This window comes from Prunus avium, chromosome 7 (assembly GCF_965620075.1).
Source record: "Prunus avium chromosome 7, drPruAviu1.hap1.1, whole genome shotgun sequence".
Classification (NCBI taxonomy): domain Eukaryota; kingdom Viridiplantae; phylum Streptophyta; class Magnoliopsida; order Rosales; family Rosaceae; genus Prunus; species Prunus avium.
Genome location: NC_142290.1, coordinates 26,679,760 through 26,941,448, shown reverse-complemented (window position 1 = coordinate 26,941,448; position 261,689 = coordinate 26,679,760). Strand labels below are relative to the sequence as shown.

General features: G+C 37.2%; 13 protein-coding genes, 5 long non-coding RNA genes, 1 other non-coding gene and 8 pseudogenes across 38 annotated transcripts; 17 read left to right on the top strand and 10 right to left on the bottom strand.

Moving 5' to 3' along the window:
- The first annotated feature begins 8,773 nt into the window (after positions 1-8,773).
- LOC110774008 (glucan endo-1,3-beta-glucosidase 3-like) lies at positions 8,774-10,104 on the top strand. Its single transcript, XM_088244635.1, has 7 exons — positions 8,774-8,834; positions 8,999-9,027; positions 9,096-9,330; positions 9,425-9,454; positions 9,548-9,582; positions 9,717-9,962; positions 10,048-10,104. Exons 1-7 carry the CDS (start codon positions 8,774-8,776, stop codon positions 10,102-10,104), a joined length of 693 nt encoding a protein of 230 aa, XP_088100761.1.
- A 3,340-nt stretch (positions 10,105-13,444) lies between these two features.
- On the bottom strand, positions 13,445-17,801 carry LOC110755852 (receptor kinase-like protein Xa21). Of its 7 annotated transcripts, none has more exons than XM_088256103.1 (8): positions 17,573-17,801; positions 17,398-17,466; positions 16,145-16,299; positions 15,666-15,843; positions 15,299-15,383; positions 14,462-15,000; positions 13,966-14,340; positions 13,445-13,806 (listed from the first exon to the last, which is right to left on the bottom strand). In XM_088256103.1, the coding sequence occupies exons 6-7, from the start codon at positions 14,667-14,669 to the stop codon at positions 13,967-13,969; spliced, it is 582 nt and encodes a 193-aa protein (XP_088112229.1). In that variant the 5' UTR covers positions 14,670-15,000; positions 15,299-15,383; positions 15,666-15,843; positions 16,145-16,299; positions 17,398-17,466; positions 17,573-17,801; the 3' UTR covers positions 13,445-13,806; position 13,966. The 7 variants fall into 7 exon arrangements, with proteins under 7 accessions (XP_088112229.1, XP_088112227.1, XP_088112228.1 ...); XM_088256101.1 differs by having other exon boundaries at positions 16,145-16,266; XM_088256102.1 differs by having other exon boundaries at positions 16,155-16,266.
- A 2,941-nt stretch (positions 17,802-20,742) lies between these two features.
- On the top strand, positions 20,743-22,029 carry LOC148293253 (uncharacterized). The gene is made up of 2 exons (XM_088244634.1): positions 20,743-21,217; positions 21,299-22,029. Exons 1-2 carry the CDS (start codon positions 20,743-20,745, stop codon positions 22,027-22,029), a joined length of 1,206 nt encoding a protein of 401 aa, XP_088100760.1.
- A 10,674-nt stretch (positions 22,030-32,703) lies between these two features.
- On the top strand, positions 32,704-35,294 carry LOC110755866 (uncharacterized). The gene is made up of 4 exons (XR_002526570.2): positions 32,704-32,915; positions 33,573-33,745; positions 34,177-34,602; positions 34,960-35,294. It is a non-coding gene; the product is annotated as an uncharacterized LOC110755866 (long non-coding RNA).
- A 24,855-nt stretch (positions 35,295-60,149) lies between these two features.
- On the bottom strand, positions 60,150-61,176 carry LOC110755864 (3'-5' exonuclease-like). The gene has a single exon (XM_021957164.2). It carries the CDS (start codon positions 60,970-60,972, stop codon positions 60,337-60,339), a length of 636 nt encoding a protein of 211 aa, XP_021812856.1. The 5' UTR covers positions 60,973-61,176; the 3' UTR covers positions 60,150-60,336.
- A 27,485-nt stretch (positions 61,177-88,661) lies between these two features.
- Positions 88,662-93,257, top strand: LOC110755856 (serine/arginine-rich splicing factor SC35-like). Of its 10 annotated transcripts, none has more exons than XR_015825680.1 (9): positions 88,662-88,911; positions 88,997-89,075; positions 89,471-89,550; positions 89,691-89,757; positions 90,973-91,044; positions 91,168-91,398; positions 91,499-91,908; positions 92,198-92,406; positions 92,976-93,257. XR_015825680.1 is itself a non-coding variant. In XM_088244219.1 (8 exons), the coding sequence occupies exons 1-8, from the start codon at positions 88,698-88,700 to the stop codon at positions 91,783-91,785; spliced, it is 930 nt and encodes a 309-aa protein (XP_088100345.1). In that variant the 5' UTR covers positions 88,663-88,697; the 3' UTR covers positions 91,786-92,049. The 10 variants fall into 10 exon arrangements, 2 of the variants coding, with proteins under 2 accessions (XP_088100344.1, XP_088100345.1); XR_015825678.1 differs by having other exon boundaries at positions 92,501-93,257; XR_015825677.1 differs by having other exon boundaries at positions 92,481-93,257.
- A 1,994-nt stretch (positions 93,258-95,251) lies between these two features.
- Positions 95,252-96,858, bottom strand: LOC110755858 (large ribosomal subunit protein eL21z/eL21y). Its single transcript, XM_021957153.2, has 2 exons — positions 96,538-96,858; positions 95,252-95,709 (listed from the first exon to the last, which is right to left on the bottom strand). Exons 1-2 carry the CDS (start codon positions 96,772-96,774, stop codon positions 95,452-95,454), a joined length of 495 nt encoding a protein of 164 aa, XP_021812845.1. The 5' UTR covers positions 96,775-96,858; the 3' UTR covers positions 95,252-95,451.
- A 2,911-nt stretch (positions 96,859-99,769) lies between these two features.
- On the top strand, positions 99,770-100,658 carry LOC110755849 (dirigent protein 22 pseudogene; annotated as a pseudogene).
- Positions 100,659-105,406: 4,748 nt separating this feature from the next.
- Positions 105,407-105,727, top strand: LOC110755839 (pterocarpan synthase 1 pseudogene; annotated as a pseudogene).
- Positions 105,728-110,228: 4,501 nt separating this feature from the next.
- Positions 110,229-110,842, top strand: LOC110755838 (dirigent protein 21 pseudogene; annotated as a pseudogene).
- A 230-nt stretch (positions 110,843-111,072) lies between these two features.
- Positions 111,073-112,206, top strand: LOC148293252 (uncharacterized). Its single transcript, XR_015825767.1, has 2 exons — positions 111,073-111,655; positions 112,016-112,206. It is a non-coding gene; the product is annotated as an uncharacterized LOC148293252 (long non-coding RNA).
- Positions 112,207-116,132: 3,926 nt separating this feature from the next.
- LOC110755850 (pterocarpan synthase 1 pseudogene) lies at positions 116,133-117,385 on the top strand (annotated as a pseudogene).
- A 1,332-nt stretch (positions 117,386-118,717) lies between these two features.
- LOC110755844 (uncharacterized) lies at positions 118,718-122,459 on the top strand. Of its 2 annotated transcripts, none has more exons than XM_088255882.1 (7): positions 118,718-118,893; positions 118,991-119,041; positions 119,574-119,625; positions 119,699-119,757; positions 119,896-119,941; positions 121,564-121,716; positions 121,993-122,459. In XM_088255882.1, the coding sequence occupies exons 1-6, from the start codon at positions 118,768-118,770 to the stop codon at positions 121,704-121,706; spliced, it is 477 nt and encodes a 158-aa protein (XP_088112008.1). In that variant the 5' UTR covers positions 118,718-118,767; the 3' UTR covers positions 121,707-121,716; positions 121,993-122,459. The 2 variants fall into 2 exon arrangements, with proteins under 2 accessions (XP_088112008.1, XP_021812823.1); XM_021957131.2 differs by having other exon boundaries at positions 118,719-118,893; positions 122,008-122,459.
- A 4,428-nt stretch (positions 122,460-126,887) lies between these two features.
- On the bottom strand, positions 126,888-128,764 carry LOC110755848 (zinc finger protein 8). Its single transcript, XM_021957134.2, has 2 exons — positions 127,811-128,764; positions 126,888-127,449 (listed from the first exon to the last, which is right to left on the bottom strand). Exons 1-2 carry the CDS (start codon positions 128,606-128,608, stop codon positions 127,426-127,428), a joined length of 822 nt encoding a protein of 273 aa, XP_021812826.1. The 5' UTR covers positions 128,609-128,764; the 3' UTR covers positions 126,888-127,425.
- A 3,306-nt stretch (positions 128,765-132,070) lies between these two features.
- LOC110755837 (secreted RxLR effector protein 161-like) lies at positions 132,071-133,886 on the bottom strand. The gene is made up of 2 exons (XM_021957124.1): positions 133,559-133,886; positions 132,071-132,165 (listed from the first exon to the last, which is right to left on the bottom strand). Exons 1-2 carry the CDS (start codon positions 133,884-133,886, stop codon positions 132,071-132,073), a joined length of 423 nt encoding a protein of 140 aa, XP_021812816.1.
- A 12,006-nt stretch (positions 133,887-145,892) lies between these two features.
- LOC110755854 (C18orf8) lies at positions 145,893-153,934 on the bottom strand. The gene is made up of 12 exons (XM_021957143.2): positions 153,859-153,934; positions 153,486-153,731; positions 153,130-153,389; positions 151,285-151,438; positions 150,569-150,678; positions 150,397-150,484; positions 149,144-149,479; positions 148,952-149,026; positions 148,051-148,664; positions 147,058-147,166; positions 146,777-146,956; positions 145,893-146,285 (listed from the first exon to the last, which is right to left on the bottom strand). Exons 2-12 carry the CDS (start codon positions 153,651-153,653, stop codon positions 146,109-146,111), a joined length of 2,271 nt encoding a protein of 756 aa, XP_021812835.2. The 5' UTR covers positions 153,654-153,731; positions 153,859-153,934; the 3' UTR covers positions 145,893-146,108.
- Positions 153,935-154,857: 923 nt separating this feature from the next.
- LOC148293251 (uncharacterized) lies at positions 154,858-155,842 on the bottom strand. Its single transcript, XR_015825713.1, has 2 exons — positions 155,135-155,842; positions 154,858-154,929 (listed from the first exon to the last, which is right to left on the bottom strand). It is a non-coding gene; the product is annotated as an uncharacterized LOC148293251 (long non-coding RNA).
- A 3,116-nt stretch (positions 155,843-158,958) lies between these two features.
- On the top strand, positions 158,959-169,755 carry LOC110755853 (kinesin-like protein KIN-7K, chloroplastic). Of its 4 annotated transcripts, none has more exons than XM_088244326.1 (24): positions 158,959-159,364; positions 160,138-160,417; positions 160,510-160,607; positions 161,098-161,187; positions 162,534-162,586; positions 162,766-162,831; positions 162,932-162,985; positions 163,171-163,230; positions 163,700-163,778; positions 163,949-164,016; positions 164,196-164,258; positions 164,429-164,533; positions 164,660-164,764; positions 164,910-165,017; positions 165,097-165,243; positions 165,711-165,893; positions 166,048-166,209; positions 166,791-167,021; positions 167,188-167,328; positions 167,417-167,542; positions 167,656-167,706; positions 168,184-168,231; positions 168,332-168,523; positions 168,943-169,755. In XM_088244326.1, exons 2-24 carry the CDS (start codon positions 160,179-160,181, stop codon positions 169,489-169,491), a joined length of 3,018 nt encoding a protein of 1,005 aa, XP_088100452.1. In that variant the 5' UTR covers positions 158,959-159,364; positions 160,138-160,178; the 3' UTR covers positions 169,492-169,755. The 4 variants fall into 4 exon arrangements, with proteins under 4 accessions (XP_088100452.1, XP_021812833.2, XP_088100451.1 ...); XM_021957141.2 differs by having other exon boundaries at positions 160,135-160,417; XM_088244325.1 differs by having other exon boundaries at positions 160,097-160,417.
- A 15,114-nt stretch (positions 169,756-184,869) lies between these two features.
- On the bottom strand, positions 184,870-185,675 carry LOC110755867 (uncharacterized). The gene has a single exon (XM_021957168.2). It carries the CDS (start codon positions 185,597-185,599, stop codon positions 185,024-185,026), a length of 576 nt encoding a protein of 191 aa, XP_021812860.1. The 5' UTR covers positions 185,600-185,675; the 3' UTR covers positions 184,870-185,023.
- Positions 185,676-185,887: 212 nt separating this feature from the next.
- On the top strand, positions 185,888-186,551 carry LOC110755828 (mavicyanin pseudogene; annotated as a pseudogene).
- A 3,410-nt stretch (positions 186,552-189,961) lies between these two features.
- On the top strand, positions 189,962-191,587 carry LOC110755834 (mavicyanin pseudogene; annotated as a pseudogene).
- Positions 191,588-192,490: 903 nt separating this feature from the next.
- LOC148293250 (mavicyanin pseudogene) lies at positions 192,491-193,009 on the top strand (annotated as a pseudogene).
- Positions 193,010-214,007: 20,998 nt separating this feature from the next.
- LOC148293249 (small nucleolar RNA R71) lies at positions 214,008-214,114 on the top strand. The gene has a single exon (XR_015825909.1). It is a non-coding gene; the product is annotated as a small nucleolar RNA R71 (small nucleolar RNA).
- A 15,317-nt stretch (positions 214,115-229,431) lies between these two features.
- LOC110755832 (mavicyanin-like) lies at positions 229,432-229,908 on the top strand. The gene has a single exon (XM_021957120.2). The coding sequence runs from the start codon at positions 229,432-229,434 to the stop codon at positions 229,906-229,908; it is 477 nt and encodes a 158-aa protein (XP_021812812.2).
- Positions 229,909-233,573: 3,665 nt separating this feature from the next.
- LOC148293248 (uncharacterized) lies at positions 233,574-234,305 on the bottom strand. Its single transcript, XR_015837023.1, has 3 exons — positions 234,171-234,305; positions 233,885-233,926; positions 233,574-233,793 (listed from the first exon to the last, which is right to left on the bottom strand). It is a non-coding gene; the product is annotated as an uncharacterized LOC148293248 (long non-coding RNA).
- A 23,214-nt stretch (positions 234,306-257,519) lies between these two features.
- Positions 257,520-258,044, top strand: LOC110755831 (mavicyanin pseudogene; annotated as a pseudogene).
- A 387-nt stretch (positions 258,045-258,431) lies between these two features.
- LOC148293247 (uncharacterized) lies at positions 258,432-260,526 on the bottom strand. The gene is made up of 4 exons (XR_015825814.1): positions 260,245-260,526; positions 259,814-259,899; positions 259,022-259,113; positions 258,432-258,717 (listed from the first exon to the last, which is right to left on the bottom strand). It is a non-coding gene; the product is annotated as an uncharacterized LOC148293247 (long non-coding RNA).
- Between the last annotated feature and the right edge of the window lie 1,163 nt (positions 260,527-261,689).

Genomic DNA, 261,689 nt, shown 5'->3' with positions numbered 1-261,689 from the left:
GTCTGGTGCAGTCATGGCTTCTAAATTCCATGACTAAACCAGTTCGTGCCTTGTTCGAATATGGTGATACTGCTTTTGATATATGGGAGGCTGCTCGGAAGACCTATACTGTGACTCTGAATAGTTCTCGTTTGTTTCAACTCCGACGGCAATCCATACTTATAGGTCAGAATGGTGAATCTGTGAAAGTGTTCTATGAAAAACTTCATGCTATCTGGCAAGAGATTGATTGTCTGCGTCCGCATGAGTTTAATTGTTCTACTGATGAGGCTCGTCGTCTGAAAGAAATTGAAGCCGATCGAGTTTATGATTTTCTTGGTGGGCTAGATCCACCGTATGATGGTGTTCGTAGCCGTATTCTTGCTCTTAGTCCTGTTCCACCCCCTCTCGAAGCCTATGCCATGGTCATGGAGGAAGATACTCGTCAGTCCGCTATGCTTGGAGGAGGATCGCTGGCTCTTAAGGTGGATCCAGCACGTCACCGACCGGTCGCCCCGCAAGTCGCGACCGGTCGCCCGCCGTCAAAAAAGTTTGGATCTTCTGCTGGGTTTCGTCCTTCTGCCTCCACCTCTAGCCCTCTTGAAGGTCCGCCTAAGTGCCGCCATTGTAATGGGGATCATTACTCTTTGAAGTATTTTAAGGAGCATGGTTACCCTGATTGGTTTGCTGACTACAAAGCTCGTATGTTTGGTCCTAAGGCCACTTACACTGTGACTCCTGATGAGGCCTGTCCTCCGACTCCATCTGCAAATCTGTGTGCTTCTGATCCTATGCTAGGTATGGGTTCTACTACTTGGATAATTGACACTGGTGCTTCTGGTCATATGACTTATAATGATAAAATGTTTGATGAGTTGTCGCATAACCCTCGTGACCCATATATTACTACTGCTAATGGTTTACCTTCCCCAGTTACCGGTGAAGGTACCATCCATCTTACTCCTTCTTTACCCCTTTCTCATGCACTCTTGGTTCCCAATATTCATTGCAATTTGTTATCTGTTGGGCATTTACTTGATACACTTAACGCTTCTGCTACCTTCTACTCTACCCATTGTTTTTTCCAGGATCTCAGGACTCACGAGAAGATTGGGCATGGTAAACGGATAGGGGGGTTATATTACTTACAGTTGCCGGCTGCAGCAGTTCGTGATTGTGTCGTTAATAAAGCTCTGAGTGGCAGTGTCAAGGACAAGCATCAACTTTGGTTATGGCATTGTCGCTTAGGACATCCGTCGTTTGGTTATCTTAGACATTTGTTTCCTTCGTTATTTAGTTCATGTGATGAGTCTAGTTTCAAATGTGAGACTTGTGTAATGGTCAAGAGCCACCGTACTGTTTTTCCCTTAAGTAATAATAAAGCTGCTTTGCCTTTTGAGTTAGTACATTCTGATGTCTGGGGTCCTGCTCGTGTGACTTCTCATGGTTTCCGTTGGTTTATGACGTTTATTGATGACTGCACTCGTTTAACATGGGTGTATTTGATGAAGAATAAACATGATGTTGCCTCTATTCTTCCTGACTTTTGTGCCATGGTGTCTACTCAGTTCCATGCTCGTGTTAAAGTATTTCGCACTGATAATGGCGGTGAATATGTGAATCATACCTTGGCCCAATTCTTTCGTGATCAAGGTATCATTCACCAAACTACCACTCCTTTTACACCTCAACAGAATGGTGTGTCTGAAAGGAAGAATCGCCAGTTACTTGAAGTTGCTCTCGCTCTCTGATGTTGGATATGTCTGTTCCCCATCATCTTTGGGGACATGGTGTCTTAGCCGCCGCCTACTTGATTAACCGTACTCCTAGTCGGGTTCTTGATTTCAAGACTCCACTTGATGTGTTATGTGCTCTTACTCCTCCGGTTTCGGTCTCTAAGTTACCTCCGAAGGTGTTTGGGTGTGTTGCGTATGTTCATGTTTACTCTCATCAAAGGAGTAAACTTGATCCTTGTGCTCTCCGCTGTGTCTTCATTGGTTATTCTACGACTCAGAAAGGTTATAATTGTTATCACCCTCCTACTCAGAAGGTACATGTCACTTTGGATGTCACATTTCATGAAGAAGTACCCTATTATGTTTCTTCATCCTCTTCAATTCAGGGGGAGAGGGGGAGTGAATTGAAGAGTTTCAAAGTGAAAAATATGGAATTTTTAGGCGAACAGGATGAAAACGACCTGTCGCTCATAGGACGCGACCGGTCGCTCGCGTCGAGCTGGGACTACAGTACCGATACGAGCGAGGCGACCGGTCGCAGTGAGGAAACGACCGGTCGCGAACAAATCTGTATGGATACGAGCGGTCGTGTAGAAGTGGGCGATCGGTCGCTAATGAACCTGCTTGGAAACGACCGGTCGCACATAGGAAGCGACTGGTCACCCGCATCGACGAGCGATAACAGTACCGATACGAGTGACGCGACCGGTCGCGAGGAAAGCCACGACCGGTCGCCAGACAAAAATGATGGTGTTTTCGAGCCTCTCTCAGAAGGACATAACAGTGATATTGGCGACTCTCGTACAGATGAAATTGATAATATACCCCCCTCTGCCCTGCCATTGCCCCAATCAAGTTGTGATAATGAGGTACTTTCTAGTGATATGCCTACCTATTATTTGCCCCCATGTACTACCCGTGGGAAACCTAAAGTACAATATTCTCCTGATATACATGCCAAGTCTAAATATCCCATTAACCATTATATGTCAACTCATCGTTTATCTAAGTCATATGCATCATATTTGTGTCAATTATCTAGTGTATGTGTGCCAACTAAGTTGCAGGATGCTCTATCTGATCAAAACTGGGTAGATTCAATGCATGTTGAGATGGAAGCCTTGACCAAGAATGCTACTTGGGAGTTAGTTCCTTTACCAAAAGGAAAAAAGGCAGTTGGGTGCAGATGGGTGTTTACTTTGAAGCACAAGGCTGATGGTTCCATTGACCGTTACAAGGCAAGATTGGTAGCAAAATGGTATACTCAGATATATGGAGTGGATTACACAGAGACTTTTGCTCCAGTAGCTAAGCTCAACACTGTACGCGTACTCTTATCGTTAGCTGCTAACCGTGACTGGCCGTTGCTACAATTTGATGTCAAAAATGCATTCCTCCATGGTGATCTCAAGGAAGAAATATATATGGATCCTCCGCCAGGTATCCCTGTGACTTCTAAGGAGGGTGTGGTGTGCAAGCTACGGAAATCCTTGTATGGATTAAAGCAGTCTCCAAGAGCGTGGTTTGGAAGATTTGCTGCATCTATGAAGAAGTTTGGGTATGTGCAAAGTAACTCTGATCATACCTTGTTTCTGAAGCGTCATAAAGGTAAATTGACGGCTTTAATTATTTATGTTGATGATATGATTGTGACTGGAGATGATCATGTAGAGATACAGAGTCTTCAGAAGTATCTGGCTTCTGAGTTCGAGATGAAATCATTGGGTGATTTAAAGTATTTTCTTGGGATTGAAGTTGCCAGATCTAAACACGGTATTTTTCTATCCCAAAGAAAGTATGTTTTGGATTTACTTGCAGAAACTGGAATGTTGGATTGTAAACCGATTGATACCCCTAGTGAGCAGAATCATAAGTTGGGGATATATCCCGATCAAGTTCCAACTGATAAAGAACGTTATCAACGACTTGTGGGGAAGTTGATTTATTTGGCTCATACTCGTCCAGATATTGCGTATGCTGTAAATATAGTGAGTCAGTTTATGCACTCTCCTAGTGTAGATCATATGGGGGCTGTGACTTGTATTTTAAGGTATCTGAAAGTAACTCCTGGCAAGGGGTTAATTTTCTCCAAATATGGCCATACAAATGTAGAAGGGTATACAGATGCTGATTGGGCAGGTTCAGCCACAGATAGGCGTTCGACATCTAGGTATTTTATGTTTGTGGGTGGCAATCTTGTTACGTGGAGGAGCAAGAAACAAAAGGTGGTGTCTAGATCTAGTGCTGAGGCCGAGTATCGAGGAATGGCCCATGGTGTATCTGAGTTACTATGGTTGAGAAGATTGTTGAAAGACCTTGGTTTTGGGCCTAATAAACCCATGGAGTTATATTGTGACAATACGGCTGCGATTGCAATTGCTCATAATCCTGTACAACATGACCGTACAAAGCATGTGGAGGTTGATCGAAATTTCATTAAGGAAAAGTTGGATGCGGAGATTGTGTCCTTCCCCTTCATCCGTTCAGAGTATCAGTTAGCTGATGTTCTTACGAAAGCTGTTTCTACAAGTATCTTTCTCAACTCGCTTGACAAGTTGGGCATGCGTGACGTCTTTGCTCGAACTTGAGGGGGAGTGTTGGCGAGTCCTATTCTATTTGGGTTTTATTTATTTTTCCTTTTGTGTAGATATTATGTAATTAGGATTCCACTTATTTCCTAATTAAACCCTACTAGGGTTTGTAACCTGTATTATAAATACCTCCTTTCGGAGAATGAAATAGATCTGAAAATATTCTACCATATTGTTTGACTGGTTGTCTCTCCATTGGATTGGACTGGATTGCTTTTTGACTGTTGCTGGACAAATTGTGTGCAATCGTAGAATTCTTTGTTAAACTGATTGGCTTAGGAGGGAATTAAGTTCAAAGTTTAAATAGCTTTAAATGATCTGAAAGAAAAAGAATGTCCATTGCCGGGGGTTTCATGTAAGATGTTGGTTTTATTTTTTTAATTTTTTTTCAAGTCACTGTCAAATAATAAACTACTGCTACAGCGGCTTCCATGTTCCATTATAGCCTGTTGGTTTTTGTTATTTCCCTGGTTTGTCCAAGTCAATGTTAGACCTATATTCTCCTAGTATTGAATCCAGTTCACGAAACATATTCCTTAAATATATCTAACATAGTAGATAAAATTCCTACGAATAAGAAAAAAGACACATGTTTTTCTTAATTAAACTATAATTTGTATAATAACGTATAAATTCCGGTGATGCTAAGCTTCATAAACAATTTCGCGTATCTTCTAGAAGCCAGAGAGTCGAACATTAAACAAAGACGCACGATTAGCTCTCCAACTATTAATTTCATGTGGATGAATCACAGTCCTTGTAATTTATAGCTCTCCAACTCCAAGTGGTCTCAGAGAGATTGCCTTCTTCTTTGGTGAAGTGAAGTGAGAGGCAGGGCCGGCCCTGGGGGTAGGCAAGAAGGGCCTTGGCCATGGGCCTCCAATTAAGGGGGCCCCAAATTTTTTTATATTATATATATATATATATATATATTTTATTGTCCAACTAAAAATTAAAAAATTTAAAAAAAAAACAGAAACTCAGCGTTGTAATTGAACGAGGAAGGCTCTTCCTCTTCCCATTCAGAAACTCTTTGTTTCCTACGCCACACAGACAGCCAAGAGCAACAGCCCCTTTCCTAATTATTTCTCCATGGAGCTCTATTTAATCCATCGATCTCTTAATAATCCACCATTATATTTTTCTCTGTTATTCCCATCTCCCTTCAATCCATTATCCATATCCTTTATTTTCAGTTTCTATCATCTTTCTCATATCAGATTCATATTATAACCCTAAGTTTCAATCTCACCCAAAAAGCTCACAAATTGTCTTTGAGATTGATGGTGACCAAGAGGGGAGGAGCATGAGAAACTGAAAAGGTAATCAGATTTATAAATTTTTCTTTATATTTGTTCCTACCCAGCAAACTATTGTTTCAATTCAATTTCCAATAGGAACAAAACACAGAGAGATACAGAGTGGTAATCAGAATCAGATTATTGTTCAGATTTTATTCTTGTCTAACTTGTTTTTTGTCTCTACGAAACTCCGCAAAGGATAATTATAGATTCATACTGGCACTCTAATTTGACTTTTCTAGATATCAAGCCGCTAACTTACAGCATACAGCTAGCTCACTTAATTTGGATTTGTTTCTAAGGCAAAACATCCTCTGCCTGGTGGAGATAATCTCCCAAGTCTCCTTATATAAGTCGCTATAAAACTGCACAATGACATCTACTAAACTTTTCTTAACAAAAGCTTGCATATATCTTATCATTGCAGATGTACATGAATCGGGTGGAGGTACGGAGTGGAGTTTCTCAAAGTGCTAGAAGATCAAGGATTTTTCAGTGTTTGATTGTACTTTTAATGTTACAGTTTTTACTTTTTTGATTGTAAATGGTGCAGAGGAAATCAAGCAGCTATTTGATAAAGGGAAAGCTTCAGATATTTGCACATTGTAATGGGATGGATCTCTTATTGGCTGCCTGTTTGGGAGGAAGAAGGCTACAGGAAGATTTTGTACCCATCCAAATTTGCTGCAACCATTTCATATGTTGTTTTTAAAGCTGATTTTGCTAAACTCATGTGATGAAGCTTGAAGCCAGAAGCTAATCTTAAGGGAAAGGGTTTAGTATTTTGAACAAACACTTAGTTTTAATGTATCTTGACATGTTCCCATTATTAGTTGTTGGAATGTTGGTTTGTAAATTTTTAATTTCCTTCATGATATTAAATACGTAATCAGAATTTTTTTGTTTTATATGGAGATATGGCTACACTCTACATAAAATCATTTTATTTGTTGTTTTTTTTGCAATTTTATATATACTAAGGGAAGGGGCCTCATTTAGTTTATTGCCTAGGGCCACCGAAAAGTCAGGGCCGGCCCTGGTGAGAGGGCACTTGGTGTGCGTGCCTAGGCCAGGAACCCCAGACTCTGTACTGCAGGACTTCTTAACTTCATTTGTAGAATATTAAGATTGCAGTAAGATACAAGAACATGGTTCATGTTACTCTCCAAATAATAAACCATGCCTCATTTGCCATGAATCTTTACTATAAGACCGATGGACACTACAATTGTGACTTCAATGGCATTGGCCTCGTCATTGTGACTAATCCAAGTAAGCCAAATGATACACTCCAAAATGTGTTTGAGTTGTTTGATTTACCTCATTGCCATGATTCTTACAAAATGTGTTCATGATCATGTGTTGCAGGTTTTGGTGATTGCATCTATGCCTGAGTCTGAACAAAAGGAAAATGGTATTTGAATTTACTCATGAATGGGATGGAGTGGAAGAGTTACAAAAACCAACTTGATCGTTCTGTAAGAAAACAAATCTAATTTTAATGCAAGAAACCTCAACTGGTGCAACAGAAACAGGGAAACGTTAGATGTCTTTAAAAAGGAAGAAAAGTTTGGATGTCTTCACATCTCTTTCCACCAAGTCTCCAACTTTTCTCAGAATCCAAGGTTGACAGTTATAACTTTCCAAAAAAATTTAATAGAGAATTCTGACCAAAGAAAGCTCAAGCCCAGACAAAGAAAAAGCGTTACACTCTCTGAAATTTCTGTTTAACTTGAATTTGGAATTATATGACAGGGAAGACTGGAATTAATTGAACCTTCGTTGTAAGTATAACCAACCAAAGAAGCTGAGGATATTCAAACGATAGTTTTGATAATGAGAGCTTAAATTCCGTTCCACAAAAGTAGGATTCAGTTTCCCATCAAATTCAAACTTGCTAAACATGAAGAAGAGACTAAAAGAAAGAGGCTGCAGAAGAAAATGTGCCTGCAATGACACAATATTGCTGGGGTCAAAAGGTGGTGCATCTGATACAGTTCTTGCTCGAAAGCTTCAAAGAAGAATCGCTAGGCAGTAGGCTTAAAGAACAAAAGAACAGAACCAGACCCACCCCGGCACCCAGATCCGCCTAGCGCCGCCTAGACCCGCCTTGACTCGCCTCGCGCCGCCTTGACCAGCCTAGCGCCGCCTAGACCGCCTTGCGCCGCCTAGACCCGCCTAGCTCCGCCTAGACCAGCCTAGCCCTGCCTAGATCCGCCTAGCGCCGCCCAGACACGCCTAGCGCCGCCCAGACCCGCCTACCACCGCCCATACCCTTCTAGCGCCGCCCAGACCCGCCCAGGCCACATAGGCCGATTTTTCGTAATGCAGAGTATGGATTTTTCGTATTCTAGAAGCCTCTGCTTTTCATCTGCTACAAGTACATACACCTACAATGAGAGAGAGAGAGAGAGAGAGAGAGAGAGAGAGAGAGAGAGAGAGAGAGAATTAATATATGTTGACAGATTTTCTTCTCATTTCTTGCCGCCGCTTCTAACAACTTTAAACCCTTACTGCGCAGCAGCCTCCTCCGCCCACCCAAAACCCATCGCATCACCATCCCTCCTCCCCACCCTCTCACGCTTTTTATAAAACTCCTCTCTCTCTCTCGTATGTGCAGCCATGTGTTTCCTACGTGTGTGTGGTGAGGGTGCAATTTTGTGATTTGCCCTATTCCTGGACTCATATGGCCTTTTATAATTTTCAAGGAAGAGTTTGACATTTCTTTAATAGAAAATAGTGTAGCCGCATGGCTATACTATACTTGTTTTTACACGTAGGCGCTCCGGCGCTAGGCGACTCCCTTTTTTAAATTTATAAATGGTATAGCCGTTCGGCTATACGCGGGCATTTTTTTTTTAAAAGTATAGCCGAGCGGCTAGTATAGAATACAAATTTAATTCTAATGCAAGAAATCTCAATTGGTGCAACAGAAAAAGGGAAAAGTTAGATGTCTTTAAAAAGGAAGAAAAGTTTGGATGTCTTCACATCTCTTTTTCCACCAACTCTCCAATCTGACTGTAATGGAGTGTATCAGATTGTTTCTCAGTTGTTCTTGCATGATCATTATGTGTCCTCCTTTGCAGAACTGCTACAAATATCCCATCTTCCTCTACATGAATTAGTCAACCACAGACATTAGACTACTTTGTATAACATAGCAGCAATGGCTAAGCTAGCTCTGCCATGTCCTGTTATTTCTTTCCTGCTTCTGTTCTTCTTCTCGGGTACAGTAGAGATTCATGGACCCTTAAGCTGCAAAGTTGATGTTTTTTTTTTCAACAACTCTATAGAGCATTCCACATTGTCGTAATTTCTTTCCCCCTTTCCTGCTCTCTCTCTACATTTTCACCTATGTTCATCCATGGCTTTTTTTTTTTTTTTTTTGCAGGGGAGATTTCGATGTTGGTGAATGGACAGGTAAGAATTAAAAAGAACAATTCTTAAATGAATTAGCAATTAATTTACATATATACATGGTGTTGTAGAAAGCTTGGTGTGTGGCGAAGCCTGCAGCACCACAACAAGCACTGCAGTCAGCTCTGGACTATGCCTGTAACTATGCAGATTGCAGCCCTACAAAGAAAGGAGGTTCTTGCTATGACCCGGATAGGCCAGCGCACCATGCCTCATTTGCCATGAACGCTTACTACCAGAAGATGGGAAGAAACCAATGGAATTGTCATTTTAACAATACTGGTCTCATTACCTTGGCAGATCCAAGTAGGCCTTCAATTTCATAATAATAATTTGTTTCAAAAGTTCAGACTTTCTTTTCCAGCAAATTAAACATTTTGGTTCTATACCATTTTTGCAGGTTACAATCCCTGCTGCCAATTTGTGAGTGGTATGTGTCTATAACTATAATGAGTTTTGCACATTTTCATATGCAAAAATATTTGTATAATTTTACTTTCACGTTCCCTTTTGAAATTTGTAGGAGGATCAGGACCTCCACAGCCACAGAAAAAGGAGGTAACTCAAATCCAATTTCTCCCTCACAACAGTATAATTTAAACCAAGATTTCAATCATCTTAATTATATTAAAATCATTTCAAATGCTTAATTAAACTTAATTAATTACTATTATGCTGTGTTGGGTTTGCAGGATACTTGGTGTGTGCCTAAGCTAGGAACCTCAGACTCGGCATTACAGAACATCATAAACTTCACTTGTGGAATATTAAAAGAATGCAGTGAAATACAAGAACATGGTTCATGCTACTTTCCAAATACCCTCATAAACCATGCCTCATTTGCCATGAATCTTTACTATAAGACCGATGGACGCTACAATTGTGATTTCAATGGCGTTGGCCTTATTGTTGTCACTAATCCACGTATAAGCCAATTTGTTTGATATAATGCACTGCAAAATCTTATGTTTTCTTAACATGAATTTAGCTAACAAAGTGTGCTTATTCTTGTATATGTTGCAGGTTTTGGTGATTGTATCTATGTCTGAGTCTGCCCAAAAGGAAGATGCATCAGAATAATAAATTTATTGTAATGTAATTTCCATCTGATGGATGATGAAGAAGGTCCATTTCCTTGTGTTATCTAATCTAATAAATTTACCCCATTGAGACTGTGGACTATAGCTTGCCTAGGTCTGATGGGTTTGTGTCGAGTTGGCTTTGTATGAGACAAGCTTATGTAAGATTCGGTTTGACTTGACCTAATAATGAGTATTTAAAAACAAGATATAAATATAAAAACAAAATTTAAAGGTAAACAAGTAACAAAGAATCTAAGTACATAAACAAATGGAAGCATAATAAATATTAATGTTTTGATTGGGATGTTAAAAAGGCTAACAAGTCCAGCTTAGCAAATGAATTGGGTATATATTACTATGATATTTGTGATCACACTTATGACAAGTTTGCCACAATTTTAAGAGAGTTTGACATCGTGGTGCATCTATCAATTCAACATTGGCGGACCTACTGAAGGCCAATTGTGGACATCTGCCCACATCTTATTGAATTTGTTAAGCTTTGGATGCTACATTTATACATCAAACTAGGTTCAGAGTACTACTTATTAACAACTTCAGCCATCACAAAGTTCCACTTAACCCACTAAATAACAATAATTAGTTTATGCAATTAAATTACAACCACACTTCTACTAAACAAAATATTGAGTATGTGACGGTCGACTAACTCGTTTTATGAGATGATTTTTTTTTTATTTTTAAAAGTTTAATATGTTGGTCATTTCTCTTGAGTTGTACCAAGTCCACTTGAATTTATGTTCTGGTAATATACAACTCATCCGACCATTGTTTCTCTGTGGGTAAAGTGTGATACAAAGTATATATTATATATATGCCTAGCAACTTTTGTCAATTCAAGAAAGGAGTGGGTACGTGGTTAGAATTAATATGTTTACAGATTTTCTTCTCATTAGTCATTGACTCATTGCTGAGAGAATTATCTCAGATGAAAATGGAAGTATATTAAGCTCCATTAATTCCATAATTACATAGTCAAGGTTGAAATTAGAGCCCTATGTATGCAAAATATTACACTGGTTCGAGGATTTCCTTTCCTTGTAATTCCATCTTTCAAAGTTTTAAAGTAAACATTGTAGTCCTTCTCCGAGGGTGGATTTTGAGGGTCCACTGTAAATGGCTCACTAAATGGCACAATACTTTTAACCTTCAAATGAGTTTATAAGCATATCAGAATCTGCAAAAGCTTTTAACTTCCAAAAATAGCAAATTACAGCCACAGCACACAGCACACAATTAAGGGACATAAGTCGGGCTGTGACCTCAAATGTCTTGCCAGATGCATAGGGGCTTTCCAACGCAGCAAAACAAATCTGAGCAACCTCTTCTCTTGACACATCTTACCCTGCATATATATAAATACTATAAATCATAACATTAAGATATTATGACTATTATAAGGGAAAGAAAGAGCAATACATGTCATCACATGCTTCAGATTTATTGAAGAAGTTCAAAATTGACCTATGAAAACCCTCTCCTACACCTTTGCTTTCCTCTCAACGGCTCTCTGCCCATGATGGTGATTCTCTTTCAGATCCTGAAATCTATCGTAGCATGGTTGGAGGACTTCAATATCTCACTTTATCTCGCCCAGACAATGCTTATGCCGTCAACCAAGTCTGTCAATACATGCACAATCCCAAGACTACTCATCTACAACCCGTCAAACGCATTTATTGTTACATAAACGGGACTATTGAACATGGTCTTATTTATCGCTCTTCCCCTGATTACACCTTACATGCCTTCTATGATGCAGATTGGGCCGGCTCTCTTGACGATCGTCATTCAACTAGTAGGGCCTGCATCTTTCTTGGTCCCGATATTCTCACTTGGACCGCCAAAAAGCAATCCCCCATCTCTAGGTCCAGCTCAGAAGCTGAGTATAGAGCCGTTGCTACAACAGTTGCTAAACTTCAATGGTTTCGTTATCTTTTCCGTGAACTTGGGGTTCCTCTTCACACTCCACCATGCGTCTTTGTCGACAATATTTCCGCTCTTCACATGGCTGCAAATCCCATCTTCCATGCTCGCACCCTTCATATTGAAATTGATTATCATTTTGTTAGTGAATTACTAGCACATGGAGTTCTTTGCTCACGTTATGTCTCTTCCCAACATCAATTAGCCGATATTTTTACCAAAAGTCTCTCCAGAGAACGGTTCTCCTTTCTTTCTGGCAAGCTCAATCTCCACTTGGTTCTGTTTCACTTGAGCGGGGGTGAAGAGAACGACAATCAAGCTAAGAATCCCACTATCTCAAGTCAACCTCCCATCACAACGTGATTGGTACAATTTATGTATAAATCCTTGTAATCATGTATTTTCCTCTTTTGTTATTGTTGACCACCGCTAGCATCCTGTATATATGGTGTATCTCAACATGATCAAAGTATCGAGTGATTCAACCCAAACTTCTCTCGTCTATTTTTCTACACTCTCTTTATATCTTACCCTGCATATATATAAATACTACAAATCATAACATTCAGATACTATTATATTACTATTATAAGGGAAAGAAAGAGCAATACATGTCATCACAGACATACAACAAAGAGAGAATAGTGATCTTCTACTAGATTATATACCGTTATATTGTCTCCTTGGTCAAAAATGAGATCTGCTCTGGCAAGCACCTCAGTTAATGCACAAGGCCTCACAATTGTATATGGCCTTTTATAATTCTGAAGGAGGAGTTTGACATTTCATTAATAGCAAATAGTATAGCCGATTGGCCATACTATCCTCGTGCATTTTTGAAAATAGTGTAGCCGCGCGGCTATACTGGGTTATTTAAAGAAAACTAGTATAGCCGCGCGGCTGTACTTGTTTTCACAAGTGGGCAAACGCATAGCCAAGCGCTTGATACAAATTTAGATGGCAAAAGGAAAAAAAGGGAAACGGAAAATGGAGCCCTTCTGGATAGAAGGCAATTAAAGCACACCCACCAACACAGTAACTAAAGAAAACGTGGAATAACAGCCGATTCTCACTTCAGTGCCTAAGCTCCCTACCATCAATTTCTCCATTGAAGTGTCCATGATTATGTGTTGCAGGTTTTGGTGATTGCATCTATGCCTAAGTTTGACCAAAAGGAAAATGGTATTTGAATTTACCCATGAATGGGACGGACCCATTGTGGGGATTGTAGTCTAGAATTACTATGATAAAAACCGACTTGATCGTTCTATAAGAATACAAATGTAATTCTAATGCAAGACATCTATGTTCTGTACACGTCTTAAAGACTCGATAAAATTCACGTTTTTAAAAGTAAATGTACAATACTTTCATGTTTAATACACGTATTTTTTTATTTATGAAATTTACATATTGTACACATAATTCTCACACAATATTGAAGAAAAATAATATATATTAAAAAAATATAAATAAATTATATTAAGCTATAACATAGTGGCCAGTTGGTAGTTCCAACGGTCACCTTCTTAGATTCATCAAATATACAGTACCAGAGGACAACGACTCCAAAGTAAGGTTTCCGAGCCACACAGACATGAACTTACCACCATTGTTGTTCAGCATGACGTCGCTGGCTTGGAGGTTAGAACAAAGGAAGGAGATTGGATGAATGTTGAGTGCAAACCCTCACAAGTACAGTTCGTATTGTCCAAGTCATATAATCCATGTCCCAGTCTTGAATCAAAAATTCCTGAGTAAGAAAAACATGTTCTTAAAATTTAATATATTTTGAATGATTAGAGACCAATAATTCTTAATTGAACTAATATGTATAATACAGTATAAATTCTGGTGATGCCAAGGTAAGCTTCATAAACAATTTATGTCTTCTAGCAGCCAGAGAGTTTACTTTATGCAGAATGTTTGCTTGACTTTATGTCCTTCAAAAACTTAATCTTGATTTTATTGAGTGTGACTAGAGCTTCTTGCATGTTAATCCTCTCTTTCAGCAATTCTGCACAACATGCTAGAGCTAATCTCATAATGGATGATAAGCAATCCCTCCTGCTCACAAAATCACCATCTTCCTCTGTTCCAAGTAAATCGGCATCAACAACTTCAACAATTGCAGCATCTGGAAGTAACGAGTTTGCAATCCATTGCTTTAAATTCATCTCCCCAACAAATATTTCATCAGTTGGCTTCCTTGTGAATGTCTCCATTAGTACAATACCGAAACTATACACATCTCCTCTGGTTGAAATGATTCCTTCCATTCCAAACTCTGCAATATTATATATGTGAATTTAGTTATATATGATTAAAAGAAAATCATAAGGTCACCTTGTTCATAATGAAGGACAACATATATAAAATTGAAAAGTAAACTAGTAACAGTACATCACCTGGAGCCATATACCCAATTGTGGCAAGGGTCGTGGTTTGGGTCATAGAATCTCCTTCACCTAAGAGTCTTGCAATGCCAAGATCAGCAACATGTGCAACCATGTCATCATCAAGTAGTATGTTTCCTGGCTTCACATCACAATGGACAACATGATTTGGACGATGACCATGATGAAGGTATTCCAATGCCGATGCAACATCTTTCATTATATTCAACCTTCGTAGGATATTCAAAGGAGAGTTTTGATTTTGAGCGTACAACCACTTCTCCCATTAGGCATGTATTGTAGTACAGGTGTACTCAAGGTGAGCAGCCCTGGAATTCTTGTCCTTGTTGACCATAAGAACACTATCAATCTATTGGTAGTCTTTAAGGAAAATGTCTTGTTCCTGTTAGTTGGAAAGAGTCAATTTCCCCTCTCATTCTCTCTGAGTTTTTAATTTTTTTTGTTTGGCTTGGTTCCTGGCATTACATGGTAGTGTTTAACCCACCAATGAATTCTCCAGGCGTGGCTGCATCAAGGATGAAGCCTCTCCCCTAAAGAAAGAAACATCAATGAAGCTTTTGAGAGCACTTAATTAACTTGATATATGTAAATATGTAAAACAGCAGCCATGACAAAACAGTGCATTCAGAACATCAACATAGGATGCAAAAGCGATCCCACTGGAAGATTTAAGTTGAAAAAAAAAAACCACACATATTCTCAAGCAACATTTTTCTGATCAACTTCTAATACCAAACAATATATTAACTCTAATTCAATCACAACATGAGTTGTTGAAATCATGATAGAATACACATAAGTAACATCTTAAAAGGAGAAGTTACCCACTTCCAAGGAGCATCTCGAGCAGGAAGATTCGAAGGCTTTAGACTGAGACTAGCAAAAATATTCACGAGATCTCTTTCTTCACTATCTGCATGATTATGTTCAACAACGCAAGTGTCATCACATAAAAGAAGGAAGGTAGGTTCAATAAATGACAAGGCAACAAAATTACCAACCACAGTCACAACTGTGCTACAATTTCAATGTTGCAAAGATATATACTCTTAACTTGTTAGGAAAGAATTGGACACCCAAAAATAACACCTAAATATATTACCAATTTTATTAAACTTAAAAGAAGACTTAAAGTATAACCAATTCTGCAGTTCCAAAATAAATAAAATAATAATTTGTAAGTTATATCCCTTGCCTGGACTGGAAATAGGTGATGGGTGCCTCATTGTTGAACTGTGCGTGGCTCCTTAATTTGCTATTTTGGACTCCATCTTCTTATAAGAAGTTTCACCAATTAACTAAGACATCCGTTAATTGCTTCTCCCCAATATGCTCATTTCCAGAAGCTACGGAAGTCTTTGTTTCTCCTATAACTGAGATAAGAAATCATAAGCATTGCACACTTTTAATAACACATTTTTAATAAAATGCTATCTTCACACTTTGAACAACACATCCAAAATATTTTGAACAAAAAAAGCTGAGTAGATACAACAAGTCTGTCTCAACACTTTACTAACCCAATTCTATTGCATGAACTCTACAATAAGAGCAATTTATAATTTTTCTTTATATAAGAAACACAAATTTAAGTTACAAACTTTCATTAAAACAAAGAAAGAGAATTGTGATGCAGAAGACACTGTTGATAATAATAGTGAAGATTATTTGTACCATTCCTTACACTCAGTTCTGATGATTTGACTTCAGTAGCAGGCAAAGTTGCATCTACTAGATGGTCACTGGACTGGAACCATATTCCTTTGAATTCTGCTAACCAAGAGGAGCCTTTGGTTCTGACGAAGACATAAGAGCAACCAATTGCACCACTAAGAGTATATCAAAAAGCAAAAACTTTCACTATCTAGCATGTACTCAATCATCCATATATACAAGGGGAGAATGGAGATGATGTGTGGCTCATAGAATCAAAGCACGATAGGTAAAATGGAGGGTTTTGTTAAGCATATATATAGTGTGATCATCATATTTTGCAGAATTGAAAGCTAAGTTTATAGAACATCTGTTAGACCAGCCATGCTATATGGGACTGAATGCTGGACAGTTAGAAAACAGACATATTCATAGTTCCTGTAGGTACATATTAGCCAAATGTTACAACCAGCACAGTGATATGCACATCTATCTCTGTTTCTCTAACGGCATATGAGCCATTATTAGACACAAATTGTTAAGAGATCAGATTAAAATATTTGTCACCTTTTGAATCCTACAAAATTGGAGATGTTTAATCTTTGCTATCCTTCAAAATTGAAGGGTCATTGCCTCAACCTTAAAAGCCTGGTTTTTATAGTGAAAGGGATGTCAATGAACTCGAGGTCAATCCTTCTTCTAAAGCATTTTCAGCTAATGAAATCACAGTCCTTTTACACTAATGGAGGCTCGATAAATGATATTTCATGTTGGTATGTTAATCTGGTGCTTTTGAAGTCAGTTTGAAAAGTTAAATATAATTAAGAGATTCCCAACCCATGTGTTAGCAAATGCACCCTCTAATTTTTTTTTTATATTTGTTTTCTTTGAAGTTGAGGTGGAGTTCACACAACAGAAACACAGATGCTGATACAAGAACAAATATAAAAGCTTAAATGAATTAGATTTTTCACTTGAGGTGGTGTAATATTTCAATTTTTTTTTTCTGTTCTTTGGTGGGTTGGTTTTGGGTTCCTATGCAACAGGAGGAGGAGACAAATCTTTCTTCTTTTTTCTTTTTCTTTTTCTTTTTTTTTTCCTCTCAGCAAACAAAAGGGCATGATCAAATGTCAAAATCTATAACAGAAATGCAATATCCAAAGAATGAAAAGCGGTCCAACCGAGAAGAAACTAGCAAATATTACTGAATCAGCAAAACTTATGAATTTAGCAAATAAAGAACCTGAAGCCAGTTTCAAGCAGAAAAAACTTACTTGAGTAATATGAAGAGCCTGCTCAAGCCGCTGAATTTGAATCCATTGTTCCGTAGCAATGTCAGCCATCTGAAAAAAAAGAGAAAGAAGCCAAGGGCAAAATGAACACCACACTAACAACATCACACACTCATAGCCATAGACCAAAGATGGATTGAGTACATCAGTGCATGACCTTTTGAGCCTGAGAGGCAACCGTTTCGAGTCTATCCTCGGCATCTTGTGCTTTAGACTCTAAAAAATGGGCCTAGGCGGGCGCTAGGCGGCTAGGCGGGGGCTAGGCGGCTGGGCGGGCCTCCTAGGTGGGTTGGGTCTTTTTTTGGTGCCGAACCCGGAGGACGAAGCAGCCGAAATCGAAGAAAACAAATCGAAGCTTGAGTTGATAGAGAAGCGAAACTTCGACACCTGCGTCCTCTGCGAGTGCAAGCTTCGTGTTGTTTCGAATATATTTAAAGGGTATAGCCGGGCGGCTATACTCTTAAAATATTCGAATGTATTTATATTTCAAGCGTATAGCCGCGCGGCTAGACTTTTAAAATATTCGAATGTATTTAGAAAGTATCGCCGACTTTTAAAATACACGTTTAAAATATTCTAACATATTTGGCGAGTATAGCCGCTAGGCTATACGTTTTAAATATACAATTTTGTCATATCATTTAAGGTTTGGGGCTGAAATACAACTTTAGTCCATTGGGCTAGAGTTATTTCTTCAATTATTTTATTTGTATAAGCGATATTGGGGAATGAGAATTTAAATTCTTTCCAATACCTCCCATTCTAATGATTTCCAGCTATTAGCCCATTGGACAAGAATAAAAAAATGGATTTTATTTATAACAAATAACACGGGTTTAACCCATAAATACAACAACAAAAAATAGTATGTCAATCCTTCTTCTAAAGCATTTTCAACTAATTAAGTCACAGTCCTTTTACACTAAGGGAGGCTCTCGATAAACGATATTTCATGTTGGTGTGTTAATCTGGTGCTTTTGAAGTCAGTTTGAAAAGTTAATGAGTAGTTGTGTTCCATAAAAATAGAATCTTTTATCTGATTTTTCTTTTAATTTTTTTTAATGTGAAAAAGTGTGAATTTACCATATTATCCTCATTTAATTAATAATTTCAATTCTTAATGTTTGCATTAACTAAGGGTATTTTCTAGTATTTTGAATGTTTTTATCATTCTCTGCATTTTGCTTTATATATATATAGATTATGGTACTTTATCATTTATATGTCCTTTTATTTTTGCATTATTTATGTATAAATTTATAATTTATAATACAAAATAATTATAAATAAATAAAACGCCTAGTCGATTACTCCTCTAGGCGCCAGGCCCGTGCCTGCCTCGTAACGATTTTTAGAACATTGGTCAATCGACGCAATCTTCAATTAGTTACAACTTACAACGTCGTCAAGTGTACAGAAACGACATGTCGACGACTTTCATATGGAATCCACTAAAAATGTATTCTAATAATACACACGACAAGTAAATTACTTTAAAATTAGCTCTTTCTCTCCTTTAAGTAATTACCAAACTAAATTGTTTTATTTTATTTTTTTGGTTTGAAATGATGTTTTGAAGGTTAAGCTCAATTCTTTTTCTTTTACTTATATAATATGTTTGATAAGTTAAATTTCTAATAACACTAGTATTCAAACGTAATAAAAATATAAAGTTAATACCTTGGTCATTATTTAGAAAATAAAATTAATAAATACATTGATGTGAGATGATTTGAATTTTATGAAATGTTGCCAATAAGAAAAAAATAAAAATAAAAGAAGAATTTTATTGATTATGAAATCAATAGTCTTTTTTCTCTTGGGTTGAAAGTAAGATCAGTGTTCTTCTAATTGAAGGCATCCCCAAAGCACACTTTACATCCCTTGGGCGTTTATGTAAAACTCAATAAATTGTAAACGTGAAATTTACAGCTTAAAGCCTTTACTTGAGGCGATAGGTATACAGCCTATAGTTAGTACACTTTGAATTGATATAGAACTATATATATATAGGGTGGATCCATGACACTATATTTTTGACACAAGTTCTTAACCATTGGATTAACACATTGTTTACACCCAAAATAAACAGCCAATAAGGGCAAGACACGTGGAGGAAACTGGGCTTGGTCAGAGGCGCCCTCGGCACCCTGCCTATCGATCTCTCCATTAGGGCAACGCCCTCTCCTGGGACACGTGGCGCGCTCCCAAGCGACGCCCACAGTCCCACATCGAAATAATCAACAAAATGCACACCTCCCAAGAGCTATAAAAGGAGGCCAACTATCCCAAAATGGAGGTAATCAGAACTTACGGCACACAAGCCTATTGATCTGCCAGTTGAACTTTCTATTCCCGAACTTACTTAAGCATCGGAGAGCCTTCGGCCGGTACCACACCGGTGCCCTAGGTCTTACCGTGCGCTTGCTTTTATTGCAGATCACACAGTCTACTGAAGCATCAAGTCTACCGAAGACACAAATTTACTAAGTTGACCCTCTAAGTCAAAGAACCACTTTTTGGCGTCAACAGTTTGGCGCCGTCTGTGGGAATTCGATAAAATCGACCCTTTATCCCGAACATATGGGGACCACTGAAAAAACTACGTTCATACCACGAGAGGGGATGCCGTTTGGCATGCCAAGCGGGGTGAGCCCTGCGCCAGCCCCATACACACCGGCAACTAATCCCCCTGTGATCCAATCCGCCGAAAACGCGGAGCTTTTAGCCCAAGTCGTGTCCCTTCGGCAGGACATGGCTAGGATACAAGAACACAATAATCTTTTCTCGACCAGAGTGGAAGAAACGCAACTGCTGTTAAACCAACAGCAAACACAGAACATGCCAACGGACCGATCGTCCGAAAGCCTACAGACTCCTCGTCGGCTGAAGAAGGGCAAGAAGGTGGCAAAGGCAACGCCTGCGCCGTCTAAACAATTGGTGGTCCCGGCACCCAAAAATAAGCCCCATGTACCGAAGAAGGTCTATTCCGATTGCCGACACCGGCTGCTGGAGCGAGAGGTCGAACGGCAGTCCGAACGGCAGCAATCGCCGATCAGGATCAACGCCCGCTTGGACGATCCCCGACTGAAGAACATGGGGAGGAAGTCTTCGATACGGAGGATACCAATCCTAGAATCCACGGTAGAGTCTGACCATGAGTACACTCCTTCCACCAACCGGTCATCTCCCTACCGTTCGGCAACCCCGACGAAGTTCTCGGAGGTTAACCCTACCAGGTCCCAGCCGCGATCGGTGCATCAAACGGCGGAGGAGATACCGGATAGAGACCCAGTCATCCGCCTCCTCCTTCAAAGGGTATAGAAGATGGAGGACGATCGGACTCGTTCACAGGAGCCAGACTGGGGAAGGCTTCGGCCAGGACCCTTCACCGAGCGCATAAGGCACTCACGGCAGGATAGGGATGTGCAGCCCCTCCGCATAACCCCCTACACAGGGGTGGAGGATCCACTGACGCACCTTCATTCTTTTCAATCGGCAGTAGGGTGCCGAGGGCTAAGCGACGAAGGCCTTTGCCTTCTGTTCCCTTCCTCACTCACAGAAGCAGCTCTGAATTGGTTCTACCGTCTGGAACCAGGGACGGTCGACTCCTTCGACGAGTTGAAGCAAATCTTCCTGAACCACTTCATGATTCAGACAGACAGGCTGTACTCTGCCGATGATCTGTATACCATCCGGCAGAGGGATGACGAACCATTGCGCGAGTATGCCGCACGATTCAGCCACGAGTACTCGAGATGTCCGGATACCGATGACAGGGCAGCCTACGGCGCCTTCAAGAGTGGCCTACGGTCCTCACACTTTCGGTATCTGGTACACAGCAGCAATTGGCGTACGTATGATGAACTCATGAAGCAAGCAGCAATCCACGCCAAGGCTGAATACTTCAACTTGAGGGCCGAGCCCACGGCTCGGCAGAGCGAACCAGTACAGCGCCCCTCCACGGCACAGGCATCGCCGTACGCACCACCAACCCAGACTGCGGCGTACTCTGAAAGTCACAAACGCAAAGATGCCGAAAGCTCCCAAAAGGGGCATTCCAAGAAAAACAAAAGCAGGTACGGCAGGGACAACTACCGAGCCCCACTAACGGCACATAACCAAGGAACGGAGGTGTTCACCCTGCTCAACACCTCCTACAAGGCAGTGCTGCTGAACGAAAACGAGATAATCCCGAAGCCATCGTTCAGAAAGCCTAATCGGCAGGACGGCAGGGATACAGGGAAATTCTGCCGATACCATCAGCAGAATAGCCACAACACCGAGGACTGCATAAGCCTGCGAAAAATCGTTGAGCGGTTAATTCGGGAAGGCAAACTGGACCAATACATAGCCAGGCCTCAGCAGGCGCCAGTCCCGAACGCTAATCGGCAGATCAACATGATCAGCACTATCAGCGGAGGCCTAACCCTTGCCGGAGCATCTAACCGTTCGATAAAGCAGTATGTCAGGGCGGCACAATATCCCCAAGTCCTCGACATTGAAAGCAGCCGGCATACAAAGATGCCGAAGGTCGGGTGGGAACCCATCACCTTCTCCGAAGAAGAAGAGGAAGGGATCATCTACCCACACAACGACCCTATGATCATCTGAGCCGACATTGCCGAGTTCGATGTCGGACGAATCCTGATCGACAATGGCAGTTCGGTAAACGTCATCTTCGCCGATGCATTCAAAGAACTCGGAATTGATGACAGCCAAGTCAATCGGCAACTCTCACCTCTCCTTAGCTTTTCAGGAGACCTGGTCCAGCCAATCGGCAGTGTCAGCTTGCCAATCGCCTTCGGCACAGCACCACGAAGGACCATGGTCTACGACCAGTGCCTTGTGGTGGACTGTCCTACGGCGTACAACGTAATTATCGGCCGAACGGCGCTAACAGCAATAAAGGCCCATTTGTCCCCCCACATGCTACTCATGAAGTTCCCAACCTGCTACGGCACGGGGGCAATCAGGGGCGATCAATTGAGTGCTCGGAACTGCTACGCCACAGCGTTGAAATCGGCAGCTCCCCATAAGCAGAAGGAAACCTTCACGGTCGCAGACTTGCCGAACGGCAATGAACCAGTGGACGATCCAAGGGAGGAAACGCCCACCCCAGTGGCACAACCTGCCGAAGATCTCGAAACGGTGGCGCTGGACGAGAATCAACCGGACCGGTGTGTGAGAATCGGTACCATGCTGAACGCCACCCTCCGTGCCGAATTCATCCGGTTCCTTCGGCAGAACTCAGAAGTCTTTGCTTGGTCCTACAACGACATGCCAGGCATATCCCCTGATATCATCAGCCACAAACTGAGCATCTCGCCAGCATTCAAACCTATCAGGCAAAAGCGCCGATCCTATGATACCGAATGGTTAAGGCCATGAAGAACGAAGTGGACAAACTCATGACCATTGGCTTCATACGGGAAGCCATATACCCGGAATGGCTGGCGAACTCAGTCATGGTTCGGAAGGCGAAGGGCGGATGGCGAATGTGCCAGGACTACACCGACCTCAATAAGGCCTGTCCAAAGGATAGCTTCCCGTTGCCACGCATTGATCAGCTGGTTGACGCCACTGCCGGTCATGAACTGCTCAGCTTCATGGACGCATACTCTAGGTACAACCAGATCTTCATGCACCCTGCCGATAGCGAACACACAGCGTTCATAACTGACAAAGGCCTGTATTGCTACAACGTCATGCCGTTCGGCTTGAAGAATGCGGGGGCAACCTATCAGAGACTGGTCAACCGAATCTTCGCTGAGCAGATCGGTAGCACCATAGAGGTCTACGTAGATGACATGCTAGTAAAGAGCCGAACGGCAGGGGAGCATTTAAAAAACCTATCGCTCATGTTCGGCATCTTGAAGGATTACCGAATGAGACTCAACCCGACGAAGTGCGCCTTCGGCGTATCTTCCGGAAGATTCCTCGGTTTCATGATCAGCCAGAGGGGTATTGAGGCAAACCCCGATAAAATCAAAGCCATAATTAACATGGAGGTGCCGAAGACACAAAAGGACATCCAGAGCCTTACCGGACGAATGGCAGCCCTCACTCGCTTCATCTCCAAAGCTACAGACAAATGTGCACCATTCTTCAAAGCCTTGAAAGGGGGCAAACACCATATAGAGGGGACTGCTGAATGCGATAAGGCGTTTCAAGACTTGAAGGACTACATGGGCCGAGCACCGCTACTGTCGAAACCCCTCCCTGGAGAAACGCTCTCTCTATATCTATCGGTATCCAGCACTGCCGTCAGCTCTGTATTAATACGGATCCCAGAGAAGGCAGAGCTGCCGATCTTCTACGTCAGTAAGGCCCTTCAGGGGGCAGAGTCTCGGTACCCCCCACTCGAGCAGCTGGCTTTAGCTCTGGTCGTTTCTGCCCGGCGGTTAAGGCCCTATTTTCAGGCCCACACCATCATCGTTCTGACCAACCAGCCCCTTCGGCAAGTTTTTCAAAAACCAGAAACATCCGGAAGGCTGGTGAAATGGGCGATCAAGCTAGGAGAATTCGACGTGCAGTTCAAACCTAGGCCTGCCGAAAAGGGACAAGCCGTGGCAGACTTCATCGCTGAGCTGACACCTTTGGAGCTTTCAGAAACTGAGAAACCCCCTCCACAGGAAGGCCTACCGAACGGCAGTCGTCTCGACCAGTCAACTCCTTTCTGGATCCTGCATGTTGACGGTTCGGCAAACCAACAAGGATGCGGAGCAGGTCTGGTACTCACCGCTCCCGATGAAGCCAAAATTGAATATGCCATCAGGTTTGGCTTCCGAACATCCAACAACGAAGCCGAATACGAGGCACTTTTGGCTGGCCTACGGCTCGCCAGAAGCATGGGGGCAATACAGATCAGCATCTACAGCGACTCGCAGCTAATAGTGAACCAGGTGACTGCCGATTTCGTAGCGAAGGACGCGTCAATGACGGCTTACCTTACGGCAGCGCACCAGCTGTTAAACAAATTCCAAGCATACGAGATCCGGCAGATACCTAGAAACGAGAACAACCATGCCGACGCCCTCGCTAGACTCGCTTCGGCAATCAACGACAAGGTAGGACGAAGGATCCCCGTCGAGATACTGGCCCTTCCGAGCACCACCGTTGCCGAGATCTGCGCTGTAGAGTACAACGATACATGGATGTCCCCTATTCATGCTTACCTGACGAACGGTACCCTACCTGCAGATAAGGCCAAGGCCAGACAGCTGCGTTACCGATCGACGAGGTACATTGTCATCAACAACATTCTGTACAAACGTGGCTACTCGACCCCCTATATGAAATGTATCACCGAAGGGCAGGGCGAATATGTCCTTCGGGAGGGATACTATTGGCCGTCAATGCATCGGGATGCAATAACAATGGTGAAGAAGTGCGACAAATGCCAGAGATTCGGCAATATCCCGCACCTACCTGCCGAACCCCTCACGCCAATCATAAGCCCTTGGCCGTTTGCCCAACGGGGGCTCGACCTGATCGGACCAATGCCGCAAGGCAAAGGACAGGTCAAATACGCGATCGTTGCCGTGGACTACTTCACGAAATGGGTCGAAGCCGAAGCCTTAGCCACCATAACGGCAGCAAGAGTCGAAGAATTTGTCTGGACCAACATCTGTTGCCGCTTCGGCATACCTTACGCCATCATCACTGATAACGGCAGGCAGTTCGATTCGGAACTCTTCAGACAGTTCTGCACTCGCCTCAAAATTAACCTGTTCTTCGCCTCGCCAGCTCACCCTCAATCGAACGGCCAGGTTGAGGCCGTAAACAAAATCATCAAGAAGCTCTTGAAACGGCAGCTCAACCATGCCAAGGGCGCATGGCCGGAGAAGCTTCCCGAAGCTCTGTGGGCCATACGAACATCCTACCGAACCTCCACGGGAGAAACTCCCTTCAGCCTTGCGTTCGGCTCGGAGGCCGTTGTCCCAGTTGAAATCGGTGAGTCCTCTTACCGAACGGAAGGCTTCGAGCCAAAGGCTAACAAGGCGGCGCTCGCATTAAGCCTGGATTTAATCGAGGAACGCCGAACGGTAGCCAACCTTCGGAACGAGGCTTACAAACAGCGCGTCTCTCGGTACTACGACTCGAGGGTCAAACCGCGCTCCTTCAGAACCGGGGACTGGGTTATGCGCAAGGTCTCGCTTGCAACCAAAAACCCAACGGAAGGAACCCTCGGACCTTCCTGGGAGGGACCCTATGAAATCATCGGCATCCTTCGCTCCGGTACTTACAGGCTCCGAGGCACAGATGGGAAGACCCTCGGTCACCCATGGAATGTGGACCACCTCAAGAGTTATTTTAAATAAAGCCCCCTAGCCAACGGCAGGGAGGAATTTGTATTTTTGCCTACGGCATATATAAATAAAATGAGATTATCCAGTTCCACGAGTTCAGAACGACATATCCTAGCGGTATTCGGTAGGGCTCACCAAAATGAGCCACAGTAACATTGTCTACGGCAATTAAATGCTACACCACTACATGCTTACTGCCGATTCCAACTTAGCTTGTCAATTTTTATTTCAAGTTAATACAGTAGGTACGAACCTACGGCAGTACAATACCTCAGAATTACCTACGGTATTCTCATCGCGTATAAACTACAAAACTATACGGTACCCTAGAATTGCCCACGGCATCTCTATGGACGACAGGCTAACGGGGCCTTGTTCCTAAGTGGCCAACGGCCCAATCGGTAACTATCCTACCCAGTTATTAGCCTACGGCAGTAACAAGTACAGATAGAATTTTCAAAAAAAAAAAAAAAAAAATCAATCAATCAATCAAAGCACAAGTCGAACGAAAAACTTGTTTAAATTAAAACATGCCCTCGGCATCAACTTGTTCGGGAACGCCTGAAACGGCAATCAAAATTACATATTATTATACAAAGATAAAGGGCCCCAAGGCCAGCTTCAAACTGCAGCCTCCCTAACCTCATCCTCAGCAGCGGTAGGGCCCTCGGAAGTCTGGGGAGGAACGGCAGCAAACTGGGAGGAATCGGCAGCAGGAGGGTCCTCCTCCCCCTCATAATCCTCGATCATTTCTTCCGTTATGCCTTCGGGAAGAGGAGGAGGGTCGGCGATGAAGTTGAGATTGAGCTTCCGGCCGGGATTGTACCGCTTGAAACGGTAGATGAGGTCCGCCATTTCCGAACCCACCTCCTTGTCCACAAGTGTGGTGAACTCGGTAGACGACCGGTAGGACCTGACCGCCTCCCGGACGGCAGATTCAACCTCGGCAGCCTTGGCCCGCTCGGACTCCTCCAGCGCCACCTGCACCGCCTCTTTAGCGGCCTCGGCATCCCTTGCCGCCAACTCTGCCGCTCCAAGCGCCGACACCAACTCGGCAATCCTAGACTCCTGGGCCTTGACCTGCCGTTCGGCAGCCTGCATGTCTAGCACCAAGTTGGCATGGTCCTGCAGTGCCTTGTTGGCATCGGCAACTCGGGCTTTGCCGTCCTCATAAAGCTTCCTTGAGCGCTCGGCAGAGTTTAGGGCCCGCTTCATGCAGAGCCACATGTCCATAGACGCCTGTAAAGGGAATTGGTCAGCAACAGAGTAATGCAAGAAACGGAAACCAAAGGACAGTAAGAAGACGGAACTTACAGAAGCCTGGAGACGGAAGGCTCGCCCAGCCTCATCCCGAAGCTGTTTCTTCGGAAGCTCCTCTATCTCAGACAGTTCCATCTGCGAACCCAAGATCATGTGGTTCACAAACTGAACCGTCTTCGACGGACAGGCTATCGTGACAGGTTCGAGAGGGCCGCCTTCATCCTCGGCCAAAAAGGTCGTCCTCGGAAGCTCTGGGTGCCGAGCACGCTTAGGAGTCGTCTCCCCCTCCAAGTCGATTGCAGCCTGCCGTTTCCCGGACGCCTTCGAGGTCGCAGCCTCAGCGCTTTTATCACCTTTGTCCGAGGCTCGGGCCGCAGGCGCACGCCTAGTTGGCGTTTCAGAAACCCTCTCTCTCTGCCGATCGGCAAGGAGCTGGTCGTCCGGATCGGGAGTAGATACCGGGGGCTTCGATAGAATCTCGGGCTGCCGAGCTTTCCTTTTGCTCTGTATCCCCACGGCAAGCCGTCTCTTCGAGGATTCGGTCATTCTCTTGGCCTCAGCTTTCTTCCTCTCCTCGGTCACTACACAAAATAAATCGGTAAGGAAAGGACAAACAGTACTGAGAAAGCAAGAAAAAGCAAGTTCACTCACTTTCGGCAGGATCAACAAGCCGAGCCTTGATTAGGTTCTCGGTAAACAGAAACTGGGGATAAACCCTGGAATCGGCAGGGACTCTCTGCCTCACCTCGTCAATCTGCCGGATCTCAGTCTGAGGAGGGATCGGCTGCTTCAGTCTGCCTGCAGAAGAAAACAAGGTAAAACGGTAAGGACCCAAACGAAAGAAGAATTTGCCTACCGATCGGTCGGGTCAAAACCTACCGGTAATCTGGAAGGTGTTTGGAATGTGAAACCGAACGGGAATTCCCCCGGGAGACTCCCAGTCTCCCGACAGCAGGACCCGCCGATTCCTCCAAGACTTTTGGGAGGTCGGCACGGCGCTCACAAAGTGCCCTCGCTCAGAGGCCCTAAGGCAGTTGGCTTGGACCCAGCCACCACGATCGGCACTCTTGGACTTCGTAACGCTGTAGAGATACGAGAACTGCTCGTACGTGGGCTCCCCTTCTCCAGCCATACCGAAGGCAGTGACTACCCCCATCAAAGCCACCCAGAAGTTGGGGTTGAACTGGCCCGGAGCATACCCGATCTGGGCCAGAATCTTCTGAACGGCAGGCTGCAACGGCAGCCTAACTCCTTGCATAAGGACGTCGGTAAAGAAAGCGACTTCACCGTCCTTCGGGCCACTCAAGGACTCGGTAGGGCCTGGGATCCTCATCCCTACCGAATCAGGAATCCTATACTCCGCCCGGATCCTAGCCAACTCCCGATATGTCATCTTGTTGGGTTCCAGGTAATCCACTGCAAATAGGACTTCCTTCGGTACCCCTATTGGAACCTTGGGGACCCCCCGGTTGACTATGGTGACCTTCGGCATAGAAGAGGTGCCGGCGGTCGTCCGCTCACGGCCAGATGTAGAGGCCTCCGCTCGGTATCCGCCTTGCTGCTCTGGAGTCCGGACGTCCTCTTCCAAGGGCCCGGCATGCTCGCCCAAACAAACCTGCCTACCGTCGCTGTAAACTACCTACAACGGCATCGGTTGACTGGTCATAAGCCCCTTGCCAATCCCATGAAAAAGGCCCTGACCTGACTCTCTCACCAACTACTTCAACGTCGGAGTCACTGTTGCTCTCGGTATCAGGACCCGACTCCTCACTCTCGGTATCCCTTCCTCTGTCTGGGGACTCCCCATCATAGGCGTTGGGCTCGCTCTCGAACCCAAACTCACTATCAGACATCTACAAAAGCAAGGAAAGAAAGCTAAAGGGCTATGCCGAAGCACTATCCTACCGATGCCTACGCCTCTGCCTATGGCAACTAGACTACCGAACCACACCCCACTTACATAAAGTTCTAGTCTAGTTCAAACCAAGGAAGGACGTACGCATGAATAAAGAAAAAGGAAGAAGGAGAGTTGCCGAACGGTACCTTGTATGAGCTGGTTGAGAAGATGTGGAAATCGCCTTGATTACCGATGACCTCGCCGGAAATCGCCTTGGTCACCGATCGTTCACGTCAGAAATCGCCTCGTTTGCCGATAACACTCGCCGGAAATCGCCTGGACAGAGCTTCCGCTTCACTCACAACGCAAAGTGAACAAATGCTTCAGAAATCATTCCTATTTATAGAGCTGGGTTTCCAACGGTACGCCTCGAGAAACCAAACGGCGCATTAATGGCGCCGCTCCGCGTGATAAGACACGCCACGTGTCGAGCGCTGAACGGAATCTCTGACAGCACGCTGGGTGCAGAAGACGAAGCGTCGTTCTGTCCCATCATTACCCCTCACCGTGCGCGGGGTCGCATGAGAAGATATCAAACTCGCACAAGTTAACAGGGATCGGCAAGCATCTCTCAGAACCCTTTAAACATACCAAGACCTGCCGAACGGTAACCCTCGAGGTGGCAACTTTTGAGTTCCCGGGCAAGTCTTTGAAGTCGATCGGCACCAAGACAAGGCCCCAGCGCGCCTCCCTGACAGACTACCGAACGGTAGGCTAACCGAGTAATTACCAAAAGGCATACAAGTCCCCAACCGAGAAATCTCGCTCGAGAACTTGGGGGACTCCTGTTTACACCCAAAATAAACAGCCAATAAGGGCAAGACACGTGGAGGAAACTGGGCTTGGTCAGAGGCGCCCTCGGCACCCTGCCTACCGATCTCTCCATTAGGGCAACGCCCTCTCCTGGGACACGTGGCGCGCTCCCAAGCGACGCCCACAGTCCCACATCGAAATAATCAACAAAATGCACACCTCCCAAGAGCTATAAAAGGAGGCCAACTATCCCAAAATGGAGGTAATCAGAACTTACGGCACACAAGCCTATTGATCTGCCAGTTGAACTTTCTATTCCCGAACTTACTTAAGCATCGGAGAGCCTTCGGCCGGTACCACACCGATGCCCTAGGTCTTACCGTGCACTTGCTTTTATTGCAGATCGCACAGTCTACCGAAGCATCAAGTCTACCGAAGACACAAATTTACTAAGTTGACCCTCTAAGTCAAAGAACCACTTTTTGGCGTCAACACACATTATAAATGGATGAGATTAAATCTCACAACTAATTGATTATTATCATGTTAATAATACTTTTATTGAAAAGTTATTATTATTTTATTAGAATAATTAAGACTGGCACGGGTCCCAAAACTCCCTTTTTTTTCTCCATGTAAATCGCCTCATCTCTCTTCCACCATGCCCACCCTTGGGTATCTATCAAATGTACAACCTAAACTCTCCAGTAGATGCTATGGCATCTTGGGAGAAGAGGATGATGCACGAAGAGGTCTGGGTGGACCGACCCTCATCAGTCCTAACTCATGTGGATGGGCTGCCATGCCCTCTAAGAAACTGAAGATGGAACAAGGGCCATAAGTCATCTGTATTTTTTTTCTCTGCTCTGTTTTGGTTTATGTCTCCTGCTGTTCTGGTTTTGTTTCTTAAAACGAAATAGGTTTGTTAAAAAAAAAAAACTTGAATTAATAATTAAAACTGATAGAAAAATTCCTAATTCTTTAGTTAATTACTTGTCTCATCATTGAGCCTTGGTAAAACTGTATAATGGCTGGTAAGATGTGAGATAATTGCTTGAGAATAGTCTGCAGGGGTTGGTTCAACTAATCCATTGAACATGTTCAAGCTTTCACTTTGAATAATTTGATGAACTTTGAGGCACTAAATATATGATCTTGATAAGCCTTGGAGGAATTGGGTTATGCTTGTTGGCCTGATGAAGGATGGGAAGAGATTTTTTTTAATTAATAGATGGCGGTTGTTGATTGCTGCTGGCATTCTTGATTGATGTAGTCAATGGTGGCCATGGAGGAAGAGGGATAGAAGTAGAGCCAATGGTGGGCACGGAGAAGAGATATAGAGAGAGAATCATGGGAACTATGCAATTCATAATTGGTCTATTAAAATAATAGTAATTTAGGCAAAAAGTATTATTAAAAAGATAGTAATAAATAGTAGTGAGATTTAATCTCAACCATTTATAATGTGTTAATCTAATAGTCAAGAACTTGTGTCAAAACGTATGTCAAAAATATGGTGTCATAGATCCACCCTATATATATATATATATACACACACACACAAGTAGTAGTATCTGTCTCTTTAGTACCCTCTCATTACCACAGGCTCACAGCTGCTTATCTAGAACAAATAAGTTATTGGAAAGCTTATTGACCATTGATTCGATATGTAAACTGTTGCTACTAGTGTGTGGATGAGGGTGACGGTAAGGGTGAGCTAGCCATTAGAAGGGAATATGCATGGTTCAGTTCCCCAAGTCTTCTCATTAAGTTATACAACGCCAAACTCAAACTGCATATATATGGTTTGGGTTGGGACCGCCAAGTAAATAGAAATAATTACCCGAGCCTCTAAATAGCTTTCAAAGAATATAGAAGTCTTTACCACTGTCCACAGTATCACATAGAGATTCAAAATAGTCCTTAAAGTCGAAATAGCCATCTCAGACTACACATAATAAATATCACACAATGGTCAAAAACGACAAAAAACACATATTCTCTAAAGAATTTGAAAATTCTAGACTGGTTTCCCCTATCAGTAACTGGCTAAGTGCATATGATTGAAGTGACTGTAATTGCATACCTTATAACACGTGCACATTGCAGTGGCATTTTTGGAGATCCTTCCTCAAGCAATTTGGAACTTCGTGAATCTTTGCCCAAATTTGAAGCATTTGCGTTCATTTGTTGAGAATGCTTTAAAAGAATGACCGACTTCGAGTTCATTGAGATCCCTTTCACTGTAACTAGCATGCTCGGCCTATCTCCCGGGTTACGCTGCACATATAAAAGACCTACATGCATGAAATAATCTCACAACTTCATGTGGATCACCTGAGTCCCCTATCATGATGTATCAAGCACTTCAATGGACCAGCCTTCTGTGTATAGCATTCATGCCTAAAAGAATTTATCAAAAGTTCAAAATCATTGTGCTTACTTAAAAGAAGAAACAAAAAAAAGCAACAATGAGTAAATCCTATGTTTCTCTTCCCACTGATTATCTCTAGCATCAACCCACCAAAACTGTAGACTCGGATTTTAGCGAGTAGAACCCATCAATTTCATATTTTGAGGACATGTAACCACTATACACTAAGTTCATAAGCAAACCAAGTATACTATATGTATGTATTGGTTCTTTTGTGATATATACTTACTATGTTGCAACCACTTTCTTGGTTTTTAAGAGCACAAAATAATTCATAAAAATTAATTACTATTTGATAAGTAATTTATGAAACAAATAATAACTAAAAGCTAATTAGTAATTATATTAATTAAATAAGACTAAGATATTATTCAATTAAAAATATTAATTAATTAGCTATTCCACAAAAAATTAAAGTCCGAAAAATATTACAACATAATAATTAATATTTATTAAGTAATATAATTTATGAATTTAATTAACATATTTAATACTAATTGTTCACTAAATAAATAATAGTTAAAACGTAATTACTAATAAAAGTAATTAAAATAAAGCAAAGATATTGTTTAATTACAAAAAAGAAAATAAAAAAACCTAAAGAAACTAATTTGATATTGCACACAGCCGCCCAGGCCGCCTAGCCCAATTTGTCGAAATTTTCTTGTGATTCTTTGTGTTATCGGCTTGATCTTTCCTCGTCTGTCGCCTGTGCTAATTCTGGTCAAGCATGCAATTGAAAATTATCGTTGATGTTGTCTGCTAAAGAACAAATAGCATGCGAAGATCACCTGTTAGACCCTTTTGTTGAGAATTTCGTACTGGAAATCAAAGTCCACTTCGGGTAAGTCCTCAAAATCCTCAAAAAAATCTTGTTCTGGTCTATATCTTTGTTGTTTTGACAAGGAAAATTGTATCTTATTCAGAACAGAGAAAGAAAACCTACAAGAAAGATGGGCTAGAAAGAAAACAGAGAAAGGAAAACTATTTCTTTGTTCTTTTCATCTTCAAAGATATTTTGTAGAAAACCATCAAAATCAGACCAACAATCATGAGATGACATATGAAATCAGATTACATTCAGCCCAAAACTCTGTCCAATCAACATGAGTTACACTACAGTAGTCTTTGAAATGCTTTAACAAACACCCCCCAAGAGAAGCTATTATAATATTTCTGTTAGTTTTGATACGTTAATATAATAATAATGTCATATTGTGTTGTAACTCGCAAGTTTGTGGGAGTCTTTTTTGTTGTGTGTGTGTGTGTGCAGGGGGTGGGGAGGTGGAGGGGAATGAAATGGAAGAAGGCCAATGCATTATGCATCCAAGGGAGAATTATGCCCCAATCCCGAAAATGGATTTCTCCAACCCTTAAATTAGATCTGCAAACGAATTTTGCACTCAATGTATTTCATATTTTTGTCATTTTGGGATTTGACATGCTTTTCTTCACATGTTGATGGTTTCGCGTTTCTCTGTTCTATTTTATTATATGGTAGGATGCAGGATATTGAACTTATGCACATGTGGTATGCTCTAGATTTAGCTGTTCTTGCGGTTGGAGTGATGGAAAGGACTATGACTGGTGAAAGAAAGTTTTCATCAAGTTGCATTTGACCATTTGAAAGATCTACAAAACCATTTGGAGGCTGTCAATGACATCCCTCGCAAGGTAGTCTATTCTGAATATGGTTTTCTTTTAGCCTAACATTTTCAATCGTACGTCTTTTTTGTGGTTGTTAAAACTGTTATTTTCTCATGTTTATGCCAGATAAGTTCAACTTGCAATTACATGTCTAACATGTTTCCTCAAGCAAATCTGTTGCCTGTTGTCTTTGAAAGTTGTTTTGTGTAAAATATAGTCACCAAAAAATGCACGCAAAACAAATTATTTATCATTCATGTTCTGATGCTAGAGAAATAGCAACTGCTAAATGGATCACATTTTGGTATTTTGTTCAATTTTACTTTGAAGTTTCATGTTTTCCTTTGAAATCTAAATGCTCTCAATTTGTTTGTGATGTCATCAGTTTTATTAATTTGCTGCATCTTTTTTCCTGTTCTTCATTGTAATTATTTTATAATGCTTCTGTAATGATGCAGATCATGATGGCGAATGTCATAAGTTCGCTTTTACATATGGATGATGTTTCTCTCAATTTGGCTCATTGTGCCTCAACATGGAGCTATTCTGAATCACATTACACATGTATTTCAGAGAAAACTGATCTAACACGTGAAGAGGGAAACAAATTAGTTGTATCTTTCACGAGGAAACTACTAGATATATTACATCACTGTCTTCCTTCAACTATAAGTTTATAACTGAACTAGATCATGCTCTAAGTGATGGCGTAAGTAGGGGTGGAAGACAAGCATTGGAGTGGAGAGCATCAATTGCTAAACATTTAAAGAGTGGGAATGGCAGTTGTCAATTTTGCAGTGTCTTCTTTCGTTATCTGAACGCCAGTGGCAGTGGAAAGAGGCATTAACTGTATTACGTCCCGCACCATCTAAGCTACTTAACCTGTGAGTTACAAGCCTTTTCTTCTTTGGGAATTTATATGATGATCAATTGGTTCTTGTGCATGAATTGCTTTTTGGATATTTGTTATAGATCATTGGTTTGCAAATGGTAGTTTATGACGATTATAAACTATAATGATCATCCAGGCCAAACAAAATATGATGACCTCATTATTCCAAATGATCGAAATAGATGATAGTATATAATCAGTTAATATGAAATTGCTGACATCTTACTTTCTGAAGGTAAATATTGTAGGTGTTCTTATTTATGAGAAATTTCTATGTAGTTTTATGCATAAATTATCTGGTTTTGGAGAGCATGTTTTTCTGGAATTGCCCTTTTTTTTGTTTTTTCAGGGAAGGGAGGGTGTGTTATTGGCTGCAATTCTAGGAACCAAAATATGGTCCCAAACTACAAAATAGTCTGCATCCCCACACATTTTCCCTGGGGACATTAATGTTGTAACCTGCTCCTGATCCTTCTCCAATCATAGTATAGAAACCATCATCAATAGCTGGATAAAAGGCTTCCGAACTCATGCCCGAAAGAAGCACAGCTCCATACGGTCATCATAACTAAGAACTTCAATCTTATGTGAGGCAAGTCAACCAAGAAAGTTACAAGTTATAAAACTTTTGATAGAATGCAAAGACTTAGAAATTGTTTTGTCACAAATTCCTTGAAAGCGTAAAAAGCCTCCTGATAGCAACTTCAAAGTCAAGAAAACAACAAAGGAATGTCATGCAGCACATATTAACAACACTACAGTATAACCTAAACTTTTTGTGTATGTTACACATAAGCTTAAATGATAAAGCGAAAGAAACGAGTATCAGTTCAAAATTATGGCATGCCTACGAAACGAGAATCAGTTCCTATCGGGGCTGGGCGAGTCCTCTTTTTGTAAAAAAATAAATAGTATAGCCGCGGGGCTATACCTTTAAATATATTCTAGCTGGCCGGTTATACTGTGGTCCTTTTTTTTAAATTTTTTTTATAAATAAATAGTATAGCCGATCGGCTACACTCTTTAAATATATATTGGGATCCTCTTTTTTTTATTTATAATTTTTTTCCCCTTATTTTCGTTTATCGATAAGATTAGTTTAGAACATTATCCATTTCTATTAGGCCATTACCCGAGTCTCTATTGTCCCCTTTTCATTTTTTACTTTTCCAGAGTTATTACTCGTATAAAGAATTTAGCATTTTTCCCATTTAATACTCGTATTATACACATATGTACATATTTTTCAATAATACTTCCCTTTTTCGTACACGTCTTAGTGAGAATTCACAGGTTCGTTCACTTACTAGCACTAGTTCGTACCTTATCTTAGAGAGCAAGTACCCGTGACCTCCGCACAGAGTATAACTGTGCTGCGGCTATGGCTGCTAAAAAATAAATTAAAAAAATCAGCCGACTAGGTGCTATTAGTCAGGTCCTTTCTCAACACTAGCTCCCCCAATCTTGAAAGCTTGATCGACTTTGGCTTCACTGTCAGGCGCTAAGTCCATGTAGTAGAGTTCGCCCCTTCTAGTACCACAACCAATCGTCTTACTGCTGAGAAAGTCCTAAAAAAACAATGAGTTGGCCAAAAGGTTACAGTGCAATCCAAAGCCGTAGTAATTCGGGCAGCAGACAATAGATTATGGTGCAAGGATGGAACAATCAACACATAATCCAAATTGAGGGAGTTAGGGAGAGAAAGAGAACCCTCCCCAATCACGAGGGAGGGGGTACCATTAGCATTAGACACCACTGATTGAGGAGATGGTGTATGAGAGGCAATTTGTCCAGGATCAAATGTCATATGGTTAGTTGCTCCTAAGTCAATGATCCATGTGTTTTTCTTGGATGAAGTATTTAAAACATAACCTTTGGTACCTGTTGTGGCTATAGAGGCAGATGCTGGAAGATGTAGCCGAAACCATAGGACTTACAAGATCTGATTCGGAAGATGTGTTGAGTGATTTGCTCCTATTCTTGCTGGGAGCTTTGGAATGGTCCCACCAATCAAGCTACCTAATCAGTTCGTAACAACTAGCACGGGTATGTTTGTCTCCTCAACAATGGGTGCACTTCTTCTCTGGAGAAGAGCCACCGGTAGAATTCTGGGGCCCCCTTTGACGTTGAGTTACCATGACAGAAGCTTCCTGAGCACTAGTCATGGTCATTCTCTATTGAGCTTCGCGACAAACATAGGCAAAGGTTAGATCAAGGTTTAATTTAGGATCTTTGCGTAGGATTTCGACCCGGACTTGATCAAACTCAGGGTCAAGAATGACCAAAAACAGGTGAACACGAAGACGATCGAGTTTTGTCTGACGCTCAGTCACATCGGAGGCGTAGTGCATGTGGATGGGACTCAAATGGTCAATATCTTGAAAGATGCCCTGCAGCTGGCTGTAGTATTTATGAACAGGTGCACCATTCTGTTTAATAGTGAACACCCGTTTGTTGAGATAAAAAAGATATGTTTCATTGCCACCATCATAGTAGGTCTTCTTGACAGTGGCCTAGATTTCTTTGGCGGTACTTAACCGGATGAAAAGACTTATCAAGTTAGGGGACATGGAGTCGATTAACCACCTATTGACCCGAAAGTTCTCGGTACACCATTTGTTGTAGGTGGACGATATCTCAGGAGGCTTTGGAGTGTTAGAAATTAGGTAACCCATTTTTTCGCGAGCAGCAATGCTCATCTCCATGACTTGAGACCATAAGACATAATTGGTCTTAGTCAGGGTGACGCCGGCAGGGAGCGGGGAGTTGTCACTTTGAATAGTAACGATTTGAGGAGTGGAGGTAGAAGATCCTACATTGGGCGGAAGCAAGACATCGCCCATTGCTGCGGAACAATTTGAGGGTAAGATAAAGATATGTGTTGAGGGAGTTTGATAAGAGGATTTGATTTGAGAGTTTAGGATTTGGATTTGAGGAATTTGATTTAGGTTTGTGTTTGAATTTGATGGCATGATTTGAGGGCTTAGAGACAACCTAGGATCGATTGCTCTGATACCATGCTAAAATATGAATATGGTTTGATTACTTTAGGTTAATTGTATTCTTCTCAATAAGAAAGTACATATAGGAGTTTACAAGGGTGCTTTACAAGGGAATAGATACAGTAATTAATTCGGAGAATATCTCCTAATTATACAAGGATGTGTCAACTATATGAAATAAGGAAATAAATCGCCTAATTAACTTAGGAAATAAATCTCCTTAATTTAGTAGGTTCACTCACGTCAACATATGCTACATCACCTATTGTAAGGAAATATTTGAAATAGTATTATATTTGAATTACTCGTTTGGTAAATTTATTTTGTTTTCGATTTGCTCTTTATAAATTGAAGATGGAAAAGAAAATTGAGAACAAGGTAAGATGAATTTGTTTTTCTTAGCAAACATAACGTTAAGGTAAAATGTAATATAACTACTATATAAACATAGCAAATATCTGACTACATTAAAAAAAAAAGGAAAACATGTTTAAAAGCTTTCCTTGTTTTGTTACCCGCTTATCCCCACCCTCCCTATATTTCTTCTCCACGGAGTCTTCTTCCCCAACATTCCACAAAGCAGAAATATACACATTTGTTACACACATAGTTGCTTGAGATGTCTAGGTTTTCTTTCTTCCGTTTCTTCCTTCTAGTTCTTGTTTTCTCAGGTTTGTTGTCTTATCTTTTGTCAGTTTTTTCGGTGCTTTTCATTTGTTTTTTTTTTCTTTTGGGTTATAACATTACTTATTCTTGATTCACAATGCAACACATAAATTTTACCTCTTTGTTTTAAGTGAAACATGTAGCAATTTAATTAAAACTCTAGTGGTACACCACTTATCCTTATTCACATTCATCACAAGATTTCAAGGAACTCTCACTCTTCACCTCTCATCAAGGGGGAGGGGATTTTCTCATACACCTACACACACTGTCAAAGTGCCATGGAGATTCGAATCTAAAACCACACATCTGCAAGTCAATGTTCTTTCTCACTGGACTAGGCCCCATTAACAGCAAGTCCTACTTATCCCAACGAATTTTTGCCGCTTAAGCGTGGCTTGAGTCATAAAAAGCATGCAAGCTATCTTTTAATTGCTTTTGCATAACACTTTATTATATACCACATTGTTCGGCACCCAAGAAGAGGAAGATTGAAAACACACACAAAAAACATAAAATCATTCTATTCTATGATGCCTTGTAAATTGAATAGAATTGCTTTAGATATACTCTGCGGGAAAGAAATTTTTTTTTTTCATTTATATAAATTTGATGATGTTGCAGTTGCCTTGAACAACCAAAACGTGCCTCAAGCTTATGCACAAAAGAGATGTGATGAGCAGCTGTATCCAAGCGGGTGTACTTTATTAGACTGCGGGAAGAAGTGCTGGAACAAACACCAAGATGCTGGACATACATGCATTGCCAATGTTGCTCAAACTGATTATGCTTGTTATTGCATGTTCAATTGTTAGTGATTTGTTCGACGTTTGATCGTTTTCAGGTGAAAAAAGAGCAAATAAATTGCTCGATATTATGCCCGATGGAATCATTTGAATATTATTATCAAATAAAAAGCAATTGGCCAAAATCGATCTTTATATATAGCAATGTTTGGTTTTTAAAGTGAGTCTTTTCTTCTTTTTTATAGAGAGGCTGCTCAACTAAGTACATGCATGCTCTATATGTTATTCTCTAATATCATAGTTAAGTTTTGGTGTTATATGAATGAATGTTTTGGATGAGTTTGCTAGTTTTGGTGTTGAATGAATGAAACCAAACAATTACATACCCCATACAAGAAATTTACAAAAGGTAATTATTTTCAAGTGATTGTGTCTCGCCCAAATTCATGTTCAATACATTGGGATCAAGGAAAAGCCAACCAAAATATGGCTATCACTTTGCATGCCTTGCATGACCAAACCACCATCTCATTTCAAAGTTGTTTGGCAATACCCCCATTTCAAGTCCAAGGGAAAGCCTGCGTAATTCATTCCAAAGAGATAATGACGAGTGCTGAACGATACCCACCTTCAGATCATGAGCCCTTACTGTTCGACACCCTTTGTTGAAGTGAGTCTCCTAATTAATCAAGGAGATTTATTTCCTTGATTAATTAGGGGATTTACTTTCCTATTTTATATAATTGATAAATCTTTGTATAATTAGGAGATACTTTCCTAATTCTTTCCTGTATCTAATTCCTTATATAGCACCCTTGTAAACTCTTTATATATACCTCCTTATGGAGAAGAATAAATTTATCTGAACATATTGAAAACCCGTATTCATATTTTAGCATGGTATCAGAGCAATCGATCATAGGTTGTCTCTAACTCCTCGTATCGAATTTCTCGAAACCCGAATCCCTCGTATCGAATTCCTTGAAACACGAACCCGTATCCTCGTATCCTGAATCCCGAAACCCTGAATCCTGAATCCTAAATCCCGAAACCCTGAATCCTGAAACTCTGAATCCTGAATCCTGAATCCCGAATCCCTAAACACAAACCCGAAACCCTAAATATTTTTCCTCGTATTCTTCAATCATTCCGCTGCAATGGATATCGTCTCTTCCTCCTCAGCAATTGCCACCACTGGTTCCCCAGGTTATGTTTTGCATAGTTCTTCAAAGAAACACACATGGGTCATTGACACCGGAGCCACTGATCACATGACCTTTGATCCCGGACAAATTTACTCTCATACACCGTCTTCTCAATCGGTGGTGTCTAATGCCAATGGTACCCCCTCCCCATTCCTTGGGGAGGGTTCCCTCTCTCTCTCTGACTCCCTCACTTTGGATTCTGTGTTGATTGTTCCATCCTTACATCATAATCTCTTGTCTGTTGCCCAAATTACTACGGCTTTGAATTGTACTGTAACCTTTTGGCCTACTCATTGTGTTTTTCAGGACATTCTCAGCAGCAAGACGATTGGTTGTGGTACTAGGAGGGGCAAACTCTACTATCTGGACTTGGCTTCTGACAGTGAAGCCAGCCTCAGTCAAGCTTACAAAATTGGGGGTGCGAGTGTTGAGAAGCACACTTCCAAAGTATGGTTATGGCATCGCCGTCTTGGACATGCTTCGTTTGGATACTTACAGAAGCTATTTCCTTCCTTATTTTCAAAGTTAGATATTTCCAGTTTTCAGTGTGACATCTGTGAACTGGCCAAGAGCCATCGTGTTCTTTTTCCCTTACGCTCAGCTAAAAGTCTGGTTCCTTTTTCTCTTGTTCATTCTGATGTTTGGTGCCCGGCTAGAATTCCCACTCCAGGGGGCGCTCGATGGTTTGTCACGTTTATCGATGATTGCACACGTATGACCTGGGTTTCCCTTCTCCAAACCAAAGGGGAAGTCAGTTCCAAATTTCAACAGTTTTATCACATGGTAGAGACTCAATTTCATACTCGAATTCAGATTCTTCGTTCCGATAATGGCGGAGAATTTCTCAACCATGATCTGAATCAGTTCTTTCAAGATCATGGCATCATACATCAACGCTCATGTCCTTACACTCCTCAACAGAATGGTGTAGCAGAACGAAAGAATAGACACTTATTGGAACTAATTCGTGCCTCACTCTTTGGTGCAAATATGCCTAGGTCCTTTTGGGGAGAGGCCGTCCTCTCTGCCGCATACCTTATAAATCGGATTCCCTCCAGTATCCTCCAGTTCAAAACCCCCCTTGAAACACTCCACCACCATACCCAAATACCTCCAACCCAAAACCTGGAACCCCGCATTTTTGGTTGTGTGGTGTTTGTCCACTTACATGATCACCAACGCAGCAAATTGGATCCCCGCGCCGACAAGTGTGTTTTCATTGGTTATGCCCCTCATCAGAAAGGTTACCGGTGTTATCATCCTCCTAGTCAGAAGGTTTATACTTCGATGGATGTTGTGTTCCGGGAACACGAGATCTATTTTTCAGATGCACAGGAGGACACTTCTCCAATTTCAGATTTTTTCCCTTCAGCCGGTTTTCCAGATTCGTTCCAGACTCAAAATGACCGGTCACAGACCTCTAGCGACCGGTCGCCCGACGAAAAAGACCGGTCGCCAGATGAAAACGACCAGTCACAAACGACTCTGCCTGAAAGCGACCGGTCGCATGTCCCTACCGACCGGTCGCCACGCACGTCAACGACTCTGCCTGAAAGCGACCGGTCGCATTCCTCTCACGGTCGGTCGCCCCGCACGTCGCAACGCATGTCCACGCCTCTGTCTGAAAGCGACCGGTCGCCTGATCCTAACGACCGGTCGCTCCCCCCAGTTTTTTCTGAAGTTGTTCTGCTTCAGTCCGATCCCAGCCATCACACTCAGGAGGAGAGAATTGAAGAGTTTGTGCCTGCTCCGGAGAATTCTTCAGCTCCAGTACCACACCAATCACCTGCTGAGGACGTCATTCAGGTAACTTCTCTACCTGAAACTGATAACATTAATGAAATAACTGATTGCATTTCAGAAGGCGCAGATCCTACATATCAAATTCCAGAAAGGAAGAATCGTGGTAAACCCCCAGTTCACTACGAAGCAGATCTCAATGCAAAAGGGAAATATCCCATCAACAATTATGTATCCCTCACCAAATTATCTGAGTCACGGGTACACTTTGTGAAGCAGTTAGCCGACATACCTGTTCCCAACAGTGTAACCAAAGCACTAGAAGACCCAAAATGGAAAGAAGCCATGAATGAAGAAATGCGAGCTCTCCAGAAGAATGGCACATGGGAACTCGTGCCATTACCTCATGGAAAGAAGACAGTGGGATGCAGGTGGATCTATACTGTGAAACTCAAGGCAGATGGATCAATTGAAAGATATAAAGCTAGATTGGTGGCAAAGGGATACACACAGAGATATGGGATAGACTACCAAGAAACCTTTGCCCCAGTAGCCAAGATCAAAACTATCAGAGTCCTCTTGTCTCTAGCAGCAAATCTCGAATGGCCATTACATCAGTTTGATGTAAAGAATGCATTCTTACATGGAGACCTGGAAGAAGAAGTATATATGGACTTACCACCAGGATGCAACTTCACTCATGACAAGGAGAATCAAGTTTGCAAACTCAGAAAGTCACTGTATGGGTTGAAGCAATCCCCCAGAGCATGGTTTGGCAGATTCACTAAATCCATGAAGAATTTTGGATATATACAAAGTAATGCAGATCACACCTTATTCTTGAAGCGTGATGGAAGAAATCTTACTGCATTAATTGTGTATGTGGATGATATAGTCGTAACTGGAAACGACACAGAAGAGCAAATAAAACTACAGAAGTATTTGTCTTAGGAATTTGAGATGAAGGATTTAGGTGATCTGAAGTATTTTCTAGGAATTGAAGTAGCCAGATCCACAACTGGTATATGTCTGTCTCAAAGGAAGTATGTATTAGATCTACTCACTGAAACAGGAATGCTTGGATGCAAACCTGCTGATACACCCATCGAGATGAATCACAAGTTATGTGAAGACATGGATCAAGAACCAACCAATAAGGAACAGTACCAACGCCTTGTTGGAAGGTTGATATATTTAGCCCACACAAGACCAGATATTGCATATGCTGTGAGTGTGGTTAGTCAGTTTATGCATTCACCCAATGTGTCACATAGGAATGCAGTTGATCGGATCTTAAGATACTTAAAGTCAGCACCTGGGAAAGGATTAATGTTCTCAAAAAATAGAGATCTCGAAGTTTTGGGATATACAGATGCTGATTGGGCTGGCTCTATTACTGATAGACGTTCTACTTCAGGTTACTTCACGTTTGTGGGAGGTAACCTAGTCACTTGGCGGAGTAAGAAACAAAATGTAGTTTCTCGGTCTAGTGCTGAAGCAGAGTATCGAGGAATGGCTCACGGAGTTTGTGAATTACTATGGATCAGAAGATTGTTGACAGAATTGGGTTTCCAGCCAAAAAAACCAATGGAGTTACATTGTGATAACAAGTCAGCCATCGATATTGCTCATAATCCAGTTCAACATGATCGAACTAAACATGTTGAGGTGGATAGACATTTTATCAAGGGAAAAATTGAGAAGAAGATCATTCGCCTACCATTCGTAAAATCAGAAGATCAATTGGCAGATATCTTAACCAAAGCTGTTTGTGGAAGAGTATTTCATGACTCACTTACCAAGTTGGGCATTGGTGACGTATATGCACCAACTTGAGGAGGAGTGTTGAAGTGAGTCTCCTAATTAATCAAGGAGATTTATTTCCTTGATTAATTAAGGGATTTACTTTCCTATTTTATATAATTGATAAATCTTTGTATAATTATGAGATACTTTCCTAATTCTTTCCTGTATCTAATTCCTTGTATAGCACCCTTGTAAACTCTTTATATATACCTCCTTATGGAGAAGAATAAATTTATCTGAACATATTGAAAACCCGTATTCATATTTTAGCACCCCTTTGAAGAGTAAAAATATGGGGACTTGAGCTTGTTCTACAAGCTTCATCATTCGGCGTGAGCGATGCCTTCGGCACCCTGCCATCATTCGGCTCGTGCGATGCCTTCGGCAGACAAGTACTCCTCCAGTGCTCTCTTCAGTTCAGGAATAGCGGATCCACCTACACAAACAAACAACTCCTGTTTAATCTGGCCGAACTGACTAAACTGGTCATACGTATTGTGAATGGGATGACTCCTTTCACAATCTTTGTCCTTTGTACTCGTTTTTCCCATTGATCTAATAAATTTCTATTGTCTTTTATCAAAAAATCAGATTGTCGTATTTGAATGTCAGCAAAGGCTTTTGTGGCAATCTGTTTATAAAACGTTTAAAACTTCAATTTCAAAAAGTCTAATAACATGTAAAAATTATTTTCAAACTCATATGATATTTAAAGCTATATTAATGTGTGAGATGAAATAAGGTACAGTAAATGATGATAACCGATAAGAAAATGCCAATATATATGTAAAGAGGGCAAATTTAGACCACGTAGAAAGAAAAAAAAATATTTGTTTTACAACATTCCATTTTTATTATTCATTTAATATTTGTGATTACCCACCGTCCCTATATATTCCTTGTCCACAGACTCTCGTGCTAAAGATGGCCAGGTTTTCCAGCTTCCATTTCTTCTATTAATCTGATTAGATTAATTACCCTCCGTTTTGAGAGAGATTAGTTGCCCTCCGTTTGAAATAGTTATAACAAAATGTATTTGTTGAATCTTACAATAAGGTGGGATTAGTTTTTATTAGAAAAACTTAACGTTAGAGAGCAAGGTAAAATTTAATGTAATCTATTTATTAGAAAACACTAGCCTCTCTGTACGTGTTTTCGCGCCTGCAATAGGTTTTTTATTTTTTTTATTTTTATTTTAAATTTATTTTAGAATTAAAAAAGATAATGGATAGTTGTGTTCCATAAAAATAGAATTCATTATTTGATTTTTCTTTTAATTTCAATTTTCTTTAATATGAAAAGTGTGAATTTACCATATTATCCTCATTTAATTAATAATTTCAATTTGTAATGTTTGCATTAACCAAGGGCATTTTATGGTATTTTGAATGTTTTACCATTCTCTATCTTTTGCTCTATATATATAGATGTAAAGGTGAAGCAATAATCCAAGCAATTTGCAAAACCGATATGAGGAGAACAAGTCAAACAATAAAAAAGGAGCCAAATAATGGTCTAGTAAATGTTAAGTCACGAAACTATTAAGGCTTAATATCACGAAACTATTAAGGCTTAATATCACAAAACATCCATAAGGTTTACGAAACTATCATATTGCATCCTTAATGTTTTTTTTTTGTGTCATTCGTGGTCTTCAAGGTTAGTATGTGTGATAACAAATGGTCCATGTCGTTAGGTTCCGTTAAAAACTTCGTTAGTTTGCTGACGTGACATATATATATTACAAAATATCCTTGATCGGTTCATGCACCCATCACAAATGATCCCTGTGAAATTTTTTATTTTTTTTTCATTTAAAATTCATAAAATTTTGGCTTTCTTTTTAAAATTTTATGAATTTTAAATGGTTTTAAAATATATATTGTATTTTAAATACATGTGACACTATATTATTGGATATGTGGGCTTCACATATATGCCACATCACAAACTAACGGAGTTTTTTACGGAACTTAACAACAGGGACCATTTGTTATCACACATACTAACTTTGAAGACCACGAATGACACAAAAGAACATTAAGGATGCAATCTGATAGTTTCGTAAACCTTAGGGATGTTTTGTGGTATTAAGCCTTAATAGTTTCGTGACATAACATATACTAGACCATTATTTGGCTCCTAAATTATTTTTAAGAAACCTCATTAGTTTGTTGATGTGGCATGTATGTGGAGTCCACATCTTTAAAAGTATAGTGTTACATGTATTTAAAATACAATATATATCTTTAAATAATTTTAAAAAGAAAACCAAAGTTTTATGAATTTTAAATGAAAAAAATGTAAAACTTTTGCAGGAACCATTTGTGATTGGTGCGTGAACCACAAGGATGTTTTGTGATATATATATATATATATATATATATATATATATATATATGTGTCACGTCAACAAACTAAAGGATTTTTTACGGAACCTAATGGCAAGGACCATTTGTGATCACACATACTAACTGTTCGGTTCATTTTTACACATGATTTTTCATGTTATTCACCCACTATTTTGAGTTAGTTCTTGACATTTTATAGCTTTTTACTTCTTTTTTGTGTTTTAATAGGTTTTACCTTGGTTTGTATGAAAATGAGCTAAAAGTGCATTATTTGATATAAATTCTGTTTTTGTTCATTTTCGTAGGTCAACTTCGTGGCCTTGGATCAGCATGTTCCGGTCCTTGGATGAGGTGATGATCTTCATAAGACTTGTTCCAATGGATGTTAACTACAACATATCCAAATTTGAGCTCCATTGGGCAAGTGTAGCCTATCCAACTGATCGGACAATTGATGCTGGCTCTGGATGTTTGTTTTGGCCCAGTTTTCACCCCCACTTAATAGCATTTTATTTCTACTTGTTACCACACCTTTTGGTAACAATGGATTGCATTTGAGTGGCATTTCCTGAGTCAATTGGAGCCTTGGATTATACCTTAAAACAAGGCTTCATCATTTTCAAGGGGACAATGGGCAAAAGCTTTAGAGAAAGAATAAGTTTTATATTAAAAGTGAGCTGGAAAGAAGGGGCAGAAGTCAAAAGGGATTGCAATCAGATTTGGGGGAGCTTTGCAACGGGAGAGAGGGACACATCATTCCAGACAACTAGAGAGCAGATTTTGGAGATTTGGAGCTAGGAGAAAGCCAAGGTGCAGCCAAGAAAAGTGGAGAAGAAGACTTCCACCATTGATGATCTTGAAGCTTTCATAATTTTCTGAAAATCTGTAAACTCTTTCTAATTTCATTTTGAGTTTGTATTTGAAATAAGTATGAGCAACTAAATTCCATAGCTAGGGCTTAGGTTGAAGCCCTAAACATGATTACCTTATTGTTTTGATGCTTGAGTGTATGAATTTCTAGATATTGTTGATGAATTCCAATTCACCAAATTAATCTATCCTTGATGTGTGTTTTTCCTTGGTTGGCCATCTTTGAAAGCATGCTTCTTGAGATTGTTGGGATTATGTGTATCTTCATGTTATCCTAAGCAATAAATGGATGAAGTAAGAATCATCCATGTGAATTGGTTTCTTGAATACCTAATGTAAACACCATGCTATCAGGATTCTTGTGATGTTCATATTCTCTTTGAACTTAATGGGTTCTCCTTGTAATTGAATCGAAGTACGAACCATACCTAGGTTCGGTTATGGGGAGGGCACAAGTATTGTAGCACGAACCATGCACTTTACGTATATTAGAGAGAATCAATGCGTCTTGAGCCACGACCCATGGTCTTGATTGCGAACATCTTCATCAATACATTTAGAGTTCATCACTTGAGTATTCATGAACTTGGGTAGAATTGTTTAGGGTGGATTCCGAAACCCTAGTGTTTGTTACTTGGTACTTTCACATTTTGATAATTCATCTCTGCCATTCTCATTTAAATTCAAAGTCCATTTACTTTCATGCAATAGAATTAGGTCACTTGAACCAAACCAAACCCCCCCCCCCCCCCCCCAATGTGTGTGTGAGTTGTGTGTTTGTTACATTGTGTGTCTTGTTTACTGAATTCTGTTTATTTTCGTAACTGTTTTGGACTTTTGGTCCGCGTTGTGTTCTTGCATTTTCTGTGCTGAATCCAACCGTATAAAGAACGTGAATTTTGGACGTACGATTGGAAAGTTATAGGCAAAACACTGGACAGAGGTCGAAACTGAAAAACAGAGAAAACGAATCTGCCCAAAAACGACCGGTCGCTTTTACCTGACGACCGGTCGCTTTTCACGTCAAAATTTGAGTTTCGACTCTGCCCAAAAACGACCGGTCGCTTCTGCCTAACGACCGGTCGCTTTAGCACTGTTCATAGGTGATAAAAGGGTGATAAAAAGTGCTGTTTGTGTTTTTCTTTAGTTTTCTTGTGTTGTTTCATTTCTTTTACATTTCTTTACTCATTTTTAGTTTCCAATTTGCATTTGTGCATTTGTGGTGTGTTAAATTAGTATTCTTTACGTACTCAAATTAGAACTTATAGGAAGCCGACAAGTTCTTCGTGGGATCGACCCCGTACTTACATAATCTATACTTCAATAGATTCGTGCACTTGCGGGTATTTTTAATTGGTTGTTTGCACATTAATTTGTGTCCTCTTAGGAATGCAAAAATTTTTGGCGCCGTTGCCGGGGAACTGGCACGGTTGCTTATATGTTTTGTTTGAGTATGTTTAGGGTACTTAGTTTTATTTTTGTTTATTTATTGTTGTTTCATTTTAACTTGATTTGTTTTTGTTTCTTTTTCTTATAGGAACATCCGACGAGTCACCTCCACCATCACCAATGGCAGCCGCAACTGAAATTGTGGAACTTACTATGCAAGATTACTCCAATAAATTTGTGATGGAGGAAGCAAATGCTTTTGGCTCATTTCAGAATGAGTTGACTATGAATGAATATTTCCAACAAACATACAATCCGGAGTGGAGAAATCATTCAAACTTCTGGTGGACCGACAATCCAAATTTTCAACAAGGGTCATATCAACCATATCAAGGCCAACATAATACTTGTCCACCTTATGGTCAACCCCAATATTATAATCCACCACCACTTAGTCAATCTCACCAACCACCTCAAGGACCAACTTTGGAAGAAATTGTTGCTTCAATGGTTAGAAACACAGATAATTTCATCATGCAGAGGAATGACACCCACATGCAGAGGAATGATACCCACATGCAGAAAATGAATAAGGCCATTGCCAATCTAGAAAATCAAGTGGGGCAAATTGCTATAGCTTTGAGTCAAAGGGAAGTTGGGATGATGCCTAACCAAACAGTGATACCAACCGGGCATGAGCATGTTCAAGCAGTTACCTTGAGAACTGGTAAGGTAATTGGTGAAATTGATGGTTCTAAAAATTTGATTCACAATGTTGATGACATGCAGGTTGAACAAGTGACTGAGCCTAAAGAAAAGGATGAAAGCAACAAAGAGAAAGATAAACAAGCAGCTTCTTCATCCGAATGGATCCCAAAGCATGAACTTGCAAGAAGGGCAAGAAAGGAGAAGGTAAGTCGTGAACCTACTGATGAAGAAATCTTACGTGCTCCTTTTCCTCACAGGCTTATGAGTTCCAAAAAAATTCAACATGCCAAGGACATATTGGAAACTTGTAGGAAGGTGCAAGTCAACATTCCTCTCTTGGAGGATCTTTGTACCAACAAGAGGAACTTCAAAGATGATGAAACAGTTGCACTAACGGAAGAGGTTTCTATTGTTTTGCAAAGGAAGCTTCCTCCCAAGTTGGAAGATCCAGGAAGTTTCACAATTCCATGTGTAATTGGTGATAAATTGTTTGAGAAATCTTTAATTGATTTAGGTGCTTCAATTAATCTAATGCCTTATTCTGTTTTTGAAGTACTAGAGGAAGACAAGCTGAACATCCATGTTCCAAGCACCAATCACATGTTCAATGCCATCATTTCTACTCAAGTGAGAAGGCCACTCAATCCTAAATATGTGCCTCATCCATCTAATCCACATATTGAAGAGCGCTTAAAATTACTTTTGAAATCTACTCACGCGTATAAAAAGAAAAGAATACGAAATGGGTTGATTAGATGGCAAAGAGATTTGAAGAAACTTCATGTTCGGCACAAGGAGGCGATTGAGCCAAAGCCCCCCAAGTGACCATAGTATGTTGGAAGTCCGGCAAAAGACTTTAAACTTAGCGCTTCTTGGGAGGCAACCCAAGGTGAACAGAGAAGTTTGTTGTCGTCCTAATCGCTTCAAAGTGGAGTTTCTCTAGACTCAAATTTTCTTTTTTTTTATTTTTATTTTTATTTTTATTTTTATTTTTTTGAGTTAGGGTTACAATTTTCCAACCAAGGTAATTAGGATTTTCTTGTTGTTTCTCTTTGTTTTTCTTACTTTTGCTTTCCTTTACTTGTTTTTGTTTCTAACTTGTTTTTCTTTGTTTTTCTTCTTTATTGTAGTTTGTGGTTGTTTATTTTCTTTTTGTTCATCCCAATTTTTCTATATGGCATTGTTTAATCTTAAATCTCCATCAGTTATAAACAGTGTTTCATATAAGTTTGGGAAGTGTTTTCAATTCATTAATGCACAATCAGAATTGGGCGTGAATGCTTATTCTATTTCATAACATGTGATTACATACACAAACGTGCAAATGCGTACAAATAATTCCTAATCACATGTTCTTTATTGCATTCTGCGCCACCTGAGGCCTCTGCTAATTGCCTCTGTCTGTTCTTGCTTGTAGAATCTGCAGCAGCTCTACATGATCTTCATTCCTTTTTTGCAGCATCTCTACATGCTGGTTGGCACTGTAGAGCCGCTTCTGCAGGTCCGCCACCAGAGCTTTCAGGGCCGCCACCTCCTCACTCAGTGCCCCGCACTCTCGTGTTCTCGCCAGTAGGCGCATGCCCAAATTTGTGGCCGAGACCGCGTTGAGAACGGTTAGATTGTGGGACTCGTCCACTGCCATCCTGTCAGACCTCTGCGCCACATGCAGATGATCTGCAACTGTAAGTCTGCTGACAGTCATGCCCTCCGGCATTACTGCCCTACGCGGCACCACCTCAGAGAAGTTTGAGGCTGAGCCATGGTGGTATGAGGAGTTTGGGAAGATAGGGTTTGGAGGAGCCCGTGTCTGGGCATTTGGTGGTGCAAGGGACAACTCAAGGTTAAGGTCATCAACAAGCATATCTGGGGATGCCATTGATTTTTCTGTCTGGGCTTTTTGATGGTTTTTCTTGAGTTTGCAGGTGAAATGCAGGATGCTCCTTCTTTCAACCGAGAAGTGGTTTAAATAGCCATATGCTCATAAGGGAGCCGACACCACTTTGCATTTCCTGCGCAATTTGCGGTTGCATCCGGTTAAAAGGGGAAGCATTTCTACTTTCGCTTTGCTTTCTTTTCCTCCCTGTTTTCTGGTGCATTATGTTTTGATTTCTTTTCATTTTGTCGTTTTTGTTTTATTTCAGTTGGGGAAGTGTGATTTGTGTCTTTTTCGTTTGTCGCATTCCTTTTATTCCGGTTTGGGGAAGTGCGTTTTGTTTTTCTTCTTTGTCTTTTGCAACTTTCTTTTCTTTTATTTCCGGAAACGAGAAATTTAAAATTTAAAACAAAAAAAAACAAAAAAACAAATACACGGAAAGGGCAAAGACAACCAGGCACACCACTAATACATTAGAAATTATTCTTTCACAGTGCTCGGTGTCTCGGCCATTGGACCTTTGAGCTTAGCCCTATGGCTATCCTCTTCCGGGGCTTCACGCACAGCCTCTTGGGGCTCATCACTCGAGCTCCCAAAGATCGCACTCTTAGCTTGAGCGTACCTACTTTCGCGATCTGTTTTCTTGCGTTTACCCGGTTGGTCCAGGTCCTCCAGCTGCTTTCTCATGTCATGGGCGTAAACACTTACCATCTTTGAGAGATTTTGGTTCTCTTCCCGCAACGCCTCTAGCTGGTGTCGATTCACCTCCACTATCCTTGCCCTTTCCCTTTTTAAACTTTTAATAATACTCTGGCACTCTTCCACCATACTTCGCTCCGCCGCCAACTGACCTCTTAGCACCTCCACCTCATGGGACTTCGCAAGTAGGCGATGACCCACACTTGCGACTGTTGCGGTGCTTTGCACGCTTAGTGCCAGAGCATCGCTCACGACCCTGTTGTCATCCCTTGCTCCCAGCACCCGTATATCCTTGGGAGTCACTAGATTTCTAGCAACTCCAAGGGCAACATCGTTGTCCAGCAGTATCGAGTCGTTCACTGTCACGTGCCCCCGTGCGGAGGCAAAGTAGGGCATCCACACTGGTGCTACTGCTTGGCCCCGAGTCTGAGTCGGTGGAGCTAGGTTGAGATCCAGCGAGAATGGGTAGGAAGAAGCCATTTGAACTTTCTTTTCTTTTGTTCTTTCTTTTCTCTGTTGTGTGTTTCTGCGTTTGTGTGTTTTTTCCCCAACTCTTTCGCTTCTTCTTTTATAGAGTTAGTTTTTACGTAACCCTAGCCACTGCGCTTCTGCGTTTTGCGCGGCCCTTACGGCCTATCCCCTTAGGTCACCTCACCTGGTCCCCAACCCCTTTAATTACAGTTCCGCCTTTCAGCACTTTTGAGAAACGAAAGTCGTCACACCTTCCTATGAAGCCAATAATTCTGGCTTGGGACCGTGAGAGAGACCTCTGCTTGTCGACACGTCTCTCACTTTGTATCCCGTGACTCACAGGTGCCGAGACTTCAGGGCCCACTTTTTCTATTTTACTGAGTCTTCGCTCTTTGTGCTTCTGACTTGGTTTCTTTGTTTTATTTACTTTCTTCGCTTTTGGGCTTTCGTTTGGGTTGGGCTTTCTTTTGGTTTGTGCGTTTCTTTGGATTGGATTTCTGCGTGCGTAGGACTATTGTTAGGGCTTACTGTTTGGTTTTGTTTGGTTTTGTTTTGTTTTGTTTTGTTTTGTTTTGCAACCGTGTTGTAGTTGTTTTTCTTGTTTGTTCTTGTATTTACTTGCTTTATTCCCTTTATTTCTTGTTATAACGTTGTTGATGCCTGAATTCTTTAACATTGAGGACAATGTTTGTTTCTAAGTTTGGGAAGGGATAGCAAGTCTTTTTCGTTTCACTTAAATTCTTACTTTCTTTTATTTTGTTTTCTTTTCTGTTTTGAGTCTTTTTTTTGTTCTTAAGTCACTTTCCGGACATATATGATGAGATTGTGATGAATGTTTAAATGACTTGATTGAAAATGAATGTTTTAAAAAAAAAAATTGTTATTCACTAAATGGCATCGTTCTAGCATGATATGTTTGAAACCCTCTTCGCACTTGCCATTTGTTTCATAATTCTCTAGTTGAGGGACTTGCATGATCCAAAGAATTGTATCAAGCATGAATTAGACTTGTATAACCATATAATGTGAGCTTTGAGCCTTGTGCTTCAATTCATGAGTGTTATACACATATTCTTATTTTTCTTGTCATCTGAGTTGTTGTTTGATCTCATTATTCATTGATTTGGTTGAGCACTTAAAAGTCACTCATTATTGTGCAATTTGATTACATGACATTTGAGAAATGATATTAAGGCCCTCTTTGGACCGTTTGTGCCTTTCAAGCTAACCCTATGCATGCTTATGCATGATTTTCCATTGTTAACCACCTTGAGCCTATATGTATGCCTTTTCTTTCAAGTAACCAATTATTACTTCTAGCCTTAGCCTGAAAAATAAGAATTTACCTTTCTAAGGAACTCATGAGCTTTAATTTAGATGTGTTTTTCATGCTAAGTTTGGGAAGTTTGTTATTACATTTCGAAAAAAAAAAAAAAAAAAAAAAAAGAAGAGTACCTCACTCAAAGGGTGAAAGAAAAGAGAAAAGTTGTGGTTATGTGGCAATGGTTTCAAATTCAATTCCATGTTTCTTGGTTGTTCGAATGGAAGGAAGGAGTGTGAATCATAATTAGTGGAGGTATAAGGCTTTGTGGTCTAATTGATCACATATATAAAAAAAAAAATAATAAAAAAAAAAAAAAAAATTAGTGAAAATCTCAAGCGTGATGTTTCAAAGTCTTTTAGTCAACGATTATATGCTCTTACATTGTGAGTTCCTTGGACTTTGTTGTATCCATATCCTTCATTTCTTACTCACCTTGCACCCTTAGCCCCATTACAACCTATAATAAAGACCTAAATTGATCCTAAATGTCATGTGGTTGATTTGCACACATTCTTCTTTTAAGTGTTTAGCATCCTTCTTGAGATCATATTCATGCATGTTTTTCATCTTGCTAATTGTGAGTTAAGTCCCGTATGGTTTAACTCTATTCTCATATTTATTATTGAGTGATGCATTGTAACCCTCTTCCGAGTGATTCATTTGTGAGAGGACAACTTTGGTGAGATTTGAAGTTACATTTGTGCTTGGTATGATTTTTGAAGTTGTGTGAAAACTGAAATTGGAGAATGAGTTCCATTTGGCTATCACACTACTACACTTGAGCATGTTGTGTTCTGAACTTTGCTGCCTTGTGAATGATGTCTAAACCGAGTTTTTCTTGTGAAAACTTTTGAGTCAGTTGCATAAGTCACTCTCTCTTTGGAAAGTATTCGGAAAGTTTTGTTTCGAGTCTTGTTTTAGTTTCTGTTTTGCTCGAGGACTAGCAAAAGATAAGTTTGGGAAGTTTGTTCGGTTCATTTTTACACATGATTTTTCATGTTATTCACCCACTATTTTGAGTTAGTTCTTGACATTTTATAGCTTTTTACTTCTTTTTTGTGTTTTAATAGGTTTTACCTTGGTTTGTATGAAAATGAGCTAAAAGTGCATTATTTGATATAAATTCTGTTTTTGTTCATTTTCGTAGGTCAACTTCGTGGCCTTGGATCAGCATGTTCCGGTCCTTGGATGAGGTGATGATCTTCATAAGACTTGTTCCAATGGATGTTAACTACAACATATCCAAATTTGAGCTCCATTGGGCAAGTGTAGCCTATCCAACTGATCGGACAATTGATGCTGGCTCTGGATGTTTGTTTTGGCCCAGTTTTCACCCCCACTTAATAGCATTTTATTTCTACTTGTTACCACACCTTTTGGTAACAATGGATTGCATTTGAGTGGCATTTCCTGAGTCAATTGGAGCCTTGGATTATACCTTAAAACAAGGCTTCATCATTTTCAAGGGGACAATGGGCAAAAGCTTTAGAGAAAGAATAAGTTTTATATTAAAAGTGAGCTGGAAAGAAGGGGCAGAAGTCAAAAGGGATTGCAATCAGATTTGGGGGAGCTTTGCAACGGGAGAGAGGGACACATCATTCCAGACAACTAGAGAGCAGATTTTGGAGATTTGGAGCTAGGAGAAAGCCAAGGTGCAGCCAAGAAAAGTGGAGAAGAAGACTTCCACCATTGATGATCTTGAAGCTTTCATAATTTTCTGAAAATCTGTAAACTCTTTCTAATTTCATTTTGAGTTTGTATTTGAAATAAGTATGAGCAACTAAATTCCATAGCTAGGGCTTAGGTTGAAGCCCTAAACATGATTACCTTATTGTTTTGATGCTTGAGTGTATGAATTTCTAGATATTGTTGATGAATTCCAATTCACCAAATTAATCTATCCTTGATGTGTGTTTTTCCTTGGTTGGCCATCTTTGAAAGCATGCTTCTTGAGATTGTTGGGATTATGTGTATCTTCATGTTATCCTAAGCAATAAATGGATGAAGTAAGAATCATCCATGTGAATTGGTTTCTTGAATACCTAATGTAAACACCATGCTATCAGGATTCTTGTGATGTTCATATTCTCTTTGAACTTAATGGGTTCTCCTTGTAATTGAATCGAAGTACGAACCATACCTAGGTTCGGTTATGGGGAGGGCACAAGTATTGTAGCACGAACCATGCACTTTACGTATATTAGAGAGAATCAATGCGTCTTGAGCCACGACCCATGGTCTTGATTGCGAACATCTTCATCAATACATTTAGAGTTCATCACTTGAGTATTCATGAACTTGGGTAGAATTGTTTAGGGTGGATTCCGAAACCCTAGTGTTTGTTACTTGGTACTTTCACATTTTGATAATTCATCTCTGCCATTCTCATTTAAATTCAAAGTCCATTTACTTTCATGCAATAGAATTAGGTCACTTGAACCAAACCAAACCCCCCCCCCCCCCCAATGTGTGTGTGAGTTGTGTGTTTGTTACATTGTGTGTCTTGTTTACTGAATTCTGTTTATTTTCGTAACTGTTTTGGACTTTTGGTCCGCGTTGTGTTCTTGCATTTTCTGTGCTGAATCCAACCGTATAAAGAACGTGAATTTTGGACGTACGGTTGGAAAGTTATAGGAAAAACACTGGACAGAGGTCGAAACTGAAAAACAGAGAAAACGAATCTGCCCAAAAACGACCGGTCGCTTTTACCTGACGACCGGTCGCTTTTCACGTCAAAATTTGAGTTTCGACTCTGCCCAAAAACGACCGGTCGCTTCTGCCTAACGACCGGTCGCTTTAGCACTGTTCATAGGTGATAAAAGGGTGATAAAAAGTGTTGTTTGTGTTTTTCTTTAGTTTTCTTGTGTTGTTTCATTTCTTTTACATTTCTTTACTCATTTTTAGTTTCCAATTTGCATTTGTGCATTTGTGGTGTGTTAAATTAGTATTCTTTACGTACTCAAATTAGAACTTATAGGAAGCCGACAAGTTCTTCGTGGGATCGACCCCGTACTTACATAATCTATACTTCAATAGATTCGTGCACTTGCGGGTATTTTTAATTGGTTGTTTGCACATTAATTTGTGTCCTCTTAGGAATGCAACACTAACCTTGAGGACCACGGATGACAAAAAAAAAAACATTAAGGATGCATTCTGATAGTTTCGTAAACCTTAAGGATGTTTATATGATATTAAGCCAACTATTAATAATCGAAACCATTTAACCACAATTAAAAACCTTGGTAATATAATTTCAAGGCCTAAGTAAATTGCCCAGGGATGAGGCCCACTATCAAGCATGGGTTGCTCTCAAGATGAAATTCGTTTTTGATTTGTTCTTTTATTGTAATGGTCCAAAGTGACCTGAATCGGATTCTCTTGTTAGTCCGTGACATGTGTTGTACTCTTTACTCCTTTGGGGTTTGTTCCATGAGGTTGTCCTATGAACCTATGAAGGTTTTAACGAAGCCACTATATCATATCGTTCTTTGTACGTCCTTGGTTCTATGAATGAATTCTCTTTCTCAAAAAAAGAACAATAAAACGATATTAAGTCCAACAAAAAATAAAAGAATATAAAGGACCGTTATATAAAAGAAGATTGATGGCAACCAAAATGAATGAAGGCAAATGTACAAAGGCCCAACACAATAAAATCAAATATATACTTGTTCTCATATTCGTCGTACTGCCAATGGTGTGGCTCATCATATAGCGCATTTTGCCTTGCATATCGGGGTTTCTCTGTACTGGTTCGAGGAACCTCCTGATTTTATTGCTAATGTACTATATGAGGATTGTCACTCGTGATCAAGGAATTTCCTTTACCCTTGATACAAGTTTCAGACTTCTTGTATTAGCTTTTTCACATAAATAATATTTTATGGCTTATCATCAAATATATATACTTGTTCTCAAAAAAATATATATATATATATACTTGTTTTGAAATTTCAATTAAAATTTCAGTTTTAAAACACTTCAACAATAGCTCACTTCAATTTTATTTTTATATCAATGGTCATTAATTAGCTTTTAAATACTATTAACATTATTAAGATTCTGAAATTTATTTTAGAAACAATTGTGTTGATCAATTTAAGGATATTGACTTTGGTTTGTGTAGAAAACGGCACACCAAATATCTAGCTTTAAATTAATTTTGTAATTAATTGGCTGGTTGCCTTTGAGCAATTAAAGATTTAAATCTCTTCCAAAACGTGTAGACCAACTTGACAAATAGTTTAATATAGTTTTAACAGTTTTGTTAAGTTGGACTTTAAAGTTTGGATTTTGAAAACGTGTAGTTAAAGTATATTACCAACAACAATACGGTAAGGAAATAATTTATCCTACAAAGACTACTTTAGATTGTCATAAAAATTGTAGTTTTACTCTTTCTTTAAAAACCAAAAGCAAAACACTTTATAATATAAATAATATATCAAATAAATTATAATGTCTTTTAAGGTAAAGTAAAACTAAAGAAACAAATAATAGGTAAATAGAAGTAAAATAAATTAAGATTATGAAAGCAAGTTCGGTATGGTGAAGCACGTCAAAGACCATGACCTAAAGTTTTTGGAGCCTCTCTACATGCAGGTATTGACGGTTTACAAGACTCCAAGATACGACCCCCAATACACAGGCTCAAGGTTCGTTATGAGCACGTTCATAGTCGGATATAGGTTTCCAAGTCACAGAACCGTTGCCCAAAAATAATAATATAAGTAGAGAAAGTATGAAAGGTAGAAGATGAGAGTAGGGACAACTATTAATAGCAAATTTACAACTAAAACTCACCAAAAGACAGTCACATTAAATAAAAATTCTCTGCAAAATAATTAATGAATTTTCTTGGATCAATAACTATACTATCAAAGTTTTACCTCAATTTGATCTTATGAGGACGAACTCATTAATTTGAGAAATTTCTTCAATTATGATTTAGAAAAAAAGGAGTGAAACCTCTAAGAATTTGAGAGAGAGAATTGAGCTTGATTCATGAAACTTTCAAAAGAAGGCTACATGGCTTATGACAGTTGGAGGAAAAGAAAAATAAACTTGAAAGCTATATTAAGGGTTGAACATGTTGGCAAAGAGTAAAGATCTTATGTACCCAATTTGTCTATCTCCTCCTGATACTCTATGTATTTGAGTGACACATGTCCCCATTTATTATTTTAAAAAACCTTATGTTTTAGTTCTCGTTTTTACCCTTGCTTATTTTATTTTATTTTTTAAAAATGACTGGTCCCATCCTCCTCCATCGTCCTCTTCCCCTTTTCCTCCTCCCGCCATCCCCACCCCAATCTTTATAAAATTTTATATAAAACTTCAAATAAAGATGAAAACAAGCACTGAAGTGGTAGAGAGCGAAACTGGGCCATGAGATAGAGCGAGAGAAGTGTGTGTTCTTGTTTATTTTTCTTAAAGGGTTTGCCTTTTGTGTAGATTTAGAAACTGGAACGATGAAAAACATGGGAGCATTGACTGATTTTTGCCATATTTCCATGGTTGAGAGAGCTGGGCTTATTTTTCCCTTTCTTGCTTGTGTTTGAAAAAAAAAATATTTGAAAGGGTGGGCCAGATGGGAGAGGGATAGTTTTGGCAGGTCTTGTAAATTGAATAGAATTGCTTTAGATATACTCTGCAGGAAAGAAAAAAAAATTTGTTGACTTATATAAATTTGATGATTTTGCAGTTGCTTTGAACAACCAAAACGTGCCTCAAGCTTATGCACAAAAGAGATGCATGGAAATACTGTATCCAAGCGGCGGGTGTATTTTATAATGGACAAACACCATGACCAATATAATGGACATTCATGCATTCCTACTGTTCCTCTAACTGATGAAGCTTGTTATTGCACCTTCTTCTGTTAGTGATTTGTTCGACGTTTGATCGTCTTGAGGCGAAAAAAGAGCAAACAAATTGCTCGATATTATGCGCGATGGAATAATTTGAATATTATTGTCAAAATAAAAATCAATTGGCCAAAATCGATCTTTACATGCAAGCTCTATAAGTAAAACGAATTGCCGGAAAACAAGTGAAACAAATCAACACCACCATTAGCAAAAAATAGTAAGCATGGGAAGAACAGCCATTGTTGGCAAAACGGGCCAAATATAATGGTCTAATAATCTGAACCTTTTTAACCTGGATTAAAACCTTACTTTAATTTCCAAAAAATTGAAAGGCTCCCCAAACTATTTGCAAGGGAAAACAAGCCATGGATTGGCAAAACAAGTTAAATCAGGGTGTGCAAATCTTATGTGACAAGATTGTTGATGATAGTGAAATGTGAAACATCTCTCATTGACCTACCCAAATACTTGATTGATCTTACACAGAATGCAGAATGCAGAATGAGTGCTAGCTAGAAGTAAGCAAAATCAGCTTTGAGATCTTCTACTGAATCTGCACTCCTCCATAGAAATAGGTTGCAAGGTTCATTTAGCTACCCGAACACGGGGCTTCAAAGAACAATTCCAACTGGAGAGAAAAGGAAAATTAAAGGACGCAAATCTCCTCCATCAATCCACTAATTAATTTGATCCCGTTCCTAGTTTGCAGTACTTAAAAGTTCCCAAATTTCAGAAACATGAGAGAGGCCTAAGCTTTTCACATAACAATATGTCAAAAGAACACACAATATTTAGACATATTGTAAAAGATATATATGTACCACTCAAAACTCCCAAACTTCGAAACCATATAAGAATAGAGGTCTAAGATTTTGACATAAAGGTAAAAATTCAGACGAACATACAGACTTATAGAGTAACGCATGACACATGCATTAAGCAATTATTTATCAATTGTTCATCCTTACCTAAAAGAAAAGGAAAAGGAAAACAGTGTACTCATTTAATCTGCTGCTCTCAAAACCCTCCCAATTTCGAAAGAAACAAAGGCATCAACACAGGCATACTTGACTTGCGCAAGAGAGAGGCATGGCTTATCCCAGTGACTCGTAGTAATAGTCTTTGGCTTCTGAAACTCCTGGCCTAGAACCTCCTCTGCCATGTCCTTTAGACTCAAGTTCCGGGGCACGCTCCACCCGTACCTCCTCGCCTCCAAAACCCTAAGATCGACAAAATTTGCCACCACAAGCCCATAATCATCCATAAGTTTTCGAACATCTTCCCGAATTCCTACGCCCACAAAGGTAAACCTCGGATTCCCAAGAAAGTCAAACAGACACTTGGGGAGCCGAGGGGCGTAGCGAAGCTGAAATATGAGGCAACTGTGGCCCACACACAACTGTAGGGTTGCAACGGGGTTGATGATACCTTTGGTGAAGGAAGGACGCCACTCTATATCGAGCCCTACAATGAGCTTGTGGAGCCTGTAACTGTGAAGGTATTTTATTGTTTGGATCCAAGACCTGAGCTTGGAGGGGGTGTGTGTGACTAGGGTTTTGATATAGTCGTCGAAGAAATCTACTCTGTAGAGGTCGTGGGTGTTGCAGTCCAATTCGTAGTCTGTGATGGTGATCGACATGGCTAGCTAGGGCTATTATGCTTTGGGGAAGGAGAGTGGAAGAGATTTGACGGTTATTGACTGGAAGTTTGAGGCTTTTGGGGGAAATTTATAGGGTAGGGCTAAGACGGAAAAAAGGTATATAGGGGGATGAAAGAGGAAGGACAGCGGTAAAGGTGGGGCTTTAGGGAGAATTTCCTTGACTTTTTGATTTTCCTAACAGGAGAGGGGAAGGTTTTCTTTTCCCCTTCTATTCTGATTAATGACTTCTCCTCTTTCGAGGACCCAAGAATTAACAGAGTTCTAGAAACTTCAAGCTGCAAGCCCACATCAACCAAGATGGTATGATTCCCGCGGAACTTCCACCCAAGTCTCTTGACCTGCATCACAGGCTTGCTGTCGAATGCATCTTTACTGTTGTTCCTTGTTTTACATGGTATGTATAATTACTCTTAACTGTTAATATATATGTTGATGTGAAATTAAATCTTTAGAACATCTGATATCACAGTAATGTGAGGGTTGTCATTTCTCTTCGATTTTCTCAAAAGCTTTTGTTCTCTCTCTTTTCGGGAAGTGCATGAAAGGAAAAAGAGGGAGTGAACCAACTTTTCCTTTCTACAAGTGGGCGACATACATCAGTAAAAGAGGGACCCTTGTGGCAGGCAGGCAGGCAGGATGGTCCAATTCGTTAATGTATTTTCCAGCTTTACAGAATGAGCCGTTGGCTGCAAGGATTGAGAGGGATTATCTCCAAATCGTCGCAATCCATGGAGAGTCTGCCACGATAAGATCTTTTGTGGGTCCTATTATGGAAGATATCAAAGCGTTGCTGAAGCAGGTCGCTGAGGATGGATGGCTTTACTCATATTCGCCTTGCAAAATGTGCCTTACATTTGGGGTCTATGATTTCTTGGTTTGAAGAGCTACCAGATTGTCTTTCAGATGTTCTCTTTGAGGATTGTAACTTCTCTTTGAGGATTGTAACTTGTTGTTTTTACAGATCGCACATAGAGACTGGGGCGGGGGTGCTCTATCAGAGGCAAGGTTCCTCCTTTCGCTAGCGGTTGAGTAGGTAGGCTACTTAGGTAGTCCAACAACCATACACTCATTTGGTGCAAAGATAATCGCCTAATCCTTAAAGACATAACCATATTTTTGTACTTGTTTTATTCATCCTCATCAATAAATACTATCGCATTTGTGCCCGTGAGCCAGTGAACCAATTATAAATATTGGGGGAGCTTTTTTATAAAAGTCAGTGAGTACTTTACTATTTGAGCCAATATGCAACTGGTTATGCTTGTTATTGCTTCTTCGATTGCAAGTGGTTTGTTTCAGTGTTCATCATGTTTAGGCACAAAAGAGCAAATAAATTTCTCCACTGAATATTTTTGAATATTTTTCTCAAAGAAAAGGAAGTGGCCAAAGTCGATCTTTATATATATGGAGAGGCTCATCAACTCAACTAAGTAGATGTGCATTCTCTATATGTAAGGGGAAGGAAATGTCGCTCTCTGTCTAAAAACCTTCTGCCTTTGCCTTTTCTTTTTATATTGAGTGAAAAGGTGAGAGTTGTTTTCTAATGAATCTGCACTCAAGCAAAATAATGACTTCAAAGAACCCATCATCCACCTGGAGAGAAAAGCAAAAACTAAACATGTAAATCTCTTCCTTCCACCAATGAATTTGATTCCGCTTTTAGTTTGCTCAAAGTTTCCAAATTTCAGAAACAAAAGAGAGGCCTAAGACTTTCAAAGTTTCCAAATTTTCAGCTGTGCAGTTAATCTCACACAAAATGCCGAATGTAGCATGAGTGCAGTTAATCAAATTATGCAAAACCAAACCAGCTTTGCGCTCTTCTAATCCATCCGCACTCGACCCTGTTGTAAATTGGCTCAAATTTTTGATTTGAATTAATTGTGTTTTCTTTGATTTGTGACCCTTGGGATTGTCAAGAGGCACTTAGAGAGTTAAGTGATCAAAGAGACACAAGGCAGGACGTGGGCAAGCTAAAAGGAAGGGAATGTCAGCCTTTGTCAAAAAGTAGGGAACAAAAGACACGTTTCTGCAGCCGTAAAAGAGAATATTATGGGCTGCTGATGATGCATGGCTCTAAGCTTCTTTATGGGCTGTGTGTGCTGTAAGCCACACTAGATGGAGAGAAAAGGTGTGGGCAGCTTGCCTTTGAAACCAATTGGAGGGGTGCGGCAATTGGTGAGAGAGAAGAATTCATATTCTTTCTCCTTTGTGTGAAGACGTGCGCCACTCTAAGAGAGTTTTGGAGTTGCTGCTCCTCTTTGTTGTAGCTGCACATTTGAAGACAGTTTCCCTGTCTGATCAGTGAGAGAAAAATCCATTTCTCTACTGGTCTCTGGGTGTAGTACTATTTGTTCTCTCGGTGTGTGAGTGACTTGGATATATTTGGGATTTGGGTTGTGAGAGTCAGGGCCGGCCCTGGGCCTGGGCGCCGAGGGAGACGGCCATGGGCTTACGAATTAGAAGGGCCTCAAAAATTTTATATATTACCAAGAGCCCAAACTTTAAATAAAAAATAAAAACACCGTTTCTATTTCCAGCCAGAAGAACTCTTCCTCCCATAAAACAATTGCAGGCTTCCTCTTCTTCCAATAAACAAATTGCACGCTTCCTCTCTTCCCATAAAAAAATTTGCACGCTTCCTAAGCCACCTTTCCGCTTTCCACCCTATTCTTTTCACTTTTTTTGTCAGTACCAGACCCTTCTCTCTTTCACTATAAAACCCAACAAAATGCTCTCTTCAATATATTATTTTCAGTTTTTGTCTCATCCCACTTTTATTTTCAGATTTTTTTTCTTCTACATGTTTTCTGCAGAGGAAAACTGTGAAATATTGTATGAAGTTCGTCAATAATAATCCCAGATTTCGAATTTTATTTGCAACTGAGCTAGCCTAATTAAAGAAAGTTCTGCAAGGTAGGTTGAGGCTTTTTTTTTACAAGCATAAAACAGGGCTAGCCGAATTTTATATACTCCTTATTTGTTTTTTAAATTTAATTTTTTATCGGTTACTTTGGTTCATTGGTTGTATTTGTTTCTTTGTTGGTTATGTTTGGTGTGTTTATTTTGTTTATTTGTTGTCTGTTTCACTTTCAAAGAAGCATATACAAGAGACCCACTTCATCTCCCCCTCGTTACCCCAAAACCACATCTCCCTCATCCCCTCCACATATTCACCCCACCATCCCACTTCCTTCTCTTTCCCCGTTGATGAAATTGAACAATTCTTTTTTAATTTCTCAAATCTAAAAAGTGTTCAACCCCATGATTTGGAAACCAAAGGGTCTGTAGAGGTTGTAAGATATAGAGAAGATTAAGTAGAGAAAGTGGAGAATGTATAGAGAATTGGAGCTGCAACATATTTTCAGATTTTAACTTATTTCACTTTGTATTACTTACAACACATTTATAACTACAAGCCAAGAAGTCAAGAAGACAAGAAAACAAAGTTTCCCTAAGACAAGAAAACAAAGTTTCCCTAAGACAAGAAAACAAAGTTTCCCTAAGACAAGAAAACAAAGTTCCCTAAAACAAGGTAACCATAAAATAAGGACTTTGTGTTTCACACACAAGATGACAAGGTAAAAGGCTTCCAACTAACTAATCTATTACAAGCTAACAGAGGTTTTGACCCAAAAAAGAGGTCTATAAAGGTAGCGAAAGACACAAATATGCGACAGACGAGAAAAAAAATTTCTCACCACCCAAATATGCGAGAGATAGAGGTAGAGAGAAAGAGAGAGACAGAGATTTGGTAGCGAGGTGCTGCCACAAGTAGCTGGTGCCAAAATTAAATGAACAAACAAGGGCAGGTGCAATAGCAAGAAAGTGGAAAACTAAGGATTTTCGATTCTTTAGTTTCTACCAAGGGTAAATTTGGAAATACATAATGTTTTTTCATAATTAAAGGTTGTTAGCATTTTCCACGAAATTATTCTATTTAAGCAAAAAAAAAAGGCATGAGCAAAAAAAAAAAATTCTTGTTTACTAAGGGCCTCACCTAATGTTGGCCCTAGGGCCACCAAAATGTCAGGGCTGGCCCTGGTGAGAGTTAAACTCTGTAATTCCTAGGATAGGTGAGAGTGTTTAATCTCCTTTGTTTGTAATCTCCTTTGGGATACTAGTGGAAGTTCTTGCCATCTTCGAACTGGACGTAGGCTGCACACGGGCCGAACCAGTACAAATTCTTGTGTCTCTTGGATTTTGCTATTTTCATATTTATCTTGTTGTTTCAACGGTTCCATATTGTCCACCTAGTGCAATCCGCTTCTGCTGCGCACAACAGACCCTAATTAAAGCAGCAATATTCACTCAACCCTCTTCCCAATTTCGAAAGAAACAAAGGCAACAACACAAGCATTCTTGAAAAAAACGTTCTCGTACAAAACCATCCTTATCAACAAATCTTAAAACAATGGCCATTTGCTCTATGTTAGATGCATCTTTTGCTTCATTAACAAGAATACAATAAGTCGATTCCCCAACTTCCTCACAAATTTTAGTTCTCACTTTGTCAGGGAGAATATGCAACATCTCCTTTTGAATCAATGGTGAGGTATATTTAGCATTTCTCGAGGCATTCTCTAAAACAACTTCAGCACTTTTATCATTCCAAAGTGATGTATATTTTATCAGTTCAATAAAATTTCCTCGATTCATTAAGTCTATGGATTCATCATGACCTCTAAAAGCACATGCTTGAAATGTAAGCCACCGAACACTCTCAATTGTTGCCTTTAACCATAACCGATTCTTCCAAATTTGCTCTTTTCATTGTTTGTGAATAACATTCTCAATATGTTGAGATGATTTCATTAAATCATTAGCATATCTTACACAAGTGTTATTGTAACATCCCGACCCAAAATAAGATTATTCATAAATTAATTTAATTTAATTAAATGTGAAGTTACAATTTTGCTCTCGGGGTAGGGGTAAAATGGTCATTTGTTAATCCGGAAAGATTTTGGGGCATTGAGTAGTATTTTTACATAGGTCGTATTGAGACGAGTTCGTAGACATGCGGTAGGCTTGAATCAGAGTTGTAACGAGAAAGATACGATCTAAAAACTCTTAGTGGCACAATCGTAATATTTTTGAAATTGAATTTTAATAAAAACAGAAAACCCTCCCGTTTCTCTCTCTCTCTCTCTCTCTCTCTCTCTCCCGTGCTACCCCCCTCCCCCTCGGGGTCTGTTACAGCAACGACGATTTCACTGTCGCCACCGCCCACCACTCCGGCCGGAACCAGTTCCATTCGAACCGCCGCTCCACCCCCCCCCCCCCCAACCTATCCCAACCCGTCACTACCTCCGTGACGTAGCCCAGCCGCCGGAATCTGCAGAAATCGCACCCTGAATTGCAGAAAATTTTCAACGCTCGTTTGAGCGTTTCCGGCCATCGTTTTGGTCGAACCAGGTATGGATCTTGAACCTCTCAAGCTGTTTAGGAAATTTCTATGTTTAGCAAATCAAATAAGCGATGGAAGTTTGGCTGATTTTCGACCTCCGATTCAGGCCACTTCCGTCGACTTTTTGGAGTAGGCCCAGGAACAAAAGTTGCTCCACTGCATGTGATTAACCTAACCTAGAAGTCTTGGCCGGCGGTTTGGAGTTTTTCCGGCAGCCGGAAATTTCTTTGGACATCCACACGCTGCCTGTGAGTGGGGTGGCGCGTGGGCCACGTTTGGCCTGTTATTGTGTCCTAAAATGATCCTTGTGTTGTCCCGAGTGTGACGCTATTCTCGGATTTCAATTTGGAAATCGTTTGATAGTCGATCGGATATCGCATATTAGGCGTTATCCAGGTTCGATATGTTCGGGCCGTTGGATCAACTCCAATTTAATATATGTTGATCTAGGAACTTCTAGGATCGTGTAGGATTTCGCGGATCGTGAATCGAAGTCCCGGATGTTCCGATTCAATAACTTAAACTTTGCGTTTTACGATACCCGTCCAATCATGCGATTGCGAGCGATCTGATTGCCCGATTCAGACCAAACTTGAAGAATATGTTTATTAAACCTTGTTGAACCCTTAGAAATTTCCGAATCGAAAATCGGAGGTCGTGGACCCCGTGGGCCCTGTTGACCAAGTTTGGGCAATTTGACCCTCGGTTGACCGTGAGTCTTCCGAGGTAGTTTCACCCTTCATGAAGTACTAGCACGACCGTGTGAACGAGTCTTGACCATTATTTGAGTTATTTTGATTTTATTGGGAGTATGAGCTTGTTTATAATATCTTATGAAATTCTTGGATATTATTTTGATAATTGAAATTATGAAATAGATGAGCATGGGATACTTGATTTTGGTGGGTTTGTGAAAGTGAGCCTTGGGCTCAATTATGAATATTAGGAAGTGAATGGACATTGTTTTCAAAAAAAAAAATGGCATGGTTTTGTGATGGAAATTTTAAGCATTTGAATTTAATGGTTTATTGAAATTCATTTTATATTTAATAGTTGAATTTATTATTTTTGTAAAGTATTTGTGATATATGTGGGTTTTGACATATTCGAGTATCTTGAGTTATATATATATATATATACAATACTTGAGGAAGTGCTATCTTTGTTGATTATGTGTGGGGTACTTGGGATGTTGTTGTGAGATGTGGAAAGATGTGAGATTAGAATGTCAGTTTGAAGTGATATAAGCACTACCCTATGTACTTCCCCGGATACGGATTATATGCTTGAGAGTTTATTGTTTATACTATGAAAAGGTAATTGGAAAAATTGAATTAAGGAACGGAATATTATTTTTATAATATTTATATACGAGTTACGAACTCCACCATCATATGTACCTTCCCTGGTCACTATACCCACACGTGGCATTGGATTTTTCGGTGTGTGGGCTTCCTTGGTTACGGATTCTGGAATTGATTGATACTTGGAAATTGTGGATATGGTTTGGATATGTCAGAACCCAGTGCATCCTTAACGGGGTGTCGCTGTAGACCCTTGATTGGGTAGTCTGCGCGCGTAGAACTGTCGTAGGCGTACGAGTCTTGAGGATTCGATCGTACGTGCTGGCTGAGAGTTAGTCCCGGTTGGACGGCTCGTTCCCTAGCCACATGGTCAATTGAGGATTCTTCCATGTGGTCTAGTTAAACAATCCCCATATTGGATTGTTGTCCCCTGGTACATGATATATATATATATATATATATATATATATATATATATATATATATATTTATAGGCATACATATTACATATATGTATATGTGAATTCATTTCTGGTTTGAGATTCGTGAGATTGTGTTTCGTAAGTACTCTGTATAGGAATGAATGTTTAAGTCCTAGATTAGGAAGTGTTGTTCGGCAACATACGCTTTGGATAAGGTATGGTTGCGAGGAAAGAACTGATAAAGGGAAAGGAACTCATAAAGTGTTCAGGAGTTGCCTTGTCGAATTTGATGTAGCAAAGAAATCTAAATTTATTCTGATAGGACCCGCCCCGAATTCCTCGGAACCCGAGACGAATCCTATGGAAATTCCGACATCATACCGATGCTGGGCCTACTTACTAAAAACCGAGACTTTCTGCTGAAATTTCGACAAAGTTTCCCCTGTAAATTAACTTTTGCCAAATTTTCAACCTGTTAAAAATTCACAGTTTATATCCCAACTGGCAGCATGCACAAGTTATCAACATGCAAATACATAATAGGCCTCCGGCCTTCAAATGGTTCAAAACAAAACCAGCAATGTTCTTAAGTTGGATACTACATAAATAATACAATTAAAGATCTCAAACAACTTTACGAATACTACCGAAATCATCAAACAGGGTTCAAATCCAACAATTACATCAAAGTCCAATCACATACTCAGAAACAAACAAACCTTTTAAACATAGTATATTTCGCAGCTACACCTAGGTGAGACCCCAGGCTACCTACGTACTCTTGTACAAGGGATCAAGCCGCACATTGTTCTTATATCAATGGTCACAACTCTGATTCTGACAAAACAAAATGAACACATTCTCAATCTCTTTCTATATATCAGTTCAACCCCGCAACTATACCATATCCAAGGCGTATGTACATTGAACACATTATCAATTTCTTCCCTTTATATCAGTTCAATCCCGCAACCATACCCTATCCAAGGCGTATGTTGCCGTACAACACTTTCCAAACAAGGGCTTAAACATTCATACAAGTACAGGGTACTTACGAAGCACAATCTCACGAATCTTAAACTAAAAACAAATCCACATATACATATAGGTAATATGTATGCCTATAAATGAAAAAATATATATATATATATAAATATATATAGATCTATGACTGCACCCACCTCTCACTATCATAATATACCAGGGGAAAACAATCCAACCGGGGATTGTTGACTAGCTCACAAGTATCCCTCCTCAAATGACCATGTGGCTAGGGACGAGCCGTCCAACTGGGGGACTGACACTCAGCCAGCACGTACGGACGAAAAATCAAGACCCGTACACCTAAAATAGCCCTACACGCGCAGACTACCCAATTAAGGGTCTACGGCGACACCCCGTTAAGGTATGCCTCGGGTTCCGTCATATCCACGTATCCATATCCACTGTATCCAAGTACCAATATCCAAGAGTAGGTACATGTCATGATGCATATTATGCACTGAGGAAAACAATCCAACCAGGGATTGTTGACTAGCTCACAAGTATCCGTCCTCAAATGACCAAGTGGCTAGGGACGAGCTGTCCAACTGGGGGACTGACACTCAGCCAGCACGTACGGACGAAAAATCAAGACCCGTACGCCTAAAATAGCCCTACGCGCGCAGACTACCCAATTAAGGGTCCACAGCGACACCCCGTTAAGGTATGCCCCGGGTCCCGTCATATCCAAACCATATCCATATATCCATTTCCATGTATCCCAGTGTCCATATCCACTGTTTCCAAGTACTCATTTCCACTATTTCCAAGTATCATCATCCAATGGAAGGTACATATGATGGTGGAGTTCGTAATCCCTTATATAAATATTATAAAAATAATATTCCCTTCCTTAATTCAATTTTCGCACAATACTTATTCATAGTATAGACAATAAACTCTCAAGCATAATCTATATCCAGGGAGGTACCTAAGGTAGTGATAATAGCACTCAAACTGACATTCTAACTTGTGTCTTTCTAGAATCTCACATCAACAACCCAAGTACCCCACACATAATCAACATAGATAGCATTTTCTCAAATATTATATATATGACTCAAGATACTCGAATATGTCAAACCCACATATATCACAAATACTTTACAAAAATAAAGAATTCAACTATTAAATATAAAAAGAATTTAAATAAACCATTAAATCCAAAAGCATAAGATTTCCATCACAAAACCATAAAAAATAATCTCATAGACCCACATAATCAACATAAATCAAATGACGGTCAAGACTCGTCCAAAAGGGTCGTTCTAGTACTCCTCGAAGAGTGAAACTACCTCGGAAGACTCACGGTCAACCGAGGGCCAAACTGCCCAAACTTGGTCAACCGGGCCCACGGGACCCGCTGTCTGCCGCGCAAATCTCACGGCCTGGAGTTCCGGGCCGAGGGGATGTGCGTTAACACGGGGTTTCCTGCTTTTGGGTGCGGTGTGTTTGTGCGCGGGCGTGCCAACCCGGTTTACTGTGCGTTGATGTGCTGATGAGTGTTGGATGGATAAGTGGTGCGCCTGTTTGATCTGTCTTCCTAGTCAAACGATTGTAGCCGAGAGAGGAACTGGTCTCGGCTGTTAGGTTCACGGCCTGAACTACAAGGCCGTTGAGTGATGGTGTTGGTGGTGGGTTTTGGGCGGTGCTCCGGCGCGCTGCTCAGGGAGCGACGGTCGTGTGATATATGGGGTGAGTGAACGAACAACAAGGATGGTGCTCCGGCGCCTTGAAAATCAAGGGTCGTATGATATATTGATGAATGTATTCTGCTTACAATCTAACACTACTCCTAGGAAAGCAAGTAAAGATATTGAAAGTGCATTACAGGAAAAATAAGTTGCTCCGTGGGAGGCTTGTTTTGGTGTTGAACCATTTTGAATGTAGCTCGAGTCTTGTATTTATAAGAAGAGTCCCTGGATGAGTAATCGAGGCTGAATTTACGCATAGTGGAGTCTGATTAGCGCAAGTAGGCAGTCCAATCGACATTTGGGATCGTGAAGTATGGTGGTGAGACTCCAGAAATCCCGGTGAATCTCGGCCGCCGCTCTCGATCGTGGGTTCTGAACCTCTGGCCGTGGAGACGCATTTATGGCCTAGATAGCTGGTGAACCAATATCTCAGGCTGTCAGAATTCTTGTGAGAATGTCCACATCTAATCACTCTGATCTTCATCACCAAATCCTGACTTCAGTCACTTCCCACCTTCCCTCATGCATTAAATGCTACTTTGTGGCCAATGGGTTCGCTGCATTAAAAAGGCACTACTTCATTAAATGAAGCCTGGGACCCTGCTGTCACGTGATGATTTACTTTTAATGTCTTGGCCGCAATTTTGTTCGGCCTCGGCCTCGGTCTACGCTTGAGGCCGAGATGATCATGCCTTAGCATTTCCTTCTTTTATTTTTAGGAAGGCGAAATACCCTGGCGAAACGCTGCGTTTCAACCTCTGCAAACAAGTGCCAGGGCCGAGAGAAAGGGCTCCTTCGGCCAGCTCATGGCCGTGATTTATCAGGCACAAACACCCGCCACCTCCATTTTGCGATCCGAAAGTTCCTATGGGTTCCACAAGGTCTAGGGTACACGTCCTGCAAGTTTGGTCCAGATCGGACGATCAGATCACTCACGATCAGACGGTTAACGTAAAATGCAAACTTTAAGTTATTGAATTGAAACATCCGGGGCTCCGATTCACGATCCGTCGAATCCTACACAATCCTAGGAATACCTAGATCAACATATATTAAATTGGACGCAATCCAACGGTTCTAACATATCGAACTCAGAAATCGCACAATATATAAAATCCGTTCGGGGTTCAAACGTTATCCGAATTGAGATCCGCAAATTCCTACGCACTCGTGACAACTAGTAGATCATTGTAGGACAGAAGATGGCTCTACCACACTGCCCATGCGCCGGCAGCGCATGGGTGTCCAAAGCGATAACAGCTCGCCAGAAAAACTCAAAATCACGGGCCAAGACTCCTACCCTAGGTAATACACCTAATTTGGAGTCACTTTTGTTCTTGAAACTACTCCGAAAAATGGCCGGATCAGAGGCCGAAAACTGGCAGATTTTCAATCGCTTCTTTTAACCAATTAAATGCAAAAATTTCTCAAACCTAACACAACCAGCAGCTAGATCACGTCGAGAGGTTAGCAAAACATACCAAGGTCGTAAGAATTGGTGCCCAAAATCGTTCGAACGAACGATGGAAAAATCTGTCAAAATCCGGCGTCTTTTTCTGCTATTTCCGGTGGCTTCTGGCGATGGTGGCAGCTGGGCTTGGCTGGGATTGGAAAAGGAAGACCAACCGATCATTTTAGGACCAGTCCCAGCTCAGGCGGTGGCCGGACATGGCGGCGACGTGGCTAGTACTGTTCGGGTGAATAGTAACTGGGGAGGGGGATTTTCTGTTTTTTATCAAAATTAAATTTCAAAATAATTATGATTGTGCCACTGAGAGTTTTTAGGTCGTATCTTTTTCGTTACAACTTCGATTCGAGCCTACCACATGTCTACGGACTCGTCTCAGTACAACCTGCATAAAGGTACCAGCCACTGCCCCGAAATCTTTCCGAATTAAAATGACTATTTTGCCCCTACCCTGAGGGCAAAATTGTAAATTCACATTTCTTGAATTTAATTAAATTCACTATTCCTTTTATTTGGGTCAGGGTGTTACATATTCGTTGGTTTTACTTTAAATAATTGTATATTATTAGAATTGTGACTATTGAAAGAAGAACTACGTGTGGCTTGATCCATTGCCCAAGGGTACCTAGGTAGCCTGGAGTGTGAGATTCCACATCGACCAACGGAGAGTGGGTGATGTGCCTTATATGTACACACCCGCATCCATATAGCACGAGGCCTTTTGGGAGCTCACTGGCTTTGGAGTCGTAGGAACTTCGAAGTTAAGCGAGTTGGGGGCCAGAGCAATCCCGGGATGGGTGACCCACTGGGAAGTTGGTAGTGAGCTCCCAGAAACAAAACCGTGAGGGCCAGAGAGGGGGGGCCCAAAGCGGACAATGTCGTGCTACGGCGAAGTCGATCCGGGATGTGACATGGGGTCTCACCTAGGTGCAGCCGTGAAATAAACTATATTTAAAAGGGTTTGATTGATTTTGAGTTTGTGATTGGATTCTGAGGTGGTTATTGGATTTGAATCCTATTTATTTTTATCGTTGGGTTCAGTTTTTGAATATGTTGGTATGCCTGAAGCTTGATTTAAACTTGAACGAAATTAAATGCTTGTTTATTCCTCAGTTATCACTTGAATGAATGTTATTAAATAGTGTATGTGGTTCTGACAGGTCTAAGGGCCTTTTCGAAGTAAACGATTGATTTTAGGTATGGGCCTGAAGCCCTTATAACTTCTAGTGGTGCTGCCTTGATTTATTTGGAGGTTGGAAGCCTTTTCTGTAAATTGTGTGTATTGCATTGTGTTTGCTGCCAGTTGGGATACGAACTGTGATTTTAACAGGTTAAAAATTTGGGAAAAGTCAAATTTACAGGGGAGACTCTGCCGAAATTTCCGCAGAAAGTCTCGGTTCTTAGTAAGTGGGCCTGGCATCGGTGTGATGTCAGAAATTTCCACAGGATTATTCTCGAGTTCCGAGGAATTCGAGGCGGGTCTTGTCAGTTATGTGGTGAAGATGGAGCTCCAACATGTTTCAAAAATGCACATTTCTTTCCACCATTTACTCTTTTCCAGTTATTGAACCCATCAATAATTAGTGAAGACCCATTTGCTGGATTCTTTTCAAACACAAAGCATGGTAAACAATATGTTTTATCTGTTATAGGAGAACATTCTAACCATGAAAATTGTGAGAACCAAGAATATTGAAATCGACGTCTTTGTTGCCCGAACAAAGTCTTTGGATACTTAAAAAGTTTAGGTTGATAAGACCCTAATTTGATATAAGCCTTTCGAATCTCATCACACTAATTAATGGGGTGTTCACAAATTGGAATACATTTCCCTGGATCTCGTTCTAAAGAATGTTCGGTTCATTTTTACACATGACTTTTCATGTTATTCACCCACTATTTTGAGTTAGTTTTTGACATTTTATAGCTTTTTACTTCCTTTTTGTGTTTTCTTAGATTTTACCTTGGTTAGATTGAAAATGAGCTAAAAGTGCACTACTTGTTATAATTTCTGTTTTTGTTCATTTTCGTAGGTCAACTTCTTGGCCTGGGATCAGCATGCTCTGGTACTCGGATGAGGTCATGATCTTCATGAGACTTGTTCCAATGGATGTTAACTACAACATATCCAAATTTGAGCTCCATTGGACAAGTATTGCCTATCCAACCAATCCAGCATGTTACCACAGCTCTGGAAATCCGGAATTGGCCAGCTTTTACCTCCTTTGTGTCATCTTGATTCTTCTTGTTACCATAACTCTTGGTAACAAGAAATTACCTTTGTAAATGAGATATTTTCTGAAGCATTTGGCATCTTTGTGAAGTCAAGACTTCATCATGGCAAAGGGGACAAGGGCAAAGGCTTTAAGGAAAGTATGAGTTTTATATTATATTTGTGAGCTGGAAATTGATGGGCAATGGAAAGTTAATTGCAATCTGAAGTTGGGGAGCCTTTTGAACGTGGGGAAGGAAGTCATTGAGAGATTACACAGAGGAGAGCAGATTTTGGAGAGCTTGGAGCTTGGAGAAGGCCAAGGTGCAGCCAAGCTAAGTGGAGAAGAAGACTTCCACCATTGAAGACTTCAAGCTTTCATCATTTCCAAATCTGTAAACTCTTTCTAGTTATATTTCGAATTTGTGTTTGAAATGATTATGAGGAACTAAACTCCATAGCTAGGGCTTAGGTTGAAGCCCTAAACATGATTACCTTATTGTTTTGATGCTTGAGTGTATGAATTTCTAGATATTGTTGATGAATTCCAATTCACCAAATTAATCTATCCTTGATGTGTGTTTTTCCTTGGTTGGCCATCTTTGAAAGCATGCTTCTTGAGATTGTTGGGATTATGTGTATCTTCATGTTTTCCTAAGCAATAAATGGATGGAGTAAGAACCATCCATGTGAATTGGTTTCTTGAATACCTAATGTAAACACCATGCTATTAGGATTCTTGTGATGTTCATATTCTCTTTGAACTTAATGGGTTCTCCTTGTAATTGAATCGAAGTACGAACCATACCTAGGTTCGGTTATGGGGAGGGCACAAGTATTGTAGCACGAACCATGCACTTTACGTATATTAGAGAGAATCAATGCGTCTTGAGCCACGACCCATGGTCTTGATTGCGAACATTTTCATCAACAAGTTTAGAGTTCATCACTTGAGTATCCATGAACATAGGTAGAATTGTTTAGGGTGGATTCCGAAACCCTAGTGTTTGTTACTTGGTACTTTCACATTTTGATAATTCATCTCTGCCATTCTCATTTAAATTCAAAGTCCATTTACTTTCATGCAATAGAATTAGGTCACTTGAACCAAACCAAAACCCTCCCCCCCCCCCCCCCCAATGTGTGTGTGAGTTGTGTGTTTGTTACATTGTGTGTCTTGTTTACTGAATTCTGTTTATTTTCGTAACTGTTTTGGACTTTTGGTCCGCGTTGTGTTCTTGCATTTTCTGTGCTGAATCCAACCGTATAAAGAACTTGAATTTTGGACGTACGGTTGGAAAGTTATAGGCAAAACACTGGACAGAGGTCGAAACTGAAAAACAGAGAAAACGAATCTGCCCAAAAACGACCGGTCGCTTTTACCTGACGACCGGTCGCATTTCACGTCAAAATTTGAGTTTCGACTCTGCCCAAAAACGACCGGTCGCTTCTGCCTCACGACCGGTCGCTTTAGCACTGTTCATAGGTGATAAAAGGGTGATAAAAAGTGCTGTTTGTGTTTTTCTTTAGTTTTCTTGTGTTGTTTTATTTCTTTTACACTTCTTTACTCATTTCTAGTTTCCCTATTTCATTTGTGCATTTGTGGTGTGTTAATTAAGTGTTCTCTTTGTACTCAAATTAGAACTTATAGGAAGCCGACAAGTTCTTCGTGGGATCGACCCCGTACTTACATAATCTATACTTCATTAGATTCGTGCACTTGCGGGTATTTTTAATTGGTTGTTTGCACATTAATTTGTGTCCTTTTAGGAATGCAACAATTTTTGGCGCCGTTGCCGAGGAACTGGCACGGCTGCTTATCTGTTTTGTTTGAGTATGTTTAGAGTACTTAGTTTTATTTTTGTTTATTGATTGTTGTTTCGTTTTATCTTGATTTGTTTTTGTTTCTTCTTCTTACAGGAACATCCAAGGAGTCACCTCCACCATCACCAGTGGCAGCCGCAACTAAAATTGTGGAACTTACTATGCAAGAATACTCCAATAAATTTGGGATGGAGGAAGCAAATGCTTTTGGCTCATTTCAGAATGAGTTGACTATGAATGAATATTTCCAACAAACATACAATCCGGAGTGGAGAAATCATTCGAACTTCTGGTGGACCGACAATCCAAATTTTCGACAAGGGTCATATCAACCATATCAAGGCCAACATAATACTTGTCCACCTTATGGTCAACCCCAATATTATAATCCACCACCACTTAGTCAATCTCACCAACCACCTCAAGGACCAACTTTGGAAGAAATTGTTGCTTCAATGGTTAGAAACACAGATAATTTCATCATGCAGAGGAATGACACCCACATGCAGAGGAATGATACCCACATGCAAAAAATGAATAAGGCCATTGCCAATCTAGAAAATCAAGTGGGGCAAATTGCTACAGCTTTGAGTCAAAGGGAAGTTGGGATGATGCATAACCAAACAGTGATACCAACCGGGCATGAGCATGTTCAAGCAGTTACCTTGAGAACTGGTAAGGTAAATGGTGAGGTTGATAATTCTGAAAATCTAATTAAAATTGATGATGAGATGCAGGTTGAGCAAGTGACTGAGCCTAAGGAAAAGGATGAAATCAACATGAAGGAAAATAAACAAGCTGCTTCTCCATCCGAATGGATCCCAAAGCATGAACTTGCGAGAAGGGCAAGAAAGGAAAAGGTATGTCGTGAACCTACTGATGAAGATATCTCACGTGCTCCTTTTCCTCACAGGTTGATGGGTTCTAAAAAAATTCAACATGCCAAGGACATATTGGAAACTTGTAGGAAGGTGCAAGTCAACATTCCCCTCTTGGAGGATCTTTGTACCAACAAGAAGAACTTCAAAGATGATGAAACAGTTGCACTAACGGAAGAGGTTTCTGTTGTTTTGCAAAGGAAGCTCCCTCCCAAATTGAAAGATCCAGGAAGTTTTACAATTCCTTGCATTATTGGAGATAAATTGTTTGAAAAAGCTTTACTTGATCTAGGTGCTTCAATTAATCTAATGCCTTATTCTGCTTTTGAAGTACTAGAGGAAGACAAGCTGAACATCCATGTTCCAAGTACCAACCATATGTTCAATGTCATTCCTTCTACTCAAGTGAGAAGGCCACCCGATCCTAAATATGTGCCTCCTCCATCTAATCCACGTATTGAAGAGCGCTTAAAATTGCTTTTGAAATCTGCTCATGCGCATAAAAAGAAAAGAATACAAAATGGGTTGATTAGATGGCAAAGAGATTTGAAGAAACTTCATGTTCGGCACAAAGAGGCGATTGAGCCAAAACCCCCCGAGTGACCATGGTATGTTGGAAGTCCGGCAAAAGACTTTAAACTTAGCGCTTCTTGGGAGGCAACCCAAGGTGAAGAGAAGAAGTTTGTTGTCATCCTAATCGCTTCAAAGTGGAGTGTCTCTTGACTCAAACTTTCTTTTATTTTATTTTATTTTATTTTATTTTTTTTGAGTTAGGGTTACATTTTTCCAACCAAGGTAATTAAGATTTTCTTGTTGTTTCTCTTTGTTTTTCTTACTTTTGCTTTCTTTTACTTGTTTGTGTTTCTAACTTGTTTTTCTTTGTTTTTTTTCTTTATTGTAGTTTGTGGTTGTTTATTTTCTTTTTGTTCATCCCAATCTTTCTATATGGCATTGTTTAATTTTAAATCTCCATCAGTTATAAACAGTGTTTCATATAAGTTTGGGAAGTGTTTTCAATTCATTAATGCACAATCAGAACTTGGGCGTGAATACTTCTTCTTTTCATAACATGTGATTACATAAACACTAGTGAAAATGCGTACATTAAATTCCTAATCACATGTTCTTTGTTGCATTCTGCGCCACCAGAGGCTTCTGCTAATTGCCTCTGTCTGTTCTTGCTTGTAGAATCTGCAGCAGCTCTACATGATCTTCGTTCCTTTTCTGCAGCATCTCTACATGCTGGTTGGCACTGTAGAGCCGCTTCTGCAGGTCTGCCACCAGAGCTTTCAGGGCCGCCACCTCCTCACTCAGTGCCCCGCACTCTCGTGTTCTCGCCAGTAGGCGCATGCCCAAATTTGTGGCCGAGACCGCATTGAGCACGGTTAGATTGTGGGACTCGTCCACTGCCATCTGGTCAGACCTCTGCGCCACATGCAGATGATCTGCAACTGTAAGTCTGCTGACAGTCATGCCCTCCGGCAATACTGCCCTACGCGGCACCACCTCAGAGAAGTTTGAGGCTGAGCCATGGTGGTATGAGGAGTTTGGGAAGATAGGGTTTGGAGGAGCCCGTATCTGGGCATTTGGTGGTGCCAGTGACAACTCAAGGTTAAGGTCATCAACAAGCATATCTGGGGATGCCATTGATTTTTCTGTCTGGGCTTTTTTATGGTTTTTCTTGAGTTTGCAGGTTGAAATCCAGGATGCTCCTTCTTTCAACCGAGAAGTGGTTTAAATAGCCATATGCTCATAAGGGAGCCGACACCACTTTGCATTTCCTGCGCAATTTGCGGTTGCGTCCAGTTAAAAGGGGAAGCATTTCTACTTTCGCTTTGCTTTCTTTTCCTCCCTGTTTTCTGGTGCATTATGTTTTGATTTCTTTTCAGTTTGTCGTTTTTGTTTTATTTCAGTTGGGGAAGTGTGATTTGTGTCTTTTTCGTTTGTCGCATTCCTTTTATTCCGGTTTGGGGAAGTGCGTTTTGTTTTTCTTCTTTGTCTTTTGCAACTTTCTTTTCTTTTTATTTCCGGAAACGAGAAATTTAAAATTTAAAATAAAATAAAATAAAATAAAATACACGGAAAGGGCAAAGACAACTAGGCACACCACTAATACATTAGAAATTATTCTTTCACAGTGCTCGGTGTCTCGGCCATTGGACCTTTGAGCTTAGCCCTATGGCTATCCTCTTCCGGGGCTTCACGCACAGCCTCTTGGGGCTCATCACTCGAGCTCCCAAAGATCGCACTCTTAGCTTGAGCGTACCTACTCTCGCGATCTGTTTTCTTGCGTTTACCCGGTTGGTCCAGGTCCTCCAGCTGCTTTCTCATGTCATGGGCGTAAACACTTACCATCTTTGAGAGATTTTTGTTCTCTTCCCGCAACGCCTCCAGCTGGTGTCGATTCACCTCCACTATCCTTGCCCTTTCCCTTTTTAAGCTTTTAATAATACTCTGGCATTCTTCCACCATACTTCGCTCCGCCGCCAACTGACCTCTCAGCACCTCCACCTTATGGGACTTCGCAAGTAGGCGATGACCCACACTTGCGACTGTTGCGGTGCTTTGCACGCTTAGTGCCAGAGCATCGCTCACGACCCGGTTGTCATCCCTTGATCCCAGCACCCGTATATCCTTGGGAGTTACTAGATTTCTAGCAACTCCAAGGGCAACATCGTTGTCCAGTAGTATCGAGTCGTTCACTGTCACGTGCCCCCGTGCAGAGGCAAAGTAGGGCATCCACACTGGTGCCACTGCTTGGCCCCGAGTCTGAGTCGGTGGAGCTAGGTTGAGATCCAGCGAGAATGGGTAGGAAGAAGCCATTTGAACTTTCTTTTCTTTTGTTCTTTCTTTCCTCTGTTGTGTGTTTCTACGTTTGTGTGTTTTTCCCCAACTCTTTCTCTTCTTCTTTTATAGAGTTAGTTTTTACGTAACCCTAGCCACTGCGCTTCTGCGTTTTGCGCGGCCCTTACGGCCTATCCCCTTAGGTCACCTCACCTGGTCCCCAACCCCTTTAATTACAGTTCCGCCTTTCAGCGTTTTTGAGAAACGAAAGTCATCACGCCTTCCTATGAAGCCAATAATTCTGGCTTGGGACCGTGAGAGAGACCTCTGCTTGTCGACACGTCTCTCACTTTGTTTCCCGTGACTCACAGGTGTCGAGACTTCAGGGCCCACTTTTTCTATTTTACTGAGTCCTCGCTCTTTGTGCTTCTGACTTGGTTTCTTTGTTTTATTTACTTTCTTCGCTTTTGGGCTTTCGTTTGGGTTGGGCTTTCATTTGGTTTATGCGTTTCATTGGGTTGGATTTCTGCATGTGTAAGACTGTTGTTAGGGCTTACTGTTTTATTTGTTTCTGTTTGGTTTCGTTTTTGTTTTTGTTTTTGCAACCGTGTTGTAGTTGTTTTTTCGTGTTTGTTCTTGTATTTAACTGCTTTATTCCCTTTAATTTTTGTTATAACGTTGTTGATGCCTGAATTCTTTAACATTGAGGACAATGTTTATTTCTAAGTTTGGGAAGGGATAGCAAGTCTTTTTCGTTTCGCTTAAATTCTTGCTTTAATTTGTTCTGTTTTCTTTTCAGTTTTGAGTCTTTGTGTTTTCAAGTCACTTTCCGGACATATATGATGAGATTGTGATGAATGTTTAAATGACTTGATTGAAAATGCTCTAAAAAAAAAAAATTAAAAAATTTGTTATTCACTAAATGGCATCGTTCTAGCATGATATGTTTGAAACCCTCTACGCACTTGCCATTTGTTTCATAATTCTCCAGTTGAGGGACTTGCATGATCCAAAGAATTGTATCAAGCATGAATTAGACTTGTATAACCATATAATGTGAGCTTTGAGCCTTGTGCTTCAATTCATGAGTGTTATACACATATTCCACTTTTCTTGTCATCTGAGTTGTTGTTTGATCTCATTATTCATTGATTTGGTTGAGCACTTAAAAGTCACTCATTCTTGTGCAATTTGATTACATGACATTTGAGAAATGATATTAAGGCCCTCTTTGGACCGTTTGTGCCTTTCAAGCTAACCCTATGCATGCTTAAGCATGATTTTTCATTGTTAACCACCTTGAGCCTATATGTATGCCTTTTCTTTCAAGTAACCAGTTATTACTTCTAGCCTTAGCCTGAAAAACAAGAATTTACCTTTCTAAGGAACTCGTGAGCTTTAATTTAGATGTGTTTTTCATGCTAAGTTTGGGAAGGGTTATTACTTTCAAAAAAAAAAAAAAAAAAAAAAAAAAAAGAATACTTCACTAAAAGGGTGAAAGAAAAGAGAAAAGTTGTGGTTAAGTGGCAATGGTCTCAAATTCAATTCCATGTTTCTTGGTTGTTCGAATGGAAGGAAGGAGTGTGAATCATAATTAGTGGAGGTATAAGGCTTTGTGGTCTAATTGATCACATACAAAAAAAATTTGAATGAAAATCTCAAGCGTGATGTTTCAAAGTCTTTTAGTCAACGATTATATGCTCTTACATTGTGAGTTCCTTGGACTTTGTTGTATCCATATCCTTCATTTCTTACTCACCTTACACCCTTAGCCCCATTACAACCTATAATAAAGACCTAAATTGATCCTAAATGTCATGTAGTTGATTTGCACACATTTTTCAGCTTTTAAGTGTTTAGCATCCTTCTTGAGATCATATTCATGCATGTTTTTCATCTTGCTAATTTTGAGTTAAGTCCCTTATGGTTTAACTCTATTCTCATATTTACTATTGAGTGATGCATTGTAACCCTCTTCCGAGTGATTCATTTGTGAGAGGACAACTTTGGTGAGATTTGAAGTTACATTTGTGCTTGGTATGATTTTTGAAGTTGTGTGAAAACTGAAATTGGAGAATGAGTTTCATTTGGCCATCACACTACTACACTTGAGCATGTTGTGTTCTGAACTTTGCCGCCTTGTGACTAATGTCTAAACTGAGTTTTTCTTGTGAAAACTTTTGAGTCGTTTGCATGAGTCGCTCTCTCTTTGGAAAGTGTTCGGAAAGTTTGTTTCGAGTCTTGTTTTAGTTTCTGTTTTGCTCGAGGACTAGCAAAAGATAAGTTTGGGAAGTTTGTTCGGTTCATTTTTACACATGACTTTTCATGTTATTCACCCACTATTTTGAGTTAGTTTTTGACATTTTATAGCTTTTTACTTCCTTTTTGTGTTTTCTTAGATTTTACCTTGGTTAGATTGAAAATGAGCTAAAAGTGCACTACTTGTTATAATTTCTGTTTTTGTTCATTTTCGTAGGTCAACTTCTTGGCCTGGGATCAGCATGCTCTGGTACTCGGATGAGGTCATGATCTTCATAAGACTTGTTCCAATGGATGTTAACTACAACATATCCAAATTTGAGCTCCATTGGACAAGTATTGCCTATCCAACCAATCCAGCATGTTACCACAGCTCTGGAAATCCGGAATTGGCCAGCTTTTACCTCCTTTGTGTCATCTTGATTCTTCTTGTTACCATAACTCTTGGTAACAAGAAATTACCTTTGTAAATGAGATATTTTCTGAAGCATTTGGCATCTTTGTGAAGTCAAGACTTCATCATGGCAAAGGGGACAAGGGCAAAGGCTTTAAGGAAAGTATGAGTTTTATATTATATTTGTGAGCTGGAAATTGATGGGCAATGGAAAGTTAATTGCAATCTGAAGTTGGGGAGCCTTTTGAACGTGGGGAAGGAAGTCATTGAGAGATTACACAGAGGAGAGCAGATTTTGGAGAGCTTGGAGCTTGGAGAAGGCCAAGGTGCAGCCAAGCTAAGTGGAGAAGAAGACTTCCACCATTGAAGACTTCAAGCTTTCATCATTTCCAAATCTGTAAACTCTTTCTAGTTATATTTCGAATTTGTGTTTGAAATGATTATGAGGAACTAAACTCCATAGCTAGGGCTTAGGTTGAAGCCCTAAACATGATTACCTTATTGTTTTGATGCTTGAGTGTATGAATTTCTAGATATTGTTGATGAATTCCAATTCACCAAATTAATCTATCCTTGATGTGTGTTTTTCCTTGGTTGGCCATCTTTGAAAGCATGCTTCTTGAGATTGTTGGGATTATGTGTATCTTCATGTTTTCCTAAGCAATAAATGGATGGAGTAAGAACCATCCATGTGAATTGGTTTCTTGAATACCTAATGTAAACACCATGCTATTAGGATTCTTGTGATGTTCATATTCTCTTTGAACTTAATGGGTTCTCCTTGTAATTGAATCGAAGTACGAACCATACCTAGGTTCGGTTATGGGGAGGGCACAAGTATTGTAGCACGAACCATGCACTTTACGTATATTAGAGAGAATCAATGCGTCTTGAGCCACGACCCATGGTCTTGATTGCGAACATTTTCATCAACAAGTTTAGAGTTCATCACTTGAGTATCCATGAACATAGGTAGAATTGTTTAGGGTGGATTCCGAAACCCTAGTGTTTGTTACTTGGTACTTTCACATTTTGATAATTCATCTCTGCCATTCTCATTTAAATTCAAAGTCCATTTACTTTCATGCAATAGAATTAGGTCACTTGAACCAAACCAAAACCCTCTCCCCCCCCCCCCCCCCCCCCAATGTGTGTGTGAGTTGTGTGTTTGTTACATTGTGTGTCTTGTTTACTGAATTCTGTTTATTTTCGTAACTGTTTTGGACTTTTGGTCCGCGTTGTGTTCTTGCATTTTCTGTGCTGAATCCAACCGTATAAAGAACTTGAATTTTGGACGTACGGTTGGAAAGTTATAGGCAAAACACTGGACAGAGGTCGAAACTGAAAAACAGAGAAAACGAATCTGCCCAAAAACGACCGGTCGCTTTTACCTGACGACCGGTCGCTTTTCACGTCAAAATTTGAGTTTCGACTCTGCCCAAAAGCGACCGGTCGCTTCTGCCTCACGACCGGTCGCTTTAGCACTGTTCATAGGTGATAAAAGGGTGATAAAAAGTGCTGTTTGTGTTTTTCTTTAGTTTTCTTGTGTTGTTTTATTTCTTTTACACTTCTTTACTCATTTCTAGTTTCCCTATTTCATTTGTGCATTTGTGGTGTGTTAATTAAGTGTTCTCTTTGTACTCAAATTAGAACTTATAGGAAGCCGACAAGTTCTTCGTGGGATCGACCCCGTACTTACATAATCTATACTTCATTAGATTCGTGCACTTGCGGGTATTTTTAATTGGTTGTTTGCACATTAATTTGTGTCCTTTTAGGAATGCAACAAAGAACTAGTGTCAAACTGAATTGAAGTATCAACATTAGATGCAGAAGGTGTATTCTCAGTATCAACATTAGATGCAGAAAGTGTATTCTTAGTATCAACATTAGATTCAAAAGGTGTATTCTCATTATCATTACCACTTTTTCTAAAGAATGAATTAATAGTATTTCCTCTCTTCGCCGGTCTATTATCATCATGTAACATTATATCCTAACAAAAAAAATGATACACCAACTTAATGTTGAGAACCAAAAATACATATATAATCAATAAATATAAACAATAACAACTTAATTACTCCGTGAAATAGAACATTTATCAATTGAAATCTTGCATATATAATTATTGTTGTCTCTTTTCTTGTTGCTCTAAGAATCACCAAAATTTAACGCTCAAACCTTAAAAATCTAACAATAATAATTCAAAGGGTTAATCGTTATTAGTCCTTGAACTTAGTCTTGATTTGCATTTGAGTCCCTCAATTTCCAAAATCGTTCCTGTGGTCCTTTAACTTCGTTAGGACAAATGGTCCTACCGTCAATTTTGTTAACTTTTCTGTTAAATGCAAGGGCAAAATGGTATTTTTGTATTAAAGTGATTAAAATATGAATAAAAAATTAAAATTAAACTCTCTCTCTCCCCCCCCCCTCTATCTCGATTTCTACTCCCCCCAAACTTTATTTTTTTTTTTTTTTGGTTTTTTATTTGATTTTCTTTTATTGTTATTTTAAAGATGTGATTTTTTATTCATTTTTTTGTTTTAATATAAAAATATCATTTTGCCCCTGCATTTAACAGAAAAAGTTAACAAAATTGACAGCAGGACCCTTTGTCCTAACGAAAGTGAAGTTAAAGGACCACGGGAATGATTTTGGAAATTGAGGGACTCAAATGCAAATCGGGTCTAAGTTCAAGGACTAGTAAAACAATTAACCATAATTCAAATTTAGAATTAAATAAGAAGGAAGAGATAAACTTATCAATATTGAAGAACCCACTGAATGATTTTGAAAATGAAGATAGCAGATGTTTCAGTGTACTTGTCTCTTTTACTTTGTTTCGAAGCCCTCTTGTTTTTTTGGGGGGTTTAATGATATGCTAATATTTTAATGATTGTTTTGATCAATATAGAGAAACTAATGAAGCAGCATGCAGGAGCTGAGAAAAAAAAATACACGTTTCATATTCCTTTCCTCTTTTTTTTAATCTTGTTGTAAAGGTGCTTTTGTCTGGCCTTAATCCTTTGTGTGGGCTGAGAAAAAAAAAGGTGTTGTGTAGTGCTAGTGGGCTAATATTTAATTATAGTATATTTATTTATAGGGATATTTGTAGAAATGTCACCTGAACTTATACCTTAATTTTAATTTGTCACCTGAAAAAAAAATTCAAGAGAAATGTCACCTTAACTTTTCAAAATCCATGATTTGTCATCTAATTTTAACACCATCCAATTTTCCATCTATTTTCAAGGGTAATTTAGTCTTTTTTTTTCAATGATATTTTAAAAATGAAAAATTTATTATAAAAAAAATTATATATCTTTTAAATAATTAAAAATGAAAAGAAAAATTAGGAAAGAAAACTTCTCTCTTCCTCCTCGTGTGGCTGGGGAGCCCAGGGCACCACCATCCCATTAGTTGCTTTTATTAGCAACTCATTTAGCAAAGGTGTCTTAAAACCGTCCTTGAGAGACCATAAGAAGGGTACCCTGCTGGCTTCCAAAGCTTGAGCCATCGCCATAAGCTCCTTCTCCGGTGGCCTTGCGACCCCAAAACTAACATACTCCACGAAGGATGCAGCCTTTTGTTTGTCAAGCCAGGACAGGCAACCAATAACGCCGTCTACGGCTGTTAGGGCTTCCGGCAATGGAAGGGATGTAGCAGCAGCTAGGTTGAAAGGTCCGACATAAAAAGCTTGTTGGATTTGGAGGAGAGAAGTTTTCTTTTTCCTAATTTCTCTTTTCATTTTTAATTATTTAAAAGATATATAATTTTTTTTAATGAATTTTTCATTTTTAAAATATCATTAAAAATAAAAAGATTAAATTACCCTTGAAAATAGATGGAAAATTGGATGGTGTTAGCATTAGATGACAAATCATGGATTTTGAAAAGTTAAGGTGACATTTCTCTTAAATTTTTTTTAAAGGTGACAAATTGAAATTAAGATATAAGTTCAGGTGACATTTCTACAAATATCCCTTGTTTATACATTGAAGCTTAAATTGGAAACTTTGCACTGGGCTGCAATGCACTAGAGCCCCTTCTTAGTTCCATCTTTGGTAATGTGGCTAAAGATTTGTATAAATTATATAAATATATAATATAATAATAGAAAATATAAAACTTTGTCGGTACAATCACTTTAATACAATCACTTTAATACAATCACTTTATATATATTCTAAACGGGGAGGGTTCGGGTTGGGGATTAAAATACCATCCCCGCCCCTCGCCGAACGTCATACCCAAAAAATTTCTCATACCTGTCTCCATACCCGTTTTTTGTCCTTCATACGCAACTCATTAAGGTCGAATCCCCGTGAAGACTTTTACCCGTGGGGAAAATTGTCATCCCTAGAAAAAATAGATGAGACTCACCCCAACCGAAATGTTAAATCCTACATGGAATAACATTTTTCTCTCTTCCTGTTATTTTTGGTTGTTTGACCTTGTGATGTTATTTTATTATTTTATTATTATTTTTTAATTAATGTGCCTAGATTGTAGTAAACCAATAAACAATATGTAATAAAATAATATTTTAATTTGACATATTGAGTGAAATGTAAAAGTCCATGGCCTTTCTTAGGATTTTCTGAAACAAAAGGCTAAGGCTGCGTTTGGTTCATGAAAAGTGATACTTGGGGATGGGAAATCAATTGATTTCTCATGTTTGGTACATCCATGCATGGGAAATGGTTGCCTGGGAAATCAATTTAGAATTACAATATAGAATTAAATGCATTCTTTTGTTATTTCATTTCATATGGGTATAATTGAAAAATTAAACAAAATTTATTTTACATTCTACACAAACCAAACATGGGAAAGGAAATAAAGTGGTATTTTCTGGTTACTTGCCCAACAACATTACCAAACATAGGAAAAGAATCTTCCATTTCCCATCAAATCCGTTCTGTGAACCAAATGTGGCCTAAAGAAAAAATAACCGTGAAAACTGGAAAAAAAAAAGAAAAGAAAAAAGATAGGCAATTAATAAGAGTGGGTTGTGTGTGGCTCTTTGTTAGCAGGTGGGTTGTGAGATAGGAAAGAGGCTGGGTTGTGGTGAGAAAAATTAAGAAGTCTATAATCAGCGTACTGAAGGAGTAGTGTTTTTGTTTTATTTTTCTAATTTTCTAATAGAAATTAACGGTGCTAGCAACTGTTAAATTAAACGTCATATGTCAAAATAGGCTAAATTGGTGATTTGCCCATGAACTTGTACCTAACTTATTGACCCCCTATCTTTTTTTAATTTAGAAAATTAAGGATATAAACTTTTTTCTTACACCAATTTCCCATATTGTCTAAATCCTCAACATTTCATCAAATTTTCTATTAAATCATTAAAAATAATATTACTTTTTTGGAAAAAAAAAATAGAAGGAAAAGAGAACAACAACAAAAACCCCTATCCCCACCCATTCGCGCCCCCCATCCTCTATATATATTTTTTTTTTCTACCCCTCCTCCTCTCTCTCCATGACACTTCTCCCCAGGCAACCAGCCCCACCCCAACGCACCTTCCCCCGCCTCCCCCCCCCTCTCTCTTGTCACCCCCTTCCCTTAGGATTTGGGGTTTTGATCTTGAGTGATTAAGAGTATTTACGCAAGTTCAAAGGTCCTAAATTCGATTTCCTCATCTTCCAATATTGCTTGTATAAAAAATGAAGTATTCAGTTATGAAAAGAAAAAATGAATATTAAAATACACACAATTTTCAAGCAAGTTTGTACTTGGTTTAAATTAAAAAAATTCGGACATAGAACTATCTCACAATGCACGTAGGTCATGTGTTTTACAATTTATTGCACGAATGATCCTTGTGAAACTGAATGGTTCATATTATTGTGTGATCGAGTCATAGTGTAATTTGGTTTTCTTTTGTACTTTTTTTTTGGGGGTATCAATAGCCCAAAGGTATTTGGGTTTGGGTTGATTTTGAGCCCTAAATCCAAAAATCCAATCACCAAAACCCCCAAAAGGTCCAGACTCCTCTTCATCCCTGGATGTATTTGCAGTCGGGGAACCGCAACGATTCTTCAAGAAAGTTCTATTCTACCCTCCAAATTTACTCGCCACAAATCCAAACCCTAATCCCAATCTCTCTCTCTCTCTCTCTCTCTCTCTCTCACAGAGCAAGAACCATGTCTCACTTTGGTAGGTCCGGCCCTCCTGACATCGCTGACACCTACTCTCTCCTGGTCCTCAACATAACCTTCCGTCAGTCTCTGTCTCTGCTTCTGCCTCTGTTTTTATTTTTTGGGATTTAATGGCGGTAATTTGTTGATTTATTTAATTTAAATAGGTACGAGCGCTGATGATCTGTTTCCGCTTTTCGATAAGTATGGCAAAGTTGTCGACATTTTCATCCCCAGAGACCGAAGGTCGGTTGGGATAAAGCTTTTTGTTTTGTGTGTATTTTTTTTTTCTATAATATGTTTGTTTCCGGAGAAATTGAGTAGCTTTGTTATGTTTGAAAACAATATTCATCAATGAAGAACTGCCAAGATATTGTTCTTGTTTGTAATCCCATTTAATCCTTATTTTTCTTATTCTCACGGATGCTGAGAAGATATGGGAATTCGACGCTTTTGATCATCTGTATATCGTGTTCGGAGGAGCAATTTAGCTTCTCTTAAAGTGGAGGACTAGGAACTTGTAGGAAGTGCAAATTTGAATTATGTCCTTTTCCCCTAAGTTTTTGTTGTATTTGTTTCAGTGAATTGTTTTTCTATTTGAAGACTGGATTTTGGGTATTTATTTTCCTTTTGTGGGTTAGGACTGGCGAGTCTAGGGGTTTTGCTTTTGTGCGATACAAATATGCCGATGAAGCACAGAAAGCAGTTGAAAGGCTCGATGGTATGCACATTTTTATTTTTAGAAGCATTACTATTATTGTTATTCCTATTATTTTAATCTGGGTTTAATTTTCCTTTAAAAAAAAAAAAAAAAATTGTCTCGGCTTCCTAATTGTCTTGAAAATGTTAAATACTTTTCAGGAAAAGTTGTTGATGGTCGAGAGATAACTGTTCAGTTTGCAAAATATGGGCCAAATGCGGAGAGGATGTAAGTTTATCATTTTTGGATGTTTCTTATATATTGGATTCATGATAGCTGAAGCTTATCTTGAGTGCCGTATGTACCTGAACTATGAACTTCTAATAGGGTCTCCATATGCTTTTGCTACTATTTGTTAAAACTTAGTCTATTTACTATTTGTTGCATAGGTTGCAGTTGTTTTCTATGAATCCTATACTCTGTTTTATGTTAGCAATTTTGTATGTATTGTTTGTTCTTTTTTATTTAACTAAACTTAAAAGCCCTCATTTTGTTCCCAAGGGGTTTTGATTGTGGAACCAAAGTTTATTTGTTAGACTAGAAGGGTTTCTGGCATGGAATCATGCAAGGATCCCATATAATCATGGCTTTGGCTTCACACCTGCAATGCCTCCAAGCCAAAACTGAAGGTGTCTGATCTGCAAATTTGTGAAGGAAAACATTTTTCCATTTTTTTTAATGACTGGACCAGAGGAATGGGTTGTGACATCATCCGCCATTTTTCTTCTTCTTGTTCAAAAGTGACCGAAAAATTATGAATAATGGGGCAATCTGTGGTGGCGCGTAGGAGCTCATGGCAGCACCAGAAGGTTGTAGTGAGGTGGGGCCATCAGGATCGGATTAGATCTGGTGGGGTGGCAGTGGTCGTGGTTGTGGTTTAACGGAGGTGGTCTTGGGTTTAATGGTGGTGATTGTAGAGGTGGTGGGGTGGCTGTGGTGGTATGTTTGTTTTTTACCATGATGGTAGGAGATGTGGTGTGTTCACTGGTCATGATTGATGTTGCAGGTAATAAAAATAAAATAAAAAGAATATGGGGTAGAAGTAGATATATAGAGACGAGAGAGAGTTTTTTATTAATTTTTTGCCCACTTGTTTTTAATAAATACATGTGGCTTACATTTGGAGTCAATGTAAGCAGACATATGGGACCACACTGTCCACACACACTTAACAGATTTGTTAATGGAATGGTCCATATGTAAGGTTTATTCGTGTTCGTGTATGAGTTCGTAAACACTAAATAGTTCGGGGTTAACTTGAAAAGGCCCTAAGAGTTTGGGGGGTTTATGTAGTTGACACTTTTGTTTGTATATTTACAGTAAGTTGTACTTGAATTGATGTTATTTGAACTGCATTGATAATGAATTCGAACCTTGAAAAGCTAATTTTGTTTGTTATGTAGCTTCTATTTACCGTTCTTTTCCTGATCTCCCTTGTTTCAGTCAGAAAGGAAGGATTACTGAAGCTCTACCAAAATCAAGGTACAGGTCAAGAAGTCGCAGTCCTCGGAGAAGGTTAGTCTTCCCTTGGTCTTTCTTTGTGATGGATTGTGTTCTGTCATATAATTTGAAGGATCCTGAACTGAACCTTCTATTTTACAAGTGAACGTGTAATACGTACTATTTAAAATCTTCCAGGTACCGAGATGACTACAGAGACCGGGACTACAGGAGGAGAAGTCGCAGCAGGAGTTTGGATAGGTATGACCGTGACAGATACCATGGGAGGGACAGAGACTATCGTCGACGAAGCAGGAGCCGCAGTGCCAGCCCTGATTACTATAGGAGCAGGAGAAGAGGGCGCTATGATGATGAAAGGCGGAGTCGAAGTCGAAGTAGGAGTCCAATTCGAAGTCGTTCCATTGATAGGTTTTAAGCTCTGCTAATCATTATTTAAGTTATGTTCATAATCAAATACTAGCTCTTCCTTTATGATTATTTTTAATTTATATACTAATCTGTATTGTAGTGTCTCTCCTGCTCGGCGTAGCCCTAGTCCTCATAAGAGTCCTTCCCCACTAATCAGGAGCCGCAGTGCCACCCCTGATAGACGTAGTCGCGATGGACATTCCCCTACTTCTCGAAGTGTTTCACCACGCCATCGTCCTGCTGATTCTCATACCCCATCCCCTCGAAATTCAGATGTTGATGTGAGTTGATGTCTACAGTTTTCGTTGCTTCTGGAACGATTACTTTCTCCTGCATGGGTGGAAGAGCATTGAACTGGTAACTCTTGAATCGATTTTGCAGGATTGATGTTTCTGGTTGTATGGAAATGATGGAAGCACCCTGAGTTGTGTACTTCTTGCAGCTCTGCTGATGTCAAGGATCTTTGATCATAATGCGTTGTTTTAGTAGGTGTCATGAGTGCTAGTTTTGGTAGGACTGGTTTCTTTAGTATTTAACTATTTAATGCTGAGCTTTATATATCCTTTATTGATCTGGGATGGACTTTGTAGTTTGTAGATTTGGTATTTCAGCACTTATGAAGGATGTGCTTGTGTGGTTTCTTAGTGTATCTGCCTTTCATCTTTATTTTTGTGTGTAATTTTATTGTTCACTTTTGTTCCTGCCTTACACTGTTACTGATATATGAGTCTATGGTCTCAAGTTGTCTGGTTCAGTTTATAGGACTGATTCATCACGAACTATTTCTTGGGTTTTATAGTTATGTTCGTGAAAAGAGTGATTGAGGCTTGGATAAGAGGATGTTGATTTGTAGCCGTGGGTGCTGTTTCTAATTTGTAGATGGATGGTCGTGATTGTGGTGCTGGTTGCAGCAGTATGCTGGTTTTAGAAGTATGATTGTTTTGGCAGTGAGAGCTGTTTGCAGGGCCAATAACTTAATCTGTTTTTCTCCATACCGAATAAATTTTGGTAAGAAATATGGTTTGGCTCTTTGTATCTGAAAAGTGTTATATACTCTAGGATTTTAATGTTTGACCTGATAGTCCATGAAAGGAGTTTGTAGTTGCTGCGGTGGCTGTAAGTGGGTCTTTACCTGCGTGTAGCTCATGCTGCATATGAGATTGATGTGTAGTTCGTTATGAACCTGAAATGGTTTGTAATTGCTGTGATGGTAGAAGTTGAACTGGTCTTTACCTGTAGCTGATGCTGCACATAAGTGATTCATTAAAACCCGGATGCGGATACCAGGCATGAACTGTGGATACTAACTATGAAACCTTGTATGCTGGGCTCAACTATGCAGCCACAGTAATGAGAAATGGTAACAAAGTTTACAGTTAATTTCTTCAGGGTATTTAAGACTACTATGTTTAGTCCCAACCTGTTTAAAATTGTATTAACCTTTGTGATGAATTTACATAGATCTTGTCTCACACAAGTTCAAGGCTCTAGCTGTGAAATGGCAGCTGATCAGTATTTTGTTGTATCGTAATAATGTTTCTTGGGTGACTGAAGCTCTAGCGAATAACCACCTGCAGCTTGCAGCTTGCTGTCGCTGTTGCTGCTATTTTACGATGGGGTTGGGTAGGCTATTACCAGTTGGGGCCTTGACAATGGCTGATTGGTGTGTGCTGATACCGAAAGATTTGTTTTGTGGTGTATGTTATGCCTATAACATGGATTGACGGTCGCCGGTCCTATGTTTCGAATTAGTCATCCCTCCATTAAAAGTGGCAAAATATGTACATTGACAATGCCTGATCTGACACAAACTATTTTGCTTTTTCTCATATATATAATGATCCTTCATTAATCTTTCATTCCTTTTCTAATTACAAGATCTGTCGCTTATCTTGTGCTGCATATACCCGAAATTGCCATATGATTCTTCCAGTCAGCGCATTATTGATTGTGCATTCAGGCTTGTATTTAAACTGGAGGTTGGATCTTGCATGTTTGCATACACAATCGATCTGCTCTCAGGCAACTCATTGTCATGTAAATTTGCTCCCAATGTTGCTAAAATTAATCAAAGCTGGAGAGGGTAAAGAGGCCAACCCAAGCTCAGCGAATTCGGGTTGAACCCGGGTTATCCAAACTGATCATGTTAGGATCAAAGTTTATGTTATAATTAAGGCTAATGTGATTAGCGAACAACAACATAAACAAGAAGTTGAATGTAAATCTCCCACTATTAACAATGTTATTTGCTTGATATTCCTTCTATAGCCCGTATGTACGTGTCCTCAGGCCCTCATGAAATGATTCATAGTCACTTTGGAGGATCCTTACAATAGTATGTGCAAAAACAGACTCTACTTTTGCACACTCCGACACCAGATGGTTCTTTGGAGCATTCCTTGATGCAATTCTGCAGCTCACATCTGATTGATTGATCAATCAGCTTATGGCACGAGTGCTCCGGGATCCTCACGGCGCGTGCATCGCCACGAACCACCGAGCAAGTGCCAAATTCAACTGCCCAATTAAAAGGGGGAAAAAAAACCAATAGCTGAATTATGCTAGTTATGAGTATAAACCCCGAAATAATGAAGAAGAAGAAAAGAATTGAAAGCAATAGGTTAATGGTGTTAAGAGAGAAGGTACCTGAGACAAGAAGAAATAGCAGGATAGGGTAGAATGTGAAGGATGCCTTCATCTTCGGTACCAAAAAAAAAACTCAAAGCTTCATCATTGTAATTAATTTGTAAGATAAAAGAGTCCTTAAAAAAGGCTGATGTCTTGTTATATACGGTGGCCAAGATTCTTACAGAAAATTCTGAAAAGAAGAGAAAACTGGGCTGTATTATTTATTTATCTCAGAGACAGAGAATCAGTTCTCAGAAAATAATACTTTGGATAATTACAATTCTTTTGGTCAGCAACAAAAGTAAAGGTACCAATTTTCTCTCTTCTTTTTTCTTTTTTTTTTTGTTTTTGGGGTACAAAACCAATTTTCCTTTGGGTAGAGAAAGAAAACAAAATTAACAAGAGTAATTGGAAAGCAAGATTTCTCTGTTTGAAGTTGGAACCCCAGCCCAGCTCACCTTATATTCTTTTCTTGAACCAAAACATGGTAGACTTTAGATTAAATGCTTCTGATTCTATCTTATAGGGAGTTCATCTAGTGTCACATTTAATATGAATTGTCTAGTAGAAAACACCACCTTAAAAAAACAGCTTATATCCTATAACTTTGTTAAACTTTTGGCCAATTCAACAAAAATGTAGACTTAGCCTATAAAAAATGTCGCCACACTACAAGAATGTCTGCAAACCAGACGGACGATTTCTATAAACCAAACATGGTCCTTGGTCATGCGTTCAAATCCCGTAAGACCATAGAGGGTGAAAGATTTGAACCACATGCATCACAAACAATGCCGGTCAAATCCAAAAATTCACATGACCTACACGGAGTAAATAGTTTAAGATTTGCTCATTAATCCAAAAGAACCATTTGAAGCTGAAGTTTCTCGAGTTCATACTTGCATAGAAAGTAAGGAACGTAGGATTTACGAACTTATAAAAAATTCACGAGAGTTTAGACAAACCATGTGTCAGTGCTTAGATTAACAATTAATAGACACAGTAGAGCCCAAAATTTAGTCCAATCTAAAACAAATACAGGTGTAAAAGAGACTAATATAATTAAACTTTGATCATTAGAAAAACCGTGAGGTGCTAATTTTTTAATGCAAGAAAAAGGGGGAAGTTGAACCTGCAAAATAAGCATTTCTAAAAACCAAGCCACAGCTTTACGCCAGTCAAGTGCTGGGAATAATCAGAAACAACTTAAGCACAACACCACAAATAACATAGGTAATTCCAGACGATTTCCACATTCGCACAAAATTGTACTTGAAAATATCATGTATCATAAAACATTAAACTAAGCAATTTCTGCTGCAGCAGATGAAAGTACCTCAAAAATTTTCAAAAAACAAAACTAAAGAAACACTTGAATAAACTAGACCAGTCCTTGGGGATAACCAACACAACTGTAAAATAGATCTAGTATCCTCCTTTAAGATCATTGACCACATCGTAAGGAATGGGAGTAACAGTTTCCATGACTGCACCTTCAACCCTGAAACCTGGCTTGGGTCCCTTTGGCTGCCTCTTGGTGCTAATAACCTCACCCTTTGCCTTGGCCTCAGCCTTCAACTCATCGTTCTTTATCTTCCTCAAACGGAATTCCTCAGTGCACCTTGAAGGCTGCACATGCTCCACACGCACATGGATCCTCTTCCTGATAATCCTGTTGCCAACCTGATATCACGCACAAGCATACAACTTGTAAACCTTCCAATAATCGATTGCAAAATAAAACATACAACAATCATTTAGCATCAGGGCAAAAGCAGGATAGAATTCCTCAAATCATGAGACAAAAGGAAACTAGATTTATCACAATGATCAAAATTACAGTGCTCAAATCAAAGCTCCTGATTGATCCAAGTAAAGGCTTAACCTATATTATCTCCATTGTACAAAAATGGTTCTCCCTAGAATCACTAACCTACATAATCTTTTATTTCCATAAGTGAAAATAAATTAAAAACCTAATTTCCCGATCCATAAAGGAAAAACTGAATCAAACACGTCATAACACATCCAGCAGACATGCATAAACTATATATAATCTGCACATAGCTTCCTATAGCTATTATTTCCCAATAGAAGCTGAACATTATTGATAACTTTTCTCGATCTTAATTGCAGTGAGTTATAAACATCTGACATACAGTAAGCCATTCTCTAACAAGGTGTATTACCCAGCTTCTCATTCAGCATAATCTAGACATCAACAGTACAATTAGCAGCTATAAACTAAAACCATCTGAAACCCACAAACCACATAACCATATACATAAAATCCCCATTTCCCCCTAACAACAACCACAACAATGATAGCTATAATGTACGAAGATGTCACTGAACACTATTAAGTCGAAATCAAACCAAAAGTTCGGAAATTTCAACAAGAACCCACAAATCCAGACAACCATTCCACAGAAGCAAATCATCAAACATCATTCAAACAACAACTCAGAGTCCAAAAATGAAAATACAGAAAAACCAACGAAAATAAATCACCTGCTTGTTGATCTCCACACCGATGGCGCGCTTGGTGACGTTCCAGACGCGACCAGTACGTCCATGGTAGAACTTGTGGGGCATACCCTTGTGCACGGCGCCGTTAACCTTGACGTCGACATAGTCGCCGATCCTGTAGGTCTTCAGATAGGTTGAGAGAGGGATGTAACCCTTCTTCCTGAAGGCCCGCGAGAAGAGATCGCGAGTACGAGACCTGAGACCGTGTCCAGCCGGCATTTTGAGCTGCTTCTCTCTCTCTAAGGTTTGGAGGTTTCTTTCTGAGAGTGGCTGCTAAAGCCCTAGACAATGAGGGTGCGTGTGGATGTGTTATCTTGCTTTTATAGTATGTGCGGTGACTGAGGCGGGTAGGGTTTCGGTGATCCGATTTTGGGATTGAGATATGGGCTGGGCTTGTAGTGTCAACAAGAAGAATTTGTATCATTGGGCTGGCCCAAGAAGAATGGGCCACAAGATTTGCTTGTTCTTATTTTATTGGGCTTGAAATCTGAACCCTGACCCAACATTTACCTAAAGCTAGGTGTTCTTGTGTCTTGGTCTTGCTAGAGAAAGAAAATAAGTTATTATCTAGGCCCAGTTCAATCTCAAAAATTAGCTCCATTCATAGTTTTTTTTTAAGTCGGAAGATTGAGATGAAGATTCTGTTTGGGAATGCTTCTGGAAGAGTCAAAATCACTTTCTTGTGCGTCATAAAAGTGATTTAAGTGATTCTTCAAGAAGCATTTGCAAGTGTTTTTTTTTTTCAGAAAGCACTTAACAAAATTTTCGATGTTCTTCTAATACAGGCACTTTTAACTATGGCAAGAACCAAACTCTTGTCTTGGATATGTGATGATAAGTATTATACCACTAAACTGAAAAAAAAATCTCACAAACCAAAATACTTACCATTCTCTTTTACTACGTGCGATATTGGGTGAGGAATCGAGAACATGATTTCTTTTTATTTTTCGGTTATATAAAATGGTAGTTAGTGGGCTACCACTCCGAGCCGGGTCGCTGTTTACAGAAAGCTTTCCCCAAGAGGTTCTTTACAAGACTCGAACCCTTTGGGTTGAGAACATGACTTAAAGTGCAGGATAAATTGGCATATAGTTAAATTGGGATGAAACCATGGAAACCACCAAGGTCAATCTAATTACCATCCTTTCATACAGGGTAAAAGCTTCTTTTGCAAACCGTGGTAGACACTTTTCCAACTTTTTGGTGAAGACCATGTAGAAGACTTGGAAGGAGGACAACATGGAACCATCAGGCATGGACCATGCTATTCTTTTTTTTTCCCTCACAAAATTGCATTATTCCAAAAGTCTTGGGGCACGTTTCGTCGTCTGTGGTCCATTCTCTTGCCCCTTGTATACACTTTTCTTTTCTAGCATGCAATTGCATATTTCCACAAAAGATTCTCAGTTTTTAGTCGTCTTTAGCTAACACCCGAGTCTTCCCTCTCACTTCGTTCTGCACTTTCTACACGCACCATTTGACCTTTTGATTTTTTGAATTTTTTTTTTTTTTTATAGCAATAGTATAATAAACTCACACACACTATACGGATGTTATGACTCAAACTCAGGACTTTGCCTGCAGAGACAGCCCATAGCGTGCCGTGCCCGTGCTCGTGCCATACTCGGGCCCAAGAACCAACCCATTTAATTTGAATTTTTTTCACTTGATTTTTTTTTCCACTAGATAATTCAAATTATAAACATTAAAAATATAATTAGAGGCAAGAAATTATGAACTATTTGAAAACATTAATTAATCAAACATCCAAACAATATGAAGGGGCGGAGAGCAAAAAGTGTCCAACTCCACAAAGTCCACTTGAACTTTTCATCTTTAAACAACTTATTATTTTATATGTGAAGAAATGTTTTGCTTTGATTATAGGAGAAGCGCATATGTCATATGTATTGATTAGATATCAAGTCCAATGTTGTTGAATTAATTTGTAGTTTATATGTTTAATTAACTAAGGACCCAAGTAATTTCTCTAAAATGAAAGACATCAAATATATGTTTATGATTTTTTTTTTTTTTAACATATAAACAATGACATTAGATGTCAAATTATTGCATTTTGACTTTTTGAGAAGAAAAAAAAATGCTAAATTGGCCGTGCTTGAAGCAGGCTTGGGCCATGGGCCGGCCCGGTCCATTGGACCTATTTCTTGATCTCGGCCCGGCCCAAGTTTTCGTGCCGTGCCAAGCACGGCCCATTAATATTCGTGCTCGTGTCGTGCCATGCCTCATTTAAACGGGCTGGGCTCGTGCTGTGCTGGGCCGGCCCGTCCCTTTTGACACCTCTAGTACAGGGCCTCTAAAATTTAGGGACCTTCAAATGTTTTTAAAAGCCCAACATTATATTATATATTTTTCTGCTACTTTTTGTTCTAAGCAAATTTTTATTCCAAAACATTATTTTTTGTTCCTAACGTGCAGATTTTTGTTCCAAGCATTAACAAATTTTAAAAAACACTCGTGAGTCGTGCGTGCATGCGACGTGCTCTCCTTGCCATTCTCAAATCGCTTTTCTTTCATTTGGCCCCAAATTCACTTCTTACCAACTTCTTCTTGACTCTCCCATCCAAAAAAAAATTATTCTTTACTCTTTGACAAGGCAAAAAGCGTGCTATGCATCTCTGCTCCTCCACCACACCTCTCTGTCTCTCATATTAGAATTTAGAAATTATGTGTTGCATTTGGAATTAGCCATCATATGATTGCAAGAAGAAACCTAAAAAATCAGGTGAATCTCTTTCCCCTAAAGAAAATTTTGAAAATTTGTTATTTTACTTGTACATATAAGGCCTCATCAACCTTCTTCGCATAGGGCCTCCATATTTAATGGACCGGCTCTGCTTGTCTGAGAGAGTAAATATTCTAAACCACTACACTAATGGGTCCTTCGCACCTTTTGATCTTTTAGTATGTTGGTAGTAAACCACAATAATTTTTTTAATCATTTAATTAATGCATTGAAGCCTCCTTTTCCTACCAACCAGACCGTGGAAATTATAAGCAGAAAGAATGGAAAATAATATTCTTGATTGAAGACTTGTGGTTGTTTTCAGCCTAGACTTTTGTCACATCTCTTTCTTTTCCACATTATTGTACCCTTAAGAAAATACATCCCTATATTACATATGCCAATTATTTATTAATTAATTAATCCAATTTTTTTCACTATATATAATCAGAGTTGCCCAAAATGAAACCATTGATCCTTTCCTCTAAAACCCTTTTTGCTTTTTCTCTACAATGGCCAAGACCCTCCAAAACCTCAATTCCATCTACACCATTTGCATAACCATTTTCCTCTTCTTCTTCTTCTTCTTAACCCTTGCCAATGCAGAGGCTCACCGTTTCTCAAAACCCTTATCTCCGTCAAAACATGGTCTAAAGAAGGAGAAACTAAGCCATCTCCACTTCTACTTCCATGACATATTGAGTGGCCGAAACCCTACAGCTGTTAGAGTTGCTGAGGCACCCACAACAAACACTTCCTCGACTGTGTTTGGTGCTGTGGTCGTGATGGACGACCCATTGACTGTTGGGCCTGAACTGGGCTCCAAGCTTGTCGGAAAAGCCCAAGGGATTTATGCTTCAGCTTCACAGAGTGAGTTGGGGCTTTTGATGGCCTTCAACTTTGTTTTTGTGGAAGGGAAGTATAATGGTAGCACCCTGAGTGTGCTGGGGCGCAACTCCGTGTTATCCGAAGTGAGAGAGATGCCGATAGTAGGCGGAAGCGGGCTTTTCCGGTTCGCCCGAGGCTATGCTCATGCTAGCACTCACCAGGTTGACTTCAAAACTGGAGATGCTGTTGTGGAGTATAATGTTTATGTCTTCCATTATTAACTGATGTAACTGCTAGCTTCTTTTTTCTTTTCTGGGTTGTAAATCCACCATTTGTGTTGATTTTCTGTGTGAGGTTAATAAAAGAGAGGTAGAGGATTTGAGAGAAATGATTGAGAATGGGCTTGGATTGGAAGTAGCAATAGAAAGGAAGTCTAGATTGGTTTTCTTGTCGAGGATATCAAACAACTTCTCCTTACTTTTCATGTTAATGGCTTATCTCATGCGTCTCTCCTCACTTTATTCAAGATTTCTTTTATTTTATTTTTTCAATAAAAAAGTGTATATGATTTCTTTTCAATAAAATATCGTTACTTCTTAAAAATAAATTATAATGGGAACTGCAGACCCACACTATGTAAATTCCAATAAGGCTCGCATGGCGTGTAAGAAAATGGACCACCCAAAAATTAATGAGACTCCGTTGAAAAAGTCAATGAAAATGCACTAAATTCTATGATAAAAATCTAACAAACTCCATTAAAATCCATACAGAATTCCGTCTAAGTTTTTGTATGGTCTATAAAATTCATTACAATCTCAATTAAATACCTATAAAATCTTTAAGAATGTTGTATCTGAAAAACGTGTAAATATATTATTTTCAAATGAAAATTTTAGAGGTGTATTCAATTGGGATTTTAAAAGATTATTTTGGAATAAATAAATCTCGTGGTATTTAATTAAGACTTTTAAACTATCTAATCAAGTCTTGTGGTATTCCATTAAGACTATTAGGATTTTTAAAAGAGTGTGTCTAAATGTATTGGTAATCAATCAAGACTTTAAAAAGGTAACCAAAAGTTTTATGGTATTCAAAAACTTACTAATTTTGAAGGATTTTTTAAAATGTGGAATTGTATGGGATTTTTTAGTGGGAGGTATAAATATCAAACCCTATCTCAAACCCCACCCTAACCTATCAGATTTTCCAAGTGGGATTTTTTTCTCTGCTGTAAAGATGAACATACATGCTCATGAAATTTCTCCGAATCTAGATTTACTAGTTTTTCAAATGAAACTATACAAGCAATGCAATCAATCGTTGTCTCTCTCTACAACCATCTAACCACACCTTTTATTGGTTGAACAAAACAAAAACCACACCTTCTATTGGTTCCTCAAAAGCTACAATATTCTTGGGCTTCGGCTAAAATCATGAAATCATGTACCCAGCTAAGGAACCATGAAATCATTCAACACTTCCATGCCCATATCATCAAACATGGATTTGGTAATCATGTATGTGTGGCCATTTCTCTCCTTCAAGCGTACATTGTTGTTTCGTTTGTGGATGCCTGGGAAGAACACTGTCACGTTGAACATGATGATTGCAGGGTATACTTCTCATGGATGAAAGTTTAAAACCTGACCAAGTGACTGCAGGCTCAGTTTTTTGGATTAACTCTCAAAGTTCCCACCCATTTCTTGGATTGGTGTCTTGTGCACATTTTGGGTGGTGGGTTGCGTGAATCTTCATGTTTTAAATTCATGAACTGTGAGTAGTTTCTGAAACAGTTATGGGGTTTCGAGAAAGCCATTTCATTTATAAACTTTGAGGGAGCTAAAAATATATTTCTCATGTTTGGTAGTGCAAAAGTGGCTGGAAATTGTGTTAGTATGAAAATTGTATTGGCATTTCTTAGACTCTAGCATAAGTCGGGAATTAGTGTGTGAATATCTTTTACTAGAAGTTTTGGCGCAACACATTCAATCTCGGATCTTCTAAGTGTGACTTGATCGCTATATGGAAACTGATTTCAAGTAAATCATGACATGATCATGCATTCATATAGGATTCCTAGTTGGAGTTATTTTCACTCAAGTACTTTTATGTTAGTCCTATTTTTAATATGATTAGATTTTATCTCTTGAGATTACTTTCCTAGTTGGATCGTATTTTGATTTAAGTTCAAATATATAATTTTTTTTCCTCTTTGACTTGGAGAGCACTTTTTATTAATACCTAATTGGTTTCTTTGATTAATATTGTTTCCTTCTATAACAATTGATTGGAGTGAAAGTTATCTGTGATAGTGCACAAGCTAACAAAATTAAATAGGATTCTAAGAATCAAATCTCATCAATTGCACGAGATTTCACGTGGCTTGGTGGACTTCTCTTCCGAAAAGGAGAATGTGTTCTGGATAAAAAGAGGCGTGCTTCTAAGAAAGCTATTGTGCATAACTTTAAGATAAGTCATCAAGTGTTCCATGTTTACTTGGTGATTTATCAAATACTTTCATCATTCATATTGCATTCATTTGCATGTTCGGTGACTCATACGGTTGAGAGCATCAAGACCGTTGTGGCAATTTTTCTCCAGTGAGTTTGAATCGATCATGACCAGTATCAGATTCAACATAAAGAGAGTTGGAAGAACTCTGGCAAGTTTGAAGCAATCGTGACTAGTATTGCGTTCAACATGAGGAGTGTCGAAAGATCATCCCGTGACAGAAGTTGAGTTATGAAGAAGTTGGTAAACGTTATCTAGAATGTGTCTAGGATAAGTGTGTGAGTACTTCTTGTAATCATCGTTTTATAGTGGGTTTGTTTTGGACTGAGGAGTCTCGTGGATTTTCCCTAGAGGTGGGGTTTTACCACGTAAAATAATTTTCCGCGTGCCCCTTTATTTTATGCTCAGCACGTTTTAGGATTGATAAGTCATATCAATTATGCTACTGAAGTTTATTTTTATTTATTGATTATAATTTTAAATTGACCTATTCACCCCCCACTAGACATTCTTAGTCATCCTTCAGGTAATTTCAAATTGCTGTATTGAGATTGTATGATTGAGCTTGAAGCATACTTCGGAAATATAGTTTAAGGTTTGGTATAGATGGTTAGGCCATTGGTTTTTGAGATCTTGGAAAAACCAGCCACAAAGGAATATGCAGTGCAATTTGGTTCTACATACAGAAGAAAAACATTGGGTATTAACATGTGGGCTTGAGTTATGAAACTGCCATTGCATGGCACCATTGAAAGATTATAACTTCAGCTTTTTCTAATATAAGCATTCTTCATCTTGTTTGCAATATGAGTGCACTTTGGAGTCTTGGGGTAGTAGAAAAGTTGGGGCCTATAGGTCTTGGGGTGGAATATTATCTGCTGTACACATGTTTTGGTTGTACTATTCGGAATGCTTGTTAAATCCACGTGGCCCTTTCAAATCTTATAAATTATACAATATAAATCTGTAGGGGTCTTTTTCTTCCGGCAGCTACAAATGGGCTGGGCTGCCGTAAGGAGCGAAAATGGGTGAAATTACCCCCTGTGTTTGAGTTCAAAGATCAAGCCCCAAGAATGTTTCGAAAAGACAGTGAAGCCTTAGGAAACACCTTGGTTACCTTCACCAACAAAAATAACAACTTACAGGTAGATTCTTAGCTTGGCATGAGAAGCTTGTGGCATGGGAGCAAAACCATCATGAGTTTAGCATCAATAGAGAGAGGGCTGTGAATTCCTATGAGAAATAGGGGTTCTAAGGAAAGGGGGGAGGTATTTTGGAAGGAGTTGTTGAAGAAAGAGAGAAAAAGGAAGGTGGGTGTGTTGAGCAGTTTCAGGCAGCTCGACGAGAGCTCTGTCAAACTTTGGAACAGTCTAACAGGAGCGAAAATGGGAGGAAATGGAAAAATTGGGCACGAAATTGCTGGGCTTTGGTGAGAGAGGAAGCTTGCCCTCTGGTTGTGGCTGTTTTTTGTTGGGTAGAAGAGGCCCTATTTATAGCCGCTGGAAGCCATCTTTTTCCAAGAAACCCTAATGACTTCCATCCCATTTTGCCAAGTCTTTCCCTTCCTTTCTCCCTTCATCCCTTCAATCATCCTATTTTGGTGAAATCTACTCTGCTCCTTTGCACAAAATCAGGGGTTTTGGGATCTCAAGGTCCTTTTTCCCGCAGCTGTCCCAGTGGGGAATGCCCACTTTCAGCTACCTTTCTTCCTTCTTTTCTCCCTTCTTCTATGGCTAGATCTGAAGGGGAGAAAGAAACGAGCATGCACACTGGTTTGAAAGGTGTTTTGCTCAAGTATCCTTTGGTTTTTTGGATGGCTTGTGTTGGGATTTGTTATTGGCCATGTGTTGGAGGCTCCTAGCAGCTTAGATACATGGATAGCTTTGGTCTTTGTCGTTGTTTTTGTCTCCAGCCATGTACTGGAGGCTTGTAGATATTTTCTTGGTTTGCTTGGGCTTTCTTAAGGTGATAAGTAAGCCTACTAAGGGAATGGGCTAATTTGATAGGCTATTTTATTGAGATGATGAGCTAATTTTTCTCTCATTTATGCTTACCCACATATTTGGGCTCAAGAAATGGGCTTGAGTTTCGGGACTCCCAAGCAGCCCAAAACTTCCATTTCTCGACTCATCAATGGGCCTCATGAAAACTCCTAACCATCCATACCACAACCCACTTAGCAAGCCCCAGGCATTCACATGGCTTGGGCCCACTTAAGCTTGTAGCATGGCGTGTTGCTTATTTGCTTGGCGTGGCACGTGTGCAAGCGTATACAACGAACTCTTGCGCACCCAAGTTGGGTTTCGTCCCAAGTTAGGTGTCGTACTGAGCTAGAAATATATTTGGGCCCAACCTTGGATTTTTTGGGCCTCAACAAAATCTTTTAAAATTCATAGTAAAAAATCTTGATCATAAAAATCCTTTAAATAAAATTCTATGAATCATTACATTCTGCTTAAATCCACTAAATTTTTATTATCCTAAATAGTCTTTTAAAATCCCAATTGAATACAGCTTATCAGCTGTCGAAACCATTATGTCACAATGACAATGCCACTATACTTGCTTTCTCTCACTTTACACATCCTCCTTCAATAATCTATAAATGCCACCCACAACCCCAATATACAAAAAGGTTGTATAAAGCCAGAAGCACAAGAACAAAACTTCAACACAATATTTCCAAATTGCATTTTCCCAACCATGGCCAAGAACTCCAAATCCCTCCTCATTTCCTTAACTATTATCTTCTTCATAACCATGGTCACTTCAAAATCACCAAACTTCTCTCAAAACCCATCTCTACAAGCACTTGGCCTCAACAAGCAAGAGAAGCTAAGCCACCTCCACTTCTACTTCCATGACATTGTCAGCGGTCCAAACCCTATTGCCATTTGGGTTGCCCAAACACCCACATCCAAAAAATCCCCAACCCTATTTGGCTCCATAGCCATGTTTGATGACCCATTAACCATGGGCCCCGAAAAAAGCTCCAAGCTTGTGGGAAGAGCACAAGGGATTTATGGGTCTGCTTCACAAAGTGAGGATGCTTTGTTGATGACCATGAACTTGGCTTCTTAAAAGCCCAGCATTATATTATATTATATATTTTCTGCTACTTTTCATTCTAAGCAATTTTTTATTCCAAAACATTATTTTTTGTTCCTAACGTGCAGATTTTTGTTCCAAGCATTAACAAATTTAAAAAAACACTCGTGAGTCGTGCATGCGTGCGACGTGCTCTCCTTGCCATTCTCAAATCGCTTTTCTTTCATTTGGCCCCAAATTCACTTATTACCAACTTCTTCTTGACTCTCCCATCCAAAAAAAAATTATTCTTTACTCTTTGACAAGGCAAAAAGCGTGCTATGCATCTCTGCTCCTCCACCACACCTCTCTGTAGGCCTCATCATTTGGCCCGCGGGCTCATGGGCTTACGGGGGCCCACCCGGCCCATCGAAAAAAAGCCCGGCCCGGCCCGTTATGGGCTTTGAGAGAGCCCGGCCCGCTTGGGCTTGGGCTGGGCTTGGGCTTGAGTGTTTGAAGCCCAGTCCGGCTCATAGGCCCGGCCCGATGAAGCCCAGCCCGGCCCGCCCATAAAAGCCCGGCCCGTAGGCCCATATATATATAGCCGTTATCTAATAATAATACATAGCCGTTAGGGGCTGGTGCTTGTTTCTGGAAAAAAAAAAAAAAAAAAAAAAAAAGAGAAAGGCCCAATAGCCATTTAGGTCAGACAACCCAATACAATGCCTCTATATAAAAGAGGTATTATCAAATAATTCAGTCTAAACCTAGTGCCGCCCACTTCACTTCACTCTTCCTCTTCGGCTCTGTCTTCCTCTTCATTTCTCTTGTAGATCCAAGTCCAAGAGAAACTAAGATTGCAGATCTAAAACAATGATCCAAGTCCAATAATCCAGGTATCCATCTTGATTTCTTCTATTGGCTAAGATCTCTCTCTTTGATCTTATTTGTGTGCAAGAGGAACTGAGGTTATGAGAAGTTCATATCTATCCTTTTGCTAAAATATGTTTGCTGTATAGAAGTTCATCTCTTCCTTTTGTTATTATTATTTTTATGTTTAGCTCTTTGTTTGTGATGATTTGCTTTGGCTTTATGACTTTTTATGACTTTTTATGCTTTGTTTGTGATGATTTGCTGTTCTTGTGGCTACCCATGTTCTCCCATTTTATTTATTTGTTATCTATTTCTTTCTCTCTTTCATCTTGTATCTCCCGTGCACTTTATCTCTTTGTTTATCTCTTGTGGCTACCCACTTACTAATTTGCATCTTATCACGTTCATCTCTGTTATGTACCAGATTCGTGCACTAGGGAGAAACACTAAAGGGGCAGTCATAGTGGCCTTCTTTCATTTTCTATGGTTGTTGGTGGAAAAAGGTAAGGAATTATCAATTGTTTTAATTTTATAATATATCTTGCTGTATTAGTGTTGAACTTTGATTATTAACGACTTCTTGGTTTATTTTGCAGGTGTTAGTGCTGCAAAACTAAAGCTTGTGCTCTGCTGTTTATCAAGTAACACTTTCCATTTGTCTTTATTTTTCTTAATATCATCAAAATGGATTCTTCTAGTGCATCACCTGCGTCACCTTTGCTTGAAAGTACAAATGATTCAAATACCCCTTCAGAGTCACGTAGTGCACCTAGATTAACAAGTAAAGTTTGGTCTTTTTTTGAAAAGGTTAACAAAATTGAAAGTGGTAAACCATTAATTAAGGCTAAGTGTGTTATTTGTAATACTTTGTTGGTTGGTAATTCTAATTGTGGTACTAGCCATTTATCTCGTCATTTAAAAAAGCATGAAGATGCACAAGCTAGGGCAAGTCCAGGTCAAATGTTATTAAATGCTGATGTTGCTGGAAATTTGACTAATTTTGTTTATGATCATGATGTTGCTCGTAAAGAACTTGTGGATTTTATTATTAGAGCTGAACTGCCATTTACATTTGTTGATAGCCATGATTTTAAAGGTTTGATTCAGCGTGCATTCTGTCCTCAATATAAAGGAATTTCAGCCTCTACATGTAAAAGAGATGTGCTAAAAAAATTTGATATAGAAAGGATTAATTTGCTTGCTGTTTTTGAAAAACTTGATTCAAAAATCTGTTTAACTTCTTATGTTTGGTCATCACGACAGAAAATGGGTTATATGTCACTTACTGCACATTTTATCGATAAAGAGTGGTGTTTGAATAAAATGATAATTTGCTTTAAAATGATTGAGTACCCACACACCGGAGAGTCACTTGCAACTCATATATTTGATGAATTGTTATCTTGGCACATTCACAACAAAATATTTACTTTATCATTAGATAATGCATCAAATAATGATTCAACTGCAAGTATACTTCCATCAACTCTTTTGCTGGATTCTGTGCATGAAAAGTTGTTTCATGTACGATGTTGTTGTCATATATTGAATTTGATTGTGCAAGATGGACTTAAAGTTTTATCTCCGTCTATTGATAAAATTACTGATATTGTTCGTAGCATGAATTCATCTAACAAGAGACATGAAATTTGGGTGAAATGTTGTAGTGATTTCCATATGGGAAAAAAAAATATAGATATTGATGTGCCTCATAGGTGGAATTCAACGTATGAGCTTTTACATGTTGCTCTAAAGTATAAAGCCCCTTTGCATAGGTATGTTCAAAAGGTAAATGAATCACGTTTTTGTAATTTACAAGTACCTAGTGAAGAAGATTGGACAATAGCACAACTTGTTAGTGGGTTTTTACAAATTTTTTATTCATCAACTAAGATATTTTCTGGTGTGTATTATCCTACTTCAAGTCGTGTTATTAATTGTTTAATAGATATTCATGGATCATTTGCTGCATATTCTGAATTTTCTGTTTTTAAGGATGCTTTGACTGAAATGAAAACAAAATTTGATAAATATTGGAAAGAGTTTCCTATGGTTTTTTGCTTTGCTACTATTATGGACCCTAGGTTTAAATTATTTGCAATTGCTGAATGGTTAGACATGATAGGTATTGATCAATTAACCATTGACTCAAAATTTTTAGCTATAAAGACTTTATTATTTCAGTTATTTGATATCTACAAGAAGAATGTAATTCCTAATGTTGTTCAAAATGTGCAAAATGTTGTTGCAACTTCTACTGGCCAAACTCCTAGTTCTATATCTGTCCCTATAATGAGAAATTTCTCAATTGAAGGCTGGAAAAAGAAAAAGCTATCTTCTTCTTCCTCCACCAACACTTCTGAATTACAATTTTATCTTGATTTACCAACCATAGAAGTTGTTGATGATAATCAATTTAGTCTTTTGGGTTGGTGGAAAAACAATCAATCATTATACCCTATTGTTTCCCTTATGGCTCGAGATTTGCTAACTATTCCAGCTTCTACTGTAGCATCAGAATCATGTTTTAGTGCAAGTGGTAGAGTTGTATCGGAGAAAAGGGCTAGTTTGAGTCCGAGTACAATAGAAGCTTTAATTTGCTTGAAAGATTGGGCCTTGGCAAATTCAAGAAAGCAAGATGCATCAGTGGATAAGCAACGAGCTGAAGAATTAATGAACATTAGAGCATCAAGACCAGATTGGATGGTAGACAGTGACGTTGAGATTGTTGGTGAATCTGAAAATGAGACCATTCAAAGTTGAAATGTTATGTAATAGGACTATGTTTAATGAGTTTAGTTGTTTATAACTCTATGATTTTGTGGTTTAGCTAAAGCTTGGGTCACGCTGCATTTAGCCCACTTCAGTCTGCATATACCATCCTTATAAAAAAAAATTATTTTTTAAGCCCATTTCGGCCCGGCCCGTTGGGCTTAGCCCGGCCCGGCCCATTGGGCTTAGCTCGGCCCGGCCCGATGGGCTATTTCAAGCCCGGCTCATGGGCTGGGCTTGGGCTTTGAATTTTCTAAAAAAGCCCAGCCCGGCCCGATATTTTCTCTCTCCTCTTTAAAGCCCGGCCCGGCCCGGCCCATTGACGAGCCCTACCTCTCTGTCTCTCATATTAGAATTTAGAAATTATGTGTTGCATTTGGAATTAGCCATCATATGATTGCAAGAAGAAACCTAAAAAATCAGGTGAATCTCTATCCCTAAAGAAAAATTTGAAAAATTGTTATTTTACTTATACATATAAGGCCTCATCAGCTCTTTTCGCACAGGGCCTCCATATATAATGGACCGGCTTTGCTTGCCTGATAAAGTAAATACTCTAAACCACTAAACTAATGGTCATTCCCACTTTTTGATCTTTTAGTTTGTTGGCTGTAAACCACAAGAATTTTTTTAATCATTTAATTAATGCATTGAAGCCTCCTTTTCCTACCAAATCGTGGAAATCATAAGCAGAAAGAATGGAAAATAAATTTCTTCGTTGAAGACTTGTGGTTGTTTTCAGCCTAGACTTTTGTCACATCTGTTTCTTTTCCACATTATTGTACCTTTAAGAAAATACATATATTATATATGCCAATTATTTATTAATTAATTAATCCAAATTTTTTCACTATATATAATCGGAGTTGCCCAAAATGAATTCATTGAGCCTTTCCTCTAAAACCCTTTTTGCTTTTTCTCTACAATGGCCAAGACCCTCCAAAACCTCAATTCCATCTACACCATTTTCATAACCATTTTCCTCTTCTTCTTCTTCTTCTTCTTCTTCTTAACCCTTGCCAATGCAGAGGCTCACCGTTTCTCAAAACCCTTATCTCCGTCAAAACATGGTCTAAAGAAGGAGAAACTGAGCCATCTCCACTTCTACTTCCATGACATAGTGAGTGGCAGAAACCCTACAGCTGTTAGAGTTGCTGAGGCACCCACAACAAACACTTCCCTGACTGGGTTTGGTGCTGTGGTCATGATGGACGAGCCATTGACTGTTGGGCCTGAACTGGGCTCCAAGCTTGTCGGAAAAGCCCAAGGGATTTATGCTTCAGCTTCACAGAGTGAGGTGGGGTTTTTAATGGCCTTCAACTTTGTTTTTGTGGAAGGGAAGTATAATGGTAGCACCCTGAGTGTGCTGGGGCGCAACTCCGTGTTATCCGAAGTGAGGGAGATGCCGATAGTAGCGGAAGCGGGCTTTTCCGGTTCGCCCGAGGCTATGCTCATGCTAGCACTCACCAGTTTGACTTCAAAACTGGAGATGCTGTTGTGGAGGGGTGGGCATTGGAACCGTAAAACCGCAAAACCGAACCAAACCAATCCGAAAAAAACCGAAAAAAACCGTGTTGACCGGAAAAGTCAAAAACCGAGTCCAATCCAAACCGAACCGGTTCAGACCGGTTCCGGTTCCAGTTTTTCACCCTAATGAACCGGTCCAATCCGAACCGGTCCAATAGAATTAATTTTTATATATTTATATATTATATATATATTTGTGTTTAAAATATCAAACTTTTAGGCCCAAACCCAACTATTTCATTATACCAACAAAAAGCCCAAATTTCCCAAGTCCATTGCCCAAGTCCAACAAGCCATATTTTAATATCCTAATCCTATCAAATCTCACATCACTCTCTTTCTCTCACACCCTCTCTCTCTTTTCTCTCAGATTTCCTCAACTTAACTTTTTCTTTCTTTGTTTTCTCTTCTGCTTCTTTTCCTCTCGGTTCCTCAACTTATCTTTTCTTCTTTCTTTCTTCTCTCTTCTGCTTCTTTTCCTCTCAGTTCTTTTTTCTTCTTTCCCTCTTATTATTTCTTTCTTCTCTCTTATTCTTTCTCCTCTCATTTCGTCTTTATTTTCTTTTTTTCTTCCTCTCTTTCTCTGATTTTCTATTACTCTGATTTTTTTTCTTCTTGGTTTTATGTTTCTCTCTCTCCCTCTATATCTCTTTTCTTTGCAACTCTGTTTTTGTATTTCTCTCTTCTTTTTTTTCTCTTCATTTTTTGTTTCTCTGTACATATATGTGTTCATCTTGTAGATCTGGGTGAAGTTCTTGGAGATCTGGGTTAAGTTCTTGGAGATCTGGGTTAAGTCCCAGTCCAAAGCAGGTCAGCGTCTCTTATCTCTCCAATCCCTTGTGCAGATCTGTATTTTTTTTTGGTCAACTATCCATTTTGGTGCGTTTATTTCACTTTTGGTTTCATTTGTTTCTTCTGATATGGTATTGATATTTTCTATGATTTGGGGCTGATGATGTTACTGAGGTCTGATTCTCTTCTTTTTCTTCTTTCGATTTTTTCCTGTTGTGTTTTGACATACGTGTTCTTTATTCCTGATATCATTCCTCAGTGGCATGCAAATCTTTGAACGTTGTTGTAAACTTTAGACGGGAGAGAAGCTCATTCATTATTTTCCAGAAAAAGAAAATAACATTACAACAATTGACAATTTGTTGCTCTTTGAAACAGGTACTGAAGTAGCATGGATAAAAAGAAAGACTGAAGATGTTGCAGAAAATTGAATGTGTTCTATTTCTGTAATTTGTTTGTAATTAAATTTGCTTTATTTTGTTTTGTTTTTAGGTTTTAAGTTTTATATTAATGCTTGCTATTTGTTGTTTTGTCAAAAAATTGTATTAATGCTTGATGGATTCATTCAATTTGCAGTGTGAATGTGAATTGGGCCAATCGGTAATAATTAGGCCCAAAAGGTTTTAAATATCAATTGGGCTGAAGCTTTAAAAAAATGTAAGAACAAAAAAAAAATCAATTAAGTTGAAGAATCGGCCCAAATCGTAAAAACCGGAACTGAACCGGATCAAAACTGGATCGGGTTGGTCCGGTTTTGTCTGGTATTTTTGTTAAAATCCGAACCGGACCGGACCGGTGAACAGTACCGGTTTCGGTCCCAATTTTGCCTGAGAACCGGTCCAAACCGGACCGTGCCCAGGCCTATGGAGTATAATGTTTATGTCTTCCATTATTAACTGATGTATTTGCTAGCTTCTTTTTTTCTTTTCTAACATCATATGAGATCCACCATTTGTGTTGATTTTCGGTGTGAGGTTAATAAAATAGAGGTAGAGGATTTGAGAGAAATGATTGAGAATGGGCTTGGATTGGAAGTAACAATAGAAACTGCAGACCCACACTATGTAAATTCCAATAAGGCTCACATGGCGTGTAAGAAAATGGACCACCCAAAAATCAATGAGACTCTGTTGAAAAGGTCAATGAAAATGCAATAAATTCTATGATAAAAATCTAACAAACTCCATTAAAATCCGTACAGAATTCCGTTAAAGCTTTTGTATATATAAAATTCGTTACAATCTCAATTAAATACCTATAAAATCTTTAAGAATCTTGTATCTGAAAAACGTGTAAATATATTATTTTCAAATGAAAATTTTAGAGGTATATTTAATTGAGATTTTAAGAGATTATTTTGAGATAAATAAGTCTCGTGGTATTCAATTAAGACTTTTAAATTATATAATCAAGTCTTGTGGTATTCCATTAAGACTATTAGGATTTTTAAAAGAGTGTGTCTAAATCTATTGGTATTCAATCAAGACAAGTAACCAAAAGTCTTATGGTATTCAAAAACTTGCTAATTTTAATGGAATTTTTTAAATGTGGAATTGTGCGGGATTTTTTAGTGAGAGGTATAAATATCAAACCCTATCTCAAATCTCACACTAACCCATCAGATTTTCCAAATGGGATTTTTTTCTCTGCTGTAAAGATGAACATACATGCTCATGAAATGTCTCTGAATCTAGATTTTCCTTGTTGCACATGAAATTCATCGAGCGCGCCAACTACTAGTTTTTCAAATGAAACTATATACAAGCAATGCAATCAATCGTTGTCTCTCTCTACAACCATCTAACCACACCTTTTATTGGTTGAACAAAACAAAAACCACACCTTCTATTGGTTCCTCAAAAGCTACAATATTCTTGGGGCTTCGACTAAAATCATGAAATCATGTACCCAGTTAAGGAACCATGAAATCATTCAACACTTCCATGCCCATATCATCAAACTTGGATTTGGTAATCATTTATATGTGGCCACTTCTCTCCTTCAAGCGTACATTGTTGTTTCGTTTGTGGATGCCTGTGAACTATTCGATGAAATGCCTGGGAAGAACACTGTCACGTTGAACATGATGATTGCAGGGTATACTTCTCATGGATGAAAGTTTAAAACCTGACCAAGTGACTACAGGCTCAATTTTTTGGATTAACTCTCAAAGTTCCCACCCATTTCTTGGATTGGTGTCTTGTGCACATTTTGGGTGGTGGGTTGTGTGAATCATGTTTTAAATTCATGAACTCTGAGTAGTTTCTGAAACAGTTCTGGGGTTTCGAGAAAGCCCTTTCATTTATAAACTTTGAGGGAGCTATATATATTTCTCATGTTTGGTAGTGCAAAAGTGGCTGGAAATTGTGTTAGTATGAAAATTGTATTGGCATTTCCTAGACCCTAGCATAGGTCGGGAATTAGTGTGTGAATATCTTTTATTGAAAGTTTTGGCGCAACACATTCAATCCCGAATTTTCGAAGTGTGACTTGATCGATATGAGGAAACTGATTTCAAGTAAATCATGACATAATCATGCATTCATATAGGATTTCTAGTTGGAGTTATTTTCACTCAAGTACTTTTATGTTAGTCCTATTTTTAATAGAATTAGATTTTATCTCTTGAAATTACTTTCCTAATTCGACCCTATTTTGATTTAAATTCAAAAATATATATTTTTCCTCTTTGACTTGGAGAGCACTTTTTATTAATACCTAATTGATTTCTTTGATTAATATTGTTTCCTTGTATAACAATTGATTGCAGTGAAAGCTATCTGTGATAGTGCATAAGCTAACAAAATTAAATAGGATTCTAAGAATCAAATCTCATTAATTGCAAGAGATTTCATGTGGCTTGGTGGACCTCTTGCAAAAAGGAGAATGTGTTATGTATAAAAAGATGGTGTGCTTCTTTGTTTCAAGACACAGCTTTTGCAACTTCGTTTGAGCATCTAAAATTCTTAAGAAAGTTGTTGTTGATAACTTTAAGATAAGTCATCAAGTATTCCATGTTTACTTGGTGATTTATCAAATACTTTCATCATTCATATTGTATTCATTTGCATGTTCGGTGACTTATACAGTTGAGAGCACCAAGACCGTTGCGGCAGTTTTTCTCCAGTGAGTTTGAATCGATCGTGACCAGTATCGGATTCAACATAAGGAGAGTTTGAAGAACTCCGGCGAGCTTGAAGCAATCGTGACTAGTATTGCGTTCAACATATTGTATGTTCGGTGACTTATCAAATACTTTCATCATTCATATTGTATTCATTTGCATGTTCGGTGACTTATACAGTTGAGAGCACGACGACCGTTGCGGCAGTTTTTCTCCGATGAGTTTGAATCGATCGTGACCAGTATCGAATTCAACATAATAAGAAGAGTTGGAAGAACTTCGGGGAGCTTGAAGTAATCGTGACTAGTATTGCGTTCAACATAAGGAGTGTCGAAAGATCATCTCGTGACAGAAGTTGAGTTTCAAAGAAGTTGGTAAACGTTATCTAGAATGTGTCTAGGGTATGTGTGTGAGTACTTCTTGTAATCATCGTTCTGTAGTGGATTTGTTTTGGACTGAGGAGTCCCGTGAATTTTCCCCAGATGTGGGGATTTACCACGTAAAATAATTTTCTGCGTGTTCCTTTATTTTACGCTCAGCACGTTTCAGGATTGATAAGCCATATCAATCATGCTACTGAAGTTTATTTTTATTTATTGATTACAATTTTAAATTGGCATATTCACCCCTCTCTAGGCATTCTTACTCATCCTTAAGGTAATTTCAAATTGTTGTATTGAGATTGTATGATTGAGCTTGAAGCATCCTTCGGAAATATAGTTTAAGGTTTGGTATAGATGGGTAGGCCATTGGTTTTTGAGCTCTTGGAAAAGCCAGCCACAAGTTGTTTCATAGGAATATGCAGTGCAATTTGGTTCTACATACAGAAGAAAAACATTGGGCATTCACATGTGGGCTTGAGTTATGAAACTGCCATTGCATGGCACCATTGGAAGATTATAACTTCAGTCTTTTCTAATATAAGCATTCTTCATCTTGTTTGCAATATGAGTGCACTTTGGAGTCTTGGGGTAGTAGAAAAGTTGGGGCCTATAGGTCTCGGGGTGGAATATTATCTGCAGTACACATGTTTTGGTTGTACTATTCAGAATGCTTGTTAAATCCACGTGATCCTTTCAAATCTTATACATTATACAATATAAATCTTTTAAAATTCATAGTAAAAATTTTTGATAATAAAAATCCTTTAAATAAAATCCTATAAGTCATTACATTCTACTTAAATTCCCTAAATTTTTATTATCCTAAATAGTCTTTTAAAATCTCAATTGAATACAGCTTATCAGCTATCGAAACCATTATGTCACAATGACAATGCCACTATACTTGCTTTCTCTCACTTTACACGTCCTCCTTCAATAATCTATAAAGTCCACCCACTACCCCAATATACAAAAAGGTTGTATAAAGCCAGAAGCACAAGAACAAAACTTCAACACAATATTTCCAAATTGCATTTTCCCAACCATGGCCGAGAACTCCAAATCCCTCCTCATGTCCTTAACTATTCTCTTCTTCATAACCATGGTCACTTCAAAATCACCAAACTTCTCTCAAAACCCATCTCTACAAGCACTTGGCCTCAACAAGCAAGAGAAGCTAAGCCACCTCCACTTCTACTTCCATGACATTGTCAGCGGTCCAAACCCTACTGCCATTTGGGTTGCCCAAACACCCACATCCAAAAAATCCCCAACCCTATTTGGCTCCATAGCCATGTTTGATGACCCATTAACCGTGGGCCCCGAAAAAAGCTCCAAGCTTGTGGGAAGAGCACAAGGGATTTATGGGTCTGCTTCACAAAGTGAGGATGCTTTGTTGATGACCATGAACTTGGCTTTTGTTGAAGGTAAGTTTAATGGGAGCAGCCTTAGTGTTTTTGGTCGAAACGCGGTGGTTGAAGCTGTGAGAGAGATGTCAATTGTTGGTGGAAGTGGGGTTTTTCGGTTTGCTCGTGGCTATGTTCAGGCAAGGACTCTCAAGTTCAATGCAACAAGTGGAGATGCTCTTGTTGAATATGATGTGTTTGTTTTCCACTATTGACTTTTTGTTTGCTGCTTTGCTTTGTTTTCTCTCTCGACAATGTTCTTCACGGTGTTTTTTGGGTCAAAGTGTGGTTGGTGGAAGTGGTGGGGCTTTGGGTTTTTGGGGGGTTGGTGTAGAAATATGAAAATGGCAATCAATTGTTATAGTAAAGCAACTGCCAATGTGTGTTGATTAGTTTACTGAAAGAATTAAGTTGGTCTTTATAGTATTTGAAGCCCTAGTTAGTAAGTACGACTAATGTACGTATTTTTAAAAACTATTTACGTTTTCTCTATGTCGGTCATTCATTAGGGAGCTTTGGTTTAAAATCAATAGGAAGTTTAATATTGTGATAGATGATAATATAATTTCACATAATCTTAGATAAGGTCAATGACTAAAATATAGTATCCAATTAAAAAACCTTCTAAAAGTTCACACATTGCACCACTCCTATATTTTAACAAATTTATTTAAAGCTAATCACATAACACCACATGTCCGATGAGTCACCTCCGGCCACCGCCCACCATCCACCTATGCTGGCCACTGCTGCGGGCCGACCGCCCACCTTCGTCAGCCACCATGCCTGCCGACCACCTGACACCACCACCTTAGCTACCCTCTTGACCCTCAAAGGATAATCTTCAATTGCAAACCACTACACCAATCTTGTTTTCGTGATATGTGTTAATTTACAAATATTTATATTAACGATCAAAAGTTTATAGAACAAAAATTGCGACACATTGTGTACTTTTATTGTAATCTTATATATTGATATTTTTTTTAGGTTTATAATAAAAACTACAACACATTGTGTATTTTTTTTGTTGCTCTTATATTGGTATTTTTTTATATAGGTTTTATGATAAAAACTTCAACACATTGTGTATTTTTATGTTACTCTTATATTTTAGGTTTATAGAATAGAAACTACAACACAATGTGTACTTTTACATTACTCTTATACTAGTATTTTTAGGTTTATAGAATTTAAATTGCAATATAGTGTGTACTTTTACGTTACTCTTATATTGGTATTTTTTTAGGTTTATAGAATATAAATTACAACACAATGTATATTTTTATGTTACTCTTATATTTGTATTTTTTTAGGTTTATAAAATAGAAACTGCAACACATGGTGTACTTTTATGTTACTCTTACATTGGTATGTTTTTAGGTTTATAGAATAGAAATTGCAGTGTACTTTTACGTTATTCCTATATTAGTATTTGTTAGGTTTGTAAAATATAAACTTCAATGCAATGTGTATTATTATGCTACTATTATATTTGAATTTTTAGGCTTTTAAATAGACTCAGTAAAGCTTAATCCTTGTATGCAGCTGTGATCTCTGATGTAAGAATAGCAAATTTCGGTGGAGGAACCAGAGAACCATCAAAATGACCAAATAATTCGTAACCTTCGAGCACCGATTCAAGCTAAAAGCTCCATTTGAGGAAATTGTCATCATTCAACCGGAAGCATACCAAGCAAATGTGTTTCTGGATTAAGAACATTTTAGTTTGATTTTTCTAAAGTGTTGCCACCTTTTCATTATTGTTATTATTACTCTGAATTTTTTAAGCATGGCTGTCTATGATCACATAATTCCGTAATATGCAATTTTGAAACATACACAAATTTTACTTCAATCATCTGAATTATTTTTGAAGTCTCCACTTAAAGAAGATCTTTGCGAAAAAATAGAGAAATTGAAGATCACCAAGACATCTTTTTGTAACCAACAAAATCGACGATTACGGATGGCATCAAATCAACACCCAATCAGTGGCATTTGGCGAGAGAGCCCATTACTTTATACAGGTTTGAGAAAGTCCAGTTTCATAATTAGAAAGCCCATTACTGTATAAAGCTTTGTGAAACTGTGACCCATATGATATTGGGCCAAGGGGCTTTGTTTTATTTAATGAACAGTGCACTGAACCAGTTTCTTCTTCTTCACCTAGAACTGGTGTGCGAGCGTGGGTTTGGCCGCTTGGAGTTGAAAAATATGGGGACGAGAGAGGTGTACGAACAGAAGCTGAGGAGTGGGAATTTGCACCATGATCCCACCATGAATCCAGGCCTTGGCACCCCTCGCTGCCCTCGCTGTCTCTCCCTCCTGGACCATGATTCGGTACCAACCCATAACGCAGATTACCTGTTTGAGGATTTGATTCTGAGGATTTTACAGTTGGAAGAACTGACTTGGCTCTGTTTTATTTGATATTCAGGACAAGGGTGAATGGACCATCACTTCTGTTCTTCATGACGCCACTGCTGTTGTAAGTCTCTCTCTTTTTCCTCCCCAATTTGTGTGAAGTTGGTTCCCTTGCCAAATTTAGTTTCTTGATGTAGCAGTTTATTTTCGTTGTGAAAATTTTCATGGTTTTGATATGGAAATTTGGAGTAGAACACTTTTTGAATTGGGGTTTTTTTTTGCTGCATTTATTTATGAACTTTAAAGATTTACAACATTTAAATGTGTAACTCTGAGATCTTAACGATGCTCCTTGGCTAGTTTTTATGTGCTTGGTTGGTATTAGCTACGGAACCATCTAATATAATCTGCATCACAATATGTTATTGACATTGGCTTAATTTCCATAATGGGGCATAAACCCATGGTGAACGGTTGATTCATTTGATAGAAGTAGTACCTGAAAGCAGTCGTGATGTTAGGGTCATTGGTCTAGGTGTATATACAAAGATCATGTTTCACTGTATGCTAATTGGACAGTCTACATAAACTTGGTAATATGGATGTGGCTTGTTATGCGAGTGATTAACCTTTTGTGGTATTTTCTGTATGAATAGGCTGGCTCTGGTATTGGTGGAATGCTTAGTGCAATTCATGGGTTCAATACAGGTATTCTTTATTCCCTTTGTCTTGCAGACTATGGGCTTTCATATGCAAATTGCTTAGTGTTACTTGATTGCAGGGATACCGTACCTTCAGAATCGATTGAAGGGCCCAAAGTGGCTTCCTTTCTTAGTTGGGGTAGGTCTCATATCCTTGTTGTTTGTTTTCCCATTCTTTTAACCTGCCATGCACTTCAAGTTATATTGGCATTTATAAAAAAAAGATTCATATTCTTATGTGCATCAAATTAGCTCACTTTTGTTTTTTCAATCACAGCTTCCTCCACTGCTACTGTTTTCGGGTGCCAGTGCTGCATTTGGAGGTAAAATTCCTGCCTTTCTCCATTTGATTAAAAGAAGTCTACATTAGTGTGGGATCGTGATGAATCTTTCTACATTCCTCTTTGTTGTTGCTCTTTTCGTTTTTTGTTTATTAAATGGTTCGCTCATTTAGCAGCCACGGACTGGTTAAGTACTATAAAAGTAGAAGTGCTTGACTTATTTGGTTGTACCTAGTTTAGACTAATCCAAGTTCCTTCTATGCATATAATATATTTCTCCATATCTGAGACCCTGAGTTAAATATCTTTTCCCAATGTTCTTAACTTCAGTCTCATTTGGCATTTTTATGATATTGTGACATCAGTATGTCACTTTTAATATATATATATATATATATATATATAAAAGCCTAGAAGGCTTACACACACACGATGCACATATAATTTGAGGGCAGTAGTTGTAGAAAGCGAAAAAATGAGCATGAGGAGGCATGGTGGGTAGTTAGGGTAATGTATAATGACCACAGTGAATTTAGTTTTTGGATAGGTAAACGTTTAATGTAAGAGGGGTATAGTGGACGTTTCCCCATATACAGCTGACAAAGACTTTATTTTATTTTTAAATTTTTTAAATGTTAGTGTAGATTAGGTCTCTTGAAGAACTTGTATTTCGTAAATGATGACCAAAAGCAATTAAACTTTTTTAAATTTATGAAGTTCAGTAAATCTAAGATGACATTCTAGTTCTTCTGATTCAACTTGCCCACGGGATAGTTACATATGTGGGGTTGTGCCCATGCATGGCTATTGGCCTGGCATCATATGGATGCCTACACTTCTAGCAGTAGTGTATGTCAATGGTCAAAATGACATGATGTCCTTTATATTTTGTAACTATTAGTAGCGTGAACATTAACCTCCACTGTTATGAAGTTTCTACCATATAATACATAAATAAAGACTTGCAATTACAAAGGGCCAGCCCTAGTTACTGAAGCACCTGGATATCATGGATCATATATCTCCATGCCATAATTTCTCATTGATTGGGTTAAACCACTGCAAACAGCCTTCTACCTCAAATTGAAAATTCAATTCTTATTGGTTGAATCCAGTGTCATTGAATCCCATGAGTAGGGGCTTCAGAATAGCTGTCGCCTACAAAAGAGGCAATTACTAATTGTTAATGATATATGGTTCTACATCTTGCACACTTCAGGTGGCATTGCTAGAACCATTGTTGTTGGAGTAATATTATAGGTCATGTTTGCATAGTTTCATGACAGTGAGAGCCAAATGGTTTGAAGTTCATCTTGTATTGGTATGCGAGTCTTCTTCTTTCTATAGTCTTTTGAGATTGGGTACAATACAAGTATAACCTTGTCTGTCAATAAGCTGCCTTCACAATCCAATCTCATAGTGCTCGGTTGTAAGACCTTGAGATATAGAATTCCATGACTAATTTAACTAGCAGTAATTGAATTTGCAATTTTGTATCTGGGTTAGGTTTTGAGTTTATCAGTTGACACGAGATTCAGTATGTGCCACTCCATTTTATAAAGGACTGTATACACATGATTTCTAGGTTTTGTATGCAATGAAGGTTTTCTTTTTAAGTTCTGTATGAAAGTTTTTCAATTCCCTGAAAATGTGGGATTCTGCAGGTTATGCACTTCCAAGGTTTACTCAACTCACTGTGACTTCCTATTATGCCACCTCAAGTGCCTCACACTATGGGATTTCACTTCTCACTCGACATATTGAAGAAGCTCACAGTTCCCGCTCTCAGCAAGAAAGACTCAGATGATTTCTTGCAGGTGCACATACTAAAGATTCTACTACAATTTTTTAATTGATGTTATATACATGTAATTCTAGTTTCTCTATGGTTACAATTGTTCTTTGATTTACTATCCTAGTGAGTAAAAAATACTTTATCCAGATGATTTTACATCATTGACCGCAGTTTGGTTATTTTGTGACTTGTACGAATTAAAGGTAAAAATTGATTGGAAAAATTGTCATCACATCACATAATCTCATCATGAAGGATTGCTAGTATATGCCATACCCATTGATTGTGACAATGACAGCATAATGTGATACAGGAATTCAAGGGGCAAAGTCATAATATATTAGCAAGGACCACAATTGGTGTTTATACTGTGAGGAAAGCAACTGTAAATCTGAGACACAGATCTACCTTTAGCTATTATTATAGCTTGTGATTTTGCTCAAGTGAAATCTGAGGAATTTGTTCAAATCCAGTTGTGCTTGTGGGTGAGGCATTATAGGTTCCTATTTGTAGCAGCAAACATAGGCCCACCTTTGAAGTAGTTGAGGCATCATAAAGTACAGAAGTATGCAAGCCACGAATTGGCATATGTTGTCCTTACAGACAATTTCAGCTTTGAGCAGAAAGCATCATAAACTTAGAGCAGCACAGTTCAAACCTGGAGGTATAGTTACTTCTCCAACCATGGGGACCTCAAAAAGGTGAAGATGAAAAGATTACTTACTGCTGAAGTAAATGTAAAGCAGTTGATTGCTTTTGGTTGGATGTTGGATGAGATATTATTGACTTGCTTGAGCTGCCAGGTGATACTACTGGTTTAGACCAAGAAAAAAATCTGAGCTGCCAGTGTCAATTCTTCGAAGTTTATAGCTTATCTCACTAAAATACCCTTTATTTTAGCAAAACTAATATCAAAAGAATAATATTTTAGAGGTTAAAATAGTAAACTGAAAATCGAAACTATTTACCGTGGAAGTTATCGTAGATGTAGAATAAGTGCACTTACCATTGCAAATATAGTTCCAGGTACTAGAATGCACATGGGCTGTGTCACAGTGAGTTGCCCACCCGCATGTGCGATCTTTAACTGTTGATGCGTGTGAGGCTCGGTGTATCAAGTGCAAGAATTTACATGTAAGGATCCGTCCAAACATGAGCGACTGACCGTAACATCCTTCTTTCGAATGTACATTTTATTGTTTTGAATTGATTTCGTGGGAATGTGTGGAGTTGTGTAACTATTACAGGTAGGGTAAGGTAATATTGCTTAGACAGCAGGGCGCTGAGTTGAGAGAGAGAGAGAGAGAGAGAGTTGACACCTAACAGAACCTACGGACGCGACCACATGCTCAACAAGCCTGTTTGGCATTTAATGCAAATGCTAATCTACCCCTATCACCACCATTCACATGGAACCGTAGACTGTAGAATTCTCCTCTTGGGTTAAATCCAAAAGCAACGTTTGGTGGGTAGAATAGTTATTATGAATGGGATAAAAGTCATTCAATCATAATTCCACTGTGCAATCTAATTCTACCTCTTATGGTGTGTTTATTAATCAGAAATTGGAATTCTCATTAGGATTTTTGCATTTATTTCACATCAATGAATTAAAAAGTAAGTAGGGTTCACACAAAATTAGGAATTGAATTCTTGATTTTGGAGAAATTCAATTCTTGGGTGAGAGGTGGTGTTGTAATTCCCGGAAAACTAATCCATTAGGAATTCATATTTTTTCCCTATTATATCCTCACACAAATTTTAAATTTTTAAATTTACCATATACTTTAACATCAAAGTGATGCATGTAAACGATAATTATATAACTCCTCTCTCATGGATGGTTTAACAAAGTAATGTTGAGTAATGTTCTCTTGTCAAATTTATGTTGGCATATGAAAGTAACGTGAATCCAGACTACACATTCAAGTAAGAATCAAACTCATATTGATGATCCACATTTAAACCTCTTGTGTTGTCAGCGTAGTCTAATCAGAGAACATTTCTCTACGAAAGACACTAAAACGTGGACGTCTGCAAGGTGTCCATCTTGAGTTATGATGAATTTGATTTTATTCAATGAAGACAAGTAGGGTTTTATTTTTATTTATTCAAATGAGGAGAAGGGTACAACAGTGTATAAATTGTCTACCTCGTTTGTAAGCTTTATAGAGCTGTGGGCCGATGTTTCTTAAATTCTACTGCTCACTGGATCACTCTCTCTCTCTCTCTCTCTCTCTCTCTCTCTCTCTCTCATTTTATTTTTCTTATACAAAATACAAATACAAGGAGAGGAGAGAGCGAAGCAGAAGCAGAAGCAGAAGCAGAAGCAGAAGAAGGAAGCAGAAGCGGAAGAAAGAAGAAGTGGTCCTTCTTCCTAATTGCAATGGTTGTTTGTTTGTTTGTACTCTCTTTCAGACTGAAATGTCTTTATTATACCTTTTATCATCTTCTTCTTCCTCCTCATCACATGCCCCCTTAGATTTTGCATTTACTTGTGGACCCCTTTCATAGTTGGACTGACGTTAACTCTGCCACCACTGTTTTTCTTATTTGGGTGCCTTCTTTTTCTTCATGTAAAACGAGGCACCCTTTTGCTATGTTCATATTTGATAGCAACTTGCTTTTTTCATTCTTTTTTCTTTTTTGCAATTCTACAACATTCAACATGGGATAGTCTCAAATTTGCCCTTGTTTCTTTCCTTTTAAAAAATTGTTATTTTGTTTATTTGTTTTTATAGAAAACTTCGACGGTACGAGAGCAATTTTATTGAACATTAAAATAAATATGGGTACATGACCTTTTTTACGAGCATCAAATAAAAAGAGTCCTGAATAATGTCAGGCGACTCCTCAAATCATTAAAACCTTATTTTTAAAAGAAGTAAACACTCAATTCTTTCTGAGAAAAGTATTACATGGATGCTTTTGTAACTACTTCAATTATGTTTCCGTTAGAAATGTTTTGATATATACTCCTACTTTCGATGTTAATGCACAAAATCAACATCTTAACCATTTCTAGTATCCGTAATTTAGATTCCTCCACCTTACATGAGACAGGAATATGCTCAAGGTTATTATAGGAAGAAATAATTTCATTAAACAGTAATTTTAGAGAGAAAAGTTGGGATGTAGTTTTTTTTTTGTTTTATAGAAAAGATGATATTTCATTAGACGCATAAAAAACAATACATGAGAAGAAACTAGTATGATAAAAGGGAGCCTCGTTAAAATCTTTCCGAAGAACAACATATGACTGAAAAACATGGAAGTCACTGATCTAGAAAAACATGTGAAAGTTTTTTTATTATAATTTTTTTTGTGGTAAATGAATATACTAACATTGAACAGTACATGATTGGTTACTGTTTGACGAAAGATATTAATGCTATATGAACAGTACATGCTCTAAGACACATGAAAGGGGTTACTTCATTAATGCTTTATTCTTATTATTTCCCTTTTGATGCTTGCAACCCCACATGATGAACTAAATACCCTCACCAGGTTGCTATTTTCTCTTCTTTACTGGTTTATATTTCCAAGGTTTAAATTTGGACTATACACCAAAATTATTCAAAGCCCTGCTTCAAGGGGCAAAGAGTGTATGTCCCCTAACTCAAAAAAAAAAAAAAAAAAACAGAAGAATATTTTCTTTTGGTATTTCTTTTGGCAGTTTGTACAATGCTTGCCTGAGAGAAAAACCAAGAATGGATGGAATTAGGGGGTATTATTAGATAGGAAGTTATTGAAAGAGTCTCTCAATCTGGGTTTCAAGACAAAATCTCCACCAAACTGACTTGGAATTTGAAATTTGGGAACAGCTCATTTTCCCAATTCCTGGTTGCTGAGGATGACTGGCTTTGGAGCTTTGCAAATCTATATTTAGATCAAATTGCTGCCCAGAAATGGAAAACTTGTTTGAAGTGTAAATTAGTGCAACAAAAGTGGTGTAATGTGATAGTTATGATGTTAACTAACTAATGATTACATTGCAAAAGTAAGTAACTTGGCTTGTTCCACAAGCAAAGCTTTGAGAAAATGAATTAAGAGCCTTAATTACTTGGATTTTGTAAGTTAATTAACAAAAACACACACAAACAAACAAGCAAATAGTGGTATAGGAACAAACAAATAGAGACAGCCGTTGAACAGTACCTTTTTTTCTTTATGGGCAAGAGATTGAGACAAAACACAAATCCCGACATCGAAAGTGAACAATATTTTATAGCATCTGAATGATGATGAGATGAGAGTTGTGCGAGTTGTGTATGAGATTCATTGAGCTAAGTCCATTATCAAGCCAAAGAAAAAATACTCTGACCCATATAGTGTTCCCACACATGCAATGTAATAGATGATTGATTAAACTCCATCAGTCCTAACTGAATTATTGTTGAAAGAGAAAAATGCATGCTCTCCTGTCCTCCTCTTCACTCTCGACATTTCACACCTATATCAGCCAACACCTCAAATTAACCCACCTACCACAACTCTCTCTCTCTCTCTCTCTCTCTCTCTCTCTCTCTCAAAAACATAAAATTAAAGCTAAGGTACAAAAGAGAAGGGGAAATAAAGAAGGGAGCCTAACTACCATCTTGATCATATCTTGCTTCAAGGTCGTTCATAGAGAGCAAAGAGGGCACATGCTTTTGCCAAGGGTTGGCTTTGCCATTTTAAAGCCATGAAAGTTTTGGTACTGCTCCATTTGAATGATGATAAATGTGCTTCTAATAAGGCACATAGAAGTGACTCCATATTGGATCCCTAGTTGTAGACCCTCATAAATTTAACTTGGTATTTCACTAGCCTATCATGCTATTACTTTATTTTTGAATGACCCCCATTCATGATCTCACTCAGTAGTACAACTATATACTATAGTGCCTCTGATTTTTCAGTGCCTTCTGTCTTTCTTTTTATTTTTTCCATCAGAACTATTTGAAATCTGTTTCTTATATTACCAACCAAGTATGATCAAGATCGGGCTTTCACACTCTCGGATTGTTGTTCCACATGTATTTCTTTCGTGTGTGATTTAAGATAATAAGATATCGATCTGGAGCGCGGAATGACAAATCTAGAGTGTAAATATAGTTGCGTAGAAATAAATAAGGTCCAAAAAAGTAAATTTAGTTGCCTTTCTGTCTCCTTAGCCATTGGTGTCACGAATAAGGAGGTTTCTGCCTCAATCATTAAGTAGAAACAAGACATAATTTAAACTTTGATGGGCTCACATCATTCACATAATAGAAACAAGATAAATCTCTCTCTCTCTCTCTCTCTCTCTCTCTCAAATCAATTGCACTGTATAAGCAAAAATACATAAATTAAAATGTAGCAGGAAGCAATGCAACCTGCAAAATTCCATGGATATATCATTTTCTTTCTGCATATTTTGAGGCAGCAGAAAACAGAACACTATCATCAAACCTTATCACCTGATCATCATCTTTCTTCTGTGTGTGTGTGTGCGCAGCAGTGTGATACACTGAATCAAAATCCACCTCTCTCATCACCCCACCTGTCTAGAGAACCAAACAAATACATCGACATAGCCACACGTGTGTATCTACAAAAGTCCATGCACCTCCTAACTGATGCCATATATTCCTCACACGTGTGGACAAAAGTTAAACTATACTCTCTCAAAGAAGAGAGAGACATTGCTGTGAATGAAATGAACCCAACTCTGCTGATGGAACGAAATCTAAACGAAAATTTTGCTTCACAAAAATAGCAATTTCCTTGCCTGTAAACAGTAAGTTTTGCTTTCAGAATCAAGAACAGTACTGCTTCCTGATTATTTTAATTACATTGATGACGATTTCTCCAAACACATGATTTCCTCATTTACATACTGAAACCATACTAAAAATTGTGACTGAAGTTATGAGCAGGAATATTTCCTAAAATTGGCCTCATTTGCATTAATCCCAGGAGATTATATATTTAAAACAATTAATTAATTAATTCCCTTCTCTCTCATCATCATCATCAAATTCTCTCTCTCTTTTTTTCCCTCTAAAGTAGTACTAATTAATTAATTGATTAAAGTAGTTATCCAAATCATAGCAGCATTAATCTTATTACAGATGAAGATCCAAACTCACATGGTCTTGCACACTCGCCATTGACGAATCATACACATACCGCCCTTGACCGCCCGTCCCACCGACCCCTGCCGCCTTCATCTCCTCCCCGCCGGCGAACAAATTCATCGAACGGTCACGATTGAAACTAGGGTTAGTAGTACCCTGAACTGCAGGGATCCGCCACAGGGCCAAAGGGCTCCCATTTATGGGCGCTGATTGCGTGCCGTACGTCCCACCAGAGCTTCCATAAAACCTAGTATGTTGATGAGCACCAGCAATGGAGCTAGAGTGGCTACTATTCCAAGATGGATAAGCAGTATGGTGATGGTGAGGTGAAGCCCCAAGCCTAGAAGTTGTGTAGTTCATTAAGCCGTACACGTGGTGGTGCGCGTCGTGAGATAGGCCGTGGTGGCCGGCATGCACCATGGCCGACTGGAGGTGCTCGCGTTTTGCGTGCTGCCGCTCTCTCTTGTGAGCGTTTTGGTGGCCCCCGAGGGCTTGGGAGGTCGGGAAGTTCCGGCAGCAGTAGTGACATTCGAATCTCCGGCTGCTCTCACCTCCGCTTTCGCTGCTTTTGTTGTTGCTGTTGGTGCCGGTCGTGGTGTTGATGTTGTACTCTTTCGCGGGGGTGTCTTCGCAGGCATTGGTGTAGTCAAGGGATTCGGAGTCTTCCGTGGGGGTGTCCGCGCCGAATTCTATGCCAAAGAGGCGGATGCCCTTTTCTTTGTTGACGGGAGGGGCCGGGCGTATGAAGGGGAGCTGAGAGAATGACTCTACGTTCATGAAGTCTTGAGTCTCCTTCTCAACCTTGTCCATGAAAATTTGGAGAGAGAGAGAGAGAGAGAGAGAGAGAGGTGTAGTTTTGGGTGTGGTGAAAAAAGAGGAGGAAATGGAGAAATTGGGAGAGGAGAAATGAGAGGGAGGAGGGGAGGGGGTGATGTATGTGGGGGTGAGGAGGGATGGTGTGGGGCCTATAAAAGGGGGGGTGAGAGTCTGAATGATGATGGACAATTGGGGCTGACCCATCTGAGAGTGAACCCTGACAAGGCCACAAGTTTGAGAGTGGCTTTGGCTTCTCAAAGTACCATGCACCTTTGCTTCCTTCACTTGTTTTTTGTTTTTTTTTGGGTTTATTTGATTGGGGAACTAAGGGGAAAGTTGTTGTTACATCCCCATACTTTTTCATAATTTCATATCCTACCCTAAATCCTTATGTTATCTAATTTTTTTTAAAAGAAAAATGCCATTTTTCACGATCGATCAATCAATTATGCACATATCCAACTTGTCACTGATTTAGTGGTAGTTGTCTTCACTTCATCATAAGAGGTCATATTCGACAAACATGAATACGAGAACTATCATGGCAAAAAAAAAAAAAAAAAAAACGACAACTATACATATTTGTGATGAATTTTGTGAAAATAACTTTATAAATATCATATCGTTTGTAAAATTAAAATTTAAAAATCAACAAGAATTAAAGACATTTCATTATCTACTTAACATTTAATAAATTAACAATTAATGAATTCTAAAAGGTATAATGATGATGGGGAGATGTTGTAGTACATGATGAATGCATGAATTTAATTAGATACATTAATAATCTCATAAAGAATTCATGAATTTATGAGTTAATTGGTTAATCAAGACATTCAAAGTGACAAGGTACATATACTATGGCAGGGATTAAAAGCTACGATTGATAACTAAGTACTTGCTAATTTACTTTTAAATCCATTACCAACTTTGGGCAGAGATTCAAACTAGGAACTTCTTCTTTAGAGTATATAATTGTGAAACTATAACTATAATCTCTTTCCACACACTTTCTAATCTAACTAATTACGTTCCAAAGCAATGAAAACAATATCTTTAGTTAGAACAAAGCTTAATATGGTATATTCATGTAAGATAGCAGAAGCAATAAAACATGAGCATATTAATAAATGGAAAATAAAATAGGCCTATTTTGTAAATAAATAAATTTAAAAAAAACTATATAAAAAAACTAGGTCCAAATCCAAAGCAGTGAATTATTGAAAATATATCATCAAGCTAATAAATGATGAAAAAAAACAAATAATATAGAGTAGGGCCTATTTGTAGAAAGCCAGGCTAGCTGGAAGGCTAATCGAAGGGCTCTAAATACTGAAAACGTACTAGGGTGTTAGCTAGAGTTAAAGTTTGAGAAGGTACAATATAAATCATCAGCAATTAAACATGTTACTTCATTAACTGGTAGTTATAATAGGATATTAAAACTAAACTGAATCCGATATGCCAAATGTGAGTTCCAAATGTTTTTTGTTCTTATATTCTATAATTGAACTGCTCGAACACCATTTTCAAGTTAATTTTTTTAAATAAAATAAAAGAGCAATAATATTCTATTGATAAGATAAACAAAAACAAGTACAAAGCAACTAAGGTGCCGAATATGTATACAACTTCTCAAGTTACAAAACGCAACAACACGTTGAATTGATCTAGAGAGAATATGCACAACCCAAAAAATGATTAAAATCCCCGAATCAGCAACATCACATGTACTCACACTTGCAATAAAGATTTGACGTGCAACGACAAAAAACTGCAAATTGGTATCGAAAGTCAAAAGCCAAAAGGAAATAAAATATCCTAAACAAAAAACAAACCACATCAAACTCCTAAAGAGTTCATGGGAATTATTAGACAAATAAACAAGAAACAGGACCATGGCTCCACATCCTCTCGAGCAACCTAAAGAGAGCCTCTTATATCAACGAGCCCAATAGGAGTTCACTACATGTCCAAACCATGCACCGATATTGTCCCCACCTTAACCACCTAGGTCCAATACCTTGGGGGGGGGAGTAGGCCCAATGGACATTTAGGTGTAAGGTTTTAACTTAAAAGGTCCCGGTGCAATTAGGAGTGGACCATCTATATTTAAACTGTAACAATCTCCACCTTGGCGAGATCCAAGCCAAGGTAACCCGCCCGTTCACAATACATGCACTTTTCAAGAGTAAGCCCCCACAACTCCACCTCTTATGACAAGGATTTTTCTTGAGTCTCGCTAGGAGCCCTTACTCATCTACACCTAGGATTTTCTTGAGCCTATGCTCCATTAACCCATTCCACCTTTATCGGCCAATCTAGGAATTTGTACCTGATTCTCCTCTTTGAACATGTCAATGGTTTCACATTGAACCAAGTGCGTCTTAGCCGAACCTGGCTCTGAAACCAATTGTTGTATCAACGGGCCCAATAAGAGTTCACTACCTATCTAAACCATGCACCGATATTTTCCCCACCTTAACCACCTAGGTCCAATACCTTGGATGGGAGTAGGCCCAATGGACCTCTAAGTGTGTGGGGTTTTAACTTAAAAGGCCTCGGTGCAATTATGAGTGGACCACCTATATTTAAACTATAGATTATTATTGTATTCTCCCATGTGGGACTTACACATTGAAATTGGTACTTAGGTGGAAGAGGTAAATTTAAACTCTAATCAAGTTACTCAAAAGATCTGACACACAAAGTATTTCTAACAAATGTATAACTAGCCTATAACTAGTCACAGACCTAAGAACACACAACAATCAACACACACAATTACACACAAGTCTCATACCCCTGCAAGCCTAAGCGACAACCTAAGCACTTAAAAGGACCCATCAATCTAGGCATCCCATGTGCTAGCAACAACTAAGGTGCATTGTGTGTGAACATTCATCATCATGTCAGAGATTCACACCAAACATGTTTACCCAGAAACCCACCAATGGGAAAAATTAGGGGTCATCTTTCTGACTAGGCAATCCACTATGTTAACAAGATTCTTACAATAAAGGTATTCACAAACTCAAACAAACTTATGTACATTTAGGACTAGAGCACTACCTCATTATGCAACCTTTTTTCACCAACATAGTTGAGCTAAAAACAATTCTTCATGAAAAATGGCAGCTAGTCCATCAGCTTTTTCACCTCATGGCACCGTATCTCATCTTCGGATCGTAACAATCGATGAACTATATATTCAAACAAAAGTGGTCGATTTCTTCAAGAAACCATCATCTTGAGGAAACCAACAATGAATTTGATCTAGCTAGAATGATATGATGTAGCCTTTATTCTAGATGCAAATTTCAAATGACCAAAGTGGATTTCGAAAAATCTCATTTTGGAAATATGCAGACCTCCATGGCGCACCCTTTACAAAAGTTACTCCCAAGAGTGCATAAACTGCAAAATATAAGATTAAGTCAAGACAATTGCTTAGAACTAAAATTCCATAGAGGCTTTAGATCCATCAAAGTTTGTCTCCGCAAAGTCATCTTCAAAGTCTTCAACAACCAAATCCCCAATGGTGTCCACAGCTGCATCATGTAGATTAGCATGAGTACCAAATGGATAAGATGACGAAGAAGAATGGGCACCAATAACAAAAGGAACCAACTTCCTCAAATAGATAAGCTCATAAGCTTGATCTTGTATTGTCATTTTCACCATAGAAATATGTGAAAAGGAAAAAGTAGAGGCACTCGAAGCTTTGGATAGTTGAGGAGTGGATAGTTTGTCACTTAGAGCAATAGAGGCTAAGTCATAAATAATAGGTGCCTCATGCTAGACATCACTAGGGTTCATTTCAACTCCCTTCAGACAACATAATACATGGAAAGACAAGAGACTCTTTGTGTTTTGTTCCATGACCAGCAGTCTTGGTCTGAAGTGAGTGACATATGATCTCTCCAAAAGGAACAGGGTCTCTATTAAGCATAGCAAGCATCAACTGACATCCACCAAGAGTAAGATTGGAATTATTGGCAGTGGGTAGAAGATTATGACTCACAAAATCTCAAAGGAATTGTAAAAAGGCTTCAAATAAGATTTCCTAGGAAACCCTTTGTTGGTGAGAGGAAGGGAAGGATTTTCATAAGCAAGACTCCGAAACTGCTCAATAGAGTATTGAGAGACAACAGCAAAATAATAATTATAGCTAGTGCGAGGACATGGACTAAATTCTAAAACCTTATGAATCACAACATGAGTAAACATGATGGACACGTCTCTAACAGATATACGAGACTTTGTAAAAGCAATTTGGATAGGAAAATTATGATATAATTCATGAACAATAGATGCATTATACTCACTAGAGAGATAATTGAGATTGCAATTGATAATATTTGATCATTTGATTAACACAGTTCCAATCACAAACGTGGAGAGCCTAAATGTTGTAAATACGCTCAGGAACAAACTTCTTGTTCGACACCACAGAATGAAAGAAATTCATAGCTCTGGGTGATGCAAAATTGGAAACATTTCCAACTGTTATAGACCTCTGAGAATGAGATATGGATGGGCAAGGACTGGTAGGAGGAGAAGAGGTATTAAGACTGGTAGGAGAAAAAATAAAATGCTGAAGTATATAGACAGAGTAGCTAATCATTCAATGGAGCATAAACCAATGGATTTTCAAAGATCAACATGTTTTTGAAAATCCAGAGCTTTAATTAGAATGTCTGCTAGTTGTTTCTAGGAAGGAATAAATTCCAAAGTTAATGTTTTGCTCTCCACAAGATCTCTAATGAAATGGTGCCTAACATCAATGTGTTTTGTTCTTGAGTGTTGCACATGATTCTTTGAAATGTTAATGGCACTCATGTTATCATAATAGATGAGAAAGATGACTGAGAGAGACCATAATTATTTAACATTTGTTTCATCAAAAGGAGCTATGTGCAACAACTTTCAACTGCCACATACTCTGCCTCGCAGTAGACAGAAAGACATAATTTTGTTTCTTGTTATGCCATGCAACAAGGTTGTTGCCAACATAAAAAGCTTCCCTATAAGTGTTTTTTCTATCATCACTACAACCAGCCCAATCTGCATCACTAAAGCCAACTAAGTCAGAATTAGTGTCATAGGTATACCACAAGCCAAAGTTTGTGGTACCACTCACATACTTGATGATCCTCTTGACTGCAAACAAGTGGGACTTCTTGGAATCACTCTGAAATCTAGCACATACACCTACACTAAAGGCTATGTCAAGTCGACTAGCAGTGAGGTAAAGAAGACTTCCTATCATGCTTCTATAAAGTGTCACTTGTCCTACTTGAGCCTCTTTGCACCTTTGCACTTGTGAGACTCCTTAGGATCACTCTACAATCTAGCACATACACCTACACTAAAGGCTATGTCAAGTTAACTAGCAATGCGGTAAAGAAGACTTCCTATCATGCTTCTATAAAGTGTCACTTGTCCCACTTGAGTCTCTTTGCACCTTTGCACTTGTACTCATTAGAGTCCTAGCAACTTTGGCAGATTTCAAACCAAACTTTTTGATCAAGTTTTTGGCATATTTGGATTAAGATAAAATCTCATCTTGACTTTGTTTAATTTGAAGACCTAGAAAGTAGTTAAGCTAACCAACAAGGCTCATTTCAAACTCACTAGTCACGACTTGAATAAATTCTTGTACATGAAACTCTGAGATTGAACCAACCACAATATCATCCACATATATTTGAGCAATCAGAACATCTTTCTTGAACTATTTCACAAACAAGGTTTTGTCAACTGGCCCTCTAACATAGCCATTTCCTAAAAGATGAGAGGATAACCTCTCATATCAAGCTCTAGGGGCTTGTTTCAAACCATAGAGAGCTTTTTTCTATTTAAAAAAATCATTTGGATGATGTGGATCTTCAAAACCTTTTGGTTGCTCAACATATACTTCTTCATTCAAAATTCCATTCAAGAAGACAGTTTTGACATCCATTTGAAAGAGTTTGACCTAAGCAATGGCCAGTAGTAGACTAACTGACTCTAACCTTGCAACTGGGCAAAGCTTTCCTCAAAATCAATTCCCTCCATTTGAGTGTAACCTTGAGCAACCAACTTAGCCTTATTTCTTACAGCATTTCCTTGTTCATCAATTTTATTCTTGAAAATCCACTTGGTCCCTATAACATTATAGTGTGATGGCCTAGGAAAAAGGTACCAAATATCATTCCTAACAAACTGATTTAGCTCATCTTGCATTGCCATAAACCATTCTTGCCCTTGATTTAGAGGACCAATGATAACATTGTCATTTTGATTGGGAAGGCTCTCCTCAACACTATGACTTTCGACTTGGACTGAAGAATCAAATTAGCAAGACATATTTGAACAGGACTAGTCATCATATTTACTCAACCTAACCTAAAATTTGCAATGCATGATTTTACCTTGCCAAGGTTGCAATCAGCCACACTTTGTCTCAGTCACTATCAACTCTTTCAACCTATTCTAACTTAGACTAATTATACTTGAGCTTGGATAAATACAATAGCAAATACACTATTGTCTAAGGAAGCTAAAAATCAAACTTGCTAAAGCTAACTTAACACACATCATGGCTTGTATCGAGCCACTTACACCAATAATCTCCACATTGGCGAGATACAAGCCAAGGTAACTCACCGGTTCACAACACACGCACTTTTTCAAGAGTGAGCCCTTGCAACTCCACCTTTTCCGACATGGATTTTTCTTGAGCCTCGCTAATAGCTCTTGCTCCACCTATGTCTAGTATTTTCTTGAGCCTTGCTAGGAGCCTTTGCTCCACCTGGTTGGATGCCATTAGGATTTCCCTGAGCCTTGCCTTTTGTTCCACTAGCCTTTGCTCTACTAGCTTTCTCCACCTTTCTCCGCTGGTCCAAGAATTTTTACTTGAGTCACCTCCTTGAACATGTAATGGCTCTACCTAGAACCAAGTGCGTCATAGCCAAACCAGGCTATGATACCAATTGTCGTATCAATGAGCCCAATAGGAGTTCACTATCTATCCAAACCATGCACCGATATTATCCCCACCTTAACCAACTAGGTCCAATACCTTGGGTGAGAGTAGACCAAATGGACCTTTAGGTGTGGGGTTTTAACTTAAAAGGCCTCAATGCAATCAGGAGTAGACCACCTATATTTAAATTGTAGATTAATGTTGTATTCTCCGATGTGTGACTTACACATCATGGCTTGTATCAAGCCACCTACACCAACAGAGCTATAGCGCCATACCGGCTAAACTCATAGTGTCGCACTGGCTAAACCCGAACACGACGCAACCTGGCATCATCCCCGTTTCGTAATTTCAAATATATATCAAATACTGAGAACTGGAGCCAAATCCTTCCATGTGTGGGCCAAAGGACGGCAATTATATCATGGCGACGACACTTCTACATCACAAAACAAAATAAAAAAACAAAGACTCCAGAGGGATGAGAGGAGAAGAAAGGGTGGTGGCCGACTCCCAAAGTGGGCAGCAGCTAGGGATTTTTCTTTAGAGTTTTCTCAGAGAGAAGCGATTAAATTTTCTCAAAAAAAACTACATTATCATTTTCAAGTTAATTAGTGCAGCTATTTTCTTCATTTTTTGTCCTGCATAACACATGGCCTTTAGCATTAAGTATGATGTTAATATTACAAGCATACAAGCAATAGTCTAAACTATAATGGGAGGGGAATTTCTCACACACATACACTATCAAGATGTCATGAGATTTCAAACCTGAGACCACTAATCTGTAAGTTAATGTCATTTTCTACCGGGTAAACCCTGTTAGCGTAGGAAGACTAACTTCTAAATCATAGTCTTGTAAGATGATACTGACTGATTGTAATTGACAAGTCATCGCATATATAGGTCTTATTTTCATATTATGGAAACAAATGCAGTTATCTTTTTATAATCGTTATAAGTATAGAGAGTAATTATCAAAATTTCTCTTGAAAGCAAAAATCAGAAAAGTACTTAGTACATATATGTAATACTTGATAATATATGCAAAATAAATGTTATAATAATTGGCTTTACCTGCTCAACATTGCACACCTACCAAATTCTTCAGAACACTTTTTCTCTGCGATCTGCCTCTTCTTCTCACTTGCATGTACGTGTACCCATCAGTCACCATGGCACCTCCTTAGTAAGTTTATTTTGTAAAAAGTTTGGGAGAGAAAGAAATGACCCTACTTTACTGGTCACTCTCTCTCTCTCACTCTCTCTCCAGGACCAGGTACTAGTAGTTGGTGTTGGTTCTTTATAGCTTTGTTGGCTGTTTTATATCTGTTGCAGGGATTCTGTAAAAAGTGGTCCTCACAAAATGTTAAGCAGATATTACACAAATGGAAAGAATTAGTATTCCAGTATAAATTGGTATGTGATATTTAAGATCATGACAGTTATTATTTTTTGGTGTCCACTTCATAATATAGTTTATGTAATTCCAATTATTGTTAATTATTTAGCTTCCACTGCAATTCGATAACTAGTAACCAAAGGCTAGAGTCGAGGTTTTAGGTCTTGGCCTATTCACAAACATACATCCTAGATATGGTGCCTTGAGCGGCTTAGTTTTGGGGTTCGGTGCTCAGGATCTGTGTATAGGTTAAACAAACTCAGGTAAGAGGTTTAGAGGTCAAGGTTGGTGTCTTGGTTCCCAGCATTTGACTTCGAGACTCATTTGTGAGGGTCTCCAAACATGTTTTTTTTCTTCTTCTGGATTTATGGTATCTTTGTTCTTAGAAACAAAATTAAAACTATTTTCTGATATGAAAAGATTTTGGGTCCTTAATTTTAAACTTTGGATCTTAATATGTAAAGCGTATATATGAGCATTTTTTAAGGTGTGATCCAGTAGAAATCCGTGTTTGATGTTTCCACACACTTTTTTCTTTTCTTTTTTTCTTCTTCTCTTGTACGACCTTCTTTTATCCCCCCATTTACCATTCGTTGCTCAAAATTAATGTCCCCCCTTTACAGCAGAAACGTACTTGTTTCTTGCATGTGTATGTGTGTGTGCCTGAGATTCATTCACACACAGAGGCTCAGCTTAAGTCAATGTTGTTGTAGAGGGTTTTAAGGGTTCTGATCAAAGCCTGTGACTCTGGATTTTCATGAGTTTAATCAGATATAGTAATTCAATGATATAATTTTCGCCAGTCTCTCTGGCTTCTCTCTCTGCCAGAAACCCAGTCTCTGCTTCATTCGTGCATGGCAGCATGCTCTTCACTCGCTTTGCAATTATTAATTTCCAGCCCCAACTCAACTGCCTCTGTCTTCTTTCATAATTCTATCTTTCTTTGCCATCCCACAACAAATCACTATCTCCCTATACCCTGCCCCTCTTCTCTCTCTTGGTCACACTCTTTTTCTTTCTGAAAAAATAAAAAGTTTAGAACGAACATCCACGACGAATCTTATAACCATACATGCATATCAAACATAACTTTATGGTAAACAAAAAATAAAAAATTCCCAAACCAAATGCAAATGAGCTAAGCCATCAGCTATCATGTTAACTTCCCAATAAATATGATGGGAAGCTTGAGATGGACACATATATACACAACTTTTTGGGTTTCGATATCTTGTAATTTCAATGGAAGTATCAAGCTCTTTGATTTTTGATGGATATTATTAGCACCAATCTCAAGGTGGACCACCACCAACTCAACGTGCCGTTAGAAACCCACATCTTCCCTAACCCTAATAACAACAATAACAGCAACCCTTCATTGGCATAAGCTTCTTCTTTGCCATTAAAGTCATGGTCATGGAGGACTTTGGGAGGGGGACCATGTGGGTTAAATGCAACTGCACCACTTATATCATGCCCCTTATAAAGTAGATAATTCATATCTGATGCGAACCCAAGCCTATTGCCCTTTTCCTTTGCCTCTTTGATGTGGCAACGTCGCATGCGACGTCTCATAACTCTAAAGGAGACATGTACATCTTTATTTGATATGAATGCATTCGCCGAAACCCTCTACAACCAGCTCTATGATTTTTGACCTGAAATGATGGGCTTATAGTCAATATTCTAAAGTTGGGCGAAATTTGAATGAAAATTATTTACACTTCTAAATCCAAGTAGTACTCTAGTCAATTCATAACTTGAAAGACTCGATCGAAATTCTATGATATAGTCAAGTATATGGTTAATCTTGATTGAATATGTACCACACAATTTCTATTAGAGTTTCTAAAAATATTTTGAATTTGAAAAACTCATCAAATGATCATTTGGTCTAGTCAATGATCATTTGCGCCTCTGTAGGTCCGCCAGTGTCCATCAGTGACTCCTTACATCAATTTTTTTCAACGGCCACTCTTAGAGGCATACAACATGTGACCACGAATGGGTCCAAATCTGATTATTGCCCACCAACAAATGGGTCACCATCCTGAGAAACCCTAATTCTCTTTAAGTAAATAACGCTACTGGCCTCGATTGGCTATAGGCTTGGTGTCTTCATATTATAATTGACATCTCTCTCTCTCTCTCTCTCTCTCTCTCTCTCTCTCTAGCAGCTGCGTTGTTGAATTGTCTGTTGTGGCACAATGAAGGAAAGGAAGCTAGAGAATGGAAGGGTCGCTATCTTGTTGTTCCTTATCTCTCTTTCCCATTAGGTGGCTGGAATGTGACATTGCCTGAGAACTCATATGTCTTGGGCCTCCCAACTTTGCTCTTTCACAATAACACCATCCATCCTTCTGCAACATTTGTGTTGCCATGTATGGACCAAATGGATAGATACTTAAAGCTGGTCATGTGTCCCTTTAACCAAGGCTTTGTTTGGATGCGACATTCGAATACATATTATGTTTATATACTTTTGTCATTATTTGTTGTTGAAATTTGATGCTTCCATTTTACAAAAAAAAATTATTCATTTGTGTGGGTGTTGTTCATTGTTCTATTAGATGTCAATTCAGATTTAAGTATTCAGGTGTCTATATATACATGTTCATGTGTTTCGTATTTCAGAATATGCAGCTTTAGGAATTTTGCCGACAATAAGAAAATTTCAAAAACTAAATAAATAGATAAATAAGATACTGGTTACTGTCTGAAAGCTATATGCATGATGTTTTAATGGCGACTTAAATTGAAAACTAATTAATTTTAGAGTCATATATAATAATGATCGACGAGAAGAATATAAAAAATAAATAGTTTGGATCATAATATTACATTGTAGATAGAATTTCCAGCATTAGCTTATATAGACACACTCAATGACTAAATTGGATAGATTAAAAATACAGAATTAAATCGGCGAATCAAATAAAATACAAGGATATAAAATTAATGATTACATTATTTAACCCTAAGTAATAGAACAGTCCAAGTACACCAAACATGTGTAATGAACAATTTCGACAAAATAATAGTGAAATTCATTTCTGGAGAAGACTTGAGGGTACAAATGTTACCAGGTAAAGTTATGTCTAATAATTTTACTGTACACGTGTACTAGCTAGCTATATAAGATACAGTTGGAGAAAGACAAGCAGACCAAATCAAAACACCGTTTTTTGGTAAAATATTTTAACTTTAACCCCAGTAACAAAGCACAGGTTTGGGTAAATTCGTAAACTTATTGTAGCTGTACGTATTGAATGGTTCTGCTTGTGGGTGTTAGATATGCATGTCCCCCGGGCACGTGTCGCGTGCCTATTAGTTTATAATCCAAAATTCCTGAGGTTGAGTGCAGAGGATTCGAGCTTGGGATGATGATGAAATATATGAAGATAGGAAAAGACCAGCAGACATTCCTATTTGCCCTTGGATCACATGTGACTTCCACATTCTAAGCTACAAAACCAAATTTAATTAATGTTTGGAAAGAGATATTTAATTTGGCTTGCAGAAGCAAACAGAAGGCAGGAATATAATGGCAATGCAAGTTGGGAATGAGAACATGAAAGCAGACGAGCCCCACCATATGCATTTCAATTTCTCTCTTACGGTGGGTTTCTGAAATGGTTAAAAGTGTATTTAACAATAAAAAACTCTTCAAACTGCATTTAGCAGAGAAATTTAAAAGGGCTTATGGGTCTTAATGAAGCACTTCCAAGTATGAAAGCACTTGGATTAATTTTTTTTCGACATTCTTATAAACAGAAGTGCTTCCTATAGAAACAGCCGAAAGTGAAATGCAACAATAATCACAAACAAAAAAAGGCAAGCCAATTGGGGCAGGACCATATATCAAACACATATATATAACATGCATATATGAGACTAAGTCTATGACCATGATGGATGATGGTGGGCTTTATTTTTTTTTATCCACTTGTAAGACCTTAACTGTCATTATAAGGATGGATGTTTGAACTCCTTGAATTAAAAGCTTGATGGGTATGATATCATTGTTGTCTGAGGCTTAGGAGGGGTTTGGACCACAAAAGGGCATCTTTTTCAGATGTTGCATTAACAATGTGGGGGCATCTTTTAATTATGTGATATCCTTGGTCCCTTTCCCTTTTGATTTATAAATTGATATGTCATGTTGTTTTTTGCTATGATTCCATAGGCTCGAGCACAGATATGATTGTGAATTGGAACCCTACATCTGCTCCCTGTCTAATTAATGAGGGTTAAATTGTGTTGTGAAATTTCATGTAAATTGAATTCACATATATATATTTCTCAAAACATGAAAATTTTGTTCGGCGCAGTTGTGGATTAAGTCAATAGGTCAAGACAACATGTTTGTCGCTTTACACCTAGTTTGATCATTCTCCTCATACTTTAGAGTAGTTAGAATTTGTAAAATTTAAAAAAATTAAAATTGCTTATATCTAATAAATTTCCTTATAAATGAATAAATCTGTGCCTATAGGATAGAAGTTGATGTTCCTTGCCATGATTTTGAAAAAATGATTCGAACGTGGGTGATAAGGTCTCAATTCAATTAGGATTGACCATTTTCAAAACAAAATGATATGGAAAAGAACATAAATTTGAATATGAAATTATTAAATTAAAATTGACTATTATTTAAATAGAGACTAATACTTGATTGTTATTTAACAAGATCGCAAAAATAACGCGACTTATTTTTCTAATGCAAATTTCTGATTATGGCATGATAAACATGTTTAACTAATATTGTACGTACACTACTACAAAAAACGAAATAGACGACAGGGATCTACCGTCGTTGTAATGCTTTGAAAAACTACGACGGCTTTTCACCGTCGTTGTTTATCTGTAAAGACGACGGTTTTTAAAGAAAATCATCGTTGTTTAGAGATAAAGATCGTTAATTATAGGAGGAAAGACGACGGTTTTATTAAAAACCGTCGTGGATTGTAGCTTAAGATGACGGTTTTTTATGAAAACCGTCGTGGATTGTAGGTTAAGACGACAATTGTTTTTAAAAACTGTCGTTAATTATCTATAAAGCCAACGGTTGGTTTATAAAAACCGTCATTAATTATCTGTAAAGACCATGATTTATTATGAAAATTGTCGTCTAATAAGTTCCCAAACTGCTACATTTTAGTTCTTTTTGATTTCATATGATGCTATACAACGATTTTAACTAGAAAACCAACCATAATGCTTTATTAATGAATATATACACTCAAACATAGTTTCTTTCATAAAACTTGAAGATTCAATAGTTATTATAGTTAACCAATCTTTATTCTACAACAAACATAACTCCTACCAATTAAATATAAATATTCAATTGATACATATGGTAATTAAGTAGTACAATCTTTTCCTAACAAGACCTACGTACTCCTAATCCAAGCCTTCCTCATCCAAACATACAAATGATGCACAATTGAAGTCTCCTCCATCATTCCTGTAAATAAATCAAAATGACAGAGAGAGAAAAAAAAAAGCTAAGATTATAAACATATAAAATTAGGTGGAAGAGAAATTTTACCATTGGACTATTTCCATAGAAAACTTGTAAAATGAGCATAAAAAAGACCATCAAGAACCTGCAAAAGGAAAAATATATAAATAAAATGAAGGTGAAAAGAGAAGGTAACAAATTTTCAACAACAAAAAAACATACGACTCACATAGAAAACCTGCAAAAGAAAAAGTTATAAATCTGCAAGCTTCCTCCTCATCTCCTGAGAACCAAATCAGAAAATCTAAAAAGAAACCAGAAATAATAAAAAAAAATATGTAAACAAACCAGACAAATCAAGAAAGACATAAAATCTGAAATCAAGGAGACAAAGAACATACTAGAAACACAAAGAGACTAATCCAGAATTCACTAGCAAGATATAGAAGAGTATTGAGAGATTAGGTGACTTTCAAATCAAACCTTTCAACCAGTTTTGATTCTCAAATACAGAATCTCCCTCTCCATCTTATGGATCTGCGAAGATCTCAATCTCTCAACTCCTTCATTGATATCGATTTTTTGATGATTTTGTAAAGAGTTTCATGAAGGTGTTTTAGAGAGCTCAGGAGGGTTTCAAGGAGGGAGAGATAAGGTTTTTAGAGACGGTGGAAAATCTGAAAATTTGTCGAGCGCGAATTCACTTAAGCGGCCTTTTTTTAGCGTGTTTTAAAAGACGACGCTTGTTAATGAGAGATAAGGTTTTCAAAGACGGGGGAAAAATTTGAAAATTTGTTGAGCGCTAATTCACTTAAGCGGCCTTTTTTAGCGTGTTTTAAAAGACGACGCTTTTTTTAAAAAAAGGGTCATCTTTACATATATTAGACGACAATTCTTTCAAAAAAACCGTCGTCTTTACATATAATAGAAGACCCTTTTTTAAAAAAACCGTCGTCTTTACATATAATAGACGACAGTTCTTTCAAAAAACGGTCGTCTTTATAAAAAAAAAGGCCACTTGATTTTCAAAAGACGACGCTTGTCACTAACAAGCGTCGTCTTTTAAAAATCAAGTGACCTTTTTTTTGTTCAGCGTGTTTTAAAAGACGACACTTGTAAGTGACAAGCGTTGTCTTTTAAAAATAATCTAACGCTAGTAGTGTATAAAATGATATATCATGACGGTTTTAAAAACACCGTCATCTTTTAAAACATAACGACGGTTTTAAGATGCATCGTCGTCTACTTTGTGTCGTGGTTGAACTATTTTGTAGTAGTGGTACATAATTTTTTTACTTTTTAATCATATAATTTTTTTCCTTGGTTTAGCGTGTGGATTTTCACTTTAACAAAAGGATTAATTACTCATCCACAACAAAGTCACGCTATTACAAACTCACCACAAATCGGTATCAAACTCTCACCTATATATGTGAGGTGAACCTAATACCTACACGTAACATGTATAATAGCCGGCATGTTGTTTATACGTATCAAGTTAATTAGAGTATATTGACTTGTACTTGGCATGAAACTGAATTTGAATACACATCACATACCCTTAAAAGAATTCGGAGCAATAAGTCCACACCAATTTAGATCTCTTAATTACCTAAGCTGTTAGAGTAAATGAAGTACAAAGTTAAAAAGTTTAGATCTCTTAATTACACGTACAATAATTCATAATTACACATGTTTGGTATGTACGTCTCAATACATTCATAATAAAGGAGAGAGAGAGAGAGAGAGAGAGAGAGAGAGAGAGAGAGAGAGAGGTTATTTATTTTCAAAAATTTCTACCTTGTTTGAGTTTGACATTAATTTGTCACAGCCATGGATGGAATCTGAATTTGGTAGTTGTAAGTTAACGGGGATCACATGATTAATGTTCCCCCTATTTACTTCAATCACCGGAAACTTGGTCCACATCTTTAAATTAAGATGTTGACATGAGAGAACATTTTCAACCATCTTTTCCCATTTATTTTCGTTTTAAATTAAGAAGTTGAAGCAAAAGGAAAAGAAAATGTGTAAGAAAGTGAAGTCAGTAATTAATGAAACTATAGACATCCATTGTAATATAATATATAGTTGGGTAATGCCACATTTTTCATCTCATCAATTTTCTTTTTTCTGAATCTTCCAAATTGTTTGCTGACTAGAATTTCATTTTATTTTTAAAGAAAAATAATAAATTGGATTCATAATTCAGGTATAAAGGTCGTTAACCGCCAGGGCCAATACAAATACAAATAACCGCATAAAACTACTCTTGAAGAAAGTTTTGATTAAAGTCTCTCCTGTTCTTGGAATTTAACATGGCAACTTGGCTTTTCTTTCATGTTTGCAGTTGTTGAATGGTGTACTTGTCTGAGCAACCCCACATGTAGATGAGAGAGAGAGAGAGAGAGATGAGAGAGAAGTTTTAAGTCCTCCATGCATTTAGTAGGCCATAGTACTTGGCTTAATTGATCATAACCAGAGCTAGGTCTCTGGCAATTAGTTCTGAATTCTCAAAGTGGTCCTAAAACATGTACTCTCTAGGTCTTGTGTTTTTACCTTCTTTTGCACCTCTTCCTTCACACATAAACCTGCTTGACTTTTCCTTCCAATGTTAAGTTAAGTTGTGTGGGGCCCTTGATGGCCACTGCCTCATACAAAAGCTGTCTTGCTTTGCTACCCAAATATATAACACACAAAAGTATCAAACATATTGAATCAAATAAAGTACTTGCCTCCTAATTTAGTTACCTATAAATAGCATTTGTGTTTCAGGACTCTTTTTCTTTGTTTCTCCAGAGATTTATTTGTTTACTTGAAAAAGGAAGGAACAATTGTGGCCAATTCAATTCGCACATTTTCATCTGCCACGTCTAATCTAAGACCTAATTCCTAATTCAATTCAATCACACGGGGAAGCTAAGGTCTGGTGGGTTCCTTGTTATTAATGTGTTGGATTGGGCAATTCCATCCATCATTATTAGCATTCTAGGGCATCCTAAGAAATTTGTACGACTAACTCTGTATATTTCCATTACAAATTTTAACTAATACATGAATTATTGGAGAAAACTGATCCTCATGAGAGAGAGAGAGAGAGAGATGGTGCTGGGGTGGTTGCCGGCAGGCGGCGGTGAGAGGCTGGGCCGGGAGGATATAAGGTGGGTGCCGTGTGTGAGTTGTTTTTAAGGGGAAAATTGTCTTTTCACTTTTTATTTGCTGATTGGGCTTAGAATTTTCTTGGGTTTGTTTGAATATAGGCTCTCTTCTCTTACTCATTCTTCATGTAGTGTCACTATATCAAACAATTTGATCAAGCACAAACAAGCTATGTTTGAAAAAATCCACACGCTCAGCTGGATATTATTTCATACCCAGTAAAAAATGAAACTATTCAGTATATTACCAGAAAATGCATCACAGAATAAACAAGGAAAAAGAACACTTAAAACCATGCACATGTTTTTTCTTTTCTGGCATAAAACACAGAAGAAATAAAGTACAAGATATTCATCCTTTATCCCATTTAAGGGTTGTAAATCTCGGATACCTGATATGTGGTACTTGCAAAAAGGAGTTCTGAATACTTATACATCTCTAACGCACTTCGTAATTATGGCATTATTCTGTTGTCCTAGGCATACTATGAGGAAATTCAAGCAGCAATGGATGAGTTTCTCTCGTTGAGAAAGCGGTAGTACTTGTCGTGATCTGATGTGTCTCTGAATCCAGGAATGAAATCTGAAAAGAATCTAAGGACTGCAGCTAAATGTTGCAAGTCATTGGAGGTAAATGCAGACTCGAGAAACAATGAAGGTCGTATGGTACTGACCTGAAATTTTTACAATACAGTGTTAGGCATTCTGAAATAGTGAGAAAATTAATACCTTCTCTTTCAACATAATATCGTCAGGAAAAGAATTTGGCACAGAAAGAATTTGGTCAAAGAATTGCTAAATAGATAAACACATCCTAAAGCAAAATCATTGAAAGATGCAATAAGTGAAAAATAAAAGGAAAAAAGGGTATGGAGTGCGGAAAATGAAGCAGCAATGTCGATAACATCTTCATATATTTTCAAGAAAGCATATCAGCTTTCTACTGGTCCAAATAAGGGAAACTTTGTGGCATCAATCACTAAACACAGCATAATAGGTTTAGAAGTCTCCGCCGCATGAGGCTGAGCTAGGGAGTGGACAGAAAACATAGCAAGAGCCAGCAAAAATAAAGTGAAATGCAAAAACCAACAGAAAATGTACGGCAATTAGAGTGATAATATATACATAAATCCTTTCTTTCCTCGGATTCCAAGGTAGGAATTACCTTGTACTTCCGTGCATAGCGTAATGCTTCAAGGTAATATCCATCTTGCACTAGTAACAGTACATAGTCATGATGTAAAGAAAGCTGCCTCAGCATATCTAAACCCAACTTCCTTGTTAGGGAGTGCTGACGGCCAGACTCTAGGAGTTGCATTGCTACTTCTTTAGAAGGTTCAAGAATCTGTTATGAAACAGTTTTCACCGTGAACATCAGATCAAGCATAAACAGCACACTGTTGCAACTTGCAAGCACACGTTTCTAATAGGCATGTGTTCAGATACCTTGTTTAAGACAAACTGCCCAAGTTCTGCATATCGCTCACTGCGTGACAGTAATTGTATGGTCAGGACATAGAGATTAGGATGGACTTCAACCTTTTCCAAATTAGCGCTGCAAAATAATAACAAATTAATAAAATTAAGAACTATGATCATTCCCTAATTCTTTCAAATATGAAGTACTTAATTTCACACCCATCACAGGAAAACTAATATTTTGGAGACATTTTTAAAGCCGGTTTTGGTCCAGGTAAGCTAGCACATCAGGCTGAACCAAGCCAGCAAATCAGAGCTTGATATCAACCTGGTTCTTAAGGCATTAATGTTTTCTTATCTTTTTTTTCTATAATATTTTGAAGTTATTCCTACACTTTTGTAAATTTATAACCTATGAAGTTGAACAAGTTTTAATTATTAATAGAAGTATCCGGGAAAATACTTGACAAACTGATGTGCGACCACGAGGGAAAAGAGAATAAAGAGAAAGTGAAAAAGAGTTGAAGAAAGTGGACGGAAGAGAAGAGGAGCTAAAAGATGAAGAACAAGAGGGATGAAACTATGGTTTCAATATCCAATAATAAAGTCTGCCAAAAGAGTAGTAATAGTTAAAGAATAAATCCACCTCAAGCCAGGGGGAAAAAAGAAAGAAAGAAATGGTCTTCTTAGGATCTTCATTATCCATTAAAAACTTTTTATACATATTTATATGATGTGTGCCTTTCCAGGCCATTTTACAGTTATACAACATCAACCTGTTTCAGAAACAATCAACCAACTGGTTAAACACCAGGTGGAGTACAATCAAATGCGAGTTACACATATTAACTGATACAATAACCTAGGTTAACATGCTACGTGCTTGCTCAGATACAAGGGCAAGATTGTGCAAATTCATGATTAGCCTTGCTAAAAGTGTATATGACAGAGAATAAATACCCAGCATGACTTTGCATTCAAGGCCCTGATCATTTAAAGGTTCATAAATATACGCCATACCTGCGAAGAAACTCAACAATGATGGCAACCAAGTAAGAAGGTTCTCCAATCATCTCTTCCTCAACAGGAGCAAACACAAAACTGTACATTTCATCAGATGAAATTACTGGAGAGGTAGGTTGGGACTCTTGCTGCTCCAAAACATTAGCATCCAATGGGCTGTTGCCCGATCTGAGAGATGAAGACCGAACTTCACCACCAGAAGTTTCAGCACCCGTTAACTTCCCCCTGGCCAATTTACCATCAAACAATTGAACGTTATTTGAAGTGATCTTTAGGGTTTCAAAGCTTGCATTATCCTCAGAGTCGGAATCTGAAAAGTTTAAAAATCTATTCGGCGATTCACTGTCCACTCCAGCTGCAGATTCATGTTTAATGGATTTTCCAACTGCATCCACTCTACTTGCAGATACATCAGCACTGGACCTAGGGCCACTCATCTGTGGCACAATAGAAGGTGATGTTTTCCCAGACTTCATTCCCTTAATATAGGTCCCTGTCTTAACAGAGTGGGAGTAGGAGGAAACTAAAACATCTATTGCCCGGGAAACCGTAGACACAGGTCTCCGTTCTAGAATAACAGTACGCGCTATTGACAAGCACAATTGTTTAGCCTGAAAAGGAAATGGAATAAAGTTATTGCCAATAGTCATTAAGCAGTTCAGCCTCAAGAAAGGCAATGCAGCACCACAAGAACACGAAACCACTCCACTAGACATTACAGATCATAAAGGTTTAACTGCATCCTAGATAGGAAAATGGTTTTGCAATAATGAGCGACCCAAAAAAGATACTAAAAAAAATCATATAATTGCATGCTTTAAGCAGTTGTCCCTTACAAAAAAAGAAAGAAAAATCAAGTAAATAATGAGCATACCAAGAAACAAATAATAAATTCTACCTTATTGGCTTCCAACTTCCGCCGCTGCAAGAATTCAAGTACTGATGGTACTTCTGAGCTACTGGCAGAAATTGCCTACAGGAAGAGAGAAAGAAGGATTATGCAAGAAAAGATTTACTTTTCTTATTCACAATTAATGCCAGAAGAACAATCATATTAACAAATTACGCAAAAGAAAATGAAATGGCTTGCCTCCAAATCTAAATGAATCTTCCACAAAAGTTGATTAGCAACATCACATATGAGGTCAGGAACAAGAAAACTCCAGTCATCTCCGTAGACGATTGCTTCATGGTCACTCATAACATTAACTTCTGAACTTCCAGTATCTTCCCTATTTGGTCGCAGGGAAGAAGAATTGGACCTGGGGAAACCCCTGAATAGTAGAGGAAGTGGGGCCGATATGGGTGCCCGAGAGTCTGCAAATATATCATAAAGTATAACAACCTTCGCATCCACTTGATGCACAAGCAGTACATTATCAACCACACTCACAGCAACCTTGCTTGAATAAATTGGCAAAGAACCCTGCAAAGTATATACAAACATCATTTGCGTAGAATAAGTATACACCAGAGTAAATGTGAATAGCGCCCGCATGAAGCCCACATAAATGCACTGAAACTGTAGTGATCACATGAAGCCATGATTTACTCATAAAACCACCAAAACTCTCTCTCACAAACATCAATCGCCCCATATTTTACTGGAGTTAACTCCAATAACCCAACAATGAGATCCAAAATTACCAAGAAAAATCTTTTCAAATCCATCAATCCAAGAGCTATAGGCCCCTTTATTTATTTATGCTGATAGTTGAGAAGTGTGAGTAAAAAAATATATATTGACAAGGAGGCCAACCCCAAGTATACAAGAAAAGCCAAAACACAAAGATAACCAATGGGAAATAATATAAAGCAGGATTTTTTAGGATTGACAGTCTACACTCATGTAATTTGTCTCTTCATCATATTAAATTCGTATCCATGCATGTTCCTCAAGTAATTTAGTCATGCAAGCATCCTTAATTTAAATACCAATAAAATAGACACTAAAATACTTATCAAGAAAAAACAAAATGGAAAAGGTCCAAGATATATTGGAGTATCTGAGATGTATCAGTACAATATGAATTAAGACCCTCAGATAACATATCCATGCTACATAGCCTGTGGCCAATTGGTTGACATTTCTGTTAAGATTTCAGGGAAACGGACCAGTGGCCCACTACTACCAACACCAATTTTGTTCCCAACTTAACCACCTGCAAAGCCCAGCAGGTGTGGGTTTTTATCACAAAAGACCTCTGTGTTATTAGTAGTGGAACCACTCACTTAAAAATTGTATTTTATTTTGTCAAGTTTCTAATGTTTTTACATTCTTCAACAATTTCAACTTATGGTGGATCAAAAGATTCTAATAGACAGTTTGATCACAAAATTTACCTGTTGTACAACCACATCACGGTAAAACCTATAAGAATGGAGGAGCATTGCAATCCTATCAACTTGCAGGCAGTATATTCTACCATAGCTGAACAATGAAAGACAATATATAAGCCTTGATTCTGGTTGGCAAATTAAATCTAGCAAAAAGAAAACTACGACAGGAACCTACACAGTGGCTATAAAAACATCTTCAGCAGCAAGGACAGGTTTATTGTTAGCCTCGGATTTAGCCATTGCCATCTCAAACTTTGGCAGACGAATAATCCCTGCAGATGAGAGCTACCCAGACGAAGTAGCAAATCTGTCAAGACTAAAATAATAGAGCGCACTGAATGGCATACAAGCAAATATATCAATAATCATGTTAAGCAAAATAATTATATCATGACTGCAAAATAATTATATCAGAACTACAAGAGAAGCCACACTAGCAGATGTTTCAAGCAGAAAGAATCAAACATTCTGTTCCAGAAACTATGAAATGATATTTAGTTCAACCTATAAAATACTTTTCAGCAATGCAAAGCACAGAGGAAAATATTCATAATGACCATATCAATTGCTTGCACATAATTGTATGAACTACAAGGGCATCAAAAAGATTGTAACAGTCTATAATCACTGCTGTATTTTGCATTAAGAAAGTAAACATTGCAAGTTGATGAGTGATAACTATGAAAAGCAATTCAACTTCCTAAAATCATATAGTCCAAAAAAGAAAACAAAAAAGGAAATTCTTCCACTTTTCTTTAACAACGGAAAAAAATTAATGAGTACTTTCCTGTGTATTACAAGAGCAATAGTTCATAGAAGTAATTTACAGCAAAACAGCAAACTGAAAGGCTTCAAAAAGAAAAACATTAACATAATGAGTGTTACACATACCTGAAAACCATTGAAGATTTTGCACTGCATTCCTGAAGCAAGAAGAACCAAGCGACTTTCATGTGTGTAAACATACCAACTCACATGTAATTTCCTCGTCTCGACTAATTGAAGTGATCTTGACTCAGAATTGTAAGCAAACAAGTCCAGCCCACTGAGATTGAACTCCATTTTAGCAAAATGAAAGAAAGGCAAAACCTTGGCGCAAAAGAATGTGGTTGAAACAAAGAGAAGAGTAACAAAAAATGTTATTGTAAAGATTTTGAAACTTTTCACAAAACATGCTCGGATATCCTATCCCTCTAAACTCAAGCTTTAGTACAACATCAGATCCCACACCCCGCCCTCCGCCTAAAAATCCTTTGCATGGGGCCACAACAAAGACAAAGCTTCCTAACTATGTAACAAAATGGAGCGCATTCTACCCCACAATGAGGGCATGCTTTGAGTTTGAAAAAAGAAATTGTATCCAAATAACCTCTCAATAAAGAGTCATTTAAAAATTAAAAAAACCCCAGAAATGACCCAATTGTAATCTCTTTAAGGCCACTGCCGCTTGGTTAATAATGCTACTTGAAAAGTAACAGTTTAACTTCTCATGAACAGACCTCCTTTATCATGTGACACAAGTGGAGAGAAGACTGGCCATAACAATAACCTGCTCTCTCTGCTTGCATCAAAACAATCCTTCACCTCCAAACTATCAGAGCCCACTTACCCAGTGTTGGTCCTACTTAACACAGGATCCTAGGAGAAGAGGTCCAGATATGATCCTACCCGTCAACCTTTTAGTGGCCCTCAATAATTTGTCAATTTAGAAAGATTAGGGTTGCCTATCATGTATGTATATATATATATATATCATTACTTTCCTCTTTATGCATGAAGCTTCCTAGACTTACTGCAGATATCAGCACCACAAGAGAAGTACATTTTGGTAACAGCACCCAATCTGTTTTAAATGGTTCCTATGTGCTTAACAGAAAGAATTGCATCCCTGGACGTCTATATATAAGTGGTCTTTAACTAGTTTACTTGTCCTCACAACTGGGTAAACTACTAAGGTATGATCGATCTGCACGACATGATCATGACAAAAATTCTTGTGATGGCTGAAGCAGAACCAAAACCATGAATTACCATCCAGTCATCAGGATACTATAATTTTCTCTCAAATAATATATGCCGATTTGATAGATCAATGATCCAAGTTCAAGTGAACAGATGGATAAGACTATGTTGCACATCTATGGATGCAGGGTGCAACCAATACGGTGATACAGGAAATTTACAAAAACTAGGATACATATATGGCAACAATATGCCAATGAAATATCCTATATTATATTTTATATATGTTTTTAAAGAAGATATACGAATCACATAAATTGATTCCTTTTTCATGCATAGCGTTAATGTTTCATCAATTACCAAATACAAAATAAATAAAACAGAAAATCCAGCATTGTAGACAAAAATTGCAAAATAACTCATTCCCGTATCTTGGCTGTATCCTGACCGAATACTATGTATATCGGTTGCCTATCCTTGCCGTATCCATATTTCAAAGCCGCCAATGTTAAGCAATACGCATTTGGAGTATTTGATATGCATGCAGCCGTGCAGGGGTGCATCCATATCTGACAGTCCATATCTAAATTTTTGGGAATATCTGTGGTTCATACAGTATGATGGCAAACTAAGCCCTTTTACATGTTTAATTTTTTTGCTACAAATCCAACTAAAAACTAAATAGATACAGGATATACAAATGAATACACAATTCAAGTAATATAATTCATTCTGTAATATTCATATAAAACATGTGGAAAAACATATCCTTACCTGGTCTTTACAAATACAATATCACACATTGGACAATCTGTCCAAAAAAATCCCAGTATGCTCTCTGACTCTGACCTGCACCTCTGACTAAAAGTTTCCCCACTTCCTCTATCCCAAAACTGTATCTCATGATCAGATCTTTGGACTGCTATAAACTTTGCATCTAACGAATATCGAACGGATAAGATGGGCCCTTCACTAATTGAATCAGAGGTAGGAGTAACCACAGGATCAAAAGGAACAGTTTTCCAACAGAAGACCTATATAAGAACAAAAACGGAAAAAACACCATTCAGATCTAATTGGTATGGAAAACTTAAAGAGTTGGAAACATTCAAGTACAAATATCATATTACCTGATCTGATGTTGGGGAAAGCAGCAGCTTATTGCCATCATCATAAAATAAACCCCTTGATCCAGCTACGCTGCATCTTAGGGGCAGATATGGAATATAAACATGTGAAAGAGCACCAGACCCACTCAAACCAATACTAGACTGTGAACTTGATGCTTTTCCAGACATCTTGATTTTCAGACCTTTGAAGAGTTATTGCAGGGTTTAGCAAGTACCGCTGCTGATAATCCTAAACCAGCCTCAACGCTATAAAACAAAAAAAATAATAAGTATAAATATAGACGAAGAAAGACATGAAGAACAGATACTCTAAAGGATCATATTAGTGGAACAGTAAGAAAGTTAACAAGACTTTTCTAGATAAATGAAGAACCTTTTTTAGAACACTTCCAACTACCGTGTCCAAGCACTGAAGAATCAAGCTTGGCAGTTCAAGCCTTTCCTCGCAGCTATTTAGAAGCAAAAAAGCAGACTCAAAAGCAATTTTCCAAGAACATGACAAATACAAAGCTGCCATACACTGACATATCTGTCATTAATTATGAAATCGTACCACGTTTTGCATGCAACTCTTTAATGCAAGAAATTCTTTCAAGCACATATCACGTTCAACTTGTGGAACCTTTGCTGCAACACAACCCCCATATTCTTTTGCCTACAAGGAAGAGATCAATTTTAAATTATGCACAACGCACCATGCAGATTCCAAGGTTTTGTCTACGGGCAGCTCCTAGAGAATATTGTTTAAACCATCTGCATAAACTTTTTTTTTTCACATATACATATTAACCAACAAAAGAAATAGTGTACTATACACATATTCTGTCTTCTTCTAGATGAACATGATGTCAAAGTTCAGGAACTCGATTTCTACCTTCACCAATATCTCCCCATAGTCCACATGATAAGAATACATCTATGCAACATTAAATTACTTATTCGATTCCACAACATAATCTCTCCAGCCTATAGTCCACTATTTAACAATTCCATTTAATCGAATTAAGTAGAACTCTACATAATGTTAACATTTTAAATTATATATCATACTCTATTCTTTAACAATTTCATTTAACCGGATTACGCAGAAACTTCCCACGCATCAAAAATCTAAGGCCACATCTTCTCGACCCAAATTTAAAACCTTGTTTAAATTCCCAGGAACAAGTCTTTGTACAGCTCCTCCCAATCTCTTACTATCGTAAACTTAAATCAAATATCCCCAATCAACAACTCAACCACAAAACCATCAAAGAACGCGCAAAATACACCTTCTTGGATCAAAATTTATTCTCAGACCACAAAAAGAAGATACATCAAAATTCATTCCCGTATACAATTTAATCAAAATTGACCAAAAGACAGAGACAGAACCTGTGCTGCACAAGTCACTAAAATGCGTTTAAGCGTGGATGTAGAGTTCCTCTCTTTCATATCCACCGTACTGCGAAAAATTAAACACAATTGATAATACGAAAAACTCGAAGCATTGAAAATGCACGAGCTGAGCTAACAATGTACTAAATAACATTAATCAATAATTCGAATCCTCATTTAAACCCTAAATTCACTTCGTTCTAATTGATTTTTCCAATTTACGCAAAATTTCACAAGAAGAAGAAGAAAAAGGAGGAGGCAAAAGAAGTTACCTGGTAAATTGACCATCGGGAGTTTTGGGTGATTGTACGGACGATTAACAGAGAAGGCGAAGATCTCAGAGACTCGGACTGTGACTGTGTTTAGGGACTGGAAGGAAGGTACCGAACAACCTAACAGTCGTGTCAGGCGTCAACGAACTGCGGGTTTGTTGTGCTGATTCACTGGTGGTTCATGGACAGTGCATCACAGGCGGCCCAGTCGACTGCCACGTGGTCGGTGGGCTGTATCGCTATAATCTTTAGCTGGAATTAGGTGGGCCTTTGGTTAGAGCATCGTCAATCGGCCCAGTGCTCCAGCCCACCGCACTTGTACAGTTGCTCAACCCTTCGTGCTCCAGCCCGGATCCGGTATAGCGGACCTCATGAGTCATGCCGATCGATCAGTGACCGATTAACATGACTTATAATTTAGTAACGGATTTTAAATTCAAGTGGTTAAGAGCATTTATCTCTTTACTTTGCACATGTGTCTAATTGGACATCCAATACTCTATCATTCGTGAAAATACTCTTTTTATTTTCTAAATCGGCCACCATGAGGTAGAGGAAGTGGAGCTTTCAACACAGAATAAAAAGACAGCTCTTTCCTAGTAGTAAATTTATGTTGTGGCCCAACACGAAGATGAAGTAGAGCTTCCAACGACAAATTAAATGAAGCTCCTACCTAGAGCTGGAGGAGAAAAACAAAAGTTGGACTGCTTTCCGATTTTGGCTTTTTTTGGGTGCATGGAATGATGGAACATAGTTTAATAAGAATCCTATGATGGGAGAGAGAACAAAATATTAAAACATTTTTATGAATAAAATAAAAAATGTAAAGCATCCCCAGGAAAAAAGAAAAAGAAAAAGAAAAACTTTAGTTTCAATGAGTGGTTGGTTGACACTGGACAGGCTTTTGGGAGTAGATAGAACAATACCAATACAAATCCTCTCATTGAAACCATAAAGAAATCCAATGTGGAAGTCATAAATAACCAACAAACTTTAATTGGATAAGGCTGATGGTGGGTTAAGATCAACTTGGTCTTAATTAATCTAATTTACGATTGGGGATTTCGAACTCAAGTGCGAATGAGTGAACGCACTGCTCTAACTAACTGACATAACCCACACCTGTTAAACTTTAGTGCATTTTGTATTTCGACTACGAAATAATTTTTGAACACACACTCACCCAACATAATTCATAATGGCAGCTAATATATTAAGTTGTCATTATTAATTTAATCTGCAGCCATCATTATTAATTATTCCATCCAACCTTTATTAAAGATTCTTAATCAAACATTGAAGGCGTATGCAATTGGTTACTCAACTACAACAACTTGCTATTAATTATTTTAAAATGAGAATTTATGTAGAAAGGAGAGATGGTTGACATCTCCTTCTCCTCTAACATAATCGAGAAAGATGGTTGGCCTCATGTGTTGACCCCAGATTTTTTTTTTTTTTTTTTCTAGTTTCTTTTTGTATTTAAACTTTTTCGGGGTTGAACACAAAGAAGACACCATTTTTTTTTAATTCCTTGTTCAGACAATCTTTGTGTATTTTAATATTCTACTTTACCTAAACTTTTATTTCCAAATACCAAAAAGCCAGCTCATGAACATCTTGTGTTGGTTATGACCTGAAAAAAAAAAAAAACAGAACATCTTTTGTAGGTTTGCCACACCAGTCTTTCTCAACTGCTCGCGGAAAACATTTTATTAGCCTCTTCTTCTATCCTTTTGGATAATAAGATATTGTCTTCCAATCAATTGATATTTTTCAAGATAAGAGGGATTCGAATTCGTAACAATTTAAATATAGGAGTAAATATTCTTAATCCCTAAAGCTTCTCAAAAATCGAATCAAAACCACCAAAATATAAGTCTTCTTTATGCACGTTTTGTTAATGCAAACGATATTCAAATGCATGAGTAACTAATCTTAATCATTTAAGCTACAAATTTCTTACTTCATTACACGTTTAAATACTCAGAACTAAAACGGGATTGGAATATAAAAAAGTTTGGATTGAGGCATTCATACTAAAATGAATAATGTCTATCTTTTAATGACTCTTTTACGTTTTTTTTTTTTAAATATAAATATATTTTACTTTATTTTTTAGAAGCGTCAGATATTTAAAAAAAAAAAACGTATAGACGTGTGTAATGTCAGCTCGTAATGAGGAAGGCTTGAATAAAGTATAGCTTTTCATGCTATAATGAAACGAATTGCACGGGTTGAAGATTCATAATTACCTTCAACCATCTTCTTCCCTTTGTTTTTACATTTGACAGGTTTTGTTAGCTTCCATATGAATTAGGTACGGAGGAGTAGGACGGAGGCAGCTAAGGCCCAGTGGGGGCAGCTGCTCCCACTCAATAATTGCATTGGGATGTGTCATTTTGTATAGAGAAAGTTGTTATGTGTAAAGAAGGCAAGTACCACATACCATCAAGAACAACAATGGTCTCACTCATTTTTTCCCGAACGTCATCGTGTAGATGCGAAGGCTTTACCGATGCGAATTGGGCTGGTTTCCATTATGGATATGCATTCTGCTTCTAAATACTTTACGTTTTTTTATGTATGATAATCTTATTATTTGAAGAAGCAAAAGACAAAAGGTGGTTGCAAAATCTCGTGTTGAAGCTGAGTATAAAAATATGGCTCATGATGTTTGCGAATCACTTTAGCTCACGAACTTATTGAAAAGACTTGGGATTCAAGTATGGGAAAGCTATAAGACTATGTTGCGATAATAAGATTGCTACTGAGATTGCACACAAACATGTGCAATATGACCACACTAATGCAGGTTGAAATTGATTGAAATTTCATCAAGGAGAAGTTGGAGGTTGAAATAATTAATTTTTCATTTGTGAAGACAGAAAATCATTCAATAAGAATAATTTGTTTACCTAATAATTAGTTAAGAAATTAATTTATGTACAATTAGATTAGCCATACGCTTAGTCATGCCAAATTTCAGTTAGGAGGTTAGTTTGTTACTCAACTTACTTATCTAAGCTTAGCATATATATAAGTACTTACTTAAGCTTTAAGCATTGTAACGAGATACAAATTTTACTCGATCAATATTACACTGATCTTGTTCTTCTCTTCAAAAATTTCTCTCTCTCTCTCTCTCTCTCTCTTTCTTCGATCATCTTCATCTTCATCTGATTTCTTCTATGTTATGTGTAAAAAATAAACACGTAAAGGGGCGTGTGGAGAGTATCCGCATCGAAAGCTTTAGCTTAGTCCGTCTTAGTCTTCAAGTTTTACTATAATGTTACAATCTTTATTCTTGTAAAAAAAAAAAAAAAAAAATGCAAGTACATAATATTAAAAGTTAGTTATTGAGGAAAATTACAAGCCGGTGAAATAAAAAAAAGGTTTAGTTAATCATCATAAAAAATGGTACCTTAAGATCCCGAGGCCTTAAATTATGATGATGACGATGTTGATGATTAGAATTGAAACAAAAAAACAAAACATAATCAAATTATCACCACAAGACATTTTTGTAGCGGGCAGAATTGTCATGTACTACCAATGATAAATACGTGTCAAACAACGGACGAAGGTTCACAGGTCTTGACATCCGACATACGACGTCGTTTTCTCGTCTTCGTCTAATTTTCCCCTTGGGCCCCACCCCCTCATCGCACACAACTCCTGTGATATCTTGACTCCCTGATGAGTCTCTCTCTCTGCCCTCTTAAATAAATAAATAAATAAATAAATAATGAAAAAAAGAAAAAAACATAGCCCCACCACCATTACAGCCAGCCTTTCACTAAGCTACAGCTACTGTACCAAATTCACTCTCTCTCTAACCACTTTCTTTCCTTTTTCTTTTCCTTTCTTCCTTCACTTTCTCTCTCTATAACTATAGGTGGTGTATGTTTATGCCGTTTATGTATGTATGAGTCTCTCTTACTTTCTCTGCAAAAAAGTTGGATTGAGAAATGCTGATTGCCTTTGATCAAAGGCATCGCTTCCAAGGCAAGCAAGAAAGGCTCCATTTTATTTATTACAAAATATAGAAAAAAAATAGCTCAGATATCTCTCTCTCTCTCTCTTGGTCCCTCACTCACTCGCACAGAGCAAGCGTCTCTCAGATCCGTCTCTTTCCGACTTCTGAGAAGATCTCTGTGATATAAAGCTCGCTTTCTCCCCACTTTTCTCCATTTGGTGCATGCAATGCTCCTCTGATTGCGTTTGCAGGTAACGACTCTGCTGCTCTGTTTAGTTTTTCAGTGCTTTGGAATTTGGAAGCTGGAATTTGGGTTAGTTGTATTTGTACTTAATCTCTTTGCTGTTTTCTTAGCAACGTAACAATGGGTTAAGAAGATGTAATTTTCTGCAATTTAATGGGGACTTGTTCTCTTCCTTTACCTAATTTTCTGCATTTCCTCATTGCCTTACTCGTTGTTTGGTTGCTGAGAAAATGAGGAAAGTAGGGTAACATAGAATTTTGATTTTTGACATTTATATTTTTGCTACATTTATATATTAGCAAAAAAAGGGCGAGGTGAGGTAAAGTTAACTAATCCAAGGAGTAGTTGGATATAGTTGGTTTTTTAGTATTCCGTTCTTCGAGGTGAGGTAAACTTAACTAATCCAAGGAGTAGTTGGATATAGTTGGTTTTCTAGTATTCCGTTGTTTTCCTCTCTACAATTCGAACTACTACACCCTTCATGCCACAATCATTTTCCCCACAGTTTTCTTGGCAACCAAAAACAGTGCTAGAGTATGCTTAGTGCTTAGTGGAAGTACTCAAAAATTGAACTTGTTACTTCAATTTGGTTGATTTTGAACTTACTTCTGGTGTCAGAGTTAAAGTATGGCATTAGAACAATATATGTATATATATTTTGGTCCAAAGTTTAGATGGTTATTTCTGCCTGCATTTCTCTTTAACCCACCAAGCCTAAGAAGATGTTAACATATTGAAGAGTTCAGAAGCTGACGTTGTCGCTGATTTATGCTGAAGTAGAATTTGTAGTCGATGTATTGAAGGATTGACTTCGAGCGGTAATGGCATCAAAACATGGACCAAGGTCAAAAAAATTCGGTTCAAGAGCTGCTAATTCTCCTGCATCTTCGACTACATCGTCTTCAAAACAATATTTGGAAACATCTATTGAAGCTCAGAGCTCTCCTGCATCTTCTTCAGCTCGAAGTAAGCCACAGTACTTGTACTCAGAAAGTGTGCCGCAAGATGTGGAAAGATCAAAAGAAAATGTCACAGTGACGGTCCGCTTTCGTCCACTCAGGTTCATTTCACTAGTATGAATTGTATTTCACTTACAAAGTTCCATGAGTACTTAATAAGTCAGCTGTTGGTTCTTGTCTATGTCTGGTGTAGCCCGAGGGAAATTCGCCAAGGAGAAGAAATTGCATGGTATGCAGATGGAGACACTATTGTGCGGAATGAGCATAATCCATCAATAGCTTATGCATACGGTATTTATCTATTTTCCATTAAACAAATAGTCTTGCATTCTCTTTATTTATTGAGCTTGTGTAGAGGAAGAAAATAGTAAATCAAAGCTTAATGAGGTCTAATGAATTTTCCCATAAACTATATTCATCTAGTTAATTTTAATAAGATTGCTAAATAATGACTTGGTTTTTATCCATTACACTAGATATGGATGACTGAGATGAATTGAGATCTTACTCACTTTGCATCTTAGTCATCCATATATAAGAAACAGGTCCTTGCCAGAGAATAACTCTATATGATAAAGGCCATAGCACATCAGAAGTCAATGCAGAATAGTTTTATCCTTAATTTAGTAGAAGTTTATGATTTCCCATAAGAAAAAATGTAATATTTCATATCTTGTTAGGGAAATATTTTATCCAATGCGTTGAACATAAAACTCACAAAAGTTAATTTTTGGTTGAACCTTGTATTTTGTCTCATGGTTTCCTTATTCTATGCTTCTAGATAGGGTGTTTGGCCCTACCACCACAACACGCCATGTCTATGATGTTGCTGCACAGCATGTTATTAGCGGTGCTATGGAAGGTGTCAATGGTAAACAGCTTTGACTTCTTGGTTTGATGAACTTAAATTTCTGCATTGTTTGCAGCTTGATTTCATGTCCTGAAATTTATCTGAAGTGTAGTTTGATCAGCTTTGCTTTTTTCCAGTTATAAAAGATGGCCAATGAACAATTAATTTTCAACGTATTGAAACCAAAAATTGTACCCCAACTATTTGGATTCAGCTTCACGAATTACACTGGAAGTTTGACTTTTCGAGATCTGATATTCTTGTGTGGTCCCTTCACAACCTGATTCATATAGCTCTTGATAGTTATATTTCTAATAATTTTGGGACAAATTGGATAGTAATTGGGTTACTAAAAAAACAGTAAAGCTCTCTTGTATACATTTGTATAGACTATATTTTAAGAGTCGTTCCTTTGTTGCTGGATCAACTGTAGGTTGAACATATTTTCCATTTGCTTTTGTTTCCTTTACATTATCAAATTAATTACAGCACCTACTTTTTAGATATAAGTTTGATGAATTATCTTATAGGAGTGCCAGTTATGAAGTCCATTTGGCCTTTGCGTTTACTTTTTCCCTTTCTATTTTCACCAAGCATGGCTTGATTACATTGCAAGAAGTGATATAAGTATAACCCTTGCATGCATGAAGCCATGAAAAAAGTGTAAATCAATTGGGGCACTTGTTCTCCGTTTCAATTAACGTCATATGATGAATTCTTACCTCAGCCACTCATTTCAATAACATTCCAAGGACTTCGAGCTTCCCTCCTCCTAAATTCTTTTTGACTAGGTTGCTGGACCTTTTTGAACAATGCTATAGGTTGGAGAGTGCATTGTTAATGCTCACTGGCTGAAGTATAGTTGTAAATTGGTGTGTAGTGAATGATGATAATAGAATCTTGGGACCTAATGGTCTGTTGCATAAGGAAAAGCTGGGACCACTAGTTCTGGGTGAACTCTAGGAACCATAAGATGATCAATCCCTTCGCATTCTTGGTCTACACAGTTTTGTTGACCATCTAGAAAACTTTGGGATCTTCTCTTTGTAAAGCTATGCGAATATGACTAGAGAACCTATTTGGCTGAACAAGCCATCCTGGTTCTGCCATCTGTTTTGTTTCCTAGGCACCCAATGCTTTGACTGTCAAGAGTAAGAACCTCTGCCCGCCAAGGGTAACTTGAGCACTGGTAGTTTGAATGGGTTCGGCAACTTGTTGCTCTAGCAATTGAAGTTATTAGCAGTTTGCACTAAAATTTGAGGGAGTTATACTCTTTCTTTGGTATTCACTATTCAGATATATCTAAGTTGTAGATATGACATAGTGTAGTGCTTATATATATGGCTTATGATTTCCTTCCATGCCAGGTACAATTTTTGCATATGGGGTGACCAGCAGCGGGAAGACTCACACTATGCATGTGAGATTCTCATCATATTCTTATATAGAGTATAACTGGTTAATATGCATTCATCAGGCACCTCTATTTCTTCATAGTTTCTCATAGAAGTAACATACATTGTGCTTTGTAGTGAGATTAGGTATTAATGTGCTTGGATCCATTATGATTATCAATATGCTTTCTCCTATGAATTTCAGGGTGATCAGAGGTCGCCTGGAATTATACCACTGGCTGTGAAGGATGCTTTTAGCATCATCCAGGAGGTACTTTATATGCGATACTAACTTCTTAATGTAACATAACATCTGTGGGTTTTTTATTTATTAGAGAAACTACATATTATGATATCTGTCTATTCTCCAGACTCCAAATCGAGAGTTTCTTCTTCGTGTGTCATACTTGGAGATTTATAATGAGGTAAGACTTTTTACACTCCTATTTTCTCTATAGCATACTTATGAATCTCTTATTGGCTGTTGCTATTTGGAGATTGTTCTTGATTTCAAGTTTTCTGGATGCACTGTTTAACTTTATACTAGCTTCAGTGATGCTTGTACCTTTAAATTTACTATATTACCCTTTTAAGGTTTCTTTCATTTCAGGTTGTTAATGACTTGTTGAATCCAGCAGGACAGAATTTACGAATTAGAGAGGATGCTCAGGTGCTTTACTCATTTTGTGATCTTACGATCATCTTCATAAATTACTGTTATGCAAATAACGATGGTTACTGCCATTGTTTCAAATGCTTCAATCACATCATTAATCTCATGATTTTACACTTCATGATGCATTTAATATCCAAGGTAAGATAGAGATGAAATCTCATCCTCTTGAGCTTTAGGCAATGACTTGAAGTGTAGACAATATATGGTGTAGAAATACAATCACTGATTCATGGTCCAAGATACATTCCTATTACCTGCAGTCTAAGGCAGGTACCTGGTTCTTAGAGTTTTTGACAATTCCTGCATGACTGAAGACGCCACACAATATCTTTTTGTTAACTTTTGTATGGAGTCTGTTACAATCAGAATATTTACTTATGATTATGTGGCTAGTTACTTTGTCAAAGCTGGCATTTCCAAACTGTTAAGAATGTCTTGTTAATTGCTTAATTGATGGCTGTAGGGCACCTTTGTTGAAGGAACAAAGGAAGAAGTTGTACTATCCCCAGCTCACGCCCTTTCACTTATAGCAGCTGGAGAAGGTAAAAGAACATTAATGATATTTTGTGATTATGGGAGTTTCTTATTATCCAAAATCTTGTTTATTTGTGTAGTCGACCAGATGCTATTGGTTCTTGTCAATTTTAACTTCTCGTTTTCCTTTCACGAATCTTGTTTCACTTTGTGATGGAATTTTAATTGTTGCCAACAGAGCACAGGCATGTTGGATCGACAAATTTCAATTTACTCAGTAGCCGGAGCCACACAATATTTACACTGGTGTGTTTCCCTTATCTTAATATAGCATATTGTAATCTTGATTGTTTTTTGTAATTCTTTCGCTAATAATTTCAATTTCTTTTTGTGGTATCTTACCTTTAATTTCTCTTCTATTGTTTTCTTGACACGGACAAACCTGCACATGACTTAATATGTTTGTATGACTACTTTGTTAACAGACAATAGAGAGTAGCCCATGTGGGGAAAATAGTGAAGGCGAAGCTGTAAGTCTGTCACAATTGGTAAGTATTCAACACTAAGGACTGACTTCAATTACTTGTTTGTTATCTTTCTTAGTTACAAACGACTGGTTTGCTATATTTCTTGGTTACAATTGTGAACTATTCAGCTTTTTTTTGTTCAATATTTACGATTTTCTCATGGATCTTTCATATCTAACTTGTATGTGCAGAACCTCATCGATCTGGCAGGTTCTGAGAGCTCGAAAGCTGAAACTACTGGTGTCAGGCGAAAAGAAGGATCCTATATAAATAAAAGTCTGCTAACTCTAGGAACTGTGAGGCCTCAAGCGTTGTTTTAAGCCAAGAAGTTTGAAATATCGTATTAGATTGTCCTCTTCCCTGTAATTGTTTATCTTATATGATATACTTATTTCAGAATATTTTAACTTCTGTTGACGCAGGTTATATCAAAGTTGACAGATGCAAGGGCAACTCATATACCATACAGGGATTCTAAATTAACCAGACTTCTTCAATCTTCGCTAAGTGGTCATGGGCGTGTATCTGTAAGGCTTCCCCTGTCTTTATGGTTCCTCCTCTATTCCATTTATCTGCATGAAGGTCATTATTTCAATGCATCTTTGTGGCAGAACCAATATTGATTGCGAAGAAAGTTTTGTAATTGATTATTTATGTTGTCTACTATTACAGCTCATCTGCAATGTTACTCCTTCATCAAGCAGTTCAGAAGAGACACATAATACGTTGAAATTTGCACACCGAGCAAAACACATTGAAATTCAAGCAGCACAAAACAAGGTATGCTTGTTTTATCTCTTTTCTTTAAACTGTTAGTATTTTCATTTGTTTCTCCTCACATAATTTTATGTACCTGCAGATTATTGATGAGAAGTCACTTATTAAGAAATATCAAAATGAGATACGTAGTTTGAAGGAAGAGTTAGACCAGGTGAAGAGGGGTATCGTTACAATTCCTCAACTAAAAGATGCTGGGGAAGATGATATTCTGCTCCTTAAACAAAAGGTGCATTCAAATTCCTCTTCTGGATTGGTCTCAGGGTTATTTCTGGGTCTGCAACTTTTGTGATATTCTGATTCTAAAACTCTCTCGCTTTCATAGAGATCAAACTTGAATGAAATGCTAAAACATGATTAAAATTGGTTTAGACACCTAAAGGAAAAAAGACAATAGCTGTTTTCTCAGTTGGCGCAACCCTATAAATTAAGTGTGAATGTATAACTAGTTTTGAGATTTATTTGTTTATTTATTTTTATATTCTAAAATCCACTTCAATTATTGTTATGGATCAATCGTAAAGCCATCTTGGGCCCCATCCTTGATAAAGATGGGGTTCAGTCCTCTGGTATTACCAACAGACCTTTTGTCATTCAATTAATGAACAGTTCTCAGTATTGATGCATTATATATTTCTGAATAGTCAATGTTGCATGACTTGAACTGCTTCGTTTGCTGTGATGTAATGTGTGAAGTTAGAAGATGGTAAATTCAAACTGCAATCAAGATTGGAACAAGAAGAAGAAGCCAAAGCTGCTTTATTGGGAAGAATCCAAAGGCTGACAAAGTTGATTTTGGTCTCGACAAAAGCAACACAATCATCAAGGTTTCCTCATCGACCTAGTCTTAGAAGAAGACATTCCTTTGGTGAAGAGGAGGTCGGATTGAATTTTCCTAAGATTTCCCTCTGCTAGATGAATAGACTAGTTTTTTTTTTGTTTGCTTATTTAGTTGCTTTTTTTTGTTGACTTTTTTCTTTTCCTATTCCTTATTCTGTTTGATATGTGTGTAACTACTTGTGTAAAATTACAGCTTGCATACCTACCATACAAAAGGCGGGACTTGATTTTAGATGATGAAAGCATTGACTTGTTTGTTCCTCCTCTTGAGGGGAGTACTGAAACTACTGAAGATAGACTGAAGGGGGAGAAGAAGACTCGGAAGCATGGACTATTGAACTGGTTAAAGCTACGGGTATGTGCCATTTGGTTGGTAGAAATATTTCGTCCTTTCTTAAGGTGCCTTGATTATGGTTGGAGTAATGGTCTTATATGAAATATTTTTTGGGGGGTGGTGTCATTAGTATAGATGTTTAAGGTGTTGGTTTCAATGGCTCTCTCTTAAAGCTGAGTTTTATTCTGTTTAGGGTTTGGGGGTTTTTGTTTTTTGTTTTTTTAGGGGGGTGGGGGGGGGGGGGGTGGGGGTGGGGTGTGTGTTGTGTGTCATTAGTATAGATGTTTAAGGTGTTTGTTTCAATGGCTCTCTCTTAAAGGGGGTCTGAGTTTTATTCTGAAATCCCTTTGATTCTTGTAATTTCCAAGTATATATTCCTTCTTTTCTTTTTTTCCTTAAAGCCAGTACCCCATGTTGATCCACTAAAATGGCATGGGATCCTATGAGGAACTTCATAGTATGGTCTGAACCTTCAGCTTTTCTGAAGGAACTGGTTAATCAAACTTGTGCTGCTTGCCTGACAGCCCAATATATTTATCATTGCAAGACCTTTTTGTATTATTTATAGATTTATTTTCCATCTTTTGTCAATTCTTGGTCAGAAACGTGATAGTGGTGCGGGGACCTTGACAAGCACCAGCGATAGATCCAGTGGAATAAAATCTACTAGTACACCGTCAACACCTCAAGCAGAAAGTGGTAATTTTCATGCAGAATCCAGACTTTCACATTCTCTACTGACAGAGAGTTCTCCATCTGCTGATCTTTTGTCCGAGGCTAGAGAGGATAGAGAAGTTGGTCAGGAAAATTTCCTGGGACAAGCAACACCTCTGGTATGTGGATCTTTTGCATAAAGAATGTTACCTTGTGAAATATCAAATCTTGTAAACTTACAGGCTAAGAAATTATGTGAGGGATATTCTAAGTATGGTCCAAATATAATTTATTTCTCAATTTTATGATTCATTCGTTCATTCATTTATTCATTTCTACTGTCAGACTACCACGAAATCAATTGATCAGATTGATCTTTTAAGGGAGCAGCAAAAAATCTTGTCTGGTGAGGTAGCACTCCATTCAAGTGCTCTGAAGCGGTTGTCTGAGGAGGCAGCAAAAAACCCCCACAAGGATGGAATTAATGTAATTCTCTTATTTCCTTACCATCTTTGTCTCCAAATGCTGTTAATATTCCTGGAACCTTCAATTTTATGGTTGTTCTGTAATGAAGATGGAGATGCGAAATTTAAAAGATGAAATCAAGGCGAAGAATGAACAAATAGCTTTGCTGGAAAAGAAAATTGCGGAGTCCTTCATTGTTTCACCCAACAAACTGGATCAACTGGAAATATCCCAAGTAAGTTTGGACTTCCGTACTGTTGGGTCAGCTTGTACCTCTTTTTTTTTTCTTGAAACATAAAAAATCTGTCTTCATGGTCAAACTGATGTTGTTTGTCGTTTATGCTGCAGTCTTTTGCTGAAGTGATGGCACAATTGAATGAGAAGTCCTTCGAACTTGAGGTGATAATAACTTACTACATCTTGATCCAAGAAAATATAGCACAGTAAATAAATAACACTAAAATAAATCATATGGAGCATCAAGTTGACCCCCCCGGCATATAATTGGATTCAGTCCATTACAATCATATCTATACTTTTGTGTTGATTATAGTTGTACATTATTTTTGTTTGATAATTAATGACGCGGGCAAGAGACTTGCATGATCAATTGACACACTATAGAAGCATTTGAGTTCCATGGGATGTCCAAAAAGCCCATCGTAAATATCCACTTGCATGACCCTCTCTGGGTATATCTTTATTAGTGTTACTTCAGTTTCCAGTTTACAAGACTTTGGATATTATACAAATTACAACTACACTATCAAAGATATGGAAAAATGAAAATGAAAATTTCCTAGGGCTCTACTGAGGGTTGTCCTACTATAATCCCAGTCTATTCTGTTGACTGTTTTTTCGTTACTTTCGTGCCAGGTTAAAGTTGCTGATAATCGTATAATCCAAGAGCAGCTGGAACAAAAGGTACAGGAACCAGTTTAATAAAATTTATTTGTTAATTTCATCTTGCAATAAGATTTCAGAGTTCAGAGCCTCACATGACTTCATATTACGTTGTTACCAGGTCTCTGAATGCAAAGGGTTGCAGGAAACAGTTGCCTCATTGAAGCAGCAGCTCTCTGAGGCACTAGAGTCTAGAAATTTGAGCCCAATAGTCAGTTCTCAAACTGATTCAAAATTGCATGAGGGTCTTTGCACAGAGAAAGAACATGCAGTGGTGAATGACACAAATGAAATTTTCCTTCTACAGAAGCAGGTTTTCCTTCCCTTGTGGTCTCTGAGTGTTTGTTTAGTTGGAAAATTTGAGTTTTGTACGGCCCCAAACAAACGGAAGACTTGGGTGCTGCAAAATAGGTTGCAGTTACTAGTCATAGTGTAACTGATTCTGTTGATGCATGCAGAAACTCTCTATGTTTAGAAGAAAAAAATGATTATTTCTGTGGAACTTTCTGTTTTAAGAGTTTATTTGGGAGTGCACTAAATTATGATAAGAAAATTTTCATCGAAAAGATCTGGATTCCCATGGAAAATACCACTGATCAATTTCATGAGCTTGTTATTCTTCCATTTTGTTTCATTTTATTTTTTAATATATCAGTTTCAACACTGTCAAGCTACATCTCTATTAAATTACTCCTTTTTATCTTTTCCTTTTTCTTTTTTACCCTCACTTAGGTGGAAGAACTGCAGCAGAAGGTGGCTGAACTGACCAAGTCAAAAGAACATTTAGAAGTTCGGAACCAGAAACTGGTGGAAGAGAGTTCGTATGCCAAAGGTCTAGCCTCAGCTGCTGCTGTTGAGCTCAAGGCATTATCAGAAGAAGTTGCCAAACTCATGAACCATAACGAGAAACTAACTGCTGAGCTGGCCGCATCTAAGAACTCTCCCACCCAACGTCGAAGTAGTAGCACAGGCCGAAATGGTCGGAGAGAGAGTCACGCCAAACAGGACCAAGGTGCGTTTGTCTCAGAAATGAAGAGAGAACTGGCAGTGAGTAAGGAGAGAGAGCATTCATACGAGGCTGCTCTTATGGAGAAGGATAAAAGAGAGGCTGAGCTTCAAAGAAGGGTTGAGGAATCCAAACAAAGAGAAGCCTACTTAGAAAATGAACTTGCCAACATGTGGGTTCTTGTGGCCAAGTTAAAAAAATCCCAAGGAACCGAAACTGATTCTTCGGAATCAACAAAAGAGACTCGACGATCTGATGGTTTTGGAGGATGGTGAGGGGGATTCAAGATGATCCAACAATAATGAGCTTTCAATAAGATTGGTTTGAGAGAGAGTGAGAGAGGTGTAAAAATGTGTGTTTTGTTTTGTATGGCAAGGGTTTCTTGTTTGTGTATAATACAAAATTAGGGCTTTTTGTTTTCTTTTCCCTTTTTCTTGGCAAGGGTTTACTGTTTGTTTGTAACAAATTAGGGATCTTTTCTTTTTTCGTTTTTCACAGTGCTGATTCAAATGTATTCTACATATACACGATTCGGGTTCTCTATTTTTCCCCAGGTAATATTAGTTTAACATGTGGCCACTAAAAAGAGAAAAGTGCCTTTTTATAATGTTGTCAAGCTTTATTAAAACTAGCCTCTCCGCACGTGTTTCCGCGCCTGCAAGAGGCTTTTTTTAATAAAATTTTTAAATTTATTTTAGAATAAAAAAGATAATGGGTAGTTGTGTTCCATGAAAATAGGATTCATTATTTGATTTTTCTGTTAATTTTAATTTTTTTAAATTAAAAAAGTGTGAATTTATCATATTATCCTCATTTAATTAATAATTTCAATTCTTAATGTTTGTATTAATCAAGGGCATTCACTAGTATTTTGAATGTTTCACCATTCTCTGCCTTTTGCTTTATATATACTAGCCTCTCCGCACGCGTTTCCGCGCCTGCGAGAGGCTTTTTTTTTAAAAAAATTTGGATTTTATTTTAAAATTAAAAAAGATAATGGGCAGTTGTGTTCCATAAAAATAGGATTCATTATCTGATTTTTCTTTTAATTTTAATTTTTTTAAATATAAAAAAGTGTGAATTTACTATATTATCCTCATTTAATTAATAATTTCAATTCTTAATGTTTGAATTAATCTAGTGTATTTTCTGGTATTTTGAATGTTTCACCATTCTCTGTCTTTTGCTTTATATATAGAGATAAATTCTTGTATTGGGTTGTGTTCATCTGGAATTTGTTTTTATTTTATTTTATATTTTCATAGAAGGGAGGACAGTAGATTTCTGCTCATGGGCTACGTTGGACTAGAAAACTGTCCATGAGTGGTCTAGAAAACTGATCCATGACCCGAGAATGGGAATCATGGGTGGTCGGAAGATGGGACTTCAAGCCTAAACACTCACTACTAAATGTCGAGTGCAAAGATAACTACTCGTAATCACTTGAACTATAAGTAAATTACTAATTTGAGCTCTGGAGTGCATTTCTTACAGCAGCTTTTGAAGAGTATGATTCGTGGTTTTCTAGAATTTAAAGAAAAAAAACGTCTGGTCTTAAATTTAGAAGGCATATGCAGAACCATCCCTAAACAAAATGTTATGCCAAGTGGACAACACATATGGCTTTTGAATACATTTGAGAAGAAAAATATTGGCTTTCGAAAACTGTAATATTGAGATTTTATGTATTAAATAGTTTATAAAATTTTAAGTTAGGAAGTAAAAGAAAATCACCCATTATCTATGGTCACTTATAAACAAGAAATTATTTCCAATATCTAGATTGAAAAAGAAAAAAGAAAAAAGAAAATGCAAAAGAAAGAAATTAAATCATATTGAAATTAGTTCACCCAGATTCTTTGGGGCCCACCACCTGCACAGAAAGAAGAGAAAAATTGACACTGTAGACCTAACGAAAGTGACGGAAACAATCTCTCTCTGTCTCTCTCTTCTCAAACAACCAGTGGTTTGCTTGTTGTCATGGGTCTGAAATTAATGGGTGGGAAAAAAAAAGACCTGATTGGGCGTAAATCTGCTTCGATTTCTGCTCCAGATGAGCAGAGTAAACAGAAACTATCAGCAAATGATATATTTGAAAATTTCTTTTTCAAACAACAATTGCAATTCCAAATTTTTATTTATTTATTTTTCCTTTTTTAGGATAAAACTTCTTTAATCAATTTTTTCTGATTCTTCTGGCCAAGTGTAATTGTATTAATCAACAGAATAATTTAGTAAGTAGCTATTTACTTCGATGTAAAATTCTTATTATTATTTTTTGATATATGTGATATTGGAGGAGTGTGGTCCAAATACAGAACCTCAAGTGCAAGGGTAAATTTTCATAACTGCTTGAGCTACAAGTTATTGTCAATGTAAAAAAATATTATATTTTAATAAAGAATCTTGCAACATGAGTAATGATTTTAGAGTACGTTTACATGGGCAACTAATACATACCACGTTAAATGGGTCACTCACTACAAAAAAAAAAAAGTGGCAACAGTCACCATTATTTGGTGACTAATATGGGGGTGACTAAAGGCTTTAGTCACCAAAATTTTTGGTAAAGCTGATAAAAAGGGTTCAATTCCTCTTAATCTCCTGTTTGAAGCTGGAAATCATAAATAGAACTCAATCAATTTTTTCTTGGTTGGCCATTTCTTATTTGTTAATTTGACAATTATATTATAATTAAATGGATATCTCATGTCTGCAAAGAACGCACTAGTGTAGTGGTTTGAATCAATTGCTCATCCAGGCAAGGTCCTGGGTTTGAGTCCTAATATCTGTGTAGTGTATATGAGTTTAGTATATTATTGTCCCTCTCAATAGGAAAGGTCCTACAAAAAATGGATATCTCATCTCTATGAGAAATGTAGCCTGTAGGTATTAGTTACCATTTTCTTGGCTAGTTAAACAACATGAACTCTATATAGAAAGATTTAAACAAAGCTTTTGAATGCTTAGAGCATTGCATAGTCCATAACATTAAACAAATCTAAGCACTTAAACTTATATTAAGACCTTTGTAACATTAATTCATAATTGCATATATAACTCAAACTTAGACCTCTAATATAATTTCCAGACATTTATTAATCCATACCAACAACTCTAAGCACCTTTGTACATAAATGAGATCCCCATAGCAGCTCTTCAGAATCAAAATCCTAGCTTCAGCTCCAAGCTTAACTCTTCTGTCTTCTCCGAAGTCACCTCCTCCTCCTCCTCCTCACCATCATCCCTATCTTCCTCTGGAGCAAACTCTCCATGGCCAACCCTAAAAATTGGGTCAGTCAAAGTCCTCTCAGAAGACCTCTCCGACTCTGCAGCTGCACTATACCCAACACTATTAGTACTGTTATATTTCCATTCCCCTAGAAAATCTCTTGTGACATTAACAATACCTTCTGGGGCCTTGTTGGGCTCATGATCTTCTGCCCTAATCATTCCATTCGGTTGGGCATCAAAATAATCACCACATGCAACTGCCATTATGCCTGCAGTAGGGTACACTATCTGATGATAATAAGCTCCGCCTGCATTCACCTCTGGACGCACCTCACCGGCAACAGCAGCAGCAGCGGCTGACGGGCCAGCTTCAGCAGTGTGCCTGAAGTTGTTGGTATGGGCTTCAATGACATTCCTCACCACACGGTGGGCGTTTTGGAGACCACCCAAGGCCTGAACGGAGGCCAAAGCCTTGTCACAGTGACAGCATTTGAAGAGATCTTTCGGGCCAGAGTTGGCCGTGCTGTCTTCAGAGTCACTGTTTGACATGGTGATTGATTTTGGACGATGAAAACAAGGGAATTTAGACGAGATCGAGAAAGCTACAGAGAGCGAGAGAGAGAGAGTTGGGTTAGAGGAAATGGTGTAATTGAGAGTGGGTTTATAAGGAGTGAGAACGGACTTGAACTTTTAATGCAGTGAGATTCTGGACAGATTTGGTCCTGTGAGAACTTTATGTATGTGCATTTAGGAATTGAGGAACTTCTTGAGCCTGCCTAAGAAAAACTTGCGATAACAAAAAACTGAGCAAACTGGATAATCACATAGTTTTCGTTTTGTGCTTTCATATTAAGACAGCTTTGATTTTTGTTTTTTACTTTCTAAAAGGAATCTGCATATATAATAGCAATTACACAAAGTTTATCACATTGAAAAAAGAGCCTTAATGAATGAGCCTCATATGTGAAACGTATAATAGCTGATTACATACTATATATGAATTTTCGAAAAGGGTGATGATTTTGGAATTACAACGCCTATATTTCTGTACCTTTGGTTTTGGTATGAATGTAAGTTGGTCCAGTTGGGGATGAAAATCTAGAGGGCAGGCTTTATTACCATGGCATTTTAATTAGCTGGTTGTTTCTGGGTTGATATTAGCTGCATTGGATTTTCCTAGTCCAGCTTCGACTCTTTACACTTGCGCCCTTTAATGATATATTTGCCTTTATTATAGGGAGCTGCTTTTCCCACTCCCATTTTGTCCACTTACACTCCATTTGTTAGAAATTGTATGCTCCCACCTCTCTTCTATTCACTTACACTCGCTTTTATGTTATAGTAAAAAGTATTTAAAAAAACAAAAGGGAGTGTAAGCTGAAAAAAGGGGAGTGGGAAAATCATCACCCTTATTATAAATATTGCAAGATAGTTAGTTAAGATTAGCACAAACAATTACAACTATAAATTGATTGCAACATATACTAACCAATTTGGGAGAATTGTATTTAGGGCGGATTTTCTTGTTTTCTTATAGCAAAATTTTTTTAGTAGAGAAATCAATACCATAAAGTCAATCAATCAATAGACAAAGTATATGTGGGTTAGGCCAGTTGACCAAGGTAGTGTGCCTGCCCAGTTGCACCCAAATTCGATCCCCCTCGTACATTAGAGTAGTTTAGAATATTGCATTTGTCAAAAAAAAAAAAAAAAAATGGTAAGCATGAGACCATATCCAAGTATCAGTAAGTTTTTGTCCAATTTCTATAAGAGTATCTGTGTGCAATAGAATTTTCCTCGCGAAAAATATGTAGCAACATGGTGGGATTTAACTTGAGCTAAGAATCCTCGTATGAGTATAAGCACATGTTTTCCTGAGTGAAACATTGTACAAAATAGACTTGTGGCTCAAATTTTTGGAGCATTAATTATTTTGTCAGTTGGCGTATTACGTCTGACACTAATATACTGCATTTGAAATTTCTGGAAAATCAACTATTTTGTCGGGACTTTGTTGCATTGCGTCTGACACTAATATACTGCTTGAAACTTTTGGAGAATTAACTAATTTGTCGGGATGTTGTCGCATTGCTTCTGACAGAAATATACTGAGACTTTTGGAGAATCAACTATTTGTCGGGACATTGTTGCATTGCGTCTGACACTAATATAATGCTTGACAGTTTTGGAGAATTAACTACTTTGTCGAGATGTTGTCACATTGCTTCCGGCATAGATATGCACCAGAAACTTTTGGACAATCAACTGTTTTGTCGAGAGGTTGTCTCATTACCTATGATACTCGATCTGACACTTATCGAGAATCAACTATTTTGTCAGTAGACTTGATATACATGATAAGTATAAAGCGTTGCAAAATTGCATCTAACACAAATATTGTACCGAAAACTTTTGGAGCATTAATTATTTTGTGAGTGCGATGTCGTATAGCTGTTCGACACTAATATATTGTGCATCTAAAACTTTTAAAGCATTCATTATTCTGCCGTTTGTTGCATTGTGTTGGACACTAATATACATCACATGATACCTATCATACACCAAGTGAAATATATCATATAACATAAGATCACATATGACATTTATCACAAACAATATGAAACTATTTTAGGACTACTTGATTCAATCAAGAACCTTATTTAACTATTAGCTGGAATGTCCATTTCGCCGATACGCGGGCCATACCATCGAAGAGTGTCACACAGTTTTTTTTTTCAAATATTTTTTTGGCCATAGTTGAAACTTGAATCATCAAACTTTCAGATGGGATTTCTAGGTTGAACCTAGGAATGATAATAACCATATTTGATGTCAATTTTTTTTGCAAGGAACTTTCCCTTTATTGCAAAAATAGTTATAGTGACGAAAATGATCCGGTATCGTTAAGGTGACGAAGATCGCTATATTAGGCGCCAAATGGTACTGTGATGGCCAAAACCCTATTGTTTCGACCAACAAAGAAAGACTGTCTGTATATTGTTATAAACTATAGAAATATAAATCTTCTACATAAACTTAACACATTTTTTCCAATCAAAGGCTCGAGACGAGACGCAAGTTATTGATAATCATTAAAAAAAAGTGAAAAACGAAAAAAGGAAAGCTTCAGATAAACATCAAGAGCCAGTATTTACCAAAAATGGATGAAATTTCAGGAACCACAGCCAGAGTAGAATCCCAGAAGCGAATTAATCTTGAAATGAAAACCATTTTTCTGAACAAAGAGAGAACATTCCACTTAGATCTAATAGACCAAACGACAAAATTCTGACTTGGCAAAATAATAGACAGCCAGCACAGAAAGGGTTGCCAATGCCATGCATCTCTTTTGCTCGGTTGCTCGGCGGAGTTAACAAAAAGAAAAAGAAAAGTCCAAGACTCTTCTAGCTACCGTTGCTAATTGATTGCCAGTAAGAAGAACTGCATCCAGCTTGCCTATTAATGAACTTACATAAGTAAAGAAAAAGAACCCCCTAACCTCACACGCACATCAATAAGATGAAAACAGCAGTTACAAACAAGAAGGCTAGTTTTAACATATATTCTATGATGTCTTACACAATTACAAATTTGAATTCATTTGAGGAGATCAAATCTCCTAATACATCATCGGTAAGCATCACTGGCGACAACAACAAGAAAAAATAAAGAACAAAGCTAAGCTAAAGCTGCTACTCTTCTCTCTCCCTCACTACCTGCCCTAACATACATTAAAATCTTTTTAGGGAATTATTAGTCGCACCTCAAAAATAACCTCCCTTGCTACACTCTTTAAGCAGAGTGTGTACATAGATCTGAGGTCGAGGAAATCAATTTTGGAGTGCCGATACCAGCTCCCTAACTCTTTTATTTTGAAAAAAAAATTAGATTATCTAGATAAAGCAAAGCATAGATATGGATACATATTGATCATGTGAGGAAAGAGAGAGACAAACACTCTAATATTGACTTATTAGAGTTTGAGACTTAAGTCCAGCTCTTCAGTCTTGGAAGTACTTGCACCACCACCTTGATAAAAGTACATGTACTCCCCATCCTCCCACTCTAAATCAGAATCAGAACCCTCAATCTCATCAATCAGATCATCACAACCACATCTTGTTGCCAAGCTCAGGTTCACACTAGGCATCACTACCTTCAAATCATCATCCTCCTCATAATACTTAGCCTTCTTCTTCTGGACAGCCCCATCACCATCACCTTCAGGAGGCCGCTTGGTTCCAGACCCAGAAACACCACCATGACCGCCACCGGACGACGATCCAAACCTGAACCCAGCCTGTTTTGGATTACAATCCCCTGCCATTCCCATGAAATGGAAGAACTCATATTCACACATCTTGTTGTTGTTGTTGTTGTTGTTGTTGGTGTTGACGTCGGTGGTTGTGGTGGTGGTGATGATTTCAGCATCAAAGTAATAATAACTAGCTGGGTATGCCCATCTTATAGGGTCTGGAGACAAAACGACATCTCTGTCCCTGTCATTTTCTTCGGCAGCGCGCTGTTGCTCGCTAGCAAACAACGCATTCCTCTCCTTGCGGTGAGCGTTCTGGTGGCCTCCGAGGGCCTGAGTGGTGGAGAAGACCTTGTCGCAAGAAGTACATGAGTACTTGCTGGAATCACCAGACTGAATGGTATGGAAGCTGAAGCATGCACCAAGAACTGGTGACATGGGGAACCTAATTGGGATTGGATCCGTTGATGGAGTAATTGGGGTATTTGAGGTGATTGGGAGGTTTGGGGTGGTGCTTGAGCTTTGAGCTGAGGACATGTAAGGGTTAAACATTTTTGTTTTATTGGTTTTTTGTTTTTTGAGATGGGGAAGAAATTAGAAAGGCAAGAAGAAGAAGGAAGGAGAGAGATAATAGAAAGAGGTGAGCTATGGAGCTTGGTTACTAGCTAGCTAGCACTTACTGGAGGAGGAGGAGGATGGTGTATATAAAGGGGAAAGGTATAGGTTAATTAAGGGTTGCATGGGTGGGGCCTACTGGGTTAAAAGTGAGGGGTTTTTTAGTCTTTTGGTATTTGAATTAAGGGAGGGGGTAATGTAAATTGGTAAGGAATCTAATTTGAAGTTGAAGATGAGGTCTGGGTTAGGGTTTGAAGGCAACGTGGGAGGAGAAGTGGAGAGTTGTACAAGCTGCATGCGTTAGGGGTGAGTTGGCGTCATGACACGTGGGCTACATGGCGAAGAGAGATACTAAACTGGGTTCCACCAAGAAAAACAGACTAACATATATAACTTGGGCTTCACTTGCTGGAGACTCAAAACGGCAAAACCAGCTGCTAATTGTACGGTATGGGAATTGTGTGCTATAGCAAGGCTGCTTGTGGATATGTAGATACATTTTAAACTAGTTTCTCAAAAATCATGATTTTATTGGGAGAAATACTTGGGACATCACTACTTATTATATCAAGTTTAAATGATATGTTTACTTTTAGAATGTGATCATCCAATCTAAAACTAATTAGTGACCCAAGATCACTAAACTCTTATGTAAAGATTTACACTCTCAACACATTCCCTCATGCCAAACACGTGGATAATTCATATTCAGTGACATAAGAGCATGTATGGTCGTTAGGCCTAACACGTAGAATGTGAGTAGCCCAACATCAATTGGAAATGGGAAAAAAAAGCTCAATATCATTTAAACTTGTATACTCTCAACATGTACATATATTCTCTTTCTCTAAACTTTTGGAAAACAACAACACTGATTAGATGGTTGGAGAGTTTTTGAAAATTACCATCTTAGAATATTATTCTTCCCAATTTCATCATATACATCTCAAATTGAGAAAGAATCTCAATGCTCTTGCCAATGGTTTACTTCAAAAGGCCTCTCAATGCTCATGTACTTGAATTGTACTAGAAAAAGAGAGCTAGTATTCTTGTCTTAATACACATAAATAAGATTCTAAATTATCACCTCGGGTGAAAGAGCATATAACCAAATTTGTCTCCTTCCTATTTCAGTCAACATATTTCATTAATACAGGCAATATAATGCCTATGTCCTCAACGAACACTTTGGCCAAAGGGTAATTAAGAAGGGGTTAATGTTTTGTACACTGTAATTTTCAGATAATGTGGGGAAGTGCATTTCAAACACTTCCCTTAATTATTATTATTTTGCGTTTGATCAATATATCGAGAATTTATTTATTTTTAGAATAACCTTATTAATTTTTTATTATTTATAAATGAAGTCTAATTTTAAAGTGCAAATAACATCTCCCGTCTCTAGGTTACTCCGTCTAGATTCACACAATAACTTTTCGCATAGCCTTTTCAAGTGTAGGGTTTGTTTAAGGGTTGTTCACGTTTTTCACTCTTAACTAAGGTGTCTGGTTCTCTAATTGAAGTACAAGACTTGCTTCTCCATTGGCCCTGCCCACAGAAAAAGTTAGCTTCAAGCTTAAGCCATACAAATCTGGTTTTGGATTTTTTCTTGGCCAAGTTCTTCGTCATTTCTAATATTACTTGCCTAGAGGATAGACATAAATGCTATCTGATGCACATCCAACGGCCTTCAAATGCTTTTGTCTTTAAGCAACACATTGTGAGAAAGCTTCTCTCTTTAAGCAATTATATTGTGTTACACAAAACTTAGAGTTTCTCTCCATCAACCATATATCGGCCGGGGTTCCTCTGAATAGATCATCTTCTTGTTTTTACCAATTTTTTAAAAGTGATTTCATTAAGAAGTTTAGTCAGACCCTCGGGTGAGTGTGCAGGAGTTAAGTGAATGTAACCAAACAAGTTTGGCTTATTCCTCTTTCATTCAACTGATTTCATTATAATAGACCAACATTTTGAAACAGCCGAGCTAAGACCTCAGGTGCAAGAGTAAATGCTGTTAACCACCGAGCTACAAGCCCCTTGCAGTGTATAATATTCTGAGTGTTTGAATGTGAATCTATTAAAACAGCCGCAAGACTATCTTCACTTGGTTTAACAGATAATATTCTCAACATTAGTTCACTTGTTAAGTAAACCCCCCCCCCCCAATCAAAATATCTGGTTCTAGTTGAACCATAAGATGTGGTTCTCTAACTGAACTACAAGACTTGCCACTGCATTGGCCCAACTCACAGAAAGAGTTAGCTTCAAACTTAAGCTATGCTGAGCTCTGCTGGGAATTTTTTCCTTCACCACGCACGCTCGAATTAATTGCCAATATATATACATTACTCCAAAAGATGCCATAAATGCGACAGAGAACCTTCTAACAATGGCCTTCAAATTCTTGTCTACAAGCTAGTTGTAGAAATGGTTCATATTTTTTTTGACAAGGAAAAAGCAAAAAAATCAGAGGTTTTAACCGAGACGTACGATATGTGAGATGATGTGGAAGACTATCAGTGCCAATTAGTGAAGACTCTTGCCTTAAAAATCCATGTAAGTATAATGGGAAAGATTGGATATGCAGTTAAAAACCAAAAGTACTAAGCTAGCAATTGATCATAAGGATTTGCAGAAATCCTTAGTAGTGTGCCTTCATGTATGGGTCGGGAGAACACTTTTGGTGCCTTTACTTGCAATTCTCTTGAGGCCCACAAATACAAGAAAATAAAATTAAAATTGAGCTATGGCCTGCTTAGACATTTTCGTGATCTTGGGTTTATGATTAATTGAGCTATGGATGATGATATTCGAGAAGTCCATTTCAATTTCTTGGGCTCTTACTTTAAAAGAGAATATTAAAATTATGATCATTTTTTATACAAGCGATATTGAGGCAGGGGAGTTTCTCACACACACTATCAAGGTATCATAGGAGTTCGAATATGAGATCACTTATCTACAAGCCATGATTTTAATTATACTAGACTTTGTTTTCCATCATACCTTTTATATCCTACATCTTGGAAAAATAGTACCTCTTGATGTCATGAAAACTCCTAGATATGTGGGTGTAACTTCTCACTCTACCTCCTCCTACTCCTAATCTTCATTACCTTAATCGTCTCTCCAAATGCATTAGTGCCTTAACCGTGATGCTTGTCTCCACCAAAGCCTGTTTCCAGCCGGCTACTTTTTCCTTCCAGTTGAAAGCTAATTAAATGCTTGAATCGATTGGATGTAGAATTTTTTTTCTTTGTCAAATATATGCAGTGGGTGGGGATATATCAAACTAGTGCCACAATTGGATGGCAAAACTTTCTTTCTTTCTTTCTATTTTTTCCGTCCCTTTAATCGTCTCTCCAAATGCATTAGTGCCTGGGTTCATTAATCCAATTACATGCATTAGAAATGCTGGAATGCATACCATCCAGTCCCTTCCCTATGTATAAAAATTGCAGGATTGACAATTAACCATACAGCAAATAAGATTAACAAGATTTACACTTAGTCCATCGATTTTCATTATACATTTAGGCTCGTTTGTCAAAAGTAGTATTTAAAAATAATAACATGGGTAAGTTAATCCAAAAAAACTGCATAAATTGTTTTTCTAAGTGGGGGAAAAAATTTCCCAAGGTGAGTCCATATCCATGAGTCCATAATTGCATTCCCAAAAGTGCACTCACCAAACATAGGAATGCAATTTGAAATGCATTCCCTAGCTCCTAAATCTTGAAACCCTACCCGACAAACTTTGAGGAGTAAATAAATTATGCATATTTCAAAAGATAACAAGAATGATTCTTAAATGGATGGGTAAAAAGAAATAACACAATTTTTACATAAATAGAATTTGTGGTGGTATGGTATGTTGGGGGTCCTGCTGCGAGGTCAATATATATATATATATTTGAAGAATAAGCAGAATTTCATTAATAAAAGGGTAAATTCAAGAGATGTACAAGAAGAACACACCCTAAATGGAGATTCTGCATACCATAAATTGGGAAAAATAAATCCAACAAGATAGTCAGTAATAAATATTACAAAATCAAACTAAGCTCACTCAGAGAGTTGACAGATAGAGGATCAAGAAGACTCTTTATAGCACCAGTACTACAGAGAGACCATGAGAACAATTGATTCTGCATGAACATGGAACTAGAAGCACCAAAAGTGAAAGGGCCTTACCGCGTAGCATCCATTGGCCAAAGAACACAAGCAAAAAGTCATTTTATAAAGATAGTTTTAATTTTTTGTCTCTAATGAAGAGGTCCCTATAAGCCCTTTTCTAGTAGTCCAAAGTTTCTTTTTATTATTATTATTATTATTATTTTATATAAGCGATATTGGGAGATGGGGTAATTGAACTTAAGACTTATGGTATATAAGTAAATGCTCTTAACCACTTGAGTTAAAAGCCCCTTACAATAGTCGAAAGTTAAATAGGATGTGTGAGTCCTTTTCAATCCAATTACATTAGAGATGCTTAATGTATATTGATTCATTCCCTTTAATATCATGAATATTCTTCGATAATAATTATCGATAATTTTTCTTTATTGATATTCAAGAAAAAAAACATGTAACTTTGTTGAAGTTTCTCTTTGATAAAATAGTATTTATTAGCCTCCTCGTGAGTGTCTTAAAATGATATCAGTCTATATACCAAAATGTACTGACGGATTTATGAGCACTACATGGCATGGAAGATGCAGATGGGAGAGACACTGTGACAAGCAATGCAAGAAAAGGGAAAATGCAGAAGGTGGAGCATGTGAACATGGTAAATGCAAATGCTTCAAGAAAAGTAATAAGTATTAACCTTGGTGGATCTTAGCTAATATATTATGACTCCGAAAATGCGTCATCAGTTTATTCGACAGTCCTTTTTTATTGAGGGATTCCTCAAATATATTTGAGTGATCTTTTGTGTGGTGCATTAGGTATTTTACTTCAATAATCCAAATTATTTATTTTTAAATCTTCATATTTAAAGAATTCCTTAATTGAAGCTCTCTTACTGTCCTAAGATTCGTGTTTGGTCTAGCTGTACATCTCCATATTATACTGAATGCTTGGTGTATCTTTTTATAATTAAGTAATGTGTTTGCTTCTATAATAAAATAATATGAATTTGAGTTTAATGTGGATGATCATGTTTTTTTTTGGATGTTGAATTGGATTTATTCCACGTTTTGCCAAAATTAAATATTAAAAAAAAGAAAAAAAAGAAAAAAAAAGAAGAGGGATGTGAGGTGGCAAGTACCGAGAGAGAGAGAGGGTGAGGGTGAGGGTGAGGTAGAAAGCTATTATTTCATGGTCTTTGTCCTTTACCTGACAAAAAAATAGTTACTACTACTATGCAACTTGAAAGTTATCAAGCACATACCTAAAAAATTGATTAAAATGGAGCTATCATCTCATAGAAACCCATCATGATTAAAATTTAGCTAAAAGTCGGAAATTTAAAAAGAGAAATTGACAATTCCCTTATTTGGTGCACACCAAATGACCACTTGGGGCTTGAAGTGTATGTTGGGCACTCCTACAATAGTGTTTGTGTGCGTATATGAGAAATATTAATAATAATAAAAAAACTAATAATAATAATAATAATATTATTATTATTATTATTATTATTATTTTGCATATCTCAAAAGATAACAAGAATAACTCTTAAATGGATGGGTAAAAAGAAAGAACACAATTTTTACCCCAATAGAATTTGTGGTGTGTATATGTTGGGGGTCCTGCAGAGTCATTTTATAAAGACAGTTTTAATGAAGAGGTGCCCATAAGCCCTTTTCTAATAGTCGAAAGTTATTGTACAAAGAATTGAAGTAGGATGTGTGAGCCCTTTTCAATCCAATTACATTAGAGATGCTTAAATGCATATTAACCCTTCCTTACCTTTAACTTCATGAATATTTTCCGACAGTTATTATTGGTATTTATACTCAAGAAAAGCCATGTACAATTTATATATATAAGTGTAACTTCAAAGTATGTCCACCTTCTAATCTTCATTACCTTCGCCGTCTTTGCAAATGCAAAATTATTACCATATGGTGTAAAACTAATTTATGATTAAACTTTTGTTAATTACGTTCTTCTCTTTCTAATGACAATGATATCAGGTTTTACACAAATATCTGCCAAATTTATCCCATGAAATGGGAATAGCACTATTTTGTTATCTCCAATACTTTCACGTGGCATAGCATTATTTGCCAGGATCGTTGCAACCAAATTTTTCTCCATGGAAGATGCAGGTGGGATATACACTATAACGAGCAATGCAAGAGAAGGGAAAACGCAACACGTGGTGGAGCTTGTATGCATGGTAGATGCAAGGAGCTAACTAGAGAGACAATTAAGACTCCAAACCAAACCTTGGTAAAAACTCTACAAAACTGTCATGAAGAGTTTACTAAGGGCCTGGACCAATCAACCGATCAATTCTTAATACCACAAATAGACTCTCCTGTTTCTGGTTGTTTTTCTGTTGAGTTTAGGCTGATCATGAAGAGTCCTGGTCTGCAACTCTTATCAACAATGAAACTCTCACGCCATCATTCCACTTTCCCATAAATCTAAACTGGCCGCAACCAGAGTAGGCCTTAAAACCAAACCTTGCCTCTTAAGCAACCCAGCATATCCCCAGCAAATGCAAAAAAGTGGACATAGATATCCAGAATTTATGCACTAGGGTACCCAAATACATGTGTGTGTCTGTATCCCTTTGTATTACTTCTTCAAGAATCAATTCAAAAAGTGAAACCGTCATGACTACGAACACGAAAAAATTGTGCAAACCATTGTATGTGTTTAGAATTCTCATGGAAATGTTGCTGACATTTTGATTTAAGAATATAAGAACAGTGTTGTTGATCGTGTTCAACGAAACAACTCATTCAAAATACAAGGTTAAAACTACAATGACTATGACAACTATGATTAAATACAGCACTCAAGAGAAAGAATCCAATTCCAGAGATTAGGACAAAACACACACAAGCTTATAAAAGGAAACCCAATGGCTGAAAGAAACATAAGGAGACTCAATTGTACTTCACATTAACAAAAACTTTGACATGATTAAAGAACAGATTTGATTTGATTCAGATTCATAGTAAATACATTGAGGAACCCATAAGTTGACCCATAAGAACTATTTATACTCATTGGCACAGAACTGACAGAGATGATGTTAGTTCAAAATAGCAGCATTTTGAACATCTTCTACTACATAGAAAATGTTCCCATCTTAACTAATTACTGAAAAACTTTAAATTTTTTGTTAATAAAGGACCTGAAATTATGCAATTCACTGAAACAAATGAAAAAGAATAACAAAAGGAGTCAAATTCGTCTCTTTTTTAGAGACCCTTCTACTACATAGAAAATGTTCCCATCTTAACTAATTACTGAAAAACTTTAAATTTTTTGTTAATAAAGGACCTGAAATTATGCAATTCACTGAAACAAATGAAAAAGAATAACAAAAGGAGTCAAATTCGTCTCTTTTTTAGAGACCCAATGATGAGAAAATTATAAAGCAACTCAAATTCAACTTAATTGTCATTAGAGAACTACAACACTAATTAGAACAATAACAATGAGAACCTAGCAATAAGTAAAACTAAGATTTAGAACAAACCCAGTGTGCAGTGGAGCCACAAGCCATGGACCCATCAATTGGTTTTCGGATCGGGCAAGGGGAACAACCCGGAACTGGCACCCCTCGGAGGCGAGAAGCCTAAGAACTTCTGCAAATTTGTCCGAATGCTAATCGAGCAGAGAAAGTACAAAAACGCCATCGAACAGTCCGTCGAATCTTCCCCTTGCAACCCTCTGTGGCTCATCTTCATCACCAACCCAAAGGGTTTAAACGGTAATTTCGCCACCACCTTCCCCTCGAACAGCGAGTTGAGCAGCCCAAAGACGACGAACAGCACGAGCGCGACGACGGCGCCGGATTTGAACTTGAAGAGCGAGAGGTCGCGGCTCGATTCTTTCAAGCTCGTCTCGACCCGATCGATCTTCTTGGTCTTGGACTTCTTGGCGATTTTGATGGCCGGATCGGTCTTCATGGTCTCCAGCTTCTTCGCGGCTTTGTCAATGGAGGAGCGGAGGGACTTGTAGGAGTTGGTGCGGTAGATGAGGACCCATGAGATCGCCTCGCAGACTATGGCGGTGCAGAATGAGATGCCCACCACTGTTAGGCCGTCTGAGTACTTCAAGCTGGAGAGGAACGAGGTGGCGGCCATTGGGGAAGACGAAGAAGAAGGAAAATTTGGTGAGAAAACGCGAGAAAATTGGAGTGACTTTTGATCTGATTTGGTGGTGCTTAGATTTGTAGGTGGAGTTTTTGTATGGGCCTTAGTCTCTGAATGGGCCTGACCATGGGCCTCAAATGGGCCTTGAGCCTTTTTTACATGTCCTACTACAACTTGTAGTTGGAAACCATTTCAGAAATGGACAAGGATAAAAACACACCCTATAAATATGCATGGTCGTGCATTGTCCCTTTCCACAAAAAAACATAATCTGAGCTTTGTTCTTCGATTCTCAATTTATTTTTTGCTCCTCTTGTTTTTTATTCGTCTGCTGAGCTGCTCTGCTTTTTCAGTCATGGCTTTGAGAAACATTGCTGCTCTGGTTTTGTTTGTGATGATGGTTTTGTGTCGTGCTTGTTCTGGTGCTGTTTATAGGGTTGGTGATTCTGATGGCTGGACTTCAAGAGGTCTTGTTGATTACAACAAGTGGGCTTCAACGAAAGATTTTCACGTCGGCGACACCCTTATTTTTGCTTACAACAATCAATTCCACAACGTGATGCAAGTTTCTGATCAAGACTTTCAATCTTGCAATGCTACGTCTGCTATCGCAACATACACCTCTGGCTCTGACACCGTCACCCTCAAAAGGCCCGGCCACTATTACTTTCTTTGTGGTGCTCCTGGCCATTGCCAAGCCGGACAAAAGGTTGACATCGAGGTCACCCTACCTGTTCCAGAAAGTATGATTCAGAGTCCAAGCCCGTCGCCTTATGGATCCTCATCACCTTCAGTCTCTCATCCTGAAGAGATGTCACCAAGCTCAACTCTAAGCAGTGCTCCAACTCTTAACTCTTCCAAGCTTGGTTTTGCTGCTACCGCTTTTGTGTTGGGTCTTTTGCGTTTTGTATTTTAGAGTAAATTAGGTTGCTTTATGTTTTGGTCCACGGATGTGGTAGGGTTAGATAATTTTTGTTGTTTATGAACTTTTATGTAGTTAGTTTATATGAATTCTTTTATTTCTCTTTTCTTTTATGTGGTAGGGTCACTACTTTTTTATTTCTCTTTTATTTTATTCTCTGTCTCTCTCTCTCGCTCCCCCACTTCTTCTTCCTCCTTTTTCCTCTCGCGTGAATACTAACTCCGCCATGTTTAGTGGCTTTTCTGGCGCCATCCAACCTCGATTTCCAGTGTGACCTACACGAGAAATGTTCCTCTCTTCCTCCTCTACTTAGTCCAGTGGTTAATCGATGCCAACAACTGAGGATTTCTCCGATTTAACGAAAAATAGCTCCGGTGGTTTTCAGAGTTTCTCCGGCGATTCCGGTCACGGAATCCATCGAATAAGGTATGGTTTTTCATCCCCTCCATGTGATCTTGCTGTTGATAAATGTAGTTCGAACTAAAACCCCCAAGATGGCTAGCACCCCCTTTTTTTCTTACTTGTTTCTATTCCTCCTATCAATAAAAGTTTATTGCTTTTGCTATGAAAAAAACTATTTATTTCCCATCAGAAAGAAAATTAGTAAAGATCACTTTTACGAATTTAAACTACATAAGTAATTTCTTGATCAGGTAAATATTTCAAAATTCATATGTGTAATTACTTCATCATTCAACACTTGATTCACCATTCATAAGAAGGTCAGCATATCTTACGTTTGAAGAGCGGCACCGATCGGAACAAACCCAAGTTTTTCCCAGTGCATATTATATACGTGATGATCTAATAACTATTCAGAAATCTTACGATTCTTTTAAACGAGACTGCACGTCTTTGAAAAATTTGTTTAGCCAACACCCCCTTCAAAGAATTTGTTTTCGAAAAACACAAATAGAAAGAAAATTTGAAAATTGAAGAAAAACAAGTAGAGGGGATGTTGTTGTTTGTCTTCTGTGTTGATGTTGTTGTTTGCTTTGGTTGGCATGTTTCGGTTGTTCTGAACTTCTGGTTGTTTTGGTTGCTTTAGCTTAGCTGGCATGTTCCTATATTCATTCATCAACATCTTCTTTGTTGTTGTCTTCATACTATTTTCTTCCCTCAATTTGTTTTTATTGAAATTTGGGGATTTTTTTAGGGTTTATAAAGTATCAATTTTTTTATGAAATTGAAAATCCCTAATTGATACTTTATAAACCCTAAAAAAATTAGGGATTTGCAATTGAGTATTATAAATTGTAAATTGATTATATGAATGATGAATTATTAATCAGGGATTAGGTGAATTAATTAATTAATTGCTAACATGTTGTCTTCTATGTATTCTTCAATAGGTTCTTCTCGTCTTTTTTTGTTTTTTTAAAAAAATTTAAAAAAGTTTACTAGTTTCTATCTATGTACTAGATGCAGTTTGAGGGGGTAAGGCTCATTATGTCCCCCAACTAGGTATGTTTTGATTATCAATTAAATTCACTCGTACCGTCGAGTTTTCTTTCTTCTTATTAGGTTTTGTACGTAAGCTAAATTTAGCCTGCCTCAATTTGGAATCATGGGTCTGTCCACATGAATATGATCGAGGAAATGTGCCCAGTTTTGATCGGACCTTTACATTATACTATGGAAAAGCTGTTGACGCAACTCCTTACTGTAATTATGTAATAAATTTATACTGAATTTACTTAATTGCTGGTTGCAGAAAGAAAGAGATGGAGGCTCAACATTCCAGTAGTAGCCATCCATCAAAACTTGATCATTTCAGTCACAGCCATGAATTGATGTTCAAAGAAGAACAGAAAGAGAAAAACTATGATGACGAAGTAGTTTTTTGCAATGCGTGCGAGGAGCCAGTGTTTGGCCCTAGATACAGTTGCAACAGATGTGTTGACCCCAATTCCACCTTCAACCTCCATAAATCATGTGCGGAGGAGTTATCCTGCGAGATCATCAAGCACCCGATTCACAAGCACAAATTGAAATTCAAATGTAAAACAGAGCCTTCCGCAGTACTTTTCACTTGTAATGCCTGCCACCAACCTTGCAGATTAGCCTACGCTTGTTCCCCATGTCATCTCGCCCTTGACCTCAAATGTGCTTCCAATTGGCGCCACATTCTTGACAGGAAAAAGCCCCACGTGCATCAATTCAGCGTCCTTCGGAAAGGAAATCCATTTGATTGTGAGGTCACAGCACAAGTCAGGATTCACTCCGCTACCTTTGTACCATCTACCACCTCTTGGTCGGTAAGGAATGCACACAATCACTACCACACACCATCGAAATTACCTCGCACCAACACCATCTTTGTCTCATCTGGTTCCTTGAAAAAGATTACCCGAATGACCAAATTTGTAAAATCTGCTATACAAGCACAAACAGAAGTCGCGCTGTTTATGTATGTGGTCGTTGTGATTACGTTGCCCACACTCTATGTTCCAGGGACAAAATAACCCGCACCTTTGATGATGGCCGAGATTATCAGAGACTACGACGTAACAATCGTTCCCCAATAATCAAGATGTTGAGGCAATATAGGGGACACGAATTGAAATTACGGGTGATAAATCCAAGTGAGCGAGTTGAGGGATGGGGGCTCAAGCACATCAGTCATGATCATATCTTAATCCTCATTGATAAGCTTAGAGATAATGATGCAATTACTTGTAACGGTTGCATGAAGCCCATCACCATCAGTACCGGTAACTTTTATTGTTGTACACAAGATTGCCTTTTTACTCTCCACGAAACATGTGCTCAATTATGCGAAAAACAGCTTCACCCATTTCATCCATACGAGCTCCAACTCCTCACAAAAGCTCATACATTTGACGGACTGTTTAACTGTCGTATGTGCCACAGCTTGAGCCAAGGCTTCTGTTTTTATGGTGAAGGATGTGACATATTCCCAACCCTCTTCGTAGACGTTAGGTTCATGGACACCGCCTCCACTTGAACTCTGGTTCAAGCGAGGACCATTGCAGGGGTTGTGGTATTTCTCTTGCGGATTTTCGCTTCAGTTGCTTCGAATGTAAGTTTCATTTGTGCATTCCATGTTTTAAACTACCGCTTACTGCTAGGTACAAATACCAGGATGATCCTCTGGAACTCGCCTACCATTCCGTTAAAAATGAACTAGGTGAATATTACTGCGACATATGTGAAGGAGAACGAGATCCAACACATTGGTTCTACAAGTCCGAACATTGTGACTTTGAATGCCATCCTCATTGCATTCTAGGGCGGCATCCGCAAGTTAAGTTAGGGAGCAGTTACAAGCTTGATGCTCACCCACACATTGTCACTACTGTTGATAAGAGAAAGAGTGTCATTCCTTTTGATAAGAGAGAGAGCATTCTTCCTTGCCACGGGCACGGGACGGACCCAGGATTTGAAAATAACATGGGCTAAATTTACCTTACGTACAAATTTATTGAAAACTCGACGGCACGAAAGCATTTCATTTATAACAAAAAAATTCACGGGGGACATAATTAGCCTTACCCCTAAAAAACCCCGTATTCGATACCGCTATTAAAATAACAAATATTCAAACTAGTCATTTTCCAAATTAGCATAATTGTTACTAGAATTCCCCAAAAAACAATAGCCCAATACAAAGGTCGAGGAAAAAAAACCTCTGTGGAGTTGAGAAGAAGCGACCTTGGAACTGGTACAGCCGATTGATAAGATTGTTGGGTTTTTTTCTGTTTGGTTAGCCAGCCTAGTGGGGATTAGTTAATAAGATTGGCCTAGGCTAGGGTATTATTTTAGTCTTTAAAAAAACAAGTCTCCTGGGCTATAGCCCAGGTTAGCTTGTTAGTAGTACCGTCCACGGGTGTGGTGAACCTTGCGAAGGATTGGTGTTTGAATGTTCTGTGTGTAATAAAGATTATCACCGAAAAGAAACTTGTTTGCGTCACTACAACACAACTGCTGGGGTTGCACGTCCGTGCTAAGACGACAAGCACAAAAGGAATCTATTTGTGGCCAATGGATCGCACAAAAGGAATCTATTTGTGATTGTGGCCGATATTAAATTAATATTGATATCCACTTCCGTACTTGTAAGCTGTGACCTCAAGGAATAAATGTAAGTTGTAATAACTTTGCCCTCTCTATTTTGGTCCTTTGGTTTGGTCACACTCCAACTGACTTATACAATATTGTTAAATGATGTCAGATTGGAATGGCATGCACAAAATTTGAAGTTTTAGCCTTTTTTTTTATATAGTCAAACATGTTTTAGACTTTGATAACAGAAACAATATATATGTTGAACTTTTATCAAATATGTCAAAACACACCCTATATATTCAAGGTCGTGCATAGCCCTTTCATACAAAAAAATTTCAGCGCTCAATTCTCAATTTGTTTCTTTGCTCCTCTTCTGGTTTTTTTTTGGTTGCTCTGCTTTTTTCAGTCGTGGCTTTGAGCAACATTGCTACTCTAGTTTTCGTTGTGATGATGGCTTTCTCTGGTGCTTGTTCTGGTGCTGTTTATAGAGTTGGAGACTCTGCCGGGTGGACTTCAAGAGGCCTTGTTGATTACAACAAGTGGGCTTCAACGAATGATTTTAACGTCGGCGACACTCTCACTTTTGTTTACAATAATCAATTCCACAACGTGATGCAAGTTTCTGATGAATCTTGCAATGCATCTGCTATCTCAACAGACACCTCTGGTTCTGACACCATCACCCTTAAAAGGCCCGGCCACTATTACTTTCTTTGTGGTGCTCCTGGCCATTGCCAAGCCGGACAAAAGGTTGACCCTCATGGTCACTCTGCCTGTTCCAGAAAGTTTGATCCCAAGTCCAAGCCCATCACCTTATAGATCCTCATCTTCAGCCTCTCATCCAGAAGAGATGTCACCAAGCTCAACTCTAAGCAGCGCTCCAACTCTGAACTCTTGCAAGCTTGGATTTGCTGTTACTGCTTTTATGTTAGGTCTTTTGGGTTTTGTGTTTTAGAGAGTTGTTGTAATTTCTTCTTGAGTAAATTAGTTTCCTTTGTGTTTTGGTCCACGGATGTGGTGCTAATTGTGGGTAGAAAATTTTTGTTATGAATGAACTTTTATTTAGTTAGTTTAAATGAATTCTTTTCGTACAAAAAAAAAACACTCTAAATAAATGTATAGTTATGGTTGAAGGCGTCTTTGTATATACGTTACCATTCATGAAAATTGCAGGCTAGTTAGACCAATATCGGCACAATGGGAAAAACATAAAAATCCAACAATATAAAATTCCCATCAGAAAGAAATTGAGTAAAATCACTTTTTGTATATACATGTTTACAGAATCACACAAGTATAATTACTTGATCATTCAACAATTCACCATTCATAAGAAAGTCTATTAAAAATAAATCGAAGTTTTCCATTATTCCATTTCCAATTCATATTCTATATCTGATCTTAGTAACAAGTCAGTAATCTTATGATGTAATGTAGGTGTTTGAAAAAAAAAATTGGATTTAGCCAACACCCCCACGAAAGAATGTGTTTTCAAAACACCCAAATAGAAAGAAAATTTAAAAATTGAAGAAAAACACTCAAGAGTACAGGGAGTGGAAGTTGTGAGACTGTGAAGGTAAAAAAGGTCTCACAGTGGAAAGTTTGAAAACTTTGCAACGGCTTTGAAAACAAAATGGGCCTTGCGCCTTCTTATATTAATCCATTCATGAAAAGGTGTTATATTTCCTACTACTAGTAGTATATGGAAACCTTTGACCTAAAAAAAATGTTGTATTTGGAAACCTTTTCAGAACGGGACAAGGATAAAACCAGCCTATATATATATGCAAGGTCGTGCATAGTATTTCACACGAAAAATTGGAGCTTTCTTCTTCAACTCTCAATTTGTTTTTCACTCCTCTTGGTTTTTTGTCTGCTGTGCTTTTTCAGTTATGGCTTTGAGAAACATTGCTGCTCTTGTTTTCCTTGTGATGGTGGCTTTTTGTGGTGCTTGTTCTGGTGTTGTTTATAGAGTTGGAGACTCTGATGGCTGGACTTCGATAGGACTTGTTGATTACAACAAATGGGCTTCAATGAAAGATTTTCATGTCGGCGACACGCTAATTTTTGCTTACAACAATCAATTCCACAACGTGATGCAAGTTTCTGATCAAGACTTTGAATCTTGCAATGCATCTGCTATCTCAACATACACCTCTGGCTCTGACACCGTAACCCTTAAAAGGCCTGGCCACTATTACTTTCTTTGTGGTGCTCCTGACCATTGCCAAGCCGGACAAAAGGTTGACATCAAGGTCACTCTGCCTGTTCCCGAAAGTTTGATCACAAGTCCTAGTCCATCACCTTATGGATTCTCACCACCTTCAGCCTCTCATCCTGAAGAGATTTCACCAAGCTCAACTCTCAGCAGTGCTCCAACTCTTAACTTTTCAAAGCTTGGATTTTCTATTACCGCTTTTATGTTAAGTCTTTTGCGTTTTGTCTTCTAGAGAGATCTTGTAATTTTCTTTTTGGAGTGAATTAGGTTGCTTTGTGTTTTGGTCGACTGATATCGATATGGTATAATTTTTGTTATGTATGACCTTTTAGTTAGTTAATTTGAATGCATTTTTTTCCTAGACCAATTTTTTTTTTTATTATGGTCGAATTTATTTAATTCAGAGTAATTATAATTATAATTTACAAGGTCATACATAACAAAATTAAACTATTACAAGTTGTCCACATCATGAAGAAAATGAGTAAAATCACTTTTTTTACATGTTAAAGATAAGAATCACAAAAGTAATTGCTTGAACATTCCACAATTTTAAACGGAAGTTTTTCATTTCAAATTCATATCATTTGATCTTGATAACTAGGAGGAGCAAGACAAATGGTAACTATATTTTTATTTCTTATTGAAACACGAAAGGATATTAAATCTCAATAAACCAAACCAATACAAGGTTCGCCCGTGAAGACCCCTATTGAAGACCCCTATGGCGGTTGGCTTCAGACGAACACTTGCTCGCCTGTTATGTCGTCCCCGAGGAAGATAAAGTCACTGTGGTGGCCGTACGTTCACCTAGCCAGCGACACTTAACTATGGATGTGTAACATTTTCCCAAATACAGGACCCTCTTCACCACTACTGCATCAACATTTTGGCATCACAGACATGGGGGATTGTCCCATATTCAACAGACCGGTTTATTAGAAGAGTATTTCACTTTGTTCACCAAATTAGCTTGCAGAGACCAAGAATGGGCAGATTCCCAGTTGAAAAAGTGCTTGACTCAAAGAAGAAATCCGATTTGATGTCCTGGTAATATTGTCCATGACCTATTAACACCATATGAATTCGCATTAAAAAATCAGTATTCGGGTTGGGTTTAACGGATCGGGTTGAAAATGGGTGAACTCATTGGCCACTCGTTAAGTTAACAGGTCGTGTCGTGTTCATTCGTGAATATAATGTTGGCTACTCACCCGTTAAGAGGGGTAATTTTGTAATTTTACATGTATCTATATATATAAAGCAAAAGGCAGAGAATGGTGAAACATTCAAAATACCAAAAAATACCATTGGTTAATGCAAACATTAAAAATTGAAATTATTAATTAAATGAGGATAATATAGTAAATTCACACTTTTTCATATTAAAAAAATTTTAAAATTAAAAGAAAAATCAGATAATGGATCCTTTTTTTATGGAACACAATTCTAAAATAAATTTAAACTTTTAAAAAAAAAGCCTCTCGCAAGCGCAGAAGTGCGTGCGGAGAGTCTAGTTTATACTAACAAAAAGTTATAACTTCCAAGAATGGGGGTTCGAACCTTTCACTGCTCTTTGTCATTCTACCCCATTATTGTATTATTGTGTTATTATTATTCATTGTTGTTGAAATCCCTAAGATCATTTTAGCTCCAGCTCGAGAATATTCTCTCTCTGAAAGTCAAATTTGAAAGTTCATAAATTTCCCCATGTTTTCTATTGTCTCGCAAACCCTAATTTGAATTCTTTGGTTTTCACAACCCGACTTACTGAATGAATCCCTTTTATTTCCTTCCCACTCAAATTTAATGAATTGCTTAGGCCTTTTTGGTATCCTACTCAAAAAAATAAACTGAAAAACTATTATTCTTTTTAAAAACATGAGTTTTCAAATAGTGACTTTAAGATCTAAAAACTTGTTTGGTATTGAACTCCAAACTAGTTTTAAGATCTTAAAAAAATTAAAAATAAAATCATAAAATCATAAACTCTAATCCCCCAATTGAAATTAACAAAAGAAAAGGAAAAATATGTGAGGTATAAACCCAATCAATTTTGGTGGTGCGCAAGAGAGAGAGAGAGATGACAAATGGAGGAGAGAGAGAGCGCGATGAGAGAGAGAGAGAAAAAAAAGACTGTAAAACTTCACTTTTTTTGTTTTTAATAATATGGGTGTTTTTGAATTTTTTTTGGGTTTGAGTTTTTAAAAATGGGCCTACCAAACAGCTTTTTGGGGCAAATATGTTTTTGAGTTTATAAAATTGGATCTAAGTAAGATACCAAACGGCCCCTTAATTTCCTTCCTACAAAGTTTTCAGCCATGGTGGGTTTGGGTTTCTTTGATGGAAATTGGGGGAGGAAGAGAAGGAGAGAGAAAGAGAGAGAGAGAGATAGAGGGGGCCAGGAGTTTTTTTATTCATTTATTTTTCTATTTATTTTTTATTTTTTTGTTTTTATCTTAACAGGTGAAACAGGTCGTGTCATGTCATTCACGAATTGTAATGGGTCGTGTTTTATTGGGTATTTTTCATCCGTTTTCTTAACGGGTCTTATCATGTCGTGTCAACTCGTTAAGAAATACAGGTTAACATGAACACGACCAACATGACCCGTTTACTAGGTATGGGCCCTACAGGAGAGGCTACAATGAGGAGTTTAAAGTGAGGAGGCTATTTGAGGAGGCCAATTCCAGCATCAATACATTTAAAATGTTTAAGTCCCATAATTTCTTGACATTTATTGCATGAAATTGAACTAAAACAATAAAATCTCACTTGACATGATGTGATTTAGTTCATTGCAATAAATGCAATTGCAATATAGGGTGTTATGTGATGAACACTCTATTGAATTGCAATAGGCTAACCATGTGACCTACATTCCAATAAAATAATATTTAAAAAATAAATATTCTTAAAGATATCTTTGAGAATATTTCAATGGTACAATTTCTAGCGTTATTAAATTTATCCATTTTATTTTATTTGAGTATGTAAAAAAACATTTAAGTAGATATAACTATTGATATGAAGCTATTGAACTGTACCATTGCAAGTAAAACTGCATTTCAATTTAATAGATGACAAAATAGTTCAATTGAACTATTGCATGGAACTATTCAACAACCATTGTGGATTAACACCAAAATACAAACCTGCTAAGCTCACCAACACACCTTTTACACTCGCCCTTCCACCTTCTCCAAACACAAACCAACCCACCTCCCTAACCACATCCACCCCATCTCGCTGCCTTACACAAGCTAAGGCGCAAGACCGGCCGCCGCAACAAAGACATTTTCTTTAACTGTAATGAAAGATACAAGTCGGGTCACTAAGGCACCCGAACCAGAGGAGGACACTTTGGATTTCCATAACTGCCCCCGAGAGCCAATTCCCCAAGAGCCCCCCCGTCCTAGATGCTGACTTCACCATCCATTCAATCACAGGTCCTGACTTTCCATGCAACATGCGATTAATTGCCTTACCCACCAAGTTCCCCTTCACATTATGGTGGACACAGGGGCAACCTTCAACTTCCTTCACCCCTCCATTGAAAAACAATTGGGGATTTTAATTGATACCTCTTCTGTCCAAACCATTTTTACTACTTCATGGGGAAAAACTTATCACTAGAGGGACTGTCCACAACTTGTTAGTTCACATCAAGACTTGCACCTTGACCACCAATATCAAATTGTTACATGTTGTTGGATGTGATTTACTCTTGGGAGTTGAGTGGCTTGAGTCATTGGGTTTAATTGAGTGAGATTTCCACAATAAAGTCATGGGCTTTAAGGTTGAAGGCCACCAACACCGTTTGCACAAGCTTTCTAGCCCACCCCTACCATCATTAGTAGCCTCGAAATGACTCGCGCCCTCAATATCGAAAAAGATGGTTTTTTGCTCCAAATTGTACGAGCGGCACATTCCCATACCACCTCACCCAATGACATTCCTCCTTAAAACATTACCCTTCTTCATCAATTCCTATCACCATTAAGGACCGGCGCCACCATCTTCACCAAGCTTGACTTACGCTCAGGCTATCACCAAATCCTAATGCACTTGGATGATATTCACAAGACAACCTTCCGAACACATGATAGGCATTACGAGTTTCTCGTAATGTCATTTAGTTTGTCCAATGCTCCTTTAACTTTCCAAAGCTTAAGGCATCTCATCACTGCCCAATCTCGCATGGAGTATTTGGGGCATCTCATCACTGCTCAGGGTGTAGTTGTAGACCAAAGCAAAATTGAGTGCATCAATTCTTGGCCCCTTCCATATACTCCAAAGTCCTAGCGTGGATTCCTCGGCTAAGCGGGTTGCTACTATAAATTTGTGAGAAACTTTGGCCTTATTGTTGCACCATTGACACAACTCCTAAAAAAAGATAGCTTTACTTAGACTCCCATACCACATCAACCTTTGAAGCTCTTAAAACATCCCTTTTCATCCACACTGGTGATTGCTCTACCCGATTTTCCCAAGACTTTTAGGGTAGAATGTGATGCATCCCGTTGTGGACTTGGCGAGGTTTTTTCCTAAGAGGCCCACTTAATTGTTGTCCTCTCCAAACCGTTGGCTGGTCATAATATCTTAATTTGTTGTTTTATGAAGAAAAAAAATGATGGTTGTTATCTTTGCCATAAAAAAAATGAAGGCCTTATCTTGTTGAGCAACAACTCCAAATACTTACAAATCACCAGACACTCTGTTACTTTTCGGATCAATGCATCACAACCTTTATGCAACATAAATGGCTATACAAGCTAATAGGTTACAACTTTATCCTCTAGTATCGCCCTGGTTCCTAAAATAAGGCAATAAATGCTCTCTCTAGGAAACACAAAATGATGTATCTCATGGCCGTCACGTCTCCAATATTTAATGATCTCGAACACATCGAGAAGGCATGCCTAACTGATTCGCTCATAACAACAAGTATACAACAACTCAACACCAACTTGATGGTGGTTCCAAAAGGTTACTCATTACTAGGGGACACTCTGTTTTACAAAGGCTAAATGTTTGTACCATCCGTTGCTAATTGGCGACCCAAAATCATTGAGGAATTCCATGCCACTATTACAACAGATTACTCTGGTATCGCCGCTTACTTCACCGCATTCAACGCAGCTTTAAATGGCGTGGTATATGATCAGATATCAAACACTTCATCTCCACCTAGGACATTTGTCAACATCAGCAGTGTGAAGCAATCCACCCCTTGCCCCTTATAGCTGTTGCCCATCCCTAACTCTACGAGGCAATCCATAAGCATGAACTTCATTAAAGGCCTTCCCCCTTCCAAAGGCAAAATAGTTACCATGGTGCTTGGTTATCGCCTAACTAAGTATGCTCATTTTGTCGCCTAACCAATGTTTTCATCACCAACATCTTCAAACTTCACGACATGCCTCAATAAATCATCTCAAATCGTGACCCAATTTTTCTCAGCAGCTTTTGGGAATCCTTTGTTAAAATATCGGGAAAAAAACTCCATCACAGCTCAGCTTACCACCCTCAATTCGATGGCCAAATGGAAGTGGCAAACTGAATGCTAGAGCAATATTTGTTATGCACAATAAGGGATAAATCTCAATCTTGGGCTATGTGGCATGGGCAGAGTGATGGTACAACACCACTATCAAGCCACTATCCAAATGTCCTCATTTCAAGCTTCATATGGCTAGCACCCCTAACACTCACCTCATATTTGTCAGGATCTATAGTTGTGCATGCCATCGACATCACCCTCATGGCTCATGATCTGCTCATGGCAATAGGGAAACAATACATTCTACTTACTCAGAATAGTATGAAGGTATGAAGGTGTATGTTGACAAACACATAACAAAACGCCACTTTTTTGGTTGACAACTGTCTTTCTCCGCGTCTAAGACTAATGTCAACATTTAGTGGCTGCCTGCAACTTTCACAAGCTTTCCCCACGTTTTTATAGTCCATTGAAGGTGCCTCATAATGGAGAGGTCGCTCATCGCCTTCAACTTCCACTACCGAACAAAATCCATCCAGTCTTTCATGTTTTTTTTTTCCTGAAAAAAAATCGGGAACCAACATCACTCTAACCCCTGAACTGCACCCAATCTCACCTCTTTGGGATCCATAGTTGGAACAAGAACCTATCCTGCAACGCACATTGTTCAAACACTACAACAATGCTTACACAAAATGAATTATTCAGTGGAAAGATTTTCGAACATCCAACGCAACCTGGGAAGATGCCACTTCATTATGGAGCGTCTTCCTTCCTTTGTTTTTCTTGGAAGTGCCACATATTCTTGTCCCAAATAAATAGTAGAAACTAAAATAATAGTGGTAGACAATAGAAACTTATAACATTTGATGCTTCTGCACTTGACACGATCTCTCTTGGTCCTGGATGCGTCAATCATGCCTTTAAATTAATGTCATATCACAAACCCTTTTGACATGTTTAAATTAGAAAAACAATTATAAACAAATGATTTATGTAGTTAAAAATCTATGACTTAAAAAATGTAGTATCTACCTATAGTAGTCAATTGAGCATTCAACTAACACTGGTGCTTAAGAATAACCAGAACATTACAAACTACTTCTTTGTTTTGAAATGGTGATATCAATGCCCAACGGTTGTAACCAAGGCATCTGACAAATAAAAAGCATCCACTCAGCCATGCCATGAATAAAACGGATTGCAACGACTCCAAATCCAACCAAGAATATTACTCCAATCATTGCCAAAACAATATTGATGTACCATCCCTTTTGGTGCAACCACCTTACCATTAATAATGAATGAGATCAAGAATCTCTTCAACCAAAGCAACCACAAAGAATAAGAGACAAACCATTTTTCATTCGTCTTTTTGACTACCAACTCATCATAACCCACAATGGTCAAGGTGACGCTGCAGCCATAGAATCCATCCAACCAATTCATATAAATCCTCCAATATATCACAATGTAACCCTAGATATACACATAGATGTAAGTAATGTTACTCACTACCGAACTCAGTGGAAATGGAGGTGCTTGTTGACAAATTGGTGGTTTATCGTCTACTTCTAGAACTTCTTGACTTTGTCTTAAACTCGATGGGCACGGTTTTTTCTTTTGTGGGCCTAAAATGAAGAAATTGAGTTAAAATTAACTGCAAAGATGTCAACAATGTAGTTTTGTGTTAGATTTGATGACTTAATCAACAACTAACTACAATAATTATATAATAAGTCATCTTACCGCTACATCACAACATATGTCAAATGAGGTACGAAAAAATGTGTTTTGTGTAAAGAAAGATCATACTAGCTTTGTATTTCACAAAGAAATTAATAGTGTTGGTATCCCTTATAAGGTAAACAAACACCCTATAAAACAAAAATAGAGAAACCTCCTTAAAAAACATAATTGCATATCTCATTAAAGCAAATAAGAAATAAAGAACATAAGGGCTACGATTGTGCAACAAGTCAGCGAGTTGGTGGCATGAGCATTGTACCTTGGTTGCATATTGTATTTTAGAACAAGTATACATGCCAAACGTTCATTATGGAGCGTCTTCCTTCATTTGTCTTCCTCTTCTTGGGAGTGCCGCATATTCTTCTCCCACATAAACAGTAGAAACAAAAATAATAGTGGTAAACAATAGAAACTTACAACATTTGATGCTTCTGCACTTGACACACTCTCTCTTGGCCCTGGATGCGTCAATCATGCCTTTAAATTAATGTCATATCATAAACCCTTTTGACATGTTCAAATTAGAAAAATATTTATAAACAAATGATATATGTAGTTAAAAATCTATGACTTAAAAAATGTAGTATTTACCTATAGTAGTCAATTGAGCATTCAACTAACACTGGTGCTTAAGAATAACCAGAACACTACAAACCACTTCTTTGTTTTGAAATGGCGATACCAATGCCCAACAATTGTAACCGAGACATCTGACATATAAAAAGCATCCACCTAGCCATGCCCACAATAAAACGGATTGCAACGATTCCAAATCCAATCAAGATTATTACTCCAATCACTGCCAAAACAATATTGATGTACCATCTCTTTTGGTGCAACCACCTTACCAATAATAATGAATGAGATCAAGAACCTCTTCCGCCCAAGCAACCACAAAGAAGAAGAGAAACCATTTTTCATCCGTCTTTTTGACTACCAACTCGTCATAACCCACAGTGGTCAAAGTGACGGTCCACCCATAGAATCCATCCAACCAATTCATACAAATCCTCCAATACATCACCATGTAACCCTAGATATACACATATATGTAAGTAATGTTACTCATTGCCGCACTCAGTGGAAATGGAGGTGCTTGTTGACCAACTAGTGATTAATCATCTACTCCTAGAACTTCTTGACTTTGTCTCAAACTCGATGGGCACCGTTTTTTCTTTTGTGGACCTAAAATGAAAAAATTAAGTTAAAATTAACTGCAAAGATAACAACAATGTAGTTTCGTGTTAGATTCGATGACTTAATCAACAACTAACTATAATCATTATATAATAAGTCATATTACCGCCACATCACAACATATGTCAAATGAGGTAAAAAAAAAATGTGTTTGGTGCAAAGAAGATCATTTTAGCTTTGTATTTAACAAAGAAATTAATAGTGTCATAAAGAAGCATTCCTTATAAGATAAACATACGCCTTATAAAATAAAAATAAAGAAACCTCTTTAAAAACATAATTACATATCTTATTAAAGCACCTAAGAAATAAAGAACATAAGTGCTACGATTGTGCAGCGACTCAGCTGGACAATTGTCATAAAATCAAAAGCTATAAAAGACTAGAAGATACGCATATGACCCGATATTGTGCAAGTGTTAACAATATTAATAGTATTTACCCGAAAAAGAGTTTGTAGCATGTGCATTGTACCTTGGTTGTATATTGTATTTTAGAACTAGTATACATGCCCAATGTTCATTATGGAGCATCTTCCTTCCTTTGTTTTCCCCTTCTTGGGAGTGCCGCATATTCTTGTTACACATAAGCAGTATAAACTAAAATAATAGTGGTAGATAATAGAAACTTATAACATTTGATGCTTCTGCACTTGATACACTCTCTCTTGGGCCTGGATGCGTCAATCATGCTTTTAAATTAATGTCATATTACAAAACCATTTGACATGTTCAAATTAAAAAAACAATTATAAACAATGATTTATTTCGTTAAAAATCTATTACTTAAAAAATATAGTATATACTTATAGTAGTTAAATTGGGCATTCGACAAATAATGGTGGTTAAGTATAACCAGAACACTACAAACCACTTTCTTTGTTTCGAAATGGTGATACCAATGCCCAACTGTTGTAACCGAGGCATCTGACAAATAAAAAGCATCTACCCAGCCATGTCCTCAATTAAACGGATTGCAACGACTTCATATCCAACCAACAATATTATTCCAATCACTACCAAAATATTATTGATGTACCATCCCTTTTGGTGCAACCACCTTACCACTAATAATGAATGAGATCAAGAACCTCTTCCACCCGAGCAACCACAAAGAAGAAAAGACAAACCATTTTTCATCCGTTTTTTTGACTACCAACTCATCATAACCCACAGTGTTCAAGGTGACAGTGCAGCCATAGAATCCATCCAACTAATTCATACAAATCCTCCAATACATCACCATGTAACCCTAGATATACACATAGATGTAAGTAATGTTACTCACTACCGCACTCAGTGGAAATGGAGGTGTTTAGTGATCAACTGGTGATTTATTATCTGCTTCTATAATTTCTTGACTTTGTCTCAAATTCAATGGGCACGATTTTTTCTTTTGTGGGCCTAAAACGAAGAAATTAAGTTAAATTTAACTGCAAAGATAACAACGTAGTTTCGTGTTAGATTCGATGACTTAATCAACAACTAACTACAATAATTAGATCATAAGTCATCTTACCGCCACATCACAACATTTGTCAAATGAGGTATAAAAAAAAAATATGTGTTTGGTGCAAAGAAAATCATACTAGCTTTGTATTTCACAAAGAAATTAATAGTGTCACCAATAAGTATTCCTTATAAGGTAAACATACGCCCTATAAATTACAAATAGAAAAGCCTCTTTAAAAACATAATTGCATATCCCATTAAAGCAACTAAGAAATAAAGAACATAAGTGCTACGATTGTGCAGCGAGTCTGCTGGACAATTGTCATAAAATCAAAAGCTAGAAAAGATAAGAAGATACGCATATGCCCCGAAATTGTGCAAGTGTTCATAATATTAATAGTGTTTACCCGAAAAAGAGTTGGTAGCATGTGCATTGTACCTTGTTTGTATATTGTATTTTAAAACTAGTATACATGCCCAACGTTCATTATGGAGCATATTCGTTTATTTGTTTTTCCCTTTTTGGGAATGCCGCATATTCTTGTTACACATAAACAGTATAAACTAAAATAATAGTGGTATATAATAGAAACGTACAACATTTGATGCTTCTGCACTTGACACACTCTCTTTTGGGCCTGGATGCGTCAATCATGCCTTTAAATTAATGTCTTATTACAAAACCTTTTGACATGTTCAAATTAAAAAAACAATTATAAACAATGATTTATGTCATTAAAAATATATTACTTAAAAAATGTAGTATATACCTATAGTAGTTAAATTGGGCATTCAACTAATAAATGGTGCTTAAGTATAACCAGAACACTACAAACCACTTTCTTTGTTTTGAAATGCCGATACCAATACCCAACTGTTGTAACCGAGACATCTGAAAAATACAAAGCATCTATCCACCCATGTCCTCCATAAAATGATTGCAACAGTTCCATATCCAACTAACAATATTATTCCAATAACTACCAAAACAATATTGATGTACCATCCCTTTTGGTGTAACCACTTTACCACTAATAATGAATGAGATCAAGAACCTCTTTTACCTGAGCAACCACAAAGAAAAAAAGACAAACAATTTTTCATCCGTTTTTTTGACTACCAACTCATCATAACCCACAGTGGTCAAGGTGACGGTGCAGCCATAGAATCAATCCAACTAATTCATACTAATCCTCCAATACATCACCATGTTGCCCTAGATATACACATAGATGTAAGTAATATTACTTACTACCGCACTCAGTGGAAATGGAGGTGCTTGTTGATCAACTGGTGGTTCATCATCTACTTCTAGAACTTCTTGACTTTGTCTCAAACTTGATGGGCACGGTTTTTTCTTTTGTGAGCCTAAAAATGAAGAAATTAAGTTGAAATTAACTGCAAAGATAACAACAATATAGTTTCATGTTAGATTCGATGACTTAATCAACAACTAACTACAATTACTATATAACAAGTCATCTTACCGCCACATCACAACATATGTCAGATGAGGTAAAAAAAATATGTGTTTGGTGCAAAGAATATCATACTAGCTTTGTATTTTACAAAGAAATTAATAATGTCACAAATAAGCATTCCTTATAAGGTAAACATACGCCCTATAAATTAAAAATAGAAAAACATCTTTAAAAACACAATTGCATATCCCATTAAAGCACCTAAGAAATAAAGAACATAAGGGCTACGATTGTGGAGCGAGTCGGCTGGACAATTGTCATAAAATCAAAAGCTGGAAAAGACTAGAAGATACGCATATGCCTCGAAATTGTACAAGTGTTCATAATATTAACAGTGTTTAACTGAAAAAGAGTTGGTAGCGTGTGCATTGTACCTTGGTTGTATATTGTATTTTAGAACTAGTATACATGCCCAACGTTCATTATGGAGCATCTTCCTTCCATTGTTTTCCCCTTCTTGGGAGTGACTCATATTCTTGTTACACATAAATAGTATAAACTAAAATAATAGCGGTAAATAATAGAAACTTATAACATTTGATGCTTTTGCACTTGACACATTCTCTCTTGGGCATGGATGCGTCAATCATGCTTTTCAATTAATGTCATATTATAAAACCTTTTGACATGTTCAAATTTAAAAAACAATTATAAAAAATGATTTATGTCGTTAAAAATCTATTACTTAAAAAATGTAGTACATACTTATAGTAGTTAAATTGGGCATTCAACTAATAATGGTACTTAAGTATAACCAGAACACCACAAACCACTTTCTTTGTTTCGAAATGGTGATACCAATGCCCAACTGTTGTAACCGAGGCATCTGACAAAATAAAAAGCATCTACCCTGCCATGTCCTCAATTAAACGGATTGCAACGACTCCATATCCAACCAACAATATTATTCCAATCACTACCAAAACAATATTGATGTACCATCCCTTTTGGTGCAACCACCTTATCACTAATAATAAATGAGATCAAGAACCTCTTCCACCCGAGCAATGTTGTTAATATTATGTTAACTCGCAATTGTACGGGGCAATTAGTAATATAGCAAGACAAGTACGAGGTCGTACCCACGAAGACTGAGAAGTTAAAACTAGTTATGTACTTAGATTACCAAATTCAAGAAAGTAGGAGGTTATGTCTAAAACAGAATTTAAAACAAGAGTGGTTGTGATTGTTGAACAAAAGAAGCAAAATGAAATTGCAAACAAAAACAAGTAAACAAATGTAACAAAGAGTGGTTTTAAGAGTTGGAAAACAGATTTTGAGACTAGGGCATTCGAATCACCATAACAATTCAATTCTGGGTTATAAAGATTCAAGTAACAAGTCTAATTCAGATTCAAAGATTGATTCTAGCTAAAGTATGATTAGGCCATGGTGTTTGGTCCTAACCTTGTGTTCCTAATTCCCTAATTTGATCATTTGTTGTCTAACCTAAAATTAAGCATTAGGAACCCATTAAGCATAGAAGAACATTTTAAACAACCAAGTATGTATCTAATCCCTGTTGTCGAATGTCCATACATACTCTTCCTATTCATAGTTCAATTCGAATTAAAGCATGGTGTATACTCTTAATTCAAACCAAGATAGTTAACAAACAAGTTCTAATGGTGATCAATCATTCAAACAAGCATGTTAACTTATAAGCATAATGAATAAGAACATGAATCATGAATCAAACTTGAAACTCCAAACTTATAAACCCAGAATATTCATGTTAGGTTACATCGAAGCCCTAGTTATGGATTTAGCTACTCATAATGGAAAAGAGACTTGAACAGAAATGAGAAAACATAATGAATACAATAAGAGTAGAAAAACCCTTTTTCTGAAGTTCTTGTGGTGTCCAAGGCTTCTCCAAGTGCTTCTCCACTTCTAATGCTTCTCCAAGAGCTTCCCCACTTCTAGAAAGATGTATGAAGGATATGGAGGTGATTTGGGATGAGTTTGAGTGAGTGGTGATGGCTAAGGAAGATGAAATTCGTAGGGAAATGGAAGAGAGGTTTGCTGGAGTTGTTTTGGTGATTGTTGGAGTGTTTGGGATTTTGAGAGTGTTTGAGGATGGTTGGAGTGAATTGTGGGGGTTGTGAATCTCAGGATTTGTTGTGTCTTGAATGTGGAATGGATGTGGTATTTATAGGGAGAGGGGAGTGACAAATCTGAATTCAATATGGCTAATGCATACAACACTTGCATTATAAAAGATGAATTGGTTGATGCACTTCACTAATGCATACAACACTTGCATTATAAAATCTGAATTGGTTGATGCACTTCACCAATAGATCCCACCAGCAGCCCTAGCTCATCTTCATGTCACCATGACCAAGCTTCCAACCAGAAATGATAGCTCATACCTAGCTCACCATGACCAAGCATCCAACCAGCACATGCTGAGGTCAGCATAACCAGCAACTTCAAGGGCTTACAACTTGGGCTTCTCTTAATCAAATTAGGACTTTAAGCACTCGAAATTGAAGTTCAGAATGTCTTCTTTCCAGCCATATATCATTTGGGCCAATCCAAGGTCGGAGGAGGAAGTTAAGGCCAAAACAAATTGCTAACTCATTTTGCGCGCTGATAAAATCCATCCTGAGCATGGCTCTGTGTTTGCTAGGTAACAGACTCCATATTTATCCAATGGGGCTGAATTTTGGATATGTTATAGTACACACCCATTGGAACAACTTTCATGAAGAATACTGCCTCATCCGAGCTGTGTAGGTTGCTGAAACAAAGCTTGCAATATGACCTACGGAACTGGACTGGCAGGGGGCTGTAGCCAAAATGAGTTTGTCTTTTAAGCTCTTCTTCCATTCATCCAAATTAGGCCTTAACATGCTTGAATTGCATGAATTATGCTCTCTTGCTCTATTGGCCTACAAAACACACAAAGGGAGGGAAATAACTTAGAATTATAGGAACTAAGCAAAAGAAGTAAGTAAATTGGGCATGTATATGTATGAAATTATGAGCTTAACACACCCCCAAACTTAGATTTTGCTAGTCCTCGAGCAAAACAAAAGAGAAACAAAGATAAAAACAAAACAAGAAGTTAACTAGACCACTTTCGTAGGTAACTCGATTGCATTGAGCGTATGCAACAAGCCTTTAAACCTCTAGGCATCCCTAGTAGGAGGAGTTGTGTCTCCTGAGGGTTTAACAGATACGATACCCACAAACGTTTTTCTAACTCTACAAAACAAAATGGTTAGAAAAACAACTTTGAAATCAACCAATGAAAATGAAAGAAAGTTTTAGTCATACCTCCAACACCATAGAGTTGCCAAGATAGGTCATCAATCAGTGTGTACAAGTGGAAGCTATAGCTCAAAGGCACACAGTTTCAAAGCAAGCACACTCAAACCTTGAATAGAGAACATGCTTCGACTCTAATTCTCACAGATAACACTCAATCACTCAGAACCTATGTTTTAATTCTCTCAAGAAAGCATAAGTGAGTGTATGAAATAGAAGCACAAATTTGGTTAGATCTCATGAAAGGAATTAAATACTAAGAATAGAGATACACACATACTTACCAGCACCCATGAATACATCCTCAAAGATCAGCTAGGTCTTTCACAATGTTGTAATGAAAGGCTAAGGTTTAGGGGAAATGGAAGAATTGGAAGGAAAAACAAATAACTTAAGAACATACCAAGGTTGCATGCTTCATTAATCTGCAAGGCATCATTGATTTAGATTGGCATGGCAGCAAACTTCATGGTATCTCCTGGCATAGACTTTATTTTTCACACTTAGATCAAATCGAAACACTTTCATCTTCGTTGATTTGATCTGCATCTTCATTAACTTCATTGCACAGATTCACATCATCTTTATTTAGGTACATGGCTGCAACTTCCTTGCTTCAAACTTTATCTTGGCACACCTTGGTATATTTCTAAGCTATAGGGTATGGCTACAATAGGTCAAGTATCTCAGATTGAGATACAAAGGTAGGGAAATGATGAGGGTGATAGAAGAAAAGGCTTTAAGTGTTTGGCTTCAAGAGGGTTGATGGAACACACATATAGGTAGGGTGAAAAGAAAGCACATAGAATGGTTATGCACACATAGCCTAGCATCACTTCAATGAGTTCATTCATGAATGAGAGCAAGCACATGATATCTGAAAAAGAGAATCATCCTTAGTATTCAATCAAAATGGAATAATGAGATCAATTAGAGTGAATTGAAGAAAATAAGTATGGATGAGAAATAGAACACTTTAAACCCTCTCAAGAAAGCAATTAGGCTCGATATAGCTCACTAGGGTAGTCTCCACTATTTTCCTTCAAGAATTTGAGCGTGGTACTTTAGCCACCAGAATTCTAAGAGCAAAAGCTTTGTGAAGTGCAAAATTCTGATATGAAAACCTCAAATAGCAGCTCCATAGCATTGATTGTATGACATTCTTTAAAAAAAAAAAAAAAATAGTGACAAGAGAACGAAAATTGAAAACACAAATGGATAAGAAAATTGAAATTGAAAACCTTCCCCCCAGACCTGAATTGAACATTGTCCTCAATGTGAAAGCATACAAAAGATGATTGAGAACAAACAAATGATAAAGGGAAAAGTTTAGAAGAAGGTTTAGGAAAAATAAAAAATAAAAAAAATGAATATATAAGCAACTCATGGATGACCAGTTAAGGGCCTCAGAAAACACAGCCAGGGGATCCGGGAAGGTTGGAGGGGTCACAATGGTCCCGCTTAAAACCCAAACTTCTTAGACACCGAAGGTGTCGCCTAAAGAACTCCTAGACACTGTATTGACGGAAGTGCTCACTGGAGTTACCATAAGTTAGCTCATATGAAAAATCTTTTTAAATTTTTAAATTTTATTTATTTTTTTTAAATTTTTATAAAAAAAAAAAAACAGAAATTTAAAATAATAACAAGTAAAGAGAAAGGATTGAAATGCTCCCCCTTGATACGATTAGGTCGATTGCTACCAAGCACCTTCTTCTTGAACACATGGGTTGCCTCCCAAGAAGCGCCTTAGTTACTGTCTTGGCAAGACATTGTGCAATCAGCTAAGTTGATGGTACGAAGGGAAGTTGATCTACCACATGGCCAGTTTGGATGCCAGCTGAAACTCCCTCATAGAATGGCTTTAAACGTTGTCCATTTACTTTGAAAGTCGAGCCATCTTTAGGGTTTTGAATCTCCACAGCTCCATAGGGAGAAACATTGACCACGGTGAATGGGCCTTGCCATCTAGACTTCAATTTTCCTGGAAAGAGACGCAAACGTGAGTTAAACAAAAGAACTGACATACCTTTGGAGAACTCTTTCCGTTGAATGTTTCTGTCATGGTAACTCTTGGTTCGTTCTTTGTAAAGCTTTGCATTCTCATAAGACTCATGTCTAATTTCTTCCAATTCATTGAGCTGAAACTTTCTTGCATAGCCTGCCTTGTCTAGATCAAAATTTAACTTCTTGATGGCCCAAAAAGCATTGTGTTCAAGCTCCATTGGCAGGTGACAAGCTTTCCCAAACACAAGACGATAAGGGCTCATTCCAATGGGAGTCTTATATGCAGTCCTATAAGCCCATAATGAATCATTGAGCTTAGCTGCCCAATCTTTCCTTGTATTGTTCACCACCTTCTCCAGGATGTGCTTAATTTCTCTATTGCTTATTTCCACTTGACCAGAAGTTTGTGGATGATATGGTGTAGAGACTCGATGGGTGATGTTGTACTTCTTCATGAGTGCTTCGAATGGCTTGTTACAGAAGTGGCTGCCTCCATCACTAATGACAGCCCTTGGAGTACCAAACCTTGTGAAAATATTATCCTTCAAGAACTTCAGCACCACCTTATAATCATTGGTTTTGGTGGCTATGGCTTCCACCCATTTAGACACATAATCAACAGCAACAAGTATGTAAGTATAACCAAAGGAAGATGGGAATGGTCCCATGAAATCAATACCCCACACATCGAAGAGCTCCACAACAAGTATGTTATTCAATGGCATTTCATTCCTGCGACTTATGTTCCCCATCCTTTGGCACCTATCACACTTAACACAAAAATTAAATGCATCTTTAAATAGAGTGGGCCAAAAGAAACCAGATTGCAGAATTTTAAGTGCTGTTTTCTTAGCTCCAAAGTGACCTCCACAGGCCAATTCGTGGCTATGCCTAAGTATGCTTTCTTGCTCTTCTTCTGGAACACATCTTCTGATGAGTTGATCCGGGCAATGCTTGAATAAGAAAGGTTCATCCCATACATAATGTTTCACCATGGAAAAGAACTTCTTCTTATCCTGAGAAGTTAGATCATTTCTAAGAACACCACAAGCAAGATAATTAACAAAATCAGCATACCATGGCTCTTTGACTTGGGCAGCATATAGTTGTTCATCAGGGAAAGTCTCATTCAAGGGTAGCACAGCTCCTCCTTTTTCTTCAACCACAATTCTGCTCAAATGATCAGCTACCACATTCTCACATCCCTTCTTATCTCGAATCTCCAAATCGAATTCTTGCAGCAAGAGAATCCATCTAATCAAGCGTGGTTTGGCATCCTTCTTAGTGAGCAAGTATCTAAGGGCTGCATGGTCAGAATAAACAATTACTTTAGAACCAACAAGGTAAGAACGAAATTTTTCTAAAGCAAAAACCACAGCAAGCAACTCCTTCTCTGTTGTGGAGTAGTTGATTTGAGCATCATTCAAGGTCCGGCTAGCATAATGAATCACATGGGGCAGCTTGTTCTTCTTTTGACCTAAAACTGCACCAATAGCAAAGTCAGAGGCATCACACATTATTTCAAATGGTAAAGACCAATCCGGAGCTATGATAATAGGGGCTGAAGTTAGCTCCCTCTTCAAGGTAGAAAAAGCTTCCATGCAAGCTTCATTAAACTCAAAAACAGCATCCTTAGCAAGGAGATTACACAATGGCCTTGTAATGCTTGAGAAATTTTTGATGAACCTTCTATAGAATCCAGCATGACCTAGAAAGCTTCTAATTCCTTTAACAGAGGTAGGGGGTGGAAGATTTGAGATGAGATCGATCTTGGCTTTATCCACTTCGATTCCCTTGCTTGAAATCACATGGCCTAGCACAATGCCTTGTCTCACCATGAAGTGACACTTCTCCCAATTCAAAATCAGATTTGTTTCCTGGCATCTTTTAAGCACTAGAGACAAATGGTGAAGACAATTATCAAAAGAGGAACCAAAAACTGAAAAATCATCCATAAATACCTCAATGAATCGTTCCACCATATCTGAAAAGATTGACATCATGCATCTTTGGAAAGTTGCTGGGGCATTGCACAAACCGAATGGCATCCTTCTATAAGCAAACGTACCAAATGGGCATGTGAATGTGGTTTTCTCTTGGTCTTCCGGAGCAATGGGAATTTGATTATAACCTGAAAAACCATCAAGAAAACAATAGTAAGCATGGCCAGATAAACGTTCAAGCATTTGATCAATAAAAGGCAAGGGGAAATGATCTTTTCTAGTGGATGTGTTCAACTTCCTGTAATCAATGCAAACTCTCCAACCAGTGACAGTTCGTGTAGGAACTAGCTCATTCTTCTCATTCTTCACAACGGTGATTCCGGACTTCTTTGGAACAACTTGCACAGGGCTCACCCACTTAGAATCTGAAATTGGGTAGATGATTCCTACATCGAGTAGCTTTAAAACTTCAGCTCTAACCACCTCTTTCATGTTGGGATTTAGCCTCCTTTGGGCATCACGAGATGGTTTGCTGTCTTCTTCCATTAAAATCCGGTGCATGCACATGCTTGGACTAATTCCTTTGATGTCTGCTATGGTCCACCCAATGGCTGTTTTATGCTCTTTTAGAACTTTAATTAAGCTCTCTTCTTCATGTGAGGAGAGACCTGCAGCAATTATAACAGGGAGAGTTTCGTTAGCACCCAAATATGTATATTTAAGATTATTGGGAAGAGGTTTAAGTTCTAGCTTTGGTGGGATGACAATGGATGGCTCCAATTTCGTGGATGATGGTCCAAGAGGCTCGATTGGTGGCCTAAAGGATGGTGGGTATGGCGGAAACACTTCTAAGGCAGCCACCACTTCTTGGAACTCCGGTTCACAAAGATCTTCCTCTTCTTGTGTTAAGACAGCTTCTAGAGCATCATTAGACTTGCTCTGCAAAATTTTGGAAGAAACCTCATGATCCACAACATCAATTGAAAAGCAAGAATCAAGAGAGATAGAAGGTTGAGATAGAGCATTAAGCATTTTAAATTCAACAGTTTCACCCAAAACAGTCATGGAGAGAGTGCTATCTTTCACTTTGATGATTGTGTCTGCAGTGGCCATGAATGGCCTGCCTAGGAGAATGGGATCAACACGATCTCCATTTGGATTGTCTTCCATGTCCATCACTACAAAATCAGCAGGGAGAATTAGTGTATTAACTTGAACTAGAATATCTTCTACAATACCTTTTGGATATTTTATAGAATGATCAGCTAGTTCAAGTCGCATTGAAGTCTTCTTCATCCCTTCTAAGCCAAGCTCTTGATAAACTGAATATGGCAAAACATTGATGCTTGCTCCCAAGTCCAACATGGCTCTTCCAACCTTCTTGCCTCCAATGTTAATGGGAATGTCAAAGCTGCCAGGATCATCTAGTTTTGGTGGAAGCTTCCTTTGCAATACAGCACTTACATTCTGGTCGAGCTTTACTCCTTCATTTGGAGCGAAATTGAGCTTGTGAGTTTTCAAGTCCTTGATGAATTTTCCATATGCAGGAATCTGTTCAATAAGATCAAGCAAAGGCAAATTGATATTAACTTTACTCAAAATATCATAAATCTCTTTAAAAGCCTTATCTTGCTTTGCTTTCTTAAGACGGCCTGGAAATGGAATCTGTGGAACATATGGAGCGGGTGGCACGTATCTATCTTCTTGAAGATGTGGTGGCACAAATTTGTCATCCCTTTTATGCAATTGGAATTGATCGGATTTCTGAGAATCTGATTTGGCCTTAGGAGCAGATTGAGAAGTTTTGAGTTGTTCTCCTTCCGTGGCCATGGTCTCCTCCTCTTCATTTTCTACAATCACAACATCATTTGAAAGATTAGAATCATCTTTATTATCAATGATCTTACCTGATCTGAGCACATGAATGGCCTTGGCTTCTGGGTTCTTTGGATTGATCTCAGTTTGGCTTGGCCATTTCCCAGGCACTCTTTGAGTTATTTCAGCAGCTATTTGGCCTAATTGGACTTCCAATTTGGAGATGGCAGCTTGTGTAGTTTGCTGAAAATTGGATTGGTTGATTGCCATCTGCTTCACTATATCTTCCAATGATGATGATGATTGTTGTGGCCTTTGGAATGAAGGGGGATTTGCTTGATTCTGGGTATTTCTCCATGAAAAGTTTGGATGATTCCTCCAACCTGGATTATAACTTTGAGAGTATGGATCATTTCTTGGACCTTGGTTGTAGGAATTTACCAACTTAGCTTGCTCTTGCACAAATTCTGGATATCCAGCCCCAAGTGGACAAGCTGTGGTAGCATGGTCATGAGATTCACAAATGCTACACACTTCCTTCGGAGGGCTTCTTGAGTTTAATGCAAGAAGAGCATCTAGCTTTTGTTCCAGTTTTGAAATCTGCACACTAGAAGCATCATTAGAACCACTAATAACACGTTTACCTCTTGTATCCGTATGTTGGGTCTCCATTGCTATCTCCTCAAAGAGTTCGTACGTTTCTTCTGGAGTTTTGGTTTTAAAAGAACCACCTGCAAAATTGGTGACTATATTATGACTAGAAGGGGTTAGTCCTTTATAAAACATACGCATTTGAAGCTTCAATGGAATCCCATGATGAGGACATTGGTTGAGCAACCCATTGAATTTCTCCCATGCTTCACAAAACGATTCATCATCTTGCTGTGCAAATAACAAGATCTTGTCCCTAAGCATGTCGGTCTTTTGCGTGGAGAAGTATTTTTCCAGGAACTTCTTTTGAATGGCAGACCATGTAGTGAGTGAACCAGGCTTCAAAGAATTCAACCAATACTTCGCCTTATCCTTTAAAGTGTATGGAAACACTCTCATTCGAAGTTGATCTTCTGTCACACCTGTCAAGGGAAAAGAACTCACAACATTAAAAATATCCTTTATATGAGTCAATGGATCTTCATTAGGTAAACCATAAAAGGAAGGCAGCATATTAAGATGAGAAGATTTAAGCTCATAATTTCGAGCTACAGTGGGCAGCAAAATGCTTGAAGGAGATGCTGGAATTGTTGGGATATCAAGTTCTCCCATGAACTCAATGGCAGCCATCATTTCTTCTTCTTCTTGGTCTGAACTTGCTTCCGAATTTGAAAGTGAAGAACCGGGAAGTTCAGTGTGGAGAGCAAGACTTGTAAATGTAGCAAGAGCTTGCTCTTTTGCAGTTGACAACTCCCTTTCTAGACGATTCTGAATTTCAGAGGTCACTCGTCTGGGTTGCAATGATGGTCCTGCGTTCAAAGATCTAGAACGTTGGAACGAAGACCTCACTTGTTCAAGTAATGGATTTTTAGACATAAACTACTTGAAACAGAAAATTAGATTAATTAGAAACACTAAAAAGAATAGGGTAACCTTGGGCACATAACCAGGGAAGAACTTTCGTTCAGTCCCCGGCAACGGCGCCAAAATTTGTTGTTAATATTATGTTAACTCGCAATTGTACGGGGCAATTAGTAATATAGCAAGACAAGTACGAGGTCGTACCCACGAAGACTGAGAAGTTAAAACTAGTTATGTACTTAGATTACCAAATTCAAGAAAGTAGGAGGTTATGTCTAAAACAGAATTTAAAACAAGAGTGGTTGTGATTGTTGAACAAAAGAAGCAAAATGAAATTGCAAACAAAAACAAGTAAACAAATGTAACAAAGAGTGGTTTTAAGAGTTGGAAAACAGATTTTGAGACTAGGGCATTCGAATCACCATAACAATTCAATTCTGGGTTATAAAGATTCAAGTAACAAGTCTAATTCAGATTCAAAGATTGATTCTAGCTAAAGTATGATTAGGCCATGGTGTTTGGTCCTAACCTTGTGTTCCTAATTCCCTAATTTGATCATTTGTTGTCTAACCTAAAATTAAGCATTAGGAACCCATTAAGCATAGAAGAACATTTTAAACAACCAAGTATGTATCTAATCCCTGTTGTCGAATGTCCATACATACTCTTCCTATTCATAGTTCAATTCGAATTAAAGCATGGTGTATACTCTTAATTCAAACCAAGATAGTTAACAAACAAGTTCTAATGGTGATCAATCATTCAAACAAGCATGTTAACTTATAAGCATAATGAATAAGAACATGAATCATGAATCAAACTTGAAACTCCAAACTTATAAACCCAGAATATTCATGTTAGGTTACATCGAAGCCCTAGTTATGGATTTAGCTACTCATAATGGAAAAGAGACTTGAACAGAAATGAGAAAACATAATGAATACAATAAGAGTAGAAAAACCCTTTTTCTGAAGTTCTTGTGGTGTCCAAGGCTTCTCCAAGTGCTTCTCCACTTCTAATGCTTCTCCAAGAGCTTCCCCACTTCTAGAAAGATGTATGAAGGATATGGAGGTGATTTGGGATGAGTTTGAGTGAGTGGTGATGGCTAAGGAAGATGAAATTCGTAGGGAAATGGAAGAGAGGTTTGCTGGAGTTGTTTTGGTGATTGTTGGAGTGTTTGGGATTTTGAGAGTGTTTGAGGATGGTTGGAGTGAATTGTGGGGGTTGTGAATCTCAGGATTTGTTGTGTCTTGAATGTGGAATGGATGTGGTATTTATAGGGAGAGGGGAGTGACAAATCTGAATTCAATATGGCTAATGCATACAACACTTGCATTATAAAAGATGAATTGGTTGATGCACTTCACTAATGCATACAACACTTGCATTATAAAATCTGAATTGGTTGATGCACTTCACCAATAGATCCCACCAGCAGCCCTAGCTCATCTTCATGTCACCATGACCAAGCTTCCAACCAGAAATGATAGCTCATACCTAGCTCACCATGACCAAGCATCCAACCAGCACATGCTGAGGTCAGCATAACCAGCAACTTCAAGGGCTTACAAATTGGGCTTCTCTTAATCAAATTAGGACTTTAAGCACTCGAAATTGAAGTTCAGAATGTCTTCTTTCCAGCCATATATCATTTGGGCCAATCCAAGGTCGGAGGAGGAAGTTAAGGCCAAAACAAATTGCTAACTCATTTTGCGCGCTGATAAAATCCATCCTGAGCATGGCTCTGTGTTTGCTAGGTAACAGACTCCATATTTATCCAATGGGGCTGAATTTTGGATATGTTATAGTACACACCCATTGGAACAACTTTCATGAAGAATACTGCCTCATCCGAGCTGTGTAGGTTGCTGAAACAAAGCTTGCAATATGACCTACGGAACTGGACTGGCAGGGGGCTGTAGCCAAAATGAGTTTGTCTTTTAAGCTCTTCTTCCATTCATCCAAATTAGGCCTTAACATGCTTGAATTGCATGAATTATGCTCTCTTGCTCTATTGGCCTACAAAACACACAAAGGGAGGGAAATAACTTAGAATTATAGGAACTAAGCAAAAGAAGTAAGTAAATTGGGCATGTATATGTATGAAATTATGAGCTTAACAAGCAACCACAAAGAAGAAAAGACAAACCATTTTTCATCCGTCTTTTTGACTACCAACTCATCATAACCAACAGTGGTCAAGGTGACGTTGCAGCCACATAATCCATCCAATTAATTCATACAAATCCTCCAATACATCACTATGTAACCCTAGATATAAACATCGATGTAAGTAATGTTACTCACTACAGCACTCAATGGAAATGGAGGTGCTTAGTGATCAACTGGTGATTCATCATCTGCTTCTATAACTTCTGGACTTTGTCTCAAACTCGATGGGCACGGTTTTTTCTTTTGTGGGCCTAAAATGAAGAAATTAAGTTAAATTTAACTGCAAAGATAACAACAATGTAGTTTCATGTTAGATTCGATGACTTAATCAACAACTAACTACAATAATTAGATAATAAGTCATCTTACCGCCACATCACAACATATGTCAAATGAGGTATAAAAAAAAAATGTGTTTGGTGCAAAGAAGATCATACTAGCTTTGTATTTCACAAAGAAATTAATAGTGTCACCAATAAGTATTCCTTATAAGGTAAACATACGCCTTATAAATTAAAAATAGAAAAACCTCTTTAAAAACATAATTGCATATCCCATTAAAGCACCTAAGAAATAAAGAACATAAGTGCTACGATTGTGCAGCGAGTCAGCTGGACAATTGTCATAAAATCAAGAGCTAGAAAAGACTAGAAGATACGCATATGCCCCGAAAATGTGCAAGTGTTCATAATATTAATAGTGTTTACCCGAAAAAGAGTTTGTAGCATGTTCATTGTACCTTGGTTGTATATTGTATTTTAGAACTAGTATACATGCCCAACGTTCATTATGGAGCATTTTCCTTTCTTTGTTTTCCCATTCTTGGAAACGCTACATATTCTTGTTACACATAAACAGTATAAACTAAAATAATAGTGGTAGATAATAGAAACTTATAACATTTGATACTTCTGCACTTGACACACTCTCTCTTGGGCTTGGATGAGTCAATCATGCCTTTAAATAATGTCATATTACAAAACCTTTTGACATGTTCAAATTAAAAAAACAATTATAAACAATGATTTATGTCATTAAAAATCTATGACTTAAAAAATGTAGTATATACCTATAGTAGTTAAATTGGGCATTCAACTAATAATGGTGCTTAAGTATAACCAAAACACTACAAACCACTTTCTTTGTTTTGAAATGGTGATACCAATGTCCAACTGTTGTAACCGAGGCATTTGACAAATATAAAGCATCTACCCAGCCATGTCCTCAATAAAATGGATTGCAACGACTCCATATCCAACCAACAATATTATTCCAATCACTACCAAACCAATATTAATGTACCATCCCTTTTTGTGCAACCACCTTACCACTAATAATGAACGAGATCAAGAACCTCTTCCACCCGAGCAACCACAAAGAAGAAAAGACAAACAATTTTTCATCCGTCTTTTTGACTACCAACTCATCATAACCCACATTGTTCAAGGTGACGGTGTAGCCATTGAATCCATCCAACTAAATCATACAAATCCTCCAATACATCATCATGTAGCCCTAGATATACACATAGATGTAAGTAATATTACTCACTGCCGCACTCAGTGGAAATGGAGGTGCTTGTTAATCAACTGGTGGTTCATCATCTACTTCTAGAACTTCTTGACTTTGTCTCAAACTCGATGAGAACGGTTTTTTCTTTTGTGGGCCTAAAATGAAGAAATTAAATTAAAATTAACTGCAAAGATAACAACAATGTAGTTTCGTGTTAGATTCGATGACTTAATCAACAACTAACTACAATTATTATATAACAAGTCATCTTACCGCCACATCACAACATTTGTCAAATGAGGTAAAAAAAATATGTGTTTGGTGCAAAGAAGATCATACTAGCTTTGTATTTCATAAAGAAATTAATAATGTCACCAATAAGCATTCCTTATAAGGTAAACATACGCCCTATAAATTAAAAATAGAAAAACCTCTTTAAAAACATAATTGCATATCCCATTAAAGCACCTAAGAAATAAAGAACATAAGGGCTACGATTGTGCAGCGAGTCGGCTGGACAATTGTCATAAAATCAAAAGCTAGAAAAGACTAGAAGATACGCATATGCCCCGTAATTGTGTAAGTGCTCATAATATTAATAGTGTTCACCCCAAAAAGAGTTGGTAGAATGTGCTTTGAACCTTTGTTGTATATTGTATTTTCTATTTGTTGAATCAAACTAAGCAGATAGATTGCTTAAAGCCCAAGTAATGGGTCTTAGAGTGATCTAGATGGTTTGTTAGATATGTATGCCATTATTTGTGCTTGGCTAATCCCAATAGAAAGTTGATTAGTTGATATGTTATATGAAATATTAAATATTTGCGCTCAAAATCTTAATTTCTAATCATGCCATTGTGCTCCAAGTCGAAAACTTACTCAGATTAATTCTTTTAATGTCTTGTACAATTAAAGACTTCAATATTTTACTAATGTGATGGTGCAAAGGGTTTTGTTGTAGTTTTGCTGCACATTTTGTTGTTTTCTAGTCCGATATGAGATTTAACAAATGCAAAATGATAAATGAACAGTTTATAAACTTATAGGTATGTACCAAGTGTTGGTAGAGCAACTAAGAATCATACCAAGTGTTGGCTGAGCAATAAAATCAAAAGATAACTCAGGAGTTGTCGACTGTAAATCCTAATAAAAATGAAAAATAGTTGAGTTCAACGGGATTGAGTTTGAAGTCTTTTTTAGAAAGAAAAGTTGTGTGTTTGTTCCTTAAATTTGCTAGTATATATAGGCTCATCAAGCTAAGGTTCTTCTCGTCCAAATCTAAGAGTGTGAGAATGAATAAGCCAAAAAAGACAACCAACGAGCCAGCTGTTGTCGCATCTCTTCAAATATATCTCCTCTAAATTCTTGAGAAATCCTCTTGATCATCACATGCTTCCATGCATGAGTGTTGAACCCTTAATCTAAGTCATGGGTGTTTAACCCTCAATCAAATCCTTTGATTGATAAATCTATTATTGGGTGAGAAACTCACAAATTTTAGTTCGATGAGAAATCCATCAGGTATAAACCTTATAAGTTTTAACTAGATGATGAATCTATTTTGGATGGAAAACATTATTTGGATGAAATATCCATGGAGCCTCTGGGTGTTAAATATCCATAAAAAAGGACATTGGGTATTAATCCAAGAAATTCAAAAATCATAAGGAATGCTCCATGCCAAATAAAAAAACACTAAGGAATGAGTGTTTTGTGCAAATACTAGTTTCTCAAACCAAAACTCAAGAGGACCAATTGGTTCCAATTACTGCTGCTTTTATCATCAAGAAAATGAAATTGGGTGCTCGTTATTTTACTGGAAGATTGGTTTTGCCAAATCTACATTTCCTTCAACAACTCTTGTGCAAGAGACTATGAGACTCAATGCGGAGGTTTTTTTGGAATCAGTTGGATATGCAAGGGGTTTATGTCTATTTTGGGATAGTAGACTTCATGTGAAGGTTATGCAATCATCAAAAGAGGAGTCAAATGGACATTCAAATGGTTTCAAATGGATCAAATAAATGATGTATAAGTGCTAATGTCCATTCACAACATGTGAACTGTTAACATTTGTTGTCAAACCATTTTGTCATAGAGATAGGAGAAAAGCTAGGGCATGTGATTGAAGTTGAAGATCTATGGTTTAGAGGCCCTTAGGATTTTATGCACTTTAGAGTGAGCATCAATGTCAAAGAGTTGTTGTCATTGGATTTCTGGCTATCACGATTGGAGGGCCAGAAACTGAGTTGGAGCTCAAAATTGAAAGGTTATCTGAATTTACGTAGTTGAAAGTTCTCTATTGAGCAGTCAAAAATACTAGAAGCGACATCGTGCGGTGACTGGATGTAAACTTGTGCAAGTCCGAGTCATGGGAGGGGAAGGAAGCTGTTCAAGTTTGAGTTATATTGGGTAAGAGATCCATAGTGTAGGGTAGTAGTGGACAAAAGTTAGGAAAAAGATGTTGGGAATCATATAAAAAGTGTATAGGGCGGAAAAATAATGTTACTCACTGCCGCACTCAATAGAAAGAGAATTGATGACCTCATGAGGACTATGAGGAGCCTACATAGTGATTGGGAGCTAAATCACGAGAGGATCTGTTAGATTAAGGCGGAAGTTTCTAAGTTATGGTCAAACGAGGAGGCGTTTTGGAAACAGAGGTCTAGGGTTCAATGGTTGAATAAGGGTGATGCAAATATTGCATTCTTTCATCACTCAACCTTACAGACAATTTTGGAAACAGAGGTCTAGGGTGGACATGAGAGAACGCTACAAACAATTCTGGGTGTACATGTTACAGAGGATCCAGGTAAGTACTGTCACGACCCGACTCCCCTAGCACGATATTGTCCGCTTTGGGATCCCCTCTTTGCCCTCACGGTTTTGTTTCTTGGAGCTTACAAGCAACTTCCCAGTGGGTCACCCATTTTGGGATTGCTCTAGCCCCCAAATCGCTTAACTTTGAAGTTCCTAAGAATCATAAGCCAGTGAGCTCCCATAAGGCCTCGTGCTAGGAAGAGAAGTGCCCACACATTTAAAGCACTTCACATTTCCCTCCCCGAGTGATGTGGGATTGCTCACCGTTCTTGTTTCCCCAAGACACGGGTCTTACAAGTACCTTGGCCTCCTAACTATCCGGGGAAAATCAAAGAGGGAAGCGTTGAGGTTTTTAAAGGAGAGAGTATTGGGGAAGGATCAAAATTGGAACCAAAAATTTCTAAACCAAGTAAAAAAGGAAGTGCTTATAAAATCGATGGCACATGCCATACCTATTTACCCGATGATGGTTTTTAAGTTCTTTTATGGTTTCTGTTAGGAACTAACTGGACGAAATATTTGCAGACTTTTGCTAGGGGAAATCTCATGAGAAAAATCATATTCATTGCGTAAGTTGTAAAGATTTGGGAGTTGCAAAAAAGCAAGGTATTTGGCGCTGCTGGCAAAACAGTGTTGGTGCATATTAAAGGAACTTGAGTCTTATTGAGGTAGAATGCTGAAAAGCCTTTATTTTACCAACGGGGATCTTATGGGAGCTCGCAAGGGATCAATGGCTTCATGAGCTTGGAGTAGTATTATTGAAGGAAGAACGGTTATAGAAAATGTTGCACAATGGCATATCTTAGATGGGAGTAGAGCGAGGATTTGGATGAACCGGTGGGTGGTAAAGTTCTAGGGGCCATATAGCATCCTATTGTGTTTGGGGCATTAGACGATGGGGCTCTGGTGGCAATTGTGATAAATCCTTCTACGTTGAGCTGGGACTTGAGTAGTATCAGGAGTCATCTTCTGATAATAAAGCAAGACTTATTTCCAGTATGCGAATTAAAAATGGAGAGGAAATCTATAGAATGGTGCGGTCATATGGAAATATACAGTTAAACATGGGTATCATTGGCTGAAGTCTAGGAGTTAAAACCCTTCAACTTCAAGAAGGACTCGAAGGGAGTGTTGGGTTGTGGTTAGGAATTCTAGCTTGATTCCAAAGCTAAAAAACTTCATGTGGCTGGTGCCTATGGGTTCTTTGCCAATTCATATGGTCCTGTACAAAAGACAAATTAATCAGGTACCGATGTGCCCTATATGTGAGGAGGTGGGGCCTTTATTTTTGCAACGTAGTTGGGTAAAGTGTGTTTGGTTTGGGGGTGGGCTCAGCTATAGAATCCAGCATCAAAGGATCATCGACTTCCATGACTAGTTTATAAGGCCTACGAATTCTTGGCTGGGGAATGGCTTATAGCACGAGTAAGTTTTATTGCAAATTTCCTATACCTACTGGGGATCTAGAAAGGAAGGTGTGTTTCTATGTTTGATAAGAAAATTATGTGTCCCAGAACTATTAATGAGGTGCAGTGAATGATTGCTAAATTCTATGCCGTAAGAAGAGGAAGGGTGCACATGAATAGGAAGGAGCCAACAAAGGCGGCTAAAACTGTGCAGAGGTGGTCACGCTCTCCAAGGAAATGCCAAAAATTGAATGTTCGCGAAGCTTGGGATAAGGGGTCTTTGGTGGCAGGTTTGGGGTGTGTGCTACAAAATGAAGAGGGGTACTTTTTGGGTGGCTATTGTGGTGCAACGACAACCACGCCAGTAATTGAGGGGGGATAGTGGTTGCGGTAAGTTAGTTGAGAGGGGATGGTGGTTGTTGGTGGACTGGAGAGAGAGAGAGAGAGAGTGTGTGTGTGTGTGTGTCATGGGAGGTATAGTTTTCAATTTTACTTTGTTCTTTTAATTTTTTTTACATTTTTTGTGAAAGGAATAGTTGGATTTTAAGGTATTGAAAAAAAAAATTAGTGGGGTGAACTTGGATGTTTGATGGGACATGTATGTTAAAAAAAAACTCAAAAGAAGGCAATTGGGTTTTGTTGTTTGTTCTTCTGATGGTGGAAACGGTGAATTTGGGTACAAAGTGGTGGTTGGAGTTGCTGGTGTGAGTGATGGTGGTTTGAATTTACCCCTAAATTTAACAAATATGACGATAAGACCAACACTGCTAACGAAAGTGGAGTTGAGGAACTACAACAACTATTTTGCGAATTTGACATTAGTCATTTTACTAATTTGAGGACCAAAATGTAATTTAGGTCTAAACTCAAGGACTTTGGCAACTAAAAAGTCTTAATTTCATTAATAACTTTCACTTCTCGGTTTGATATTTTGGTTTATGTGGGATTAATTCCAAGACACAAGTAAAAAAAAACTCCTTGCGCGACCAAATTTTGCGCGACGAAACACAATTCGTCGCTCAAAGTGACTTTGTGCGACGAAAATTAAACTTCATCGCTCAAATTCTTACGCGACTAAATTTTGCGCAACGAAACAGAAATCGTCGCACAAAGTCACTTTGCGCGACAAACCTTTGCGGGACGACAAAACATCGTCGCTCAAAATAACTTTGTGCGACGAAACAATAAAATTCGGTGCATTAAGTCTTGCGCGACGAAGTGTGGTTCGTCTTGTAAAGTCTTTACAAAAAGAAACAAAATAAAAAATTATTTTTAAAAATCTTTGGATGACTTTGCGCGACGAAACAATAAAATTCGGTGCACAAAGTCTTGCGTGACGAAGTGTGGTTCGTCTCGTAAAGTCTTTACAAAAATAAAGAAAATAAAAAATTATTTGTAAAAATCTTTGCATGACTTTGCGCGACGAAACAATAAAATTCGGTGCACAAAGTCTTGCGCAACGAAGTGTGTTTCGTCTCGCAAAGTCTTTACAAAAATAAATAAAATAAATTTTTTTATAAAAATCTTTGCATGACTTTGCGCGACGAATTTCTAAACTTCGTCTTGCAAAGTCTTTACAAAAATAAAAGTAAAAAAAATAAAAAAATTATTTTGTTAGAAAAATATAATATTTTAAATGTATTATATTTTAAATTGACGATCAAATTGGTTCATTGTATTCATATAGGGTCAAGGAGTGTAGCTGTAAAAAATCATCAAAATCGAAATTGAAATAACTGTTAAATCGTGATTTTTCGTTTATAACTGTCGAAAAGTTTTGTCTTATTACTTGATCTCTGAATGTTTATTTTTTCCGATTTTTGGTGTATATGATCTCGAAGTATAAACAAACAAGTTTGACGGTTGGATCTTTGAAACTAGTTTCGTAGAATGCATATGCCATCAAAACAATATTCACTAACAATTAAGAGTTTATTTATACTTTCATTAAATACAACATAAGATTTTGTGGTATCCACTAGTGTAAATATTTTAAATTGAAGATCAAATTGAGTCATTGTATTCATATAGGTTCAAGGAGTGTATCTGTAAAAAAATATCAAAATCGGAGTTAAAATAACCGTTAAATCGTGATTTTTGTTTATAACCATCGAAAAGTTTTGTCCCATTACGTGATCTCTGAATGTTTATTTTTTCCGATTTTTAGGGTATACAATCTCGAAGTATAAACAAACAAATTTGACGGTTGTATCGTTGAAACTAGTTTCATAGAATACATATGCCATCAAAACAATATATTCACTACCAATTAAGAGTTTATTTATACTTTCATTAAATATAACATAAGATTTTGTGGTATCCACTAGTGTAAATATTTTAAATTGACGATCGAATGAAGTCACTGTATTCATATAGGGTCAAGGAGTGTAGTTGTAAAAAATCATCAAAATCAGAGTTGAAATAACCGTTAAATCGTGATTTTTCGTTTATAACCGTTGAAAAGTTTTGTCCTATTACTTAATCTCAGAATGTTTATTTTTTCCGATTTTTGGTGTATATGATCTCGAAGTGTAAACAAACAAGTTTGACGGTTGGATCGTTGAAACTAGTTTCGTAGAATGCGTATGCCATCAAAACAATATATTCACTAACAATTAAGAGTTTATTTATACTTTTATTAAATATAACATAAGATTTTGTGGTATCCACTAGTGTAAATATTTTAAATTGACGATCGAATGCAGTCATTGTATTCATATAGGGTCAAGGAGTGTAGCTGTAAAAAATCATCAAAATCAGAGTTGAAATAACCGTTAAATCTTGATTTTTCGTTTATAACCGTCAAAATGTTTTGTCCCGTTACTTGATCTCTGAAAAAAAAAAATTCCCGATTTTTGGCGTATATGATCTCGATGTGTAAACAAACAAGTTTGATGGTTGGATCGTTGAAACTAGTTTCATAGAATGTGTATGCCATCAAAACAATATATTCACTAACAATTAAGAGTTTATTTATACTTTCATTAAATATAACATAAGATTTTGTGGTATCCACTAGTGTAAATATTTTAAATTGATGATCGAATGCAGTCATTGTATTCATATAGGGTCAAGGAGTGTAGTTGTAAAAAATCATCAAAATCAGAGTTGAAATAACCGTTAAATCTTGATTTTTCTTTTATAACCGTCGAAATGTTTTGTCCCATTACTTGATCTCTTAATGTTTATTTTTTCCGAATTTTGGCGTATATGATCTCGAAGTATAAACAAACAAGTTTGACGGTTGGATCGCTGAGTAGCATTAAATTTGTTTATTTTGTACGTATAACACTTAAGAAATTGAATAGTATATATATTTATTAGTAGCTTAAATTTTTTTTTAATACTTTGCGAGACCAATATAATAATTCGTCATGCAAAGTATACTCTAAAAATTTGGGCGGGTACCAAAAATGCGAATTTATTTTAAAATTTTTTTTACGACTTTGCACGACTAATATATAGTAGTTCGTCACGCAAAGTATACTCTAAAAATTTGGCGAGTACCCAAAATGGGAATTTTTTTTATAAAAAAATTACGACTTTGCGGGACGAATATATAGTTCGTCGCGCAAAGTTCGCGCAAAATATACCCGAAAAATTTGGGCGGGTACCAAAAATGCGAAATTTTTTTTCCAACTTTGCGCGACCAATATATAGTAGTTCGTCATGCAAAGTATACTCTAAAAATTTGGCGGGTACCAAAAATGGGAATTTGAAAAAAAAAATTACGACTTTGCGGGACCAATATATAGTCGTTCGTCGCACAAAGTATACCCAAAAAATTTGGGCGGGTAACAAAAATGGGAAGCGGGAATATTGTGGTTGCGCAAAACTTTGAGCGACCAAAATTTCGTCGCGCAAAACCCTAAAAATTTGGGCGTGCACCAAAAATGGGAATTGTTTTTTAAAATTTTTTTCGAGACTTTGCGCGACCAATATATTGTTTCGTATCGCAAAGTGATACGGTTTTTAAAACCAAAATAACACCTCCACCATTTTCTCAATGTCTTCTACTCTTACCTCTCCTCTCTCTTTCCTTCTCCCCAAATCCTACCCTTTCTCTCACACTCACTCCTCTCACTTAATCTCTCATCTCTCTCTTCACTATCTCTCACTCTCACTCACTCTCTTATCTCTCTTTTCATCATCTCTCACTCTCACTCACTCTTTCATCTCTCTCTCTCACTATCTTCTCTATTCTCTCACACTCACTTCTCCCTCTCATTCTCACTCACTCAAAATCTTGCCAAAAGGTATATTCTCTCCAAACTTTAAATTTTTTTTTTCATTAATATGTGTTTTTGGAGTTAGTTTTGAGTTTATGCCAATTTTTTGTTATTTTGTTGTTATTTGACAATATTTGTTTTTTTTTTTTGTGGGAATCGTCGAGACTTTGACGGCTAAAGTTGAGGATTTGGACGCTATCGAAACATATCCTCCGCCACTACCACCACAATAGGCTTGTAGATTTTATTATTGTACTTTGTTAATTTATGTGTACATTTTGAATATTATATATATATTGGATAATTTGACCACTATTTTTCATATGTAATTTTATTTTAAATATGTCAATTTAAATTAAAGTAATTAAAAAAAATAATATCATAAAATTAAATTAAATTTAAAAAGTAAAAATTTGAAAAATTAATATAATGAAATTGATATAAGAGAAATAATAAAACAAAATGTCAAAAACCTTGGGCGACAAAATATTTCGTCGCGCAAACTATTAAACTAGTTTATTTTAATTAAAAAATTTTAAAAAACAAAAATTAAAAAAAATTAAATATTTCGTCGCGCAAAGATTTGCGTGACATTAGGATTCGTTGCGCAAAGTGTATTTGCGTGACGTTAACTTTCGTCACACAAAATAATGTTATTCGTCGCGCAAAGTTGATAGTATTCGTCGCGCAAAGTATCTTTGAGCGACGTTAGTATTCGTCGCGCAAAGTTGTTATCGTTCGTCGCGCAAAACCTTTCTTTACGATCTTTGTGTGACAAAACTTGCGCGACCAAAATTTCGTCGCGCAAACTTTGCGCGACGAAATTGTACTTTGCGCAACAAAATTATTTCGTCGCGTAAAGTGTTTTTTTGTGGTAGTGAGATTAGGGTTTTGCCCTTTTTTTCATTCGCTAGGAAGAGGGAGGGGCAGTGTTATATTGTTTTGCCTCAAGATTGTCTCTTACGTGATGTCATATCAGAATGACAAACAAACTTGGAAGTTTTAGACTTAATTCAACTAGAAGAGTTCTACCCTTCCAATATTGTTAAATGATGTCATATCCAAATGACATAAACAAAATTTGAAGTTTTAGGGGGGTGTATTCAATTAAGATTTTAAAAGAGTTAAATGGAGTTATAAAGTTTATAGAGTTCAATGTAGTAATTGATTTCTATCAACTCCACATAGAGTTTGATTGAATTCCTAGATTGATTTTGATGGTGTTTGTTAGAGTTCTAAAATTTTAAAATAGTTTTATCGTATATAGTTTACAAACTCTTTTAAAATCTGAATTGAATACACCCAAACTTTTAAACTCTTTTAAACTCTTTTAAAATCTTAATTGAATACACCCCCCTTAGACTTAACTTAATCCAACAAAAAGAGTATGTTTTATTGCGAATTTGACATTAGTCATTTTACTAATTTGATACCAAAATGCAATTTAGGTCTAAATTCAAGGACTTTGGCAACTAAAAAGTCTTAATTTTATTTATAACTTTGTCTCCTTGGTTTGATGTTTTGGTTTTTGTGGGATTAATTCCAGGATTAGGTTTTTGCCCTTTGTTTTTTCATTCGCTAGGGAGGAGGAGGGGGGAATGTTATATTGTTTTGCCTTAAGATTGTCTCTCACGTGATGTCATATCGAAATGACAAACAAAATTTGAAGTTTTAGACTTAATCCAATTAGAAGAGTTCCCCTTCCAATATTGTTAAATGATGTCATATCCGTGACATAAACAAAATTTGAAGTTTTAGACTTAACTTAATCCAACAAAAAGAATATGTTGTACTAAAAAAAAAAAATCCAACAAAAAGAGTGTGTTGAACTTTTATCAAAAGAAAAACCAAATTATTGGTTCGTTTAGTATTTAGTAGAATTTTCTAAACAAACTGAAAAAGAAAAAACTTTTGGATTCCTTTTTATAGAGAGTAGAGTCTACAGAAAATTATACTTTTTGTGTTATTTTTGCATTAAGATTTTGTTTTGGTTGATTTGGGGTCTGTTTCTCGTGCTGTTTCTTTTGGCCCTCCTCTTGCTGCAGACGCCCTCTATTGCTTCTCATTTCTGCTCACTGTTGCGGAAAGGGCGACAGTGGCTGTGGAGTTTTTATCTTTTACTACTAGGGTTTATAATTGGGGCTTTGTTTTTATCTTTTACTACGAGGGTTTATAATTGGGGCTTTGTTTAGTTGTGGGCAATTTTTTGGCTTTTGCCCCTGTTGGACTTTGCCTCGTTTGAGCCTTGTACAATTCTTTTCTTTTTTTTTTTTTTTTGCGAAATTGTACAATTCTAATTATTCCAAAAATATATTACAAAATGGGCCTTGCGCCTTCTTATATTAATCCATAAGTATTCGGAAACTCATGCCCAAAAAAAGGAAGTTGTATTTGGAAACCTTTTCAGAATAGGACTCGGATACAACACACCCCTAACCCTATATAAATGCAAGGTCGTGCGTAGTACCTTTCACACACAAAATTTGAGTTTTCTTTTCATTCTAAATTTGTTCATCTTTTCTCTGCTCTGCTTGTTCTGACCATGGCTTTTAGAAATATTGCTACTCTTGTTTCCTTTGTGATGATGGCGTTCAGTGGTGCTTATTCTAGTTCTGTTTATAGAGTTGGAGATTCTGATGGGTGGACTTCGAGAGGCCTTGTTGATTACAACAAGTGGGCTTCAACGAAAGATTTTCACGTCGGCGACACTCTCATTTTTGCTTACGACAATCAATTCCACAATGTGATGCAAGTTTCTGATCAAGACTTTCAATCTTGCAATGCTACATCTGCCATCTCATCTTATACCTCTGGTTCTGACACAATTACCCTTAAAAGGCCAGGCCATTATTACTTTCTTTGTGGTGCTCCTGGCCATTGCCAAGCCGGACAAAAGGTTGACATCAAGGTCACTTTGCCTGTTCCAGAAAATTTGATCCCAAGTCCAAGCCCGTCGTCACCAAGCTCAACTCTAAGCAGTGCTTCAACTCTTAATTCTTCGAAGCTTGGATTTGCTGTTATTGCTTTTGTGTTAGGTCTTTTGGGTTTTGTACTTTAGTAAGCTCTTATAATTTTCTTTTTGGGGTCAATTAGCTTGCTTTGTGTTTATGTCCACTGAAGTGGTATAATTTTTGTTATGCATGACCTTTTATTTAGTTAGTTTAAATGAATTCTTTTTGTAGACCAAATAAAATTTATAGTTTATTGCTGAATTTATATTCAGAGTAATTAGAATTATAATTTACAAGGGGCGTATATATGTACATATGACATTCCAAGAATGAAAATTGCAGCCTAGCTAGCTAGACCAATATTGGCACAATCGAAATACATAAATCAAACTATTACAAGTTGTCCACGTCATGAAGAAAAGTAAAATCACTTTTTTTTACATGAATTAATTACTTGATCATTCAACAATTTATTCACCATTTATGCCAATTCGGTGTAGCTCAATTGGTTAAGCTCTTTTCACCTCCCCAATCGCTTGTACTAAAAAATTTATTCACCATTCATATTGATGAAAGCATGTATTGAAATTTGGAAACAAAGGGAAGTTATGTTTTTCATTTCCAATTCTTATCATATGATCTTAATAACTATTCAGTAATCGGTAAAAAATTTCTTGCCACAACTTTCTTTTGATTTGGGCAGTACAACCAACCTTACAAAGTACACAAATGGTAAATATTAATTTTTTAAAATTATTGAAACACAAAAAACCAAAACCAATACAAAAAGTAAAAATAACACGAGCAGATTGGATAAGAAAAAAACAAACTGAGTAGGACCAAGACAAATCAACATAAGTATTAATTTGGGGAGCAAGTTTGCTTTAACTTGTTCTGATTTGCTGCTAGTTTGGATGGAGGAAGGGCTACCAACCATGGCTGTTTCATGTTTTCCAAGCTAATGCAATCAACTCAGATGAAACAGAAAAAAAAACGTATTAATTTGCCTTAAAGATCAGGTTTAGTTTTTCGAAAATTCACAGAATTTTCGTCACTCAAGAAAAGTTTCAAAACACAACACTTACTTAAAAGGAACAAATACGTAAAATAGAGTTTATTCAAATGTAAATAATATTTTAGAAAATCTCCGTTTAGCGCGTGTGAGAAGTTGAATTTTGAGTAAACAATTTGGTTAGTATTATAAGGGTTGATCATTTCAGGTGCAGGAGGTTTCGGTTATATTATAAATGTGCGGCTTTGCCGTCTTGCTCTCTCTCATCTTTTGAGTCAACCAAATCATTAACAATTAATTAGCGCTTTGAATATTGAATGTGGATCTCTCTCAAATCATTAACAATTCATCAAGCAATGCGTAGCAACTACTACCAGAGGAGCCGAAGAAGACAACCAGATCACCAAAGATGCCCAAGTCGAACGAATAATCCAAGGAGACGCCAAGAATTTGTTCCTTGGCCCGAATGGAAGGTATTCATCTTCTTTTACCTGCCATGGATAATAGCACTCGGAACCTTGATCTTCTTGAGGCCACCGGAAGGGTTTAACCCCGAGTTCCGAATCCACTCAGCGGCCCTACGGTACCCACACATTAATGCGACTCGCTCCTCCTCCTCCGAATTAACCGCAACCTGGGATCTGACGCTACTCGCCACAAATCCCAACGACAAGTGGGACATCGACTGCGACAGCCTCCAGGCCTTGCTCTTCTACAGACCCGGCGGCTACCAACATATTACGGAGCCGCCGCAAAGGCACAAGGAGAAGGAGAAGGAACTCGTGGTGCTCGCAGCGACGTCCTTGGTCCCCTTCGCTTTATCCACGAGGGACCAAATAGGTATCAGTTTCAAACTCCCCATGCTCAGCGCTTACATGGCCAATGACGTGGTCAAAGAAATCTCGGATGGCAACACCACAACTTTGTTGCTCAGGTTCGGGCTTAAGCTTTCGGTTTGGTCCAGGTATAGGGCTCAGTTGATGAGCGACCAGAAAACTCCCTTGCCCAAATTTGCGAGCTACTTTTGCGACCAGATCCAAGTTCGAGTTTCCTCTGATAATAATCATATTAATGACAATGGGAATTTGAAAATAATAACGACGGCTCATCAGTCAACGGCATGCGAGAGAATATGACCAGTGTGATGTTTGATTCGGATCAATTTGCGAACAATTGATCAAAATTAGCACAACTCAATTTTTATCATTAATGGGCCAATGTTGTGAACAATTGATTAAAACTCAGTTATCAAATCCAGTATAAATGGCCCAAACCTGTCAAAAGCATATCCAAAGGCTCAACGGCCCATCAAACAACACCGGATATTACAAACATTGACCAATGTTTGGTTAAACATAAAGGACGAGAGCTCATCAGACAGAATATGTCCAAAGAAGATTATAGAATTCAATTAATGTTTTTAAAGCCAAAATCTAATGGCTGTTGAAATAAATAAAGCGATTAAATCCCCAAAAATAACCAGTCTATTTCTTTTCTTAAAACCCATAAATTAGCAAGGCAATGTTTATCTATGAATTAGAAGGGAAATTGAATTTCCTACCAACACGTGGCGCTCCATGATTGGTGCTGAAAAAGAAATTATTGAGTTAAATGAACAAGAATTTGGGGATTTGTTTATTTGAAAGATTTTAGCTAAAACCCAGAAGACCGTTGCTTTTACCCAGTTAAAGACGCAAACATCCAGTTTTGAACTCAAGGTTGACCTCGACAGCTAATAAGAAATCAGGCGGCAGAAAAGAAGGCGAGAGAGCTGTATTAAATGCCATTTGAACCATGAGGTTCAGCCACATTAGTTTAAACTAGCTAAATCACGAAGATTAAGGGAAAGAAAAGGTTTGCCAAAAGGAAGAAATTGATACTCAGCCAAAAAATTTCTTTGCCAAGCATCTTCACATTACCTAATCATTCATCTCCTCTATCTACTAGAAGTGTAAAACACTAGTAGTGGCACACCCAATGCATATAGAGAGAAGGTCAACTTCGAGCCCAACATAAAGGGCCCATACTAGCTTTTCTTAATCAACAAGCAACACATCGCGGCTAAACACAACCTGCAAAGAAACTGGGGCATCGCAATGTTCACCAAAAGCCCACAAGCACTTTTGGCACTCCTAGTGGGACCACTTGTATTGTTGACAAAACATATATTTGAGGGAATCTGCTCACTAAATGGAACCCATCCAGGAGGCTGGAACAAATGCTATTTATGTTCAAATCAATGAGCAGGAACATCAAGTCACTATGATCCCTTCATCGCAGCAATTCGACAACATGCTGTAAGTCATGAGGGAAGGGTTCAGCAGAATACAAGAGAGCCTTAGTGGTTTGACTCAAAACCAGAACAATGCCATCATAATGGCAGTCGAGGCTAGTTACAATAAAACTGCTGAACTATTGCAGCAAAAGTCCAAAAGTCCAAGAAGGGAAAATACTAGTCTGCAATATAATGGTCATGGAAATGCTAATCAGAATTCTCCATTGTCCTTCGTACCACATACTGGACCAATTTTGAATTTGAATATCCCTGAAAATACTAGCTAACACCCGAAGGGGGCAGCTGCTAAGACTTTTTTCCTTAGGGTTTTCTCAAAGAGTGTTTAGGGTTTTTGAATGCAGGAACTAAAAGTGAAATAAAAACCAAATAAGATGGACGAAATGGAAACAGAAAAAGTATTAATTTGCCTTAATAAAACAGACAGAAAACATATTTGAGAGTTTGGTAGGTCATTTCAATCTCTGAAATTTTTTGAGTTCATCCATTATGCACAACAAAATAGAATGGATAGTATAAAGAACAAAAGTTCACAATTACAAAACTCCTTGATGTATTGAACTCCTTGCATCACTAAGCAAAACATGAGGAGAGTCTAAGATGGGTGTTGAGGAGATGGTGATGATGAGGACGTAGCTACCCTTTGCTAGTAATATGAACTTCCTCATATCAACTTCACCAAATTTCCTATCAAATTGTTGTCACCATACAAAACTAATATCAACTAATGAAAACAGGAATAGTGGTTGAATTTATGTTCTATTGCCAAATTACATACCAAATGGATGCTTGTTAATAAACCAAAATTGAAGCTATTGATCTGCAAAACAGATAAATAAGTTTAAACAAACAAACAAAGGCATAGTCACCCAAAGACTCAATCTTTGGGTTCGAATACTAAAACAATTTATTCAACATATAAATATCATATAACTTGGATTAAATATCATCCAATTTGTTTATTTCTTAGAAGATCTGCATTAGAAGGTCATTTTCAGTCAAAAGAAAAAGGAATTTCACAGAAAGTTGAAATAGAAGTAACTCAAAGAAAGCATTTTCTTCACCTAACTGCTTCTAACCCTTCAACTCCTCTGCCAAAAGAATCCCCTGAGAAAACAAAAGAAGAAGAACAAAAACCAATGCTTAATCTGGAACACAACTCTAAATAAATGAATTACTGAGAAAAGTAGAGATGAAGAGGAGAGCATTACAACCAACCTTACAAAGTACACAAATGGTAAATATTATTATTATTTTTTAATTATTGAAACACAAAAAACCAAAACCAATAAAGTTACATACAAAAAGTAAAAATAACAGGAGCACATTGGATAAGAAAAAAACAAACTGAGTAGGATCAAGACAAATCAACATAATTAAGTATTAATTTGGGGAGCCAAGTTTGCTTTAACTTGTTCTGATTTGCTACCAACCATGGCTGGTTCATGTTTTCCAAGCTGATGCAATCAACTCAGATGAAACAGAAACAAGTATTAATTTGCCTTAAAGATCCTAGGTTTTAGTTTTTCGAAAATTCACAGAATTGTCGTCATTCAAGGAAAGTTTTCAAAACACAACACTTACTTAAAAGGAACAAATAATATTTTAGAAAATCTCCATGAATAAAAAAAATAAAAACAAATAAAAGCACGTATGTTGACGTGGTTGACCATTTCAGGTGCAGGAGGTTTCGGTTATATCATATATGTGCGGCTTTGCCGTCTTACTCTCTCTCATCTTTTGAGTCAACCAAATCATTAACAATTAATTAAGCAATGCGTAGCAACTACTACCAGAGGAGCCGAAGAAGACAATCAGATCACCAGAGACGCCCAAGTCGAACGAATAATCCAAGGAGACGCCAAGAATTTGTTCCTTGGCCCGAATGGAAGGTATTCATCTTCTTTTACCTGCCATGGATAATAGCACTCGGAACCTTGATCTTCTTGAGGCCACCGGAAGGGTTTAACCCCGAGTTCCGAATCCACTCAGCGGCCCTACGGTACCCACACATTAATGCGACTCGCTCCTCCTCCTCCGAATTAACCGCAACCTGGGATCTGACGCTACTCGCCACAAATCCCAACGACAAGTGGGACATCGACTGCGACAGCCTCCAGGCCTTGCTCTTCTACAGACCCGGCGGCTACCAACATATTACGGAGCCGCCGCAAAGGCACAAGGAGAAGGAGAAGGAACTCGTGGTGCTCGCAGCGACGTCCTTGGTCCCCTTCGCATTATCCACGAGGGACCAAATAGGTATCAGTTTCAAACTCCCCATGCTCAACGCGTACGTGGCCAATGACGTGGTCAAAGAAATCTCAGATGGCAACACCACAACTTTGTCGCTCAGGTTCGGGCTTAAGCTTTCGGTTTGGTCCAGGTATAGGGCTCAGTTGATGAGCGACCAGAAAACTCCCTTGCCCAGATTTGCGAGCTACTTTTGCGACCGGATCCAAGTTCGAGTTTCCTCTGATAATAATCATATTAATGACACCGGGAATTTGAAAATAATAACGACGGCTCATCAGTCAACGGCATGCGAGAGGATATGACCAGTGTGAGGTTTGATTAGGATCAATTTGCAATGAGGTTTTCAGTTTTAGTATTTGTGTAATTTTCTAAGTTTAATGTTTCTATGGTCTCATCTCATCAAGGTTATTGGATCCAATCAAAACTTTGTTTTTTTTTTCCATTGTCCAAATCCAAAATTTCGTTTTGGGTTTTTCTCAATAATTAATATTAAGGAGAAACTTAAATGGGATAAATGTTGCACTGATCCATTAAAATTCAAAGATTGGGAGTCGGTATGGCCAAGTATAATCATAGCCTAGTACTTTGAATTAAACTGAACAATTGAAACGTCAATAAACAGAGCACCTTGAATTAAATTTTGTGAAGCGGTGATGCAATGTTCTAATTTGATTAACCGCTCTTCAATCTAAATACCAATTTCAGTCAGCCTATCATATTTTCACCCAAAACCTCCCTAGGCTGCAGCCCACTGTAGTCCATAGTATAGTTCCAACCTTGGCTGAAGGAAACATTAGATTGACATAAGTCTACCAAAAGCAGAAGAACACCAAAGATTCGACGGGATCGGGTGGGAGGAAACCCCTTGGATCTAAAGCTTTCTCTTGCTCTCTCTCTCTCTCTCTCTCTCTCTCTCTCTCTCTCTCTCTCTTAGTGGCTAGGGTTTTCGAATATGTTCAAGTTTGTGTGTTCATCATTTATTTATTAAGTAATATAATTCATGAAATTAATTAAAATATTTAATACTAATTAAATAAATAATAATGAAAATATAATTACTAATTTAACTAATTAAATCAGTCAAATCTGTTATTTAATTTCTAAAAATAAAATTTTGAAAAATTAATTAACCAAGACATCCTAATTTTATATTTAATTTTGTTTAAAAGACCTCTCCCGACGAAATTTTGTCGGGCAAAGTCTATTAGACCTCTCCCGACAAAATTTCGTCGGCATAGGTTATTTTGTCGGGAGAAACCTAATCCGACAACTATTTGCCGGCATAGACCTATGCCGACGAAATTTCGTCGGGAGAAGTGTTTATGGTATTTTTTAAATTTCTTTTAAAAAATATGTAAAATTAGTGTCTTTAAAATATAGTCTTATATATATATATATATATATATATATATATATACATATGTATGTCCGTATTTTTCAATAATACATTCGTATTCTATACACGTCTACTATTTTTTAAAAAGCAAACGTACAATAGTCGTATTGTACATGCACATACGTATTTCTAATGCTTAATACACATATTTTTTTACAAATGTTTTAGTAATTCTCACAAAGTTCACGTATTATACAAATAATTCTCACATATTATTAAATACGAATAATATATGTTATAAAAATTATACTAAAATATTATATAGTGACTTATTAATATCTACTTTGGATATGTTGAAACTAGCAAATTAATATCTATAAAGTACAAGCTAATGAAACTTGGAGGGTCCTCTTTTCTTTTTTTAATTTATATATTAAATAGTATAGATAGACCTTTTAGAATAGTATAGCCGTGCGGCAATATTACGATTTTTTTTTTCCAAAAATAATATAGTGACACGTGGCGTCCAATCGCCGGAGGGTCCTTTAAAAAAATAATAATAATAAATTAGTACAGCCGGCCGGCTATACTCTGTGTTTTTAATTTTTAGAAAAAGGTAGAATTGTATTGACACGTGGCGCCTAATGATTGGGGTCCTCTTTTTTTTATATATAAAATAGTACAGCCGCACGGCTATACGCAGTTTTATAAATTTTTTTGAAAAAAGTATAGCCGGACGGCTATACTATTTTACGAACCCTTTAAGTAGCATAATATGTATTTCTCCTTTTTAATTACTTTGATTAGTAATTATGTTTTAGTTATTATTTACTTAGTGAATATTAAAGGAAAAAAAGAAAAAGAAAAATTGAATTACTATTTATTAAGTAATATAATTCATGAAATTAATTAAAATATTTAATACTAATTAAATAAATAATAATGAAAATATAATTACTAATTTAACTAATTAAATCAGTCAAATCTGTTATTTAATTTCTAAAAATAAAATTTTGAAAAATTAATTAACCTAGACATCCTAATTTTATATTTAATTTTGTTTAAAAGACCTCTCCCGACGAAATTTTGTCGGGAAAAGTCTATTAGACCTCTCCCGACACAGTTTCGTCGGCATAGGTTATTTCGTCGGGAGAAACCTAATCCGACAACTATTTGCCGGCATAGATCTATGCCGACGAAATTTCGTCGGGAGAAGTGTTTATGGTATTTTTTAAATTTCTTTTAAAAAATATGTAAAATTAGTGTCTTTAAAATGTAGTCGTGTATATATATATACATATGTATGTCCGTATTTTTCAATAATACATTCGTATTCTGTACACGTCTACTATTTTTTAAAAGGCAAACGTACAATAGTCGTATTGTACATGCACATACGTATTTCTAATGCTTAATACACATATTTTTTTACAAATGTTTTAGTAATTCTCACAAAGTTCACGTATTATACAAATAATTCTCACATATTATTAAATACGAATAATATATGTTATAAAAATTATACTAAAATATTATATAGTGACTTATTAATATCTACTTTGGATATGTTGAAACTAGCAAATTAATATCTATAAAGTACAAGCTAATGAAACTTGGAGGGTCCTCTTTTCTTTTTTTAATTTATATATTAAATAGTATAGATAGACCTTTTAGAATAGTATAGCCGTGCGGCAATATTACGAATTTTTTTTTCCAAAAATAATATAGTGACACATGGCATCCAATCGCTGGAGGGTCCTTTAAAAAATAATAATAATAAATTAGTACAGCCGGCCGGCTATACTCTGTGTTTTTAATTTTTAGAAAAAGGTAGAATTGTATTGACACGTGGCGCCTAATGATTGGGGTCCTCTTTTTTTTATATATAAAATAGTACAGCCGCACGGCTATACGCAGTTTTATAAATTTTTTTGAAAAAAGTATCGCCGCACGGCTATACTATTTTACGAACCCTTTAAGTAGCATAATATGTATTTCTCCTTTTTAATTACTTTGATTAGTAATTATGTTTTAGTTATTATTTACTTAGTGAATATTAAAGGAAAAAAAGAAAAAGAAAAATTGAATTACTATTTATTAAGTAATATAATTCATGAAATTAATTAAAATATTTAATACTAATTAAATAAATAATAATGAAAATATAATTACTAATTTAACTAATTAAATCAGTCAAATCTGTTATTTAATTTCTAAAAATAAAATTTTGAAAAATCAATTAACCTAGACATCCTAATTTTATATTTAATTTTGTTTAAAAGACCTCTCCCGACGAAATTTTGTCGGGAAAAGTCTATTAGACCTGTCCCGACGAAATTTCGTCGGCATAGGTTATTTTGTCGGAAGAAACCTAATCCGACAACTATTTGCCGGCATAGACCTATGCCGACGAAATTTCGTCGGGAGAAGTGTTTATGGTATTTTTTAAATTTCTTTTAAAAAATATGTAAAATTAGTGTCTCTAAAATATAGTCTTATATATATATATACATATGTATGTCCGTATTTTTCAATAATACATTCGTATTCTATACACGTCTACTATTTTTTAAAAAGCAAACGTACAATAGTCATATTGTACATGCACATACGTATTTCTAATGCTTAATACACATATTTTTTTACAAATGTTTTAGTAATTCTCACAAAGTTCACGTATTATACAAATAATTCTCACATATTATTAAATACGAATAATATATGCTATAAAAATTATACTAAAATATTATATAGTGACTTATTAATATCTACTTTGGATATGTTGAAACTAGCAAATTAATATCTATAAAGTACAAGCTAATGAAACTTGGAGGGTCCTCTTTTCTTTTTTTAATTTATATATTAAATAGTATAGATAGACCTTTTAGAATAGTATAGCCGTGCGGCAATATTACGATTTTTTTTTTCCAAAAATAATAAAGTGACACGTGGCGTCCAATCGCTGGAGGGTCCTTTAAAAAAAATAAATAAATAAATTAGTACAGCCGACCGGCTATACTCTGTGTTTTTAATTTTTAGAAAAAGGAAGAATTGTATTGACACGTGGCGCCTAATGATTGGGGTCCTCTTTTTTTTTATATATAACATAGTACAGCCGCACGGCTATACGCAGTTTTATAAATTTTTTTGAAAAAAGTATCGCCGCACGGCTATACTATTTTACGAACCCTTTAAGTAGCATAATATGTATTTCTCCTTTTTAATTACTTTGATTAGTAATTATGTTTTAGTTATTATTTACTTAGTGAATATTAAAGGAAAAAAAGAAAAAGAAAAATTGAATTACTATTTATTAAGTAATATAATTCATGAAATTAAATAAAAATATTTAATACTAATTAAATAAATAATAATGAAAATATAATTACTAATTTAACTAATTAAATCAGTCAAATCTGTTATTTAATTTCTAAAAATAAAATTTTGAAAAATTAATTAACCTAGACATCCTAATTTTATATTTAATTTTGTTCAAAAGACCTCTCCCGACGAAATTTTGTCGGGAAAAGTCTATTAGACCTGTCCCGACGAAATTTCGTCGGCATAGGTTATTTTGTCGGAAGAAACCTAATCCGACAACTATTTGCCGGCATAGACCTATGCCGACGAAATTTCGTCGGGAGAAGTGTTTATGGTATTTTTTAAATTTCTTTTAAAAAATATGTAAAATTAGTGTCTCTAAAATATAGTCTTATATATATATATACATATGTATGTCCGTATTTTTCAATAATACATTCGTATTCTATACACGTCTACTATTTTTTAAAAAGCAAACGTACAATAGTCATATTGTACATGCACATACGTATTTCTAATGCTTAATACACATATTTTTTTACAAATGTTTTAGTAATTCTCACAAAGTTCACGTATTATACAAATAATTCTCACATATTATTAAATACGAATAATATATGCTATAAAAATTATACTAAAATATTATATAGTGACTTATTAATATCTACTTTGGATATGTTGAAACTAGCAAATTAATATCTATAAAGTACAAGCTAATGAAACTTGGAGGGTCCTCTTTTCTTTTTTTAATTTATATATTAAATAGTATAGATAGACCTTTTAGAATAGTATAGCCGTGCGGCAATATTACGATTTTTTTTTTCCAAAAATAATATAGTGACACGTGGCGTCCAATCGCTGGAGGGTCCTTTAAAAAAAATAAATAAATAAATTAGTACAGCCGGCCGGCTATACTCTGTGTTTTTAATTTTTAGAAAAAGGTAGAATTGTATTGACACGTGGCGCCTAATGATTGGGGTCCTCTTTTTTTTATATATAAAATAGTACAGCCGCACGGCTATACGCAGTTTTATAAATTTTTTTGAAAAAAGTATCGCCGCACGGCTATACTATTTTACGAACCCTTTAAGTAGCATAATATGTATTTCTCCTTTTTAATTACTTTGATTAGTAATTATGTTTTAGTTATTATTTACTTAGTGAATATTAAAGGAAAAAAAGAAAAAGAAAAATTGAATTACTATTTATTAAGTAATATAATTCATGAAATTAATTAAAATATTTAATACTAATTAAATAAATAATAATGAAAATATAATTACTAATTTAACTAATTAAATCAGTCAAATCTGTTATTTAATTTCTAAAAATAAAATTTTGAAAAATTAATTAACCTAGACATCCTAATTTTATATTTAATTTTGTTTAAAAGACCTCTCCCGACGAAATTTTGTCGGGAAAAGTCTATTAGACCTGTCCCGACGAAATTTCGTCGGCATAGGTTATTTTGTCGGAAGAAACCTAATCCGACAACTATTTGCCGGCATAGACCTATGCCGACGAAATTTCGTCGGGAGAAGTGTTTATGGTATTTTTTAAATTTCTTTTAAAAAATATGTAAAATTTGTGTCTCTAAAATATAGTCTTATATATATATATATATATATATATATATATATATATATATATATATATATATATACATATGTATGTCCGTATTTTTCAATAATACATTCGTATTCTATACACGTCTACTATTTTTTAAAAACCAAACGTACAATAGTCATATTGTACATGCACATACGTATTTCTAATGCTTAATACACATATTTTTTTACAAATGTTTTAGTAATTCTCACAAAGTTCACGTATTATACAAATAATTCTCACATATTATTAAATACGAATAATATATGCTATAAAAATTATACTAAAATATTATATAGTGACTTATTAATATCTACTTTGGATATGTTGAAACTAGCAAATTAATATCTATAAAGTACAAGCTAATGAAACTTGGAGGGTCCTCTTTTCTTTTTTTAATTTATATATTAAATAGTATAGATAGACCTTTTAGAATAGTATAGCCGTGCGGCAATATTACGATTTTTTTTTTCCAAAAATAATATAGTGACACGTGGCGTCCAATCGCTGGAGGTTCCTTTAAAAAAAATAAATAAATAAATTAGTACAGCCGGCCGGCTATACTCTGTGTTTTTAATTTTTAGAAAAAGGTAGAATTGTATTGACACGTGGCGCCTAATGATTGGGGTCCTCTTTTTTTTATATATAAAATAGTACAGCCGCACGGCTATACGCAGTTTTATAAATTTTTTTGAAAAAAGTATCGCCGCACGGCTATACTATTTTACGAACCCTTTAAGTAGCATAATATTTATTTCTCCTTTTTAATTACTTTGATTAGTAATTATGTTTTAGTTATTATTTACTTAGTGAATATTAAAGGAAAAAAAGAAAAAGAAAAATTGAATTACTATTTATTAAGTAATATAATTCATGAAATTAATTAAAATATTTAATACTAATTAAATAAATAATAATGAAAATATAATTACTAATTTAACTAATTAAATCAGTCAAATCTGTTATTTAATTTCTAAAAATAAAATTTTGAAAAATTAATTAACCTAGACATCCTAATTTTATATTTAATTTTGTTTAAAAGACCTCTCCCGACGAAACTTTGTCGGGAAAAGTCTATTAGACCTCTCCCGACAAAATTTCGTCGGCATAGGTTATTTTGTCGGGAGAAAGCTAATCCGACAACTATTTGCCGGCATAGACCTATGCCGACGAAACTTCGTCGGGAGAAGTGTTTATGGTATTTTTAAAATTTCTTTTAAAAAATATGTAAAATTAGTGTCTTTAAAATATAGTCTTATATATATATATATAGGGGACGGATCCGTGGCACCATATTTTTGACACAAGTTTTGACACAATTTTTGGGCCATTAGATTACTCCACTTTTAATGTTTGAGATTAAATCTGACATGGGAAATAGTTTTAATGTTTTAAATAAACAATAATTAATTTTATTTTCTCTCTCATAAAAATAAAATAAAATAAATTTCTCTCTCCTCCCTTTTTTCTTGGAAACGTAATCTCTCTTCTAGGTAATTTAATCTCTCTCTCTCTCTCTCTCTCTCTCTCTCTCTCTCTCTCCATATAGGTACAATTCATCTAGCATATTAGTTCCTAGAAAGTTTTGAGAACATGATAATTAAGCATATTCGTTCGCCTGATCAATCCTGGACAATGGGAGGTTGTGCTTGGTAGACAGTTGCTTAAGAGATTTTGGTACAAGTATTTATGCATCGACTGTTGGAGGTTTTCAATTATATGTTGTAATTGTTTGAGGCTATTCTAGTGAATTATTGTAGCTTATGCATCGACTGTTGGAGGTTTTCAATTATATGTTGTAATTGTTTGAGGCTATTCTAGTGAATTATTTTAGCTTATTGAAATTGTCTAATATGAGATGCTCCAGTCTAATTATTGTTTGGCTGGGAAAAACAGATTCTTGAAAGATTTGGAAGAAGCTCAGAGAGTAGCTCGGACTATCCCTCCCAATATTATAAAATCCATGCATAATTATTTTAAGGGACAACATTTGAAAGAATTAAAAAGTCTGACATGAAGCCAAACTGAGTCATAAAGGAATTGAGAAAACCAGATCGTTTTGCACTTTTTTATTTATAATATTTGTTTTATTAGGCTACAAAGTTCATAATGGAATTGAGAAAGACAAAGTCAGCTAAACCAATCTCGTGCGTGTAACTCTTGAGGGGTGAAGGAGCGGCCGAGTCCAAGATCGGCGATCTTCAAAATCCCTCTTTCCTTGTACAGAAGCGAAATGGTGTTACTGGAGAGGAAGGAGAGAGAAAGAGAGAGTCCCTGTGATTTGTGGTTTAGGTAGGGTAGGGGTTGGAGTGGTGGTGGTGGTTAGGGTGGCTTTGGGGATGAGAATGGGACGAGAGAGAGAGAGAGAGAGAGAAAGAAGAAGCAGAGGCAAAGGAGGAGGCGTCAATTCTCTTTAGAAGAAAGAGAGAGAATTAATTAATTAAAGATAATTAATGAGATGAGAGAGAATGAATTCTTAATTAATATGGTATCAGAATTTTAATTCAAATGTATAAATATTAATTAAAGAAAAAAATATTGTTTTGCCATGTGAGGTTTAATCTCAACCATTAAAAGTGGAGTAATCTAATGACCCAAAAATTGTGTCAAAAATTATGTCAAAAATATGGTGCTACGAATCCGCCCCCATATATATATATATATATATATATACATATGTATGTCCGTATTTTTCAATAATACATTCGTATTCTATACACATCTACTATTTTTTAAAAAGCAAACGTACAATAGTCGTATTGTACATGCACATACGTATTTCTAATGCTTAATACACATATTTTTTTACAAATGTTCTAGTAATTCTCACAAAGTTCACGTATTATACAAATAATTCTCACATATTATTAAATACGAATAATAAATGTTATAAAAATTATACTAAAATATTATATAGTGACTTATTAATATCTACTTTGGATATGTTGAAACTAGCAAATTAATATCTATAAAGTACAAGCTAATGAAACTTGGAGGGTCCTCTTTTCTTTTTTTAATTTATATATTAAATAGTATAGATAGACCTTTTAGAATAGTATAGCCGTGCGGCAATAATACGGTTTTTTTTTTCCAAAAATAATATAGTGACACGTGGCGTCCAATCGCTGGAGGGTCCTTAAAAAAAAAAAAATAAATAAATTAGTACAGCCGGCCGGCTATACTCTGTGTTTTTAATTTTTAGAAAAAGGTAGAATTGTATTGACACGTGGCGCCTAATGATTGGGGTCCTCTTTTTTTTATATATAAAATAGTACAGCCGCACGGCTATACGCAGTTTTATAATTTTTTTTGAAAAAAGTATAGCCGCACGGCTATACTATTTTACGAACCCTTTAAGTAGCAGAATATGTATTTCTCCTTTTTAATTACTTTGATTAGTAATTATGTTTTAGTTATTATTTACTTAGTGAATATTAAAGGAAAAAAAGAAAAAGAAAAATTGAATTACTATTTATTAAGTAATATAATTCATGAAATTAATTAAAATATTTAATACTAATTAAATAAATAATAATGAAAATATAATTAATAATTTAACTAATTAAATCAGTCAAATCTGTTATTTAATTTCTAAAAATAAAATTTTGAAAAATTAATTAACCTAGACATCCTAATTTTATATTTAATTTTGTTTAAAAGACCTCTCCCGAAGAAATTTTGTCGGGAAAAGTCTATTAGACCTCTCCCGACAAACTTTCTTCGGCATAGGTTATTTTGTCGGGAGAAACCTAATCCGACAACTATTTGCCGGCATAGACCTATGCCGACGAAATTTCGTCGGGAGAAGTGTTTATGGTATGTTTTAAATTTCTTTTAAAAAATATGTAAAATTACTGTCTTTAAAATATAGTCTTATATATATACATATGTATGTCTGTATTTTTCAATAATACATTCGTATTCTATACACGTCTACTATTTTTTAAAAAGCAAATGTACAATAGTCGTATTGTACATGCACATACGTATTTCTAATGCTTAGTACACATATTTTTTTACAAATGTTCTAGTAATTCTCACAAAGTTCACGTATTATACAAATAATTCTCACATATTATTAAATACGAATAATAAATGTTATAAAAATTATACTAAAATATTATATAGTGACTTATTAATATCTACTTTGGATATGTTGAAACTAGCAAATTAATATCTATAAAGTACAAGCTAATGAAACTTGGAGGGTCCTCTTTTCTTTTTTTAATTTATATATTAAATAGTATAGATAGAGCTTTTAGAATAGTATAGCCGTGCGGCAATAATACGATTTTTTTTTTCCAAAAATAATATAGTGACACGTGGCGTCCAATCGCCGGAGGGTCCTTTAAAAAAAATAAATAAATAAATTAGTACAGCCGGCCGGCTATACTCTGTGTTTTTAATTTTTAGAAAAAGGTAGAATTGTATTGACACGTGGCGCCTAATGATTGGGGTCCTCTTTTTTTTTATATATAAAATAGTACAGCCGCACGGCTATACGCAGTTTTATAAATTTTTTTGAAAAACGTATAGCCGCACGGCTATACTATTTTACGAACCCTTTAAGTAGCAGAATATGTATTTCTCCTTTTTAATTACTTTGATTAGTAATTATGTTTTAGTTATTATTTACTTAGTGAATATTAAAGGAAAAAAAGAAAAAGAAAAATTGAATTACTATTTATTAAGTAATATAATTCATGAAATTAATTAAAATATTTAATACTAATTAAATAAATAATAATGAAAATATAATTACTAATTTAACTAATTAAATCAGTCAAATCTGTTATTTAATTTCTAAAAATAAAATTTTGAAAAATTAATTAACCTAGACATCCTAATTTTATATTTAATTTTGTTTAAAAGACCTCTCCCGACGAAATTTCGTCGGGAAAAGTCTATTAGACCTCTCCCGACAAAACTTCGTCGGGAGAAACCTAATCCGACAACTATTTGCCGGCATAGACCTATGCCGACGACATTTCGTCGGGAGAAGTGTTTATGGTATGTTTTAAATTTCTTTTAAAAAATATGTAAAATTAGTGTCTTTAAAATATAGTCTTATATATATATATATACATATGTATGTCCGTATTTTTCAATAATACATTCGTATTCTATACACGTCTACTATTTTTTAAAAAGCAAACGTACAATAGTCGTATTGTACATGCACATACGTATTTCTAATGCTTAATACACATATTTTTTTACAAATGTTTTAGTAATTCTCACAAAGTTCACGTATTATACAAATAATTCTCACATATTATTAAATACGAATAATATATGTTATAAAAATTATACTAAAATATTATATAGTGACTTATTAATATCTACTTTGGATATGTTGAAACTAGCAAATTAATATCTATAAAGTACAAGCTAATGAAACTTGGAGGGTCCTCTTTTCTTTTTTTAATTTATATATTAAATAGTATAGATAGACCTTTTAGAATAGTATAGCCGTGCGGCAATATTACGATTTTGTTTTTCCAAAAATAATATAGTGACACGTGGCGTCCAATCGCTGGAGGGACCTTTTAAAAAAATAAAAAAATTAATTAGTACAGCCGGCCGGCTATACTCTGCGTTTTTAATTTTTAGAAAAAGGTAGAATTGTATTGACACGTGGCGCCTAATGATTGGGGTCCTCTTTTTTTTATATATAAAATAGTACAGCCGCACGGCTATACGCAGTTTTATAAATTTTTTTGAAAACAGTATAGCCGCACGGCTATACTATTTTACGAACCCTTTAAGGAGCATAATATGTATTTTTCCTTTCGAATTACTTTGATTAGTAATTATGTTTTAGTTTTTTTTTTATCAAAGTAAGATAACTTCATTGAATCAACAATGTCATAGTACAAAGGAAAACTGGACCTTAGTAATGTAACAAATGTGGCCTCATTAAAACCTTGCCTTTAAAAACCCCAAATGGGGAAAATCCGGTCAAGGAAAAAGAGTACCACTACATCACATCCAGAAGAAAATAATTAAGAAAATAATTTGTCACTGGCCAAAACATCAGAAATCCATAAAGGACCATCCTCTAACCACACTTTGAAATCCTGAGTCAGAAGTGCCTACTTAGCCAATAGATGAGCAACCTGATTACATTCCCGAGGAGCATATTGACAGGAAATATGAGTAAAATGATTAAAAAGGCCCTTGACTTCATCGACTAAAACACCCTCCACCGACCAGCTTTCCTCAAAAGATTGAAGATTCATAATAATCTCCTTTGCATCCATTTCCAAAATGACAGAAAGATGTCCCAGTTGACGTGCAATCTGTAATCCCAAAATTGCTGCATAAAGTTCAGTAGCTTTAGGAGAAAACATGCCGTGAAGACCTTTATAACCAGCCATCATTAAATCACCCATATTATCCCGTATCACAACTCCCAAACCCCTAAATCCAAACAGCAAATTGACAGCACCATCAACATTTATCTTCACAAAATTACCAGTAGGTGGAGACCAATGCCGCGTATGATTATTTGCTGGAACACGAGATGGTAGTAAAATAATAGCCCGTTGATACTCCAAAACAAGCTTTCGAGTGCGAGCCAAAAGACAAAGATGTGAAGTACTTCGGCCAGAATGTAAAAAATCATTACGAGAGCTCCATAATCCCCAACTCAAAAAAACAAAGAAGAATAACTCGTCATTAGTCAAAACTGAGGTAATATATCGGTATAACTCCTTAAAAGTACCAACCTGTAGGGGAATAGTCAAATCATGAATAGGCGAATGCTGCCAAACCTCCCTTGACAATCGACAAAACCAAAGAGCATGTATAACAGTTTCAGGCTGTTGAGAGCATCTAAAACAAAGTGAATCCAGAACAATTTGACGCTTAAAAAGGTTCACCTTACATGGAATAATGTCATGTACCGCTCTCCATAAGAACACCTTCAATTTATTTGGAACTCGCAAGGACCAGATAGATGACCATAACAAATCCACTGAATAATCTGACCCACTTACATCTCCCTGCTGTCTCGAAATTAAACTTTGAGATAGCCAATAACCACTTTTGACACTATATTTCCCATTCACAGCATAATGCCAAATTAGCCTATCTGAAGAATTTGGTACCAAAGGAATGGACAAAATAGCAGCAACTTCTTCTTCCCAAAAAACTGCAGAAAGTAAATCTAAATTCCAACAACCAGCTGAATCGATTAAAAATTGAACAGTAGCATCATCCCTAAAAAATTGAGGTGAAGAAGGCCGAAAAGAGGACGGCAGAAGCAGCCAAGGATCTCGATTAATTTTAATTGATGAACCATCACCTACTCTCCAACGAAGACCAGCAGTCAATAATTCCCGACCCCAAATTAAGGATCTCCAAATAAGTGAAGGAGAATTCCCTAATGGAGCAGTCAAAAAATCTCCATTAGGAAAATACCTTCCACGATACACCTGCCCCACAAAAGAATTTGCATTGGTGAGAAGCCTCCAACCTTGTTTAGCCACCAAAGCCTGATTAAATTGTTCAAAATCTCTGAAACCCAGGCCACCAACTTTTTTGGTTTTACATAAGGAAGACCATTTGAGCCAATGAATCCCATGACGATTATGAGTTTTTCCCCACCAAAATCTCGCACACATAGCAGAGAGTTCTTTACATAGGCTTTTGGGTAAATGAAACACCCCCATAGGATAAGAAGGAATAGCTTGAATTACAGATTTAATAAGAACTTCTTTACTAGCTTGTGAAAGAAGTTTTTCTTTCCACCCATTGAGACGATGCCAAACACGATCTTTAACAGATCGAAATAATTCCTTTCTTCCCCTACCAGCCAAAGTAGGCAAACCCAAATAAACCTCATGGCAAACCACCACCGGAATGAATAAAGAATCAGTCACTAGTTGTTGAAATTCCATAGAAGTATTAGGACTAAAAGACAAAGCTGACTTCTGAAAATTAATTACCTGACCTGTTACTTCTTCAAACACTTGAAAGATATTCTTCAATATGGAACATACATCTGGAGTTTGCTCTAAAAATAATAAACTGTCATCTGCAAATAATAAATGCGTAATTGGAGGGGCATAACGACCAGCACAGACCCCAATTAAACTTCCATTCCTCTAAGCAAAACGAAGTAAACCAGAAAAGCCTTCAGCACAAAACAAGAAAAGATAAGGGGATAAAGGACAGCCCTGATGTAATCCCCTCTGTGAGTTGAAATGACCAAAAGAATTGCCATGCCATAACACCGAAAAGGAAACAGTCGAAATACAATCCATTATGCGTCGTACCCATTCCTGTGCAAATCCCAACCGTAACATAACAGCCTCAATATAACACCATTCCACCCTATCATAAGCCTTAGCCATATCCAGTTTAATTGCCAAAGCTCCCTGTTTACCCTTTTTCCTCCTTTTGACAGCATGCATAACTTCAAAACCCACCATGACATTGTCAAGAATATTCCTTGATGGTACAAAAGCACTCTGAGTATGATAAATGACAGATTGCAAAACCAACTTCAGACGATTTGCAAAGCATTTTGCAATAAGTTTATAAATGACAGTACATAAACTTATTGGTCTAAAATCACCAACTTTTGAAGGAGACTTTAGCTTAGGAATCAAGGCGAGCAAAGTGTGATTAAAAGGCTGGACACTACTCAAACCATTCAACACACTTAAACATAGCAGACTAACCTCATCACCAAGAATATGCCAATACCTTTGAAAAAATAAAGCTGACATCCCATCAACACCAGGGGATTTAGTGGCTGGCATTTGAAATAAAACCTTTTCCAAATCAGATCGCGTAAATGGAGATAGTAAATGCGAGTTCATACCGGAAGAAACACAAGGCTCCAGAACAGACAAAACACGATCCATATTAATACCTCCAACACGTGTAAAAAGATTGCTAAAAAAAGAGCAAAACATATTACCAATTGCATCAGAATCGGTTTGCCAAACCCCATGATCATCTTGCAGTTGACGAATTAAATTAACTCGTTGCCTTGTTTTTGCCCTTTCATGGAAAAAACGTGTATTGTTATCCCCTTGTTGCAGCCAAGTTACTCTAGAGCGTTGTCGCCACATTGTCTCCTCCTGTTCCAGTAGAAGATCTAAACGAGCCTCCAGGAGTTTAAGATTTGGCAAGTAAATAGGAGAAGGAACAGTAGCCTGCAAATGAGCAATATCAACCTTCACCTTCCGGATTTGCACTTGTAAATTGCCAAAATGTATCCAATTCCAACGTTGTAGAGAATTGGCACAACGAGTAAGTCCCTGACTAATACCAATTGCAGAACCATCAGACCCTTGCCATGCCCCTTGAATAATCCTCTCACAATCAGAATCACCAACCCAAAATTCCTCAAAATGAAAACGCCGGCGTTTTCGGGATTGTTGTGCAGTAAATTCATTATCAGTGAAAACATCAAATAAGAGTGCCTTATGGTCAGAGACAGAGTTGACCAGATGATGACATAACACATGTGGGTAGTCTAGAAGAAAAGTATCATTTACCAAACCCCGATCAAGACGTTCCTCAACAAAATCATCACCAGCACGATAATTAGACCAAGTAAAGGAATGGCCCACAAAAGGAATGGAACTAAGACCACAATCAACCAAAACATCTCGGAACTGACCAATTTGAATCGAGCTACGTTGACAAAGGCCGGTCTTTTCACTCACATCTAATAATTCATTAAAATCTCCGACAACCAACCAGCCCCCTTGAATAGATGTCGATAATCGTCTTAAAAGTTCCCAAGAATGGGATCTTAGTTGAGGAATAGGATTTCCATAAAACCCAGTTACCCGGTAAAATTGACGATCTGGAGAACAAACAGAAACATCCATATGACCTGCAGACGACCCTACTAACAGGACATGCCAATTTGATTGCCACATAAACAATAAGCCACCGCTTAAACCAACTCTTTCTACAGAAAAGAATCCAGACAAACCTACCTCAATACAAATCTTCTCCATCTGCATATGAGTCATCTTGGTTTCAGCCAAGAAGACCAAATCGGGACGATTCTCCCTTAAGATATTCTTAAGGGCACGTATTATTTACTTAGTGAATATTAAAGGAAAAAAAGAAAAAGAAAAATTGAATTACTATTTATTAAGTAATATAATTCATGAAATTAATTAAAATATTTAATACTAATTAAATAAATAATAATGAAAATATAATTACTAATTTAACTAATTAAATCAGTCAAATCTGTTATTTAATTTCTAAAAATAAAATTTTGAAAAATTAATTAACCTAGACATCCTAATTTTATATTTAATTTTGTTTAAAAGAGCTCTCCCGACGAAACTTTGTCGGGAAAGGTCTATTAGACCTCTCCCGACAAAATTTCGTCGGCATAGGTTATTTTGTCGGGAGAAACCTAATCCGACAACTATTTGCCGGCATAGAGCTATGCCGACGAAATTTCGTCGGGAGAAGTGTTTATGGTATTTTTTAAATTTCTTTTAAAAAATATGTAAAATTAGTGTCTTTAAAATATAGTCTTATATATATATATATATATATATATATATATATATATATATATATATACATATGTATGTCCGTATTTTTCAATAATACATTCGTATTCTATACACGTCTACTATTTTTTAAAAAGCAAACGTACAATAGTCGTATTGTACATGCACATACGTATTTCTAATGCTTAATCCACATATTTTTTTACAAATGTTTTAGTAATTCTCACAAAGTTCACGTATTATACAAATAATTCTCACATATTATTAAATACGAATAATATATGTTATAAAAATTATACTAAAATATTATATAGTGACTTATTAATATCTACTTTGGATATGTTGAAACTAGCAAATTAATATCTATAAAGTACAAGCTAATGAAACTTGGAGGGTCCTCTTTTCTTTTTTTAATTTATATATTAAATAGTATAGATAGACCTTTTAGAATAGTATAGCCGTGCGGCAATATTACGATTTTGTTTTTCCAAAAATAATATAGTGACACGTGGCGTCCAATCGCTGGAGGGTCCTTTAAAAAAAAATAAATAAATAAATTAGTACAGCCGGCCGGCTATACTCTGCGTTTTTAATTTTTAGAAAAAGGTAGAATTGTATTGACACGTGGCGCCTAATGATTGGGGTCTTTTTATATATATAAAATAGTACAGCCGCACGGCTATACGCAGATTTATAAAATTTTTTGAAAACAGTATAGCCGCACGGCTATACTATTTTACGAACCCTTTAAGGAGCATAATATGTATTTCTCCTTTCTAATTACTTTGATTAGTAATTATGTTTTAGTTATTATTTACTTAGTGAATATTAAAGGAAAAAAAGAAAAAGAAAAATTGAATTACTATTTATTAAGTAATATAATTCATGAAATTAATTAAAATATTTAATACTAATTAAATAAATAATAATGAAAATATAATTACTAATTTAACTAATTAAATCAGTCAAATCTGTTATTTAATTTCTAAAAATAAAATTTTGAAAAATTAATTAACCTAGACATCCTAATTTTATATTTAATTTTGTTTAAAAGACCTCTCCCGACGACAATTTGTCGGGAAAAGTCTATTAGACCTCTCCCGACAAAATTTCGTCGGCATAGGTTATTTTGTCGGGAGAAACCTAATCCAACAACTATTTGCCGGCATAGACCTATGCCGACGAAATTTCGTCGGGAGAAGTGTTTATGGTATTTTTTAAATTTCTTTTAAAAAATATGTAAAATTAGTGTCTTTAAAATATAGTCTTATATATATATATATACATATGTATGTCCGTATTTTTCAATAATACATTCGTATTCTATACACGTCTACTATTTTTTAAAAGGCAAACGTACAATAGTCGTATTGTACATGCACATACGTATTTCTAATGCTTAATACACATATTTTTTTACAAATGTTTTAGTAATTCTCACAAAGTTCACGTATTATACAAATAATTCTCACATATTATTAAATACGAATAATATATGTTATAAAAATTATACTAAAATATTATATAGTGACTTATTAATATCTACTTTGGATATGTTGAAACTAGCAAATTAATATCTATAAAGTACAAGCTAATGAAACTTGGAGGGTCCTCTTTTCTTTTTTTAATTTATATATTAAATAGTATAGATAGACCTTTTAGAATAGTATAGCCGTGCGGCAATATTACGATTTTTTTTTCCAAAAATAATATAGTGACACGTGGCGTCCAATCGCTGGAGAGTCCTTTAAAAAAATAAATAAATAAATTAGTACAGCCGGCCGGCTATACTCTATGTTTTTAATTTTTAGAAAAATGTAGAATTGTATTGACACGTGGCGCCTAATGATTGGGGTCCTCTTTTTTTATATATAAAATAGTACAGCCGGACGGCTATACGCAGATTTATAAATTTTTTTGAAAACAGTATAGCCGCACGGCTATACTATTTTACGAACCCTTTAAGGAGCATAATATGTATTTCTCCTTTCTAATTACTTTGATTAGTAATTATGTTTTAGTTATTATTTACTTAGTGAATATTAAAGGAAAAAAAGAAAAAGAAAAATTGAATTACTATTTATTAAGTAATATAATTCATGAAATTAATTAAAATATTTAATACTAATTAAATAAATAATAATGAAAATATAATTACTAATTTAACTAATTAAATCAGTCAAATCTGTTATTTAATTTCTAAAAATAAAATTTTGAAAAATTAATTAACCTAGACATCCTAATTTTATATTTAATTTTGTTTAAAAGACCTCTCCCGACGACAATTTGTCGGGAAAAGTCTATTAGACCTCTCCCGACAAAATTTCGTCGGCATAGGTTATTTTGTCGGGAGAAACCTAATCCAACAACTATTTGCCGGCATAGACCTATGCCGACGAAATTTCGTCGGGAGAAGTGTTTATGGTATTTTTTAAATTTCTTTTAAAAAATATGTAAAATTAGTGTCTTTAAAATATAGTCTTATATATATATATATATACATATGTATGTCCGTATTTTTCAATAATACATTCGTATTCTATACACGTCTACTATTTTTTAAAAGGCAAACGTACAATAGTCGTATTGTACATGCACATACGTATTTCTAATGCTTAATACACATATTTTTTTACAAATGTTTTAGTAATTCTCACAAAGTTCACGTATTATACAAATAATTCTCACATATTATTAAATACGAATAATATATGTTATAAAAATTATACTAAAATATTATATAGTGACTTATTAATATCTACTTTGGATATGTTGAAACTAGCAAATTAATATCTATAAAGTACAAGCTAATGAAACTTGGAGGGTCCTCTTTTCTTTTTTTAATTTATATATTAAATAGTATAGATAGACCTTTTAGAATAGTATAGCCGTGCGGCAATATTACGATTTTTTTTTCCAAAAATAATATAGTGACACGTGGCGTCCAATCGCTGGAGAGTCCTTTAAAAAAATAAATAAATAAATTAGTACAGCCGGCCGGCTATACTCTATGTTTTTAATTTTTAGAAAAATGTAGAATTGTATTGACACGTGGCGCCTAATGATTGGGGTCCTCTTTTTTTATATATAAAATAGTACAGCCGCACGGCTATACGCAGATTTATAAATTTTTTTGAAAACAGTATAGCCGCACGGCTATACTATTTTACGAACCCTTTAAGGAGCATAATATGTATTTCTCCTTTCTAATTACTTTGATTAGTAATTATGTTTTAGTTATTATTTACTTAGTGAATATTAAAGGAAAAAAAGAAAAAGAAAAATTGAATTACTATTTATTAAGTAATATAATTCATGAAATTAATTAAAATATTTAATACTAATTAAATAAATAATAATGAAAATATAATTACTAATTTAACTAATTAAATCAGTCAAATCTGTTATTTAATTTTTAAAAATAAAATTTTGAAAAATTAATTAACCTAGACATCCTAATTTTATATTTAATTTTGTTTAAAAGACCTCTCCCGACGAAACTTTGTCGGGAAAAGTATATTAGACCTCTCCCGACAAAATTTCGTCGGCATAGGTTATTTTGTCGGGAAAAACCTAATCCGACAACTATTTGCCGGCATAGACCTATGCCGACGAAATTTCGTCGGGAGAAGTGTTTATGGTATTTTTTAAATTTCTTTTAAAAAATATGTAAAATTAGTGTCTTTAAAATATAGTCTTATATATATATATATAGTCTTATATATATATACATATGTATGTCCGTATTTTTCAATAATACATTCGTATTCTATACACATCTACTATTTTTTAAAAAGCAAACGTACAATAGTCGTATTGTACATGCACATACGTATTTCTAATGCTTAATACACATATTTTTTTACAAATGTTTTAGTAATTCTCACAAAGTTCACGTATTATACAAATAATTCTCACATATTATTAAATACGAATAATATATGTTATAAAAATTATACTAAAATATTATATAGTGACTTATTAATATCTACTTTGGATATGTTGAAACTAGCAAATTAATATCTATAAAGTACAAGCTAATGAAACTTGGAGGGTCCTCTTTTCTTTTTTTAATTTATATATTAAATAGTATAGATAGACCTTTTAGAATAGTATAGCCGTGCGGCAATATTACGATTTTTTTTTTTCCAAAAATAATATAGTGACACGTGGCGTCCAATCATTGGAGGGTCCTTTAAAAAAAAAAAAAAACTAAATTAGTACAGCCGGCCGGCTATACTCTGTGTTTTTAATTTTTAGAAAAAGGTAGAATTGTATTGACACGTGGCGCCTAATGATTGGGGTCCTCTTTTTTTTTATATATAAAATAGTACAGCCGCACGGCTATACGCAGTTTTATAAATTTTTTTGAAAAAAGTATAGCCGCACGGCTATACTATTTTACGAACCCTTTAAGTAGCATAATATGTATTTCTCCTTTTTAATTACTTTGATTAGTAATTATGTTTTAGTTATTATTTACTTAGTGAATATTAAAGGAAAAAAAGAAAAAGAAAAATTGAATTACTATTTATTAAGTAATATAATTCATGAAATTAATTAAAATATTTAATACTAATTAAATAAATAATAATGAAAATATAATTACTAATTTAACTAATTAAATCAGTCAAATCTGTTATTTAATTTCTAAAAATAAAATTTTGAAAAATTAATTAACCTAGACATCCTAATATAAAGTTGAGATATCATGGACAAATTGGAGATGAATGAATATGAATTTGCTTCTATCGATTTTAGTAAACTTGGGTGTGCAGAAAAGAAAATTAAACTAACGGTATCTTTATGGTAGAAAAGGAAAAAAAAAACTAATAATGTTGAAGTGGAGAGATTTGGACCGCTAGAGTATTTGGAGGGTCAATAATATCACAAGGTCAAACCGCCAAAAATGATAGCATAAGGGAGAAATATTATTCCACTTGGACTTTAATATTTCGTTTGGAGTGAATTTCAACTATTTTTCTACATGCTAAAAATACCACATTGGATTTGACATTGGATTGTACAATTCTATTTTAATGAGTATTCAATTGAAAAAAAAACAATTGTTGTTAGACTAAATTATTCCAAAAGAAAATTACAAAATGGGCCTTGCGCCTTCTTATATTAATCCATTTATGAAAAGATGTATATATTTCCTACTACTAGCAGTATTTGGAAACCTATGCCCAAAAAAAGGAAGTCTGTATTTGGAAACCTTTTCAGAATGGGACTCGGATACAACACAGCCTAACCCTATATAAATGCAAGGTCGTGCGTAGTACCTTTCACACACAAAATTTGAGTATTCTTTTCATGCTAAATTTGTTCCTCTTTTGTCTGCTCTGCTTGTTCTGATCATGGCTAACATTGCTACTCTTGTTTTCTTTGTGATGATGGCGTTCAGTGGTGCTTATTCTAGTGTTGTTTATAGAGTTGGAGATTCTGATGGGTGGCCTTCGAGAGGCCTTGTTGATTACAACAAGTGGGCTTGAACGAAAGATTTTCATGTCGGCGACACTCTCATTTTTGCTTACAACAATCAATTCCACAACGTGATGCAAGTTTCTGATCAAGACTTTCAATCTTGCAATGCTACATCTGCCATCTCATCTTATAACTCTGGTTCTGACACAATTACCCTTGAAAGGCCCGGCCATTATTACTTTCTTTGTGGTGCTCCTGGCCATTGCCAAGCCGGACAAAAGGTTGACATCAAGGTCACTCTGCCTGTTCCAGAAAATTTGATCCCAAGTCCAAGCCCGTCATCGCCTTATGGATCCTCATCACCTTCAGCCTCTAATCCTGAAGAGATGTCACCAAGCTCAACTCTAAGCGGTGCTCCAACTCTTAATTCTTCGAAGCTTGGATTTGCTGTTATTGCTTTTGTGTTAAGTCTTTTGGGTTTTGTATTTTAGTAAGGTCTTATAATTTTCTTTTTGGGGTCAATTAGCTTGCTTTGTGTTTTTGTCCATTGATGTGGTATAATTTTTGTTATGCATGACCTTTTATTTAGTTAGTTTAAATGAATTCTTTTTGTAGAACAAATAAAATTTATAGTTTATTGCTAAAGATACCTAAGAACCGAAGTATTGGGAACCGATGTGCCACATTAGAAAAAATGCTACTGTTGTGGCAAATTATGGTCTACGCCTTTGTTTTTTGTGTTTATGGTGAAGCGGAAAGCCTACAAATGGTTTTACTTTCTACAAATATTATTGACCCTTCTGATTATAGGCTTCAGTTCTCATGGAGTGCTGATGTTGATTTTAGAAATTACACTTTACTTTATTACTCTTAGAATATCAATCCAAATCATGAAGTATTGCCCATTGCACATAAAAAAAAAATAGAGCAATACAATTGGAATTCAATCATTTACAAAAAATACATATTCACTATAATGTTCTCAAAAAACAAAAGTGGAGAAATAGCAATGCATTTGTATTTCATTATAGACTCTCCCTTTTACAGTTAAAAAAAATATGAAACACTAGATAGTACATACCACCAACAACATTAAGCCTAGTAGACCATCAACAAGCAGAGCCGAAACAACTCCCACCCCCAATATTTTGACTGTATTATTACCTGCAAACAACAAAGGCCCCAATTTATATATAAAATATGTGAGATAAGAACAATGACACTTACACAAATCAAGAGGAGAAGAGGAACAATGACACTTACCGCATGCAGCCTAAGCAAAATTGAGTTAAAAAAAAACCTCAAGTAAAAGGAGAAAGAGAGAAATCAAAACAGAAACCAATTCATCTTTGTTGATAATGCCCCAACCCAACAAAATGTAAACATATATCTGATTATAGCATATTCTTATGCATTGTTGTCCTGTATTTAAATGTACACAAGACAATCAACAAGCATTTTTCCTCACCTGAAATCCAAATCACGAACAGACGTATGAACTATTGGTTCACCTAAAATTATTCGCAGGCTTGGCCACTTCAAAATTCTCAAATGCCCATCCTAAAATTAATTACAGCATAAGTAAATACACGTTTGATATAAAACTGGACAGTAATACTGCCATTTAGATTCATTTTGATACCATCTTTCCGGTTCCATTGTTCAACTCAAAGATTTCTGCTTTCTGGTTCTATTTAGATAACACTTAATTTCAGCAAAGGGCATAAAAAAATAACTACTTTAGAAACCTGAACAAAGGCCTATACAAGAATTGTTCATCCAACAATTGGAAATAAGCCTATACAAAGTTAGAAAGAGCATAGGGAATGTGAGATTACAGATTCTGTGCAAATTTTGGGATCTAAGAAGGTTGTTCTAGCTTGATAAAACAAATATAGAACAAGCAATCCATACATACAATGCTCAAGATCTATTAAATCATTTCTATACAATTTTACATAAATGAGGACTGATATGTTAGTTGACAATTGGGAGAAACAAATTCTTACAAGAATCAATTTATCCGGCAAAATGATTATTTTATTTTCTTATGAATCTGATATAGGCATCTGCCTTTTTTAGAATAAAAAACCAAACTGAAAAGAAAAAGGGAATGGCTTACATCGAAATATCCTCTCTTGATTTTCTTGCAACTTGAATTGAGGTTCATATAAAAAACACATATATAAAGATCAAGTCTTGATGTTTAAAGCCGTTGGCTATATGTGTGTGTATATATATATATATCAAAGGGTCATACCTTACTACTCAGAAGAAACAAACAAGGGCCCTTGAACTAATCTTGGACTTCATGTGTTGCTAGGAATATAGAGCAAATCCATCTCCCTGGAAAGATCAAAATCATTACACATTCAAGGCATACCAACCATATGACAAAAACACTAGAATCTGAAGAAATTGAAGCCCAAAGTGAAGATTATAATCACATTGAAAAAATTCAGTTTCCATATTATAAAAGAACCTTCCATATACTAATTGCCTAATTTTTGCAGCCATGCTCTAAATCAATCTAGACACCTTTAATTATATCACAACCATACCTTCAAAGAATCTCTCAGCAAGACAAATAATCACCAAAACAAGGCAACAATCGCAATAATATCCACATTCCATAATCATATTACATCATGCTAAAAACAGAAGTTGCATATAATTTGGACTTCAACTGACCTCCAAATAGACATTTGAGTCAATTTACAGATGAAGATGACGACTGAACGCCCACATTTATAGCACATATAATAAACTGTGTCTTTCGTTTTTGGGTTCTATGCACAAACTGACCCGTTTTATTTTCGGGTTCTGATAAGTAAACATCATCAGCTGGTTCAAAAAGCAAAAGAAAAGAAAGCAAAAGTAGCAATTTGCTGAGATTCCCAGAGCCTCTTTGTATTCAGTGTTTGATGGCGTTGGCATATACCCTCCTCAATCCAACAAGAAGACAAAGCATAACCCACCTAACCAACCCACAAAAAGAAGCATTTCCACGACTTTAAAAAACAACTCATCTCTCTCTAAACAAATCCAAATTATATATATAAAAAACTAATGAAAAAATAAAATAAAATAAAATATCTATTCTATATTCTCTCTCTCCACTAAAATGAAGTCTCCCCCTCTCTAAACTTCACTCAATTTCCTTGGCATTTCAGTATTCTTTCTCTCAAAAGTAAAAGATTACATCATTTTGGCAAAATGATTTGCGGCAATATTGGAATATAAAATAATTTTTTTAAAATAAAAATAAAAAGATTACATCAGAAAATATTTTAAAAGGAATTACAAGAAAAATGCCCATTTGCGACAAATATTTGCGACGGTCAACGCGGCCCTCGCAAATACATGTAATTTTAAGCGGGGGTGATTCGCGTCCAAATAATTGCGACACTTTAATTAGTAATGTCGCATCTCACATCGCAAATAGGTATGGAAGTGTTTAATTTGCGACGTGCGTAAGTTTGCGCTGTGGAATTAGGCTTTTAACAACGTACAGAGTATGTGTGTTGTGTTATATCGCTTTTAACAACAGCCTATAAATGCGCGTTGTTGAAATGGAATTTCGAGGATATTTTAACAACGCATCTTGGCGTGTTGTTGTATCTGGAGTTCAACAACGCTCAGCTCATGTTGTCAAAACTATATTACTTTACTACACTACAATGTTCCTAAAAGAAACTATCAGAATTTCCCTCACTCTCCCTCACTCTTTAGCTAAAAATTTCAGTCTCTCTATCAAACTCTTTTTAAATTTTGAGTGCCGCTTTTTTTTTGTTGGGTAAACTAGTAAAATGCCCCCTGAACTTGTACATAATTATTAATTTACCCCCTGACCTTTTTTTTTAGCGAATTAAAGACTTGAATTAAATTGTATTACCAATTTTCCCCTTACCGTCTAAATCAACAACATGTCATCCAATAATCCATTAAATCATTAAAAAAAAAAATATTTTTTGAAAAAAAAAACGAAAAAAATATATACTTATGGACCCCACCCCCCCTTCCCCCCAATTAACTAAGGTGAATTATTTCTAGGGGTGGGCATCTCTACGTTCCATAAGGAGATAAAATGAGTAAGCTACTATGTGTTTATGTTGCTGGACTAGTATTCTTATGAA

Excerpts from the sequence above, each read along its gene's own strand:
- LOC110755867 (XM_021957168.2), bottom strand. The coding sequence starts at position 185,599 with ATGGCCGCCACCTCGTTCCTCTCCAGCTTGAAGTACTCAGACGGCCTA.
- LOC110755854 (XM_021957143.2), bottom strand. The coding sequence starts at position 153,653 with ATGTCTGGAAAAGCATCAAGTTCACAGTCTAGTATTGGTTTGAGTGGG. Across the intron at positions 153,390-153,485 it reads TTTCCCCAACATCAGATCAG|GTCTTCTGTTGGAAAACTGT; the intron begins GTAATATGATAT and ends GTTCTTATATAG. Across the intron at positions 146,957-147,057 it reads GGCAGTTTGTCTTAAACAAG|ATTCTTGAACCTTCTAAAGA; the intron begins GTATCTGAACAC and ends GTTTCATAACAG.
- LOC110755832 (XM_021957120.2), top strand. The coding sequence starts at position 229,432 with ATGATGGCGTTCAGTGGTGCTTATTCTAGTTCTGTTTATAGAGTTGGA.
- LOC110755858 (XM_021957153.2), bottom strand. The coding sequence starts at position 96,774 with ATGCCGGCTGGACACGGTCTCAGGTCTCGTACTCGCGATCTCTTCTCG. Across the intron at positions 95,710-96,537 it reads GTGTGGAGATCAACAAGCAG|GTTGGCAACAGGATTATCAG; the intron begins GTGATTTATTTT and ends GCGTGATATCAG.
- LOC110755864 (XM_021957164.2), bottom strand. The coding sequence starts at position 60,972 with ATGTCGATCACCATCACAGACTACGAATTGGACTGCAACACCCACGAC.
- LOC110755853 (XM_088244326.1), top strand. The coding sequence starts at position 160,179 with ATGGCATCAAAACATGGACCAAGGTCAAAAAAATTCGGTTCAAGAGCT. Across the intron at positions 162,986-163,170 it reads ACTTGGAGATTTATAATGAG|GTTGTTAATGACTTGTTGAA; the intron begins GTAAGACTTTTT and ends CTTTCATTTCAG. Across the intron at positions 168,524-168,942 it reads TTTTCCTTCTACAGAAGCAG|GTGGAAGAACTGCAGCAGAA; the intron begins GTTTTCCTTCCC and ends ACCCTCACTTAG.
- LOC148293253 (XM_088244634.1), top strand. The coding sequence starts at position 20,743 with ATGGAGGACGATCGGACTCGTTCACAGGAGCCAGACTGGGGAAGGCTT. Across the intron at positions 21,218-21,298 it reads AGCCTACGGCGCCTTCAAGA|CAATCCACGCCAAGGCTGAA; the intron begins GTGGCCTACGGT and ends TGAAGCAAGCAG.
- LOC110755856 (XM_088244218.1), top strand. The coding sequence starts at position 88,698 with ATGTATTTGCAGTCGGGGAACCGCAACGATTCTTCAAGAAAGTTCTAT. Across the intron at positions 89,758-90,972 it reads GGGCCAAATGCGGAGAGGAT|TCAGAAAGGAAGGATTACTG; the intron begins GTAAGTTTATCA and ends CCCTTGTTTCAG. Across the intron at positions 91,399-91,498 it reads CGAAGTCGTTCCATTGATAG|TGTCTCTCCTGCTCGGCGTA; the intron begins GTTTTAAGCTCT and ends TCTGTATTGTAG.
- LOC110755848 (XM_021957134.2), bottom strand. The coding sequence starts at position 128,608 with ATGGACAAGGTTGAGAAGGAGACTCAAGACTTCATGAACGTAGAGTCA. Across the intron at positions 127,450-127,810 it reads TGGCGAGTGTGCAAGACCAT|GCAAGGAAATTGCTATTTTT; the intron begins GTGAGTTTGGAT and ends TACTGTTTACAG.
- LOC110755844 (XM_088255882.1), top strand. The coding sequence starts at position 118,768 with ATGGGGACGAGAGAGGTGTACGAACAGAAGCTGAGGAGTGGGAATTTG. Across the intron at positions 119,626-119,698 it reads AATTCATGGGTTCAATACAG|GGATACCGTACCTTCAGAAT; the intron begins GTATTCTTTATT and ends ACTTGATTGCAG. Across the intron at positions 119,758-119,895 it reads GGCTTCCTTTCTTAGTTGGG|CTTCCTCCACTGCTACTGTT; the intron begins GTAGGTCTCATA and ends TTTCAATCACAG.
- LOC110755837 (XM_021957124.1), bottom strand. The coding sequence starts at position 133,886 with ATGATAGGAAGTCTTCTTTACCTCACTGCTAGTCGACTTGACATAGCC. Across the intron at positions 132,166-133,558 it reads TCTGTCTACTGCGAGGCAGA|CTGTGGACACCATTGGGGAT; the intron begins GTATGTGGCAGT and ends TACATGATGCAG.
- LOC110755852 (XM_088256103.1), bottom strand. The coding sequence starts at position 14,669 with ATGAAAGATGTTGCATCGGCATTGGAATACCTTCATCATGGTCATCGT. Across the intron at positions 14,341-14,461 it reads AATTGGGTATATGGCTCCAG|AGTTTGGAATGGAAGGAATC; the intron begins GTGATGTACTGT and ends ATAATATTGCAG.
- LOC110774008 (XM_088244635.1), top strand. The coding sequence starts at position 8,774 with ATGGCTAAGCTAGCTCTGCCATGTCCTGTTATTTCTTTCCTGCTTCTG. Across the intron at positions 8,835-8,998 it reads GCTTCTGTTCTTCTTCTCGG|GGGAGATTTCGATGTTGGTG; the intron begins GTACAGTAGAGA and ends TTTTTTTTGCAG. Across the intron at positions 9,455-9,547 it reads CTGCTGCCAATTTGTGAGTG|GAGGATCAGGACCTCCACAG; the intron begins GTATGTGTCTAT and ends TGAAATTTGTAG.